Source organism: Eretmochelys imbricata, chromosome 10 (assembly GCF_965152235.1).
Source record: "Eretmochelys imbricata isolate rEreImb1 chromosome 10, rEreImb1.hap1, whole genome shotgun sequence".
NCBI classification, from domain to species: Eukaryota; Metazoa; Chordata; order Testudines; family Cheloniidae; genus Eretmochelys; species Eretmochelys imbricata.
The window spans coordinates 14,927,430-15,215,787 of NC_135581.1; the positions used below are offsets into that span (position 1 = coordinate 14,927,430).

Here is a 288,358-nt window from a genome sequence, read left to right on the forward strand (position 1 = left end):
CGGCTATCTTACGTGGTTGGGGGTATTGTTTAGAGCCTGGACTCCCTTTAATTTGGGCTGAAACCCACCTACTTTGCAGCAAGAATGCAGGCAAAATCACTGAAGCGCTGGTAGTCCTCCAATGCCCTTCCTCTGAAAGGACAGGCATGTTCTTTCACTGACATAATTAATGGGTGGGAGGGTGGGGGGAAATCGTAGAGCATCTCAGCACGAACAACCATGGGATATTCCCCCAGAGAGACACGGGCAGAAAGAGCGAGGACACATATTTTCATAGGCAGTCAGCACTCCCCCCATAAAGATTGCTCTTAATGTCAAGAGCTTTCAGTGTCCACCCCAGAAGGCTCAAAGACTAAAAACAAGAGTGATATATCTCCAGAATAAGAGCAACAGAGCGAGCGGAACTCTTAAGACTAGCAAGACTGTAGTGCCTTTCACCTGAGGATCTCAAATCATTTTACAGCATCAACACCCATGTTCACTAACTAATGCCCCTATTTACAGATAGGGAAATCCGATGGGATTGACTCACTTACCACAAATCAAAGAGAAAATCTACTGATAGATCCAGAGATAGAATCCAGGAGTTCTGACTGTGGGTCCTTTGCTTGAACCACTTGAAGACAGACAATTCTCTCTCCACTCCTGCTTGAGCTGAGAAAATGAAACAATATAACATTCATTATACAAGCTATTTTAAAAGTAATACACCCACACAATTTACACCATTTTAATGCAGCATCCATCATTTTCAACCCCGTCTTTATGTGATAATTGCAGTGCTTATTAAAGAAAGCAGGGGGAAGTTATTATTATATACACCGACAGAGGCTTACCACATTCATGACACAACCAGTCCTCAATTAAAAGCTCTATGCAACTGTGTATTGCTGCATATGATGCTTAAGCACATGTCTGACCCACTCTAAAGTGGCTTTTTGAACTGCTACAGAACTCTTGCTGAATAAGCGGATTTCATTCTTTAATGGCAACGTCTCACAAATAACACTGGGAAATGGATGGAGGCAATAATTAATGTGTTAGCATCAAGAGAAATGAAGAGCCTGCAAAGGTCTCTGTCCTTTCCAGATAACAGACTGAGAGACCTTCCTTAATATAACTTGTGAAGAATGGCTTATTGTGGCTGGAATGAGGGTTAGCCATGACTGATTGATCAAGGCGGAATTCTGACAACAGCTTAGTGACTCTGGATAAAACTTATATCTTTTAAACCATTTTAAAAAAAGAACGTCAGCCAGTGAGTGAGGCCTGGCCATTAAAGCTTGGAGCTCACCAATTCTAAAAGCCACAGCAAATTTCACCTCTAAAACAAACAAACAAACAAAAAAATCCACATCACATTTAAGAACACAAAAATTAGATGGGTGGAAAAAAGAGGCTCTGACATCTGATTTCCTAATGCTGGATGAAACAGAGGTATCCCACTGACACGGATTAAGAAGCAAGTTATGTATTTGCACAAAGTGCTAAAGATGTTCACGTTGTTGAACACGACAAGAAATAGAGTCTCTGCCCAGAGGCACTTATAAAGCCAAATGACAACATTGCAGGAATACAGGACGGGACACGTATACTAGTGATCACTTCTAACTTGGATATGCAGCAGCAGAGCAGCTGTTTGACAGGGCCCGGCAACACAGCACAGCTCTTAACAACAAGAATTGAAGACAATACCAAATGAAACAGTAGAATTTAGCAAGGAAGAATGTAATGATGCAACTGGAGTTTAACCATGACCACAACTTTTACAAACAATATGATGCGCTCTTCCAGGGCTATACAAGGTCAGGAAAAAATTTTACATCTAATTCAAAAAATGGAATTTCCAGCAGCACACTTCACACAACTGAGAGATGTCATTGCAGTACATGTAGACGTACCCCACCTAGCTTTGATCAGGCTTGCCCACTAAAAGTAGTGGTGAAGCCATAGCCTGAGTACAAGACCCTGGGTATGTATTCAGGAGGGTAGCCCATGCTGCCCTGGCTTCACTGCCTATTTTTAGGAAGCTAGTTTGATCAAAACTAGATTGGTGGCACCTACACATACTGCAATCACACCTCCCAACTGCAGTGTACCCTCAGAGGGAAGAGTGACACCTACTGAATAACCAATGTTACTCTCGGCAGCACCCAAATTTCCCTTGGTGGACTTCCAAGCCAACATCTTAAAAGTGCATAGTTTATGAGAGCTGCTCTAATCAGAACCCAAGGTCTTATGTCTGAAGAAATATGTTAGAATGTATATGTAGATGTTGCTCCCCAAGGCATAACTGGAAGTAGACATATATTAAAGATTTCTTTAGTCCCCTCTGGTTGATCATGTTTGGAACAAAGATACAGAAGTGAAGGAAGCATGCAATGCAGTTGGTATGCTGGCAAGATTTATCCCCCCCATCATTTCTTAAAATCTCCAGATAAATGCTACACTGATTTACAGTGAATGAAATGCCTAGTTTTTTGGATTTCACCTTATTTTCAAAGTACTCTCACAGGGCCAGCTACCATTTTACCCTGGCTGTTTGCTGAAAATCTTGCACATGTATATGGCACACTGAGTGAATAATAATCAATCACATGTAGCATGGCTTTACGAGTGCTCTTTCAAAATGCAAAATGCACCCTTATTGACCTAATTTAAATACCATTTGTGAAAGTGTAGGTAACATTTTTCATACTGGGATTTTGCTGTCTGAGTAGGTTCCTACACCATAAAAGAACCTTTTAAGCATCACATTTGAAACAGGTCACAGTTCTAAAAGAAACTGTATTCCACTGCCATTACAAAACAGAGCTTTTCTTGTCTGCTGCTGAGATGCTTTGAGTCTTCTTCCAATAATAACTAATCTCTTTCTCTTTGTATCTGACAATTCACAGACAGCCCAATTACAGGGGAGGAAAGCAACATAATAGGTTTGGAGGGTGGATAGAAACAACCAACTAATGGCAAATGATTTCATTTTGGAGTATAATTTACTTAAGCAAATTAACTCTGATCATCTACTTTCAAAGTAGGTTAGAGTAATAAATGGCTTAATTGCAGTCTCAAATTGTGTAAAGACACAAGCAAAACACTGTATCACATGCATCATTTTATTTTATTGATCTCTATATAGTGTGACAGGGTCAAGCCAGATGGCTATAGGAGAGTAATAGAAGGCAGATATATTAGCCCCAGGCTAAGTAGATCCCTTTTCCCCGGGTAAGGTAACAGGGAAGGTTCCAGAACAATCAGGAACCTTCTGGAGACAATTAAGACAGACAGGCTGATTGGCTGCAGGTGTTCCAATCAAGAAGCTGCTAGAATCAATTAAGGCAGGCTAATCAGGAGCTAACTTCAGTTTGTGGTGTGCACGTGAGGAGCTGGGAGCAAGAGGCACTAGGAGCTGAAAGTACGAATGCGGACTGTTGGAGGACTGAGGTGGACAAGCATTATCAGACACCAAGAGGAAGGTCCTGTGGTGAGGATAAAAAAGGTGTTGGGAGGAGGCCATGGGGAAGTAGCCCAGGGAGTTGTAGCTGTCACACAGCTGTTCCAGGAGGCACTCTAGACAGCTGCATTCCACAGGGCCCTGGGCTGGAACCCGGAGTAGAGGGCAGGTCCGGGTTCCCCCCAAATCCTCCCAATTCCTGGTCAGACACAGGAGGAGTCGACCTGGACTGTGGGTTCAGAAAAACAGCCAAGCTGAGGGCTGCCGTGAAGCTCCAAGGTGAGCAAATCCGCCAATAAGCGCAAGACCCACCAAGGTAGAGCAGGAACTTTGTCACAATAGATATAGATAGATATAATGATGCAGGTGTGATTTATCGGAGAATAAACTTTAAAAGCAGTAACATGCCTTCAGAGATTATCTACAGTTGATGTATTTGACTTCTAAGTGTCTGCTCAGCAGCATGAGCATTGCTTATAGATATCTCAAGCATAGCTGCACAGATAACCTCTAACTACAATCATGGAAAATGAGATGCACTGATAATAGACAATCATGTAACTTGTTCTTAATGATAATCAGGAACTTCATTCATTGTACAATGCCATACATAAAGTTACCTGCTAAGCTCACACAAGATAGAAAAAGACTTCCGGCTTAAGAATCTCTCCCTCAGGAACAGTCATTTATAAAATGAACATCAATTGTGACAGAATTTTTTTAATTTACTGCTTTGGGGCCAGCACTAGCGAAAATAGTATACGCAGTGGTGAGCTGGAGCCGGTTCGCACCAGTTCGCTAGAACCGGTTGTTAAATTTAGAAGTCCTTTCGGAACCGGTTGTTCCACGAGGGACAACCAGTTCTGAAAGGGATTCTAAATTTAACCGGCCAAAAGTGGCACCTTAGCCACCACCTCCACGGATGCTTCAGCCCTGGAGCACCCAAGGGGAAAATTTGGTGGGTGCAGAGCACCCACCGGCAGCTCCCGAGCACCCACCGGCAGCTCCCTGCCCCACCCCCAGCCCCAGCTCACCTCCGCCACCCTTGGCCTGAGTATGAAGCCGCCGCCTGCTTCTCTTCCCCCTCCCCCCCCCCGGCTTCCCGCCAAACAGCTGATTCGAGTAGGAAGCCAGGGCAGGCTGAGAAGCAGGCCGCGGCTTCCCGCTCAGGCCCAGGGATGCGCAGGTGAGCTGGGACGGGGGGCCGCGAGGAGGGCCGCCCGTGCCACAGCAGGTAACCCGGGGAGGGGGGGCGTGCAGGGGAACCACTCCCCACCCCAGCTCACCTCCGCGTCCCTGGGCCTGAGCGGGAAGCTGCTACCTGCTTCTCAGCCTGCCCCAGCTTCCCGCCGAACAGCTGATTTATGGGAAGCCTTGGGGGGGGGCGCGGAGAAGCAGAGTGGGGCGGTGCTTTCAGGGGAGGAGGCGGAGCGGAGGTGATCTGGGGCCAGGCGCAGGGTGGGGAGCTGCCAGTGGGTGCTCTGCACCCACCAATTTTCCCCGTGGGTGCTCCAGCCTCAGAGCACCCAGGGAGTCAGCACCTAAGGCGCCACTTTTGATGTGACCAGTGGGAGAGCAGTCGCTCCCCCCCAGCTACGCTCCCCCACCCCTAGGAACCAGAGGGACCTGCTGGATGCTTCCTGGGAGCTGCCCCAGGTAAGCACCTCTGGGACTCCCCACCTCACCCCCCGGCAGGTACCTCTGGCTCTTAGGGGTGAGGTGGGCACCCACTATGATGGCCTACAAGACCCACCTCCCAGTTCTGGGGGCAGTCAGGGGACAGGGGAGGCAGATGGATGGGGCAGGGGTCGGGGGGGCATCAAGGAACACTGGGGGGTTGGATGGGGCAGGAGTCCCGGGGGGACAGGGGTGGGCAACGACCCCCTCATGGGGTGAGGAGGGAACCTGTTAAGATTTTGGCAGCTCATGACTGGGTATACACCACTCACAATGGTGGAAACTCATGTTACAAAGGCATGAAAAAAAAATCTAAGCACTTAATCTGCTCACATTCTGACTCCCAGGAATATCTCTGAAATGCCTGTCCCTTTTCCCCCACCCCAAAAAATATTTCCTTTCAGGAGCATAAATAATCTGTGTATACGTACGTCATGGTGCCTGGAGTAGCTCACAGCTAGGAGTGCCCAACTCAAGTCAGACTGTCAGAAAAAGGGCAGACATCCCAACCTGGTGGTATATTCTACAATTAGATTTCATCAAACTAGTAACAGAAGTGCATTCCTGAATTACTGCATTAGCCTTACCAGGGAATCACGTTCACCCTTAGGCTCCCCAGCTTCTCTTTGCCATCCGGACAAACTGGACTTTTTGATGGAAGGTTATTAAAACCAGAATTCATCACACATTAGGATACTTCCAGCCCCAAAGGGCCTGTCACTTACCCTAGGTCAAAATATATTCCAGATTTCACCAAATACAATGCTGTAGCCAATCATTTAGTAAACTAAACCTAAAGATTTATCAATTAAGAAAAAATAATGAGAGTTACAGCAAGGTTAAAAGCAGACAAAATACATTACAGGTGAATTAGAGTATGTAGTCCAAAATGATCACAAGGATGTCCACTCTGCTAGTTTTCTAGGAGTCTCTCTAGGTTGCCTAAATAGTTTTGGGGACCTCAGTCCTTTTGTTCAAAACTTCCCCTCTTAGAATTCACCAGTTCAGAGATGGGGTAGGAAAGAGATAGTCAGGGGCCTTTGGTCTCCCTTTTTATATCTTGACCCTTTTTTGCTGGAAGAATTCTTGCTGTGTCATGGGGTCAAGCAATTCCATGGCATATATCATGAATATAAAGGGAAGGGTAAACACCTTTAAAATCCCTCCTGGCCAGAGGAAAAAAACCCTTTCACCTATAAAGGGTTAAGAAGCTAGGATAACCTCGCTGGCACCTGACCAAAATGACCAATGAGGAGACAAGATACTTTCAAAGCTGGAGTGGGGGGAGAAACAAAGGTTCTCTCTGTCTGTGTGATGCTTTTGCTGGGAACAGAAAAGGAATGGAGTCTTAGAACTTAGTAAGTAATCTAGCTAGATATGCGTTAGATTCTGTTTTGTTTAAATGGCTGATAAAATAAGCTGTGCTGAATGGAATGTATATTCCTGTTTTTGTGTCTTTTTTGTAACTTAAGGTTTTGCCTAGAGGGGTTCTCTATGTTTTGAATCTGATTACCCTGTAAGGTATTTACCATCCTGATTGTACAGAGGTGATACTTTTATTTTTTTCTCCAATTAAAATTCTTCTTCTAAGAACCTGATTGCTTTTTCATTGTTCTTAAGATCCAAGGGTTTGGGTCTGTGTTCACCTATGCAAACTGGTGAGGATTTTTATCAAGTCTTCCCCAGGAAAGGGGGTGTAGGGTTTGGGGAGGATTTTGGGGGGAAAGAAGTTTCTAAGCGGGCTCTTTCCCTGTTTTATATTTGTTAGATGCTTGATGGTGGCAACAATAAAGTCTAAGGGCAAAAGGTAAAATAGTTTGTACTTTGGGGAAGTTTTAACCTAAGCTGGTAAAAATAAGCTTAGGGGGTTTTCATGCAGGTCCCACATCTGTACCCTAGAGTTCAGAGTGGGGAAGGAACCTTGACAGCATACATGCTTCACCATCAGTTCTTCATATGAATTGCAAATTCTAGTTCACACCTTTTGCGCACGTGTCCTTTGCAGTGTCTTCGCGGATGACATGGAGAGGCCCTTATTCACAGCTCCTTTGTTATTTCTGAGACGCTAACCTGTGGGTGTTTCTCAGTCTCACAACATGTTGGCATTACAAACATATAGCAAAATTTCATAACTCCACCCACAATGTCGTTACACACATTATAACAATATAATAATACTCAGCAGATTGCAACTGTTCAAATGATACCTTGCAAGGCATACTTTGTACAAGGTTTACCACGATTTTGCAACAGCGGTGACCATACTGGTGTAGACAGGTCACCTTCCTCTCCAGACAGCATCACAACATACCGTAGCTGTGTCACAGGCTGTATGAAAATATAAAAAGGCACCTGGGTCCTCTCCTGGAACGTCCTTCTAAGGTTCCTGTAGTAAGATGCCTGTATGGAAGTTCAGTCATGGCCCTTGGGAGAGTCAGAATCAGGCCAGACAGCTTCCCCCTTTTATCGCAAGTTGGCCGGTATGTGCCTGTACAAATGTTTTACCTCCACTTTCCTGTCACTCATTCTGTTCTATTCTGAATGAAATATAGGTTACCTGATTAGTTCCTTTCTAGGAAAGATCTCTCCCTGAGGCAGATACATTGAGACAAACAAATGAGTAAGAAAAACATGTTTTCCTGAATTGGTCATATCTATTAAGATACATTTTTATTGCTCTGCTCATATGTAGCATATACCATATTCTCTTTCAGATGCTGAGGTCCTGGGTAAAAGGAAGCAATTTCCTGTTAGGTATTCATAACTAATCTTAGTTATGAATGACTGGAGTATGACGGAAATCATAGAAAATACAGGAAGGCTTGGGTTTTATAAGAAGAGAAATTTTACTTGCTGGCATGATTTTGACAAAGCAGCATCTTCATCAAAATGATACTTTCTATTCTATAAAGGTTCTTATACCAGGCTCATCTCAGTAGTACCTGAGCACCTCCCACTAGTGCATTAAGCAACATGACTAGCATCTGTCACACGTTTCTTCTCTCATCTCCCCAGGACAAGAAGCATATGCAGTGTCTTGTTCTGACAGGGATTTTTTTAAAAAAATATACATGTTGCTATGTGTTTGTGTTAGAGAAGGCAAAGAAATGAGCCTGGCACTTGGAGCAGAAGGTGATAAGATTTGTGATGCTCTTTATTTCATTCCCCAGTCTTGGGCCAGCTCCCTGAGAAAGTTCTATCTCCTGCACCAATTGTAGCAACTTGCAATTATTGTAGAGTTTTCCATTGTGCCAGAGCAGCAAAGTTCTTAACCATGGTCTTTACTGTGGTCTTCAGGTGGTCTTTTAGATATCCTGGGCCCAGGCCCTGGACCATCTTGACAATAAGGACTGAGACCTTGAACTTGGTTTGATATTCTATGGGAAGTCAATGTACAGAGTGGAGGACAGGTGTGATGTGCACACAGGAGCGTGGATTGCTGAAGAGATGTACTGCAGCATTGTGTACTAGCTAGAGTTCCCTAAGAGGTGAAGGCTTCATGCCCATGCACATTACATTGCTGTGCTCCAGCTGAGAGATGACAAAACCATGGATAACTAAAGCTAGGTTTCCAGGATAGGAAGATACCAAAGATAAGAGATGTTACTCATGGATACTGCTATGTGGAACTTAGCAGTAGTAAGGAATGCAAAAGTACTCCTTGACTCTAACTGTCCATTTGTGGGTATGTACCTTCAACCAAAAGAAGACTGCATCGTGGCTGTGACCTCTTCAGAATGCTTCCCTCTGCCCACCAGCATTACATTAAACTTGCTCAGGTTTGCTGTTAGCCAGCTGTTCTTCATCCATGAGATGATCTCTTCCAAGCATTGGGCCATCTTGGTGGTAGTGGTGTGATTGCCTGTAGTGAAGAAGAGCTAGAGTTATCATCTGCATATTGATGGCACTTGAGTCCGTGTTGCCTGACCCTAGTGGATGTACATGTACATAGCGAGGAGAAACAGAGAGAATGGATCCTTGTGGAACTTCAGAAGTGAGGGGGCCCATAGGGAATTGTGCGTCATCACTTCAATTGGACAGGTCACAAGAGTCCGTAAACACTATGGGCAGCTAAACCTAACCTGATTTGGATAGATAAGATGGTCTTAGTAAACTAAGATGCAAATGGTAGGAGGTACAGACCAAGGCCACTTTGGAAGGAAATTAAAACTGAATGCCTAGTTTCCTAGAGTTCATATTTCTATCTTAACCCCACCCCAGTAAGAAACTCTTACATAGGCTGAGCATGCAGAAGCCTTACACAATACTAGAATAGTCTCCATCTTGTTTTGGACTTGCTGCTCAATATTCAAGATGCCAGGTTCAAGCAGTTTAGATTGGGATGAAGGAATACACACTCAGACAAACTCTCCTGCCTGCTCAGAAGATGGAGTAGAGACACGAGCAACAGTTCTGCTACGTCTGAAAACTATGGCCTTCTTGGCTAATTTAGTGTGACATAGATTCCCCCTTTTAAAATCTGCTGATGCACTCGTCCTAGTAGCAGAGGAGAAACACAGAGAAGCCGATTTAGCCTTCTCTGATCCAAAAGCAACTGTTCCTTATTATCTTTGATCAGCTTCCCTAGTGAATAGCAGCCTTGCCCTTATTTTGACTGGATAGCAACAGGTTTACCTAGGTGGCTGCTGCACCTGTCTATGAACTACCATCCTCCTCCAGATGCCACCCAGGGTGCTGCTGAGCCGGAGAATCTAAACACAGTCGGGTGACCGGGAGAACGTGGAACCTGCGAGACTCCCAGGACCACATCCTCCACCAGTATTTGAAACCCCTAGCACAGGGCCCCGCCTTTGCATCCAGGAGGAGAATGATCAGCCTGCAGGAGTCGCTGAACCCCACTAAGTGCTTGCCTTCCAAAACCCCACGCAGGAGATCTCCCCAAGAACAATTTTCCCCTGCTGTTCCCCCACTGGTAGGGAAGGGTCAAGGATATGGCTACAGAGATATTAACATTTGGCAATTATTCAGATTCAGACCTGTTATGTTTTAAATTTCTTTTTAAACATTTTTATTACATATTTCCTATAGTACTTTTAATAAATGTTATAGCTTCCTTGCCTTGTGCATGGACCCCCTTTGCTAAGCATGAGGGACACAAGATGTTTTCAGGTTTGGGATTGGGTGATTCACAGCACAAGAAATGGAATGTTGTAACAGTGTGGTGCCGTCATTTCTGTCTGTTCCCCTCCTTCCCCCAGCCTCAGAAATATCTGAAGTCCCAAGAATACATGGGAGGGATGGGGAAAGTTAGTGCTTTGTGCATACAGAAAGCAGTCCTAGTTCTCAGTGCAGCAGAAAGCTACTGCACAGAAAATAGGTAGATAAATGTTGTTACAGCTAAGTTCACATGCAGAAAATCGGAACACAACTCAAGTAAGTAAGTAAGTAATTCAAGTAATGAAAGAGGCATTGGCCAGTAATTCAATGGTCTCTCTCCCACCCATGCCCCCAAACCCTGCCCGGTTTCAATCTTAGAAGCAATTACTGCTCCATAACAGCTGCTAAGTACAGTTAGCACTGCAGGCAAGGAATAGTTTGAGAAAAGAATTTGCGCACCCCCTTTCCCCCAAGCAAATATTATCAGGGCATTAAGACAGAGGAGTGCTCCCAATAACACAGGTTTGTAAACAACTGTGACTAGAGAAGACAAAAGCATTGCACAATGATTGCATTACAACTGCCACCCTCCACCACACAAACCGAACGCTAAGGTTTTAACCCAGTGGAGGTGCCCTGTTATAAAGGTCTTTAATGTGAGAATTTTCACTGGAATGAATGGCTAATGACCTTCATCTACAGGGAAACAAAACCTTGAGTATGTGATTTTTCCAGCAGCTGTACGGGCTGTGAAGGTGTCCCACAGCACAGGCAGATAAACGGCATCCCTGCTTTTCCACACTCGCTGTAAACCAGGAACTGTGAACCGGGTGGGAGCTGGCTGACTGTGCAAAATTTGTCAACCAGACATGTCTTGAGTCCACTTGGGACAGACACTCTCCCCATTACCCACACAAATGTGATGGAGCTCATAACAGGCAACGATTATACGTCAGCCACACTGGCATCTAGATGGGTGCACAGGGAGTGCCAATGAGGTTTCAGTCGACCGAACACTCACTCCACGATCATTCTGCAGCTAGTGAGCTTGTAACTAAATTCCCTTTTTCCAGAGTCATTGACATTGGGGTATAGTTTCATGAACCAACTTGGGAGTAGGTATGTGGGGTCTCAAAATAACGGATGTCACAGACAGATCATACAGAACATTATCATTTCTGGGGAATAAAGTCTTTACTTTCCTCTTCAAGTACAATCCTGATCTCCTCAGCACCCTGACATTATGAACCTTTCCAATTTGTTTCCCACATTGGTATTCATGAATCTGCCTCTGTGGTCCACTGAGGCTAGCCGAACAAGTGAACAGTAAGTAACCTTTTGGTTCACACACTCACTTGCCCCTTGTAGTGGGATACGATGGCCCCTGTACAGCCTGGAAACCCCCTCCTCTCAAGTCTGGAACTTTTCTTATAGATCACAGTGTTAACTGCCTTGCACAGGTGCACAATCAGTGCCTCCAAGTGGACTTTCCAACCCCAAAGTGGTTTGCTATGGACCTATAGCTATCTGGGGTGCCAGCTTCCAAACAGCAATAGTCACTCACTTCTGGACCAATATGGCTGGTCTGAATTGAGTGCTCTGGCACTGGAGGTTTGGAGCAAGCTCTTCACACAGCTCCATGAAGGTCTGTTTCCGCATTCAGCAGCTCTGTAGCCACTGTTGGTCATTCCAGAGTTCCAGAAAGATGCATTCCCACCATACCGTGCTGGTTCTCCTGCACCAGAAGTGACGATCCATCCATGGCAATACTGGCATTCATCACATGTACCATGTGAGCTGAATGAACTGCCATTCACCCTCAAGGTCAGCCATCTTCAATATGTCAGAAAGTTTTACCCAAATTCCATCCAGCATCTCACCAATCACCTAATCCATTTGTCCCACAATACCGAGCTGGAGTAGAACCATATTGTCATCCCATTGCTTCTATGTCTTCCACCCAGTTTGGCAGCAAATAACAGTGAGGAGAGATGTGATCAGGGACTGCATAGCCAAATACATGAAAGTGGTGGGGTCAGTACCAACAACACACAGTAAAGCGGTTCCTAGAGCATCTCCTTCTCTGCACAGAACTCTGAGATACTGCCCCTAAAACGGTACGCTAACGTTGAGTAACAGAGGCAGCATGGACGCAGGTATACACATTTACACAGCACCATACAGGGAGTCCTCGGACTTCTGACACAATTTGTTCCTCAGAATTGCATTGAAATGTTGAAATGCAAGTGAAAACCACTTTTCCCATAGGAATCAATGGTATGAAGGGGGGATTGGTTCCTGAACCAAGGCTTGATACACTATTTTCACCCTAATAACCCAGATTTCTGTACTAAATTACAGGTTTCAGAGTAGCAGCCGTGTTAGTCTGTATCCGCAAAAAAGAAAAGGAGGACTTGTGGCACCTTAGAGACTAACAAATTTATTTGAGCATAAGCTTTCGTGAACTACAGCTCACTTCATCGGATGCATTCAGTGGAAAATACAGTGGGGAGATTTATATACACAGAGAACATGAAATAATAGCCATACACACTGTATGTTACCATACACACTGTAACAAGAGTGATCAGGTAAGGTGAGCTATTACCAGCAGGAGAGCGGGCGGGGGGAACCTTTTGTAGTGATAATCAAGGTGGGCCATTTCCAGCAGTTGACAAGAACGTCTGAGGAACAGTGGGGGGGGGGGAGAGATAAACTTGGGGAAATAGTTGTACTTGGTGTAATGACCCATCCACTCCCAGTCTTTATTCAAGCCTAAGTTAATTGTGGCTGATGGTGATTAGGCCCTATGATGGTGTCCCCTGAATAGATATGTGGACATATCTATTCAGGGGACACCATCATAGGGCCTAATCACATCAGCCACACTATCAGAGGCTTGTTCACCTGCACATCTACAGATGTGATATGTGCCATCATGTGCCAGCAATGCCCCTCTGCCATGTACATTGGCCAAACTGGAAAGTCTCTAAGTAAAAGAATAAATGGACACAAATCAAACATCAAGAATTATAACATTCAAAAACCAGTTGGAGAACACTTCAATCTCTTTGGTCACTCAATTACAGACCTAAAAGTGGCAATTCTTCAACAAAAAAACTTCAAAAAACAGACTCCAACGAGAGACTGCTGAATTGGAATTAATTTGCAAACTGGATACAATTAACTTAGGCGTGAATAAAGACTGGGAGTGGATGGGTCATTACACAAAGTACAACTATTTCCCCAAGTTTATTCCCCCCCCCCGCCCCGCTGTTCCTCAGACGTTCTTGTCAACTGCTGAAAATGGCCCACCTTGATTATCACTACAAAAGGTTTCTCCCCCCCGACCCAGCCCCCGCTCTCCTGCTGGTAATAGCTCACCTTACCTAATCACTCTCCTTACAGTGTGTATGGTAACACCCATTGTTTCATGTTCTCTGTTTATATACTGCATTTTCCACTGAATGCATCCGATGAAGTGAGCTGTAGCTCACGAAAGCTTATGCGCAAATAAATTTGTTCACCTCTAAGGTGCCACAAGTCCTCCTTTTCTTTGTACTAAGTGAGTTATAGATGACTAATGTTGCAACATCAATGTATTTACTGTACACTGTATTTTGTAAACAGCATTCAAATAAACATATAAACTCACATATGCTGCTCTGAATGCCTGCAACACAGGCTCAGAAAGCCAGGGAGAAAAGCACGCATGCTGAACCTCAGCCAATCACTGTGCCAGCTTTCTGATTGGCTCCCAGCCCCGGGCTCAGCCAATCAAAAGCAAGCAGCAACCCTACCCGGCAACAAGCTACCCTACTGCCTCGAAGCCAATCAGAAGCGACCCCTTCCAGCTCCATACCACTATAACACAACCAGGAAGTGACTTCAAGCAAGTGTCGTAAGGGCGAAACAAGCATTGTAGGGGCGAAATGAGCAGTCAATCGAAAAGTGTCGTAAGTGGCATCCGACATAATTTGGGTGTCATAAGTCCGAGGACTCCCTGTACTTGTGTCCAGCACAGGATATGTGGACACTTGGTGTGGGTATGGAAAGCATGCATAAGTAGGTATACGGTCCAGAACCTGAGAAAGTTCACCAGTGTAGATATAGCCTAAGAGATTTGGGATCTTCCTCTTGGGAAGAACAGTCCAAAAGATGCTGGATTCCTTGCACATTTACTCAATTAAAGACTTGGTGATTTTCTCCTTTGAGGTGGATTGGACAAGGAGATTCATGGAGTATTTTGGACTTGAGTCTGAAATCTTTGGTGAGGCTAGGACTCAGCAAGCCAGACCAACAGCTGAAGAGGGCCAACTTACCCCCTGGAGAAGTGTCAATGGAGACGTGTCTGGAGATGCAGAGGCCCCAACAAGGCATCTGAATTCTAACACCCTCCCCTTGGCTGAGTAAGGATCTGTGGGCTCAGAGTAACTCAGAGTAAGAATAACTGACACTTTCTGCTGCTGCTGCTGCTGAAAGTGTCTCCGCACACAGATGAAGAAGCTCTTCTGCTTCAGCTTGCTCCATTTGACACACTTTGCCATGACAATCAGGGAGGGGAGGAACAAAAGAAAGAAGAGGATTTCAGTGGGTCTCCCATTCATGGAATTGAGTCTCTGAAATTTGGAGCCCTTCGGCAAAAGGAAGAGTGAGGAAAGATAATTTTGCTTGCTACTGCCCCTAAAATCAACTGTAAAAGCCAGGATTGCAACACATGAGGAAGGCGTGCACAAACATCAGAGCCAGGGGTTGCATTTGAACACAAGTAGGTAAAGTTCCCCAAATATGCAGCATCGGAATGAGTACTGCAGTGCACCAGGATGGCATCATTATCCCTTTTCAGGAAAACTGACTAGAAATTAGTCTGAGAACTGTAAGTCCCCTGCCACAAGTCATCTTCAGCTATAATCTTGACCTCTGAAACAATCACTCAAAAGTTAATTTTATAGTTAACATGAAATGGTTCAAGTCTCATTTAAAACCATATTTTGGGAGACAGATGGCTAACAAATTAGTTGATCCCCAAGCTGGCAAGGACTATCTACATACTTACAAGGTGTTTTTTTCCCATGAATACATTTACTATTTGCAAGTCCAATACACAGCTCAACAATTTCAGGAGTAAATAAGAGGAAGTTACTTACCTGTAACTGGAGGTTCTTCGAGATGTGTGGTTGCTATCTGTATTCCACTGAGGGTTATGTGCATGCAGTCAGAGTCGGAGCTTTTCAAAGTAGTATCGCTCGACGGTCTGCGCATGTACCCTTGTATTGCCTTGTGGTTTGGCTGGAGGCAATAAAGGGTGGGGCAGACCGACTGTGTCTGAAGTTCCTTCTCTACCACAAACTTACAGAGCCATCAGCAGAGGGGAAGGAGGGTGAGATTGGAATACAGATAGGGACTACACATCTCAAAGAACATCCAGTTACAGGTAAGTAACCTCCTCTTCTTCTTTGAATGATGGTCCCTATTGTATTCCACTGAGGGTGACTGACAAGCAGTACCTAGATAGGAGGAGGGTGTGAGGATGATGGCGGAACCATAGAACGAAACACCGCTGCACCAAATGAGATGCCCATCGCAGAGTCATGTACCAGAGCTTAGTGAGGGGAAAAGGTGTGCACCAAACTCCATGTGGCTGCATTACATATGTCCACAATGGGCATGTCGTTGAGCATGGCTGTGGTTGATGCTTTCGCTCTCGTGGAATGGATTCATATCCCATCTGGTGGGGAGTGCCCTGACAAGTGATGGCAGTTCACAATGCCCTAAGATCCACTTAGAGATTATCTGGGTGGAAATGGCATGTCCTTTAATTCTCTCGGCTTTGTGGACAAATAGCCTGGGAGACTTCTGGAAGGCTTTGTCCTTTACAGGTAAAAAACCAGGGCCCTACACACATTGAAGGAATGATGCCACCATTCCTTGTCTGAGGCATGTGATTTTGGAAAGAAGGTACAGATGCTTGGGTTGGCTGAGGTGGAATTGGGAGACCACATTTGGCAGAAACATGGGATGCAGTTGCAAAGAGACCTTATCCTTATGGAATGTGGTGAAAGGGGGGTTGCCATCATGGCTCCCAGCTCACCAACCCTCCTCACTGAGATAATGGCAACAAGGAAAGCAACCTTCATGGAGAGGTGAGAGAGAGGACAGGAGGCCAGCAATTCAAAGGGAAAGTTCATTAAAGAGGTAAGGCCTAGATTAAGATCCCATTGGGGAGTGATAGGCTGAATGGGCAGATATTTACAGCTTTCAGAATCGGGTGGTCAAGGGGTGGGTAAAAATCAAATGCCCTTCCACTGTAGAATTGAAATCACTAATTGCAGCTGCACGCACTCTGACGGAGCTGAGAGTGAGTTTCGAGGTTTTCAGATGGAGGAAATAATCTAAGAGCATGGGGATGCCCACAGCTTCAGAGGCAAGACCTTGCTGTTGGGCCCAGGAGGTGAAGCGTGCCCATTTAGCCTGATAGAATCACACTGTGGAGTCCTTTTGGCTACTGGAGAGGACATCTTGCACTGCCAATGAGCATTCTCATACTAATGGAGGTATCCATCCAAACCATGCATCAGGAGTAGTCATCCAGATCCATGGATGCTAAGTCTGCCGTTGTGTTGTGTCAGCAGTTCTCCACTCCTGCTCCAGACATTTCTAGGTTGTTTTGACATGCAGAGAAGAGGAAACAGAATTGGCGAGGCCAGAACAGAGCGACCACAATAGCTCTCGCTCTCTCCTGCTGGAGTTTGTGGAGGATAGAGTAGGAATGCGTGTGTGGGGGGAGGAGAGGTGTAGTTCGCCCAATCAACGACCAGCACATCACCCAGTAAGTGGACAGAGTCCTCCTCTGAAGCAATATTGGGTGCACCTGGTGTTGATGTGTGATGCAGAAAGGTCTCTGATTCATATACCCCAGCAACCAAAGATGTCTGTGATTATCATGCTGTGCAACTCCCATTTGTGGTCAGTTGCAAAGTTCCTTGTGGAATCTGCGATCACATTCTGGGTGCCAGGCAGGTAGGTTGCTGACAAAACATTGTGCGATGCACCATTCCCAGAGGCGAATCACCTCCATACATAGCACTGTACCTTGTGCCCCCTTGTTTATATAGTATAATGTGGTGGCGGTGGTGGTATATAACATGACGAGGACGTGACGATAGTGGATAACCGGTAAAAACAAGTGGCATGGTTTGCATATTGTCAGAAGTTAGAGTATGTTTATGTGCATCCTGGTCTCTCACATGGTCCAGGTGCCTTATGTCATGTGATCTCCAGTGTGCGTGCCCTAGCCTGAGTGATGCATCTGTTATGACTATAATGGTCGGTAAGGATGGGAGGAAGGGCATCCCAGAGCAGATTTGTAGTGGGTCTGTCCACCACCAAAGAGGAGAGAGAAACTCCAATGGAACATTGAGTATGGTGCCCATGGATTGATGCATAGGACAACAGACTCTTTGCAGTCATAGCTGTAGACAGCAAAGGTGCAAGCAGGGAAAGGGTATGACGTGTACATCGCCATTGCCCTAGGAAGAAAAATGTTGCTTTCCCTTTATTTTATTTAGCAGTTTACGTTTTACACTGTACTGCACTTGCTTTTTTTTTGGGGTGGGGAGGCTGTCTCTGCTCCTGCCTGATTGTGTACTTTCGGTTCCAAATGTGGTGTGTGGTTGACTGGTCAGTTCGTAACTCTAACGTTCTACTGTACAAGGACACGTGTGGACTGCCGAGCAATGCTACTTTGAAAAGCTCTGGCTCTTGGTGCATAATACTCAGTGGAATACAATACAATCACTCAAACAAGAACTAGTTATATACAACTCCCAATAATACAATTACCTATGTTCAGATGCAGGCAATTTTTACTTCATTTATAGTATTACCCATGATGTGGGTCCTTTTCCACTTATTTCATTTTCCTGTACCTAAAAATACACTACATTGACATAAGTACCATAGAACATTTTACAAAATATTTATTTTGAAAAATCACCCTGTACAAATTTAAGCATAACATTCTCAACACTGCAGGTTTATAAAAATGCTAACAGAACAGAAAGACTCAAATAAAACATTAAACTGATGTTTTTGAAATTACGAAGAAATTGAAACAGGTTCTTTCTGAGGAAGCTACAGTATCTATAGAAGTCTAATAGAAAGTATCAGACTGGTTCATTTTATAGCTCCTTTTGCTTTTCTTTATACCATTTACATCACATACATGTATCAATGGATGACTTTCCCCTCCTCTTTATAAACTTCCTTTTATACATAGTCAAACATTTAACTAAATATCCAAAATTGCTTACACTTTCACTGTACATAACTTGGGCTCCAAGAAAAGCCAGCAAATTTTTCATCATTTTTCTGAGTGCCTAACCAAAAAAAGTCATTGCTGTACATTTTTGTTACAAAAATCTCTGTACAAACCAACTTAGCTGATGTAAATTCTGAAAGGATTAAAACGGATAGTATTTAAACAGTTCACATGTCCCTTCATAGTAGTATAATGAAGGAAAATTTAGTAAAATTTCACCAAGTAAAATCAAAGATCTGGGAATACTGGTTTCTTAAAGTGTATAAAAAGTTTACATGCTGCAGATTTAGGATATGCCATTACTAAAAATCTAACAGTGCCAGTATTACAGCACTTGTTATCAAATTCGTCTGTACACATTTTAAATCTCGCCCCCTCGTTTTAAGCTATTTGTGGAAGTTGTCTTTGAATAATAAATCAGCAAATTTCTTTGTACATGAAATACCGCTGTCATGAAATTAACTTAAAACACTAAAATTGTAGTATTTCTGTAAACATGATTAAAATGAAGACTGATGAAAAAGGCAGTGACGGGTAAGCCATGGTTTGAAATGAATTCTTCACATTTTCTTCTTACCAGGATACATGGCTCACAACACAAGAGCAGCAAAAGAGAGATCTAAATTTCAAGTTACAGCCAAGGGTGCCAGGCAGGATCCATACGACAGAGATTATCCAAGCTATTTGCAGCTGCTACAAGAGTGTTGACTTTGCTTTCTCCTCCTTCAAACTGAGCAAGATTATGTAGTCGAGTCATGATAGCAGTAACAGCTTTTTGAACTAGTGAAACCAGCTGCTGACTGTCCATGTTTTCAGGTTGCCCGGCTGCTGAGAGTGGAGAGGAAGTATCCTCTTGTGTTTTCTTGTGCCAAGCAATTATTTCATCCCGTAGCACAGTTTTCAGGATGCCATCAACCTGCATGAAGGAGAAAATTAGATAATTATGTTTAACTAGAAGAAGTGTCAAGAGACTATAGTTTTTTAACTAAATTGTAATAAATTACATCTTGACATTTTGGTCTCTTTGTCATCTTAACCCTTTAGGGGCTGGTTGCTTCAGAGGACTAAGGCCTGGTCTACAAAACACGGTTATTTCGGAATTAACCAAGTTACTTTGAAATAAAACTGATTCCGTCCACATGACCAAACCAGTTTTTTCGATTTAAAAAGGGCTCTTTAATCAGATTTCTGTACTCCACCTCGGCAAATGGAGTAGCGCTAAAATCGAGATCGCAGTTCCGGGTTACAGGTACTGTGGATGGAATTCAACGTTATTGGCCTTTGGGAGCCATCCCAGAATGCTTCCTTGTGACCGCTCTGGACAACACTCTTAACTCCGATGCACTAGCCAGGTACTCAGTAAAAGCCCCAGGAACTTTTGAATTTCCTGTTTGGTCACCATCAGCACAGTCCACCATCACAGGCGATCATGCAGAGTCCACCATCACAAGAGACCACGCAGTCCCGGATTCGCAGACAAGCTCCAGCATGGTCCGAATGGGAGGTACCGAGTCTCATCGCATGTTGGGGAGACAAATCTGTTATGGCAGAATTAAGTCCAAAAAAAAAAAAAAATGCAAATACGTATGCTAAAGTCTCCAGGGCCATGATGGAAAGAGACTACTCCAGGGACACAGAGCAGCGTCGTACAAAAATCAAGGAGCTCAGGCAAGTGTACCAAAAAGCCAGGTAGGCGAACGGGTGCTCTGGGTCACAGCCCCATACATGCCACTTCTACTGTGAGCTGCACGCAATTATGGGGGGTGGCGCCACCATTACCCCACCACTATCCGTGGACACCTGCAAGGGGGGAGTAGCACGGAGCAAGGAGGATGAGTTTTTGGAGGACGAAGAGGAGGAGGAGGACAGTGCACAGGCAGCAAGTGGGGAATCCGTTTCCCCCCACAGCCAGGAACTATTCTTAACGCTGGAGCCAATAGCCTCCCCCCACTCCCAAGGAATGCTCCCGGACCATGACCCTGGAGAAGGCACTTCTGGTGAGTGAGAGCCTGATCGGAGCCACGTGGTGAGAGAAACCCAGCCGTGCTGGGCTGTTCGCTTTAAAGGGCTCATCCCTGCTCAGAGCCTCATCGTAGCCATGCAGTGGGCGGGGGGCGGAAGGAAGGGTGTTGTGTGAAGCGATCATCCCAGAGAGCCCACAGGCCCTCCTTTTATATGAAAAACCCACCAGGCATTGCTTCCTATGGGAAACGGCGCCCAGCAGTTTGAAAGCTTTGAAATGAATGCAGAAGAAGCTGAATCCCACATGCCCCTAGGGCTTACCATAGCTGCCTGCAAGCTGAATTCTGTTGCCCGGCCGCACGTGATGGCTTACTCACACCAAAATGGCAGGTACTTCAGTATAAGAGGCAAAATGCGACCTTGTACAGAAAGAACATGTGCTGTGTACTATGAATTGCCTGTTTCACTGAGAAAGAGTGTCCCCTTTTGTTCTCTAAAATGTATCTTTTAAAATACTACCCTCCCTTTTTCTCCTTCCGCAGCAGGTGCAAATGTTTCAATTTCAATTTCAGAGGCTGGTCCAGATTAGAAGGCGGAAAAAACGAACTCAGGACGACATGTCTGCCGAGCTTATGCAGTCCTCCCGCACTGATAGGGCCCAGCTGAATGCGTGGAGGCAAGCAATTGCAGAGTCGCGTAAAGCGTTACATGAATACGAAGAGAGGAGGGACGTGCACAATGACAGCAGGCAGGATGCTATGGTCAAGCTCATGGGGGAGCAAACTGACATGCTCCGCTGTATGGTGGATCTAATGCAGGAAAGGCAGCAAGACCACAGACTGCCGCTGCAGCCCCTGTATAACCATCCTCCCTCCTCCCCAAGTTTCATAGCCTCCTCACCCAGACGCCCAAGAACACGGGGTGGGAGGCTACAGGGATCCACACAGTCAACCCCAGAGGATTGCACAAGCAGCAGAAAACTGGCATATCCTAAATTTTGATTTAGTTTCTGGACTTGTCCTTCCCTCCTCCTCCACCCCCCAACCCAATATCCCCCTTCCCCCATCTAGCTTCTGATTTTTCTCAATGTTTTGTGCACCAAATAATAAAGAACGTTTTTTAAACAACTGTGACTTTATTTCCTTTCATATATATAGGGGGCGGGTAACTTTAAGAGAAACAAACAACTGTCACACCGTACCCTGGCCAGTCATGAAATTGGCTTTCAAAGCTTCTATGATGTGCAGCGCGCCCTGCTGCGCTCTTCTAATTGCCCTATTGTCTGGTGGTGTGAAACTGGCCGCCAGGCGAGTTGCCTCAACCTCCCACCCTGACATAAATGTCTCCCCCTTTTTCTCACAGATATTGTTGAGCACACAATCAGCAGCAATTACAATTGGAATATTGGATTTGCTGAGATTTAACTGAGTCAGTAAACTGCGCCAGCGCGCTTTCAAACGTCCAAATGCACATTCTACCACCATTCTGCCTTGCTCAGCCTATAGTTGAACTGCTCCTTACTACTGTCCAAGCTGCCTGCGTACGGCTTCATGAGCCATTGCATTAAGGGGTAGGTTGGCTCCCCGAGGATAACTATAGGCATTTCAAAATCCCCAACAGTAATTTTCTGGTCTGGGGAGTAAGTTCCTTCCTGCAGCTGTTCAAACAGACCAGAGTTCCTGAAGATGCGAGCGTCATGCACCTTTCCCGGCCATCCCACACTGATGTCGGTGAAATGTCCCTTGTGATCCACCAGTGCTTGCAGCACCATGGAAAAGTACCCCTTGCGGTTTATGTACTGGCCACCCCGGTGTTCTGGGGCCAAGATAGGGATATTCATTCTGTCTATCGCCCCGCCGCAGTTAGGAAACCCCAGCACATTAAAGCCATCCACAATGGCCTGCACATTTCCCAAAATCAATACCCTTGACAGCAGCTGGTCAATGATAGCGTTGGCTACTTGCAGCACAGCAGCCCCCACAGTAGATTTCCCCACTCCAAACTGATTCCCAACTGACTGGTAGCTGTCGGGTGTTGCAAGCTTCCACAGGGCTACGGCCACTCGCTTCTCAACTATGAGGGCTGTTCTCATTTTGGTGTCTTTGCGCTTCAGGGCAGGGGACAGCAAGTCACAAAGTTCCATGAAAGTGGCCCTTCGCATACGAAAGTTTCTCAGCCACTCAGCCACTGGGAATCATCCCACACCTGCAACACTATGTGGTCCCACCAGTCTGTGCTTGTTTCCCAGGCCCAGAATCGGTGTTCCACGGCACGAACCTGGCCCAACACCACCATGATCTCCCAATCGCCACATGCTGTGCTTCTAGGAACGTCTGTGTCCATGTCCTTATCACGGTCATAATTGCGCTGTTGTTGCTTCCTTGCCCGGTTTTGCAGGTACTGCACATACTGCTGGATAATGCACGAGGTATTTACAATGGTCAAAACTGCAGCGGACATCTGAGTGGGCTCCATGGCTATGGTGCCTGCATGGATAATCCTAGAAAAAGGGTGTGAAACGTAGGAGAGCAGAGTGGCAGCGGAAGAGGTGCTGTTTGGTTCATGATAGCCAAAAGAAGCGGGAAATGGTTGTCTTCTGTAGTTTTCATGGAGGTGGGAGCCCAGGACAGACGACATGGAGAAGCTCAGAAGTGTGGCAATAGCGGGAGAGCAGAGTTGGCAGCGGAAGCGGTGTTGCTTGGTTCACAATGGCTGAGCAGAGTTGGCAGCGGAAGCGTTCGATGAGGAAGAGAAAGAATAGATAGTAGAGATTACATAGGAAGATAAGAGGAAATGAGAGGTGGATTCATAGTAGCAGGAGAGCAGCGGTGCACCATCTGCTGAAAGCAGTATGGCATCTGCACGCCAAATAGGCGCGAAACGATTGTCTGCCGTAGCTTTCACGAAGGGAGGAGCGACTGACGACACACACCGAGAAACACCTGCGAGAATGTTTCTGCCCCATCATGCACTGGGAGCTTAACCCAGAATTCCAATGGGCGGCGGGGACTGCGGGAACGCTACCCACAGTGCACCGCTCTGACATTCGATGCCAGCCTTGGTACTGTGGACACACACTGCCGAATTCACACGCTTTAGTGGGAACGCAGAAGACCGAATGTATAAAATAGCTTCCGAAAATTCCAATAGAATTTCGAAATAATTTCGTACTGCAGACGTACCCTAAGACTTTCAGTAAGCTTTAAGTGTTGTTTAACAAATTCTTTTGTTCTCTAAGAGAGATTTTTTTTTCAAAAAGAATTTATAAAAAGCTATGAAGTTTCCCCCTACAAATTATTTCTCATAGCTGAACTACAAAACCAAATACATTTTTACACACACACTATTTTCTATGCATCACACACATTTTTGCCCAACAAGAACATGAAGGTTTATTTCAGGAAAAATATTGTTCTAGAATATAAATAACTGGCTGAATGATATCAGATATGACTCTTACCACTAAAGTATGGAAAGGAAATTCTGGTCCCACATCCTACCCACCTACGTAAATGCAGCATATTTCAGCTGAACGTAATTAGTAGTTATTGTCCCACAAGTTGTAATTTCTTGTTTTGACTTATTTTAACTGTGGATTTCTGAACTGAATTTTTAAAATTTCAACTAACTGGCATCCTAAGGACACCCTGTCGTTACTGAGAGGAAATACACAAAAACACAGTTTTCTATTTTCCCTCATCCCTTAGCAGCTCATTTCTTGATAGTAAGGTATAAATGCCAGCAGTCTGAGCTTTTGATGCTAAGAGTTATAGTTTATAAAACCAAGTCTTTCTAGGCATCCCAGGTATCTCTAATCAAAACAGTATTTTGAAGAAAAAGAATTAAAGGAATTCAGCTTACTAAGGTTAAAAGCCAAGCCACATTTTCAAAAGTAGTCAATGTTACTAGGTGCTCGATTTCAGTGTTACAAGTGCTGTGCTTCCATACCTCCAAATAAAGTCAAGGGGAGTTGTGGGTGCTCAGCACCCATGAAAGTCAGGCTTATGGTGTTTCCAGTTGTACATGCAAAAATTGAGACACACACACATTGAAGGCCACATCTGAAAATTTGTCTGCATGTATAAACATAGCCTAAAACATATGTAAAGTCAACCTGTAAGTGGCTTAATTATGGAAAAACACACTGTACCTGCTTTCTGTTCTACAAAGATGGAAAATTTCACATCAGGAACTCACCTTTACCCATTTGAATTTTAAAGGTAACTACCACACACTGTATGAGAATGCCTAATTGCTAAAAAAAAAAAGTAACTACAATGTGTTTTGTGCAATGCTGTTTGGTGCAAATTGCTGCCTAACTGCAAGATGTCTCATTTTTGTAAAGCATTAGAATTTAAAAGGAATTAAGCCAATTTCTTTAGTAAACTACACCCTGTCAAGAGCCAAAGTCCATCAAAGCAACAATGTATTTTCAACATCCTACTCTGCTAATGAGGTGTCACGATGTTTTTCTATTCACAATATACTCTTAAGGATCTAAATGATGCTATATTCGTCATTTTTAGATTTTCAAGGACTTACAAAGCTAGGATGATAAAAACAACTGGTTCATATTAATCTGATTGAGCAAACAGTGAATTTAGAGTGAAATTATTCCAACCTTACGTATTCTGACTAAAACTAGAGAGATTTCAACTGGCCTTTGTATTGGTGCTGATGTAATATTTAAGAAGCTATTGTGGCGTTCTCAGAATCTCTGAAAAATGGTTACATACCTGCTCAGTAACTGATTTTTTTTTGTTGGTTTTTTTTTGGATGTCTTGTACATGTCCATTCCATTTCAGGTGTTTGCATGTCATTTCACCAAAGCTTGAGATCTTTTTCCCCACAGTGATACCTGATGGGTGGTGCTTGCATCCACCACACGTTCGTGCTGATAGTTGAGGGTATAAAGGGGCAGAGCCAACCGCTGGAGGCCTATATTTTCACACTGGAGGCCTATATTTTCTTGTACTCAAATGTAGAGGGGAAAGAGGATAGGACATGTGCAACACATCTTGAAGAGCAACAGTTATGAAACAGGTATGTAACCATTTTTTCTTTGAGTGCTTGCACATGTCCATTCCACCTCAGGTGACTCTCAAGCAGATCCAGGAGGAAGGTATCAGAGTCTACCTAAACAAGGACTACACAACACCACTCTCCCAAATCTAGCACCATCTCTTAAGGCCTGGGAGACAGCATAATGAGTGGTGAAGGTATGAACAGATGACCAAGTCGCAGACCTGTAAATGTCACTGATGTTTGACCTAAGAAAGCACTCAACGCTTCCTGAGCTCTTGCAGTATGTGCTAAAACTCTGAGGTGGTTGGACCTTATCAATATCATAGCAAAGATAATACAGGAGGAGATCTTCTGCAAAGAGACCCACTGACTCTTCAACTGGTCATCAAAGGAATTAAATAATTGCAGAAACATTAAACTGTTTTGTCCACTCCAGGTAAAAGTCTTAGCCTATGGACATCCAAACTATAGAGTGTTTCCTTGTCTTTATGAGAGAGTGAGGTTTCAGAAAAAAGGTTGTTAAATATGTAGGCTGATTCAGACGAAAATCCAATACCACTTTAGTGAAACATTTAGGGTGCAGACGTAAACTAACTTTATCTTTATAAAAGAAACCAAATAAGGAGGATCAGCAACCAAAGTCTGTAGTTCTTCTACCCTCCTGGCAGAAGTAATGCTATTGATAGGAATGCTATCCCCATTGAGATGAGAAAGGGGGCACATACAGGCTCAAAAGGGGGTCCTATTAAAATTGATAGAACCAAATTTAAATGACATGATAGTGTGGGATCAATTACAGTAGGGAACAGTCTGTACAATCCTTTCAAAAATCCAATAGTCATAGGGTAGGGAAAAAAATCTTCCGTCTATAGGATGGAATGAGGAGATAGCTGCCACGTAAAAACTCAGGGAATTAATAGAGAGTCCTTTTACCTCTAGGTGAAGCAAGAAACCCAGAATAAAATGTATGGGAGCCTAAAAAGGAGAAGTACCTTTCTGCTGGAATCACATGGAGAATCTCTGCCATTTCCTGAGGTAAATATACCTTGTGGAAGAATTCCCACTATTTAAGAAAATGTTTTGAACCACAAAGGAACAGTTAGCCACCAAATATCCAAGCCGTTAGATGTAGGCTCTGAGAGTTGAGATGCAGTGACTGGCTGTGGTTCCGTGAAACTATATACAAGACTGAGGGAGAGATGTGGGATCTCAAACTGAAAGACTCAACAAGTCAGAGAACCAATGATGTCAAAGCTGGGCTGATGCTATTAAAATTAGACTAGATTAAAATTAGTGTGATTCTGCTTGAGTTTGCACAAAACTCTTAGTACCATTGGGACTGGAAGGAAAAGCATACAGAATTTCCCCCCATCCAGGACAACAGGAAAATGTCTGACAAAGACCTTGCACTGTGACTTGCCCTTGAACAGAACAAGTGACACTTCCTGTTGTCGGGTGATGAAGAGATCTATTTCTGGCATTCCCCAAGGCTGAAAATGGACTTTGCCATGTCAGATCCGAAGAACTAATTATGATCTCTGCTGAATGTTGTGCTGAAATGGTGTGCAAGATATTTTTGGACCCCCCCGGGAGATGAGATGCTTTGAGTGTAATTGCGTGAATGTAGACAGTCTATAGGTTCATTTCCTCTTGGCAAAGGGGGAATAATCTGGCACCTCCCGGCTTGTTCAAATGGAACAGCAGTGTCATCCATGACTACCTGCATAGTATCACCTCTGATGTGAGGGAGAAAAACCTGACAGACCAGGTGGATAGCTCAAAGTTCTTCAGCACTGATGTGCAGAGACAGATCTTTATTTGACCAGAGTCCCTGAGTCTGGAGGTCCCCTACATGAGCTCCCCATCTGAGACACAAAACATCTATGACCAGGGGCATGGAGGGAAGAGTTGTGGAAAAAAGAAACCCGCCTTCCAAACCCTGGTGGGGTCCAACCCACTAATCCAGGGACAAGAAGACATTTGCAGGAACATGAATTAGTACATACAGCTAACAAAAAGGAATGACAGACCAGCTCTGAATAACTCTTAAGTGACTCAGCATGCCAGACTTTACTTATGTACAAGCTGCCATGTGACCTAGAAGTCTCAGAAAATTCCTTACTGCTGTACAAGGATACACCTTGAAGCCCCTGCAAAGGTTCAATATTCCTTGAAGCCAGGCCTGAAGTAAATATGCTCTTGCAGTCATAGAATCAAGAACTGCTACTATGAATTCGATTCTCTGCAGAGGCAGAACAACTGATGCGCCCTTGCTGATCAACAGGCCCAACGAACAAAGGCAACCACCACAGACTGTAGAGGACTGGAGCTTTTTGATGGCTACCTCCACTTGCTCCCTTGACTGACCTCAAACCAACCAAACATGGGCACACCTGGACACCTACTTTCTTGAGATGTGCTGCAATGACTGCCATGCACTTTGTGGAGACTTGAGGGGCTGAAGACAGGCCAAAGGCAAGGTCTATAAACTGATAACTATCTGCTACAATAAACCTTAAAAAGCTCCTGTGACTCTGGTGAATGGCCACATGGAAGTAGGCATCCTTTAAGTAGAGGGCAGCAAACTAGTCACTGGGATCTAGGGATGAGATAATAGATGCTTGGGTAACCACACAAAACTTCTTTAAAAATGTATTTGTTGAGTTTTTGCAGGTCTAAGGCCTCTCTTGGCCTTTGGAATGAGAAAATAATGGGAATAGAACCTCTTCTTCTGGGGCCCCGAATTGTAACAGAGGTTGAACTTCTTGAATTAGAAGTCTTGCGAAAAAAGTTCCTGACAAGGGATGCGGCGGGGAGGAAAGAGAATGGAAAACAGAGGAAAAGTGCAGGGTTTATCCCAGTTCCAATGTGCTTAGTACCCACTGATGAGTGGAACAACATGCTGCCAAAGGGAGGGGAAATCAGAGTGAGTGGTATGCTGGCCTCATCTAAGGAATCAGACTGCTTAAATGCTATAAGATTGTTTAAAGATAGCAGATGTTGTTAGCGGTGGCGGAGGAGGTTGTGGTCCTCTTTGAGTCTTTTGGCACCTCCTAGATTTGGTCCAGCTGACTTGAAGGATAGAACAGGTACTTTTACTGGACCTGGAGACAGAACTGCTTTCTCTTAGGGCTTGGATGCAAATGCCCAAAAACTTTAGAATTGCCCTAGTATCTTCAAGACAATGCAGAGCTTTGTCTTCTCTGAAAAATAAATCTATGCCTTCGAAAGGCAAATCCTCAATTGTCTGTTGGACTTTGGTTGGAATGCCAGCTGTTTGCAGCCAATAAGCAAGATGCATAGTGACCACTATTGCCATTATTCAAGCTGCTAAATCTGCCTCATCTAAGGCAGCCTATAAGGATGTTCTTGCCACCATGTGGCCCTCAGTCAAAAGTGCTCTGTATTTCTCTTTGGCATGATCTGGCAACTTGTCCACAAATTTCAACACTTAATCCCAATAAAAGTGGTTATAGTGAGCAATTCTAAACTGCAATCCTGATGATGAATAAACTTTTCTCCCAAACAAATCTAATTTCTTTGTGTGTTTGGGGCTAGATTTGTCTTGCCTTTTCATTCACAGCTGTTACTACCAAAGATCTTGGGGTTGGGCGTGAATAAAAATACTAATGACCCGGAGAAGAAACTTCGTAACTCTTCCCTGTCCTTTTGGCAGGGGGTGTCAAAGGGGAGGGAATTTGCTAAAGGATTTTGGTAGGACCTAAGATGGCCTCAATTACAGGTAAAGCCAAGCTAGCAGGGCCTGCAAAACGTCTTCTAACTTATATGCATAGTCTTGGACTGGTTCCAGCTGTGTACACAGGAGATGGCTATTCTTTTCATTAAGTTCCTGGTACATCTTATTGTCAGAAACCATAGAGGAAAATTCAGAGACACTGGCCTCCTCCAGGGATTAGGAGGAAGTGGTGCTGGAGACCACAACTTTACAATGCTAGATGATGAATGTGGTACTGGGGAGCATCTACTCAGAGCTGGCTTAGCTCTAACTTGTGGCTGATTCTGTCAGAGACCTAGCCCTCAAAAATGAAGGGGGCCTTTTTTCTGGCTAGAAGATGCAAAAAAGTGTTTGGCTTAGGGTTACCAGATGTCCCGATTTTATAGGGACAGTCCTATTTTGGGGTCTTTTTCTTACATAGGCTCCTATTACCCCCCACACCCTGTCCCGTTTTTTCACATTTGCTGTCTGGTCACCCTAGTTTGACTTTTTCTGCTGCTTGGGTGGTACTGGAGATGGAGAATGGTGACTTCTCTCCGGTTTCCTCCAATGCGAGGATGCCACCAACTCTGGTGGTGCATTCCAAGACGGAGTAGACTCAGAACTCCTGCATATCAAGCACACTGACCTATGAGGTGTCCATTATAGTGCAAGTGTGATATGCCTGTAAAACACTATTTAAAGGTAAATACTGTACATACCTTAAAGTTTGGCTGTGCAAAACAGCGAGCTACTGCAATCATTGATGCAGTCAATGGACCAGACACACCAATGGTTGTAAGGAATTCAGAAATGTTTGGTGTAAGACGGAATGGGACAGGACGATTGGCATCCAAATCACCAGTAGCATCATTAATATCAAATCGGAAGTATGCCACGTTGAGCTTGCCAGTATCCTAGATTTTAAAATGAGACACAGGCATGAATCTTTATAAAAGGAAAGGAAAATCAACGTATAAAAATCACTAATAGACTTTTTTTTTTTTTTTTTTTTTTTACTGGCAATACTCAGAGCAGAGTGGTAAGTTTAATCCATGTGCATCAGTGAAATTATTTCCATTTCCCTAGCATAAAGTGTTGTAACAAAGATGGAAGTTAAACATGGAAGAATAAAAAAACCACTGAATTTCCTTTGTTCAAATACTGCCTTGCTCTCTTGATCAAGCAATACTTGAACAATGGGTATCTAGAATTTCAAACATACTATTCTCTTACAAATCATGTGTAGACAGAAGAAAAGTAAGAACCATATTAAATATATGGGATCAGAATATCAGCCATAAAGAACAGGTTCTTTTGTGGTTGTGGTGGGTGAGCGAGTAGGGGAAGAAAGATAAGTCTTCATTCTGTTTGCATCTCAGCAAAGGACTGCATTGTTCACTCTGGGTATGCACCTGAAAGCCATGTCTGAGTGGTGGGGATTCATTAATCTTTTAATTGTTGTATAGAGTATAGCTCTCCAAGCATTAAAATTACATTAAGATATACCATCTTTGCTCTACTAAGTTGGCAAGTCTCATGTTAGATGCTTATGTTAAAGCAGAAAACACTGGCAATGGAAGCTGCAGTTCGACATGATACCAATGCCAAAGGGGAGGGAGGGGAGAGAGAATGGAATTAGAAAATGAATATTTCCCATAAGAATATGAAGCTCTAAAACCACTTGATATTTGACACAGGAAAATAGTCAAGATAGTGCTTGTGAAGAATGGGGAAAAGGGAATCTGAGACTGTACACACATCTACATGAGCATTTGAGAGTTTTTATGTTGTTTTTGAGACCCTTTTTGATGAACAGGAGTTGTCCTTCCAAAAGCTGAGAATTTAGAGGGTAATGTGTGTGTCCACTGATGGCATTTTTTATTATTGCATATATTTTGTATAATCATGTAGTGAAGAGAGAGGCCTACTGAAATGCTCTGTTGATTACACACGAGGTGCATAAACGCATGCAAAAAAAATCAAGTCAGTGTACAGTGTATAGTAAATATATAGTCATTTCAAAAGTTAAATTACAAAATTTCAGTTTATCAAAGAAGAAAATGTACATCTTCAATGAATGCAATATACCTGGGCAATCTGTAACATCTCAGGGTTGAGTCTATTTAAATGAAAGACAAATTCTGCAAAGCCAATTAATGCCAACTGAATTGTGAACATCTTTCGAAACGTCCAGTAATCTGTGGCATTTGGGAATGTATGTAAAGCCCATTCCTTAAGCATACTGCGTGGCACCATGTTACTCTGCACTTCTTTAAGTATATCCCGAAGAACCTAAAAGCAAAGCAAATTTAGTTAAGACAAGTGATTTTTAAACCACTACTATCTACTGATCGGTCAATATAAAAATGTACTAATGAAATATCAGAGCTAACTTTACTAACCTACCCCTCTTCTTCCCTCAACTGTTCCATTTTAAGGTGGAATCATGATTCTAAAACAGATGCATTCATTCCAGTATTTTTTCTAACTCTTCTATAAACATATGAGAAATTTTGAAAGTGTATATCCTGAATGGTTTCAAGGTCATTTCAGATTATGACAAGAGATGTTTCTTTGCCTTGAGAATGTCAGATGAATTATTACCATAAGGACATCAGAAAGCTGCTTATAGATCTAACAGAAGCCGGAAGACCAAACAGTTATTATACCTTCTATTCAACATCTCAAGAAAAATCAGGAGTGATCCGAAGGACATTCAATACACCCTGCTGCTGCACTTGCATAACAGACTGATAGAGAAGTACTTAACTCTTCATCTTCAAAAGCAAATTTTCTTGCTGTACCTTCATTAATATAACCAGCATCAATTCACTCCTACCAAATATCCCATACCCCACAATCAGGAAAGACAAAGTGTTTCTTTCCACTCTGTGAAAGAGGCAAAGAAAACAAATTGGGATGGACAGTTTCACTCCAAGCTGAAGAAGTACTTTGCAGTGAACTCAAATCCTCCCTTCAGGACTTGATATTTATATTATTTTGTAGTTGTATTAGTTATTTCCAGAGGCTCTGGACCCCGGTGGGGACCCACCATACTAGGCACTGTACAGATGTGATCAAACAGTCCCTGATCCAAAAACTTTACTCTTGGAGCGTTATCCTAAATTCACTGAAATCAATGGAAAGACTCCCACATTGACTTCAATGGGTTTTAAATTAGGCCCTTGACTTAAGACGCAGGTTAACCGGTTGCTGAGACTAACAAATCACCAAGGAAGAAGGATGGACAGGATAACAGTGGTATGAGCATATTTGTCATAAACTAGCTCTGAACAGATCAATCGCAATAGTCTCAGCTCATTAGCCATTATGATATGAAGAGGACAGATTTTTGCAGAATGGCGTTCCACACATAAAGGGCTACAAGGAAAAAGGTATGAAATTGCATCTGGGACATTACAGGCACAGACCTACAAAAACTGTTTTATCTTTTTGGTTAGGGGTTTGTAGGAGGAAATGAAGGGCATTTTCACAAGTAAGTGGAACTGGGAGAAAAAACACAGAACACAAGATCTTTGGAGCAAAGATGTATGTTTGGACAGTGCTTAGCACAATCTGGGTGCCCTCTCAATAGTAAAACTAAAAAAAGGCTTTCAACTATTTCTGTAATTTCACACTGTGCAGCAGAGTTCTCCCCTGGATGTAAACATCTGCAAACTACTACCATATTTAATTACTGTAGCATATACTAGCCTAATTAATTAGAAAAAGAAATAAAGCTAGAATCTGTTCCATTACATTCAAAAGAGAATAATCATCATACTGGCTTCAATTAAATGACTGTTCACGATGAAGTTTGATAACCTGAAGGAATCAGCCTCAAAACAGAAACAGATGTTACGTAACACATCATTTTGTTTTGTAACACAGAAAGGCTGAAAGACTTTCTTGCAACAACACATTCAACAGATAAACATATTGTGTATTTCCACAACTAATCTGAAACTGGACTGGCATGGTGAAAGACATATATATTTATATAAAAAAGGAAAACCCTTAATAACCTTATTTTATCAGCACTGGATGGCTCTTGGGAGTTACAATAGGATATGGAGCCCTGTACTCAGCAGGGCACAAATATGAATTAGGTTCAAGTTAGTGGTGACTGACTATACTTTGTATCTGACTTTGGTGAAATAAATCCATGGGCTCAGTTCAGCTTTTAGTGAAGAGACGTCCACTTTCCAAAACCTGGCCTCATGAATGACATGTTTGCAGCCTCATGCAAAAAGATAAACCTGACTCAGATACCATAGCAAACCAGCATGGGGAAGCTTACACCACATCTACCAATACTGTATCTGTTTTTGTGGCGCCAGGAGTTCTGCTTCTGATGCTCTCAACTGACACCTTTCAGAAGTACTAGACATCGGACTAGAAAATAATATAAACACCATGTTTTTCTCTACACTAGTTAGAATTACACTTATGTAGTTAATAAAGTAGACTAGGTAGTGAGGCTTTTTTGAGGGCGTAAGTTTCCTGAGATTCTTCAGAATACTGATGAGATAATGGGACTAATGAGATATCAGGTAAAAAAACACCACCACCACCACCACACATACAATGTATGTAGCAAACACGAGAAAGGAAAGCAAAGTATAATGTCACAAAGCCCCTAAGAAGTGAGTTTGAATAATAGTAAACAAAGATTCAATACCTGATGGCTGGCTTGTGTCCCTCGTGCTTGGACTGTTGCCAATCTGTCATAGTAACGAGAAATAGGGTTGTCATGCTCAATGCCTTTCTTGGCACAGCGTTGCTTATAGATCTCCACCAGGGAGAGAGAAGAGGGATTGTCTTCAACCAAGCGCATCTGTGGAGAGACTGCTACAACACGGGGGACTAGAAATAAATTTTGGAACAGGAAAAAAAAAAAAAGACAGGAAGAAAATTGTTAATACATAATCAAAACACTAAGAAATGGGAGAATCAGCATGCAGATATCAGCCCTTAAACATTGCTGTGATAATCAACTGAAGTATGTCAAGTGGAGATTTTTATTCCTCATAGCACATTCAACTACTTGGTTAAACAAAAAAAAAAAAGCTTAATAAAAGAGAGGCATTTTCTTTTTCACTCCATGTCATACCATGCAAAGGAATTTCTGAGTGGGAAAAACATTTCTGTATCACACTGAAAGGGATGGTTGAATTTCCTACAGCTAAACCATGTTAGTAAAAATCTAGTGATTCACAGTTCATCCTGGGTCTCTTATTTGTAGAAAAGAGGAGAATTTTTGTTTCAGATACTAATCTACCTACTGCGAACACACGTTTTCAGTATCTGATTAAATCATTCTGGTCTCACTCCAATACATATATAAAAAAAACCTCTAAAGAACAACAAAAAAATTTAATAGAACATTGAGGTGAACCCACAACTGGAGAGAAAGAACATTGCAAAAATCTGTGAAGAACAGACCTTCACATGATAAGATTGTGTCTCTCTTCAACTAAGTATAAATAGTTAACATTTTCAAAAGCACCTAAGTGATTTAGGAGCCTAGAGACATAGATACTTTTGAAATTTTGCCTACAGTCCAGTTGGATGCTTTGCAGAACTGAGCCTAACTAGTTTTTTCTAAACACACGCAACACTCATGTCTGCTATTTGCATTCTGCACTTCTTTTAAGAAAGAATCAGACTAGAGCTCTTTTGTAGCTAGTTTTACATGGATGATATTATTTAGTTTGTTTGGCAATCTTGATCTTTTGGTCACCAGGTAGATTGTTTCATTGCAAGCAATGAAAGTGTTGAAATAATTGATCTCAGCTTACTTGTAACAACGAGTTTTCCCCCCTCATCCCCAAATCCTTATTTCAACAGTTCAATGTGGTTTCTTCAGTAACTTGAAAAAAAACACCCAATATAATTTGTGTTACATGCAGAATTGTCAGTAATGAGCTGGGTCTTCTGTTTTGCTTCCATTTAACCCTCGGAGGAGAAACTTAGCCTTCTTCACTTGTAGGCGCTGACAAAAATGTGTAATAACACAACAAGAGGATGTACTGATTTTGATTTTTTATTTATTTTTTTAAAAAAGAGATTGTAGTTTAAAATTAGGTTCTTTGCATATCCACCATAGCATTTATGTTATTATATATGCTACATTTAAGAGTCAGCTTCTGTATCCATTAAATATATCTTTCAAGGGGTTTATCCTGTCTTTTTAATTGTCATTAGTACTGAGCATGACATACAGTTGTCTTCCCACATATATGAACTAAATAACCCCCTAAGAAGTTAAGACACTGCACAAGTTATTTTGCCTGTTCTGTGATAGGTTATATCAATGGTTTGGAGAATGCATATTTCCTACATATGTCCATACAATGATCGAGCGAGCTATCTATCTATCTATAGACACACACACACACACACACATATATTATGCCTTTTTGATAAGAATTCCTTTGGCTGGGAATTTTGAGTGGGATTCTTCTCTGTGTGGACATTAAGGGTCACATTTTTGAAGCTAGGTCTTTTTTGCACTTGTAATTATTAGCAGTTGTAATTTATGTCAGTCAGTCATCTAAGTTCATGATTGCATCTGTATCAAGTACATAACAGCAACTGTGGGTGCAAAGAGAGAGACTGACACAAAAATCTGGCTCAAAAAACTCGAGGACCCACGCTAAAACAGCAAGTCTGCCCCACTGTCCTTGACTACAAATTTCCCTTACCCTCAATTGTGAGACAGTTGGTTTCTGCCCTCCACCTCTGATTGCATTACAGTGGTGTTGTATACAGAACTTCTAAGTGCTTCACAATCGTCCAAGATGATGGGTATTTATATTACTATATAATGTATTAGTTGGCTGGCAGCTGGAACTTGCCAACAATTTAATTGAACAAAGACATTATATTTGTATTAGTGTTCAAGTCACAGGCAGACCAAGTGTACTGTGAAGAATCAAATACTCTCAGTAAGGAGTGTTTCACAACTTCACCATGACAACTGTATTATTTATTATCAAGACACAAAATAATCAAAATGCACGTACACAGGGGAAGAATTGACAGTACCTTCCATCTTAACTGTCAGTTCCTGTCTTTTACATACTTAACTTTCAACCTTACTATATGCAGTGTTGTTGTAGTTGTCCAATAAAAGATATTACCACACCCACTTTGTCTCTGAACTTTAATATTGCATGCATAAAGATACTGCATGAATGAAGATTTTTGCAATTAATATAAAAAATTACAGTGTGAGGGAGAGGTCTAACTGAGGAAACAGAGGCAAGACAGCTACTGTTTTGTTCACTGTTGTTCCCAAACATTGCCAGGCTGTAGTGTGAGCATGGAGACAGCCTCCAAGTTAGCTCTTTCAAGACCAAAATCATGCATAAATATATGCACACAAAGAGGTCTATATTAAAGATATCTGAATTACTGAACTCACATTAGTTTAGTAATTGTTTAGCAGTAAACGTTATGCAGTGCCGATGAAGCCTTTTATTTTAAACCTAAGAATTAATGAGTAATGGCCTCATAGGTAGAATATGGAAATGATACCAAATTCAAAGTTTTATATGAGTGGTTGTCTTCCAGGTGCTTAACACCTTCCCATTGCTTTTGGATTATCTAGAAGTGGGTGGGGGTAGTCTGGTATTCACACATCACTAATTTAAAATAAAACTGACCGGTAAATGTCATCAGGTGGATCTGCATATTGCCGCAGCAATGGATCCTTTGGGACATAGTGCAGAGGTATGGCCAATCATTCACAGATGACTTCGCTCCACACAGTATTTGTAACCTCTTCTAAAAATGTCCCGAAATACCGCACATTCCCCTTTCCCCTCGGACAGTGGAGTCACAGTGCCTGGGAAGCCTCTGTGATCACCAGGATAGAGGCAGAATTTACATCAATTTAATTTGATGTCACACATATTTCAAATTTTAGTTTAAATAATTAGATCTTCTTACATCACTTTAAGGAACATGATTTTCTTAGACACAAAGAATTATCTAAAACCTGCTCTTACTGTACCTGTGAAAAATAAATGCCTCTTTGTGGTTTCTTTTCTTTTCTCTAAGCAGGGGTTCAAAAGGCGAAGGAGCTGTAATACTCGCTCTTCTCTGCGAGATTCTGTCAGGCAAGCATCATTCATTACTAGGTATGGGTAAATCTTTCCATTATGGCCTCGGATATAGAGTCTTCTGGCTGCAGTGTTGTGCTTCTGTACTATCTCCACTCTGGGCATAAATCTATCAAGAAAAGGAACAGATAAAAGCACCTGAGCTTTCAAAGCCTAAAGCTTTATTTCTGTCCTCTGAGATCAAAGCAAGACTTTTTAAAAAATAAAATAAAATAGAAATGTCGTATTTAGAGGTACAAAGAAACACCTTGTTAGCTCCTGAACTTCTGCAAAACCAACGCTCAACTGTGACTTCTTTAAAATGAGATACAACCTTATTATAAGCTACACTTCTACTTAGAGCTCAGCAAAGATTTGTATTCTGTTTAAACAAAAAAAGAACATGGTTATGAAGAAAGTTTTCGTCTTTGTCTTTTCTACATTTAAGAATGAAGCTTTTAATTCAAGCTATTCTCTTGACCAGATTCTGATAACCACAACACTGATGAAAAACCAGAATACCTCTACTGACTCTAGTAGTTAGCAGAAATACTCTGGATTTACACTAATGTAAAGGAGATTACAATGAGCTTAAAAATATTCTCCTCCTCCCTAATTTCCCAGTAAGACCCTGTAAAACTACCATATGAATCTAAAATTAGAACTGTATTATGTTAAGACATAAGAATGTAACATGCCATTAGATATTCCATTAAGTCATTTCAATACAGAGACACAAATAAAGTGCATTTCTGTAACTGGGATTGATACTGCATCACAAGAAGTGGGGGAAGGGGATTTGTTTTTTTAAACCTTTACTTTTTCAGTTACATCTACCTTTTACCCAGTGGTAGTTTACCTTGCAATTTTGATGTAATAATGTGTTGGCTTTGGCATAAGGAACTCTCCAGGAATCTCCACTTCTGCAGTTTGAGCTGAGAAATTACTTAGAAAACGACACTTCTCCTCTATGAGGAAGAACTTTGGAAGCTGCTTAGTTTTCGCCTCTAGGATTTTGATCCACTTCTTCAGTTTAGAAATAAGATTGTGAAGTTTCATGGAGCCTGGTACACTGAAGTCAAAGTCTAATAAAAGAAATTTTTTTAAAAAATGTATCATTCTGAATGCCGTATGGTATATTTAACTATCAGATATTTGAAGTTGGCATTTTAAAAGTTGTTCTTTCATCTTTGTGCCCTCAAGCAAAACATTTTTAGGTGCACCATGTACAGCACACCATTATGCATTAAAATAGATCTATAGTGGTAATATGGAGGAAAATGCTAAAAATGGTTATTACATACACTGGAAAAGTAACTACTACAATTAGCATTTTGAACACAAAAAACATTACCAAGAAAAGAAAAGGAGTACTTGTGGCACCTTAGAGACTAACCAAGAAAGTCAGTGTATAAAACATGTGAGTGGTTACTAAAAGCAAATGATGAATACCAAACACAAAAAGAAAAAAGCTAATATGTTCAGATTAATTTTGAGGACACAGAATGGGAGATGAAACTACTCGTGAAAGGGATCAGACCATCTTTGTTACATATGAGTAGAGTACATAGCACTACTGGGCTAGGAATCTAAGCGCTACAGCAGTACAAACAAAAATAATTCCATGGTGCATACAGGTTTGCTACATTTAGTTGCACAGGTTCTGTTGGGTATTTCATCTCTGTATGAAGTTTGATTTTGGAATCTGATAATTACAACCAATTTGTAATAAACTGTACACTAGATGACTTAATCCACCAGGCTCTCTGTTGCTTCCTTCTCCTGCACAAAGCTCTAGACAAATCCATTTGTTTTCCCAGCTCTTTTGCCTATATAGATTCTCCCAATACCTTACTGCTTCATGGTCATGGGGACATTAGAAATAACACTGTGAAACCTCTGAATACTGTAACTATACATGATTAACCGTCTTTATTTGGTTTTATGTAGTTCACCAATTCAGATATCATGGAATGCGTGTGGTATGGAGTAGGCTGGATTAGATCAAATCATACAGCAAAGGAAGAATGGCTGAAGCTTATTTTCCAATCTACTAATGTGAGCTTCCTTTTGACTTAAAATGAAATTAAGTGGTATTAGATAGTACAAAAGAGATCTTAGCTCTATTTTATTCTGTATCTGGGTATAGATACCTTTTTTAAAAAATGAGATAAAAGAGCACCAACTGGGGAGTAATCTCGAAAGTCAGAAGTAATTCCAAAACAAAGTAGTAAAATTGCTGTCTGCTATTCAAAACAATTATTTTTATTTCTTACAGCTCAGAACAGAAAAATACATTTCTTTTTACTCTTTTCAGTGTTCAATATTTGTATGAAACAACTAGGAGAATGGATAAGACATCCTGAATAGAAATGCCAACAACATGCAAACAAACAGCTCTGTTCATCCTTCACAACTCCAGCGTCTCCAAGCTAGCCTACTGTTTGTCCAAGATCAGACCAAGCATGAATAGCTGGTTGAAGCTGAATCCAAACAGCAGACAGATTGTTCCAGTTTAAAGAGAATTTGCAGCTACATGCTGTCTCCTCTAGTTGAAGATACATATCCCACAATTAGTCAAATGACTCTGCAATTTGGGAATGGTTTTGGATTCTCACTGATGTTATACTCTCACATATGCAAATAATGCATTCTGCTACCTATGGCTGGCTAGATAAGTGTTCCATCCTAAGTGGGACGTGGCCTCAATAGTACATGCCTTTGTTACATCCTGATTGGATTACCACAATACAGTCTACTTGGGCACAATCAATGCTCAGGAAACTCCAGTTAGTACAAAACAAAGCAGCTCTTCTTAACAACTCAGGTTACAGCTAGAATATCAAACTTGTCCTCTGCTTGCTATAGTAGCACTCCACTGAATATCATATCAAATTCAAGATCTCCATCCATATCTTCAAGATACTTAATAATCTGTGCCGGGACATCTGAACAGTTGCCCACAGCTCCAGGATGAGAACTGGGGTCAACAACTGGAACCATCTACTACAAGGATAAAGTGTGGTTGTGCAGGAGATAATGCTTTATCGAGAGTTGGTCTGAGACTGTAGAACAAAATCCTGCAAGATCTAAGAACCACCATAAATCCTAGCACTTCCTGTTCTGAGTGCAACGCACTCATCTCGACTTTGCTCTCACTAATAAGAACACACAGCACAGCTTAAATAAAAATATCTTTAAAAAATTAAAGTGAAAATAAAAATAGTTTAAATCCACACAGAATTTTCCCCCTGCAGAGAGGAAGAAAGACAGAACCACGCGCCACATGCATTACTGGTAAGTGAGACATAAGGTAGGGGAGGTAACATTTTTTATTGGACCAACTTCTGTTGGTGGAAGGTACAAGCTTTTGTGCTACACAGAGCTCTTCTTCAGGTCTGGGGAAGGGAATCAGAATGTCCAAGCTAAATACAAAAAAGCTCAAGTTTCTCTCACCAAAAAGAAGCTGGTCCAATAAAAGATATTGCCTCATCAACCTTGTCTGAGCTAAATACAAGTCAGAACAGATTGTTAAGCATAAGAGGTAACACGTTATAAGCGGTCACTAAAAATGAAGTGGGCAATTGAGGGTCAGCCGTTATGCATAAGGGATTTGAAAATATGCATTTAAGAGTAGCAGGCAAATGTAGTGTGTTAACACCAACCTTCAAACAACCCCACAACCGCATCATCAGAAGCAAGCTCCCCACAGACCAGGATACATCAAGTCAAAGGGGCACTAGACCCTGCCAGAACAAGAGATGCAGAACCTGCAGACATATCACACACAACACAGCTTTCAAGATCCATGGGTCCTACATGTGCTTATCACAACATGTGGTGAATGTACTTCATCCACTGCCCCAACAACAACTATGTGGGTGAAACCAGACAAATACTAAACTCTTTAATGAACTCACACACAAAAATGATAAAAGACAAAAACACCCTATCACCCAGGTGCGAACAACTTTCACAAAGTGATCACTCCTTATCTGGCCTGTGTAATTGTAGCCATGTCAATCCCAGGATAGGAGACAGACAACATGGGTGAGGTAGTATCTTTTATTGGACAAACTTCTGTTGGTGAGAGACACAAAATTTCGAGCCACACAGAGATCTTCTTCAGGTCTGGGAAAAGTACTCCGAGCATCACCGCTAAATGCAAAGTGGCGATTGTTTAGCCTAAGTAGTTAGCACATAGGGACTATTAAAGGAAGAGAGGTCTGTTAACACCTCTGTATTATGCTTAACAATCTGTCCCAGCTTGTATTTACCTCAGTCTTTTTCTTTCCCCAGAACTGAAGAAGAGTTCTGTGTACCTCGAAAGCTTGTGCCTTGTACCAACAGAAGTTGGTTCAATACAAGATATTACCTTATCTGCTATCTTGTCTCTCTCATATCCTGGGACCAAAATGGCTACTGCAAACTATTGGTAGGTGCTTAGGTACCACAGTGGAGAACATGGGATAAGAGCCCAAACAGAACAGAATTTACAAGATAGAAACTGACAATAGTGTAAATCCCAGTTACTGCATATTAAACTCTGAAAATTGCATAATATTTACCATTGATCAATTTGTCAAAACAAGCAAGGTCTTCTTTAGCTTTACTGTGTTAGAAACGCACTGCACATTTCCTCACAGCCTGTACAAGATTCACAGTTAGCCCTGGTTTACTCTGGGGGGATCGATCTAAGTTACGCAACTTCAGCTATGTGAATAATGTAGCTGAAGTCGACGTACTTAGATCGACTTCCTGTGGTGTCTTCACCGCGGTTAGTCGACTGCTGCCGCTCCCCCTTCGACTCTGCCTATGCCTCTCCCGGCGCTGGAGTACAGGAGAGTGCTCGGGGGTCGATTTATCGCGTCTAGACTAGACATGATAATCGATCCCCGCTGGCTCGATCGCTGCCCGCCAATCGGCGGGTAGTGAAGACATACCCTTATAGTAGAACAATTTCTGCATGTGAAATCTCCAATATGGCTTAATACAACTAGAATGCTAGGGAAAATTATCTGTTAATCTCAGAGATGACACAGTACGTTTAGAACACAAACTACTGTGCATTCTGTTACATATGTAAAATATTTTCTAGGTCTCCAATATAACTATTAAGCATTTGAGAGAAATAACTTAAAATAATTGTGAGTGTAAAACCTGAGAGGAAAGAGAAATTGGATCATATTAGACAAACATCTGCCATGAACATCCATTTACAGTGCACTAACAATGAAATAATTACAAACACACTGGGGCCAAATTTTCAACCACAACCACAAAAACAGGGGTCACAAAAAGATGCATTTTGTCCACAAATCTGGTAACTCCCTCTACAAACAAATTTTACAGAACCTCAATACACCATGTTTTTGTGGGTGTACTTTTTGAATGCAAAATAAAAAAAACTGGCCCTATACACTATTAGCCACAATTCAGTGTGTGTGAGAGAGAGAGCGAGAGAGAGACAGAGAGAAGGAAATGCATACATGCATGCACAAATAATCACCTCCTAAAAACCTGACAGTTGCCATAAATCTCTTAGGTTTTTAAAGGGTAACCACTATATACTCACACATTATATACACAGCATACTTCTCTCTCTCTCTCACACACACACACATACGGATGATATCAATTTAATGAATTCCTTATGATGCTGCTAACTTTTAGAGAGTTTTTTTTTAAATCATGACAGGATTTCTTTATCTTTTTCTATTCTGATTTAAAAAAAATCAAATTAATTTAAAAGAAATTTATTTTCTTTGTATCAACATATAATGGTGTTTTACACTCTGCTGGTTTCATAGCAGCAGCTGCTCTAAAAAAATTTTCAGAGCACCATTGGTAGCCACAACAATGCTGATTCTCACGCCAAAATATTTAGTGTGAGACTGTCCTATATTAGACTTACATATTAATTTCAATTTCTTTCAAAACATAAGAAAAACTCATAAAGGACACGTGCAGTTTCCAGGTTAGAGACATGAAGAATAATTCTGTTAGAGTCTAAGAACTATTACTGTAGTTAACTGACAGTCCCTGTTCTGCTTTTATATACTATGCGCAGCACAACTCTGATAACTACAAATATTATAATAAAAATATCTGATTATAATTCCAAGTCTACCCTCTAGTGAGCAATATGAGTAAATCACTTTACAAAAAAGTGACAATAGGACTGCATTATTTCTTTCTGTAACTCCATGAAGTGCAGCAAAATGTCCCCAAATTACAACTACAGTATTCTAATGACATGCAAATATCCAACGTGGTAGAAATATGCTACCATGTTAATTTATTTTTACACCAAGTCATTCATTTCACTATAGGAATTACTCCAGTTTGGTGAAAATGCCTATTTTAGATTTTTTTTGCTTTGTTTCTCAATAGCAGATAGGAATGACAGAGAGTGAGCTCAATTAATTAATCTTTTTCATTCATGTCACATGGGCTCCACACAGAGCCCATCTGAGAAGAAAATAAGTAACTTCAGCCATAAGAAGGGGAGAAGAAATATCACTCGCTTCACTCTGGTGAAAGACTTTTGTACTTTGCTTTGCAGACAGCTTAATTTAGACAGATAATGTTTTATTTATCTATTTCAACCACTACTAAAAGCTAAGTCTTGCTCCTTGAATTAGTTCAAGATTTACCACGGCAATGAAGAAATCACAGTCAAATGTAAAGTGTAGAAAATATTGGGAAAATACTGACAAATGTGGAATTACCCATAGATAACACCAACACATTTACATATCAGAGCAAACATTGTTTTTATAATTACTATGATAAAAACAACAGGTTACCACAATTACACATACGTCAGAATCCCACGGCATGCAGCCATAAGAAGGACTTATCCATACAGCCTCTTTTCTCATAACTAAGGTTAAGATTTTGTCACAATTATTTTTAGTAAAAGTCACACACAGGTCATGGGCAATAAACTAAAATTCACAGAAACCCGTGACCACCTGTCTGACTTTTACTAAAAATAATGGGGATGGGACTGATGGGGGGGATGACTAAAACCCGAGCCCCGCTGGGAGGTGGGTGGGGGGCGAGGATGTGTCTAACACCTGCAACAGCTGAGAGTCCAGGGCCCACACTGCCCACAGCTCAGACATCTGGGGCCTCCACCGCCCACAGCTCAAACATCCGGGGCCCCCACCGCCCTTGGCAGCTGAAGACTCTGGGGCCGGCAACTCAGCTCTTCGGGGCCCCTGCCACCCACAGTACCTGACACCTCGGGGACCCCGCAGCGGCTGGGGCTCCAAGGCTCCGGCCCTGCCACTCAGGGCACGTGGCTAAAGCTGAAGGGAAAATGTCACATAGGTCTCTGAAAGACACAGTCTGTGATCTCTGTGACAAAATCTTATCATTACTCATAACAGAATCCGAAGATATAAATCAGGGTGTAATCCTGAACCCACTTTTGTTCTTTCCAGTAATTCAAAAATCCTTAACCAACTAATGTGAAGAAGTGGGGACGGTGGGTGCAGTGTATGGACTTATACAGACAATTATCTCAACAAACCAATTACTACAATAACTAACTTTCTCTTTTGAGAATTACCTATATGCATCCCCTCCTCTGGCAAACCACAACGACCCACCAGGTGAGAGAGATTGAGAAATATTAAAGCAACTTCAACACTACTCTTCCAAGCTGGGCATCAAATCTAGATGCCAAATCAAAGGAGTAAGGACTTCCTCTTAAACCCCATACAAATTTTGCACTTGGATGGAATGAGAGTCTCTGAGACACTGGAAACAGCTAGAATGCCCATCACTCCAGGAGAAAAATATGTTGCAGGTCTAGCACGATTTGAATCCTGGGACCTTCAGCATACCCCAGAAGTTTGGCAGAAGAGGAAGGCCAAGGAATCAGTCCTGGGTAGGAATCCCCCTAACACACAAACTTGTGGAAGGAAAAGGAAACTAAATACTGAGAAAAGAAAATAAACCAACTAATGGCAAAGTCTTCTAGGAAGCAGCGGACACAGTCACTCTGTCTTGAGCAGCAAGCACTGAGAAGAAACTGGAGCAACAGCAGATCTTCTCCTTCCTTTATACTCTTGCTTTGGAACACAAGGTAGTAGAGCGTCCAGGCACAGACCCACAGACACTGCTGAGTCAAATTTCCAACTGCATGTGTTCAGGTACACGCACATCCTATAGTGGAGCACCCACCGGGATATATACTAGAAGAAGCAGCTTTTTTCTGGGGGAACTAGTTCTACTACTCCTATTAACCAGAAGGTGAGAGATGTCATTCACCATCAGCTCGTATTTAATAGGATTGTTCCAGGCTCAACATCCATCCGCCCACGCCAGGAATAATTGCAACAATACTCTCTTTCTATGACAGTGGAGAGATTTCTTCAAAGACGGGCTAGCTCCTTGCCTTGGCTCTATTTAGCCGACTGTACTATGTTGGGAGAGAGAAGGCACAGAACTTGGCAAATGGTCCTGTTTATAGAACCATCCCATCAAAAATTCTGGCAAAATTATAGAGCGGGGAACTATTGGAACTTAAACTTGGCTTTAAAAGCTGGGATGGTAACAGATAAGAGGGAAAACAAGCTGAACTCCATTTGCTTGGCTGTAGATAGAGATTTTAGAATGAGGATGGAAAGGGTATGGCCAATCCCTGGAGCCTCCTGGAGGTATCTGATCTCCTTTTTGTATTTGCAGGAAGAAAGAAAGATCTCAACTGTTGGAAGAAGAGGTTATGGAACCACAATACATTATTTGCATATGTCTTTTGAAAATATATCTATCTGTCAACAGTAACCTAAGAATAACTGCAGGGAACACAGTTTACCTTTAGATAGATTCTTAACTAATATACACATGTCATAGAAGACTTGGAAACCAGATGTAAATATCCACACATCAAGTAAATACAAAAGATGTTGAAAACTATAAATACAAACATGGTCACTTCTAAGTGTAACAGAATGCAGACCCCATTGACTCAGAATGAACAGGCCCAAAGCACATAAGGAAATGTAGGCATGATCTACTACTAATTGTTGTCCAAAAATGTTAATACATTTGCTAAATCCAGTAATTAAGTTTCTATTAATTTGATAATGTAGTTTCTACTTCTACTGCAAATTAATCACAAACCTAATTTCATTTTCTGCATAATAAATTAAATTATAGAAGACTCCACAAAGCAAGCATATTCACCAATTTAATTTCATCTATTTTTTCACACTTCAATTTTGAATTAAACCCCAAATTTAATAGATTAAAGCCTAATCTAATCTAGCACTAACTGAAATAACTATTTTAATCCTGTAACCACTCACGCTTAATCATAATTGAAAAATAAATTTTGAAGTCTGCAAGAAAAAAAATAATCAGGCAAATTCCTTATTCTTAAACTGAAATTTAAGGGAAACACTTTGTATCTTGATTACTTTAAAATGTTATTTCATTAAATAGCTCCAGAAAAAACTTCCCCCTTTAGGTTTGTTTAAACACTGATGCATATAATTCTTGTAAAAGTCTGACAGGATAACAAAGCTAGAAACTTTAAATATGCCACTTATAAATTTTGAAATTGTGCAAAGAAAATACCATACAGAATAAAATGAAAATGTTATCAGTATAAGCTATTTTCATACCAAAGTTGGACACTACAAAATAATTAATCTTAAATCTTACAATACTTTTCCTAGGAGGTTGCAGGGGTTTTTGTTTTGTTTTTTGTTTTTAAAAAGTAACTACTCCCTTCTATGTTCCTCTTAGAATTCCAAGTCTAACTTCATAATTATTGTCCTCTAAAGCCTACAAAAATTAAGATCTCCCAGAAGTTGTATCTGGAAGGAAACAAAGCATCAAGAGAAATTAATAAGGACTAAGATAACATAAAAAACACTATAAAAACAATTATCTTCAGTGACTAAATGTGTCCTGATATTGCAATATGTAAATAATAAAAGGTTTTCAAAAATAAGAAATCCTTATCTACATTAACTGTATTTTGATTCTCTGTAATTTTCAGACAATTGGGGATATGTGAAATGCTTCAACTACTCTTTCCCTCCCTTGTAGCCTTTATCCATTAAATTTAATCATATGGTTCAGGACTTCTATTATCTACTGTCATGCAACTGCTGTGTTTCAAAGAGTACATCATGCAATACATAATGTGCACAAGATATGTAGGTCATATCTGTGACTGGGAGCTACTTTCACAAGAATCTCAACAGATCACTTATTTTCACATCATAGTCGGTAAGATGCTTGAAAAAACACTGTAACTCTAACTCAATAAAGTACTCAGTAATAGTGCTGACCTTGAATACTGAATACAGTTAAATTCCATAATTACTTATGAACACTAACGTCTAAAATTTTAAAATGAATTTATCAAAATAGGCTTTAGAAAAACAGTTGAAAACGTAGCTCTACATTAAAATATGCCTTTCCAATTCAGAGATTTAATATTTTTCTGTTTGAAAGAGTTTATAGTCTACTATTCCACTTTCTCTGATTTTTAGTCTTTTTTCAGGATAAGCCAAGGAAGTATTGCTGCAACAGAAGCAAATTTCCATGACCAAGGAAACCATGAAATCCCCTCCCATGAAATGTTAAGCTTCTGTATCTCATATATAGACAATGTCTGAGTGGCCTTGATACTTCTGAGTGTTTGTTACATTAAAACTGCTTTGTAGGCTTTTCTTAGGTAAGTGACTCACTTTCAATTCAACACCAGAGACACATAAAATATTATAATTCTGCTGGCAAATAAAATACCTAATAAGCTACTTCCCAAAAGAATCCTTTTTATTAGACCTGCCTATTGTTATGGATTTATCTAACACAATTATGTGAATGTGTAGAGAATTTTATAATCTAGCTATCCAAAATTAATATTACCTATCAGATGTTGATAATTTTGGAAAACTGTACATAATACTGTTTGTTGGACTTTTGTGATGAAAATTGTGATTACATTTTAAGTGACTTACATTGTGTGCTTTTAGTATAAATAAGGACTATCGAGCTATTAATAGTTTTAATCTGCCAGATAGATTTGTCATTCACCATGCAAGCAGTCAAAATGTGCTAATCCTTTGTTGAAGTGCTGTAATGTACTTATTTTTGTAAACAGGAGTAATTTGACTACAGATATGGCAAGAATGGAAAAACTACATACTATACTACAAACGTTCTTTCTCCGGTGTTGTGGTCTAATTTTCTTGCATGCATTTTTTACTACTCCAAAGAGTATAGGAATGGACAGGCACTAGACCATTGTAAATTTTTCAAATGATAAAAATTTGGTTTGTTCTATAGTCATTTTTCCTCCTCAGAAAGGAAGAGTAAAGACCATTTTCGGATCTGAACATTGGACAAACAATATTTTAATTGCAGATTGTTATTCACCCACGAAAGCTTATGCTCCAATACATCTGTTAGTCTATACGGTGCCATAGGACTCTTTGCCACTTGAACATATGTTGTAAGATCTCACCTGTTGTAAACTGCCCTTTTAATTTCTGAAATACAGGGTCTTGAGCTGTAGCCTGTGCTCTTCTAGCCAACGACTCTGAAGCTGCACTGGAAAACATAGTGGAGACATTTGACACATTCTCCAGTCCCACTCCAAAGGTACTGACCAACTTCTTGACAAAATTTAGTGTATGGGGAGTGATTTTGGCATCTGAAACAGCTCCACTTTTCTCAAAGGCAACTGAATAGCACTTTGCCAGGCCTTGCTGCAGCTGTCTAAGAACCTAATAAAAGAATAAAAGAAAAAACAAGTATATTGTTAGGTCTTTTGATTTGACAACAAATATACACTACTACTACCATCCAATGCGGTACTAGAATACAGCAAAACCAGAATATATTTTCTAATAGTAAAATTATCCTTTACTTAAATCTAGATTATGAATCTTATTTATGTAAGGCCTCTTTCTGCTTCCACTGCAGTCACTGGAAGCAATAGCTGGCCCTTAAGTCAAAATACAGAAGAACTTTATTTGTAGTAGTGCCTGAGATGCTATTTAGCAAAAGAATCATCAGATATTCAATAAGGGCCTACTACTGAGAGTTGAAGCACTGAGTCTTACCACTGAAAATTAGCAAATTACACAGAGGTAACAAATAAAGTGCATCACAAAATGTACTTTGTTCATTTGACAGCTCTAATTTAAATTCTCAGTATTCTGGAGTACATTAATAAACATGAGGAGGTTTTCATAAAATAACAAAGTGTTAGTAATATGAGACCTTATTAAAGCCTATGGTATTAAATCTCTTCTGAGTAGGGGTAAGAAACAATTATTTTGGGAGGCAAACGCTAAAGTGGATAATCTGGTCAAGCAAGATTCCAGAGTATTAAATGTGCTGTATTTACTTTCCAAAACACACAGATCAAATTTAATTTAGACTTTGTGCAGTAGCTCCCAATTCTACTTCACAAACCACCACATCTAAAGAGAAACACAAAGAAACATAATGCAAGAATTTAAAGTGTCCCTTGCAATACAAGATTCAGCTGGAATTCTATGATTAGAAGAAATATTTATCACACTAATTATTTCGGAGAGATTTTTTCCACAGCATCTACATCACTTCTAAGACTATAGAAAAATTAAAAGTTGCTACATCTGAAGGCAGAATTGTTAGGGTTATTTTTTAAACAGACCAGTTTATTGTGCAACAGTTTACTAAACAAAATCTATAGAAAATACTGTCAGATATGAAAAATAAACAGTCTATTTTATACATATTATACATCTAAATTTGATTTGGATTTTATGCATGTAAAGTAATTCTGAATAGTTATATTAAGCCCAAATACCTCTTCATGCCAATTCTCTCTGAACCAGACCATTTGATCTACAATTCCTTCCAGTGAGGACAAAAGTGTCGGATGCAGTTCTCGCTGCATATGCATAATTCGGCTGCAGCGCCACATAGGTGCAGTGGCTCTTATTGGCCCAGGATCTGATGCAGAATGAGATTGATTTCCTACTGAACTTGGCTGCTGCTGTCCAGAATCTGGGACAAAACCCAAACAGCATAGTTAACTTTCAGAGAACTATGAAAGAGATGATTGCATGATATTCAAAAAAATATACTGTCTGAATCTGCTTCCAAAGGAAACTGAAGCTAGTTTTCTATAATTCAGTGGAAAATAAAAGATTAAATCAAAATTGTTTAAAATATAATTTTGTTACAAATGGTATTTCATTGTTTCATAAAGGTAAGAGCAAAACATACTTTTTTTTTAAAATGAGTGAAGACTTGTACCTTTAACCTTTTTTGCATTGGTTTGCGCAATACAATTCCTCTTAAAGTAAAAGGCAAAAGTTAAGATATTCAATTTCTTTCTGCTTTCATGAAACCTCATAACATAACTGGCACAACAGGTGATCTAGTATCAACAGGTATGAAATTTATCCTAAGGAACATCTCTTACTAAAACTAATTTATTATACAAAGACCACTGAATGGTCTTATGAATGATATAATTAACAGGTCAATTTCAGGGTCTGAGCTTGCAACTTACTAAATGATGAGACGCTGTTTCAAATGATACCATATGACTTAAGAGCACTGTTTAGGAGTTACAAAGTATGAGGTAGAGTCTAGAGAAAAATGATCAGCTATCTATTATACATGCAGTGATATCATTATTAAGGCAGAATTTTGCATGCAGAACATCCATTTCTGGAAATTAATGTAATGAAAACCAACAAAAAGGCAATATACAACTAATATCAAGAAATACAATGTAATTTTAGTATTATTGTATGTGAACATTTTTCCCTCTGTAGAGCAATACACCTAGGAAATAGGATGTTACTTAAATAGTGCCCTTTAGAATGTATGCAGAAAATACACTGATTCACAAGTGAAACAGGCGATTACCTAAACAATGCACTTGTAACCAAAAACAACAAAACAACTAGAACAAAAGGAAATATTTATGTTGTTCAAATAGTTTTCTTGGGAGCTATTCTTGAGAGACTACATGGGCCAAAAGAATAAGTAGGTGCTGTGGAATTGCTTGATATGGTTATGCTTCACAGGGATTTGTTCCTGAAAATAGCTGGACATATCCCTCATTCGCCCCCCACCCCAATAGATCAAAACCCAGAATTGCTTCTATTTTGTTTGCACTCGTGTGGTTAGTGTCCTTGAAAATACAGTGTGACAGTGAATTTTAGAGAGCATTTACAGAGGAAGTTTAATTCAAGGTAAAAATTTAGAGAACATATATGGCAAGAAGTTTATCTTAAACACTGACGTGCACTGAAAGCTGATTCTAAAGAGCTACGTTCATCCAACAGTGAATAGAATGCCATGTGACCTATGCATCCAATCAAAACTAACCAAAAGGAAGGACAGCTTCCTGGCTAATACTGTGGACTGGGACTCCGGAGACTGGGTTCCGCTATTATTCTGACAGACATCCTGCATGATTTTAGATGACTCAATCTCTATGCCTCAGTTCCCCATCTGCAAACTCAGGAAAACAGCACTTCTGTAACTCACAAGGGCTTTATGAGGATAAAAACCCATGAATGATTGTGCAGCTCTCCGATATTACAGTAATGCGGGCACATAAGTATATAGAACTTAATATAATGAATATATTCAACAAAATTGTGAAGTATTCATAGATATTTGCAGACAGACACATGCTAAACCCAAACAAGTTTACCATTAATTATTCCCTTAAGCTCTAAGCCTTGATAAGTAGCTATCCTTCCTAGTGAACTTGATTTACCAGGAAGTCAGGGAATCCCCATTGGAGAGACGAAGTTGCAACTGCCAATTGAGCACAGTGAATTTTAAGACTAACAACTCACCACTTTTGTAGCGCTCTCGTTGTTCTATCTTCAGTGTCAAATAGAGGGTCCTGATAGGAAAGTAGACAGCCTGGGGATAGACTCTTCCCACCTATTTGAATATAAACACATAGGAAATTATCGTCACTATTTTGTTGGTTTACAAAGGGAATCTATAAAGAATACACAAGAGCTCGAGTATATACTAAACAAGTGCATTTCAAGAATTCACTGATTTATTTAGAATCTATCATTAAAGTTCATTTCAGCAACAAAAAAATCCAAAGAAAAAGAGGGTAGAGTCATAGAAATGACATGGTGCATCTCTGCACACTGTAGTAAGGGATATCTAATTAGGATTCCCACTATTGTGTTGCCTAATAAATCTGGAAACAGCATAATGCAAGAGTACCTGACCAGCTCAAAGATCTTACTCATGCACATAATAGAAGAAAAACAGACATAACACCAGTTAGTCTTTAAATTAGGCCACAATTCCCAATGAACCCAATGTCACGTGATAGCTAGGCCCATTAGAGAGTAACCTTACTCCACATAATTGCTGCACTGAATGTGAAAAATAGTCACTTAATGTAAAGGGATACCACTTTCACCAAACAAAGGTTTTATGGCTCCTACAGAAAAAAGCTGAGTACACATTAACGTACAACTTTTGCCTTTAAATCTATAAATCTCAGTGTCCATTAAATGAGTGGAACAATGTACTTAACTTGGCCATATGATGTAGGCAAGCATAAGATATGGCAAAAAAGTTTTTCTAGCCATATTTTTTCTTAAAAATATACTGTCCTTAAATTTAAATGAGCAAGATATGTACAAATAATCTTAGAGTGTCCAAATGTAACTGAACAGAGATTACTGACATGATGTATATACTTTCCATGGAGTCAAACCAGGAATAAATGATTTTATGAGAAGTTTATCTGGTAAAAATCTCATTTCCAATAAAGTTCATTTTTTAATTTCTTCTGCAGCCTTAAGGCCACAAATTAATAATACATAAAACTTTTATAACACCCTTCTTTCATCCTATTATCAAAAAAGGAAATTTTTTCAAAAGCATTTAGGGGACTTATGGACCTAAGCCCAATGACTCTCAATGGGACTTGAGGCCTTAAATCACCTAGCACTTTTGAAAATTTTACTAAAAAGAGCTTTATAAATACTGAGCCTCAACAAGTTGGTGAAACAGTTTTTATTCTAATGCAAGAAGTACATGCATCAATCCTCAGTAGACAGCTGAACTCTTGTTTTGAAAGACACAACACCAAGATACAATGAAATCAGGAAGCATGTCCCAAAATATTCTGCTTCCTCAAGGCTGCAGGGGAATATCTCTCTTTTCAAAATCTCCATTTTATTGTAATTCTGCTATCTTATATTTCTTTTTAAAACACAGTAATTCTCTCTTAGGACCCTAAAAAAGGTAGGGGCAATGGCAAACATACAGAAAGTGGGAGCACTGTAAAAATGGAAAGGGAAGTCATGAGAAAAGGGATGATTTTTCCCTTTTGTTAGCATCCAGGGGACGGAGGGGACATTGTAGCCTGGAGCAGCCTAGGCTACAACACAGCCAGCTATCATGACTTCATACATTAGCCTGCATCTTAAAAGGGGTTTTCAATCATGTTAAGATACAATTGTGCTAGCTCAATCAAGTTAACACACATCACCCTTTTTGACCATCGAGACAAGGACTAGGTGGGTAAGAAGCCTATGCTTGACCATGAACAGCTAACATATTTTAAACTGCTCTATACTAAGTGCTAACTCATTTTCAAACACTAAACCATCAAAATCTAAAACATGTTAACACATTTACCAAAAACAAAACAAACAAACAAAAAAACCCATCCTCCCCCCAACCACTTTTTTTCCTAGTCTAAACTGGATCCTAGTGTCAGTAACAGCTTTCGCCAATTTCCTATGGCGGGAATTAAGGGTGAGGTAGCACTATGATGGCTCAGTTCTCCATCCAGGGCCACAAGAATGGATGCAACCCTCTTGTGAAGATTGCTGGACAGACTACAAGGAAAAAAAGATCCCTTGACACCCATTTTACAGATTGGTAAACTGAGGCCCGGGGATTTAAGTGCTTTGTCCAAGATTATATAGCAAATCACTGAAAGGGCTGAACCCATGAGTTTAGATTATTAGTTTAAACCCCTCAAATCTCATTGTCATTTCTCTAATTATTTGGCAATGCCATCTCTGAATAAAATTCCACATAGGCTTTGCTTATTATTCTCGCAGGGCTAGGTATTTTTAAATTTTTAACTGATATCTCAAGCCTCTTCTACTCCCCCACAAAAAAACCCAAAAAACAAAACACAAAACCCAGCAAAACAATATCGGGGGTTTTTTTAAAATCACTTTAAGGCAAAACCAGAACAATTCTCCAATTCCTAATCCTGCATTATATGCATAATTTAACCGTGCATCTTCAAACATGGGCAATTACGTTCACAACAATGCAATATGAAGTACAACACCAGAAGGAAAGTTGTAATGTTTTGTTGCAGACCTGGTATACAATAGTTGTTTATTTAATCTTGTTTCATCAAAAATTCACTTTGAAATTAACATATCCTGTTTACATGGAAAAAATGGAGAAACATGTTCATAATTGTACACTCAGTAAAATTTTGAAATCTTAACACTTCCTTCATTTTGCTTTAAAAATACTTACAGTACCTAATCTTACAAAAACACAATATGAATAACAAAGAAGTAGAAACGATCATCTGTACCGAACATCCACCCTACCTGACTAATGAGGTTCAGAAGAAGCTTGCCCTCTGAGCCAACCAAACATGTTAACAACTGTGGAATCCAAGCAAGCCACTGGATAGGTGGGACACCAATACAGTACTTGTCTACTGCATCTGCTAGTGTGTTCTTATCATCATCAAAACTCAGAAGCCAGAGAACCTAAAAGCAAAAAAAAAAAAAAAAAAGAAGCAGCTTCAAGAAGATATCTGAACTTGTATCTTTCTGACATTAAGTATTTTCAAAAGGTGACGTACGGAATCTGGTCACTAGTAAGTTACATATTTCACCCATAAAGAAAAGGAGTACTTGTGGCACCTTAGAGACTAACCAATTTATTTGAGCATAAGCTCACCCATAAATGTTTAGGTTTCTAAATATTAACCAAAAAATGTTGCAGCAGAAGAAAGCCCTGCATAGCCAACCATATTACACAAGACAAACTACAGTAAATGAAAAAAATTATCAAACTTTTATTTACAAAAGTGAATCTGCACAGTCTGTGGAATCCATACAATCATTAAAGAAAAACATCTATTGTATTTTATATTAGAGAACAAAGAACTTCGAAAGAAAGAACTTCAAAATGATACATCCTCAGAAAAATCCTTCAACTGTAGAATAAAGACAGGAGATGGAGGAACATTCTGCAAAATCATCAATTAGTGGATTTTATTTATGCAAATACATGCTAAGAGCATTAATTGAATAGAAGCATATTTACTTATGGATCTGTTAAACTATCCATTGTGGCAACTGCATTCTCAAGAGATCATCTTGCAAACTACCTCCCCTCCACAACTGCATGAAATCAACTCCTCTCCCATTTGTCTTCTGAAGCAACTACACACTCTGTTTATATGGAAAAGTAAAATATTTAATATATTTTTACATTATTTGTGATAAATAATATACAGTTATTTTAATCTTTCAATTTATTTCACTTTTTATATCACTGTTAGAGAGTCTAACCTTCAGCTAAATCTTTGTGAGTAAGAGATTTAAATTGAATCAAAATGCTCAGTTTTCATTTGATTTTATATGTAGCTTTTTCAGAAGGAAAAAAACCGTGTAGGTGTCAACCAACCAACCTTTGGCAGTTTGAGGTTGTTCACATTTCCAGCATTTAGAAATAAGCCTCTCAGCCATCAGCAAGTCTTCACATGTGAATTTTGCTTTATATTTGTTTCACTGTCATATGATAATACTTTAAACTTGGAACCATTCAGTTTGTATAACTAATTCTAGATGATCAGTGACATGCCTCTCCTTCATTTAATTTTGGAGGAGAGCCCAAAGCTCACCTAACAAGGTGCACTAATGTACCCTGTAGCTTTGAGAACAAGGAAAAGCTTGCTCCTCGGTCCTTTATGAGGAGTACAGCTCCTGTGAAGAACCCTTTGACATCACTAGATATTACCTCAGCTTGGTTTCACCAGTAGGCTTGTGCTGGAATTGTGCTGAGAGAATTTACTTGAGAGAAACTAGAAGCAACTCAATGAAACAACAAGAGACACTCTGAATAAAGGAAATGAACGACCTTAACATAAAGTACAGGTGAAGTCGGGTGGGGGGGAGGGGGGTGAAAAAAGAAAGCAACATCCCTATTTTGCTGCCTTTTATCAAACTGCGTACATTTTTCAGCGCTCTTGGAAAACAACCAGCTTTTACCATTGCAAAAACACAGCTTTAACAACATAAGCCCATAGAAAATGGTCTCCGGTCAAAGAGTCTCAGGAGAGATGGTATCTTATTTCATTCATCTACTTACGGTGAAAGTCTCAAAGCCTAATTTGGAACTTAAGGGTTAATATTATTAGGGATGGGCAAATTCACCTTTTTCTTAAAAGGAAATTAAATGCAAAATATATAAGTAAATGTAATACTAAGCTTGTGCAGTTAAAATTGCAAAGCAGGTAATGCAAAAGTTAAGACTACAACAGCAATTTTACTTTGGCTGTATTGCACACATTTTCTGGGTTTTTTTCTGACTATCCATGTCCATTCATAATGTAGACAATCAGCTATACAGCTAAGCTAACTTTGATGCTGGAATCTGAATGTTTATATTTTCTGCATTTTTCTGATTTTAACTATGTAACCTTAATGCTACATTGTTGTTTGTATTTGAATTAAAAAAAAAAACAAAAAAACCCACCCCGAGTGCCAGTTATTTCATGAGAAAAGACATCTGAAGTAAAATTTGGTGATTTGGCAACATAACACTGCCAGTTAACAGCAGAGCACAAAGATAGTAAATGTATTTGTCTGATGAACTAAAAATAAAAAACAAAGCCCAAGAAATTGCAGAAAAGGATGTGTTAATTGTGTTTTTAAATCTTTTAGATAATACAAATAAAGTTCAACCACAGTTTCGATTATGGAAGCAGTGATATTGTTAGCACCTCTGGTGGAATCAGAAGGGCCGTTCCCCTACAATTAAGTAAAAGAAAGAGGTGTTGGTGTAGAAGTTGAAATTCAAGAGAGAAAATCTTCAGTATTGTTAATACTGTTTTCATTTGTTAAATATTCAGCTAAATTAAAAAGCAGAACTCAAAGTTCTTGCTAATAATCTTTGTCTTATATTGTAGAACTGGATTGGGAGAACAGTAACATCCTCTAAAGCACCGGATGTGTCATCATTATTCATACGGGATATTTTCTGCACTTTTGCATACAAAGGGAGAATATTTCCCAGCAAAGAATGTCATCAGTTTCAGATTTTTCCATGAGGGTTGTTAAAAAGTGAACACTTAACGGTGAAGACATACATGCACAGTGAGAGCTGGTTGCCATGTTATAAACACCAATACACACATACACAAATAAATAAAAAGGAGGAGAGCTCATACAGAAATATTCTCTCTTATTGACTAGTTTTAATTCAATAACTGTTGTAAAAAAACCCCAAACCCTTATAATTGGTCACTGAACAATATAATATGGACAAATGTAAATTCAAGATGATTTTCAAGGGCAAGACATCTCCCATGCAGATTTCTCTTTGCATAGTGGACTGGAAATGCAGCTGGAGGAGCAAGTTTAGTCCCTACAACACTCCTGCAGTATAGGATGGATTTTGGAGAGCTGGAGTCCAAGATTATTGATGTAGTTGCCCTGTGCCTCAACAGCAGTAGTAGCAAGAACCATGCAGATTGGGGAGGTTGATTTTAAGATCTTATACAACAGGAAGTGCCCTTCATCTGGACTCTCGTGGCTCTGATTGGAAGAGGGGCCAAGAATAGCCTCCTCCTTTATGCTGGGAGGGCTGGGACCTATACAATCACTGATGCATACTGCATTAGACTGAAATATTGCCAGGCAGTATTACTTACTTTCTGAGGCTTATTGAGCAGTTAAAGTTGTAGCATAATGTGTAAACCAAACCAAACGTGTGTTATTCATCTGTGCTGTCCTCCTCAATGCTGATGTCCCAAGGAACAACTTGGCTCTTATTATGCAGCTGTACCATAACCATTTCTTAAAAAATACATTTTCTAGGTCTTACCTTTGCTAAGTATTTTCTTGATTTGCTCTCATTCTGATGGCGACATGCATGCAGGTAGCAAGTAATGGCAGATACTCCTAGGTGCAGCTGACGTTCTTTCACAAAGATATTCTCCAAGTAGTCACCCCACATTGCCCAAGCCTTCACTAACACATCGTGCATCTGCACAGCTGCAGAAAAAGCTTTATTTGCTTCTTCAGACCTGCAGGATTATAGTATGTGACTAATTTGAATATTTATTTTACCTTAATAAAAACTAAGCTGCGTAATAAGTAGTAACACAGTAATCACAAAACATGGCACTCAACCTGGTTATTTTCTTAATACTGAACTGCATTTTTATTATTCAGTTCTCTAGTAATGAGGTTCCCCCTCCCCCACATTTCTAGCTTTCCATGAGCTTTCTTATGCAAAGCTGAATGTTTATTAAAATAAAAGTTTCATAATAGGAACACCGAGATACTGTTAAAAGGTCTATATTTACCACCACTTGAAAAACTGAAAAAAATCTTCCTATTAAAAAAACCAACAACCAGCCAAACAGCCTGTATTTTCAAGCAAACTCTCCTAGCAAATAATGAATAGGGAATTAAATATAACAGCCTTTCTTTAGAATTCATCTGATCCTGCCACTTAACCTCTCATCCCTTGAAGTCATGATCATCTATCTCCTAATGATCTTCAAACAAAGTTTGAATTAGTCTCCGACTACAAAGAGGAAAATAATGACAATTCACTGTTTATCACACGTGCACAGTATGTCCCTTGTGTTTAATTTCCTTCGGGGAATTCCACATGCCTCCCCTCATTTTTCGGCAAAATTCTCTCTCACGCTTGTTTACCGAGCGGCAGGAGTGGTATAAAACTGACCCAACCCTAGTTGATTTCATTTAGCTAGGCCACATGGAAAGCATTTTGTCCAGGCATGATCTTTAGTTGGGGGAAAAGAGAAGCAAAAGCTAGTTTTCCACATTAACATTTCCCCCAAAAAGCACTTCAGTCAAAATTGAGACTTGCTCCCGTGTTGCACCTGCAGAGCAATTCTGCTGTGTCTCAGAAGCAGGGGAAACGGATTAGGAGCAAAATCACTTTCACTACTGTTGCAAGGCAAACAAGCAACACTTGTTTGCAATACTGGCGGAAAGAAAAGGTGGGGAAATAACATAGGAAGGGTGGAGGAAGGAGCAGCCAGAAATATTTCTCCATGATGAACAGAAAGGCAATGGGGGGAGGGGGGGGGGAATTGGGAGGAGGTGAAGGGGAGAAGTCGGATTGGTAATGTATTGATACCACATCCAAATTCCTTGTCCAGCACATTGAGGACTTGGAAATGAAACTCACAAACAAATGTGAGAGAGATTTTTGCAGAAGAATGAGGGGAAGAGTGTGGAATTCCCATACTGAAATGAATAAAGCCACCAAATCAACGTGATCGGAAAGTGACTCCTTCCATCTCTTCACAGCCAGAACATGTGGCTTTCCGGAGATTGAGGAGGATCACAGATCTCTGACATATACTTTAATTTTAGGAGAGGGGAAAAGTGAAGGTTTTGGCAACTAAAACTGTATTGAATTCACAGAGTCATAGATTCCAAAACCTGAAGGAACCACTGTGATGTCTGAAAACTACTCGTATAGTGTAACAGATTCCCTGTGTAGTGTAACACAGGTCACAGAACTCCCCCTAACATTGATAACCTTAAGACCTTAAATATTTCCCATTCTGATTTCTTCCCCAAATACAGAAGGTTGTGCATATGCCAATTACCCCAATATAAATTAAACTCTTGAATCTGTATAATATGGTGCACACACTAAATACATTTCAAGTACATTAATAAATAAGAGATGAAAGACCTCACTTCGGCATCAATTTTTATCCCTCTCACATATGTACTGCAACACTGAAATGAGGAATCTTTCAAAGCATTTTGGGCTTCTTTGATATAGAAGTGCTCGAAGATAAATACATTCCTCTTACTAGATAAGTACTGGAATGAACAGTGCTATAGTTAAGTATTGCTTGTGTTTCTCTATTAACAGTGAACCTTAAAAATCTCATTTTAATACAAAAATATGAATATTCAATTCAGAAGACTACCCAACTTGTAATTATCTGTAGCAATACAAAACCTAAGTGACCAATATTAGGGAAAAAATCACGATGTAAATGAAAATAACCTTGCCTGTCAAATAGCTTATTAAAAACTAATTACTCTCAATATTACCCAGCCACTTATTTTCCTCCAATAGCTTTCCATGTCCTAAGTTGTGCAGTCTTGGAACAGATTACTATGAGAGCAGTCTGATAAATGACTCTCTTTATCACTATTTTCCATTTCTACCGACAGGTTTTGTCCCTAGTCTTCCCTTTCTCTCCTCTTTCCTGTATTATCTATCACTCTGATACCACCGATGACTCTTTATACTACCTTTATCACCTTGTTCACAGAGTGGGCGGCAAAGGGGGGATGGTACACCCACAGGTGACTTAACTTCCAGTTCAGTTTATAGGCAGCAAAGAATTCACTCATTCACTGAGGCGTGCCATGCAAAACTGCCACTTTCATTTTGCTAATTGTAGGAGACAAATACATTACTGAAATTCTACACTTAATTTAGTATACTTTTGCAGAAAAGGGAGAAGAGTAAATATCTTATAATTGCATTTAAAAACTTACTATTCTACCCCATAAATCTGCTTGGATTCTAGACAGACATCATTAATTATTTATTTCATCTGCCCCCATTAAAAATTTAAACTGCCTAGCTTTCAGATGAAGTGTACAACTAAGGCCCATTTGTGGCCATTAAAGATCCTCTTTCACTTCCCATCAAAGTAATTACATTCTGCCCTGTTTAAAATTCCCTGTAGTTTCCATCGGGGAAGATAGTCATCATTTCCTGCCCTGATCTGTTATGTAGTGTTGCAGTGTACAGTTTAAAAGCTGATGAATTTCACTCAAGGAGTGGCTACATTGTACTGATAAGTGAAGTGATTCCCCTACATAAAGCATGCAAGAATAATGCCTTTTTAAATGGGTATGCAAATTCCTGCTGAATTCTACTGAAACTGCATAGGTGCCACGGGACAAAATTTGACCTATAGCTTGTAAATTAGTTTGCCTTCTGGATTAAAAGTGCCGTATCTTTCCCAACAGTAATAAAACACTTATTAACATGGAGGGTGAAAAACAGGTGGCAGGTATCTGTTTAAAAGGAAGCCTTAGAATTTAATGTTTTTAATCTGCTACAGGCAAGACCTTTGCAGTGCATATCAAGCTTTCAATATGATTATTTGAAAGGAGTTTATTATATGGCACTGTCATATTGTGTGATTCAGACTACTTAGACAATTTGCTGTATCTCGTCACCATTGTTTCTTATTCCTTTAATAGCTATTATTTAAGAAAGGGATGTACAGTGAACAAAAGCATACCACTTTTGCTCAGCAGACAGCTCTGATTTTATGGGTTGAACAGAATTTTTTCATAAGTGAACTGTTTTCTCAAAGTAATTCTTGACCCAAAAACTTAATCATATTAATGTCTCCTTTTTTGGCAGCTCCCATCTTATTATGATATTATATTTGTCATACAAAACAAACTAGGCAGAGAACTTCTGAGTCCTAACCTCACTGTGGAGCCTTGTACAAGTCAGTTAACTTTACTTTTTCTCAATATGTAAAACTTCTCTAATAGAAGCAGTGCAAGGATTACTTGACCTAGTTTTTCCACAATATTTTGAAAAGGTAAAGGGACGTGTATTACTATTAAAAACCACACAGAAGCTAAGTATCAGTATGTATATTCATTTTTATCCTGATTTTATACTGGTTTAACATTTGAACAACTTAGCTGCTTAAACATTTTGTTGAAATATTTATGTTGCACTTCTCCCATATGCATGCTGGTATCTCATCCAACCAACATACTTACTTGTTAATCTGAGCCAAGAACATTCCCTTCAGTGCATAGAACTCAGCCGTCATCTCCTTGGTGAAATACTTCAGATTAGTAGATTCAATAACCTCAAGGCCCTATTAAACAAATTTTTATGAAAGAGTCTGGTACAAAGAATTCTGTATCAATAAAAGGAGAAAGCTTCCTAAAAAGCTGCCAAAATAGAAATTCTCTTGACGTTTAATAAGCAACAATCTGTTCGAATTCTTAAATAAATAAAAAAATGCTTTCTAAAAATCTAAACAGATGCAGAATTTTTTTCAACTTTTCTTGGCCTTTATGCTAAATTCTTTATTGGGTCCTATCCCTTGCACTTGGTAGGCCATGAACTGCCTTTTCCACTTTTAAATTTCACTAAACCTAATACTGTATGTCAGTTTCTTTTGCTTACCATCACATTCCATTTTTCTTACCCATTTAACTCACTCAGTTTCACTTTAATATTTAATGTGTGACTATTCATCACACATACAATAAGTCACTCAAAACTTAGTTTAAATCTTCACTTCATCCTGTGAGTCTTTTTTTCCCCCCTCTGCACACCTGATGGCAGATCAAACCCTCAAAGTCCCCAGCAACATGTCTTGACACAGATAATACAAACATACCTGCATACACTCATTTTTGCCCATGACTCCTGCCAGCTGAAGGTAGCATTTGACTTGCTGCCGAATCTTCTGAAAACAATCCACAATAGGCACAGTAGGGATAGTATGAATACGACTCAATATGTCCAGCGCTACATTGACCAGTCCTTGTTTCCGAGCTATCTTTCCATACTGGATAATTGCTGAAGCGGAAGCATGAACTCCCAACATAGCATTATTGGAACTGGGATCATGCTGAGAGCTATTTTCATAGGCAGTTACAATGGCTAGAGAGACAGAAAGTAAAAAGTTACTATAAAACAAACATTATACAGAGAAAATACACATGAACAAATGACTTATGGAAATTTAAGATACTCAAACTTTTTTTTTAGCTTTGATAATGTATGTTTTAGATGCAAAATATGCAACATTTTAAAATTAAGTTCTATTTCAAATTGATCATTTAAATATCAAAATCAATTATATTCTTGAGTGCTTGAAACTAGAGAATGAACATACATTTACAAAAATAAATATTTTTAAAACAGTGGGTGGTCTGGAAAATTACATGATGAATGCATGCTGGACCAGGCAGTTTTACCCTGGTAATGATGCTGTCTCCACATGAAAATGCTGCTCCAATGGGATAAGTCATCTGACACAATAGGTAACCTGTTCCTCCAAGTCTTTACGACAGTCTTCATATCATGCAGGCTGTTATTCCTCCCTAGATTAGTTGGCTGCAACCCTGCATTTATTTGTGCTGCTTCCTGAAGTTCTATGATTTGCTGTGCTGCCTAGAAGGATTAAGGAATATGAATTACAAGACATAAAATCTTGGTCACTAAACAAGGAAGTCCATCTTAAGACTGCAGCAATACAGACGTATAAGGAGCTGTCCACACTGTTTTATCAGATGAAGATATCCACCAATAATTTGATTAAGTCACTTAGTACACAGCTGAGCTATTTATATTCTTATTTTGCCAAACTGGTTATTGATGAGATAGAGGATTTCATAACCTCTAGTGAAGACACACAGTCAATAACCAATTTAATTATTAAGCCAAAAGGTAGAATTAGCATTTTGAGATAAGAATTTCAATAAACGTAAGATCACTGACACCCTGAATCACCACCCTGAATCACCAGTCTAGAGACTCAGTTCATGCCAGAGGTGATGTCTTAAAAAAAGGTTTAAAGTGCTTCCCTACACTCTTCGGTTCAAAATTCCAGTAAGATGGTTCAGATGTTCATCTTTTCCAGACAGGCAAATCAAGTACCAAGCACTTCACTCTGTGCATTCCTGTCTTTCTGAGGAGACCTAACCATTAACACCATGTACATTCTGAGTGGACATTACTGACTGTAGCTATTTTCCTCTATAATAGTATGTGTTTACCAATATCTTTGGGGGAAAAAAATTGGGACCAACCTAAAAGTTCAGGTAACCAATTAGCATGGCTTCTCATATAGGGCAGAACTAACAATAGAACTTATATTTATTTTATTTTGTCTAAAACCCTTTCAACAAGTCTTGCATATAAAATTTGTGCCTGTAAATACTCATTTTTCATAAAAACCAGAAACAGTAGAGGTGGTGAACCTGCAATTTTTTGCATGTTCTCCAAGTTTTATTTTGCAACAGTGAGTATTTTTTTCCATACATCCCTAATCCAAATGACAACAATGGCTGGCTGGCTAGCTAGCTGCCACTCTAATCACCAGAAAGAAAACCTTTAAAGTTTATTTAGATTTTCATATGATTCAATTATTATTACTGCTTGAAAACAAACAAACAAAGTAATTCTGACTGGAAGCCTTCTCAAATACAATCTGAATTTATATCAACTTTAGACAATCAGAAAATAGTAGAGAGCACCCAGTTTATGATAAAGTAGCAGGTTGGAATAAAAGTACTGATCCTAAATCAACGGAATGCAAACTTTTCATAGAACCTGTAAAAATAGTTACTGGTCCTTCCTGAATTCCACAATGAAAGCATAACTGCATAAAATACGGTCTATGCTTGCTTAAAACTAAGAAGACATTTCAAAAATGTGAACATTCATAGTATTTAACCAGTTTAAAAGTGACTTTTACAGCCATCCAGCACGCCCAAATCAAGGAAAGGAACAAACAGAAGATGGCAGCAGACTCACACCTACAAGAAAGAGCAGACATTTTGTTGAACTTCAACAATCTACAGAAAAGACCCAAGCTCTCTACTGGAATTTAATCATCTATAGTGCAATTAAACCAATATACTATCCTCTAAGCTACTTCTCAATAGATAACATTTGCATTCACTGTTAATCAACTCAATAAAATAACTGTTCAAAAATCATTCCACATTTACAAAGTCAAATCTCTTGAAACAAAATACATTAAGGAAAGTAATATTTTCCCACAATCATCTCAGTATCAGCTCACACAATAGCTTAACTACTTCCATTCATCACGTAAATTTAATTTTCTTGCAGGTATTTAATCACACACTATCTGATATAAAAAAGTAATTACTGCAGTGCAAATTCATTGTTTGGTTTGTACCTTCATCAATCACTGCCTATTTTATCATTTCTACACTGGGGATATATATAAAAAGATTATTTAAAAATACTAAATTTAACTGATGTCACATGTGGAACCTTTTAAATATTTTATTTAGCAACATTAATCCTTTCATGCTGGAGGCTCTGGGCACTTCCATTGCCAGCCCTGAAAAAAGCTAAATAAATTCCCAACTCTTGGTAGCAAGGAGTTAATTCAATCAAGCCATCCTCCAGATGCAACATTTCAAAGAAATTAAGTGTTCTGCTATTATTTATCAAAACTGTACTCTGACACTCATATTTTAAGATGTAGAAACCTTATGTATTCATTCGCTATCCATCTAATGCAGCATGAACGATTAGGAAAATTCAGGGAAACAGGCTACTGTGTAGGACATGTCCACACAAGCATAAGGATTTCAGTTATGTATTATAGATCTTTCAGATTTAAGATTTTGCTATTTATGGATCATATCCAGTACTAAGAATAAGGAAGAGAGACCTATCTTAACTCTTGCAAAAGCCATAGATCGTAAGGGAAACTTCATAAAGCACATTCATTAAAAATGATCAAGAGAGGGCTTTATACATGAATGTATTGCTTATGTAAGGGGTCAGATTCTTAGTATAAAAACTAAGTCCAATTTATGTGTAAAACAGGTACACCACGGGTAGCGACCCTGCAAGCTTCTTGCCATTGTCCTGGCAACATATCTTACCCTCTTTTGGATGCACTATGTCTATGTGTCAAGGTAGCTCCTAAGCCCAATCAATTTAGGATTTTTTACTAAAATTGCCAACAAAGGTAACGGTGGGTTTTAATGACATGAGGATTTGTCCATTAAGAAATGAACAGTTGGTGCTATCTTTCCATCACTACTGCACAGGGCTGTGGTTGAAACAGTAGCCTAGATGTGAAAAGTTAAACTTTCAAAATAGTAACACGAGCCAATTTTTAGTAATTAGTAGACTCTGTACAACACAAAAATAAGGGCACAAGGTAAAATTTTCAGAAGCGTCAGGAGCCTACGTCAAATTTTACTAAGTGACTGTAAGCATGAAGGATCCTCAAAGCCAATGAGACAGAGTCCTAAGGGCGTAAGTCACTTAGGCACTTTTGAAAATTTTACCCACAGACAATAATTACCTACAGATCATACACTCACTTTTTAGGCAGCTTAGAACTTAAGATATTAAATGGCAAGTGAGTGAACTACAAGAAAACCCAAACCAAATCTTCACAGGTCCGCCCTAAATCAACCCCCTTCCTAAGACTTATCCTTTTCAATGATAATGGCAAACCCAAAAGTTCTGACAGCCTCTTCCAAATCCCACTTCTTAAAACTTCCCAGAATCTTGGCTTCCCAGGTTATTCTGTGACCCAAAGGCATTCAAATCTTTTATACTTCAGGCTTTAGAAGTGTGCCATGTACTCAAGAGTGTGATTAAGCTAGAAAACACAATTTTGTTGCTCATGCTGGCTGGTATAGATGGGGCATAAATATTTTCAATGGCAGTTGAAAGACGTTCAATTTTTAACAAAGTGAAAGAAAGATATTCTGATACTAACAGAACTCTAAGCTCTGTCCTTTGCAGCTTTTTCCTTAAAAAGGTAATTATTTGGCATATGGATGTTCAATGTCATTATTTCTGTCTTTGTGGTTTTTTCATAAGAGAGTCAGGAAAAACAGATCAATAATTCAAAAAAACATTTTGACAGCTAAAAAGTTCCCCTCCTTGGCAGTGGTACTGATTCATTAAAAAAAAAAAAAAAAAAAAAAAAAAAAAAGAAGCATCTGTTGAAGTTCTAAAATATTTATACAGGCAGCTAAAATCATCTGAAAAATGTATCAGGTTTTGATATTTTATACTGCAAGCTGTGAGGTGGGAGTCCTTTTTGGCTATAGTGCAGCATCTATGCAAATTGTGGGAGAGTCAGCCACCACACCAGTAGCCTTCTGTCTAATTAGAAGCTTAGCTTTTCAACCTTCAAGATGTGCCATTCCTTACTGAGTTATGTATAATATCACCAGCAGCTATCATTCCTCTCTTTCTCCCCCACTCAGGCTATTATGACTCATACTTGCTGTGTCATGTTGAACTTATATTGCCCACTCTTCATGGGAGAGACTTTTTAAATTTGTGCAAAATGCCTCACAAAGACATTTCTGAGTGCTTAAAAGAAATGTTCTCAAAAGGTTTTCACAACCCTTTCAGGATATGACAAGAAAGACAGACAGTTAACTTTTCCATAACTGGTGTTCTTCAAGACGTGTTGCTCATGTCTATTCCACAATAGGTGCCATGTGCACCGGTGCAGGAAGTTTTTCCCCGAGCAATATCCGTAGGGGGGAGAGCCCTCCTGCGACCCCCAGAGCGGCGCCTGCCTGGCTTGGCATAAGTGGGGATGAGCTCCCGCCACCCTCAGTTCCTTCTTGCCAGACAACTCCGACAGAGGGGAAGGAGGGTGGGATGTGGAATAGACATGAGCAACACATCTCGAAGAACACCAGTTACGGAAATGGGAACTGTCTTTTCTTCTTTGAGTGATTGCTCATGTGTATTCCACAATAGGTGATTCCAAAGTATATCTGTTAGAGGTGGGTAGGAGTTCACAAGTTCTCAGGACGGAGTACCGCCCTGCCAAACCCAGAATCATCCCTGGCCTAGGAGACTATCACATAGTGCAAGGTGAACATGTGAACCGAAGACCACGTGGCAGCCCTACAAATGTCCTGGATGGGGACGTGGACCACGAAGGCAGCTGACGAGGCCTGCGCCCGAGTCAAGCGTGCCCTCACAATGGGCGGTGGGGGAACACCAGCCAGCTCATAACAGGAACGGATGCGTGAAGTGATGGGCGTAGAAAGCCGCTGAGTGGAAAATCAGCTGACCCTTCGCGCACTCAGCCGAGGCGACAAACAGTTGCGAAGACTCTGAATGGCTTGGTCCGCTCGAGGTAGAAAGCCAGAGCTCATCTCACGTCGAGCGTGTGGAGATGGCATTCCTCACTAGTCACATGAGGCTTGGGGCAGAGGACTGGCAGTAAAATATCCTGACCCATGTGATTGGTGGAGACCACCTTCGGGAGGAATGCGGGGTGTGGGCAGAGCTAGACCTTGTCCATATGAAAAACTGTTTATGGCAGTTCGGAGGTTAGGGCCCTGATCTCTGAGACCCACCTGGCTGACGTGATAGCTACCAGGAAGGCCACCTTCCATGAGAGGTGAATCCAGGAACACATGGCCAGTGGTTCAAGTGGGTCCCCCCCATGAGACGAGCCAGCACCAGATTTAGGTCCCACAGTGGAACCAGGGGCTTGGAATATGGGTAGAGACGGTCCAAACCCTTAAGGAACCGGGCAGTCATAGCATGGGAAAACACCGTGTGCCCTTGCACTGGGGGATGAAAGGCCGATATGGCCACCAAGTGTACCCTGACTGACAAGGGCGCCAGTCCCTGGGCCCTCAGGTGGAGGAGGTAATCAAAGATAAGCTGGATTGGGGCGGCCACCGAGAAAACAGCCTGGCCTGCCACCCACCTCGAAAAACGAGACCACTTCGCCAGAGGATTGGCGAGTGGAGGGCCGTCTACTTTCAAGGAGGATGCGCTGAACCTATTCCGAGCATGTCCTTTCCTCACCACGTAGCCACTGAGCAGCCACGCCGAGAGGTGAAGCGTTGATAGGTTGGGATGGAGGAGGCGGCCCTGGTCCTGAGAGCGCAGGTCCGGGCGGAGCGGCAACTGCCATGGCGAGCTACAGCTAGCCCCGAGAGGGTCCTTTACCAGTGCTGCCTGGGCCATGCCAGGGCAAAGAGGAGGACCCTGGCTTTGTCTTTATTTTCTACAGGGCCCTGCTGATCAGCGGGAACGGAGGAAAGGTGTAGAGGAGCTGGCCTGACCAGGACAGGGTAAAGGCATCGGAGATAGCACCCCTCCCTAGCCCCCCCCCCCAGAGCAGAACCGGTGGCATCATCGGTTCTTCCGGGTCACAAATAGGTCCACCTGGGGAGTACCCCACCTTCGGAAGAGCTGGTGAGCCACCTCCGGGTGTAGAGACCACTCGTGCGGAGAGGAAAAAATCCCTGCTCAAGCAATCCGCCTTCACATTCCGGGCACCCGGCAGGTGGAAGGCTTTTAGGTAGATGTCGTGGGCTATACAGAAGTCCCAGAGACTGAGGGCTTTGCAGCAGAGGGCAGAGAATCAGGCCCTGCCTTGTCTGCTGATATAGAATATCGAGGTCATGTTGTCCATGAGGACCCTGACTACCTTGCCCTCCAGGTGCGAACAGAAGGCCATACACGCCATTTGCACCGCCCTAAGTTCCTTGGCGTTTATATGAAGGGGTAGGTCTTGTAGCGACCACAGGCCTTGGGTCTGAAAGTTCCCCACATGGGCCCCCCAACCCAGGTCTGACGCGTCGGACACCAGCTCCAACGACGGGGCCCTGTCTCTGAATGGAACCCCTTGGAGCATGTTGTTTGGGGCGGACCACCACCGCAGGGAGGCAAATCACAGAGTTTGGCACAGTGAGGACTTTGTCCATTCTGTCTGTGGCCTGGGAGAACTGCGAGGCCAGCCAGAGCTGGAGGGGCCTCATTCTGAGTCTGGCGTGACGGACCACATATGTGCACGCAAACATGTGACCCAGCAGTTGCACACAAGCCCTGGCTGTCGTCACCGGGAACCTTGTGACCAAGTCGATGAGCCCTTTCAGGGTCTCAAACCTGTCTGGTGGGAGAGAGGCCCTAGCCGACGTTGCGTTCAGTAGTGCCCCAATAAAGTCTATGTGTTGGACTGGGACTAACATGGACTTGGCATTGTTTATAAACAGGCCCGGGGCAGTACATGTGGACAGGAGGAGCGCTACATGATCCATCACCTGTGACCAGGAGGTGCCTTTGACTAGCCAGTCGTCCAGATATGGAAGTATTTGGACCCTCTGGTGTCTGAGGTAGGCCGTTACCACTGCCATACACTTTGTAAAGACCCTGGGGGCAGTGGACAGACCAAACAGTAGGACCATGAATTGGTAGTGACTCTCCCACCACGAAACAGAGGATGCGTCTGTGCCCCTCGAATATGTGGATGTGGAAGTGTGTGTCCTATAGATCGAGGGCAACATACCATTCCCTGGGATCCAGGGAGGGGATGATGGAGGCCAGAGAAACCATGCGGAACTTGAGTTTCACCATGTAGTGGTTCAGGCCTCGCAGGTCCATGATGGGCCTGAGCCCCCCTTTGACATAGAGGCCCAAGGTCTGCAGGGTCGTGTAGGAGTCTTTCATGCCATGCAGCCTTGTGTCTGTTTCCTCAGCAAACAGAGCCTTCCCGTCGAAAGGGAGATCCTGCATTGACGACTGCGCTTCGCTGGAGAGCCCAGAAGCCATGGCGCCTGTCTCACGGACACCGCTGAGTCCATGGACCGTACAGCTGTGTCAGCTGCATCTGAAGTGGCCTGCAGGGATGCCCTTGCGGCCGCCACCCCTTCCTCCACAAGTGCCTTAAACTCCTTATCTCGCTCCCAGAGTGAGTCCTCAAACTTGGAGGGATTCCCAGAGGTTAAACTCTTAGCGACCCAGGAGAGCCTGATGGTTTGCTACTCATAGCTGAAAGCTTGACGATGAATAAACTTTTCTCCCGCAAGTATCCAGCCTCCAAGAGTCTTTGTTCTTGGGGGTCGGAGCTGGTTGCCCCTGCCGCTCCCTGTGGTTGACGGACTCGACTACCAAGGAGTTGGGCGCCGGGTGGGTATACAGATACTCGTGTCCCTTCGTGGGTACAAAGTACTTGCGCGCCGCCTTTTTAGAGATGGGTGCCAACGAGGCTGGTGTTTGCCACGGGGCATTTGAAATTCTTGCACCCCTTCATGGAGGGGCAAGGCCACCCTGCCCGGTGCTGAAGAGGACAGCACATTGAACAGGGAGTCTGAGGGCTCTTCCATCTCCTCCGCCTGGAGATGGAGACTCCCTGCCACCCTTTTTAGGAGGTTTTGGTGGATCCGGTAGTTCTCCTGTGGGACAGAGGGGGTGGGGCCACAATCAGCGCCTCTCGACCGGGTGAAGCCCGTGCAGTGCTTTGGGTGTCGTCTGGCACCAGAGGATCCACCACCTGATCGGACTCCATGCACGGTACTGAGGACACAGGTCCCACCAACCTTTTTTCTGGCAGTCTAAAGATGGACGCCAACGGTGCTTCTGAGGCCCCGGCCACCAAGTGAGCCCCCATCGGGGGCTGTGCTGGAGGTCACCGTGTCCACTGGTACGACTGGGCCAGCCACGATGCTTGGTGCCATTGTGCTTGCTGAGGTACCGGCAGGGCCTGCTGTTTGGGCTGGCTAGCTTGGCCTGTAGATGGGCATCTGTGAGGGGAGGCCGGGCTGGAGTATGATCCACAGCTGCCCCTGGACCGGGAGTATCGGCGGTGCCGGGATCTACGTCGGTCACGGGACCACAATCTCGAAGTGGAGGAGCAGCACCAACGGTAGTAGTTGCTCCACGAACGGTCTCGACGGGTGGACCCGCATCAGTGAGACGTCAGCAATCGACACCCAGGGCTACGGTGCCTTGGTGGAGACTTGGAACGGGAGTACGAGTGGGAAAGGTATCGACGATTGTGCCACGACCGACTGCGGTATCTCCTACGACACGAGGACCGTTGGCGACATCCGCCACGGTCCCATCGATATTTGCTTCGCGAAGACGAGCAGTGCTGGGAGTCCTGGTTGGACGGCACCCATCTGGACAGTCTGGCCTGTGTCGAGGGCGATCTACATGGACTGAGCCCTGAACAGTCGCTGGGCGATGACGGGAACGTTCCCTCGACCAAGACCAGTACCGGGCCAGTGGCAACTGCAGTGATCCAAGCAGCGGCTTGCCTCTGGAGCGTGGGGACGACATCGGCAGAGCTCTGGGAACCGACATGGACATGATGTTCCTGGCTGCTTGGAGGGCTTCGGGCGCAGATGGCATCTGGACATATAGAGAGGCCTGCTCCGAAGGGGCCGGGCGACTCCACTCAACGCGAGTCAGAGGCTTAGGGACTGATGGGGATCGAGAACTACACGACATTGGCCTAGCCTCTGTCCCAGACTTCCCTCGGTGCCGTTGCGAAGAGGGAGTCTTTCCGGTCCTCTTGGCATGCCCCATGGACGGGGAGCGGTGCCGACTGGACAATGGTACCGGAGGGCCTCCGCGTACTGATGCCACGGTGCCGGGTACTGGTTCGGAGCGGCATGCCAGGGTCGGGGTCAGCGACGACTCCATCAGGATGGCCCAGAGCCTGATGTCCCTTTCTTTTTTAGTCCAGGGCTTGAAAGACTTGCAGATCTTGCACCTTTCGCTGATATGGGTTTCTCCCAAGCAGCGCAGACAATCCGCATGCAGGTCACTCTTTGGCACAGAGCGCCTACAAGAGCTGCACGACTTAAAGCCTGGGGTGCGGGTCATGCCCCAGCCCAGGCTCAATGACTATCTAAACTAACTGAATTAGCTAACTGAATACAGGTACTACTGAACAAACGAAGAGTTCTGGGGACAAGCCGCAGCAAAGCTGGAGCTCAGAAGTTCCGACGCACCTTCACTGGCGGCAAGGAGGAACTGAGGGTGGGGGGAGCACAGCCCCCCTTATACCGCGCCAGGCAGGTGCTGCTCCAGGGGTTGCGGGGGGAGGGGGGGGGACGCTCCCCCCTACGGGTACTGCTAGGGGAAAAATTTTAGGCACCAATGTACGTGGCGAGCATGCACACCTATTGTGCAATACACATGAGCAATCACTCGAAGAAGAAGAAGAAACTCTTTCCCCTAATTTTTCATGTGGATCTTATTTTTGAGTAAGGTGTATGCCAAGGAGAAAGATTAAAAATACTGGTTTTAAACAATGCCTGTAGTTCTTCATAATCTGAAATACCAATAAAACTAGGTTTACATAAGGAAACAAAACAAAACAGAAAAGTTCCACACAACATATCACATACACCCCAGAAAATCTAGCCCTAAGTGCTGTCAAACCCTGCAGCAGGTTCTGGAGAAGGTCATTAAAGATGACAAGAAAAAGGACTAACAAATTTTAAACACTGAGCCTTTAAACAAACACCCAAAGCTTGAGGTCTTGTTTAACAATGGAGAAAAAACCCAGCTTTTTACTTCTGTTATTCCAAAGAAAGTACACTTTGTTTGCAAAAATGCAGATGATCGCATGCCTGCTTCTGAAGTCAAAATAACTTCTGTTAAAAACGATTCAAGAGTTGGCAGTGAGTTCAGCTCTAATCTAAAAATAGGAAATAGAAGAGATAAAAGGTAGTATGTACTAAGTAACAAAACAGCACAGAAATGACAGTTTGGCCGAGTCTCTGTGTGCTATATGCCTGGTTTTCCAGTTGAAACGGTACTTGTTTCTGTACACAGAAGTCAAGGATTGGCACGCATACATGAGATAGTCTTAAGAAATTATGCACATGCTATGTACAGTGTACTGCAGTTCCACAAAAAAATAGGAAAGTCTTATGCTATAAACATTTTCTTCCTACTTTTAAATGACATCTTGACATTTGCCAGAAGAGTTATGTCAGGTGATGTAGGTGGTATTGAATTAGTTGTTTATTTTCCTGCTGGAGGTTCCTGCAGTCCGGAATTAATGAATTGCTCCTCACTTCTCTCTCTGCACAAGTCAGTGGAATGCTACACTGCTGGAATTTTAGGTCCAGAAACACCCCATTTCAGGAGCAGTCTGCCTCCAGCTCCATGCTTCCTTTTATCCAGCAGGGGGTAGCTGACTTTTTTTCTGCAGTAAAGGCAACTTACTCCCAAGACCTGGAGTATTGTGATACCCAGTCTGAAGTGGGATTGTTCTACCTTTCATGCTGCTGGCATTATCCACTCTATACTGTATCTGGGGAACAGCTGAGATCACCTTTGTGCAGGATACAAGCATGCACCTTAGTCTCCAGGATACACGATGGGATGGCACCTAACTGAGCCTCCCTCCTTACATCAGCACAAGGGATAAATTGATGTAACCATAGTCAGCACATCTACACTACACTGCTAGAGTTGTCCCATTCTAGTGGCTGTAGTGCAGACATACTCTCAAATACAGAGGTCTTCCATCTGCCCTTCCTTCGCCCCCTCTGCAGCATTAGGGGAAATTCTCTGAAGGATTCATCTTTGAACAGGATGTCCCCGTTCATCCAGGCACATCACAGAGCTAGTAAACTAGGATGTGAGCTGGCGCCTCCTGCTCCCTTTCATGCAGGTCACCAAAAAGAAGTTTCAAGTACGAAGCATGAAGTAAGTAGGCAGCACTATTCTTGTTGATCACCTTGAGCACCCAGTGGATCTGAATCAGCCATAGTGGTGAGTGTAGCAGGGGAATCACCCTGCTCCGGCCCTGAAAGGGTTAAAAGCCAGACCTTGGAGAGGGCTGAGGCTGAGAGCCACTAAGAAAAGGCTGATTGGGAAGGCAGCCACAGCTGGAGCCACGCTCAATTAGGAGACAGCTGGCCCTATAAAAGGGCTGTGAACCAGCAGCTGGGGCAGTCTCTCTCTAGCCGTAGAGAGAGAAGGACCTGGCTGCCTGGGAGCTGAGCAGGGTACCTGAGTAGAGTAGTGCTAGGGAACTCCAGCCTGCTAACACCGGCCTGCAGAGGGCACTCTGGGCTGGAAAGAGCTAATTCCCAAGATGACCAGCAGGAGGTGCCGCACTGGTGAGTCGTCACCTCGCTACAGTAAGAAGAAACACATTCTGCCTACAGAAGAAGTAATTTCGCAATTATTTCCCTACATAGTCTTCCAAAAAGTCTGGTGGAAAGAACCCTTCCTCAGTGTTCTGCTCCTGATTTTCATAGTCAGATTGTGCAGGAGAGGAGGGGAAGAGGAAGGAGGGCTGCAATGGAGTGAGAAGGCACCTAGTCTCCTAACTGTATGATATGTCTCGGTGGACAGGAAGTCGCTGTACAAGAGGGAATCTTCAAGAGATGTACAAAGGGGCATGAAAAACCAGCCTCTGAAGCAAGTCTTGCTTTTGGTTTCTGCACAGACGAAAGTCCCTAATGCTGGTTAAAGAGTTACAATTTTGAACCATTTCCTCTTTCATTTCAACAGACTACACATGCTCATCAAGCTTTAGGTGCCCAGAGTCTGCAGTAGTTTTCAGCTGAGCACTATTACGCTTTGGAAAAGACAGTCTTTCACTAATGCCAGAGTTTTAGAAAACAAGTTCTTCTTTGACCCCAAGCCTTGAGCCAAGGGGATGTCTACACTACAATAAAAGTTGTGGCACAGCTGTGGCTAGCCTGGGTCAGCTGACTCAGGCTCATAGGGCTCAGGCTGTAGGGCTATAAAACTGCAGAGTAGACAGGGTGAGAGGAGAGGAGAGGGTCCCAGAGCCTGAGCCAAGTCCAGACGTCTATACTGCAATTTCCAAGCACAGTGAGCCAAAGTCACCTGACAAGAGCCAGCTGCGGGTATTTTACAGCTGTGCAGACATAACTTTAGTGTTCAAAACTCTACTCCTATGATAGCAATGCCAGCATTCCTGAACACACATTTTTCTTTTAATGGCACTGACTTCAAACAGTTGGCTCGACTGAACAAGTCCAGCTAAGACTTAAAATAACCTATAGATTTGAGGCTTCTGAAACCTGTACTGTATTTACAATGTGTTGAACAGAAAAGAAAATCATTTTACAGATCCATTCTACATTTCCACAGGTGTTATCATAAAGCAATAGCATCACATCCTCACAATGGGCCTGATTCCAAAGGCCACTAAAGTGCATGGGAGCCCTTCCAATGACTTATAAGCTAGTCCAAAGTCCCTTAAAAGAAAAGGTTGAGCCACAGGGCCAACTTTTTCAAAGCTTAGTTTACCTCCCATGGCAACACTAACCTTTATAAAGGAATTCCAACCAAAATATAAATGTTGCAATTTTAATTTAAAAATATCACCAGGAATAACCTTTCACTTATGAGTACTGTGTAACAAAAGAACTCTTTCTTGCTATAAAATTACTTGAGAATCTTCCCCTGGCCCTTCCTAACCTCCAAGAAATATCAACTATGTTTCATCAAAATCTTTTTCTTATGATTACTAAAATACTGAAACTTGTTACTTGAAAAATCATTTTGTAATGAAGGAATTTTAAGCAGTCATGGGATAAGAGGGAAGGTCCAGACTATAAGGAAGAGTTGCTGACACTGGGGAGGTTTGTTGGGATGTGCACCAAATGGATCAGAAACAAAGGGCAGGAATAAACGGTCAGTTTTCAGTTGGCATCAGAGGCAGAGTCCCTAGTGATCACGTAATGTTCTGCAAAGGTGTGGACTAACGCCCACGTTGCTGCTCTGCAGATCTCGGAGACGGGGCCATCCTTGAGAAAGGAGACAAATGAGACTGATCTCATGAAATGTGTACGGATTGAGACTGGAGGGGTCATGTTATGAATTTGGTAATACTGCCTGATGCAATTTGAGACCCATTTGGATAATCTTTGGGCTGATATAGCTGAGCCCTTAGATCTTTCCACCGCAGAGAGAAATAGTTTAGGGGACTTCCTGAAGGCTTTTGTCCTATTGAGGTAGAATGCAAGAGCTCTCCTAACACCTAGGTAATCAGCACATACCTGCAGCCCTGAGGGCCATACAGGTAATACATGGGGGACGGATAGCTCAGTGGTTTGACCACTGGCCTGCTAAACCTAGGGTTGTGAGTTCAACTCTTGAGGGGACCATTTAGGGATCTGGGGCAAAAATAAGGGACAGTACTTGGTCCTGCTGTGAAAGCAGGGGACTGGACTCTGACCTTTCAAGGTCCCTTCCAGCTCTATTATATATATTGTGTGGATGCGGCCCACATAACAATGCACTGGGAGTGCTTGTCCAGGACCAGGATCACCTCACTGCAAGTGTGACATTTCTTGAAACCTGGAGAGCTGGTCATACTCTTGTCCAGGGGTCTCCCTCCACCAGAGGTTGACAGAAGAACAAAGTGTTTTCTTTCTTCATTTTGTTGCAGTTTTTTTTTGTTTGTTTGGTTTTTAAGACGGCCAAATAAAAGTCAACAAAAGGCTAAGGGTTTCTAAAAGCTAAAGATTAACAACTGAAAAGTAGAGTTAATGATCCAATAATGGACAACTAAGGGCTCCGTCTCTAGCCGGGGCGGTTCAGAAGGAACTGAGGACTGTTAGCCCACATGCCTTGGCTAGCCTCCTTGAGGCACAGCACAAAGAGAGACAGCATGTGTGCGGGCTTAACAGACACTGCTACCAAACTTCTCCAATCAGAAGTGTAGGGACGCAAACACCTACAGTGAAGCACCCACAGGGACACTACTTGAAGAAGGAACAGTTTCCATATAAAGAGGGAGTAAAAAGCCTGGGACCGATCAATTTGGAGAAGAGACTACAAACGGGGGGAGAGGGAGCGGGGAGGGAGATATAATTCAGGTCTATAAAATATGAATGGTGTGGAGAAAGTGAATAACGAAGTATGTATTTACTCCTTCATATAACACAAGAACCAGGGTCACCCAATGAAAAAACAAACAAAAGTACTTCTTCACACAATGCACAGTCAACCTATGGAACTTGTTGCCAGGGAGATGTTGTGAAGGCAAAAACCTCACCCAGGTTCAAAAAAGTATTAGATATGTTCATGGAGAGCAGGTCCATCAATGGATATTAGCCAATATGGTCAGGGATGCAACTCCTGGCTCCTCGTGTCCCTAGCCTCTAACTGCCAGAAACTGGAAATAGAGGACAGGGGATGGATCACTCAATGATTACATGTTCTATTCATTCCCTCTGAAGCACTTGGAATTGGCCACTGTCAGAAGACAGACTACTGGGCTAGATGTACCATGGGTCTGACCCAGTATGGCTGTTCTTATGTTCTTAATCTCACCTGCAGAAGGGGAGTGTGAACATGTGACACTACATGAGGGAGCCTTCGCCATTCTCGAATGGCTAAACTGCTGGCCATTTCTACCAAGCGCTCAATGAAGTTAAGCTGCTGTTCCTCAGGATGGCAGATGGCTAGATATCCTCTGTACATGTTGACTTTCCATGCCATCTCTTTTGGACAACTCAGCTCCACCTAATAGTAAAACAGAAAATTAGCTACGAAACACCTCTTTTGCATAAACACAAGAAAATCTGAAAGCAAAAAGAAACCTTAAATGGACATATGACTTAGTGTTTTTTTTAATTGACTAATTTCTAGAAATTACAGTTTCTGAAAGAGAATGCTTTAAATAGTATTTCCTGAAACTAAAATCTCTAATCTGTGGGATTTTCTGTTCGCCTGTTGATATTCATGTCTTATCAGCAACATAAATTGACCTTACATGTCAACATATTGCACAGATACTAGACTGCCTAGCTGGTCCTGTACATCATTACGTTTTTAGGACAATAAGTAGTTGACAATTTTTTAAAATGATTTAGCACTAAATTATACGTTTATGTCAAAACAGTATCTGCATACAGGGACTCAGTCAAAAAGTGACTGTTACTTAAAATGACCGAGGAATAAATATTAAACTATTTTCAGAGACTTCCCGAGACACAGAAGTGGCAGAAATAGGACATCTAGAAGAATCAAAGCACAATTTACATAGTATGTAAATGTTTTGCAACAAATGCACTGAAAGGTTGATTACTGCACACATTTGAGAAGATCTGACTAAAGAGTGTACATTTAAATTAGCTCACAAATATTTGCAAACACCCATTAGCATTCAGAGCAGAGAGTAAAGGCCTGATTCTGTATACCTTGAACACTCAATACTCCCAGTGCAGCTCCCTTTGTATTCATGTACTGCATAGAAATTCCAGCTACATAAGCTTTGTTCTATTTTCATTAGCTTAAAAATATCAAAGGAATCACTTTCATTTGCTAAAGTAATGTATCAATTACTTTAAATGTTGATTCAGTTTATCTTCAACTAGCTTTTAAGACTGAGCTTGTAAAGAGAAACCGTCAGGTAGCAACCCTACACTTATAGAATGAAAATCATCTTTTTTTTTATTACATGATACGCTGGATCATTAAACACAACGGCAATGTGAGCAAATGGAAATGAGTCTTGGGTCCTATATCAAGGGCCACTTGTTATTTTAATACCTCAACTTTAATAGGTAGATTATTAAAACGGTTTCACAAAGATTTAGGAAAACTGATATATAGCTGCCATCTTTTCTGATCGCTCCCTATGGATCAAGAGTGAAATTGCATAAAATAATACATTAATATAAGCTCTTCAAAGTCAGATTCAGAAACATCAGCATAAAAGAGTATCAATAAAATGAAACCAGTAAGTCTATCAGCAGACAAGTAATTATTTTTTCACATCCAGCTATTTATGAATACGTTTCCTGACACTATTACATGGATCTGTCTAAAGCCACAAAAACTCAATTTATAGCTTCAGTATGTTCTCTTTAGTCCATTAGTAAATGCCCCATTACTGAAAATATCTCATTCACACAACTCCAGCTAAAACATATCTGCAGTTGCTGGTGGTTGTCACTTCTACTTAAACTGAAAGCCATCAGAAGTAGAACCTGTCAGACATGATCAATTCACTCAGCTACAACTCAAGGCTTAAAATCTACTGTACAACATTTTTGTTATTTTGTAGCTGTAGAAAGCTTACCTCAAAAGTGTTCTTAGAAGTTCTGTGTAATTATTCAAGAATTTGTGCATACTTGAATAGGGCAGAATACATTATTGATTTAAAAATAGCAATAAAAAACAAATATGTAATTTTAATTTATGTTGAACACCCATAATTTGCTCTTTTTGGACAGATAACTGTTTATCACTAAGTGACAAAACTGCTATTTAAGCCAAATATTCAATTCTAGTCATCAGTAATGTTAACACCAGAAATTTCAATTTCTCACACCGATGCAGCCTGACAAGCTCAATTTTGCATCTCCCTTTTCTACGGCTGAGTGAGGAAAAAGAATTATTGAAGAATTAACAGGTGTTCTACACTAAGAAAACCTTGAGAAACTGTATTTTTTCCCAAAAATTGATGTAGAATTCAGATAGATTTTGTATATATTAAGAAACATATAATGTAGTGTATTTATCATCCAAGAATAAATAGTCACCATGAAGGAGGGATTTGGGATACAGGACACTGCTCCTGCAAGATACTGAAGTTAACTGGAGTTAAGGATATTCAGCAACTTGAAGAAACAGCTTCACCTTTTGCAAATATTTGGACTTTTAGAGAAATAAAGTCACTACGTGCATGAACTATTTGCAGATAGTAAATAGTTTCTAGTTAGCGTGTGCTGGGTTCAGAAACAGAAGATTTTTCAGAATTAGTATTTATGTAAGTATGCAGTGTTGTTGTAATAGTGTTTGTCCCAAGATAATGGAGACAAGGCGGGTGAAGTAATATCTTTTATTGGACTAACTTCTGTTGGTGAGAGAGACAAGCTTACGCACAGGTCTTCTTGTCCAAGCTTGAAAGCTTGTCTCTCTCTCTCTCACTATCAGAAGTTAGCCCAATAAAAGATATTACCTCACGCACCTTGTCTCTATTTATGGAAGTGAGGGACTAATTGTTTTTCTAAATCCATATATGGTATAAGAAGGTGCTGTGCAAGCTTCTTCATGGGACTCTCCCAACGCCACTGAATCTTGAAATGCAATAACATCTGCTATTCCTGTCCGGTCTCTTATGCAAAGAGAAACAATCAAGTCACACTATATAGTGACTGTGTGCGATGTAGACCAGCAAACTCCTTTCTATTCATGACTTAATGCACTAGCTTCTCACCCTGATGATCTGGGTACAACATCTGGCTTAATGTCCCATACCAGCAAAGTCTTAAGCGAAACAAATCTGCTTAGCATTACAGAATTCTTTTTCTCAAAAAGAAAAGACTTTCAACTTATTTTATAAAATATGTGAACAGTATTTCAAATTCAAAGTAAAAAGGATTCAATAAGTATTACAGAAATGCATGTGTACAACTATACCAGAAAAATGTACTTGTGTAGCCACATCAATTCTGTAATTCTTTCCAGGTGGTCTAAGTCTGTATACGCTGAAATTTTTAAGTAACCTTACAAGGAACTCCATCCATCTGTTGCATAACACAGATGGACTTGTAATAAAAGGTGGCATTTAGCATATACTAGGAGCCTTAGGGATGTAGCTTTAAGACCAGAGGTTGCCTAATAAGGGTGATTTCTTGTACATGCTTCAACGTACTTCAGTTTTTATATTAGGACACAAAGAGTGTTTAAAAATTCCTCAAAGTTTTGTCTCAAGTGAAAGTATCTAACTACTTTTGCACTATGTCTTCACAGAGGAGTCACTTTTTAAAAAAAAAAAGTCTAGTAGCCATTTAGTTGTATAAAATCGGTCAAAATCTCTATATTGCTGACTTCTGAATGCCTTGAAAAAACAACACTTCTTTCAATAGGTTTGCTATATACAACATTCCTCCTGCCTTTTGACTGCTCTACAACAGTCAAAACTTTACAAAGTATTCATTAATCAAGCATATGGATAGCAAAGACCACATAATCTCTTGAGTGGAACCTAGAAAAGGACAAGAGGAAGGTTAAGTGGTCTTCAAGTGCATGTTGTTCAGCAGAATAAATTATAACCAGAACACAATAATGAACTCTAATGAATCAGGAAGGTCAATAGTAGGCAGCTACAAACCATACATTTTACAAATTACTAAGTGAAAACTAAGACCAATGCACTCTCCTTACATACCCGGTTCCTCATCTCAAATAAAGAAACACAGTATCTGTGCCACTTAATGAATTTAGAAAATCTGAGGGGAGGAGGTAGTATATATGGCACTATAGGCTTCTAAAGGTCACATATTTAAAATAAGCCTCACATTAAACTACAAGAGCTGATTCGAAACCTGTTATCTCCAATGCATTAAACACATTTTGAACCTGCAGCCTGAAGATTTGTTTGATTTAAAAATCTTGGCACATCAGACAATTTGAAGCTTATCTGCAGTGACATCCGAAAGGTATAAGATGAGCTCATTACAGTAGCTCAGATCAGTAATACTAACTTGACAAAGTCATACCACGCTTTCTACCCCAGGTTCCTATTACTAGAAGTTTGTCAATTGGTGATAATTGCTTCCAGGACAAAACTACAAGTCTCCGGATAGGAATGATTTAAAAAAATCTGAAAAAAAATTGTTCAGACATTCTGCTATTTCCCCACGCAACTATTACCCCCTTCCCACCTCCACTCCTTGCCTCCAGTCTCCTTGCCCAGCCAGTCCAGTTCACCCTTCCAAGCTCCTCATCCATTCTCTCTCTCCTCTCACCAGCTCCCCAGACCTCTCATCAAAACTCAGTCTCTCCCCTAATGCCTGGCTCCTTGTCCCAGTCTCTTTGCTTAGCCAGTCCAAGTTCTCCCCCAATACCCTAGCTCCTTGCCTGATCAGTTGCCCATCCACCCATTCCCCACCACACTGGTTCGTAGTCACAGTCTTTGTCCAGCCAGTCCAAGGTCTTCCCCCTATCCCCACAGCTCCTCATTCAAATCTCATTACCTTCCCCAACCAACTGCTCCCACTCTCCCCCTATGACATTTCCCATCTTCCTCATCCACCCATGACTCATAGTCCTATCCTCCATGCCCATCCAGTCCCAGTCTCACCAGACTCCTTGTGCTAATATATACTTCTTTGACACCCCACTTGGTCTGGCTTTTGTCCCCTCTGCATTTGAATCAGATGGCTTTCTCCTTCATGCTGTCTGGGTGCCAGCAGGGGGTTCACTGAGAGCACAGGATAGGCTCCCTGGTCTCAGTTCCAGTGCCCACCCCACTCCAGCCCGGAGTAGATGAGAGCAGCGATATTCAGACCTCACTGGTTCAGGAGCCAAATTAGCAATCAACATTACCCAAAAAAGTCTTATATATAAAAATAAAATAATAAATAATAATTTTATCAACTACAACTGGTTAACATAGTAAACGCTTCCTGATTGGTTAATAATTAAATCACACACTCTTAATATGTGCTGCACAGAGCTGCAGAAGACCCATTTAAGAGCCACTTGCAGCTTGCGAGCCTCAGTCTGGGTATCACTGCATTAGAGGGACAATCATCTTCATTCCTGGAGCCCTAGGCTGAAGTAGCTTAGTCACCATCTGGGCATGGCACACGTGCAGTCTGGCCAGGGCTAGGAGCTGGGAGAGGTTGGGGCATATTCAGTGAGCATGGAATCTTCAGATATTTTAACTGTAATGCACTAGCAAGTCTCTACGAAGCACATGCAAACTGTAATATAAACTTGGCCACATTTGGAGGGATTTTTACAAGGCTGAAAAAAGGCACATCCCTGACACAAAGGGCACCCCCCCCCCACCAAATCTGAAGTCCCTCTTCTGAAGTATGGGGATACTAGAGCATTTCAAAGAAGATGTCTTAAAAGTTCAACACAGGCAAAACAATATTTCTTTTTTTCCCCCTAGCCCTGGTCTCAGAAACAGCTGAACCTTTTTAGGAGGAAATTAAAAATCACCCTGAGGCAGACACCCAGCATGGAAAATTATACCCTAAATGGTTAAAGATTGGCAAAGTAATAAACAACTGAAAACAGGGTCTTATAATGGGAAGTGTCGGGCAACCTTAATAATAGGTGGTGCTAGCAGCCCTGCCAATAATATGGTTATTTAAAATGTAGTTTTAAAGTTTAAAGTTGAGTGGATTTGCTGTTATTTGAGACTCATTTTGAAATAAAATTAAGTAGACTCAAAAAAAGGCCAAATAAAAGGAGAAACCCAACAGTTACTTCAGAGGTCTTTTATAATTTAAACAGAAAGTGGAAGAACATTAACGTGGGAAACAGTCCTCCTCCAATAGGTCACACAGTATAAATATCCCTTCTGAAAGCAAAACAAATATACTATTATGGCATTGCAGAGCAGAGCAATAAAATTGAAGAAAAATTAGAACAGGTATTTGCCAAGCATGTAATTGCCATGTGTCAATCACAGCATATAAACAGCCTGCAGCCCCAGTTTGCAATACTTGTTTCACTAAAATAATATCTGCTGGCATTATCAAGAGCTATGACAACAGCAAGTACACTCCAAATCTCAGGCATTCTGTATTTAAACCTAGCAAATAAAATTTCATGTGTGGCTTACTCCATTCTCTCTTTCATAGACCTAGCACTAGTCTGCCAATCCTACCTATCAGCATATTAATGACAAACGGAGGCAGAGGGATGTTTCTTTTGTTGAAGTAGCTTGTGCATTACTAATAATTAATGTAGTTTTATTTGAAATAATGTGGTCTACATTAAAATAGATCAAGTTTTAGGTTTTCAGCATTATGCCCTGAGGTTGCTTTTCAATTCTACTGCTGCAAGCTTAACAGGGTGGATCTGGATGAGGGAAAAAATACTGCAGTTCTGTGGCATGCACCCCATTTCCCCAAATCACCCAAAAACCTTGCACCACAATTCCACAGGGCTCGAGCGCCACAGCTGTGGGAAGGAGACAAGTCCAGGTAAAACCAGGGGATGCTTACTTTCCATGATCTCATTTTCCCTTCCACAATCTCATATTTTAGCAGAATGAAGGCAGGCACTGGACTTCTATGAAAAAAACTCCAGCCCTCTCTGGATATCCTGGAATTTAACTATGTCCCTTGCAATCCTGGAATATCAGAACAAATGGAAACAAGCATCCCCCTCCCTACAAAGGGTCGATTAAGGGAAACCAAAATTTATCCAGACAGTTTCCTGGTGTATGCAGGTTTTCCTATGTAGGTGTCAATCTCAGCCTTTGCACACCCTAACAGCCTTGCAAAACTATACACAGTAGATGGTTGTGGAAGCAGTAATGTTTATTATAAGACTCTGAAGGAAAGGGCCATGTGTTCTCATCCTCTATCACTTAAAATTCTGTTAAATTCTGTTCTGCGGAAAAGGACCTAGGGGTGACAGTGGACGAGAAGCTGGATATGAGTCAGCAGTGTGCCCTTGTTGCCAAGAAGGCCAATGGCATTTTGGGATGCATAAGTTGGGGCATAGCGAGCAGATCGAGGGACGTGATCGTCCCCCTCTATTTGACATTGGTGAGGCCTCATCTGGAGTACTGTGTCCAGTTTTGGGCCCCACACTGCAAGAAGGATGTGGATAAATTGGAGAGAGTCCGGCGAAGGGCAACAAAAATGATTAGGGGTCTGGAATACATGACTTATGAGGAGAGGCTGAGGGAACTGGGATTGTTTAGTCTGCAGAAGAGAAGAATGAGGGGGGATTTGATAGCTGCTTTCAACTACCTGAGAGGTGGTTCCAGAGAGGATGGTTCTAGACTATTCCCAGTGGTAGAAGAGAACAGGACAAGGAGTAATGGTCTCAAGTTGCAGTGGGGGAGGTTTAGGTTGGATATTAGGAAAAACTTTTTCATTAGGAGGGTGGTGAAACACTGGAATGCATTACCTAGGGAGGTAGTAGAATCTCCTTCCTTAGAAGTTTTTAAGGTCAGGCTTGACAAAGCCCTGGCTGGGATGATTTAATTGGGGATTGGTCCTGCTTTGAGCAGGGGGTTGGACTAGATGACCTCCTGAGGTCCCTTCCAACCCTGATATTCTATGATTCTATGAAAATCATAGCATCTAAATTTACATTAACACTGCAGACAGAGGGCTTTTCCATTTAAAAACTGGGAGTTTAGTTACAATCTATCCATCCATAGATGGTACAACAGTTTGATTTTCACATCACCATCCCTTGTTTCCTGGAACAACCAACCATAAAGAGATAAACAAAATCTATTTTCCCCATCCCTATCTTGCCCCTACCATCTTACACCTATTTTTAGGTTTAATTTATCCCCATACCACACAAACCCACAAGTTTTGGTTTGATGTTTAGGATTTCCACCCCCCCCCCAATATGTTTTTTATGCAGCACTGTAAATGCTTTTGCAAGCTTCCCTATAAATCACTACTGGCACCAGCATGTTCACCAGTCAGCCACTAGGTGCTTTTTAATATTTTGACACCATGTCCCAACCTTCACGCACTCTGGTGATTACAAAGCTTCCTTATGATTCAGAATTGATATTTCATAACAGGGTAGCAAAGATGGGGAAAAAGTAAAAAGACAGACCCAAGTTGCTCTGTTGAAACAATATGCTCTGGTTGCTAAAATACCCAGCTATGTACTACATAGAAGAAAATCCCCTAAGAGGGGTTTACTGCTTCTGTGAAATCAGTTGTAATGCTGATTTTGAAGAAACACAAATCAGCACAATGAACAATGAAATAACACATTCTCTCTGCACATTCTCAAAGAAAAATATTCACCTGCACCAGTGCCTCCTTCATAGCAGTCCAGTTTGAGACTCTCCATGCACATTCGAGTACCAGATAGGGATTTATATGGCCCTTTGACTGGCCATACTCTGTCAAAGGTTCCCACTGGTTCAACTCTTTTGAGCAGCTACGAAAATGAAAACACGGTGTTAGCAAGACTTACTTAAAAGTGACTTTAAGCATTTCATATCAGGAGACCATCTGCATTCGTGTATGTTTGAAAAATGCTTAGAAGGCATTGCAATGGCTGTAAATAGACTGCAGGATTAAAAACAAACAGCAACAAAACCAACCATAATATAGAAGTGTATGAAGAGGGGGAAACTGCACTTTCATGTGACCCAGACCTCAATATTAAATGGAAAAATAAATTCCATGTGAAGTCTGTTTCCACAAACAGCAAATTAATACTTTTGCAATGATTTATGTATAGCAGTTCTGAAGTCTGTTAAAGGAGTAGCAGTATAATATTTTATTCCCCTAAATTGCTCTGTATCTTAAATGTGCTGGGCTTAGTTTACTTTAGTAACCGATGTTTTAAACTACTAGAATAAGTCTTTTGTATTGCTTTGTAACATCGTTCTGCTCCAATTTTAAAATCTTACCGAATCCAATGGTCTTCCCAGAGTTGATACTCAGGGAAGATAGCAGGGGAGGCATTATTTCGTTCATGTTCCTTTTTGGCTTTTTCCATTGCTTTTTCGTATGTTTCTTGTGCCTTAAAAAAATAAAATAAAATAAAATAAAATAAAATAAAATGCACTTCATTTTAGTTTTATATCTGCTCTAAACATATATCTGATTGCATGTCATTAAGATGTTTTTTGAAGACACATACATGATTTAAAAACACTCTTTAAATACCTCTATTATTAGGTCCTATAATAAATTAGGAGATTAGGAGCGTTAACTTATTTTCCTATTTACAATTTTATGCTTCTTAGTCAAATTAATGATGTACTGCAAGAAACTAATTTTAGCTATATTCAAACATATCTTATCAAGGTACCATGGAGTCTTAAACTAATACTTCAAACAGAAGAAGTTTTATTTGAGACATTATCCTCAACTCAAATGAATTTTCTATTTGTTCTTATTAATAATAAAGTACACATTTTGTGGGCTTTTAGTATGCTTATACCTGATAGTTAATCTATATAAAGCAAAGTTTAACAATGTACTTGTATTGTGCAAATACTACCTGTTCAAAAAAGCCATGTTGTTCATAAGCAATAGCAGTTGCTGTCTCTGGAAATTTACAGCGCTTTTGCCATAGTCCAGCCCACATATCCTCCTCTTGTAACAGAGAGTACAGCTCAGCTAGGGAATCCAGTATTTCCTAAAAAAAAAAAACACAGCAAATAACCAAGCACATTCTTCTAAGGTCAAAACGTTGCTGGATTTTTGTGATCAATTTTTTATTAAGTAAATGCCTTACACATTAAAGCATGTTAGTTGGCGTATTTTAAAGTAAAGTGTATGATAAAAACACCACACAACATACTGTAAGAAAGAAAGACGTGAAAACAACAATTAAGTTCTAAATATGATATTTTTTAATTTTATGTATAGCTCTCCACTGTATAATCACTCTTTAAAAACCCAGGAAGTAAGTGGTCTGTTATCACCTGATATATAAAAAAATTAACAATGCACCATATTATAATTCAACTGCTCGCAAAACTTGCTCACCTGTTGACCTGGCTTGTCATATTAGGTCTTTTTATGGTAATTAACATGATAGCTACACACTTTAGCACTCAGTTTGGACAGATACTTTCATGTTTAACTTTTTATGTCAGCTGGTTATGGTCACCCTAGGTCTTCTCTGCCTTTAGTAGGCTATCATAAGTGAATTAATGTTATTCCTTACCTGTTGAGGAGGGGTTATGCTTTCCTGCTCATAAAATTCTGTTGTCTGCTTAGGTTTAATCTGAAGACTCAATCCTTTTTCAAAGGCTTGATGTTCCAGCATCAATGTGGAACGGAACCATAGGTTGTGAGTTTTACCCAAGTACTTAAGCACACAGGGCCTGATGGGAATGGGAGGAACACACTGTGACATTGCTTCCACAAAACAATTTAGTGCACTCGGTTGGCAGTCTCGCTGCACTTGGTGGCTACCACTGCATAAGAAAGGGCTTATTTCACCTGCAAGAGCCTGGAATTAAACAACAGAAACAGTGACTATTTCATTCAGACGATTCCAACGCTTAGGACATATTTAAAGTCTTACTAATGATATACAGATCAGGGAATTTTCATATAGTAGTTAAAACATGAAAAGATTAATTCCCTTTGAAATCTGAAGAGACCAATTTCTTTCAAAAGCAACCAGTATTAAGACATATAGCTGGAGGAAACACTAGAAATGGATTTTTTTAAAGTGAGGGAACAAGTAATTATGGCAGAAAATTACAATCTACTGAAACACCAGCTACTACCAAAAAGACACAAAAATGATTCTCACATGCTGCTGTCTATCAGATAAAATTTTCCACAGTCGGGAGAAAAGCTGGATCCAAGTCTTCTCTGCTAATGGTGTAGAGATATGACACAACTGAACAAAGGCACTTAATAACGCTCCAGTCTAGAAATAGAGAAACAATTAGGGATGCAAACGAAAAAAAAAAAAAAGACCTTTCAATGAATTTGCACCATGAAAGAGTTACTGTATAATACAGTCCAGCAGCTAAGCTTCCCCAAGATGTGTGCAAGCAGTTACATTACTTGCTTTACCAAGTGTTCCATAACCAATACAATTTTTCAAAATTTCCCTTTGGTGGAAAGAGAAAACTATTGTGAAATAAATGTAATCATATTCCAATGTTTATTAAAACAACAACTCATGACTATAACAGCTACAAATAAAAAAGCAAGAAGCTCTCATGGAAGAGAAGAGAAAAGGGTGACCAATGGGATTGCTCTCTATTTGGTGGTAAGACAAAACAAGCGGGCTAATTGGCTAGATCTACTGATATGATCAGAGTACCACAAAATAGCGCTCATCTAACAATTAGCTTCTTATGAATTATTAAAAGACAGTGCTGTTTATAATCTGTTACCACGCTTTACTAATTGATTTAATCCTTTCTTGTGTTTTCATGGCACTAGTTTTCTTATCTAAATGCAACAGATATTTAGTTCAATTCTAAATGCAATAGGTGTATCAGGCAAAACCTTTATTGATGTGTACTGAGGTTAGGAGCCCAAATCACCTGATTTCACCCACTCAAAGGCAGGGTTTTCCAGATGCCCTGTGTTTACCCACATGTGGCCCTTCAGACTGAGTACCAGCATGATAGTACATAATTTCCACTAACAAAAGTAACTGGAAATACAATTAGCAACTTTTCAAATTGTCAGTAGAACTAAGCAGTTCTCACTTTATTCCTTAATGAAGACACTCACTCAAGCTTGCTTAACCTCAGGGTTTTGGAGAAAAATTAGGCCCTTATTATTGCTTGCAAAAGCTCAAGACTGTTGAGGTGGCCAAAGCAATCAGCACCACAAGTACCACAGGAGCAGCAGTGGCAGCCAGGAAAGTGACATAAAATATACACCTCTACCCCAACATAACGTGAATCTGGATATAATGCGGTAAAGCAGCGCTCCGGGGAGCAAGGCTGCTTTACCTCATTATATCCGAATTCATGTTACCACAAGCAGTTCCTCTGCGCCCCCCGCCCACTTGCTGAGCCCCTCCCCCGCCCCAGCTCACCTCTGCCTCCTCCCACGAGCGTGCCGTTGCTCCGCTTCTCCCCCTCCCTCCCAGGCGTGCCACGAGTCGGCTGTTTGGCATGGCAAGCCTGGGAGGGAGACAGGTAGGGTGGAGAAGTGGAGCGGTGGTGGAGCACTCAGGGGAGGAGGCGGAGGTAAGCTGGGGCGGCGGGGGCGCAGGGAGGGCCGCAGCAAGTAACCGGGGGCGCAGAAGAACCGCTCCCTTCCCCAACTCACCTTCGCTCCGCCTCCTCCCCTGAGCGACCTCCACTTCCTTCCTTCCTTCCAGGCTTCCAGCGTCAATCAGCTGAGGGGGTTGGGGGGGGAGCAGAGTGGCAGCGGCACGCTCAGGGGGAGAGGTGGAGGCAGAGCGGAGGTGAGCTGGGGCGAGGAGTGATTCCTCTCCCTACCCTGATATAACGCGGTCTCACCTATAAGATGGTAAGATTTTTTGGTTCCAGAGGACCGCGTTACATCGGGGTAGAGGTGTATTAGCGGTGGGACAGGACCAGGTAAAACAGGCTGCAGAGATTACACCTCTTGAATCTCTGAGCCCTATTGTTTTCAGAACTTGGGCAAAGCGAAGACTATGCTTTTTCTTCCAAATGGAGGAGAGAAATATGATGGCATAGGTATAGAATGGAGTTAGATGCTGGGGGAGAGGACCAGGAGAAAGCCAAATGTAAAAGTTAGTAGGCTCTAGTTTTCAAAAGACTTATGAAATATACAGTATTAGCATAAATAAAATGAACAGTGGAACCAAAGAAACAAAAAAGAATTCATTTGTGCGCATCACAGTTTGGGGATTTCAATACTGCAGCAATGGTTTTCATGCTATACGACCAATAACTTATACCAACCTTCACTTCTCGAAGAGAGTCAAGGAACTTGTCATGCCTGTTGGTCAACATGTGCAGTTGGTTGCCTATGTCTTTCTCAGAAAGTTCTTTGGTTTTAGGCGTACTCGTCTGATCTCCTGGAGCCAATTCAATGTCAATCTCCACATCCTACACAAAAGTAAGGCCAATTAGAATGCTGATACTTTCAAGTAAGTAATTATCACCGCTCCATTTCTGTACAAATATAAAAAAAAAAGTGTTCTACTCATTATTTCAGCCCTTGTTACCTATTATTGTCATTTTTTTTAGGACTTGAAAATTTAATTTCCACTGTTAAGGGAGAAAGAAAGGGCCAAAGCAGTCATCTAGAATAGATGGAAGATTAAAAAAAAAAGATGAATTAACATGGGTTCACAGAGCTAGTAAGTCCAATGGTAGTAAACCATTGTTTCAAATTGAATTACAACTACATCTACTTAACTTCATTATTCGTTTACACTAGGTGTCACTGCACATTACTTTACACACGTGTATAGCAATTCAGACTAGCATGAGGATGTGTCCCATAAACTGTGCTTGGTGAGACATCATCATCTCCTGTAAAATAAAAATAAAATGTTACCTCTTCTTTGGATTCGCTGTTTTCTCTTTCTCGAGGCTCTTGTTTGACATGGGTTACCATAGCAAATGCTGCCCGATCGTGACTGTCAGCAAGGTTGATTACATTAGTGATAGATGGAAGCATGGCTCCCTGACAGCTTGTGCCAATTGTAGTATTTCTTTCACACACTGCCAACAGGAGCTAAGAAATTAAAAAACAAGGCAAAGATTTTAACCCAGTGTGTGTGTGATGTATTTAAGCACACATGCCCTTGATTTATTTTTTATTACACCTTTTTTCCTAGTCATAAGAGGACTCTGTCCTTCTCAAATCCACCGTGAATGGCGGGAGGACAACGTTCAGCAGCTTGAACTTCCCTTTAGTAATTGAGTTTGGATGTCAGGCTGGCCTGAATGAGTCAGAATTTTATCTACTTTTCATCAGAACAATTATTTCTACCAACTGGTTCATGCGCAGAAGTCAAGGACCAACTAGTTTCTTAAATTTTTTTATTAAAAACCATTGTTGTGTTTGACATATCCCTCACTCTCCCTGTGTTTCTGAAATAGGAACAAATTCAAACACATCTTAAAAGAACAAAGATTTAGACTGAACAGAACAACAGAAAGGAAATGCAATTACATTCTCTGCTGTATATGTTCAAGCACAAAAGGGTCAATAAGGAAGTTAAGATGGCAACTGAAGTTGCCGAGCAGTTGGAGAAAACTGGATAGTGAGAGTCTAGGACATGGACATTTGGCCATTAATCCGCACCTCTGCTGGCAGTATCAGAAGGGCCAAAGATTGAATGGGCATGGAGTATCTTGTCTTTGCTAGATGTTCCCCTTTTGGTCAGAGCTGAGGTTTATCAATAGGGGAGAAGCTTGAAGTCCTGCTGTTCATGCCACACATATTCAGAGAACAAAGTGTACTTCCATCTTCAGCTAATCACCTTCTGTCACTGATATGTGGTAGGTCATTGTGCCTTTGGGGTTGCCATTTGATTATAGCTCCAACAGGAAATGTATTGCCATACGTTAGGACAGTAAGATTAGAGACCCCATAAGGACACATAGGGAACAGGAGTCTTCTGCATTTAAGCATCATATTTTCATGGAATTTTTTTTAATTAGTGTCTAAATCTACATAATACATACAATTTTCCACTAAAATACATGGCTTACCTAAATAGAGATGTAGAAGATTCCTCCTGTTCCTTGTCACACTGAAAGCTGCTCTGATTTTTCTCAGATGATGAAGAAGTTAATAAAACGACTGCTTTGTGCTTGGTTATTTTATACTCAAATTTTGAAATACAGGTCATTTCAAAGAAATTGGTGATTTAGTTATGTTTTGTTTTAGATAAAGTGATCAGAAACCAGGTTTCACACCACAGTGATCCCCCTTTAAAATCTCTCTCAGCAACAGTTCTGACACTCCATTCTGATCTGTCTTTTCGGATTCAATCTGCCAAAAAGATTCCTCCTCCAGTCATTTTTTGTTTGCAAGTCATTTTTTGCTTAAAGAAAATCTGAGTACTGACTAGGCTTTTCTCAGATAAACTGAAGCCTTAAAGCTTTAAAAGTCACTGGAGTCACTGTCAACTGGATTCAAGAACACGGTTGCAGAGATTTCCCAGACATCAGCTTTCCAATATTTAAAAGCTTAGTACTTATTTTAAAATGTTCTGAGCCTCTAAAATGGCACCCTTGATATGTGGAGTTTTACAGGGCTATATCACTTTTCAAGATACACAATACAGCTACACATTCATAAGGGAAAGGAGGAGCAAATATCATTTATAAAATTACATTCACGGTTCTCATAAAAAATGGTTTTCCTACCTCAATGCATTGCTTAATCCAAAAGTGGTTTCCCATTGCTTCCCAGTTTTGAGAACAAGTTACATAAAGTAGGCGTTCATAGACACGACGCTTCATAGAATTGTCAAAGACCTCAAAAAATTTGGCTCGGATGAGCGGCTGAGCACAACGCAGCCCCGAAAGGAATGCAGGTTCAAGTTTAGCAGTGAGCTCGCTTCCAGAAAGATTCTCATCCCTAGGAAGAAAACATAAGCAATTGATAATACACAGGCCTGTGAAAGCGCAACCTATTTATTTAGCCGGAGGATATTTTCTTTTGTTCTTCCAATTTCTGGAAGATGTTAATATCTAGAGTCAAGTGTGGCTTTATCTACTGCCAAAAAAAGCATAAGTTTCTGTGACATATCAAAAAGTCCCTTCAGAACATCTCACATGGAGTCAGATCACAAGAACAAATACCACAATGGCCAAGAGACCCACCATGTCCAATGGAAGTCACTATTTATCTCTCTGGCTTAGCTCTCCAACAAACCTTCCTACAAGCTTAATGTTATAGGGCTCAAATTAGTAATGCAATGTTTCAGTGGTTTCAATATGAATCCATTGTCCAGATTGGGCAAGCTGGAATTTTGGGTGGTGGAATCACCCCTGCACCACGCAGTTATGCAAACTGCTTTTAGAACATCTCACACCCAAACTAGAAGTTCATGTGTATACAATGCTAATCACTATAGACAATAATTGTTAGCCAGGTGCCATACATGCAGGGGCAGAAGTTTGAGAAGAACATTTAAGAATATATTAGTACATGACACAAAACTCCCCTGCAATCCGCAGAAAATTCCTGGTTAAGTGTCAAGCTTTGTCTTTACTGGGAAGTAGCCCTGATTTCAGTCATGAGCATAGCCGCATAAGTGCACACTTCTATTTTGGATAAGGCAATCTTTGATTTGCACTGGTGGAGGTTATTTCTGCTTGAAATACCCAGGTAAGCTCCACTGATGCAAACTGAAGCTTGCTTTGTCTACAACTAAGGGTTTGCACCATTGTTACTACTCTGCTAGCTGGCTATGAATGGCTGAAAACAAGGCATATGTTTAAAGTACAAAATTCCTTAGTGGCCATTATAACTTACTAGAAGTGCACACACGATCTTGTGGTGAGGCAATTACTGTAAAATGCTTTTCTATACAGGGCTAGAAGACTCAAGTATGGCTATCTAAGAGCATGGCTACACTGGAAACTTCAAAGCGCTCCCGCGGCAGTGCTTTGAAGTGCAAGCGTGGTCGTGCGAGAGCTCTCCCAGTGTTCCTGGTAATTCACCTCTCGCAGCCTGTTTACACAAGTACTTTAAAGCACTCTGACTTGGTGCGCTCAGGGGGGTGATTTTTCACACAGAGCGCTATAAAATGTAAGTGTAGCCAAGCCCTTAGTAACTAGAAAAATATGCATTACAATAAGTTTCCAGGAGAAAAGCTTCATACAAAGGGGAAAGGAGGGACACTGCACTAGCAGTCAATTCTATCTCTGCAACATGATCAACTATGAAGATGCTCAGCCCCTTTTCTTTTTGCTTGGAGCAAGGGCTGCAAAAAGATTTTGTATCTGAAGATCTAATGTGAATATGTAAATATGTTCACTCCAGTCTCAGTGAAATAAACTGATTGTGCATTTTACAACAAATCTACTATAGCCCTAAAAGATGGATAGCATGTTATAAAGGTCATGTATGGTACAAATTATGAACCAATAAGCTGCAATACTTGATTAATTGCTATAATTACCTATAGACATAGTTAACAAGGTCTAAGAACTGGGCATTTAATTCAAGGTCTTCTGGAAAACGCTTTTCAATGTAGGTCATCATTTTCACTAGCAAAATGGACTTCTCCCGGAGAGTAGGTGTCTGTTAAAATGAGACATGATTAATTTTCTCAATTCATCTTAAAACACAAGGAGAAATGGCATGTTCAAAGTACATTTTAGCCATCCTCTACACCATTTTTTTCACTCCTACGCTACTGAAAAATGGCTTTACACAAGGTCATGCTTTCTAAAAGTATAAAAACCAAAAACTCTAAAGTATTTATAGTTCTAGAATAGATACTATGCTGGAAATATAAATGGATGCTATGGATAAATAAATAAAGCTATGGATGCTTAAAATCATTAAAAAAGATAAAAGTTTAATTGTTTAATAGCTAGTGCCACTATATAAATCTATGGTACACCCACACCTTGAATACTGCATGCAGTTCTGGTCACCCCATCTCAAAAACATATTAGAATTGGAAGAAGGGCAACAAAAATGATTAGGGGTTTGGAACAGCTCCCACATGAGGAGAGATTAAAAAGGTTGGGACAGTTCATATTAGGAAATAAAGAGATGACTAAGGGGGGATATGATGGAGGTCTAAATCATGAATGGTGTAGAGAAAGTGAATAAGCGTATCTTACCCCTTCATCTAACACAAGAACCAGGGGTGACCCAATGACAGGTTTACATCAAACATAAGGAAATACTTACTAACACTCCAGCAGTCAACCTGTGGAAACTGGGTTCAAAAAAGAATTATATGTTCATGGAGGAAAGGTCCACCAATGGCTATTAGCCAAAATGGTCAGGGATGCAACCATATACTCTGGGTATCCCTAAACCTCTGACTACCAGAAGCTGTAAATGGATGACAGGGCATGGAACATTCAATAAATTGCCCTGTTCTGCTCATTTTTTCTGAAGCATCTGAGACCAGCCACTATTGGAAGACAAGATACTAGGTTAGATGGACCACTGGTCTGACCTCGTATGGACATTCTTGTGACTATAAATACTGTGACCAACCAGTGGTCCAGAAAGGTGTAAAAAAAATTTTTGGCTACACTGCCATTGAACCATACTAGAGACACATGGTGGGTGAGGCAATATTGTTTGTTGGACCAACTTCTGTTGGTGGGAGAGATCAGCTTTCAAGCCACACAGAGCTCTTCTTCAGGTCTGGGAAAGGTACTCCCAGCATCACAGCAACATGCAATGTGGAAGAGACTATTTAACATAAGTAGTTAGCACATATTGTAAGGGCCACCCAAATACCCCGAGATAATATGCTTCAATCCAAAAATAAAAACGCTCTGTCCACACACCCCTAGTTAAAAGAAAAGGAGTACTTGTGGCACCTTAGAGACTAACCAATTTATTTGAGCATGAGCTTTCGTGAGCTACAGCTCACTTCATCAGATGTATACCGTGGAAACTGCAGCCACGGTATACATCTGATGAAGTGAGCTGTAGCTCACGAAAGCTCATGCTCAAATAAATTGGTTAGTCTCTAAGGTGCCACAAGTACTCCTTTTCTTTTTGCGAATACAGACTAACACGGCTGTTACTCTGACACCCCTAGTTGTCACCTAACCACCCGACACTGGAATCCATATGGGATATCAAACACGTACAACGCATACTTGATGGGGACCCCATCCTGAAACAAATCTTTCCTGAACTCCTACTTCTGGCCATCAAACTACGTCGCAACCTCTCCAAGCTCATCATCAGAAGCAAGCTCCCTACACACCAGGGCACACCAAGTCAAAGCAGCATCCGACCCTGCCAGAACATCAGATGCAAAACCTGCAGAATCTCTCTGCTACAATGATCAACACCCACTTACGACACTCCTCAAGAGCCTATACACGCCTATCACAAAAAACGTAGGCAAGAACAATGCAGGAAAAACCCCTACACTTAAGACAACAGCAATTATGCCTTGAGAAGTACATACAAATAAAAGGTTTTGGGTCACTGCATGAGAAAAGCCCCACAGTACACACACACCCACAGGCATAAAAATATGTACTCATCACACCAAAGAAAGAAGATTTTCAATAGTCTAAAATTTTCAGTCTGTAAATTTAAAAACTTGAATCAGGATCTTAGCTTGAACTCGCAACATTTTGGACCTTATTCACTGCCAAATTCTTTCAGAAATAAGATGTAGGTAAGGATACTGCATGATGTTATGGAAAGTGATATAATTGGTAAGATAGAGCTTCACCTACAAATATTCGGTCATCTTACTTTAACTGAAGCAACTTTACATGGCTCTATAATACTGGCTTTTGGACACTTGAACCTTTGGCTTTAAAAAAAAAAAGTTCTCTTACCAAAGCACTATTTCACATGAAAGGGAAAATGTAGCTTATAATGTACTGAGTATTCTTAACTCCATTTCTTCCTTGGGAGCCCAGAGTGTTCACAACTTATAGATCGCACTTAAAAATATGCAGACTTAGGTCCTTACAGAACCCTTTGTCAAACACTGAACAGAAAATGCAAGTTACAGGTTTTCATTAGTTTTTGACTGGAATAAGGATTTTCACCTGATTTAACTTTTCAATTTACCTGATTGGCTGCCATTGGAGAATTGTTTTTCACCCACTCTTCCACTATTTTTACCACTGCACGAAGAATTTTAGCATCAGAAGATTTTTCAATGAGAGATGTTAGAATAGCTTGAATAAAATTTTTCCTCATCTCCATGCTCATCACAGCAAGACGAGTTTTCACAAGATCCAAGCTCAGCATTACCAGTTCACTTGTACCTGCTATGGATAGAAGTGCATAATTTTATTAATCAGTCATTTCATATGCCAGAAAAAATGGTTTCAGTGTGAACTGCACAGTAGAACCTTTGAGTTCTAACTTTGCTAACAATCTGTGAAGCTGATAACTGCTAAATATCACCCCTTCTCTCAGGCAACAGATAGGTAAGCTAATGAACACATTACACAAGAAACACAGAATCACAGAAATACAGGGCTGGAAATGATCTCAAAAGGTAATCTAATCTAGTCCAGTCCCCTGAGCTGAGGTAGGACCACGTAAACCTAGACCATCGCTCACAGGTATTTGTCCAACCTGTTCTTTAAAAACTTCCAATGACAGGGATTTCAGAATCTCCCTTGGAAGTCTGCTCCAGTACTTAACTATCCTTATTAGTTAGAAAGATTTTCCTAATATGTAACCTAAATCTCCCTTGCTGCAGCTTTAGTGGATTACTTTTTGTCCTACTTCCAGTGAACATGGAGAACAATTGATCACACTCCTCTTTGTAACAGCCCTTAACATATTTGAAGACTCATCAGGTTCCCCCTCAGTTTTCTTTTCTCCAGACTGAACATGTCTAGTTTTTTTAACCTTTCCTCATAGGTCAGGTTCTCTAAACCTTTTATCATTTTTGTTGATCTCCTCTGGACTTTCCCCAAGTTGTCCACATCTTTCCAAAGTTGTGGCATCCAGAAATGGACACAGTACCCAGCTAAGACCTCACCAGTGCTGAGGAGAGCAGGACAATTGCCTGCAGTGTCTTATATATAACATTCAAATTAACACACCCAGAATATTAGCTTTTTTTGTTGCAACTTCATCACATTGTTGAATTATATTCAATTTGTGATCCACTATAACCCCCAGATCCTTTTCAGCAGTACTACCACCTACCCAGTTAAGCAGGGTGGGTAATCAATGATTTTTTTAAATAAAAGAATTAAAAATAGGGTTTTTTTACTTATTATTTAAACTATAATAGCTTTCATTTTAAAAGGTTTATTTTTAAAAATAAACGTAACACAAAATATGTTAAGGCCTAATTATAATTTAGTTGTCAACGTGAAACATGTTTTGATAAGAGAAGTTTATATATCCAAAACATTTCAGGTTTTGCTTAATAAAAATAAATGTTATATGTGGTTTTGTGTTTAATTAAATTCCAGTTACCATCCTAATGCAGCATGACAAATCATGAATAAAAAACTTAATTATCTAGTAAATATATCATTCAACATTTTCTAACCTACTGAAAATGTACAATTAATAAGCATCAGAAAATACTAAGCTATATAATTGCTTAAATAAATGTATATAGTTTGCTAGGTAGCAAAAAGATTTACCAAATCTAGAATAAAGGTTCTATTTAGTTGTAAATCAACATGTTTTACTAGTTATATCAACCAATGAGAATTCTTCAGAAAATAACTGAAATACAAGTGGAAAAGTTGATTAAATCAATTATTTAAATGGAGGCTTTCCATGTGGTGATTTAAATTGCCTTGATTTAAATCAATCCATCCTGCAATTAAGGATAACATGGTTAAAGGCCTCTTTATGGGTGCAACTTTATGGAAAATTCTAGGGAAAACTATTAAAATAACAACAACAGAAAATGTTACCATGGATACAAATCCTTATAATCACTTTGAAAACAGTCTGTCTATGTACCATACCCAAAACCATGGCCCACAGTGCTCTTCAGGAGAGCCTTCCCCTTTGGTCATGTCCATGTGAAAATAATTCAGTTGGAAAGGTGATGGTGAGGCCTCATTTTAATAATACTTTGACAAATATTACAGTATACCAATAAATCATGAGGTATAAATAATTGAAGCTAAACTTGTCAAAATGAAAACAATATTTTGTGAGGCAGTATTCTTATTCTGTTAATTTCCTGACTTGCTTATCTGCCAAATTTAATAATTTGCAATGAGTTACTCACGGATTAGTCTCAATTCACAAGGTTCTTTTTTTGTGTAATTAGAATGCGAGTTAGAAATCTAATATTGGAAGTGCTTCTTCCAAACTATTTTCCTCAGCAAATTCACCATTAATTGAAATATTTTGTTCTTTAATATCACTGTATTTCTTTAGCAACATTTTTTATTGACACATGATTTGGGTCATTTGATGACAGACAAAACTCCATCTACCGATAAAGTCACCATTGTAAGAAGATAACAAGGGCACCAACTCGGAGCAAACGGATTTCACAAACAACTGCTTCACTACTATTAGCTTACACCTCTTATTTTAAGAGTCCCTGAAAGCAGAGAACTGTCAATCTACACTCCTGAAGAACCCAATAATTTTTAAATATACTGCATTTCAAACATTTACTAACCAAGTGATGTTTGACTCAATATTATGTTAGAGTTTTTGTTCAGCAGGTATTAAGAACACACAAAATGTTATTTTTTTCCAGTCGATACTTTCAACAAGATTTCTCACTTTTTTACTGGATTATTTTCAAATCATTCAACGCACTATGGAATTCACAACCTTAAATACACAAGCAGCTAAAACCACTCTAAATCTCTGCATTATGATGGGATGCATTACATTACTTAAAATCTTTATTAACCTGCATTATTACCTGTGGTTGCTTCTGCTGTTCCTGATGCAGTCTGTGGATTCAAATGTTCCCTGACCATTTTCTGTAGGGATCGCATGAAGACTGAAATCAGTCTGTCTATGTAGCTTGGATTGTTACTGCATGCAGACTTCAAAATCATTAAAGTACCTAAGATATAAATAAAAATTCTTTAAAGACAACTAAAATCATCATTCATAATTTGGGTAACCAGATGAACGTAAGAATGACCATACTGGGTCAGAACAAAGGTCCATCTATCCCAGTATCCTGTCTTCCGAACAGGTCATCATCAAGTGATCCATCCCGTGTTGCCCATTCCCAGCTTCTGGCAAACAGAGGCTAGGGACACCATGCCCTGTTTTGAGTAAACTAAATAATTCTGTACTCGTCCTATGAAAGGACAGGCGCAGTGCTCTACTTTTGGACAGTTGTGTCCTACCTTGGATATGCAGCTATCCCTGTTACAAAGACAGGAAATCTATGTAGATGCATGATGGAAAAGGTTAACAAACCAAGATTAATGGCAATATTTTGCTATTTATCTCTCTCAAAGCATTCCTTTCTACTCAGTCAAAAGCTCAGTTTTGCAATAGAAATACCCCAAATATATCTAATAGTTGACTCTTGCCTTGTTAAATGGCTTTTTTCATGCCTTGGAACATGTCAGTTCTTAAATCCCATAATATGAAAATAAAGCATCATACTTGTTGGATACAGATGTAATCCTCCCAGAATGTAATTAATTAGTTTCATATATCAGTTACTAAGTAGGTAAGAAATCACCGTAATTAAAAGGGTACATACTCGAGCTATGCAGGAGCTGTCATTTAGTATTAAAGACGCTTCCTAAGTGTCTGTATTAGAACAAATATGTATTTTCCCCCTCAAACTGTATATTTGTTAACAATGCCTGTGCACATATATTGGATATAAATGTAGAGATTGATGCTCCTCTGAAGTATGTTGGTGTTCACGTATGGCAGCTGATTTTACAAGATATATAGCAACACCTGTCCTCACACAGCATACAGATAGACTAGAAACCCTATTCTGGCAGTAACAACCATTTCCTACTTTTCTGCAACTTCATAATTCATCAAATAACCCAAAACAATATTTAGAGTTTAAGTGTTTTATTAACAGACAGAATGACTGCTTTGAAAGCTTTACTTTATTTTGTCCCTCCTTTTCCACCCCTCACAAATACTCTGGTATCTTCTGTTAAGAATCTGGACCGCTTTTTTATAATCGATAAGATACGGACTGACTCAGGGAAAACAGTAGAATCTAACCTTGGAGTGTGCTTTGGACAAATGATAAAAAGTCTCTTTCTTGGTTAGTGTGTTGTATAGCACATCCTGACACCTGACAAATAGGCAATTCCCTAAGTGAAATTACACCTGTCTGCACAGATCACAAACTAGGATACTGAAGGACATTTGCCATTTAAAGCAGCAAGCTTTTCTAACTCGTGCAATTTCAAGTTTGCATTATTGACAGAACCAATTCTGTGCCAAACTTGCTATGACCAGCCAAACTGTCTAATCATTCCAACATATCTCAGTTGTAGTCAAGCGTTCAGACAAGAACTAAAGGGAGATTAGTTCCCTGGTAGTTTAATCAGTGTAAATAAATAGTGAACTAGGAATGTGTTTCAGCTTTTCAAAAATGTGCTTAATAAAAATACATTCAGAAATGTTACCTTTTGAAAAGAGAGTGTACTGTATCTGGGATTCTTCACTTATTCAGAATCCAAGTTCTAAAGAAGACTCTTATGTGATTTAAATCAGCTAACATTTGATGCTTTCAACAAACTGGTGCTTGTATTCAAATGAAAAATACTGGACAAAAAACATTTACGTGTATTTACTTCATTTTTTAAAACACCCATGATCTTATGCCCCAAAAAATAGTAACTGGAGGATTTTGGCTGCTCCAGCTGAAATTTCCAATAGCTTTTACTTTACATCATTGTTAGTTTAAATGCCTTTTCTCCTTCCTATGTGCCCTTAGTAACTAAGGCACCTATCCAGCCACCAGTATCCATTTTCAACACTTATCTTCAAGCCAGCTGCTTGGGAATGATAGAATGCAATGAGCCCTGTAGTCTTATTCCTCAAGGCTGTCAGCCTTCTTCCCAAGGTCATGTCTACATCCAGATTTCCCAGGGCGGCACACAACACTATCTACATGGCTATCAACCCCCTTACAGAAAATAAAATAAAACCTAATGACAGAGAACACGCTAATTAGCAAGCCAATTTATAGACATGTCCGAGAAGAACGAGAAACTCACCAAAGAGTTGGGAAGGATTAGCATTAGTGGCTTTTTCATAATTAGTAAGTCCTTCATAGATAACCTTTCCGACTGCAGCATATAGGCATTCCAGCTCTTCGTATTTTGATGCTACACTTGAAGTACCTGAGACAGAGTTGACAACATAAAAACCAAATAAGTTTTATAATATTACAGTTATTAAAACAGTACAAGGGGCTCTCTCTGAACCTTCCGTACTTGCATGTAAAAAAAACCCTGTATCTATTATACAACCACTGTGGCCTCTGTGTTGGGTATCACTTCCCCAGTATGCTCACTAAAATTTTCCTAGTAATAAGATGGTCTCGGTTAATTTAGTAGTGCTATGACTAAGTAGTGCTTATCCTTGTCAAGTGTTCCATGTTACCTAAAGCCTCTCTTTACACCCAATTTCTCTTTCTTGTCTTAGTAAAACAGTGATGTTCAACTACTGAAAAACAGCATTTTTCAAAGCAGAAAAATGGTAATTGCAAAAGACATTAAATTTATAGCAGGCATTTCTTGAGTCAAAGTAATGACTGCCACAGGTTATTAAGTTTTTATGTCAATGGATAATGATGTATTCCACATGATTACTTATTGCAACTTTTTTTTTTTTTTTTTAACAGAGGTTGAAAGTGCAAGCTAAAATGGATCATAAAATGCAGAACACATAAAACAGAAGATTAGCATATTCAGAAATCTCTCCCTGTCCCCCCTCCCCCAAACCACTTAAGTTATGCAGTGATAAAAGAAAAAGGAGGAGGGAAATACCACATACTTGGTTCTGTAGGGAATATACTCATTAAGCGAGAGAGTAGACTGTGGACAGCCCTCAAAACCTTGGTGTTTCCACATGTCATACAAGCTGCTACTCCTCGTTGCAGAGGTTTGAAGCTGCTAAGGATAGCTGGAGACTGCAGTACAGTTAATAGGAAACTTAGGACCTCTAGCCCAGTGCAAATGTTGGCAAAGTTGGCCTGATTGGGCTGTTCCTAGAAAAACACATATACGGGAAAAAACAACAAACAAAAGAGTATTAGACTTGTTAGCTCACATCAAACCTGTGTAAAAATCTACAACAATATGATTCCAGGCTTCCATATTACATGAGTTTCAATTCCATTTTCTTATAACAGCCATGTTTTCCAGATCTGCAAAATATGAGATACTGGAAGCCACTAACTGCATAGCTGAAATTTACCTATTTGCATAGTTTTAACATTACAGGAGTGGTGAAAGCAGCAAAGAAAGTGGCTAGCTAGACACTGCTTGGAACAATGGGCTGCACTATATTTGCCTGTGGAAATACCTTAAAGAAAAAGATATTGAAGAGCAGGTATAAAACAGCTTATTCTGATGGACCTTTAAAAGAAGCGCTTATGAGAAATGGGTGCTTCAAGCCCAGAAACAGGATGTTTGAAACTAAACCAACTGAATGAGTGGAAACTAAAAGATTTTGCTAGCCTTGTCTGTCTCCCATCCTAAAATATAACCACTGTTACACTGAATTAGGCTGTATGACTTCACCTAACAGAAAGCAGAAGGATATTATTCATTATTTGGATTACTGTAGTGCCTAGGAGCCCTAATGCTAGCTTACCATTTAAATGTTATATAAGCACTAGGGCCACCCACCTTCCTGCCTGTTTTTTTTGTTTTTTTTTTGGCCTACTAGCTGCTGGATGCGGCGAGCTCTGCCTTTTCCAACTCTGTGATGCCTACAGGACCACAATAAGAAAGTAGAAGATTTGCAAGAGATGACAAACTGGAAGACTTCTTCTCCAGAGCACTGGAGGGAGTTAGGACAGACTACAGTTCAACAACTGGAAGTCCCAGACAACCTGGTTCTCTCAATTGCTCATGCAAGTAAATTTGCCATCTTCACCATTACTCTATGTTCTTATATTTATCTGGAAAAGGGTAACAATCTCCAGGACTCCACTCCTGAGCAAGGACTTGAATGCAGGTCGCCCCGCTGCCAGTGAGTACCCTAACTGCCAGGCTATAGGATATTCTGAGACGGGGGGTCTCACCTTTCCTGATGAATCTTCATATAAAATACTTGAGCAAACATTGGGCCAGAAACAGAGGATGATTCTATAGCCCAGTGTTCAGAGGACTTACCTCATCTGGGAGGAGGACATACTTGGTTCCTAGGTCTATTTCACTGAATATTTAAGTATTTTGTAAAAAATGGAACAGCTTCAACAACAGGAGAAATTAAGAGAGCCCCATCCCCAGAATACCCTGGAGGTTAGGCACTCACATGGGGAAGAGGGGAGGAACAGTGGTTCAAGGTTCCTGCTCCGGAACAGCAATTCAAATCTGGACCTCCCACATCTCAGGTGAGTGACCTAACCACCAGCCTAAATGTTATAAGGGGGCACCACCACTACCACCACCTATTTCTCTTGCTCCTCCTCCAATTTTTGTGCTTAAAATCCCCCTTGTGAATATAGCCTGAAAAATTGAAACAAGACGCATCATCAATGTTAAACTTTGTTCAGAGATTTCTGAATGTTCTTTTTTATTTGTTTCAACAAACAATTCACTAAAATTGTCCCAAAATCGCATTTTTCAGTGAAAAAAGTTACAGCTATAAAACTTGGCCCAGCTTTATTCCTAAGTACAAGCCCCTGCATCTTCTATTCACAGAAATATTCAAGTGCGGTCTTGTTTTACCCAAGTCCTGTTATTTCTGCTCAGCCACCAATACCTTGTAAGGCCTGCACTCAGATAATATATTTTCATTGGCATTACTGAGACCAAGAAAGGTGGGTGGGAGATAATTCTGACAAAAAGCTGAATATGTACAGTGTTTCATTTGTAGGACTGAAGAGAAAATGATGTGCTGAATTGCGGTTAAGTAATTGTGCATGTTCTATTCAGCGTGGATAACATTTGCTCCTGAAGTGCTGAATGTTAATGGGAGTTCTCATTAGTTAAGTTGTACAGTATTTTTGAGAAGCATAAGTAGAGTTTTGAGTAATGAATAATGATGAAGCATCATCAACTACAGAGGTTGAAAGCCAAATGTACAAGGGTATATAAAAATAACAGCATTAACCACCTTTAAACAGAGGTGAACTAAACCAGCCCCAATGGTAGGAGGAAAAAATTATTAAGTGACTACCTTTTAAAAATAAGATTACAAAAGCAACTATCTTCACACCAGTAATGTACAGTTTCTAAACATTTGGAAAAAGGAATCATGGTAAAAAAAAATCTTTAAAAATCTTAAATTCATTTACTATTGCAGCGAAGTAGGCTTTGCCACTGCTTTATTCCACAGTGGGAAACCAAAAAGTGATCCCAACATATTTACCACAATAAGAAAGTTCATACTACTTATAGTAGTAGCATGGTACAAATAACTTAGTTTATAGTATTGTAATGGCATATTATATGGCATACTGTCATGTAATGTATTAAAAATAGGGATATCAAATGACTAAAAAAGATCAATTAATCACAAGATTTAAAAAACTGTTGCGATTAATTGCTGTTTTAATGGCACTGTTAAACAACAATACAATACCAATTTAAATTGACTATAAATATTTTGGCAGTTTTTCTACATTTTCAGATATATTGATTGTATTCTGTGTTGTAACTGAAAAGTGTAAAGTGCTCACTTTATATTATTTTTATTACAAATATATTATATCTATCTACTATATATTACAAAGAGAGATAAATAAATAGTATTTTTCAATTCATCTCATACAAGTACTGTAGTGCAATTGCTTTATCCTGAAAGTGCAACTTACAAATGCAGAATTTCTTTTAACATAACTGCGCTCAAAAACAAAATAATGTAGAACTTCAGAGCCTACAAGTCCACTCAGTCCTACTTCTTGTTGAGCCAATCGTTAAGACAAATGAGTTTGTTTACATTTACCTGCCTGCTTCTTATTTATGTCACCTGAAAGTGAGAACAGGCATTCGAATGGCACTGTTGTAGCCAGCCCTGCAAGAAATTTACATGCCAGATATGCTAAACATTTGTATGCCTCTTCATGCTTGTACTTGTAGGCTCTAAAGTTTTACATATTTTTTTTCATATAACACTCAAAAACAAAACAAAAATACATTTAACTGTTCTACATATTAATCATAAATTTAAATTGGTATTCTATTATTATTTAATAGTGTAATTAAAACTGCAATTTATCACGACTTTTTTTTTAACCCAGTTAATTTGTTTTACGTTAATAGCATGCTTTAACTACGCCATAATTAAAAACTTCACTGTTAAGTATAGAATGCCAACCTTTCACTAAGACAAGGTAGGTGTTATCTTTTATTAGATCAACTTCTGTTGGTGAGAGAGACAAGCTTTTGCGCTACAAAGAGCTCTTCTTCAGGTCTGTACCACCACCAACTCCTTGCACCAGTCGTTTCTCCACCAACCTTTGTCCCAGTTTCCCTACTCGCCATCCCCAGACCCGATTCCTCAACACTCTGCATTCCAGTCAGACAGCCTCCTCCCTTCTCCTTCATCCTGCTTGGGCATCAGCAAAGGAAGCACTGAGAACAATGAAGGAACTGCCTCCATGCTCTTAATTCTGGTGCCGGGTGTCTCAGCGGTTCCCAGCTGCCAAGAGGGGCAATTGTAGAGACAGTCCTGCCGCCCTAGGCTGGAGCATGTCCAGCACGGATAGAATCTTCAGCGACTTTACTTGCCAAACTTTTATAAGTCTCTGCTGAGCATGTGCAAACAGATCCATAAGCTTATTTGTTTCCTTTATTTTGTTTCTATCGATTTTATATGTAGTATTTACATTACATGTTAGACCAAAAATCAGTTTTAATGACTCTACAAAGAAACTAAAATTATTTAACAATACTAGCATTGCTACAAATGCTTGACAGAAAGATTCTAACATTTATTAACGTGCACTTCCATTCCCAAATGTTGACTTTTACCTAAATCCTCTTGTCAAGAAAAATGACAAGAATAATTACTCAAAAAACCTATAAATCAATTTCATTAGTTCTAGTAATGACAGTGATTAAACTAGTAATTAAATGGACAACATTTAATTTAAAATTCTCTATATCAATGTTGTGCTACTATCTTCAATATATAGTCTAAACCTAAGATCTGCATATTATAAATAAAATAGATCTCTTGGATACTGACTTATCAAGAAATAGGTAAATTGTTAAAGACCTTCAATATCTTATTAAGCCAGTACTCAATTATGTCCTGTGTTACTGAATCTTAAAGCTCTATAGGGCTGGAATGTAACTTACCACAGTCATTAGCAGTTTATCAAACCACTGCAGTTTGAGTTCTGATTTTGGCCACATATCTGGTCGTAAAGCTGTCTTCAAAAGGTTAACGCAGCGTCGAGACAGCAATTCTCCAGGAGATCCAGCAGTGTTTGAGTTGTCATTTACCTAGCAATTAATCAAAATTACTGCAGAATGACAACCATTTATAACCACGATCTTTATAACTCATTAATTTTTTATACATCCTACATATGCATATCATTGTCTAGTTTTGGAAAGGCTTAGCTAAAGTAACTATACCAACACAGTCACGATACTGTATTACACAAAAGGCTAGTATTGTGTTTATATACAAACTGTTTTTAAAATGTTAACGGATTTACCTAGTCTCTGAAAAAATTCTCAAAGGAATGTCAGGTTGCAAAAATATTTTAAAATGTATTATGCGAAGAATACAGCTGAGCAAACAATTCACAGGAACTATTTTGACTAATTTAATTGTTCATGCTCACAATTTGCCAATGAGCAGTTTAAAGTTCTTTAGTTTATTCACATTTAAAATTATTCTGTGGGTAAAATTTTCAAAAGCATCTCAGTGGCTTAGGAGTCTAAGCCACATTTTCCAATGTTACTTAGGCACGTAAGAGACTACATCTCAGTGCAGGTCAGTAGGACATAGTTTTCTCACCCACTGATCATGTGATTTCGGCATGTAGAAACCTAAGTAATAACTGCTCTAGTTTTGTTCCAAAATATATTTTTGTATCTCAGAAACAAGTCAATGTCTTAAAGTTCTTTACATCTAAATGTCTCATCAGCTACCCAGACATCTCGGAGTATAACTACAAAGATATGGAACATGAATACTTTTAATAAAAATTTACATAAAAATCAGCACAACCCTATGTTTTTCATATGAACTTTTCATACCAATTTCCAAACTTTTCAGAAGACGACAGCCATCGTTGAAGTTTATACTTTTATCCCAGAGTGTATAATGAAAGGTTATTTGCATTTTTGAACACTAATGAAGCATTGGTACATGCATTTCAGAATCACACAGTACCTGGCAAGCAATTCTAATGAGGAAGTTGACCACAGTATCTGTATGCTGCTTGTCGATTGGCTTGGAAAGAAGTGCATCAGCTCCTGGCAACGACTGAGTACGTCCAAATACCTGTGCACACAATTTTTGTTCAATAAAAAAGAGGGGTCATGGTACATAATAAATTGTGCTTAAATAATAATATAAAGCACAACTATGAATTAATCGTAGTTTAACAGTGAGCAGGCTACAAAATTATGAAGGAAAATGAACATAAAGGTTACTTAATCTTAAAATTGCTGGTTATAAGAACAAAAGGAAACCAAATATTTCTTACTGCACTTATTGCCCCAGTAGCTGTCCTGAATCGTTTCACCTCTTGACCAGAATCAAGAGACAATCCTCTTTTAACAGAAGATGAGGCAGAACTTGCTCCTTCTCCACTTGTACTTGGATCCATATCTGAATCTGGCTGAAATATCAGCGATACACACATTTAAAAAAAATTCATGACAACATTTTGAGGTTCATCAAGACTGTTACTATTCCTACCTGTTGATCTTTAATTCTCTGCAATTCCCATTTGATGACTACTTCAGCAAGGTCCACAGCCAGTTTTCTTTGTTCAATAGTAACACTAGGAGTGAAACCCAACCTCTGCATGGCACTAACCATATGTTGCACCAAATGGTGTCTTACAGGGTAATAAACCTGTAGAAATGGATTCATAAATATGTTACATGTAAACTAATTATATTCTACATATTCCCTACTACACAGAAAACAGGATGGTAAATTAATTGCATTTAAGCCCAGAGTTGGTTATATCTGTACCATGCTCATCCCTCTAGAATTAAGACAAGAAGCTGGTTCTTTGGTAAAACAGACATTTCTGACCAGATTTTCCCTGACCCACAGGTAAACCAGACTAAGGCTATGGCTACACTAGAGAGAGCGTACAGCAGTACAGCTGCTAATGTAGCTGCTCTAAGCTCTAATGTAGCTGCTCTAAGCCAACAGGAGAGAGTTCTCCCGTCAGCTTAACTACTCCTCTTTCGCAAGCAGCAGTAGCTACGTCAGTGGGAGAAGCTCCCCTGCCAACATAGCGCTGTCCACACCAGTGCTTATGTCAGTGTAACTTATGTCACTCAGGGGTGTATTTTATTCACCCCCCTGACTGACATAAGTTATGCCGACATAAGCTGCAATACAGACATAGCCTAAGAATCATACCTATCTAGTGTTTCATTTTGGAAACAAACCACTCCAAACTTCACTTTCAGTGTTCCTTTCAAATGTTTTACTAGCTCTTCAGTTGGCTCCCTATTTACGCTATTTCATACCGTGTGCAAGCTAATTTTAAAAGTGCTTATGGACCAAGACCAAACTGACCCTTTGCTTAAGTTAAATTGGTATTTCAGGCATTTGTGCGCTTTTGGGAACATGACTCTTTAAATGACCATATATGGGTGGAGGAGGCTTTAACAAACAAAAAATACAGAGGACATGTTAGTAGAAAAGGGAAAGATGAAACAATGTAAAAGCAAAAGTTCAAAGAGACAGGGGCATTTCAGAATTGGCCAGATATATTGGTACATTAACAGCAGACATTTTCAGCTTTAAATGTTTGTAGTACGCACATGTGCGTAGAGAACCATCTCCTTTAAATATTTGTTCTCTGCTGTATAATTTGAATCTCACTAATTTTTATTTAATCTGTATTATATCTCCTAGGCATCTAGGATAATTTGTCCAATTGTTCGGCTGGTCACTGTATACATACCTTGAAATGTTGTACTATTAAATGCAAAATATGGACCAGTTGTGGAACTGTATGGCCCTCTTCTACAATGATTTTTCGTGTCCAGTGAGTCAGCATCTGATGACCATCCTCCATTCGAGCAGGCACAGCTGGAGTTAGAATAGCCATTGCCTGCCTGACAATTGCTCGAGCCTCCATTGCATGAGCTTTTAGAAGACTGTGAAAAACCTAAAAAAGGAGTAATCCTCTTAAACATGATACAAACCTCTTCTTCTAAAGAATAATACAGCTCTTTAAGACCTTTTTCCTTGAATAAACGGTAGTTTCACTCCCTTGTCCTACCTGCTATCCTGTTTTTCCCCAGTGTCTGATGCTGTTTTCTTATATTCTCTCCCCCACGAATCCCTTGACCTCTTTCTCAAACACCTTTCTTTCAAATGATACCACTAATGCCCTGATTTTAAAAGACCTCTAAATATTATCTGCTTCTTCACTGCCTCATCTCCCTTATTCCCCCATCTCTAAGCTCTTTGAAAGTGTCATCTACGCCTACGATCTTGAAGTGCCTTCATCTCTCTCCTTTACACCTGTCAGTTACCTTTTACCTTCTCCATATTCTAAAACTTCCCTAAAGTTACCAATGATCTTCTCCACATTAAGTCCAATTCTCATTTTTCATGATCTTTTTGCTGCCATCTTTACCAGGAACAAGCTCCTCTTCCTGCTGAGCTTCCCAGGTGACTCTCCTCTCTCACCTACTACCTTCACTAGTTCCCTTCTTGTAGATACTCCACAAGGTGCTGGTCTTTGGCCTGCTCCTTCTATACTTGCTCCCTGTGTGATTTTATCTGCTCTTGCGGTTTTAGTTATCACATGTATAATGATTATTCAAAACTACATCTCCATCCTCCATGACAGGCCCTCCATTACAGAACAAAATAATGGATTAAAGAAAGCGTACACCAGAAACAGTACTTATCAGCATCCTTTTAGCATATTAGTGCAAATTTGTAAACAATACCTGCAACACTATCTTCTTATGTATGGCAAATTTTGCAATGATGTGTGCTAAAAGCAAATGTCCACTGTACTTGCACGCTGGGTCCACGCATGCCTTAGACAAGAGACAGGGCCAGGCAAAGGTCATCAGGCGTCGTAGTTTGCTGTTCCGATTCTTGTTATTGTCATGAATGTGATGTGGGGCATGTTCCACAAGAAGTGTTGCAAATTGCAAGAGATAAATTCTGAGTGAATCCAGCATGTCTGCCTGCTTTTCTGGGTCAAGTACCTACCCAAGAGTGGAGGGATAGCAAGATGAGAATGGAGAAGAGAGAGAAAAAAAGAAATATCTTTGTAAGCTCTACATACACATTACCAACTACAAGGACAAATATAGTTCACTAAGTCTATAAAAAAAAACACATACTTTTACAGGTTGGAATCTACAGCAACAGATGAGATGACTTTTAGAACAATGTAATTTTATCACCAGCTATCAGCACTCTCCAAAGAAATGGGCTACTATCCATTTCTCCTCTATTGCCCAAATGATCTTTGATTACACTCTATGCACATACATCTACATTTAGGGCCAGGTTTTCAAAAGTCTTCAGCACACACAACGGACGCCAGATTTTCATAAGAGATCAGCTCCCACTCTGGCAACTAAATGAAGTGAGCACATTTTTATAAAAAGGGGAGCTGAGCACTTCTGAAGATCTGGCCTTTAAAATATCTTCAACAGTGACTATCTTATCTTTGCCGACCGGTATAATAATGAGGCACAAGTCATTTCTAGGAGTCTATAGAGACTCTTCTGACCAAGAGATAGGTGATACAGGGGGTTGCCACAGCAAGCCTTCATTTGTAAAAAATATGTTGAAATCCTAGTCAAGTCACAAGTAACTTGAGTATTTGTAATCTCATTCTAGCTCCTGGTGGATATTTCTCCACAATTCAAAATTATTATATGAGGCAGTATAATTGATCACTTATATTTAGAGAAGGCCCTGGCCAGAAGTAGCAAGAATAATTCAGATCAGGATTGAAATGTCAATCAACTCAGGTACATTTATTTTATTTTTCGCTTTTCAATTCTTTAAAGCTAGCAGGGATTGATACCTTTGTTATAAAAACACTGGTGATACTTTCTGGATTATCTCCTTCTGGGTTGGGTGGTCCCAGAAGTTGTTCTCCTTCTGCCTTTTCAAAACTATATAAGAATGCAGGATTCAAGATATGCTGCAGAACCTACAAACCAGAAATGGAAGAAGTTAATACTATGCTATTAAGTTCTCTAAATAAAACAATTACTTAAAAAAGCTATATGGATTATTCCCGATTACTGACAAAACCAATGCACTGCAGCTTCAGAACCTCTTGACGTTCTCTCTTTCAAACTTAGAGAGATCCCATGTAAAAAAGCCTGAACAGACAGATAATTGGGGGGTGGGGTGGAGGAGGAGGAGAGAAAAAACACACACAACACAAAAATTGGTTTCCTAGAAAGGGCAGATTAAGGGTTTGTCTACACAGCCTGCATCTGGACTTTGGGTATGGACTACAGAATGCACTAGCATGCTGTGCTGTATCTACCTTTTAGTTCACGCCAGCTGTGTACCACACATGGGAGTTAGAGCACAGCACACTAGTGCACTCTGCAATTTACACCCCATAGTCCAAACTGCAGGGCCACATAGGCATAACCTAAGAAATGCTCAACTTTGAAAGTCAGAGGAATTGCTGACTCCATGTATTATTGGTCTTCCACGTATATGGTATTTCACATAATTGGCTCTGCCAATTACTGAACTCTTTTTGACATTTAAGCAAGCAAGGTTTGTTGCCCTAGTTCCCAAGATGAGAATTAAACCTAAATATCAGCCTATTTTGATTTAATTGCTTTACTTACCTTGGCTTTCAGCTCATCTCCAAAGTTTGGGTCATTGAAGTCTACAAACCGGAAGAACAGAGCCCGTTTTTGGGAAATACTATAGTTTTTTGGGATTTCTTCTTCCATGTACTCCTTTAAGAAAGTCATATTGCAGAGAAAACGGCCTGTAAAAGCTCGAAGCAGCTGGAAGAGCAACTCTATATCACCATAATTCCTTCTGGAAAAGGAAACAATTAAAATCTCTTGTGAGAAACTAGTATCAGACTATTTTGTTTGATAATTTGGGGGAGGAGTCATCATTGCTTTTAAACATGCACAGTTAAAAAATCCCAGGAGTCACTGAAAGTAGCCTTGGTTTTGGCTCTAACGGCAGCACTAAGGAGCAACTTTCAGCCTTTTCTTCCACACAGCATTATGTAGCAGTTTTATTTTGAAAGTACAGAAAAAATATACACAAATGGAAAAAAAACTGATTTGATCAATAAATAGTTCTACATACTTGCAGTAATTCAATAAGCAGTATGCCAGTAGTTTAGGTTCTTTCCAGTTTGTTGCAGCCATATTCTCCTTACGATGTCTTTCTTGAAAAGCTTCGCTTACCCACACACGTCTTAACTGACTCACTAAGGAATGTTGATTTGCCAACCAACATTCATCATTCTTAACTATAATACTTATGATCTGCCAAAAACAAACAAGACAAATACATCTATTAGACCTATATCTAATAGCAGCAATCAGAGAGACAAGGTGGGTTAGTTAATATATTTTATTAGACCAACTTCTGTTGGTGAAAGACACTGTTTCGAACTTACGCAGAGCACTTCTTCTAGTCTGGGAAACAAGGTGTTAACGGGCCACTTCACCTTGAATGGTCCCTTAGAACAGTGGTTGTCAAATTTATTTGATTGTGCCCTCCACCCCACCTTCTTTTTATCTGTAGCCCTTTACGCTCCCTTCCCCTCAAGTACATAAACCACCGCCCAGCTCTGAAGGCAGCATGGAGAGCAGCAGCTGCTGGCCAGGCGCCCAGCTCTGAAGGCAGACCAACTTCTCATGCTCCCCCCCGGATACATTCTGTGCCCCCAGCCCCCCAGTTTAGAACCTCTGCCTTAGCTTAGCATAAGTAGTTAGCACACATGCTATTTGTTTGACCTTGTTTTTAACTGACACTCTTCGTACCTTTCCCAGACCAGAGGAAGAGCTCTGTGTAACTTGAAAGCTTATCTGTCTCACCAACAGAAGATGGTCCAGTAAAAGATATTACCTCACTCACCTTGTCTCTCGAATACAAGGTGGAACAGACTGTTTAGCACAAGTGGTTCACATATATTTCAAGGGACCACTCAAAGTGAAGTGGCCCATTACCACCTCTCCAATCACCGGGGGTGGGGTGGGAAAAAGGGGGTGGGGTAGGGTAAAACTGTGGGGAGGTTTAGTGCATTATAGATTGTTGTAATAAGCCATAAATCCAGTGCCTCTATTAAGTCCATGATTTTTAGTGTTTAGCAAAAGTTATGCATTTAAACTCCCAAGCTTGAAGGTGCCTTGGAGCTTAAATTTATAACTTTGCTAGACACTAAAAATATGAAATATGTGTTAACTACTTATGCTAAACAATCTGCTCCACTTTGCATTTAGCTGTGACACGGAGTATGCTTCCTAGACCTGAAGGAGAGCTCTGTGTAAGCTCAAAAGCTTGTCTCTCTCATCAACAAAAGTTAGTCCAATAAAAGATATTACCTCACCCATACTGTCTCTCTAATATCCTGGGACTAACACAGCTACAGCAACACTCCATAATAGCAATCTTGATATACAGGGACACATTTCAGATTGATTTAGGGCTAAATATGGTTCTACAAAAATTGACCATAGAAACAATTCATTAATTATTAATTCATTTTCTTTTTAACTCCAATGACAGATATATTTAAATTTTTTAAAAAACATTCCTATTCAGCATTGGCAGCGTTATGCTAGTAAATGAGAAACAGAAGAGTCAAACTGACTGTCTATTTGCTTTAAGACACGTAAAATGCAACAAGTAAACTGGCAGGTGAAAGAGAAATTCAATTTTTAAATTTTTTTTTTTTTTTTTACAAATCTACCAATATGTATGTGACATTACTCAATGTATCTATAGCGAGTGTCCCTCTAAACAGATATGAACTATCCATGACAACGTTTGAAAAAACAGTAAATAAATACCTTGATAGCCTGAAACTGAAGATCAAGACGCATTGTGCTGGTGCTTGGTGATCCAGGCCTAACAGCAGCTTGGGTGCCACCAGGTAACAGTAAAGTGATAAATCGATTTGGATTAGCTGCCAGGACATCTCGTAAAGGCTTCGCATCTTTATGTTTTAAAAAACTCTGGAGAAGGGCAACCAACCATTATAGGAATAAATTTTAAAGAAAACATACCGCAGGTTGTATCATCATACAGTTGTATACGCACGTTTAGTTTACCTATACCACTCAGCCTTAATGCATTTTAATTTTGTGCCTGAATTTAATACTTATAAAAAAGTGCCAAATCATCTGTCCTCAGGACTGAAGTCTGTTATTTTGTCTGACACAGCAGATACTATACAGTAAGAATAATGGTAAAAAGGTACATGAATAACTTCCAATTTATCAAAATTGGATTATTGTTCGCAGAGATTACCATGAACATTCTGCTCCACTGTGGATCATTTAAAGTCGCTTCCATCATGAACAGCTCAACAGTCTGGGATGGATGACGTGTCAGAAACTTTATCAGTGGTTCTCTGAATGGACTGCCCGCCTGAAACATTCATAATGTTTTAATTAAATTATTTCCCTTTATTCAATTTATCCATTCCTCTCATATTATCTGGCAAAGAATAGGGCACTGAACTTAGCATGTGTACTGGTGTAAAATGGATTTGTTAGCAACCACAACCGCCCCAAGGCCTTAAAACAATCAAGTATTATCAGTCTTAAAAGAGGAGATAATTTGTTACAAATCAATTTTTATACCAAATAATCCTACGCAGGTGGCTGGAACAATTAAAAAAAAACACTTAAAATGGGAATATTATAAAAGCAATAAAAGATGCAATTAGCAAAATTAAACTCCACTTTTACCTCTATCAACATAGCCCGTTCCGTTTTCATCACAACTTCCAGCAAAGGTTTAACCAGAGTCTGAGGAGCAGCTGGGATCAGATGAAATAGGTTTATGATTGCTGAACAAATCTTCATTTCCTACAGATAAAAATAAACATTATCAAAATAAACTAACACTTCCTAACTAAACATACAAACATATTACCACAGATCTTACTATGACTACATTTCTCTATCTATATATTAGCACAGCTGGCAAACAAAAGCAAGGAGTTAACATATAAGCAGCAACTACTTACCCCAGTACATGGAAGGAATCTGTCCTGGGGAAATATATTTTTTTCCCATTTTGGTATCATGTTTTTGTAGGCATATTTTATTTATTTACTTTGTCTCTTTAGTGATATTTTAATATTAAAGCTAAACTGTGTGTAATGAGAATGGTGATGAGGGGAGTTATGAGGACTCATCGCGGCACTATACTGAGTAGTTCACACTTCAAAAACCCAAACTAGCAGCTCAAAACAACTTCCCATATGCATTCTACAACAGCAGAATCGGAATGAAAGAAAAGAACCCTCCCATCACTGTTCAATGCATGTTACATATGGCTGGCTATTTTTAAAAACAGCTTTGCTCTCCCATCAAATATTTATTCTTCTAAATGTCTGAGCAAATTTCAGGATTTCTTTTAAAAATTGTGTAGTTTAAATTTGTTTTATATTTTCCTAGGGCATTGAACTGTACTTTCTATTCAGAGTGGGAGCATTACTTAATGAATAGCATTCAAGGAACCACATGAAGAGGGGGGGAAAAATCCATTTCTAACAGACACTATGCACCCTGTTTGTAGTGGGATATTATTGGTGTTTTTTAAACTGAAATTAAATACAAAGCATTAAGGCCCCAATCCTGTGATCTGATCTGCACAAGGAGGTCCTTGCGGCTGCCCAGACAGAGCATGCTGCCAGACTGGGGCTTAAGTTTATAAAATCATTGAAATATTAGATCCCTTGGAAAGCACTTAAAAGTTCTGCTCCAAACTTCCTAGTACAAAACATGCTGAACATCCTTCACAGCACTGTTACTAAAACAACTCTGCCACAGACAAACATAGGACAAGTCACAGCACTGCACTCAAAGGCACAATGCACTCTGCCCATTACATAACAATACAGCTAACATATCACAGCAAAAACCAAAACACAACAACAAAGAACCTCCTGGGGCCTCCACTGAATTTCTCACCTCTACCCCTTCCACGGCAGGCTGAACCAAAACAAAAATTACAGCATGAAAAAAAAAAAAAAGAAAAAAAAAAGAAACACAAAAATGTAAAAAAAGTATATGCTATTCTTCAGATTGCAGTCAGAAACTGACTTTAATAGGGTTATGTTCTCACCTCAAACTGACAGAATGGAGACAACGAACATCTCCCGCACTCTGAAATGCTCTCCTGAGGATGGGGAGGAAAAGCATCTTTTTTTTTCTATTTGTACATCATTTACATATAATTTCCCATATACTTGTGCACAATAAAAATATTAGGGATGAACAAGACAGTGGAAACAATATTCAGATATCTTCAGAGACAAGTATTGCCCACGGAGACAACAAAAACCTTCAATGCTTAAAATATCAAACAAACAAGTCCTTTTAAACGGACTTCAGCCCTCCCCCAAAACAAAAAATCAAATTTTCACTTAAGCAGCATTGTTGATGAAGGGGGAAAAATTTGTTGCAACCTGCTTGATCAGAAAAGTTACTTTATATATTTCATATGCAGTAAGGAAAGACTAGCTTTTTTAATGAAGCTTTTAAACCTCAGATCCATTAATTAAAAATTCATTTCCACTTGGAATGCAATTTTTTACAGCAAGTCACACATAATCAGGGCTATATTAGGCTACAAAAGGGATGTTTTAAGTGGCAAGGATGAATGATCAAAAAAGCTGAATAATTCTGGCTCCCTTACTTTATACCTGAAGTTTACCTTGACAGACCTTACATCATTATAAATCAGTTTTTAACTGAGATTTTCAGCCTTTTTAGTTTACAAGTGTCATTTGTTTTCCTTGAAAAATGCAGGCCTTGTGGAATTTTGCAGTGAAATACTTTACTAGGAGGCAAAATGATTAATGTCTTGTCAGCTAATCAGAGTGTTCAGAATTCTGAGAACTGCATGACAACCTGGGTATCAAAACAAGCATGCTCAAAAAGAACATGGAGTCCTATTCACCACCTCATCCCAATTTATTGATGGAGAGAGAAGGATAAAAATTGCTGAAGGTCTTTTTTTTTTTTTTTTTTTAAAAGGTATAGTTCCTCATACCACCCTTGTATCCTCTCACCTAGCAGCAGATGTGCTTCTTTTTCTCAGCCTGTAAATCTCCACTGAAGTTATGATCTCCTCCTGAAGCTAGCATTCACAATCAGTTTGTATAATACATGGCACTTCACACTCAGAAATTTGCTTTTAATGTGAACCAGTGAAATTTTGGAGTCCACAAACCCCAAGAAGAAACAAGTATTAATGCCAACTACAATTAATCCCCCTGACTACTTAACCTCGCCCCCGTTTCTCTCTCTTAGGAGATGAAGTTACAAAGACATCTCATATATGGATGCATGAATAACATCTGCTGTCTAAACTGTGTGAAGATCAGTGTCAAAGTTCATTTGCTTCAATTTACTAATATTTGTAGTATTAAGGAGTCTTTTGAGATGAACATCTAATAAAAGAGTAAAATTTAAGACTGAATTATCTTTTTTTAAAACAATCAAATTTTTTTTAATTTAAGTGTCAGAAAAACACTATTTGAAAATGTTGAACATGTGTCAAACATTCATAACTTTGTTTGAAATAGCTTTTTCTCCACCACAAATTTTTTTGTTGGGGGAGGGGTATTTAAAACACAAAAAATACATAGACAAAAGATTGTGACAGAAAACATTAAAAGCAAAAGAACTCACAGCTGAGTGAAATAGGTCTAATGTAGGGAGAACGAGACAAAACTGTTACAGTGGTGCCCCACTGTGGACTGAAAGACTACTATGAAAGACTCAATTATATCTATAATCATTGGGAGTGGGAAAAAATGGATCCAAAAAGAAGTCTATACAAAGCCATAGCAGTGCACTGGAATTAATAAATATTAGTATTTTGGCAAACATGCATGCACGGTAGCCTACTTTTAAGTCTTAATGCAAAGAAGAAATTAACCCAATCTAATTACAAAATATCTAACGTCACTTCAGAAGCGTTGACCAATTTAGATTTGAAGTTAGCTTTTTGATGGGACGGGAAAACGTAGTTAACAAAATCATTTCAATCTACTGATTTCTTGAAACAAAAACAGACAGCCCAATTTAGTTCTAATCTGAAACAAAACAAAAAACAAAACAGATTCCTTCCTAGTTTAGAAGTTTTGAGACAGTGATAAATCTTTACCCCTAGTAGAAATTACTGGTATAGTTCCTAATAGAACTGCAAACACAATACAAACTATAGCACTGAATGTGATCATTATTCCTACAAGTATAATATTATAGAACACACTTTGCCTTTAAACGATGCCATTTCCAGTTTGCAAGGAAAACTTAATTCCCACATTTCAACAAACTATCACTTCCCACAATAAACCAACAAACTGACCTTAATTATTAAGCAAAATTTTAAAATGTAGCTTTCAAAAATCATATTTAAGATGGAAGGGGGAATGTTATATGTAGTATAAATTTGCTGACAAAATATGACATGAACATCCAGCATATTAACTAAAAACTAAACTATAAAACCAAGCTGAATTATTTTAAAAAACGGACTATTGAGAAATTATGGCACTGATCATGTAATCTGGACCATATAGGCAGATCCCTCTGAAGTCCTTCTGCCCATACAGACCTCAATGCAGGATTAGGGACTAGGAAACTGCGCACACTGGATGAAATTCACCTCACTACACAGGATCCCACCAAAGATCCTCCACACCATTTCAACTTCAGAGCAAAAGTGCTGAGACACTTGTACAGGCACTATCTTTGCCAGGTGAATTTCAGTCACTGTAAATACAAATTTAAAATGCGACGCAAAAGCTTTCCGTATTAAGATTTGTCACAAATATTTCAAAAAAGTAATTTTACGCAGCCTTGTAAAAAAAAAACCACAGTGGATACCCAGTTATGGTAACATTTATGGTTGTATGATTTCTGTATTTTATAAAAGTTTATATTGTTTACTTCTGCTTCTCCCTCCCCCATAAAAGGAACCATTAACTTACATTTCCATCACTCCTCTGTCCTCCTTTGTGTGTAATTACTACCACTTCCATCCATTTACGCAGGTGTTGCTGTGGGGAAATCCAACATCTTGATCATCACTACGAAAGGTTTTTTTTGTTTGCTTGTTCCCCCCCTCCTGCTGGTATAGCTCACCTTAACTGATCACTCTCCTTATAGTGTATATAACACCCATTGTTTCATGTTCTCTGTGTGTATATATATCTTCCTACTGTATTTTCCACTGCATGCATCCGATGAAGTGGGTTTTAGCCCACGAAAGCTTATGCTCAAATAAATTGGTTAGTCTCTAAGGTGCCACAAGTCCTCCTGTTCTTTTTGCGGATACAGACTAACACGGCTGCTACTCTGAAACATCAGTAGGATTACTCTAATTTTACAGTTCCAGTTATGAAAGCCACATCAAGATTTTATACGAGATAAAGTGGACGTACAGCCTGATTTTTGAGGGAAGCAAACAAAACAGCTGCAAGTACTTAGTTCAGCTCCCTTGATTGGAGACGTTCGCTTGCTGTTTGCGACCCACTGGTTTGCAACCTACCGGTCTTGGAAGATATTCACCTGCTTCTAAACTGCCCAGATACCTACAGAGGCCAAGAGAGCTTTTAAACCTGTGCTTGATTGGAAGGTTGGAAGCTTATCTTTTAACCTTACCACAATTACCCATACCTTTGTCACTTCTAGATTGGAGTACTAATACACCCTACAAGGGGCTACATCTGAAGTCCATTAGGGAATTTTAGCTAGTGAAAAATGCAGCAGGTCTCCTTTCTTAGAGGTTCTTTCCACAGGGAGTGGATTACACAGGCACAGCAAAATCTAACGGCTGCCATTTCATTCCTCATCTGGTATCCCAGCAGCTGAGGTCACCTGAGGGTGTTAAAAGCCCCCAACTCTGGAACTACCGTCACCACTTCATCCAACAGAGCCCCAATCGACTGACCGTTAAGGCCTTCTGCAAGGTACGTTTTCCCCAATTTTCAAAAAAGGGATGAATATGAAAGTGTGTATGTTGGTTGAAGGGGAAGATATTTATTAAGTCTGATAGGCAAAGGGGAATGGGTGTTCATATTTGGTCAAATGTACAAATCATATAAACCAATGACCAAGTATGATCACTCACCTCCTGAGTATTAGAGCCCCTGGCAGAAGGATAGAGGCAAATTTTTTAGAAATCGAAATACAGAAGATAAAGGCAAGACCACCACCATTTTAGCATTCAAAGCATTTAGCCAGCCTGCCCACAAAATGTTATCCACTGAAAAGGAAAAAGCAAGTTTCCAAGACAATGTTTACCATAGTATCCTGGCAACCCCTCGTTTAGAGAGAAAGCTGTCCAAGGAGATTTCAGTATAATTAAGTTTGACTTCATTAGAAGAAAAAGAGTTGTTTGTTGTTTTCCTTTTCACTTAACTAAGCCTCTTTCGAAATGATGGTTTTCATCAAATTCTAATCATGCAAACGTTTCAAAACACAAATTAATATACATGAATTGTAAAGCATGGAAACCTTTTGTACAAATCTATTCATTAAATGACTATTAAACTGCTCTTTTAATCTTCAATTTTTATGGATGTCAGTTAAAAGGAGAGTTCTTCTAGGAAGGTTTAAAAAAAAATAAAAGGATTGGGCTTACCATCATCTGATCACAGAACTTGTCATTAAAGGAGTTTGGAAAAAGTCTAGTGACAGAAGTCAGGCGGTTCACAACATTCAATGTCAAGCTTCGATAATCTCCCAACATCATGAGCAATGGTCTCATGTGTGTGTGAATTTGATCTACTTCTATTGTAGCTCCTTCCAAGAACTGCAAAGAAATAAAGCATGGAATCACAACAGAAATAAAAGAAAATTCAGTTACTTCTGTACAGACACTTACAAAAAGTAACTCTGCAGAACTGGTTTCATATTTTTAAAGTTCACAATAAAATGGCTGTACAACAACAAATGGTTCAACAACTGTTTGGTTTTAAAAAATGCTTTTGGTGGCAGGATGGAGACTCGTGAAGAAAATGTTTAATCCTGATACATTGCTCAGTTTACGAAATGTGCTGCAAACAAGAGATTCAGTTAACAGGATTTTATTCCTAGAATACTACTGTTAACTGTGGAGTTATAAACTTCTGACTGGGGAAGAAGTATATAATCATTTAATTTCCTTCTCATTTAACCAGCAGTTTTAAAAATGCAAAAGAAAAAGATCTTAACTGAGAGGTAAGAGACACGCAGGCACTATGTTACAAGCAAAATCCCATGTTTGGGACTCTGGTCATAATAAACACAGCTAAGTTTTTTTACACACAGCAGCTTTTTTCACAACAAACCAAGCATCAGTGTGTGTCTCCACCTATCCATGTTGCCTAACTGCATTTCAAAGGAGATTTACAGGAAAATTTGGGCTGCAAATCTATAAGGCCTTAGCAGGTGACAGCAATAAGAGAAAAGATACAGAGGGGCACCAGAAGTACTCTTTAGGATATCCTACTGCAAAGGGAACTTGAGGATGGAAAAAATCATCCAAATCAGATCCACAAGCACTGTTTGGAGGTTTTGCCTATATTAAAAAATAGTATGCACAACAGTTTACAGGAAGACAGCTGTGTGCTCTCTTATGCCACAGGCAAGGGCAAAATACTGCAAGCTGCCATAGTCCACTGAAGAAAGGACTGTGGAGAATCTATATTTAGGGCCAGCCATATCAGTAACTGGTTAAAAACTCAGTTAAAGCTGTAGGGCCAGATTCTCTGCTGAAATCCCAAGGTCATTTTGCACTTCCCCAACAGTGAAAAGGGCTTGGAATCTGGCCACAGTTGGCTAGTAGAGCTTTCCTTTGGTGTAACTGAAAACCTTGCTAGCATGAAGCTGGTGAAGGCAGCTCCTGCACCAACTACCCCCACACTCCTGCCACACTCCCGCCACAGGGGAAGAGAGAAAGGGCTTTAGAACAGGTGAGGAGATGATCCTCTACCAATGGCAAAAGTTATTTAAGCCTCTTAGCTGCTCTAACTGTTGCCAGGCCAGCCCTCACAATCAGGGAGCTATATTTAACCAACTCTGGCATCACCACAGAAAGACTGTCATAGGAAGGAATCTGATCCATAGTATACACATAACCTACAAATCTGTGGATCATTGACATTATTGGTGTGAATACTTATCTTGTGCAATATGCTACGAATGCCTGCTCCTCATTATGAAGTAGATACGGACTATGAATAGTAAACACTTACTAAATATTAATAATTACATATCTTTTTATTAATTAAAGCTATGTTAGAAATATATCAGCACAAGGGAAGCATAATGCTGATTTTTTTGATTGGGAGCAGTTTGACACATCCATAAAACTTTGAAATAACCAAGCTGAATATATTTAGTCCAAAAGAAAAATATGCTTCCTGGCTAAGAGCCTGTATGCCTGGTTTCCACCAGAGGAAATTTTTATGGGCAAGTTCAAATCCTCCCCAAAAATACTTCATAGAAACAATGAAAGTAACTTAATTATACTGCTGCCGCCCTAACAAAAACCGAGCAGCCATTAATCCCACTAGAAATAATGCTTCCTTGTTACACTGCTTCTTGGGAAAAGCATAAAGAATTACCCACACAAAGCAGCATTGTTTTAATATCACTAACCTTTCTCATACACGCCTCTCCCGCCTCCTGCAGTTCATTATTTGTTGAGTTAAGTGCCTTGAAAAGTGCAGCAATGATTTTCTCTCTAGACTGAGGTAAGTAATTACAGGCAGCTAAAGCATCTGCAAAAATCAAAATATTTTTGTGTTTCTTGTTAACTTGAAATACAAAAGGAAAGGCCATTTGTTTTATTTATTCTGAAATTACTGACAGCTACAGCTTTAACATTTTTGCCACAAGCAACAGACATTGCAAGAAGAACAAAAGACTGGTGTTACTATTAACAGTATTTTAAATTTTCTGAGCGCTATTCAAGGAAGTCATTCTAATCCTTAGGAACTAAAAATCATTACTGTAATTAACTGAACTGAGGAATATTGTCACTGGAATAAGCGGTCAGCCAACTTTTGCTCTCCAACACATGCAATCACACTGACTTCAATAAGGTTATAAGTATGTTAACAGAGAGCAGTATTTTCCTTTCTGGTTAATAATTTCTTTTTAATCCAGAGTCAGAATGTAACATTGTTGGATATAACATATAGTTCCTCATTTTCAGATCATTTGTATATTTTCTCTCTTTTAATTCTGGCAATAAAGCCACACATGAATTAAAGACTTTCGAGATCATTACTGCCTATAGAAGCTCCTGGCTTGCTTCATATTTTCATGTTCTCTCTCTCATTGGAATGTATGTCATTTATTGCTTGTGACTAGGGTTGCCAACCCTCCCAGTTTAGCCGGGAGTCTCCTGGAATCGGGCTCCATCTCCAGGAGGCTACTGAAGCCAAAACAGGAGATTTTAAGCTACTAAAAATCCAGTGGTGCAACTGAGGTAAGGCAGGCTCCCTACCTGCCCTCGCTCCATGCCGCTCTCAAAAGCGGCCAGCAGGTCCCTGCAGCCCTTGGAAGGGGCGGGAGGGGAGGAGGTGGCGGACAGAGGGTTTCCGCACGCTGCCTCCGCCCCGAGCATGGACTTTGAAGCTCCCATTGGCCAGGAACTGCAGCCAATGGGAGCTGAGGGGTCGGTGCCCGCAGGCAAAAGCAGCACATGGAGCCTCCCCAACCTCCACCCAGAGGCCACAGGGACCTACCGGCCACTTTCAAGAGCAGCACAGAGCCAGGGCAGGTAGGGAGCCTGCCTTAGCCCCACTGCACCACTGACCGGGAGCCGCCTGAGGTAAGCGCTGCCCGGCTGGAGCCAGCACCCCAAACCCCCTCCCATGCCTCAACCCCTTGAGCCATCCCTGAGCCCCCTCCTGCACCCAAACTCCCTTCCAGAGCCTGATCCCCACAACCCCTCCTGCACCCCAACCCCCCGCCCCAGGCTCAGCCCGGAGCCCCCTCCCACATTCTGAACTCCTCGGCCCCAACCCAGAGCCCACATCCCCTCCCGCACCCCAAACCTCTTCTCCAGTCCGGTGAAACGGAGTGAGGGTTGGAGAGAGCTAGCAATGCGGGGGGTGGGGGAGGAGCAGGGCCTTGGAAAAGGGGTGAGGAAGGGACGGAACCTTGAGGAAGGGGCATGGCAAGGGTCTTTGCTTTTGTGTGATTAGACAATCGGCAACCCTACTTGTGACAATTATCTGATTCACAGCTTTGAAAACTAAACCCTGTTCATCCAGAGAGCAGGTACAGCAATGGAAATACGAGCTCCCATGTGCTGTCCCCACCATTATCTCCCAAACTATGATCTGGAAAGAACAACTTCCAAGGGCTTCAGTCTGCTGAGATTATCTACAAAAGCACCTGCTGCTATTATAAGGAGAGTGTCTGTCTACCACAAGCTAAATTTTCATGCTTTAACTTACTTAAGGCTGCAATTCGAAGAGGTACTAGTGATGGAAGACTTTTGTAACAGGGTAATTTCATTAAGGCAGCATCTTCAGCCTCACACAAATTCAACAGCTGAAAGTTAAAAAAAAAAAAAAAGGAAGAGAGGTTAGCCCAGTGATTATTGTGAAATAATCTTTCCAGTCACATTTTCAGCAGGGCAATAATTCTCTCTACACAGCTCTGCTCTCGCCATTAGCTGCTTTAAGTTATTTTCAGACAATTAGTTTCATACAAGAGGGTGAAAATACAAGATGTACACAATTCCATACTTGAAAGTGTCAGCCTGCACAATTTCTAAGAACCCTGGATAGGTTCAGTGCTTTAAATTTACTAGTTTACTGGACTGGGATTCAGAAGACTTGGGCTTTATTTCTGGCTCTCTTGTTGAGGTGATCGTGAGCATGCTGCTTCGCCACTTTGTGCCTCAGTTTTCTTATCTGTAAAATGGTGATAAATGATCTGATGAAAAGCACTATATAACAGCTAGGTATTATTATGATGACTCCTCTACCTGGTTTATATGACCTGCTCTCTGCATCATTTTTTTCAACTAGGAACAAGAACTAGGTCATTACCTAGCTCTTTCCCAGGAGACTACCTTTATCAATAGGTCATGTTCCATTCCCTAGACTGAGTCTCATGCTCAAAGCCAGGAGGATGTAGAGATACACCTCTACCCCGATATAACGCGACCCGATATAACGTGGGTTCACATACAACGTGGTAAAGCTCTGACATGCTGCTCTTAGCAGCGTGTTAAGGGTGCCGGGCCGGGAACGAGGGGTTGGATAAGGGGCAGAGAGTCTCGGGGGCGGTCAGGGGCTCCCTCCCCCACTCCCCAGGGTCTAAGAGGCAGTAGCTGTGGGGGGGCACTTTTGGGGGCCCCGCAGTCCCAGAGTGGCCCAGGGGATTAGCGGGGGGCTGGGAGCAGCCCACTCCGCTTCCCTCGTGTCCACTCCGCTTCCCACGCTTCCAGCCGTGTCGCTCGGGGGAGGGGATCTCCCCTGCACTCACCAGCAGAAGCGGAGCAGCCCGGCCCCAGCCCGCTTCATTCCACCAGCTCCCAGCCGCGGCGCTCCACTTGCCACCACAGATGAGTGCGGGACCTTTCCCCAGGCCCCCCGAGCGACACGGATGGGGCCGGGGCAAGGAAAGCGGAGCGGGCTGGGGCCGCATCGCTCCGCTTCCCGCCGCCAGTGAGCGTGGAGGGCGTCCCTTCCCCAACCTCCCCACATTCACCGGCGGCAGGAAGTGGAGCGCCGCAGCTCGGAGGTGGCGGAATGGAGCAGGCTGGGGCCGCGTCGCACCACTTCCTGCCGCTGCCGGTGAGTGCCTGTCAAGGGGCAGGGTGTGCGGATAGGGGCCGGAGCAGTCAGGGGACAGGGAGCAGGGGGGTTGGGTAGTGGGTGGGGTTCTGGGGGTGATTAGAGATGGGGGTCTCTGGAGGGGGTGATCAGGGAACAAGGAACCGGGGGGGAGGCCAAAGCAAGTTCAATATAACGCGGTCTCACCTATAACGCGGTGAGATTTTTTCTTGTCTCCTGAGGACCATGTTATATCAGGGTAGAAGTGTACTGCTGAGTTTGTCTATAGGCCCTGGTTATAGAGGTAGATAATCACAATGACCTGAAACAACCTCTAAAGCAAGGTAGGTTAATGGTCTCCAAAAAGTCCTTCAAGCCAAAGGAAAAAAAAAAAAAATCCACTGTGGAGATGCAAGTGAGTTTTTGCAGACTGAGGAAAGAGGTTAAACTCAGGAAGCAGAAAATATTTTTGGTGGCTGAGGGTTTTGTCCTTGAGCGAAGCAGGGTCTAAGGAGGTGAGAGGATAGTACTTAATACCCAGAGGAGGAAAAGGGTGCCACTTACTATACTTGGCTTTTTAGCCTCCTCTCTTCCACTGCAGAGAGGCCCTGAATTCTCCTCCCTATCGTAAAGAGGAAATATGGGCCACATCTGTCTAGACACACAATAGAGAGGCAGGCTGGTGGTGCAAGTTTGGTGTCGGGGACCTTTCACAAGCAAGAAGTGTATTGGGGCATTGCAGAGTAAGAAATGGATCACCAGGCTGCTAGACAATTATATTGAAACTAAGGTAAGTCCTGAGACATTGAGAAAGTCCCCAGTTTTCTGGACGGTCTCATAGTTCCGCAAGAACATTCAGTTATCTTTATTTTTAAACTTGCAAATTTATTTCAGTGGAACATCCTTTTAAAAAATATCCAGCTACACTCTAAGCAAATTAGCCGGATGTTTCTAAAGCAGAAAGCAGTACTGAAGGCTGATCTACACACAAATGTATAACCAATTCAGTTAAAGCAGTTACCAATATAAACTAAACCAATAAACACTTTAAAATTAATATAACTGCATATATGTTAGGGGGTTGCACCAATTTTGTTAATCAATGTGAACAGTGTGTGTAAACAAGGCCTGAGACAGTTAAACTGCTACCTCACTGACATTAAGAACACTCCACACTTCTCAAAGCTATTGTTTTAATTTGCAGATGCAGGTGGACAGCCCTTCACCAGTTCACATTTCAAAGGTTATATTCTCATTGAGAACCAAAAAGTTTTTTGTTTTTTTTAATGAAATCTTAAATTCAGCAGAAAATACTGATACCCACAAATGGCAGGGTTAGCCTCAACATACAGCACGCACAGAGATGCTGAACGTTTATTTCCATTGTCCCTACTTATATGGTCAGTGCTTAGATCATTGCTATAGGATATAATATAAATGCCTTCTGTCTGAAATATCAGAATGTACAAAAAGGGAAGTACCTCTGTGTAGAAAACCTTGTGTTCCACAACATTTAGATCCATTGTAAACAGTCGGGGCTGCAGAGTTGTGCAAAATGTGTTCCCCTCCATGAGCCCAATCTGGGCATTTGCAGGCTGATGCCTAAGTAAGTGCTTTTTAGGAGGAACCATGTCTTGGAGAACCTGCAAAATAACAGTGTCTTGATTATAGGCATACATGATTATATAAATAGTCTATTAAGAGGATATCCATCTCATTATGGCTCTCTCACAATACCTGTTTAGAAATCACTGAGTTGAAAAAGATTTCCTTGAGCCAATGTCATTCATAATAATTTGCTTAACATGCCATTACATAGTCCTATTTTTAACTAATATTTTCTTGTTTTTTATGGAATGATTAGCTTTTTGTCATCATGACTATTTCTGACCAAATGAGTAACAGTAACTGTTACATGTTTCATATGAAAAGACAAAAGATCTACACAAAACTGTAAACATTAAAAACGCAACCCTAGACAAAAAACTGTCAAGATAGTAAAGGCTGTAAATGGATCATTATTTTCTTTTAAAACATTACTAGAACCCTGAAGATATTTAAAAAAAGATGTCTGAAAGTCACAGAAAACTCAAAGATTTAAGGATAAAACATGTTTTAGGTCATGCAAAATAGAATACTGTCAGATCCTAAAATGTTAAAGTATGGAAATACTCATTTACTGGTGGATTATTACATCAACCTCTTATTCTCACTTATCTACCCCCATCTACCTGTGAAATTCTGACAAATTGCCATTATTAAATGTCGTACCAGTTACATGTCTGAATTACAATATGAACGTCTCTTGTTGTAAGAGGAGATCCTGTGCAGATCCTTTTGGCCTATCGAAAGCCCACTTTACAAGGTTTTTGAGGGATCCTATGTCATTATCTGCTAAGTGGCAAAAAAGGTGATTTGTGCCTGCATGTAAACTTTGTAGAGTTTAACACTGAGAGGGTGGATAGGGAAAGGTACAGCAAAGTCTGTTTGGAATATGTGAGGAGGGTAACATGAGATCCAGTCTTCAGCTTGTACCAGAAGGATGAGACAAGGTCTATGCTACAATTTCAGGAACTAAATTATCCAGAGTAAAATATATTTCACTGATTCTGCCCTAACAGCCAGACACTATATATACACAAATGCAAGTAACAGTCCAACTCTGAAATGTGCTTAGACCAATAAAACCTAACAAAGCTAGGTTGGGCTTGTGTGATGGGCTATACAAACCACACTGGAGAACAAAGGGTTAAGGACCTGCTCTGGGCTCAACCAGTTCCACCCTTCCACACATGCACAGGCTGGAGGAGTTAAAAGAGAAGCAGAACAGCCTACTTGGGGGCAGACCAGCAGAGCAGGGAAGAAAACAGGAAAGGGCAATTGACAGCAAGAACTTCCAACAACCACTGCTTGAAGAACCCTCACTGAGGAAAGAGACTGCCTGATCCTGGTACACCCTAAGAGGGAGTCGTTCCCTGCTCTCTCTTACTAACTCAGTTTATTTGTGTTAATTCCCCTTGCTTTTTGTTTATGGACTACCCTGAAAGGGGAGAGAATTTGAAGTGACCCTGGCCGGCAGGCTAAGTCAGAGGAAGAAGCAAGTCACCAGAGAGTGGGGCAGCCAGCAGCAGCAAACCCCAGCAGAGAGCAAGCTGCCATGCTATGCCAAGCCCCAAGTAGGCGCAAGCAGTGAGCCTACACAGCCTGGTTGCCTCTTTGGTTACCACAGATCAGCATTAAAGGCTTTTAAAATGCACTAAAATATTCAGTTTAATCATGAAGTTTTAGAACTGTAAATTAGACCACAAAACACTGTGCAAACCAGCTATCACCTTCCTATGGGGAGTGACAACCCCTTAAAAACTCACCTCCTTGCATAAGATATGTCAGAAGATAAGCTGGGAAAAAAAACAGCCTGAAAAGTAGGCTTCAGTGAAAGTTAGCTTCAATGACTCATTGCACCACTGGAACATTAGTAGGTGGAAAGCTATTACCCTGGACTGTTACTGTGAAAGCCTTATGAAAAACATCCAGAATTAATAGTACTTTAGAGCTTGTTTTAATAGTGTGAAAACCCTTCCAAAAAACATTTTGCAAAACAAAAACCTTAAGTTATTTTAACATACTTTGGTGTCTCAATGAATCCCCTTAGTGATAACCTCACCTCTTTATGTGGCTCCATAATCACAGTAACGCTTTTCCCAGTGACCTGTGCAAGCACTTGCAATGAATGCATGGCTTGCTTTCTTACAGTGGAGTTTGGAGAGGTTACTTCTCGAACCAGGTCATGTGTCACATGATGGAAAGACTTTTCCTGTGCTGCTAGGATTTCTTCTGTTTTTTCTTCATCTTTTAAAGGAGTGGCACATCTAATCAAAAGCTGTTCTAGTGTGGTCTTTGCCATAGCAACAGCTCCATTGGAAACCTAAGAAGTCATGGATTTGTTAGTGCTGCTGTTATGCAGATTAGCAACCTTTACAAACACTATGTTCAGTTATGAATGGCTGTTCTGCTAGAAATTTAAAAAGTTAACACACCTTTTTAACCTTTTCCACCTTTCATCCAAAGATAGCAAAGTAGAGTGCTATGCAATTTCATAAATGAAATCCTAAAGCAAGAACACCCTGATAGCTTGGCTAGTGAACAATTTAGGTTTCAAAAAAGGTCAAGAACCCTATTCTCTAAGCATCTACTACTAAACAAGAACTACATTAAAACTGATCGGTAGCAAGATACACATTTTACCAGAAGTAGAGTTTAAAATAAAGAAAAATAATGTTTGTCCACAGCATATTTAATTTATTTTGTTGATTAAAAGTCTATAGGTCAAATTTAACTCAGAGGTAAGGAGGTGCAATTCCAACAACTTCAGTGGAGTTGTAACCAATAAAACCAGAGCTAAATTTGACCCAATGTGCTTGAGATCTTCACTAGGTTCAAATAAAAAGACGAACACATTCTCAACAACTGTTACAGGTATACTAAACTGTGAAGTAATAAAACTCAGATTAGCAAGAGTTTAGTTTGTATAAATTTAACATATGAAGTTCCACAATTTCCCAAACACTCATTGAAATCATCCATACATTAAATACCTCTCCAGTTAGGTCCATCATGACAAATAGCAGTGCCTTGAGGAAAGTCTGCTGGTTCTGGAGGACCCAAATGAGAGGCAATCGTTCCATGAGGAATTTAATTGACACCACACCTCCTAGTTTAGCATACCAAGCTTGTTCGTAACAGCAAGCACATAAACGCTCCACAATGTATGAAAACAAAGGAAGCTGACAAGCCTAAAAATAATAATAAAAAAAAAGAGACCTGTCAATGATTTATTATTTAATTCAATCAATACATCCTATTCCCAGTTTTAAAGAGTTCAAGAGCACTATTAAACGGGCTAAAACTAAACAATTAAAGATTATATTACCCTTTCCTTTGAACCCAGAATAATGCTTGCAACATCGAATATCACAGCCAGAGCCACTTCCCCTATCTTGCAGAGCTCCTTCTCCTCATATGCCATACAGATGGCTATGGCATCAATAAGTACCAAAGGATCCATTCCTTTTGATCCATTTTCTTCACTGTGAAACATGGCTGTGCTGGGCTGGCTTCCAACCTGATAGCACTGCAGCAAAAAAGGGCCTACAATTTATGGGGGGGGGAAGGGTGGTAGAGAAGAAGAGAAATGGATCCGTCAGCAATAACAGTCTTTAAATTAGATCTTCCTATCTTCTCTGATCAGTGCATCGCAAAACTAGTGAAAATTCTGGCTATTTGCATGTAAATGGATTGTCATAGTTTTTTTTAGTTTTTAAAAGAAAAAAATTGAAATGTTCTCTTGCCTTTAATTAAGTGACTATGTACTTCACTATGAAAGTAAACTAAAACTAAATAAATTAGTTTAAACTAAATATTAAAATAAAATTACATTTAAGTATCTTGAAGAGATATATGCTTACAGAATTTTTTTTTCCAATCACTTGAACTATATAAAAAAGCACAAACCAAGATTAAGTAGTTACATTTTATAAGTGAAAAATTACTCTTCGTTATTTACACAATTCCTTTTCTGGTCCTTCAAAAATTAAAAGAAAACAAAAGAAAACGTTCCCAAATCCCAACATGGGGGGGAGGGAGGAGGTGGAAAGCCTATAACAAAAATTTTGCATTTAAAGTTATAAATGCATTCTACATCCGTTGATATCAGAGATATATATAGCTCATAGTTTTCAAAAGTGGTCTGTTTAGTTATAACTTGTTCACATTTCACAGTGTTTGATTTTAAAAATATAATTAAGGTACAACTTTGTAAGTATGGCTTACAAAACTATTTTTTAAAAACTGAAACAGTTAAGTAACAGAAGAGAAAGAGTAAGCATATTCAAATAGGTGTTGTAACAATAATATAATTAAGAAACCAAATTAAGAACTTAATGTACCAAACTTCAATTTTATGCCTTTTTTATGCAATAATTTATTGCAAAAGACTAAAAACCTTCTTGTCCTATCCCCTGGCAGTTCACGCAATTTCTATTCTGTATTTACTCACCGCATTGCTGAGCTACTGCCACCATTGTGTAATGGCGAATCAGGCTGGCTACAAAAGGCAGAGCACTAGGTCGCAGATCTTTGATGACTGCTGACATGAATGCACCTGTCAATGCCTGTTCAAATGTTTTACGGGCAGGAGTATCCTGTGCTTTGTACCGATGTGAAATAATTACATTGGGTATGGACTTCTCAGTAAAGCTGAAAAGACAAAGTTATATCTATATTATAACCCTAAACTACCATACCAACAGTTCAACCATGACCATCAAGGACTTAATTTACAGTTTGTTTCTGACTTATAACCCCCACTCCACCATTCTGATAAAGCTAGATCAGTTTATTTAATCCATTTTAATTTTGGCAACCACTGGCAACATGATGGATGGCTCAATTTCATCATGAACATTTAAAGCCAGTGGTTCAGAAGAGGCCACACGCATTCCAAATAATATGTATACAGGCATCATACTGGAATTCAATTACAGAATGGCATTTTTGATATTTTCACACTTTTATTTTATTAAGTAAGATGACATTTGATTTTGATCTTTAAGGTCTGAAATGTTATTTATCTATTAATTCACTGCCCAATAAAACCTATTTGCTTCAAAGTCCAAATAGACTTTTTAAAAGTTATATTTTAGATTTGACATGAATGTATTACATCATTATAAAAATAAAAAATCGTGGTTTTTAGCTACTTACTATTTGCTGAGGGAATCAATGTAACATATACAATATGCACACAGATGGCAAAAGTAACTTTAATGCAACGATTTTATTATCCATGATTAGTTAAAGTAGTTTAAGTTTAAAACCTAGAAAAGCAACTGCTTAATTTAACAAATCCTAGCTCAGGCAAATACCTAGTATTTTCCAAGATCAACTTTAAAAAGGTTTTATATTTCCATGGAACACACTGATTGAATGTCTAACTACACTGCTTTTTCCACTCAGGCTTGTGTCCAGGACAAAAACAGTTTTATTTTTAAATTGCATAGAAAAATATTAAATAAGAGTTAAGCAGCCCCCTAATAGGAAACCTTCCATTAGGACTCCTAAGGGAAGAGAAAAGAAAGCAAACATCAGGGTTTTGTTTGGCAACTATGGAGAAGAAAGAAGAAGGGCAAATCTGACACAGCTGGGAGGAAACTTTTCCCAGGAGGTGCAGAAAGTGGGCACACATAATGGGGAAGGGATTGTCTTAGCATACAGATTACTAGGTAGGAGATTGTTTGAGGACTGTGGCCCCATTCCTAGCTATCATCTGATTCACCTTCCATCATCTACCCCGTTGGTATGTCTACCTTTGCAGCCGCACGTGGAGTACAGAAACAGCACCAGGCCAGGATGGATATAAACAGCAGTGTAGATGCTGAGGCAGAACTTAGACACAAAGAGTAAAGCAGAGTGACCTTCACACCTGAACCTCAGGGCAGTTGTTCTCAAACTCGGGCCGCTGCTTGTTCAGGGAAAGCCCCTGGCAGGCCGGGCCGGTTTGTTTACCTGCCGCGTCTGCAGGTTCGGCCAATCGCAGCTCCCACTGGCCGCGGTTCACCACTCCAGGCCAATGGGGGCTACGGGAAGCGGCACGGGCCGAGGGATGTGCTTGCCACCCTTCCTGCAGCCCCCATTGGCCTGGAGCGGCAAACCACAGCCAGTGGGAGCCGCAATCGGCCGAATCTGCGGACGCGGCAGGTAAACAAACCGGCCCGGCCCGCCAGGGGCTTTCCCTGAACAGGCGGTAGCCCTAGTTTGAGAACCACTGCCTTAGAGTACATACCCTACAGGGCTTGGGCATGTAGAGAGCTATAACTCCCATGCCTACTCTGCTATTTTTAGCAGTGTAGTGTCCTGCTGCCTCCCTCCTCCTAGAGCCTTTCACCGAGGTGAGCGAAGGCTTTGCTAGAGGGCAGCTGCTGGAGCTTTTTACTTCACTGAGAAAAGGCTCCTGCACCTCCCCACCAGCACAGCCTTTCCTCGTCATAGTGAAAGTCTCTGGGAGAAGGAAGGCAGCAGGGAAAGGCTTTGGCAGCTCCCCGCTGCCGGAGCCTTCCCGCCAACTTCCTCCCATGCCTGCCAGACTTTCACTGCCACATGTATCTACACACCACAGTGAGAGTGGACGCAGCCTGCCCCTCATTGCGGTGTGTAGTTACAGGTACCCTACATACTATTACAGGTGTAGACAGATCTATGTCAACCTCTAGTATCCTCCTCTACCTTAAACATGAACTCAGATTCAGCCATCTCTGTTCTGGGTTCCAAGTACATGGCTATCTTGGACAGAAATTGGATGTGGGAGGAGAAGAGTGGGGAGGAGAGGGAAGGGAGAAGGGTATGAGCATGCAAGCTGCCACATGGAGGCAGAGATTAGGCAAGGTGCAAGAAGAGAGGTTTCTGGACTGCCAGGAAGACCTGTTATATTGAAACCAGAACAAAAATCTGTTTCCATATTAAAGAATTTACATAGCACCAAAAATTTACCCAGCTTTCTGAAAAGAATAACTCTTCTGTGTGGCAAAGTGTTGACAGTTTAAGATATTATTGTACGAAAATCACTTTAAAATGCTTAATCACTAAGAAAGGATATTAGAAGGAACAGATAAATTCTCTATAGTGCTTTGACCATTATCTAGAATTCTGAATCTCAAAATTCTGGAATATTCCAAACAACAATTCACCGACAGGACACATGTATTGTCTTAAATCATCTCCTAACTTACTAAACGGATCCTCCAGTCTCCCCCCCACCCCGCCTTTTTTTTATGGCTTTGGGTAAGGAAGAAGTGTCAAGAAACTAACATCCATCATCTATGGTAAATAAAGCAAAATTCTAAAACTGTCCCTCAAGAGAAGGTAGGCCCCTGGCTTTGGACATTTAAAACAGTAACAGGATTAAGTATCAGAAAGCAAACTGCAGGTAACAATCCCACAGTGGACATGTATTGTATAGACTCAATTAATTTTTGCCTCAAAATTACACTATTCTACGGACAGTTCACATTTTACATAAATATAAATGCTTTAAAGGATCATCATACTTGGGATGTGCAAGGAGCTGGTATAAAGCATGTTTATTATCATCCAGGCTCATCATGGCTACCAAGAAACACTTGATCACTTCCCAAGCCTGCCTCCGATAATATGGCTCTGTGTTAGCACTCTTCAAGCAGTCCAGAGCAGTCTCAATTGCCTGCAACGAAAAATAAGACATCATCAACTGAGCACTGGTTAATCATGTTGCCTTATAATAAATAAGCTTGTAAGGGTACCTAAGTCATTTAAATACTACTTCTGCTTCTCTTTAAACCTCTTCACATTACAAATGTCAAATTTTGCATAATGTACGTAGGCTTGACTGAACTTGAAATTGTTATGTTTATCCTGGTTTCATGTGAATGGGAAGCTCTGAGTACATCGTGGTAGAGCTCTGCACGGATACAAACATGTAATCCACAACCACAACAATTACCTGCGATCCGCATTCCACCTACTATATAGAATCGGCATGTGCACCCGCACCAACAGCCTATCTTACTGTTAGAGCCCTGTGCAAATGTAAAAATTTGGATCTGCATCTGATACGCAAAGATGGTAAAAAGATGGTTACCTAGGAAGGTGCTGGAATCTCCATCCTTAGAGGTTTTTAAGGCCCAGCTTCACAAAGCCCTGGGTGGGATGATTTAGTTGGCGTTGGTCCTACTTTGAGCAGGGGGTTGTACTAGAGGACCTCCTGAGGTCTCTTTCAACCCTAATCTTCTGTGAGTCTATTAATACAACCACATCCACAGATGCAGATATGCACAGATTTGCAGGGCTCTACATCATGGCCAAACTCATGGAAGATTTATTCCTTCCTTCCCCAACTCCCCCACGTAAACACTTTGTCTCTTCCCTCCAGCCGTACTTACTGCACATAATTCCCACATATGCCGGATGTACCGTGTGAGTGAGTGTGAATGTGCGTGAGAATTCCCTATAAGCTGCATGGCTGCGCAGCAGCCTATTCACTGCAGTGCAGGCACTCAGGGAACCCGCCCAGGGACCTGCCGCGGCCAAGGGAGGGGCACCCCTCTCCAGACTCCCAACCTGCCGCGGTCTGGGTGCCCCTCCCCTAGACCCAACTCAGCCTGCGGCCCACACCTGCCGGGAGGGGCTCAGCCCGAGCGACCCAGCCCCAGCCACATCAGCCTGGATCCCGCTGTGTCTGGGCATTGTGGCCTGGGTCAGCGTAGCCTGGCCCGACGCTGGCCAAGCCCCAGGCCCAGCCAGACTGGCCTGGACCCAGGCGCAAACGGGACAGATCTCCCCACCTGCTGGGGCTGGGGCAGCTATCCTGCAGCCCCGGAGATCCCGTGGCAGGGAGTGGTGCCTCTCCCCCCAGCCCAGGTGCTGCTGCGGGGAGTCCTCTCTCCCCACCATAGTCCCAGAGCACCCTCCTGCACCCCATCCCCTGCCCCACCCCAGAGTCCACACCCCCAGCCCCCACCCTCAGCCCCTCCATCCACGATCCCACACCGGAGCCTGCACCCCCAGCTGGAGCCCTCAGACCCCTGCACCCCAACCCTGGACCTGCTTGGGGGGGAGGGCACGCAGCCCAAGCAACCTGGACTCAGCTGCAGCCGGATCAGCCTGGATCCCGCCACAGCCGGGGCAGCCCCAGCTCCAGGCGCAGCCCGGCCCAACCTTGGCCCAGCCCCAGGAGCAACTGGGGCAGATCTCCCCACCGGCTGGGGCTGGGGGAGGGGCGGCTATCCTGCAGCCCCAGAGATCCCGCAGCAGGGAGAGGTGCCTCTCCCCCACAGCCCAGGTGCTGCTGCGGGGAGAGAGGGCTGGTGGGGGTCCTCTCTCCCCGCCGTAGCCCCAGAGCACCTTCCTGCACCCAAACCCCTCATCCCTGGCCCCACCCCGGAGCCCCTCACACCCCTACGCCCCAAACCTGAGCCCCTCATCCCCAGCCTCACCCCAGAGCCCACACCCCCAACTGGAGCCCTCAGACCCCTGCACCCAACCCTCTGTCCCCTCCCACACTCCGAACACCTAAGCCCCACCCCTACCACATGAATTTTGTTATGTACACTAATATGAAGGTCATGTGTCTCTCTTCATAGAGAATTTGTTCCTTTTTCCACCCAATACAAAAAGTTTTTACATCATACATTATAAAACCTGCATTAAGCAACTGCTAACAGATCCAAACACTATTTATTTAATGGCGATCTGTCTTCCGCCAAAAGAAGAACTGTACACAAGACATTTGAGGATACTTGAAGTTGTCTCTTAAGACCAGGCCTTATATATTTTATAGTTAAATTTTTACAAGTGCACATACATTACATTACATCCTCCCCTGAAATGGAAAAGCACACCCAAATATAAGACAGACATGCATCAAATGTGACCCATGTGGAAAATTCATTTGGGGGGCATGAAATAAGAAATTTCATTGCTTAACTGATTGTAAAATGAAACCTAATCATCCATGCTTAAACAGTTAATATGAGATTAGGTAGATAAAAATGACCTTTGGAGACCTTTTGCTACATACAAAGGGATATTTTGATTCTTTCTAAGGAAAATCATCTTTTCATCTACTGAATTTAACTAGCTGCTCTATCATCTTTTAAGCAATCTTATCAAGGTCTCAATCAAAAGAACAATGAGTTATCACAGACCACTGAAGTGGAACTTTTCTCATCAGGGCACTAAAAGGAAAGATGGATTTCTTATGTTTTCAGCTCATTCCAAAATTTTCTAAAATTCGGCATTAACTTTCAGCACCAGTTAAGCGTACTGTAAATGGTTTTGTTTCCTGGTCAACTCTAAGAAGTTGACCAGTGCTCCATGTAATTGAAGAAACAGCTGTGAAACATGAAAGCCTTTGATACCATGCAAATTCAGCTTTCTAGAAGGCTAGACAGAAATCAGCATTAGTGAGGTTGGTACACATTCAAATCTCAAGCAGTTACATTAATATTAGTGTGGTTCTACTATTTAAAAAAACAGCAGGAAAAGAAACCAGAAGGTTCCAGTTCTCAACTCCTGAGCCAACCATACAAAACTATGAGAATTGGGAGAGAAAAATAATAAGAAAAAAATCGCACAGTATACACATAGAGAGGGCACCCCACTTGTGCCAACCAAGCTTCGGGCATTTTCCTGTCTTCAAAATCTAATACAAACTTATACTAACAAGTTGTTTGGTTTTTTTGACTCTCCTTTGGGGTAAAATAGGGTTCAAAATTAGAAGGGAACTAAAAAACAGTTGCCAAACTTGAACTAGTTTTGCATGCCAAAAGAATGGTACAAGAAGTTCAACAAATTGTCCAACTCCAGCAACGCTGGATCACCCCCAGTTGTAAGGGAATTCCAGTGAATCTTAGGCAAAATACCAACAGCTCTCTCTCAATTACTTATTGCAAACTTATTACTTATTGGCTTTTTTTTCCCTGTGCAATTTTATGTATCAGAAGGCAATGAAAGTCAGGAAGTGTCCCGAAAACACCTGAATTGATTTTTATTTGGTAATGAAGAACTGATTTATGGGCCAAGAAATAATAATTTAAGTATGAACTCTTTGGCCAGATACAATGGTATAAATTAAAATAATCCTTTCATTGTTTTCCTTGTGTTTGAAAAAAATATAAACCCTGCTAAATGCATCAGGAATCCATTATGCCACTTATATAATAAATTCAATAAAAATGTGTTTAAGGACATCAACAATTCATCACGGATGTCCTATGTACTAGGAGTTTTAATAAGGATCTTTCATAAGCAAATATTAACAGTGCAGAAACTTTACTGGAAGGAAACTGACGAGGAAAAAAGTGTCAGCTTACCTTTTCCATTGGAAGCTGAATAGAGGCTTTACAGTCTGAAAACTCTACTGTAATACTGGGTCCTTGAATTTCCGTAACTATGTATTGTAGTTTCTGGGATTCCTTTAACATCTTCCTGTTACTTCCACCAAATTTACCAAGGACACGATAAGCCACATGAGAAATGCTGTCAGCAGGATTGCGTAATGTACGCCATAAAGCCTACAGATAATTTAAATGTTTAAGTGTGCTATATTTAGAGAAGTGTTGCTTCAAAATATTAATAATTAAACCTGCACATTTCTATATAAGATAAATTTATTTCTCTCTCTCTCTCTCCCTCCAATAGCTTACCAAACATTACAAGAATTTCCTCTTTTTGAAAAATCAAATGTTTCCATTATGTTGTATTTAAGCAGCTGGTCTTTTACTTCTGGTTCTGAAAAGCAGTATTAACTTTTCTCAATATAACAAAGAAACGGTACAGTGCTCAGTTACAATTTAGATTTCATGGCTAACACTGGAAAGGAAGCATGATATATAAGGACTCACAGATGCTGAAGTAAATTTAAATTAATGTGCTACTTAATAAGGAAGTGCCATATATACAGGGCTTGAAAAGTAAATGCTATGTTTGGAATGCAAGGTATATTCAGCTTTTTCTGCATGTGATGAAGAACATCGCATTTTAGAGGAAATGGCCAAGTTTAAACATGATGTAGCATTTCAAGATAATCCTCCATCTAAAAATATGAAAACCCTGACATCATCCAAACCCCCTTTAAGAAATAAATCATGGCTCAAATCTACACACCACATGGTTTAAAAAGAGCAGATAACACAAAAGTAATGAGTTATTTTCCAGTCAATTACCTAAACTTCATCATCTTCTGTATCTATTATCTTATTGTACTTGCCACATTGATACCGAATCTGAATTCTTAGCTTTCAAATGTTTTTTCTAAGAACAAATATAGGGGGAAGACCTACCAAAATGTTATGTCCTGGCCTAGTTTAATGTAAAGCTTTTCATATGTGCATCACCCTCTGCCTCTACTTTGTACCTAATGGGAATGGTTCTCAGAAACACAGACCACCCTGAGATTCAGCAATCCTAAATTTCAAAGCAAAGGTTTAGGGATATTTAAGTGATCAATGACCCCTTGTGGTTTTAGTAAAAACTACATATTTACCTGCATAAGCTCCGCTCTAACTGGCTGAATATGATCATACAGGAAGTCTGGCTGTAAATTATCCACACACAATTCAAGAGTTCTCAAACCTTGGCTAACCAGGGTCTGAGATCCATTTAGAGCTGACACCAAAGGATCCATCAACATTGGCAGATAAGGAAGGAGGGAGCTCAATCGAACTGGTACAGTGAGACAGAGTTCTACGAACAGATCTTTCATATGCTGCTTGTGCAGGCCACTTTGCAACATATTAAGTCCTGAAAAATAGTAGGAAGTTACATGTTTTTAAAAACAGACACTATAATAATATGGTCTAAAACAGGGGTGGGCAAATTATGGCCCAGGGACTGCATCTGACCCTCCAGAAGTTTTAATCTGGCTCTCGAGTTCCCGCCAGGGAGCGGGGTCTGGAGCTTGCCCTGCTCTGGCGCTCCAGTCGGGAAGCGGGGTCAGGGGCTTGTCCCGCTCTGCATGGCTCCTGGAAGCAGCTGCATGTTCCCACTCTGGTTCCTACGCATGGGGCGGTCAGGGGGCTCTGCACGCTGCTGCTGCCCCAGGCACTGCCCCCGCAACTCCCATTGGTCAGGAACCGCAGCCAATGGGAGCTCCAGGGGCAGCGTCTGCAGACAGGGCAGCACGCAGAGCTGCCTGTCCACGCCTCTGTGTAGGAGCTGGAGAGGGCACATGCCGCTGCTTCTGGGAGCTGCTTGAGGTAAGCACCACCTGGAGCCTGCACCTCTGCCCCGCTCCCGCATCCCAAACCCAGCCCTGATCCCCCTCCTGCCCTCCATAACCTTTGGTCCCAGCCCAGAGCACCCTCCTGCACCCCCAACCCTTCATCCCCAGCCCCACCATAGAGTCTGCACCCCCAGCGAGCCCTCACCCCCTCCTGCACCCCAACCCTCAATTTTGGGAGCATTCATGGCCCGCCATATAATTTCCATACCCAGATGTGGCCCTTGGGCCAAAAAGTTTGCCCACCCCTGGTCTAAAACAACCAATATTTTTCAAATCACATTCAGTGTGCCTTAAGGTTTCTACATTTAATGCATTTGGTACAGCTGCTTCTCCAAATCTATTCCCTAACTATAAGTCTGTTATTCCTATACATATGAAGGTCCAAAGATAACTATTATGTAATAGAAAACAGACTGCAAATACTATGAAAAGAGTGTACATTGTGTACGCAAACACAGTAAAATGCACATTTAACATAATGAAATAACCTTTTAGTACACTGGCCTAATTTGGTTAATTCTAGCCTTCGGACAATGAGGATGCTGGAAGAATTCATATGTTCAGTAAGGTGTTTTTTTTGTTTTTTTAAATATAAAAGGAGCACATGCTAACCTGAGTGGTTTAATGTAAGAGTTTGGGCTGCCAGTAAAGATAAACTAAAAAATACAGTAAATATTTTCAAGAACTTCTATTGTGTCCACAAAATAAATATGTACACGAGCCCTACCTCTAGCTCCTCCCTCAACAACAACAACAACAACAACAACCACCAAAAAAACCAAACCCCACTTTTCTGGCACATATTCCATAAGCCTCAAGTAGTAACTCTATTTGGATATATATATTTTCCCCAATGCACTTTATGTACAGACTGGTTATATGTAGCTTACATATATTTGTTAACTAAATGGAAAATAACATTTCCTAGATGAAGATGGGTATCACAGGATTTCACTTTCCTGATGTTGATTACCTCTTTCCAAATCTCAGTGGTTCTGCTTGCTCCCCGCTCAGCATTAATACTTCTGGCTGCTATCTTTTCAGTCATGCAGACCCTTTTAGCCAATCTAATTTTATTAAATTAGTTTGTCTTAAGACACCGTCACCATTATTTTTTTAAATCTGAGAAAAGGCAGTTTTTCTTTGCAGCCGTCTACCCAAATTGCATTGGTTCTGGACACATTGCTTCTCCTACCCCACTCTTATTCCTCAGTACTACATGCTAACAAGAACAAGCATAGCAGAACTCACAACAGGAGGCAGAAAGAGTGAATATCAGGAGCTAAGGTAGCCAGAACCCTGGAGATGGAGGTAGTGAATAGCAAGAGGAAATAAGCTAGATTCAGGGTATGCCTATACTACCTGTCGGATTGGCGGGCAGCGATTGATCCAGCAGGAGTCGATTTATCGTGTTTAGTCTAGAGGAGATAAATAGACCCTCAAGCGCTCTCTCATTGACTCCGGTACTCCAGGCAGAGTCAACGGGGGAGCGTCAGCAGTTGACACACCTCAGTAAAGACACCGCAGTGAGTAGATCTAAGTACGTTGACTTCGACTACGTTATTCACATAGCTGAAGTTGCTTAATTTACATCAATCTCCCCTGCCCCCAGTGTAGACCAGGCCTCAGATATTTAAAAAACATGTCAACTGCCAAGAGTCACTATGTGTGATATCTATAAAACACTTTTACCCAGTAATAGAAATGTATTTTCAACACCTATTTGGAAATAGAGAAAGGTATTTGTTCTGACCTTGCAATAAGTTTGGTAACAGTGGCAAGAACTCTTGATACAGGAGATCATGACTGCCTCCTCCAATAGATCTGAACAGTGCTCGAAGTAGAAGGAAATAGTTGTATGGCTCCTTGGCAGTCTGTGCAAGTTCCATAGAGCTGTTCACTATCTTGTGCAAATGCGGCTATAAAAAGAAAAGCTTCAAGATTAAAGCATCCATTTCATCACCACTGTTTAAAAGTTCAACAGGATACAAAGTTATTTGCTTGTCAATCTTCTAGATCGTAAGATTAGGGGTCGTGACCCCTCAGGGGATCATGAGGTTATTACGTGGGAGGGTTGCGAGCTGTCAGCCTCCACCCCAAACCCTGCTTTGCCTCCTGCATTTATAGTAGTGTTAAAAATAAAAAGGCGGTTTTAATTTATAAAGGGGGGAGGGGTCATACTCAGAGGCTTGCTGTATGAAAGGGGTCACCACTACAAAAGTTCGAGAACCACTGTTCTAAATAAAATAACCTTCATTGATTACCCCAAATACTTTTGATATAGGTGAGCAGCAGAAACACAAGCTTAACAGAGAGGCTGCTAAAGGTTAAACATTAAAAATATAGAAAGAGATTATCTGAATTAGAGTTAAGAAATGTATCATTCTCAACCACTGGAAACATGGGTTCACATTAGTCACAAATGAAAGAGAGAGTTTGCTCACTTATCCTGCTACTAAGCACAAAACAAAACACTAAATCTGACATAACTGGCAGTCTGTGCTCCAAAGAACCTTAAGGATGGACTAGCAGAAATATCAAAGGTAAATTAGCAGAGAACTTCTACAGCATCCTCTTGCTCTAGGTCTAGCTCTATCATTAAAGCCTTCACTTTCATGAGCACTACATTCACTAATTTTTTAAAAGCAATCCATATTTTTTTTAATCTCTCTGCAATTAGAAAATTGCAATTCTGGTTACGGTCGTCTTAGAATGTAGGGCACTAATAGCTTGTGGAAACTTATTAAAAATTGCAAGGAGATATCAGGACTGTCTCATCCCAGGTATGAATAGTGAAATAATTATAGGTTTTATTAACATCTGAAAGCCCTGTACTCTGCTACACAACTGCTGTGAATAGCTTTCATCATTCAATTAAATTGTCTACTCAAGGCCACATCATCAATTCTGTTGAAACAAAAATATAACAGAAGCATGGAACTGTGAAGGCAGTAAATCATACCATTTAAATTGGATTTGCAGTTTATAAAATCTAAGTGACCTTGATTTTGATGACAGGTGAGGGGAAACGTAGCACATTACATGCATATTGTTTCGGATTACTGTTGCCTTACAAAGAAGCAAGTAAAATTAGTAATCCATAAGTAAGACTAAACTGCTCTATCTAGACAGCACTCAACCAGTCCTTTTATAGTGATCCCGCAAACTGTCATTAATGGAAGGGTTTTTTGTTGATGGGGGGGAGGGGAAGTTGAAAACATAGAACATTTTTCAAATGTTAAAATGGTCATTTCAGGAAAGGCATTTTATTGCTAAAAACAGTTTAGAAAAATGCAAACACAAATTGGAATATTTTCCCTCCCTTTGTCAAAATGAACTTTACCTTCAGCATTTGCTCATTTTCAGCTGCAAATAGTGAAACGGAGCCAAAGACCAGCTTGAACAGCTTGAGATACAGATTGGACAGCTCCACATTCGAGCCCATTTCTGGCAGCCGATCTAGAAGATACTCCACCAGAATTGTAGCAAAAAGGGCAGAGGTGGTAAGGTTTGCCAAAAAGGAATTAGCAACAATCTGTCAAAAGAAGCAAATAGGGCAATAGTAATTGCATTATGAAAGCAACATAGGGAAAGTCAACTTGCTCCCATTTGAAAAAAAAAAAAAAAAAAAAACCACAAGTAGTCCCTGCTGTTGCTGTTCCACCACCAGTGACTCAGTTTACATTATCCACAAAGGATAAGTTATCCTGTTCCCTGTGCAACACAGCAAACTTTTCACTTAACTGGCCCAGCTCCAATAGTTATGGCACAAGTATTAATATCACATTGCAGTCTAAGGGAATTAATACTGAAGGACAGTAGATGAGAGCTCTAGGTTAGGGGTTCTCAACCTTGTTGTTTCTGAGGCCCCCCCTCCATGCTATAAAAACTCCACAGTCTACCTATGCCACAACAACTGGTTTTTGGCACATAAAAGCCAGGGCCAGAGTTAGGAGGCAGCAAGCAGGGCAATGCCCAGGGCCCTATGCCACAGGACCCCCCGCGCGAAGCTCCATTGCTCAGGCTTCAGCCTCATGTGGTGGGGCTCAGGGCCATAGGCTTCAGACCTATGCGGTGGGGCTTCGGCTTTCTGCCCTGGGCCCAGCAAGTCTAATGCTGACCCTGCTTGGTGGGCCCCTGGTTGAGAACCACTGCTCTAGGTTACTACTTTCTGCACAACTCAAAAACCCACATTCAGCACTTGAATAACACAGTCCACTGATACTTTCACTGTTAACTTGAAATGCTTAAATTTAAGTTACATGGTTTAAATTTTACCTACGCAGCAATAACTGTAGAAAATAAAATCTTTCTTTGCAGAATATTTATATTGTTTCTTCAATTGTAAAAATACCTTAAAAGTTAATTTCAATTATCTGAATTAAAACCAAAAATGAAGTCTGATTTAGAGCAAAAACGGCTATGCCTCACCGTTGTATAAAGTAAAGCCATTTACCTGAAGGGCATAGTTTTTTGAGATTCTTTCCACCAGATAAGGAACAGTAGTTTGAAAGATTTCTTTAAAAGTTAAAGGATTCATCATTGTGAAGACACCAGCAAAATGTTCCAGGACCTCCTTTTCCTCTTTCATCCTGACTGTCTGACAATTCGCAACTCGAATATACGTCTGGCCATTTCCTGCTATTTGGACCTAATGCAGCAAAGTTAGCACATAGTTAAGTAATGCTGTCACAACATGAACAATTTCCCTCTTATTCTCAAAATATCTATATAGAAAGCCAGTTGGTACACAGTGCCTTACATGCAAGACAACAATGCCCCAGCCCTGGGAAGCTTTCAGAAAATACTTTAAGCACAATTATAAAATTAAAAATCACCAAGTCAAGAGTGGAATGGGGAGGAGACAAAGATAACATCACATTATATTTGGGCAATTACATAATTTCATACTAAGTCTGCCTTTAAACTACAGATTTCAGTTAGACATATGGTAAGTGAATCCCTTCATGAATTTTTGAAGGGAGGATTGTATTTATTTCATAGATTCTACACTGACCTCCAACATAACACGGACCATAGAATATTTCTTGACAAAATATACATTTTTCCTCACAGACCACCAAGCACTTCGTGAGTCTTTAAATTAATGAAATTCTATAGCAGAAGCATTTCAAACATCATAAATTCCACACATACAAAAACAAAAAACCCCAAAACGTAGGTAAATAAATATAGCCCCATGGACTTCATTTTCATACATGGATCAAAAATATTCTGCATTAAAAACACAGTATACAGAGCTTTTGTATATAAAAGTGACAATTATGCCCTGGCCAGACTACATACCTGATAAATATCCAAAGCTTGCATTGCATATTTCACCAACTTTATATAGATCTGTGTCTCCTTTGGCTGCAATTGTTTGTTAGGGATGAACTGTGCTTCTGGATGAAGGAAAGAATAAGCAAAGTTTATCTCTATTACAAAGATAGTTTGATTTTATGTTATAAAGTGCAAAATTAAAAGTGGATGTAATTAAATATTGTGTAGTATTACCACCAGGTGCTTTGCATGATGTTATGCCCCATGTAATTGTCTTGACACCGCAGACCAAAGTTTTTACCAAGCTTCTGCAATCTGTGACCTGGAACGTCTGCTTATCTTCTTTCTCTTTTTCCCCTTGTTTTTCAAACACAGGTGCTGGGGCCACAGGAGTGGCAGGGGCAAGGGATGGAACAGGAGCTGCATTTGCTCCTGTCGGTACTCCAGGTAAAGCTGCTTCAGCTGCACCAAGTTCAGACTGTGGCTTACACTTTTTAAAAATGACAGAAAGCTGGTACCGTGCTATAGTATGAAATTTCAGAACAAAAACCTGCGGCAGGAAAGAAGAAAAAAAGGGGGGGGGGGGGAGGGAATGAATTAATTTTGAAGATTGTTTCTAGTATATCAACGTTAGGGTTAAACCGCTTCAGACCAAGACTGCTGGGTTAATAAAAATTATACTCAAGATCTCAGAAATATCAAATAGCCTCATAATAATTCAAGCGATCACTGTTCAAATTCTCTTCTAAAAGTGGATTGATGATATTTGATTTACCTTAACACATTCCAAAAGTAATAATACTTGAAGACTAATTAAGCCCCCCAACTGAGATCTGAGCTCATTATGGTTACTTGCCTGATCTGTCTGACATCAGAGAACAATATTTTTCAAACAAAAATTAGAACAGTCATACATAATCCTAGAGTAATACCTGTAGAGCTCCTAGCTTTCACTATTTAATTAATTGATTATTTTTCTAAATTTTAACTTCCAGTTTGATAAATGGGCAAAATCATAGATAACTGGAACACAGACACTGCCAGTCCACTACACTACTGAATACCATCTAATATTAAAGAATCTTCATATATAGGGTCAGATCTACTTTGTGTTTTGAGTGAAAGCATGCCTTACAATCCATGAAAAACTGCCAACTGTAGACTAAAAACCTAGCCAAGCCTAGCCTAAGCAGTAATTCCTGTTACTCTGCTATGACATAGTTCAGGAGTGGTGCTGACTAAATTTCAAAGCAGCCATGTCCACAACCCAGCCCCCACCCCACCCTTCATCACCCCCCTCCCTCCCCAGGCAGCTTGAGCCATGATATAAGCTGTCATTATAAACAGATTAGAGAGAAGACAGGGAAGGGAGAAAAACCAAAATCTCCAGGGATCACAATATCTCTGGGCCTGCCTGCCCAGGAGACAAAGACTATGATGCCACAGCCTTGAACTGCTATGAGACTGACCTGGCTTTGATTCCCAGGGCTGCTCTCATACCTCAAGACCAAGGCCATGTTCACCTGGAGGTCTTTGTAAAAGTCTCCAGCTGTTAAACTAACCATGTTGTATAAAATATTGCTCAGAGAAAGTCCAGATCATATGGCGGTAGAAGCACTGGAGGCCTTTCTACTTTAAACACCCTGACTGCAACTAGCAGTTAGAGCTTCACGGACACTAACACAGCAGTGGGAGATAGCCACACAAACCTCAATGTAAACAAGGTTCTACAGAGGAAGTATGCTTCACCCTTGAAAGGTAATGGATGCTCAATTTAGCACAGCAAAACTCCCAGTATATAAAGGAGTTGTGAAGACAGGTTCTTTAGGAACTCCCATCCAATATTCAGCTGGAAAGATGGGCATTATAACAAGGGAACCTAAAGAAGGTATTTATTAAACAGAAAGGAATGGGGACACACCCAGTATTCTAAAAAGGGATGCGGAGGACCTCCAACTAAATCGCAATTCAATTTTCCAGCTGTCAAACATAAGCTGAACACCAGCTGGTGACAAAAAGGAATGTCCCTTCAGGTTAAGATACTGCACAAGTTTTAAAATCCTTCCTCTGAATTATCTGGAACTGTACACTGCTCAGCGCAATAAAGACTAGGTGGTGTATTTCAGTCCTGCTACTCCTGTATGTTCTCCTTCCCAAGGGGGTGGATGTGAGAGAGTATCAAGAAGCATTTGTCAATATAGTAATAAAGATTAAGAGATTGGATGATCATTTATATATCATTCCAGTATTAAACTTCTCATCCAAATCAATACCTCTAACATCCTCATAAGAATATCTCTGCCATTTCCATTTTCTTGTTCACTTTTGGAACGGATACAGTCTACCAAGTTTAGAAGAAGCTTGCAAGACATAGTCTGGATACTGCTAGGTAATGACTCATCATCAATGTTCTTGGCAAATAACTGGACAGCAAGGGAGAGATCATTGAGTGGTAAATGCTGACGGACATGATGTACCAGATCTGCCAGTGTACTATATGCAAGTGGCCTATGGATAAAAAAAGGAATAAAAAGACATCACATTCGATGAAGTGAGCTGTAGCTCACAAAAGCTTATGCTCAAATAAATTGGTTAGTCTCTAAGGTGCCACAAATACTCCTTTTCTTATTGATTATACAGTTATAGTATGTTGCTCCTCAGATATCATTCATTGTTACTACATTAATAACTATTAAATATTAAAATTCAAATTGTAATAGCTTTATTTGTGCATTCACATTTAGCTCTCAGCATAATGATGTATTTGATTCTTTCCTGTATACAAATGATTATACATTTCCTTTGTACCTCAATATAGGAGCACTAATAGGCCAACACAACTTGTTAAACCCTAATATTCCCTCCCCAGTTTTTCTTCCTCCTCTCCCAGGATGTCCTAAGCACATGCCCTCTTCCACAACAAATAGCTTGGTTTAATGTTAGCTTGTTTTAAGGTAACAGAATATAACTTTTAAAGTGTTCCTGGTTAGCTGTTTCAGAAACTTTTGTAATTCATGGGCTCAAAAATTTTAAGAAAATGCATATTTTTATTCTATACACCATTAGCACGTAGGGACACATTTAAGGCAGCACACAATGACCATGCTAGGAAAAATTTACCAAACATCTGTTGTGGCAATAAAATCTCCATTTGTACATGCAAAATGCCATTAAGTATGCAAATATAAGCTTGAATTTTAATAAAAGCAGGGGTTGCAGCCCCATTTGAAAAATGATGCTTGTCATCTGGCAATTGGACTCTCTGTGTATCCTACTGTACATATGCAGAAAGATTTACTCAGATTAAAGTACTAATACTAATACACTAACTTATAAAAAAAATTAAAAACTTGGATGACTAAAAAATCTGATACATTTTAGAAAAATGAAATGCTTTTAAAATCATTTAAAAACTGTTTATGAGCTTAAGTCATTGAAGAAACGTGTCCATCTTAATAACTGAATTTAAAACAATATTTTAAAGTTAATTCTTCTTGCTTACTTAACAGAACCTAAAATCCAGCTCTCTGATTGTCCAGTAAGAAGTCCTAAAAACCAGACATGTCTCTCATCTGAGATCCTAGTAGCTACACACATTCCATTTATTTTTAATTAATTACTTATTGAGAATTTTAAGCTCACATGTTCAGCTGGTGATTTAAAATCTTAAACTTTGTACTGAGGCCAGGATTTGGAGTTTATGCAGTTTGTTGCTCTTTATTGTTTCAGATTCTTTGCAGTTTCAGGAACCCAATACTGTACATATATTCTGTAAAAACTTGTAGAGAAGATCCCCCTCCACTCATCACAAAGTTTCCATCTCACAACTAGTGCATCTGTAAAGCCCTGATTTAAACAGTATTAGGACAGCAAGTTCAAACAGTAAGACAATTCTCACCAAAAGCTCCCATTTTGCCTTTAACTCATCCAGTTATGTTTAGATACCACACAGTATTAAATACACTTACAAGTCTTTTCTTAAGCACACGCAATACCCAAGTATAATGGAGTGAATGATTTAGAACTTTGTATATTCAGAAAACACTAAAGAAATACCACTAAACCCACCAGTGACAAGCAATCAGACAGATACCACAAATTTAATCTCATACCTCAGTGTCTCTCGAGCTGTGTATCCAGAGCCAATTAGAATAGATTCGTCAAATAGCTTGTCCATGCATGGTATAAATTCTATAATACAAAAAAACCACGACATATCTCACCAAGAAAATAAGTAAACAAAACAAAAACTAATTAAGCATTGCATCAAGTAACAAATGTACTTAACCACTGCCAGACTACAGTGAATTTATTGTGCAAGTCATTTTTCAAGCACACAAAAAGCAATATCATAATGAAAAAAGGTCTGTTTACTTAACTTTAAGAATTTTGCACTAATTTTCTCCCTAGATGGTATACTTTAGCATGTACTCAAAGCCACAAAATTGGTATAAATTAAAAAAAAAAAATCCAGTTCTATATAACAAAAAAATAAAGTAACCTTAAGCGTGAGGGGTGAATCCCTCAAAAATAATTTTGTAATATATGTAAGAGATGCTATCAACTTATATTAAGGCCAAAAGCTCTTACAAAGTTTTCCTAAAACCCATTTGTGACAGGGTGGACTAGGTCTGGAGGCCCCCTGCTGGCGGCCTCGTGGCCCTGCATTACCCTGCCCCAGAATAGAGCAGAGCGAGGTCCTCCGGGCAGCCTAGGGTGGCTACAGAGGAGCGGCCAATTGGGAGGCTGATGGAGCAGCCAATCTGGGGCCAGAAGGGCCCTCTATAAGACAAGCAGCAGAGCAGAGAAGTTCAGCTCTTGCATCGAGAGGGAGGACCAGGTGCCTGGCTGGCTGAGGACATCTTTTCTCTCCCCTGCCCACCTCTCAGAAGACTGAGCTCCAAAAAAAAAAAAAAAAGGGGGGGGGGCCGGAAAGGGGGGGAAGAACCATAATGACAAGTACTATATGATCTGTCAATCAGCGTAGGGGTTACACTTTGAAAATTTCTTCCACTCAGATATATTACTGGTTCCCACGTTAGGCCCCATTTTAAGCATAAGGAATCCCTCGCAAACATGTGGCATCCAAAATAAAACAGTTTTATGTATGACTACAATACTAAACTCAAAAGCTTGGACAACCTAAGGAAAACATTCTGTAATTCCTCTGTACCTCCCTAGCCCAGCTCTAGCACCTGAACCAGCAAACCCTTGTTAGCACACACAGTGAGCTAATCCACCCATCCGCACGGACTGTTTTTTTTTTTTTCTTCTCCTCCCAACAAGACAGCAAAGATGGAAAAATAAAAGTTGAAACTCTGAGAAGTCTAAAACTTAACAATCCTTCCAAAAGAAAAGAATGAAGAACAAATCTACCAAAGAACCTACATTAGTTCAGACTGAAAGAGGTCTTCTGTCTGGAGAAAAGAACCGAGCCCAATTAGCCAAGCAAGATCACTTTTTAGGTGAGTGACTATTCCCACTGATGTCACTGAATTACTCATGTGCTTTTTGTCAAGCATGCATCAGTGGTTGCAGGATTAGGGTTTAGGTATGTTATCACTGTATAGTAGCAACTTGGCAATGCACAGGTTTTAAAAAAAAAAAAAAAAAAAAAGAACGAGCTGTCAGGGCACCCTGCTCAGTTCTCCATCCCACTCTAGGACATAGGACAAGCTCCCTTGCCTGGGACAAAAGAAAGATGTCGAGGAACAATTTTGTTGACAATTGTCCCAGTAACCCCCACCCAAAGAACTCAATCCAATACAGCCCAATTTAAGCAATTTTAAAATCACTACGAATGGTTTAAAAAAAGGAAACCCAAAGTATCAAGCAAACAGAATGGATTTGAGATATCTACAGTTTCTACACACGTTAAAAAAAAAAAATACATACGGCTCCTCAAGTCTGTGGTAAGAATGTGCTTAGCAGCTATCAGAAGCTCCTTTCGGAGATGTGCCGTTTCAGCTGGACAATTGGACAGTAACTGCAACATTCCTTTTACCATTTGCTGAGAATACTTAGCCACCAAATCCTGTAAAGTAAATATGCTCAAGTTATATTTGCAATGTAGGTTGTTTTAAACAATTGTTTTGTTTTCAGTTTTCTGTATTCGTAGTTATCTATAGTCCCATCTGGCAGAAATTCACTACTTTTTTTCTTTAAAAATTCTGCCTGTAAAAAAATTAAAATGAAGTTCAGTAGGTAACTGTTCTATACACCTTTTCTTCAGCTGGAAGGTTTGTCTGCAAACTTGAACCTGATCCTCTGTATTTAAAAAAAACAAACAAACAACTAAACACCTTTCACTAATAGAAGAAACCTGTAACTCCAAATTTGCTGCACAAGTCTCCTCCCTCCCTAGTCCCAGATGCATGCTGTGCCACTCCTTCTCCTCTGGCTGCTTCCCTGCAACAGAACTCACATTACCTATAACAGGGATAATCTTTAGCATAACCTACCTGGTATATTCTTATAATGTAGGCCAAAAAGGATAATGTTTTAATCTGGGCAGCAATAAAGTCAGCATACAGCTCCTTATTGTAAAGTTTGTGTTGCCTGAAATTGAATTGAACAAGTGTTATGCTTATTTTGTTCTTCCTCTCTTTTTGAAATGAGTTTAGAGCTCATGAATAGTGCCAGAAAGGTCTTCAGTTTGCTGTATGGTTAATTTACCCAATGTAGAGCATACTTGGGCTCTCAAACCTTCCCTTCTTTGCCCTAAAGGGGCCTAAACCTAGTAGGGGAAGACCCACCATTAACATTTCCAGCTCCTTGCACATTCGATGCTTAGCCTCAGGCAGAAAGGGGTTAAATAATCAGGGCCCTGCATACACTGTGGCACACCGGAAATTCTGTAATAGGTTGATAGGCATTTGAAGGTTTTAACTTATTAAAATGAGCAATTAATATTAAAAAAGCCCTCAGCATGTGAGCGCTTTCTAATGCGTTTCAGCCCACCAGGCAGTTTCTGACTTTCTACAGAATTCCAAGATGGTACACCAACATGGAATACATGAGTCCGTACCTCCTCCTCCAGGGGTCACCTCCACTTTCCCTCAGGTCAAGAATGCTCTCCCTACCTTTTTGCCGTTCAAGCAATCTCTCACTTCAAAGAATTGGGAAGATTGGGATAGACTGCCTCTTCCGCCTTCCCCTTAGAGAACCACTGGCTGCTTATCAGGCACTCTGTCTCTCTAAAGCAGACAGTAGTAACCAACAGGCAGAATCTCAATGCTCTGCCTAGACAGGAGGCTCTCATGGGTCCAAGAAGAGCAAGAATACTAGTTTTGTGGCAGGACAGAGATTCCATGAGTGTAAATATGGGGCCCGGCAAACACTGCCCACTGCAATAGCAATTATTGTGATGTTGTTAGATGTCCACTTAAAAACAAACTGAGACAGTTCTGATGACAGTCTAGGTCACTAGTGACCTGGGACAGATTCAGGCCAGTGACCTGGAATGGAAATATTCCAAGACTCTTAATTTCCTGAGAGCCAGGATAATTTTATTATAGAACAGTTTTAAATCAAAAGTAGCCGACATTTATTGTAGTTGCAAGCAACCAAACGCAAGCAGATGTGCTTTGAGAGAAATTTACCTTTTAAGATTTTGGATCATTTTTAAATGGCAAATTTAGCTATTAGTAAACTACGAACATAAGAATGGCCATATTGGATCAGACCAATGGTCCAGCTAGCCCAGTATCCTGTCTTCTTACAGTGGCTGGTCCAGACGCTTCAGAGGCAATGAACTGAACACGGCAATTTATCAAGTGAACTATTACCTATTGTTCAGTCCCAGCTTCCGGCAGTCAGGTTTAGGAAAGCCGAGAGCATAGGGTTACATCCCTGACCATCTTGGCCAATAGCCACTGACAGAAAAGTTCTGAAGGATAGGGCCAATTCTTTTTTGAACGCAGTTAAACTTTTGGCCTTCTCAGCAGCCTCTGGCAATGAGTTCCACAGGTTGACTGTGCATGGTGTGAAAAAAGTACTTTAAGTTTGCTTTAAACCTGCTGCCTATTTATTTCATTGGGTTACCTCTGGTTCTTGTGTTACTTCTAAGTCAAGGAAGAAAAGAATCCCCCCCCCCCACACACACACACACACCACACTACACTACAGAGCATGAGTCATACTTAGATCTATCACCAATATGACCCAGATTCAACTGAAATTGTTTGTTAAGATAGTCTTACCTTGCTTGCGAGGATACCTGTATTATAATAGTGTTCATGATCAAGGGCACAAATTCAGCCACCACATTATGAATGTTCAGTTTGTAGAGCTAAAAAGAAATAACAACTTGAAAACAAAATCAAATACCTACATTTTTCACATTTGTGCTCAGCAAATTATTTGAGAGCACATCAGAATGGATCATCATCATCCTGGTGGCTTTTGCCACAAGATCTTACATCCATTTTAACTAACAATCTGAATAAGCAATAATAAAATATTCACATGCAAGATATTGTACTAACCTGATACATTAGAACAACAATAATGGGAAGCTCAGCCAACACTTTCAAGGAGAGAGACCCTCTGGGAATTATAGAATGCTGAAAGAGGTAAAAATATTTTTAAAATTTTCATTCCTTTTCAAAAGAAAAAAGTACAAAAAAAACCTGATAATTAATCCCTTCATAAAAAACATGTACATTATTTATCATTCCTTTTAATAATTAAACATTCAGGGTTAAACAATATTTAATTTCAGAGAGCATGATATTATATGGAAGCTTTATTCTTTGGCCAAACAAAAATTCTATGCAGACTTTTCTTGATCTGCAACTACATTTGCATTTTAAATGCAGCTTTGATAAGTACAACTCCCAACAGCAAGAAGAATGAGTCACATACACATTTTTAACAGAATATTTTTCAATATACCTGCTACTTTTGGGTAATTCAAGACATAGAATCATAGCCATTAGAGATGGTGCCACCTGCGAACTATCCCTTTAAGAGGGTTGGAGCTCAATTGCACCTGGGCTAGGCTTAGCCAATCTCCGGGGTGGAGGGAGTGAATACAATAGTCATGTGACAGAGCATGTGACTAAGAATCAGACCTGCTAGGAAACATAAGAGCAGCTGGTGACCATTCAGGGAGAACAAACTCTGGAGGAACCACTCCATCAAAGAACAGGGAGCACTATCTGGAAAGGGTCAGTGAGGTGGCAGAGACTGAGTAACTCTCTAGAACTCCTAGGTAGAAGGCCCAGGAAAGAAGCCTGTTAGGAGCAAGAGCCAGCTAGGTAGGCTGGGTGAAAGGTGTGGGCTGTTTTGAACTTTATGGTAATAAAATTCTCCCACAAGGGGAGAATTTTTGAGAAAACACTAACAGTGTGAAGTATGACTGACTGGGGAGGAAAGGGAAACTTAGGGTAGCAGCAGGGTCCAAAGCCAGACCAGGTAAACCCTACCACAGAGAGACTATATGCGCTAATAGGCTTTTTTTTTTTTTTTTTAATTTTCTCCATCATGTGAGGTCACAACTTACACAGGGCCTGATCCAACTCCACATCAAGTCAATAGGAGTTTTTCTGTTAACTTCATTGGGAGTTGGCTGCAGGCAAATTATGCAATGTGCCCATTGTAAAAGGAGTATCTTCTGTTCCTACCTCTATGGCTAATAAGTTTGAATGCCTTTTATCTGTTTAGTTGTTTTCAGTAAGATTTTATCTTTAACATATAGACAATTTTACAGGTACTCAGTTTTTGAGGTCACCTGGTCAAAATACTCACTGTTCTTGTTTCACTGTCATCCCGTTCAGGATTTACTTTCACCGCAATTGTTGTGATCATACCAACCATTTCTGGGGAAGGAACAGTATTCTCTGGGATCACCTGAGGATTCTCAAAGTATCGATTCTACACACACACACATACACACACACACACAAGGCAGAAATTTTAAAGAAGAGAAACAGATTTAAAAAAATGTATTAAAGCTAATGTTAACAAAATGATATAATACTTAGGTTGAGAAAAGTGTCTGTACATCTGGGTATAGTGCTTAGACTATCCACAAATACAGGTTTGTTTTTAAAGTTACATGATACATAGAGTACATAATCAGCAATAACCCAAATTTAGGTGAATAGATTTAACAATACAGTTTAGATATTAGAATCCGAATACTTGGGTACATCACTCATGAAAAGCTGTACAGAGATTTGGTTGTGGAAAGCAAAATATAATGAGTGCATATTGTCCCTCAGTAATTGAGAATTAGGTAGGTTGTCCATGAGGAAAGTATTTTGTAATACTACTAAATTCTTCAGAAAAGAGCTTACTTTCGTTTCTGGAGTTCTTCGGGATGCTTTTGTGCGTATGGATCCCATTGTAGCTGTGAGCCCACAAACTCTGAACCACCAGTGTCCACTGGGACTGAACATTTGCTGGATACACCTTTGCATTCCCCAAAGAATATAAATAATGGAGCAGCCCCACTAAGTTCTTTCACTAATACAGAATAAGCAGGTAAGGACTCCACATGAGTGGGAAGGAGGACAGATGAGATCCATGTGGACAAAAACCATCTTCAAAGACTCCAGTTATTGTGAGGCAAGTAACCTCTCTTTTTTCTTCATGCATTTGTCCATACAGATCCCACAACAGGCGATTAAGTAGCAGTTACCTCTTAAGGAGGTTGGTGAGAGGAGCCCTACCTAAAAGTGACTGTAGGAGAGCCCTACCAAACTGAGCATCTGATCTTGAAACTGCCACAAAGGAGCAATGACAGCTAATTGGAGTTCTGTGCATACATTTAGCAATCTTATAAATCTCAGAAATAGTCTCCCCTGAAACAAGAAACAGAAGTTGACTGAGAACTAGTAGAGCACTTCTACCTTGAGAAGAAAGAGGTTGTTTGTTTAATGTATAGGAAATCTAAATGCAGACTGTAACCCACTTAAGAGTCTTTCAGAGAAAACAACCTGCACTGTAGACTTATCATCAAAAGCCACAAAAAGTCTGGATGATTTCAGAAATGGCTTTGTTCTGGAAAGATAAAAGGACACAGCCCTAAGACTATCTAATGGTACGTCTACACTAGAAACTAAGCTGACCTATATTATATCGACTTACACTAGGAACGCTTGCACTGATCTAGGAGCGGTAGTGTGGGGAACTGAGCCCCAGCTGGCTGCCTCCCCTGTCTGCTCCCCATTTCCCGCCCGGAGTGGTGGGTAAGCCGCCTGCGGCTTCTCACCCCTGGGGAGCAGGGTCCAGCTGATCCAGCTTCTCCTCCCAGCCCACTCCCTGCCAGGAGCCAGGCAGCCTTGTCCATTTCAGGGCTCCAGCAAGGAGCCCTGAAATTTACAAGACAGCCAAGGTTCCCAGCCAGGAATGGGGTACAGCCACCCAGCTCTCCTACCATGAAACTGACAAGACAGCCAACAGCCCATGTATGTAATGCAGTGTCTACACAGACACTGCGTCGCCCTAACAACACCAACTTAAGCCTCTCGTGAAGGTGGAGTTATGTCGCTGTAGTATGGCGCTTACATCGGCGGAGCAAGGCTGTAGCGTAGACACTGACATAATTAGGTAGATGTAAGGCAACTTCGGTAGGCAGACCTGGTCTATACTACAGAGTTATAAGTGTGTGGAGGTTCTCCTGACTTTCCTGTACAGGGTATTTAGGAAAAACTACAGTTAAGTGTATAAACTGCTTTATACGAAAATCTGAAACCACTTTTTAATGACTCTCAACAGATGGGTGATATGCTGATAAAGTGGTCGCATGACTCAGAGTTAATCTACAGTCCCAAGTGTTTCAAAGGCAAATAGTCCAAAAGAGCTGGAATAGAAGGGCTGAATGTGTCTCAATGGACCACAACAAGAAACAACTTTTTAGCTTGAAACACACTTCTCAGAAACACACTTCTCTTTTTGCTCTGGATCAAAAGCTCTTGTACAGCCACTATCTAAAGACCTTAGTCAGCTGGTCACATGTAGAGACGCCAGGTCAGTGTGCAGCACCAGGCCTTGTTTCTGCAGAATGACATCTGGGAGGTTTAGTAGCAGAAGTGGCCCGATTGATAGATGTATCATGTCAGAATACCAGAACTGATCCACCCAGGCTGGAGCGATCATTCCCACCTGGGCTTTGTCCTGATATATCTTTCTAAGGACTTTGGGAATTAATGAAATAGAGAAACATTTTAGCAGGTTCTTCTCCCACCAAATCAGAAATACAACTACCATAGATCCCAAAGAGGAGTGAGTTCAGGAAGAGAACATTGGAGACTTTGTGTTCACACTGGTAGCAAACAGGTCCAACAAACAGGGAACTCTCTATTTAGCAACACTTGATTTAGAACAGTCTTTCAGCTCCCACTCACATGTGAATCGTGACAGAGCTCTTTCTGCTTAGATGATCTGCCAAATACTTCTGGGTACCTGACAGACGGAGAGCTACTAGGATGATCTTATGTAGGATGCAGCATTCTCATAGATGTATCACTTCCCGACAGAAGTGGCATGATCTCACTCCCGCTGGACTCTTCATACAACAAATATCTTGATGGACAATGCAACAGCTTTGAGTGGTGGTGCCCAGAAGGAGAAGCAGAAATGCCTTCCAGGCTAGATGAATGCCCTCAGCTCCAGTACATTTATGTGTAACAGGCTCTGCTTAGGATCACTTGCCTTGTATTCGGAGGAAGTCCACATGCGCACCCCAGCATCGTTTGAATGCATCCATCACAAGAGTTTAAGGGGGTGGTGGATGAAACATAATTCCCTGGCAGATTTTTAAGGGTCTATCCACCAACGCAGAGATGTTAGCACTTTTGGTAGCACGCCTAGAGGCAAGTCCATGTTGTATCTGACTGGCTCATAAACTGTTCTTAACCAACTCTGAAAAGACTGGAGGACTTATGGAGTCACATAAGTAAAGCTGCCATATGACCCAGTAAACTGAGGCAGAATCTTACTGACGTTCTCAGATGAGATCGAAGGTATGAAATGAGGTGACTCGTGAAAAGAAGTCTTTGTTTAGGAATGTATGCTATTGCCAATGTGAAGTCCAGCACCACCCATATAAATGTTGTGGATTCAGTAGGGGTGAAATCAGACATGTCTCAACTGATGTTAAGGCCTTGTCTGGAAAACAACTGTAGAACTGTGTGAACATCCCTAGTGACCTGGTGTGATGCATCTCCTGATCTCGAGGATTATCTAGCAGGGCATCTATGTCAGCCCTCTTGGATGTGGCTGTTTTAGAAAGTGCGGGCTGCCACAGACCCTTGGCTATCTTGAGAATGCCTTTATTAATAGGCATGGCTAAGCAACCCTGGGAAATGTCAAATAATTTAGGAGAGCTCTCTTAAAATGATCTCAAGCAGAAACTCTCAAGTGTCCACTACTCTTCTAAGGAGATCTTGAACTAGTGATGTAAAATACTAAACTGTTAACTGGTAAGTATTAGTGTTACTGGTTAACCAACCCTAACCATTAATCCACAGCCCCGGGCCGGCCGACTGGCTGACCCCCAGCCCTGAGCTCCTCTCCCTTTAATCAGTTAACCGATTAAACAATTTTAATCATTTAAACAATTAACTTTTTACAGATATTTACATCTCTATCTTGCATGGCCTTAAAATGGTCTATTTTTGACGTAGTAGATGGTGTCACATCTTCATCAGGCAACAAAGCCGATATGACCAGATTGGTCCTCATATTCCTTGAGGAGGTCTTCCTCATCACTATACAGTTTCTGTTTAGAACCACGAAGAAGCTCTTGGAGCAATGACTGAGATGGGGTGTGGGTTTGTTTGGGGTTGTTTTGTTGTGGAGGGGTGGATTTTAGGAAGACGACAACCTTATTCTAGATCTTGATGCAGCTGTATATGGCACAGAGCAGGGAATGGCTGAGGACTCCACACAGAACATTAAGGCCACTGCGTCCCAGAAGGTAAAGGCATATGGTGCCAAAGAGATGGGAACCAAGGAACATGACAGAAGCATGAGATCTGTGACTCCTTTTAAAGGTTTCTCTCAGGAACCACACTGAGAAATGAGAAGATCTCCTAGGAGAACAACATCTGCTGCCAACATCTTCTGCCTTATGAAGATAAGCAGAATCCTTCTAAAGGAGGTGCAGATATTTAAAAGTGTAGAAACATAAACTCAGAACCCCTTGGTATGAAAGGTAGACACTACTACCATAGAGGATCAATGCAGACAGGTTCATCTTCGGTACTCTGGACTCCAAGCAGAGGTTTGGATATCACAGATAAAGAGAGAGATTCAGCAAAGGGGATTCCAGTTCCAGGGTGATAGCTAGATCTGCAGAAGATTTAAAAATAGCCTGGGAAGAAAGAGGAGGTAGTACCGATGTCAATGATACTGTGACCAATGGTTCCAGTGCAGCTGCCTCGGCAGATATCTTCTTATCGCAATGCAGTGATTTGGTGGCATACAGTACACCAATGCCAAATGTACTTAAGAAACAGTCCTGATCAATAAAGACATATGCTGCAACCCTGCATCAAAAGAATAGGGTTTCACAGAATCATGGCACCAATGCGAGTTTGAAGGAATAGCCTTAGGCAACTCAGAGGCAGACTTTTACCCTTCCTCTTGGCCAGTACCAGCGATACAGATTGGTGCCAAGCTGCCTCCAGAGATCTCTGCTTTTTCAAAGTCACATTGGTACTGTGATTCTTCAAAAAGCCTGAAATCCTGTTCACATCATTTCTCTTTTTCTTAAGAGCAAATAGAAGGCTCAATGTTTCAGGGACTCCCAGAATCAAAAGACCTCTTAGCCCCCAAGTTGCATCTTTTGTAGCCAAAGCACAAGCTGAAACAAGTTCATAAGCAGAAGCAGACTGCTCTCGGGCAGGAATCTCACAGTCAAAATCTTATCTTTTCCAGCAAAAACAGCACCAAGCAGTCATCACGTTCCTTGTGTGTTTTCAAAAAGAGGGTTATAAATAATATAGTTGTTTGAGGTAGGACATTCCCCTAAACAAAAAAGGCACTTTATATGTGTATCATTCATTGGCATAGCTGTCTCGCAGGCAGGGCAGATCTCAGCTATCAGACCTGAGACTTGGAAAGAAAACAAGGAGTCTTTCGGAGGAGGTAGAGGAGTTAGTCAACCAGCTTAAATGAAACAAGAAAAAAGTTACAGGGGCTGCAGGGGGTGGGGCACAAAACTAACTATAAAACCCTATTCCTATCCCCAAGAGCTATAGGGAAGCAGAAAGACATTGTGCATCAACTCAGTGCCTTGGCCAGTAAGCAGAAAGTGAGTGATGGATGGGGTTGCTCCATTTTTATACCCTTATTGTAGGTGGCATAAGAGCGTACAGGACACATGGGCAGCTCCGAAGGAAACAGATGTCTAAAAGATTCCAGTCTCATGCACACGAAGCACTCACACCTACAGTGGGATCTTTGTGGACATAGACTTAAAGAAGCTGAAATTCTGTAGATTAAACAATGTTATTAAAACACAGGGCCACTAATAGTGTTATAGGGCCTAGCATTACTGCAACTGCATCTGTGGAGTCCATGCCTGAGCTGCAGTATCTCTAAGACCCCACATCATGGATGCTGCTCTCTTCCTAAGTTAGTGGAAAGGCTGACTTACAACACACTGAAAGCGACAAAAACCAATCTATTTCATGATGGCAAATATCAAAATACTGTGTGATTGAACATGCCAAAAACAGGTTTCACACTTCCTATTACTAGCAAAGTGTTTATCACACTAAGTCTTGAACATAAGATTAAACTACAGAGTACTAATACTCTCATTTTACTCACTATTGATTGAAATAGTAGTCTCTCTATGTTCAACTCTAGTTATTAAGCAGTTAAGAAAAGGCTCAAATCAGATCTTTGAGTCAGGGCGCACTTACAAATGCATGCCTCCAAACACTAGGTATTGTCCGAGGCATAGCAGCTGATTTCTTCAAAATATACTTTGTGTGTTTGAGTCTAGAATTAGGCTCTAAGTCAAAAAAATGAAGAATCCCTGACCAAACTAATAGTGACTTCACTTTCTAACGCTAGTTAGATTGTGTTCTAAAATGGAGGTTAATCAGAATGTAAGAACTCAATAGAAGTCTGCTAATTTCTCCCTTTTTAAAATGTAATATTTGTTATAGTTTATTTTCTTTAAACAGCATTAGTTACATGTCACTAAATTTAAAAAAGTCATTTTATAATTAGCACAAATTAAAACAAGAAGTACCACTTTCAGACACAGTGTAATCACAGGGAATAAGACTTACCACTACTTTTGGAAGTTCCTTGTAAATCTGTTTCACAAAGTCCAAAAAATGATGAATCTAGGAAGAAAAGAATATTTAGTTTCCTAGAGAATGAGGCAGAAGAAGGGGGAATCAATTTCATTACTTTAAGATCCTTGTATCAATACTGGGGTGTGGGGGGAAAATGTACTCAAGAATCTTTTGTTAAATTACTTACTGTCAACAGATTAAATTTCACTTAAGTATGCGGGTGAATCCTCAAAAATTTAAAATGGATTGAGGAGATACTTTTGGAGAGTTTCTTTTGACTACTAAGCCAGTTTACTGTCAACATTAAACTTGAAAAGCAGTAGAAAGACACTCAATAATAATTCAAACACAGATACACCATCAGTACATTATTCCAAAACCATTAAATCCTCTCAATAGTGGGATGCGGGAAGAAGAGATACTACAGTTTTGGTTTTCTAGTTCTTGTAAGATACTCATAACCCTAGTAACAGAGTACAGTATAAGAACTTACATAGATTGCAGACTTTCTTCTTGCTCCTATTCTGGTTTTCTTCCCCTCTCTCGACAAAATACCCCCAATTTTTCTTCTCCTCTCATGGATTCCCTCTTTTTGGTGGTCCACCTCCATATCCTGAAATGTTGGTCCTCCACCTTCCCCCACTCATCCATAATCTTCTGGTCCCCATCCCATGCTATTCTGCCTTTCAATCCTTATCTTTCATTTGGAATGTTTTGGACTGCCACCTCCCTTCTATGTATTTATTTTCCTTCTGACTTTTCCCCAAGGTCATGCTGGTACCACAGTTTCCGCACACAGAATTCTAGCAGAAATAATATCATCAGAGTGAAACTGACACAGCTAGTCAGTTGCATATTTGGTTAGAACAACAGGTTGTTACTCCACTGCAATAAATCTAGGCAGATGGCTCATAAGGAGCAAAACTGATGCTGCTCCAGAGTAAAACCATTGAGCCTGTAAACCCTGGATCAATCCTTGTCTACAGCATTAACTCTCAGGAGAATTTTTAAAATGCAGGATACCCACAGCATATTAATGCCTATAAAACACTGAGCGCAGTACACGAATATTTCTGGCATATTCATCAATTAAATATGCCAGAAATAGATCAAGTAGAGTAACTCTTCAACATCACATAATAAAATACAACTCACTTCTTGGGTGATTGGTGGCCGGAACTGTTTGTGTAGTTCAATAATTATTCTCAAACAAATAAGTACATTTTCTTCATTCTCTGTCTGGAAAACATTTGTTTAATTAGCCCATTGTTGTATTCTTAAACAACTTCATTAAATATATATTATATAGCTCTAATTTAATCTTGGCAACCTAGAAAGTTTCTGCCTAATATAAACTGCCACAAGGAAAACATCTCATTTTTGACAGGTTACTTATCAGAGCCCAGTCTTGCAATCTGTGTCTATGGTTATCCCATTAAAATGTCAATGGAAATACTGAGTCTGTATATTTGGCAAGATCAGGCCTCAATCCTGCAACCTGCTCTACTTCAGCAGATCCCTTTGCAAAGCCCCATTGATTAACCAAAGTCAGTAGGGCTCCTTACAGGGACAGTGATCCTTTCACACAGAGCAGGTTACACTGGGCCTCACTTAACAATAATTTAAATTCTATGCAAGAAAGAATCTGAAGGATTTAAAATGGGCCACTGGCCCTCTCCTCTTTACTTATGTAATGAGCTAGTCTAGAAAAAATGTTCTTTCATGACATCTTACCTTGAGTAAGCTATCAAGAACAGTTCTGTGTCTCAGTAAAATCCTAACAAACATTTCAAGAGTCTACATAAGGGTAAAATAGAACCCAGATATGTTATATCTCAAACCAACATCATACAGTGAAGACTAATCAACTGCCCCTCCCCTCCTGTCCCAGCAGCTCAAACAATGCAATTATTAACAATAGAACAACACCATCCCAAAGTGACTCTAAAGATTATCTAACCCCAAGCAACAGTGTAGTCAGAATTCTACCCTAATATTTTTGGGGAGGAGGAGAAAGAGAAATCTTTCTCCAAATCTGAAGCATAGTTTTAACAAAGTGAAATAAATAAAAATACCTCTAGAAATCTAAACATCACAGACAAGACATTTTTGGTATGGGGACGAAGATGTTCATTTGTTGGTATTCTATGAATTATTTCAAGAACTAGTTTACGCAATTGCTGGAAAACAAAATGAACAAAGATATCCATTAGAACTTAAATAAGCAAAACTTTGAAAGGACAATCCTTAATCATTTAAAAAAAAAGATTTCTTGTTCAAGTCAAATATTTAATGTGTTAATTCACTAAAATGACAAATTACATGCTTTTTTAAAAAAACAAACTTTTTTCTTCAAATAGATTAAATGCCTATATAAGTATACATAGTAATTTCTTCTAATGTTCAACTATTTGGCTATAAAGCATGGCACAAATTTAATTTGCATTCTTAAGCTGCAATGTAAATTAAAAGAATGATAAAAATATTCTGGTAACTATTTGACAGTAAAGCTTCAACTTTTGCCTTTAACTCTGAAATGCAAACTTAGTTGTGATCACCTCTCAGTAATAGAGCCAACTGTAACATGTACACTACTTTTAAGTGATAGAAGAGAAGGTATTAAAGTACATGTTTGAAAAACAGAATAGCCAACTTTATTTAACAAGTATCTTACTGAGAGGAGCACAGACTTTTTCAATTCTGCCTCTTTGTGTATATATATAAAAAACATATATTCAGAAACAGATTTGCTCACTCAGCACTCTCTCTAATCTCACACATTTCTGAATTGGTAAATTCAAACTGCACAAAAAGATAACTGTTGCTTTGTACAGAGTACCTGTGCTGGTTTTTCCTGAAGAAACTGCACCTCTCCATCCTGCAGAAAGGTGAGAAATCGAGGGATGATGTGTTCCAGGAATGTAGAATACTGAGGGGATGATGTTACATTCTAGTTATTAAAAGAAAAAAATACTTTCTTTGAGCAGAGGAGGAATATTCTCATTTCAAATGTAATTTAACCAAGTTACTTGTAATACACATGCTACACAGACTGCCATCAAAATACAGAACCACTGAAAAAAGCTTTTTTTAATAAAAAAAAAACCAAATCTTTAAAGTATTAGCAATCAACCATCTTCTGACAGAAAGGAAGTTAAAACTGACATTAAAAATGAATAAAATTGAACACAGGAAAAAATACCCCAGAAAGGGAAGGCTAACACCTTACTCACATTTAGAAAAACTGCTCAAATACTGTAAATGTTACCATTTCAAATGAAAGGGCTGACTAAATTCCTGGATGTAGTGAACTCACTTGTTCAATCACATTCAAGCCTTCTCACCCACAACTAAGTAAAGATTACAGTTATTTATACAGGCATATGTACCACAAAAGTTAGAATTAAACATTTCTACTTCTTTTTATTGTGAGGACTGATCTCATGCTGCTGTTTTGTTTGCTATGAAGTTGGGAACAGTATCAGAGGAGCAAGCTGCCTCCATTTATAAGTGCTGCACTTAATTCAGAAGCCTAGTTTACCCATCCTAATCGTTACTTGGAAACTCTTAGCTATATTCAACAAAACAATAGTATTAGGTAAACTTCAAAAGTACACCAGAATGCCTCTAACACAAATATTTAGGTTAGGCATGAATAAGAATGCAATATTTTATTAATTATAGTTAAATAAGTCAACTGTTTATACACATCCCTCCTTTACACACACACACAGAGGGAGAACAAGTTATACAACCAATTTTATTATTTGATTTGTGGTAGAGCTTAGAGACCCCAGTCATAAACCAGGAAGATCCCAATATACTAGGCATTGTGTAAAGACAGTCTCTGCCCCAAAGAGCTTACAATGCAAGTGTAAGACTGCAGGTAGATACAATAGGAGGACTGCAGAGAAACAGTTTAAAACTTGTTAAAATTAAAAGGGCACTTATCAGCCAAGACTCAGCAGCAGAAGCAGGAACTGCAGGCCTGTCCCTGCTCCCTTCCAAAACCAAGAAAGGAGTTGCCCATCCGGTACCTCTTCTTCTCCTCTGTCCTACGGTCTCTCCCTTTTTGACCAAACTCTCCTTCTGGTTATGTTTCTCAGTCCCCAGCCCTACAGAAGAACTGGGAGAGTGCAGGCTAACCCTGCTCCCCGCAGCACACTGAAGAGATCAGAGAAGAGAAGACACCCTTCAACACCTCTGACAGGCATGAAATCCATGATGCTTTCTGGCCCGCACCAACCAGTGCAAGAAGCAAAAGCTACCACACAGCCACAGGTCTCGCTCCTGCTTTATAAAGACTTCTTCCCATGTATCTTCACTAAGAAGCAGAAAAGTGAAATTAACAGGACTCTGGTCAATTTCAGTATTGCTCTTCAGGGCCTTTTACCCTAAAGCTGTCAAGAATCTAGTCAATGTCAGACTCCCACTACTGCACAAAAAGAGAGGAGTAGCAGCAGAGGCAGACACCGGAGCAACTCAGGAGAGACAGCCTCAAAAACAGAGAATGGGGAGGTACTCAAGACCTCTTAGCTCTCTCCCAACTTTGCAGCGGCCAAGAAGCTCTAGAACAGGTGGAAGAGAAAAAACATTCTCCCTTCCTGCAGCAATTTTTGAAGAATGACACTCCAAATTCATCCATCACATACTTGCAAGAGACTGATATGAAAGACTGCCACAGGTGTCAACAGAGTTGCGTAGGCAAAAAAAATATATGTATTCAGGTAAAGAAGTATTGCCTACATTCTTTTAATATTTGACTTTGTATTTAACACTATCTTCTCTATGGTGGAGCTATATTAGCTTGAGTTGTGTGCCCCTAGTTTAAGCAGCGTTAGGTCACATCAGTACTTGGATGAGAGATCTCCATGGATAACCCAGGGGCAACAGGAAGTGGTGCAGCAGTTCATTCAACAGCAATGTCAGAGATTACCATTCTGTAGGATGTACCTTTGTGTAAGACATAGAACAGAGGTCCTCAGCACTGGTCATTAAACATCATGTGGCATTTTTCATTAATGTGGATATTCTTGCCCGAATGCCCCAGATTAAATTCTATTTGGCTAATGTACCTAGAATTCAGTACTTCTAAATAAAACCCAACACATAAGAATGGGGGAATTCCATTCAGATTTTAGTGTAATATAATGGTGTCATTTCTTGAACAAACAATCATAGAATATAAGGGTTGGAAGGGACCTCAGGAAATCATCTTGTCCAACCCCCTGCTCAAAGCAGGACCAATCCCCAATTCTTGCCCCAGATCCCTAAATGGCCCCCTCAAGGATAAAACTCACAACCCTGGGTTTACCAGGCCAGTGCTCAAACCACTGAGCTATCCCTCCCCCAAAACCTAGCATCTAATATTTCTACCTGGTACCTCTTAATAATATGTCTAAACTATTTTCTCCTGCCCAGCTGAATCCTGTGGCCCTCCAGGAATTGAAAAGGGTCAATGCTGTCACCTCCACTTCATTGCAATCATCAAGGAAGGAATCCCCACTTGACAACTCATCCTCACCTCTAAACTATTGCATATCTCAATACAAAAAAGCCACGCAGCCTGAAACTTCAAAAGAGCTAAATGTACACCTGAACTCAGTTAAAGAAACAATTCCACAGACAAAGTTATCAGGTTATGCAGTGAACACTGGAGAGGTAAAATTCAAATACATTTTTGAATAAAGAAACTAATCAAACTTACTTACTGAACAAAAGATTTTCTATTTAAACAATTATTTGGGGGGGGACCCCAGGAGGCACACAACCTACAATTCTCTAATAACTCTGCTAATAAATTTCAAGTGAGACATGTAATGCATTCTAAAAATGAAATAAGGTTTTTCTTAAACACAAAACCAATGAGTAATGGCTGTTAATAATTAGTATATGTTTGAATCTAAGTAAACAACAAACAAAACAAGACCAGAAATCCAGATTGCATACACACCAAGAACAAGAAATATTGCATTTAAATCATTCAAGAAGTACGCTAATTTTATAATTACCTCAAAATTCTCACTGACTTCTTGCATCATTTTCAATTTTGTTTCATCAGCTGAAAAATCGCAAATTCAAGTGAATAATTAAATATGCGAAAAAAGCCAGACAAATACCATCAACATTCACAGGTGAAAGAAGCAATCAGATCTTATCAGTTTAGCTATCATTGCCCAGTTGTAAGGTACTCATTTCTCACAATCACACAATTTCATACTCACACTTCACACTCACACACTTCTCTCTAAGGCTCAAGTAAATAATGCTCATCATTTTGCTTCTTCAAACATCAAGGATCAAAGAAAATGCAAAGCGAACCCCCTGCAAGTTTACCAACCAACTCAGTAGACAATATTACAGAACTCCTTGAAGCAAATGAGTAAAGAAGAATTACATTTCCTTAATAAATGGAAAATAAACTTACGTGTATTAATATCTGTTAGAGCAGCCACAAACTGCAGGTATTTCTTCATCAAAGTGGTTTGGTCAACCACAGTGGGCCCTTGTGTCGAAACAAAGGCCATTTTTCTTCTGGACCAGATTAGAGTTTATTAAAAAACTGGGGGCGGGGAGGAGGGGAATCAGCCCACCTACAAAAACAAAAAACATTGTAAGTAGGACTACTTACTGGTGGATACACCTTCATCTAGATTTATTCCTATGACATATGATTTTAAAGGAGCACCATTAATTTAAAAATCATATTTGTTTACATGTATTTAAGCCTATAACCACAACTCATAACATCTAACTAACTGAAAAAAAAAAATCAGAGAAAAATTGTTACTGAGTCTTTTACAGAATTGCATATAGTCAGTTTTCCCTCTTGTTTGTGTGGATCTATCAAATGGCAACAGGGGAGAGAAACATTTTAAAAGATTAGGAAAATACAGTGGAAAAGACAGAAAAACTAGCAAGGGAACTCAGAGGTGGGAGCACAACATAAACTTTTTTTAACAGCATTCTTTAATGTGACTAGATTTCAAGTTGATAATGTCCTTTTAAGTATCTCTCAACAAGGTTTCAGGGTACCTGAAGCAAGCTTTTCCACAAACATGATCTGAGTTTCCAATATGTAATAAAACTTGAAAGCAGTAGAGTTTCAGTTGGTTTTAGTTTTCATTGTCTGTCACAGAGCTTTACTGCTGAACTCATTTCACAATCCATGCTTACTTTCTGTCACATCTGACATCTTAATTTGGTTTAGCTTTCAGATCAATCTACATTTCAATAAAAATACACCTCACTTTTACAGCGCCTTTCATCTTAATATCTTTGCAAACATTGATTAAATGTCACAAAACTCCTGTAAAGTTTTGTGACAATTGGTCTACCCATTTTACAGATAAGGGAGCCCCCAGGGGAAGAGAGAGGCTCTGTGATTTGCCCAAAGGGGGAGGAAGCTCATGACAGCACTGGAAATACAACCTAGAAGTCTCAGCTCCTCTCTCTACCCTTACCTTCTCTGTCTCGGTGGCTCTCTCCTGACTGAGGGGGGCACTTTCTCTTTGATTGGACTCCATCTATGCTGACCCCATGCCAGCCAGTGCTCTGGCCCTGTAATTGTGTGAATCCTGTTACGGATTTTAAAAACATGCACAAAGGCGATATTGCATCCAGCTCCTTCTACCAAGCCCCATTTCCTCTCAGGTCCAAGTCCTTGACATCTGTGCCATCTCCCTAACCCTTCAGGCCTGAGCTCCTGACCCTCCCTCAGATCCCACAGCCCCACCAGGGCTAGGACCGCCCACTCCTCAGATCCCTGCCCCCCACCAGGGTAGGGCCTCCCCACTGCCAGATCCCTGCCCCCCAGCAAGGCAGGGACTCCCCCCCGCGACAGATCCCTGCCCCCTACCATTAGGGCAGGGTGTCGTCTCCCCCCCGCGCCAGATCCCCTCCCCCTCACACAGGCCGGCCGGGCCGGGCCTCCCCACCCCCTTCACGACAGGGCCTCTGCGGGACGTGACTGCTTGGCCTCAGGCTCTACCCCGGCACCACGCCCCCCCCCGGGCCTAGTCCCCGGCCGAGCCCTACCTCCCCCGCGTCTGGTCTGTCCCCCGGGCTGCTGCTGCCGCCGCGGCCCGCCCCTACCTGCCCGCCCCGGCCCCCGGCTCGCGCGAGTCCCTCCTTTGTCGCCTCCAGCCTGAGCCCGCAGCCGGGCGCGGCGCATGGGCACCCAGCGCACGACGGAAGCTGCCGAAGTTCAGTTCCGGCCGCCGCCGCCTGCAAACGGCTTCGCTCCCCGCCGCCCCCTGCGCATCGCTGCCCAGCCTCTCTCCAGCACCCCCCACCCGGCCCCTCGGCCGCCCCGGCCCCGCCCCACCCGAACCAGTCAGCCAGCGCGGGGCCCGGGGCTGCCCAGCCCCAATGCCCCCGGCCAGGCACCAAGAGCTCCGGCCTCCCAACCCCCGCGCGACAACCCGGCGCAGGGCTCCCAGCCCAGCCCAGTCCCTCCGGCCACAAGCTGGTGGCGGCGGCGCGGCGCGGCCGATGGCATCCGCAGCCCCTCCAGCTCGGGCCCGGGCTTGTCCGTTACCCACGCACCGGCGTTTACCCTCGGAAGCTGCGGAGCCCGTCAGTTCCCAGCAGCAGGCCCACCGTGACCTCCCGGGCAGAGCCGCCCCTCCCGCTGCGGAGCCGCCCTGCTGTTAAAGCCACAGCTTCTGCCAGCAAAGACGGGCTCCGGAGCGGTCGCCCTGTTAGTCTGTATCCGCAAAAACAGCCGAGGAGGCCTTGTGGCACCTTCGAGACCAACACCTGTATTTGGGCATAAGCTTTCCTGGGCTAAAACCCACTTCATCAGACTCAAGACTGGGGGACAGAGGGGGACAGTGGGGAGGTTAAAAACGAAAGGCGCCGTGTTCTCCCCGGCTCTAAATCCCTTACATGTAGAAGAAAGATGCTTCAAAGGATCGGAAACAATACGCTTTCCCCCTAAAAACGTGAGCAGAAAGGAGATGGCAGATAAGCTGACAGCCTGCTGCTGAATTAAGCACGCAGAAACTCAACTACTATGAAACCCTGTTGGTCTATAATGTGGGTAATACGTTTTATCCCACCCCACTCCTTGTGTGAAGTGCTTGGAGATCCACAGACGAGGTACCTGTATATAGTCTTCCACAGAACTGGACTGGACCAAATAACTGGATTTGAATGAAAGCAAAAACTTCAGCAACTACCCTAGCTAAGGAGGCAAAACTTGTTTCTGCCCAATGGTTTCTTTTGAAAAGTCAGCTATGCTGATTCAATGGCTCTTGATTACTATGGTGATGAGCAGGGTATAGAATAGAAAATACAAGGGAATAGAGTATAAACATTGGAAGGTGGGTTGCGGGAGAAGATTTCCCAGGCAGTAGTCAAGTTCAGAAACTTGATTTGCAACAAACTGTACTGCAGGGAGCAATCAGTTAATACTAAACGGGATATCATATTTTGTACTGAGCTCATCTCTCTCAATCTATGCTTTGGACTATTTTACAATAAAATACCTTTTATTAAAAGTAACTCATCTTACCCAGCCTCCCATGATTCTCCAAAACCCTATTGTCACCCAGTTTGTATGAAAGAGCTAATACAAAATAAGGTACTATCCTGCAAACGCCCATGTGTTTGTAACGATGCATGGGAGTAGTCCCAGTCTGTTCAATGAGTCTACTTACATTCAAAGAGTTATGGGCTTGCAGGAATGGGTCCTGAAATGTTATTGCTTTGTATTGTATTATTAGCTGTATGACTCATAAAAATTCATCACTCATCTGTTTTGGGAAGATTTTTTAAGGTGGCATTTTTTCCCTCTACCATCAAGAATATGATACAGTAGATGGGCAGAGTACTTCACCTGTTTTCTAATGGGATATTAAGCCTTGCACAGCTTCAGTCTATTGTAGATTTTTATACAGTGTTTTATACAAAATTCTGCAAGATACACATGGCCAAACATACCAATACATTTATTCTATTACCAGAAAACTGATTTTTGTTTTCAAAATTCTTACAGCTCTAGGAGCTTTTCATTAGCACCCCACATAGGGATTTTCTCTGCCTCGTTTTTCTAATCTGTTGGTTGAAACAGGTGTCTAATATGCCCGTAACAAAACCTAATAAGAATTTTTCTAAATTGGTTAGGTGTAGCCAGGATTTGCCAAGTAAACAATGTACAGAGAAAATAAAAAAACAAAACAAAATACTAGACAGTGCAGTACGCCTACATTGCCTCTAGGGGACAGCAGCAGTGGCTGCTTGCTCCCCATCTCCTCCCCAGCATAAAGACAAATTCGAGCCCACTTGGAAGATGAAGTCTGGCTATCGGAGCTGAACAGACAGCAGCAGCTTTCTCTTGGCACACTGACTACAAATGGCCCTGGCATTTTTCACCTCGAGCATCCTCCAAGTGACTTGCATGGTGCTGTTCCTTTTCCATTTCAAGTCAGCAGCAGGTAAGGTAGATCTGCTCCTTTCTCAATACAGGACTAATGAGCCAGGGGTCATTAGAAGCAGTCCTGAAAAGCAATCTTATGCTGCTGTAAACACAGAATGAGCATTTATTTCCAGGCAAGCTCCAAGCAACTTAGCATTCCTAGCGTTTGCATGAAAATAAATGCTCTACCTGCATTTGCAGCAAGGTTTGCAGTGTCATATTTATCCTACATACAGAAACAGTCCTGCATTTGCAGGGGAACAGATTAGATGAGAGATCTTTTTCCCATTGCTAATTTCTGCAGTGCTAGGTTTCTGTTTCCCTGAAGAGTGATAAAACCCTACTCTGAAACTGAAGGAGATGTGTTTAAACCTCCTAGCTTGAACACTGGTTATTTATAAGGAAGACTTTTTGTTTTCCTGTTCTGCAGTGGATTGTGTAATCATTCATCCTGCTTGAATGGCTGGAGCAGGTGTGAAGGGAGCTGTACCCACAAGGGACACCTTCCCCGTGGGGCTGGCAATAATGAGCAAGTTCTCTCACGGATCAAAAGGGGGGAGGGAGGTGCAGCTACTACTGCCCTTTTTAAGCCATAAACCTCATTCAGCTCCCACCTCCTCTTCAGGGTGCGGCTTGGCAAATCTGGGAGGAAGGGATCTCAGACAAGAATGAGTCTGTCAGCCCCCTTCTAGATTTCCTTCCTAATTGGGATGCAGTAAAGCATCTCTGCTCCCTCACTGCTATTGCACCCAGTGAGTCACAAATGACTAAGACAGCCTGCCTCTCCCTTTGCTCCTTCCTAACATTGATGTGTTGCATCTTACATCAAATGGTATGAGGAGAAGTGAGTCGGGAGAGCTGGGTTAAATACTCCACTCTGCCACTTACGCACTGTATGACCTTGAGCTAGTCACTTAACCCCCCTCTCGCTCAGTTATCGTACTTCAATAAGAACCCTCCCCAGTGTCTTTTTGATATTCTCCCCTGATTTCTGCTATTTTCCTCCATTTGTGCTTCAGCAAAATGGACAGTGAGCTAAGTCTAATTTTCATAGAGAAATAGGAGACATCTCTCCATTTAGGCTTTTAAAAGGTCACCTGCATCAGGAAGGAGTTCAGTTTTGCACCACCACGTTTCTTTCTACTCCCAGCCATTCCACAAGGGCTTGGGTTTCCCCTCCCCCCCCTTTCTCATTGCCCTGGAATACAGGGCCAACCTTCACTAGCGTATGCAATTTAGGTTGTGGATGTTTCCTTTACATTAGGGCCCTAGACTGGTTCTTTCCCAGGCTGGGAGAAGTAGAGAGAGGAAAGGTTAGTAATGGAGGACCAAAAACAAACAAAAAAGTATGTTCTCCTTCATATACATAAGGCTAAAGGAAAAACTTGTATTTTTCTTGGGTTTAATAAGGAAATAAGGGGATTAAACCTGTAACACGTACCTGGTTTTATAGACACATCTTCAAGCCAAAACTGTGCTCAGGAAAACACTGATTAAGGGAAGGGTGTAGCTAGCAATGACTCTATTTATAAAGATGAGGTCTGCAGAACAGCATCAGATCCGCTCACACAGAATTTATTCTTTGCATTGGAGTTGTGGTCTTTTTATTTATTATTTTTTTAAATGAAGCAGGTGGTTGGAGGAAATGGAGTTGTGGCTACAAAAGCCTGACCCAACACTAGCAGGAAGAGTGAATACAGGTGGGGAAAGGGATTCCCTGAGCGAAGTACTATGATATTAACTTGTACAGTATTGCCAAATTGCAAAACACAAAAAATTATGAGTTGGACCCTCAAAAATCATGAGATTGGCCGCCAAAATTGTGACATTTTAAAGAAGATGGTATTGTGTTGTTTAGGTCAGTCTCTTGGTTTTTGAACTCCCCTTGCCCATCCCCAGGGTGTGTGCATTTAACAATTGCCCACTCCCCCACCTGTGCTGGATAAGGTGATTTTGGCCTCTATTGCAGGAGCTCTCACCCCAACATCTGCCCATTACCTACCCAGTACTTAATCCCGCCCCCAGTCCTCCATCGGTTCTCTCCCCACAATTCAGTCCCCCTCAGTTCACTTCCCCAGTCCTCATTATCACCACCCCATCAGTTCAGCCCCCTTCCCCATTGACCCCCAGCACCCTCAGTTCAGCCTCCCAGCACTCACCCCATATGCTCAGAACCCACCATCAATACAGACCTCCACCGTACCACCCCTCACCTCCTCACTTCAGCCCTCCTGCTGCCCTCTGGCCATAGTAGCCCTCCTAGTCTCACCTCTGCTCCTCTTCCCCCTTCCCAGGCCTCTGGGGGCTGCAGTAGGGTCCCCTCTCCCACTTTCCAGAATGCTAGGGGAACAGCCACCCAAGGCTGAAAATGAGCCCCACCCAGCCAGGGTAGAAAAACAATCCTGAGATTTGAGAGTTCTATCACAAGGTCATGAGCGAGGCTTCATTTGACGTAGCGATCGCCTCTCTCACAATAAACTTGTGAGAGTTGGCATGTCCATATAACATGCATGCTTCAGTTTTTGGCTTGCACGGAAAAAGCCACAATGGAATAATGCTTGTTATTTTTATAGGCTTAAAGTAAAACTGGTCTTGTTTCAAATTCAGAGACTGGCTCTGTAATTACTTCCCCAGACCAAATCATCACACCCATTTCCATAAAACAAATTCTGCCCTGGTGATAAGAAGCTGAAACACCAACAATTATAATGCAGGTACAGAGGTACTTAGGCAACTAGTGGAATTTTCCTAATCACCTAGGCGCCTAATTCCAATTGATTTCAACGGGAGTCAGCCACGTAGGCACTTTTGAAACTCCTACTAGGCACCTATCTGCATTTTTAGGCGCCCAAGTACCTTTAAAAATCTGGACCAAGTTTGTGCCTGCTTCCACCAGGACTAAATTTGCCCCTATATTTTAAAATTACAAACTACTTTAAGGGAGCTTGGCCCAGCTGATCTCTGAAGCCTGCATTTTCCTCTGCACAGAATCTTTTTCTTAACTACACAAAGGTTTATTTCTCCCCACCATACAAAGTTGGTGTAAAAAGTGTGTTCAGGCTTGTACATGGTGACATAGAAAGAGAGAAATAATCCTAAAATGGAAGGAGTTTGCACATCTTGGAACAGACCCTTATCAGGAAGGATTTGTTTTAACTTGTAACATCTCAGAAGTCAAACAAAGCCGGGGAGGTTTTATTACTTCACAGATACGTTTGGCCCCTTTTCTGTGTATACACTTTTATTTAACCAACTGCAAGGTCCAAATCTGGATCTAAACTTCCCCAAAGTTTTGTGAGTATTCTGATCTAGCAGTTTGGTTTGGGCCCCTCTCTATTTTTTAACATTTCCAGGACCCATTCCTATGAAAATTTTTGTTTTTCATTGCTAATTATTTTAATTCTAAATAACATATAACTAGTCATGGAGCTAGAGAGGAGAATAATGTTTATACATATATTTTTAAATACCAAGGTGCAGTGCCTGTTCAGAGACTTGACTATGTTTAGTGCCATCGGGCACTAGAACCACATAATTACAGCATGTTAATACTTTTTTCACATGTTTGATCAGAGGGAGAATATATATATATATATATATATATATAAAAAAAAACACAACGACTTTTGTTTTCTGATTTTACAGTGCAGTATGTTCTGAAAATCAACAACAATGGTCCCATCACAACGGGAGCTCAAGCTACAATTCAGGCCAGCTTGAGTATGAAGACTGATGATGTTGCATTCATTAGTGACCTAAAGTCCTATCATTTTAACTGGATTTTCACCCCTCTGACTTTGATTGAGAAATCAGAGCAGCGATTTAACTCTACGATTACAGTGACTGGTGAATTTTCTGGAGACTTTCCCATTTCTGTCTGGGCAACTGAGACACACTGTTGGTTATGTCAGCCCATCGCCAAAAGCGTCACAATGCTTCACATTACAGGTAAAATATCTTTAGAACAGTTCATTCAAGTCTTCACACATTCCACTGAGATAGGCGCTGTGTATTCTGGGATTCAGAATGGTGCTAGCTACACCCATGTTTAACATGGCTTCTACTAGCAGGGCTCTAGAACAGTTTCTTTGACTGGTGGACAGAGAGATTTTTTGCCATGAGCTGTGGTCACCAGACCATGCTGTAGACTACCTAAGGCAGAAAATCAGTAACATGCTCCCTTACAAAAAAAATCCCTGTGCCCACTGCTCAAGGAAACCATGCTAGAAACCTCATGTTTGAGCAGTTGTACTTCACATGTTTCTGCTAGTTGTAGCTCACAAAAGCTAGAGTGAGCCCGGTATGGATCGGCCATTTTTATTTTGTGAAATCTAGATTCCTGAAGATTCAGATTGTTGCTGTGACACTGGCTCAGCATATCTAGTTCCAAACTTCAGCTGACCTCCAGCAGCAGCAATCTACAAGTTTCCCCTTTTATCAGTCACATCCAAGTTATGCACAAGTCATGACTGAAGCAGGAATAACATGAGGCCATTGGCATGGTTGAGCTATTATACTTTGTATAAAAGTATTTTGAATAACTATCACTGGATCACAGTTGAAGGCGTGGCTACAGCCTCAAGTGAGACTATGTAAAATATCACTTCTGTTATTATTTGTATTATCGTCAGGGGTGAAAGTAACATTCAACACTTACCAGTACGGGGGCCGGCTCCAGGACCCTGGAAGGGGCAGGGCCTCGGGCGGAAGGAGCGGGGCCCGGGTCAGCGTCCCCCAGCCAGCCCTTCCGCGCTATCTGGCCCACACCGCCCAGGGTTCCAGCGGCGATTTTAAGGGCCCGGGGCTACAGCAGCGGCAGCCAGAGCCCCGGGCCCTTTTAAATCGCCAGCCCCGCAGCAGCTGCTCCTTTTGGCCCCCACCATCAGCAGCCCGGGGGTGAGAGGGGAGGGGCAACGATGTTAAAGCGCTGAGGCGGCAGCGCTTTAAGCAGGGTCCTTAAGCTTTAACGTTGGCTGTGTACAGGCCAGTACCAGCAGCCACTTTTTACCAGTACACCGTACTGGCCCACTTTCACCCCTGATTATCATAGCACCCAAGAGCTCAGTCATGGACCATTATGCAAGGCAGTGTACAAACAGAACAGACGACGTCCCTGCCCTAAAGAGCTTACACGCTCAACAGACCTGATCATGTGTCTATTTAGAGTCACATGATCTGATTTTACTGTCCAGTGGACCCCTCCTCAGGATTGTTGGGTGGGCCTGTGAAAGGATTTTCTCCATCATCCCTAAACATAACCGATTCTCATCCATCAGGATCATAGTACTAGCCACAGGGAACAACATTTTGGGGAGGGTTAGTGAGATCATTCTTTGAGAAATACCTCAAACTTAACCGAGCCATCTTACACGATGCATTGGAATGCGTGCACAGGATCTTTCGGTTCTCTCCTTTCTCTTACTGCCAAAGCAGAGCCCATCTGCTTATTCCTTTCAACCTCGGTCCTCAGGTTCCATTGGCTTATGTTTTCAAGGCTATCTTCACAAGGAAAAGGAGGAGAAACTTTTTAACCTATGAAAGCTAAGATTCGCCTTTACCTTGCTAGTTTCCCCAAGCAAGCAGGCCCTCAGGCACTGGCTTTGTAGAGCCCAAGGAAAAGCTCCAGAATAAAAAATAAGTCTGTATTAGTTTTGTCTCCGATTAGTTCTGCAGAGTCAGTCCCAGTCTGGAAGAGTGAGTTTCATTCTAACTTTGTTTGCCGATCAAGAGAATTGTTAACAAGATAGCAGCAGAGGCAGATTAGGGCCAGAGCAAGTGGGGGCCCAAACCCCGCTCCCTGACAGGAGTGCCAGGCGGGTGGGGGTAGCAGGGCAAGCCCCTACATACCAACCCCTCTCGGAGCGCTGGGTTCATGGAGCCTAGGAGCGCCCCAATTGGCCGGGGCCCCTGGACACTGCCCGATTGTCCCAATGGCTAATCTACCACTGGATAGCAAAATATGTTACAGGTGATCTGTCTAATCTGTCTCGTTATCTATCATGAGCTTATCCCTTGGAATATGATCATCATGATTATGCATGATCTAGAGAGATTCCAGCCCAATTTCTTATATCACAGGTTGCACTGCAGTTAAAAACCCGTGGCTGGCCCATGCCAGATGACTCAGGTTCACAGGGCTGCTTAATGGCAGTGCAGACATGTGGGCTCAGGCGGGAGCCCAAGCTCTAGGACCCTGTGAGGTGGGAGTAGGGTTGCCAACCCTCCAGGATTGGCCGGGAGTCTACAGGATATAAAGATTAATCTTTAATTAAAGATTATGTCATGTGATGAATACATCCAACCAAAATTGGCAACCCTAGGAGGGTCCCAGAGCTCAGGCCACAGTCCGAGCCTGAATGTCTACACTGAAATTAAACAGCTTCGCAAATCTGAGCCCTATCAGCATGAGTCAGCTTGCACAGGCCAGCGGCAGGTTTTTAAATGCAGTATACATAGCCCTAGAACATCTTTCAGCCTATAAACCAAGCAAATATGAGGATATTAGCACTGAGAGACATGAAATTTCGAACTTCACTATGCTGTTTGCACGGAATCACTTGACATTGTATAACTGTATTTTAAATCATTATGGGATTGTGTATAGCATGTCAGTCATTCACAATAGTTAAAATTTTCTTTTCCTATACTTTGTTTTAGAGAGAGTGTGTATTGGTTAGGTCAAGAGACAGGGAGTCAGGACTTCTGTAGTGAAATCATTGTCCCATTAAAGTCAATGGCAAAACTTTTCTGGACTTATATGGGGCCAAGATTTCCCCCCTTGGATTGTATTGCAGGCTGTGTGACCTTGCGTAAATCATGTAATCTCTTTACCTAAATTTACCAATCTGTGAAATAGATATAAAAATGCTTACCCACCCTCACAGGGATGTTGAGAGATTAAAATAATTAATGTTTAAACAGGGCTTTGAGATTTGTAAGTAATGCTATGAAAGTGAAATATAGTCTCATTGTTCTTCCTTTATCATCTTCTCCTGCAGAGTTTATAGTAGGGAATCTTACCATTGCACAAATAGAAGACAACAGAACATTTGTCGAACAAGGTTCGAGTTCTGCCACAGACACTCTGACCCTGATTTCTTTCTTTCTGCATGATCCGAGTAATTATTTCAAGTCAGCATCATTCATCTACAACTGGGATTTCGGAGATGGGTATGTCCAGTTGTTTGTTTATTTATGCAAAGGCTCCGGATGCTTCTGGTAAGGATGTGTAACACACTCCTACACTCACAATCTTCAGAGAGTCTAGAAGCTCACAAACAGTTAAAAATAAGCTTTGGCCGAGGATCTGTCTCCAAGTTTCATTGTGATGCTCAGGTGCTCATGTGTGCTGAGCTTCCCCAAAACGCAGGGGTGTTTTTAGGTTAAAGTCCATGTTTAGTTAGAGAGGGTATGCTAGTGCAAATACATAAAGCTGAACGAATAATTCATAGTAAATAACATAGTTAATGACTTGAGCATGTTTTTCTGCTTACAGAATCTCCATGAGCAGATTGAAATTTTCTCATTTTAAATAAATTTGAATATTCAGTTGTATTCTTTTCCTCGGTTGTTATTGAACAGTAACTAGATATGACAATGACTGGTCATCTATAAATACCTTAGATAGTCACATGGTACTGTTTCTATTCTCTGATTGGATGAGTGCATAAGCACTTCTGGCATGAATGTGTGTGAGCGTACATTTCAGGTTTGATTTTTGTAAATAGTGGCCCATATTCTTTTACTAAAAAATTTAGTTTTCTGGTGGCACCCCTGCTTTAATGACTGTAATAAAAGAAATATTAGATCATTATCACCCTTTCTAATTCTGACCCATTAATGATATTTAGGGATGATTGTGCCATTGTTTTCCTTGAAAAACTTAAACAAAGTAAGAAAAGCATACTGGTGGACCTAATTCTGATATCACTTTCACCAGTTTGACATAAGTATAACTCCACGAACTTCTGGGGAGTTAGTCCTGATTTTTATTAGTGTAACAAAGACTCAGACCTTCATGTATCTAAAATGTCTGATGCAAACAGTTTCTAAACAGAGGTGATGCTGATTCTAAATCTTTTCATGCTACCCACAGAACTCAGCTGGTAACTGAAGAACCCTTTGTCTACTATAATTATTCTACGGCAGGGAATTGCAAGGTACATCTCAAAGTTGTAGCTGAATGGGAGCAAATTGAGAGGGCTACACATGAAAGAAAGATTGTGCAGAAAATGGGAGATTTCACCACCGAGTTGGAGTTGCTGGGTAATTATAAATGGTGTTGGATGCACAAAACAGAACTTCCTGTATTGTTGCACAAGCTGTAGTATAATGTAGTGTCTAGACCAGGGATCGGCAACCTTTGGCATGCGGCCCGTCAGGGAAATCCACTGGCGGGCCGGGACGGTTTGTTTACCTGCAGCGTCCGCAGGTTCGGCCGATCGCAGCTCCCACTGGCCGCAGTTCACCGTCCCCAGTCAATAGGGGCTGCAGGAAGCTGCACGGGCCAAGGGATGTGCTGGCAGCCACTTCCCGCAGCCCCCATTGGCCGGGGACGGCAAACCGATCCCTAGTCTAGACCATAAATTGAGCATGATAATTAAACAGAATATGGAGATCTTTTATAAAGCATTGTATCAGACCGATAGTTTATTAACAGAGCTTTTCAGGTTTTTCTTCAAATGACCAGTTTTATTATTATCAAAACAGCCCTTTTTAAAAGAAAACACTCAGTGAAAAACTTGTCATTTTCTAAATTTTTCATTTTTGATTAAATTATTTATAAGGTTTCTAATCTGCAATTTTTAATCATAACCATTATTAAAGATTTTCATGTATCAAAAACCTGGTTTTTAGTAAATGAAAATTTTCAAATACATTTTGTGCTAAAAAAAAATATGCAAAATTTAAACCTTACAAAAATAATTTGTATTTGTAATCATTATTTTAAAAATTCTGTAATGGCTCTATTTACATTAATTATATTGATTAGCTCTACATGAGGCTAGTTTATGTTTGCTTTGGCACCCAGAGGCCATAGCAAAGGGCAATTCATAAATGCATGAAATTAGGCTTGGCAGAATTCTATTTTTATTTTTTGATAATTTCAGCAGATAATATCAATGTTTATTGTTAAGCATTTTTTTTAGATTTTCAAAGATTTACATTTTCACAGATGCAGGAAATTATTGGGGGGAGGTACAGACAATGGTGGGGTCGGACCATAATTATTTAATGACAATAGATGTTGAGATTCAAAAACCTAATGCTTGTAACGGTTAAAACACAAATTGTCAACATCACATTGTCTAAATATACAAAGTAAATATCCTAAAATCAAACTCTAATATTTTTTCAGGCAGCACTTTTCTTACTTTGCCTATCTGTAAATTTTAATTATCATTGATGGAAATTTTCTGTCGGTTTATGTGTATATGGTATAATCAACTTTTACTGATAGAAATCTAATCTTTCCAAGCCTAAAAATAAAAATGATCAATTGTAATTTTTAAAGATAACTGACAAAACATACTAGTTGACCTGAAGCTATTCTATTTATTAGCAAAAGAAATAATAATAATAAATAAATATCTCTGATGTGACTAAAATAAGAAAGCATAGAAAAGTGCATAAAAATTAAACTTTCATGGTAAAACAAGAAATTGTTTTTGATTTTAAAGCCACAGTTTCATGACTTTGTCACACTGTTCTTTCCAGATGGTGTTAAAAGTATAAATGTCATAGGCTCCAGAGAGACTCGTGTAATGGAAAACTTAAGTTTATCTCTACATATCAATGGCAGGTAAGTAACACACAAATATCCCTTGCTATAAAAAAATTGTTGTTTTTTTCCTTCTGATTTCCCCAGGGTGCATGCTACAGAACTGATCCCTAGAAAGATATATTTTCTATGAACAAGTTATTACTGCACATTACTTTTTCGTGACTCTAAAAATCTCTCATACTGCAATAGGTTGCAGGAATGTAGAATATTAAGAAACTGCACTTCTCTGCAGCAAATCCCCAAGTGCTTTACACACAACACAAATGTTAATGAAGATCAAAGAGGACAATAAGAAGAGAAACAGAGAGCAGAAAAAAGGAAGGAAAATAAGGGGCTTTTTAAACTGTGCTCTGGACTTTTCTTTCTCGTTGATCCCTATCACTAAGAAACCTGCACACCGCATGTAGGGCACACTAACCAATAGACATACCAGGGCTGACACTAGGGGGTGGTAAGTTCAGGATGCTGTTTCAGCCAGGTAACAGCAGCAGGCAAGAAGAGTCTGAGCGGCAGTAGACCCAGAAGGGGAGGAGTGAAAATGTCATCTGCATGCGAAAGTACTGGATAGTAGTGAAGAAGTTAGCCAAAGACAGCTGGTTCTCGGGGGGAGAGAAAGATTACAGTGCAGAGGTTGGTCTCGGCCCTCTTCCCAATGCACCACTTTGGTGCATTTAGTGGTGCATTGGGACTAAAGGTTCAAGGCTATAGGAACACGAGAGTGGCACACACAAGTTTAGCCTTGCAGATGCTCTGTCAAGCTGTGTGACAGTCTGAGTGAAGAAGGTCTTTTCAGATAGGGAAGGAGTTTTGAAATGTCTTGTTGAAACACGTAACAAAATCCTTCATCAGCAGAGAGAGATACTGAACAAACGCTGGCTTAAAATTTATCCCACAGCAATAAGTCTTCCTCCCAGTGAGTGAGGCTTGCCAGGCCTGCCTGGGAGAGCTGGCTGGGTTGATACAGCCTTGCTGTGTGCATTGCAAATGGAGGACAGTAGCACGAGTACAGGTGTATGTAAGGCTCCTGCCAGGTGCCCAAACTTTGTGACACCAGGACATCACTGGTAATTTGCCTGCACATAAGTCATCCTCTGTTGAATCAAGCAGGACTGCTCTTGAGCTATTCATGGGCTTACACATTTTCAGGTGCAGGGCCTACATTGCGTGCAAATTAACATAAATTGTAAAAATTGTTTGGTAGGTGAATTTTAGACCCCTGAAACCGGGTTTTAGAATGAACAACCCAATCAAACCTTAAACTCTAGTGGAAGAAATAGCACCAACATGTTCAAAAGAATATGGGTGATATAAAGCAGCACTGAATGATAAATAAACTGGTCTAGTTAAAATCTGGCCTGAGGGATGGGATTTTTATGACAGAAGCAGAACTCAAAGTGAGCCACGCACAAACTGACTTCTTCACTCAGCAATGAATGTGCTGCAGGGTTGGAGGAGTGGATGTTGATAAAAAGGATCAAGAAAGGCTAAGTTTATCATCAGAATTGAAGTCCAGAGAGCAGCAGATGAGCCTCTGCAGAACCATGTAGCGCAAAGGTCTGAAAAATGTAAATAAAGAGCACAAGCAAAACACAGCAAAAAGCTGTATGGCCAAAACATTGTAGAAATGGTGGTGTACGTTGATGTATTTCTAGCAAATAAAGAGCTTTCTGACATTGCTTTAAGACGATGCTGTGATTTACAAGCTTTATTTACCTTTGCCAAGCCTTTAATCCAAATAGTTGTGTTGAGCTCATCTGTTGCTCTTGTATGGTCTTTTTATGAGCAGAGAACACACATGAAAACCCTGGGTGTGTCACAGAATCACAGACATTGACCTCTCTTATTGTCCATGGAACAAGAAAAATAACATTTTCTGACCTCTGGGAAGTCCATTTCTGCTTGCCTTAGTTGAGGAAGGGATGAAAAATAGAGACACACATTTTTTATAATACCGTTTTACCTTTCCAGCACCTTTCATGCCAACTATTCCTAAAGTTCCTATGTACCCTTGTGAAGATCCTTTCACTTGCCCCTGAAATCCAGATACATGAGGGGTGGAATGAAGCAGGTGTTAAAGGACCTAATCCTGTGAGGTGCTAACCATCCCGTGCAAGTCAGTGGTGGTTGAGGGCACTCAGCACCTCAAAGGATTGGAGCACAAAGGATTGGAACCTGATTACATTCTATATACCTAGCTGCTCCTGCAGTTTTATCTGGAGACAGTAAGAGTTTTCACTTCCTATGTGACATGAAGACAGTTTCTGTCTAGATAAAACTGCAGGAGCATCTAGGTATGCAGAATGTAATCCGGCAAGGTGCAATTTGGCCTGGGCTCTATGATTAATACTCCTACTTTTGTTAAAAACCACATGAGATCGTTAATCGCCACAGACAGTTAGGACCTCAGTTTCGCATTTAATCCAAAAGGCAGTACCCCTGGCGCATTGTTCAAGGAGACATGCACCTATTATGCATCGCCAGCACCACTTCTTGCAGCATCTTGGGTTTCCTTTGAAGGTTTCCTATCAGAGTGCTTCTGGGTCCTGCTTAGTTTGTAAGCTCCGATAAAACCAAACAGGCCAAAGGACCCAAAGCTTCCAAAATGAATGGGTGTTTTGGATAAGAAGGAATGCAGGATTGGACCCCAAGGTATGTCTTCAGGCTGTGGAACAAGTTTTTCCCCTCCAGTATCTAGAGGGGATTCCTTTTCAGTCTTGGCTGTGAAATGTGATGATGATGATGATCAAGGAAAGGCTAATTATGTAGCATACCATGAAAGTGATGAAAATGATAATAGACATCCACTTCTGTTTGTGTGCAGGATGTTTACATATGAATTCTATTCTCTGACCTCATTGCTAGGGTTGAATTATGACTAAAAGTTAGGAACATAGGAATTTCCAGACTGGATCACACCCAAGGTCACTCTAGTCCAGTATCCCATCTCTGAATGTGGCCAACACCAAATACTTTAGGAGTCCTGGTGGTTTTCAATTTTTAAAATACATTTCTTAGATGTTTACAGCATTTCATAATGGTAAGTGGAACTGACTTACAAACAAACAAAACAACCTGATCATAACAAATTTTCATAAAGAAATAGAGGAATCAAAGTTTAGTTTTCTATTAATAATAGTATCATATTATTCATGTCCATTCAGACAGCTGCCCGGTATTCAGGAAAACATTTGTGAATTCACAGATTTTAGCCCAAATGATTATTCATCCAAAAAAATAGTAACAGAAGTTTACTTATTATCCGGTCTCAAAATTTACAGTCAACCAAGCAAAAACTGTCACTCTGTGTGGAATGATTCACAATCATGAGTGCCAGCCTCAGGGCAGACTGTCAAAAAGCAGGGCAGACACCCCAAACTTGTGGTATGTTCTATAATTAGATTTCACCAATCTAGTAACAAATGTGAACTCCTGAAGTACTATACCAGTCTTACCATGAAGACACAGGCAGGCCCCTTGGGCACTCCAGTCTATCTTGCCACCCAGGCAAGCTGGACTTAGGGATAAATGGTCACTTACACCAAAGGTCACAAAATATTCAGGTTGCTCCCAGTTGCAAGTGATCAATCACTTACCCCAGGTCAATTTCTACCTCAGAGCTCACACCAAAGACAACATTTGTAGCCAATCCTATAGTAAACTAACTAAGGATTTATTAAGTAAGAAAAAGAAATGAGTTATTTACAGGTTAAAGCAGGCAACATGTAGAAACAAATGAGTTACAGTCTGTGGTTTCCAAAGATGACAGAGATGTAGTAGTCTGTCCATTGAATGTCTGTTAGGGCTAAACCAGGTTGACCTTGGAGATCTCTGATTTTTACTACCCCAAATGAAGTGGTAGCTTTATCATGCTGTCTATACTGGTGCTTTTCAGCACTAAAACTTTTGTTGCTCAGGGGGGTGTTTTTTCACAGCCTTAGTCTTGATAGTTCTCCTTCATGAGTGGGAGAGGGGGGGAATCACTCCTCCTGTCTGAGTTTACAAGTTCAGAGCTGGCATCTTTACAATTATAAAGCAAAACTTATAGATTACCTTTATAGCATGGGATGCAGACACTGCAAGTTGCATTAATGCATGCAGCAACTTACAAGCATTTTATAGAATCTAAACACTAAACCCATCCTTACAAGTCTAACACCTGTCTTCAACAACACTAACATACAGGTGAGCTACGTCTGGTCTCCAGCTCTGAATCTGTCAGTGCTCAGCTGATGCCTACAGACTTGGCAAAAACTGGCACCTGGTCTACCAGCATCACAAAAACAATACCACATGATTTGGGTGATCAGTGTCACAGCACAAAAGACAAATAGTCAATGTTTGCCAAAAACCCATAGGCTGAAAATTATTCCATCAGCCCCTGTTCATCCCCCGTTCCCTCATCCCCACCCCCCACTCCCCGCAACGTTTTGGCATAAGAATAATTCATGTTATTGCAGAAATGAGGATTCATTAATGTATTAACAGAACTGGGGAAAAGTCATTGTGAGTAGTAGGACATTTTCAAATGGTGTAAATCAATATCTTTCCACTGAAGTCGAGGGAGGAACACTGATTTGTGCCTGTTGAGACTTTGGTCCATTATTCCCAACAAAAGGTAGGCTGAGCCATTACAATTGTAAGTGCTGAATTGTGATGCAATGTGTGTGAGTCCTGCTGCTCTTGCCTAGGCAATCAGAAACTGTCATTCATGTTGTGTACACAAAGCTGTCTGCTCCACTAGCCTGTCAGGCATTTGGCGGTCAGATCTATATAAAATATCCATGGCTATGTAAGTGTTAAGTGTTCAGTAGATAAATGTGTGTACAGTTACTTAGTCATAGCATTAGTTCAGTGTAATATTACTGCTTTCACCAACCGTCAATGTTTTCAAAGTTCCTGTGCTATTTAATCTATATGATTCATGCACTCCTATTTCAAATAATTTTTTACAAGCCTCTGCTGAATTTTGTCCTTGTCATTTCAGCCCTCCACTTACCTTATGTTGGCTCATAAAGGCTGAATGTATTCCACTCGAAGGGGAAAAGTGCCATCTAGTGGTGATTAATGGCTCCTCCTACAATTTGAGCCATATCTTTCGTAATGCAGGACAATACTGTCTCAGCGTGAGAGTGGAGAATGATGTGAACATGTTGCAGACGTACCATGCGATTAAAGTGTGGCCAACAGGTGAGACTCGAGATACAGAGGAACTGCCGTATTGGCTCAGATTAGATGTGCCTTTGACAGTAGCCACTAGCAAAAACTTCAGAGGACAGTGCAAAAAGCTTCTTAGTGGACAATTATGGAATAACCAGCCCAGAGATGGTTTCTTCCTAAATTGGTTTATGCCCTAGAAGTTGGCTTATGCCCTGAAGCATGGAGGTTATATGTTCTTTTTTTGTGTTTAAATCTCCTCTCAGAACACTGATGTTCAACTCCTTTTTAAAATTCTACTAAGTCTCAGTGGTACCTTGTGAGTTCCATAGGATAACTGACTTGTGTACAAAATGCATTCAATCTCTGTTATACACTTTTTGAGACAGGGCAACCAGAACTGAAACCAGTTTTCAGAGATCTGTAAGGGGTCAGCACTGAGCAGATGATCAGTGCCCTGTGGGGAAGAGAGCATGGCCAGGACAGCCTGCTGGAGCAATGATGAGAGAATGCCTAAAAATTCTCAGGAGAAGGGGTAAGAGGGTAGTTCAATTTCCATCGCCCTGAAGACACTGACTCACACTGGGGGCTGCAAAGCCAACCCATCCCCCAAGCTTGTGAAAGGGGGCCCTGGCCACACCTCTTTCCTGCTCACCTCAAGAACATGCACACAAACACTGAGGAGCTGTCTATGCACCTGGCCTTTGTGCAGACCATGCAAGGGGAGAAGAAAAGGACCTTTACAACCTCCCACGCCACCACCCTGTTCTCTCATAAGGGCTGGCCCCATTCTGGTCCTCAGTCACTGGCCTGAGCTAGCCAGCAAAAGTGCCAGCTGTAATGATGCGAGCACCTGTCGAATAGACCTGTGACTTAGACCACCGCCTCATTTCACTGAAGCTGCCGGACAGCTAGCAGATGGGAATTACTTTTGGTTGCTACAAAATTTAGGCTGGATTTGAACCAGGGGCCTAGAGGTTAAAGGTGCAGAATCCCATGGTCTGTTCAGAATCCAGGCAACCGCGTTAAGAAGATTTACCAGCCACATGTGAGGTTTGTTCTGATATCATCTGCTTTACTTCATGCACTAGGGGACAGAATAGGTAGAATATATTTACAAAGCAGGCTTGCTCGGTGGAATCTCTCCCTGCCTTAGCATATGGATTTTCTGATTAGCCTGTGTATTCTCTTTTCCTCCACTTCTCTGGGCTCAATGCTCTGCACAGCTGGAGGTGAGGAGAGACCAAGGGAAACTTTATTTCACTTTTCTGTCTCCTGTTTCTGCACTTTTTCGGTCAGCAAAGGACTGATTCAACTCTTGGCGTAACTTAGGGCAGGTTCAGGGAAGAGCTTGGGAAGTCTTCAGATGCCTACTTTAGAGCAGCTTCAAGGACTCTTTGTATCCCCTGTGTAGTCACAAGTATGCTTAAAATGCTACATGGTTGCAGAGGGAGGAAGAGGAAGTATATTTGGCAAAGTGAAGGCTGGTTTCAAAAAATTGAAAACAATCTAGCATACACCAAACTATTCAAATACAGCTGTGCAATTTGCTTTTTAAAAAAATAGTATTTTGGGGAGAATAAGCTGTGCCCAAGAGCATGTTGCTCTTTCATTCTACACAGTCTTGAAGTTTCTTCACCTAGAATGGCCTGATCTCAGAGCATTATATTATACTGGACACATTCCCTTGTGCTCTTTCCCCAGGTATTCACCCGGCTTTCTTCGCCCTGCCATGTATTGCCCTGATTTCAGTGATGCTGGGATTTGTTATATACACGACCTTCCGAAGCAGCTCACAACAGAAGGATCTTGTGGAGGTACAGGGGTCGTGTTGCTTTGCGCTGGGCAAATAATTCAGAACAAGTCACTGGATGAATTTCTATTCCCCCCCACCACCACTTTTTTTGTTGTTGTTTCTCTTTTTCCTGGTTGCAGATTGCCCACAAACAGAAGGTGATTTTCTCAGCTATATTTGAAATTATTCACTGAATAGTTTCACCAAATTATTCTCGGTCTGTAGTTCATTCCACAGCAGTTTGTTGCATGAATTCACTATTAGAAATTTGAGCTTTGTAAGCGGTCATTTAAGTCACATGGCATGGCTCTTTGTCCTTATTTGATTCAGGCTGCAGTGCAAATTCTAGAAGGAAATCCATTTAAAATTGAATTTCCATTAATATTGTCCAATATTTTCTTGTGATGAGAGAGGGGACTGCTAGGATCAGAGACCATATCTTCCTAGATATTTAGAAAGCAACTAACATTTTGGACAGTACCACAATATAAATAATAGGCCTGTTAAGAGAGAAACTGACTCTGGCTCCATTCCTGATTTTTCACTTGCTAGAGTAGTCCTAGATTTGGAAGTGACCTCCCCTCTCTGATGTTCTTTCCAGGTAGCTGACTTTGATTTTTCTCCTCTGTCTGACAAAAATCCCTCTCCTCCTGATTCTGAGTCAAGTTGCGGTCGAATATGCTGCAGGTCCTGTTTCCTTCAGCCACCTCAAGAATATTGGGAGACCGTCAGGGAGAGCCACAGACTCCTCCATCCTTTGTACAAGCCAGTCAAAACTTACACAGTGTGAAGAACACAGCTTCATTTGGTTACGTTAACTGCTGACCTTAACTTTTCTCTTATGATGAGTTAAAAGCCAAGTGCTGCATGGATGGTTTATTTTTGCTGGTAATAGAGAGATTAACTACTTATTTGGCCCAATGCTAAAGAGTACTTCATAGTGTAATTTAAAAGGAAAGAGCCTGATCCACAATAAAAGTGGCTTCGCATATTTGAATTACACGAGTGTATATCTTACAGTAGAGAGCATTGCCGAATCATTTAAATGCAGTATGTTATTCCTATGAGGGATTATTTTATGTGCAGATGTTTGCCAAATCCACTCTCCTTTGTAATTTGTCTGGCTTTCACTCCCATCTCAATGCTGTTTGTTTCAAAGATGGAAATGCTCAAGACAAAAAAGTGCTTTTCTCTTTTTTCACAGCTGTACAGCATTCAGTTTACCAGGAGACTGAACCAGGTGAAATGCTGTTACTCTAATGCATATTAGTACTTAAAAGAAAACCTATTTGTTCAACAGATTGGAAACATTCTTACTCCAATACCCTGCTCAGTGAACCAGACTCCATAATTATTACGTTGCTACATTAAAAGGACCTCAATTTTAGCAAACAGTATTCACCAGGAACATAATAGCTGATGTTGCACTGGTGGAAACCTGCAGATACTAACAACAGATACAAGGTACTGTGTGAGGACATTACATGACTTAACAGGTGCTATGTTCCCGACACATTGTTGATGGCGCAGTACAGTACTAACGTCTTCTAGTCCAGGAGAGGTGCCATCTTTCAGATGAGGCATTAAAATAAGGTCCTTTTTGCCCATTTTTAATTTCTTCCTAGATAGTCAGCGAAGTTTCCACTGGCATTCTTCAGAGACAAAGTAAAGAATAGGCTAAAACCAGGGCTGGCTGTCAGTGCCCCTCAGAGCAGGTTCTGCCGTTCAAAGCTCAAAGCAAACTCACTGCTTAGTGCATACTCGCTGCTGTCTTTGCCGCCTTCCAATTCACTGCACTACTAGCATTTAACTTACTACTGTACTAGAGCCTTTAAGTACTTTGAAAGATTTACATAAAATCAAATTCTGTTCCATTTCTTTCCCTCTGTTCTCCATCTTCTCACCTGCTGCTTTGCTCACTCTTTTCATAAGCACTTTGTTATACCTGGAGTATGGGAAATATTGTGTAATGGCTAAAGGGGAGGGGATCCAGAATTAGGATTCCTGTGTTCTCTTCTTGTTTCTGACACCAATTTGCAGCGTTTCCTTAGGCAAGTCAGTTCACCTCTCTGATCTTCAGTGCCTCTACCGGTACATGGGCTCATACCTAACTCAGAGCAGGTGCGCTGTGATGCTAACTGAATTAATATTGATAAAGGGAGTTGGGATCCTCTAAGGTGAGGACAAGGACCCTTAAAAGTGATCTAGTCAATGCAAGTTCTCTTAGCAGGTACTTTCACACCTCCCCCCCGGTTTTTTTTTTGTTTGTGTTTGTTTGCTTTTTAAAGAAAGGCTTTGATGGTGTATTTACAAGTGAACTGTGGAACCTTTGAATTACAAAAGGTGTCCTTTGTGTTCCTGTTAGGTGTGCTAATGCCAAAATCTTATCTTCAGTCAGTCTTAACAAGGTGGCTCTACTTATTTTGTTCTAATTATAAGCAAGAATAATACTGCTTATTCCTGAGATAATATCAATTTGGAAAATTGCCAGAAGGTACAGGACTAGTTCCTGGCTGTTAACATACCCCACAAAAGGTTGCACAGTTCCTTGGAAAGGAGGCATTTGGTTTGCATGACTGAGCTGCTCCATGGTGGCCTCAGAGAACAGTGCTGCCCTCAGCAATTGCTATGTGAGGAGGGAAGTTCAGATCATGAAGATAGCTGATGATGTTTGATATTCATTTATTTCATACATAATACATTGTGGGGCATGCTAACCCAGGCACGGTGAGTGGGGGAGAGTGGATACAGGGAGCCTCTCTCTTCCCCCTACCCCATCACACTTCCACTGGAGTTGGCCAGAATTTGCCTGCAGGTAATAGGGGAGGAAGGATTGGCAGCACTAGATGCCCTAGAGAAAGGGACATGGGGTGAAGGTATAGACAGGACTTTGCTGGGGTAGAACTACGTACACCTGTGATATACTCCATCCACCCCCAAACAACTCTGGGGATATATGCCTGCTAGCACCACTGCTTCAGCTGTGCACCTCCTCACTGTCCCCAGTACACCACAGCCTCTACAGGGGTATGACTGAGCCCCACGAAAGTGATCAGACCAAGCACTGGTTGGGGTGTGGAATCCATCATGTAAAGAAAAGTGGGAACTGGGCTACTCTGAGTTGAAAAGGAATAAGTAAATGGATAGGGTGAAGGACTGGCCTATGCATGAAAGAGATCAATTACTGAGAGAAATAAAAAATGGTATCAAGAAAAAAGAATTGCAAAAAAAGAAGGCAAACCCAGGAAATAATCTGTTCTCATTTTCTTTAGAACACTGCAAGAAGGGTGACAAAGAAGCCAAATAATTTCAGAGCTTAAACACAAAGGGTAGGAAAGTGAAAGTCAATGCTGAAAAATATTGGGAAATGCTAATCGCTTAGGACAAATTGAAGAGAATGGAAGGTTTGGGAGTAACAGAGATAGCTCTTGCAGGAAGTTTGGGTAGGGAACTATCATTATTACTTGAAAGTACAGATAATTAAGGGAGTAAATTGGTGGCAGGAAATCCAAATATACTGGCTGTGCTTTTGTAGCACCAGGATGATTGTTTGCAGAAATCGAAAAGGGCTTGTCAAAAGGCAAATCAGTAATAGAAGATTTGAATAACCCTAACAAACTGGGCTATAAATAAAAGGAATACACCCATTGATACATTTTTGGACATGGTATGAGACCACTTCCTGCACAAAAAAGCTAATTTATGGGTTCAGTAAATGCCCTGGAAATTGAAGACAAAGGGTAATTGAGCAGTTCAGGACAGAGTGAGGCAAGTAGTGCAACGTAGCAAGAATCAGCAGGACTCATTTTGTTAACCTTTTAAATCAGTGACCTGGGGAAAAAAAGTGTTCAGCAAAATGATGAAATTCACTGATCCAAAACCGAGAGCAGAGCGTGGAAAGCAGGAGAGCAGTTAAGGTCAGATGATAAGCAAGAGTATACACAGATAAGAAGTTTATGCAACTGAGGGAACTTGTTTTTTTAATAAAACAAGAATAACGAAAGAAACACATTGAAAGGACATTATATCATATTGCATGGCACAGCATCACAAACTGGAACACAGCTAATACACTGAATAAACCCAGGTGTAAAAATGTAACTGCTTCCGTTATACATTAAGATTTTCTTCTTTTATTTCCTGAGTGTGTAACTTCCTCTAGTCTACTGCATGAGTTCTCAACCTAGGGGCCCTGGTCAGGTCCAGGTGGGTGACAACCACTTCCCCTCCTTTTTGGTTAAAGGGGAGGGGGTCTCAACGTGTTTTTTTCTGTTGTAACATGGGCTCACACTATCGAAGAGTTGGAGAACCACTGATCTAGTGGATTGTCATGTTGGTTATACCTGGTAATTCATAAGGTAGTAGCCATTTTAATTTCCGATGCACCTCCCCATGCTACTCCAGCATCCAGGAGGGATCGAGATGGATCATGTATTTTATTAGGGTTTAAGTGCTGGCGTAGGACACCCACAATTCAACTCAATATTGTCACTTGTATTCATTCAGTTCTCAAGGAATACTCGGTACCTGTTTGGAAAGAGTGGAATCCATTCTCAAGACATGTCTCTAACCACTGACCATTTATCTCAGTTTGAGACTATGTTTAAACACACTTCAGATGAAATTCAGGGCCAGAGCTGGTAAAAACGGATCAAAAAAAAGGAGCAGCCAAAACTAAATATTTCTTGCATTTTTCTTCCACATCCATGGCATATGTCAATAAGCTGCTTTTGATCAAATTAAACAATGAGGGTTTAAATTCTGCATCCTATACATTAACTGAAAGATAACAGCTGGATTTTCAGAGATTGTGAGTATCCATTGATCAGCTGCTCCAGCACCCCTGATGGAGCTGGCCCAGTCCTACTGCAACACTGGTCACTGCCCCCCAACTCTGCAGCGTTGCCCAAGCCTTTGATATCAAGCCGGGTTAAAGCCACGTTCTAAACCTCCCTCCCTAACTTTTTAGCTTTTTTTCCCCAGAGCACTCTATGGACCAAACTCTTCTCTCAGTTATACCACTATAAAGCTAGGTAAAAGTGGAGTTACTCCAAAATTACACCAATGTACCAAGAGCAGAATCTGGCCCTAGAATTTATAAGGATGGGTTACAAACAAAGATATTCAGATCCAAAATTTTTGAATTTTAAAAAGCAAATAAATCATTATCCTCAGGTTTGTACCATATTCAATTAACCCAGTTACTACTTGCTAGATTTTGGAACAGTTACCCCATTTTCTTAGCACAATATAAGGGCCAAGACACTAATCTGTCTTTCACTTCTGGAGACCTGACTGGATAGCAGACTGAGGCCCCAACTCAAAACTTCCAGAGTTTTATCTACTTTGCTGAATGCGATAGGACTGGAAATTGGTTCAGCAAGAGGAAGGTGAAGGGCTTCAGAATAATCACTGTATATTTAAATTCTCAGCATTATCATCAGATAATCAGCCAACACTTTGCCTTGAGTTTGGTGAGCCGATGTCAGTTTCCATGGAAACCGAAGTGGGCCCTGCACATTCAGCTGAATTGTTAAAATTCTGCACATTTCAGTTGTGACAACTAACTGAGCGCTACAAGGTCTGATTTTTAAAGTACCAACTGGGGGATTCCAGGGGCTTCAGAATCTTCTAGGGCCCCATTTTCATAACGGTAAAATGTGCATATCACTGGTATGTATAATTACAATACCTGATAGCAGAAATACTGAGTTCATGCACATAAACAATGAGTGTATGTGCAACCATGGTAATTGCATATACAAACAACTGACAGAACTGTGTGAGAAAATGATATTTGTAGCCCTGTTGGTCCCAGGATATTTCAGAGACAAGGTGGGTGAGGTAATAGCTTTTACTGGACCAATTTTTGCTGATGAAAGAGACGAGCTTTCGAGCGTACACAGAACTCTTCTTCAGGTGAGAAAATTGTGCTCACACAGCTCCATCCAAAGAGCTCACCACAGTCTCTGAGCACCTCCCTTTAGCCTCACCATACTCCTGTGACATAGTGCAGTGGTATCATCCCTAATTTACAGATGATGAACTGAGGCAAAGAGAGAAGGAAGTTTATGGTGGAGCCTGAACCTGAGTTGTCCTAATCACTGGGCCAACCTTCTTTGAATACAAGTCTGAAAGGTATCTAGGCCATAGTGTTTGACATGTGAATAAATACAGCAGGGATAACATCTTAAGCATCTTTCCCTACCACATTTCCCCATGTAGAAGTGTAACCATTTAAGGGACTTTCTATTGTCTGCTGAGTCCCAATCTCTGTGATTATAAAAGGAAACCCACCCAGCTGGTACTACTGCTAGCCAGGAAGGGATCTAAAGCCTATTTTATAAGACTTTTTTGAAGTCCAAGATAGCAAAAACAAACCCCAAATAATTTCTGCAGCTTTCAGAGCCAATAAGGTTGCAGCATGAAAATGAAGTGAAGTCCATGTTAGCTGGAAATTGGCCAAGACCTTTCCAATATCACAGTCTCATGAACCAACAGAGAGTGGTTTGCACCTGCTCATAAATCAACAAGTGTTATAAATCACCTTCCTGTTTTCCCTGGTTTTGTCTTCCAACCAGGATGGTAGAGGATAATGAGGCCAATTTGTGTGCTTGTGATCCCTACGTATAGAGGGGGCTCTCCTATCCATGTGTAAAGGGGCAGTCAATTGCCTCCACAGTAGCATTCTCCACATCCCTCAGATGCAGCGAAGGGCACCCAGAAAGCTTTCTTCAAGTGGGAAAGCAACAAAGAGCACATGGACTGAGCAGCAGAGTATTACCATGGTGGGGGTGGAATGGTTAATGCAGCCTCTTGCTATATTATACTTTCCTTAGAATAGGTCTGGATGAAGATGCGCTGCCAGGGAATGGGGCAGAGCTGCAGGGAACCCAGAGATGCTGCAGCAACACAGGGCCTCCATAGAGATGTTTCTGCACCCGTGGCAGCAGCATGAGATCCACATGGATTTGGGGGGATCCACCAGCTTATGAGCAGGACCTAGAGGGAATGTGTGGTGTGCTGTAAGAAAATCCTGCTTGTAGTTAGCAGTTTGCACAGCAGATGTCTCCCTAAGCATAAGAATGTTTGCACTGAATCTACCCCAGCAAGTTGAGCTGGTAGAAGACATGAGTTGCTATCAGACCAGTGGTTGATCTATTTATGTTTATGCATGCATCACTATGGCATCTAAACTAAATATAACACCAGATTCCATTTAAAATGCTCACCATACGCAGTACAAACAGCCCCGGCTTCTGCACCATCCCAACCAATTACGATAAATAACTCTGACAGTCATTAGCCAAACAAGTGCTTGACTCAAAAGAGGTGTGCCTTGTGCGTCATTCTGAAAGGTAGTAAACCCAGGCTATGGGGGATGAGCAGGCAGAGCAAGTTTCACAGCTAAGAACACTCCATGGGAAACACCTCACCTCCAGCCTGCACATCCAAGGGCTCTCAGCAGAAGCGCCCCTGGGGACTCCATGACAGGCAGAAGGAGGCAATCACATTCAGAGCTGATGTATCAGGTAGTGTATGTCGACCCTCCTACATGTAGTTAGATCCCCTTGGAGCAACTAACCATTAATCTAGTGGTGTGTATGGAAGTTTAAGTTGGTGTAACCTACTGCTGCCGAGGCACTAAAGAAAGGTGTCAGAAGGTGCATGTTAAAATAGAATGAAGGCTACTTTAATTTACACCTTGTTCCAGCTCTTTGGCATGAGAACTGCAACCTTTTAGACTCCCTTACTCAGCAGCAGAACAGGAATAGGTGGGCCAAGGAAGGCAAACAAACAGAACCCTAACACCACTTACATAATTAAATACAATAAATGTATAAAACCCAGTCAGTGTATCAGGATTATGGCCAACCCTATAGCTCCAGGTATTAATGATCTGGTCCAGAATTTAGTCACAGAACAATCCTTGCCACAGGTCCAGTTAGCTCCAGTCGTAGTCAGGGGACATAAGCTGGTGGCTCTCGTCCACCTGTCTGTTCCAGTCTAGAGATGTGCACACCATGTGGTCCCACTGCAGTGTGCGGCTACCTGCTCCAGTTCTGGGCCATCAGCTCTATTATAGAATCATAGAATATCAGGGTTGGAAAGGACCTCAGGAGGTCATCTAGTCCAACCCCTTGCTCAAAGCAGGACCAATGCCCAATTTTTGCCCCAGATCTCTAAATGGCCCCATCAAGGATTGAACTCACAACCCTAGGTTTAGCAGGCCAATGCTCAAACCACTGAGCTAGCCCTCACTCCATATGCTGCTGGGCCTACCTATTAAGTCATCTCTACACAGCCAGTCCAGTTGGGTCTTGCTGTGAGGTCAGCTCTGCACCATTACGGGTTCAGCCTGCTCCTGTCTAGTCCCATAGAATCATTCCACACATGGTTCAGAATATCCAGGTGGGGAACCCAGAGCAAGACAGAGTTCTTGTTCCTGGATCTCTATGGCAGAACGCCTCTACCTTCTCTTATTGAACTTGAATCAGTTCCCAAACCAGAGTCCACTACCAGTAACCTCAGGGTGACACACTTACTCCAGGGCATATTGTTAGGATATAGATTTTTAGGTCTGTTTGTAAAGGCCTATACTTTAAGAATTTAGGTGTATTCTTGTCACTCAGCTAATTACAGAGGTATAAAAGAAAGAATTAAAATTACTGTCTGCTGGCGTAAGGGCCTTCTCTTACTGTGACAGTCTGAGGCCCTAATCTTAGGCTAAGGCCTCTGGCTAAGCAGCAGAGGCAGCCATAAGCTGGGAAGTGTATGGTCACATCCTTACATTTTAAAACTAGTCACACTGAAATAAGCTGCTATTGGGCTGTCAGGAATACAATCCTGTCCTGATAATGCCTATCACCTCCAGAGAAAGGGAAGAGTCTAGAAGACGTAAAAGAAAACTTAGTTTAATAGCATGCTGTCTGCAAGAACTTACTTATCAATAGCTGGGATGTGAAATTCTTATTTCTTTGTTGTTTTATCACTATAGTCTCAATTTCCCTATTGTTTTTCTGTATAATCTCTGTCTGGTTTTGTGACTGTTTTTGTCTGCTGTATAATTAATTTTGTTGGGTGTAAACCAATTAAGGTAGTGGGATATAATTGGTTAAATAATCATGTTACAATATGTTAGAATTGGTTAGTTAAATTTCAGTAAAATAATTGGTTAAGGTATAGCTAAGAAGAACTCAAGTTTTACGATATAGTCTGCAGTCAATCAGAAAGTAAGGGGGGGACTGGGAACAGGGAATGAGGGTGGTGAATTGAAATCATGTTTTGCTAAGAGGGGGAAATGGGAACAGGGACACAGGCAAAGAGCTGGGAAGGGGGACACTAAGGAAGAAAACTGAAATTATTGCTTGCTGGAAGTTCACCCCAATAAACATCAAAATGTTTGCACCTGCAGACTTTGGGTATTGTTGCTCTCTGTTCATGCAAAAAGGACCAAGGAAGTAAGCGAGTGAAGGAATAAGCCTTCTAACATCTTGGCACCATGACTCAGATGCATCGCATCGGATAGGTGCTTGGCAGCCTGTAAGTCCCCCTCCCCAAAAGTCAGAGCAGCTGCTTGGAGTGGGTATAGCAAACTCTTGTGATGGTAGTTGTGGGTTCTGGCAAGCCAGGGTAAAATAAATTTTGAATAAATGAATAAGGAAGAACCAGGGACCATACCAGGTGCAGGGGTCAACCTGGGATGAGATTAAAAAAGAAATGGAGTGTTAGGGAAGCCAGAGGGATGGGAGGTGGCTGAGAAGCCCACCCGCCTTTGGTATATGGGTAGTGGAAGAAGATCCCTGACCATTGGGACTGAATGCCTTCCAGGGAAAGGAGGCACTTCAGTCCACTTGTGAGAGGTTTGAAGTAAGGACAGCATTATGGGAAACTGTCAGGAATCTTTCAAGTTTGGTGCTGCTGAAAGGATGTAAATTAGTCAGGGGTGGTTAAAAACAATTTGGCACAACAGGGTTTACAGTCAAAAGCAGAGTTAACAGACTACCTTTAGAGACAGGAGCTGGGACTTGGTCCTGGGGAAGTGAAGAAAAAAAGTTTCAAAGTAAAAAATGGCAGGGTTTGCAGGAGCAGGTAATGACCTCCTCTCTTCTCTCAGAGCCAGGATAAAAACCTGGGGCCTGGGGGGTAAGGATTCCCAACTGTTTCAACGCAGGGAGCCTACTCTTGGCTCAAAGCTAACTATATCCTTTTCTTCTTTTCCTTCTTCCTTTTCTCAGTTTACTTAATTTGTTGCTGGTAGCCTGTACTTTGAACTGACCTAACAGGCTTAATTGGTTTCTTTCCACCTCTTCCCCCTCCACTCCTCCCTGCCTTTCCACAATTTTGTTTTTTTGAAGTTTTAATGAAGGGTACCTTGGATACTTACATAAAATGTTTATGGTTATTTTGAACAAAGTATAACGCAGGTTTGCTGTATTCCACTGGAATTTTTTGAAGTAAAAGATCTGTGGCCAACTATGAAGACAAATGTTTTACTGCCTTTTTGGACAGTCTCAAGGTAAAGACACAGGTTAAGGCAGCTGTGTGGCAATATTTGTACTTGGTGGCTAAGTTGTTACAGACAAATTGCACTACCTTAAAGAACTATATGTAGGAGTAAGTAATTTTTAAAAAGTAAAAAGTTACAAATAGCTTTTGCAAAAATTAATAATACAGCATTTGAAGAAAAGTAAACATTTGGAAGTTGTAAAATGGTAAAAGGTAACAGTTGTAAAGATGTTAAAGAGTAACAGTTGTAGTGTTACAAAAAGGAAGATTTTGGTTTAATGATAAAACCCAGTTATATAAATGTAACTGTATTTGCAAGTCTGTGCTGTCACATTGGATGGAAGCTTGGTAATTAAATTATCCAAGGGGGTCAGGTAGAGTGGCTACTACCACCACTATGCTTCTGTCCCCAGAAGCTTTTACAGCTATTCTAAGGGGAAATGGGCCCTTTTCCCCACAAAAATGGTCTATAAGGGACTGCTGCAGCCAGCAGGCGGAGAGAGAATCTGATCAAAATTGTTTGACTATTGGGTAATGTAATCAAAATCACTAAAGAAATGTAAGGGGTTTCTATTAAAACTTAACTTGGCTGCCCCTGGCTGTCTCTGGTTGTACAAGATGAGAGTATAATCGGGGTACAGTTGTGTAAAAAGAGAGTAATCGCAGTACAAGGGATGTTAGGCAAAAGAGAATTTTGTGTGCGCGCACAGGAAAAAGGGAATAATAATGGGAACATTGAGCCTTGGGGTGCCTCTGGGGATGGACTGTCGCTTTGGTGGGGTGCATGAAAACTCTGTGGGCCCAGGGGAGGCAGTTACACCTTGTGTAAAATTAATATGGCTATTATAATGTTATGAAGGTTAAACTATAAAAGGAATGTGCATTTTCCCAGGACGTGTGCCGTGTATATTAAAGAAGGGGTGCATATCTTGCACAATTCCTATTCCCTTTCTTAAGTACAGTTACATTAACAATCTATTATCATTTGTACAATTAGAACATAGATTCCAAATAAAACAAAACACAGTATGGGGAACCGTGGAACAGCAACGTTACCATTTGTGTAAATGAGAGTGGCCAGGGTTGGCTTTTCCCTCTGGAGGGACCAGAGAGTTCCATCCCTCTAAGCTTCTGAGCTCTGGGTTACAAAATATATTTAAACACAACCATGGGGTTCAGGCCTGTAATCCCTTACTCATGCAGACAATCAGTGAGACAAGCTATGTGAGGAAAGTTTGCATGGGTAGGCCTGTTATTTTGAATTAAGGTGTTATGTTTTTCCATACACAAGAGCAACTGTCTACTTTCAGTCTAAAATGACTTAATTTAAAATAAGGAAAACAAGAAAGAACCCAAGTGAAGTCTCATGAGACAGCAGTATCATATGGCCCCTCTAACATGCTGCAGCACTCTGAGAACAAAATGGCTGGACTCAGTGCCTGTCAAAATCAGCCGAAGAACCACTATTGACTTCAATGGGCAGAGCCCTTAGAAATGTAGAAGTACAGTAATCAGAAATATTCATACCACAGTTTCACAGATGCACCATCTGTGTCTTTCCTGGTTATATAAATCTATTACATTTAGTCTTCTAGGGCTATTCTTTCTTTTTTTTTTTTAATCTAGAAATTAAGTACAGAATGTGAACATGACTCACAATGTCCTCTTTAGCAGAGCTATAGCACATATTTAGTAAAAAGAAAAGGAACACTTGTGGCACCTTAGAGACTAACTAATTTATTAGAGCATAAATAAATTTGTTAGTCTGGGGTGCCACAAGTATTCCTTTTCTTTTTATGGATACAGACTATCACGGCTGCTACTCTGAAACCACATATTTAGTGGTGCTGTAAAAATTATGCTGTGGGTTTTTAAAGTTATTCTTATTCCGATATACTCTTCTTAACCTATTTTTCTTTCATTACATGTGAATCCTTTTAATTTTTTTTGTGAAAGCCAAATGTACATTACACAGAAATAATTTTTTACTAAAATTTAACAAAGCTGGCAAGCTTACTAACTGCATAATATAATTTTTGCACTCTTTAATCTTAAATTATATAACAAAGTCTCCAAAATAACACAAGATGCATGACTTCAGTACATGAGCAGTCACCTGTACATTTATGATTTATGACAATTTTCCAGCACTACGTTAACTGTATTGAATCTAATGGATTTACCCCAATGCCCAGGGAAAACAACACACTTAATTCAATAAAAATAGTCTAGCACTAAAGCTAGACATTTTGGCACTAATCCAGCAAAGCACTTAAGTGTGGGCATAAGCATAAGAGTAGTCCAACTGAGGCAAAGCCTCAGTGCATGTAAATTGTCCTGATGAAGATTTGCCCCAGTGACTTAAGTGGGAGTTGAAAGTGCTCATCATCTCCCAGGATTGAGCATCTAGAACTGCATATGAAACAAAGAAGGTTTTGGCAGAGGTAGAGGAGGTTTTGGAACAAATGGATAAACTAAACAGTAATAAGTCACCAGGACCAGATGGTATTCACCCAAGAGTTCTGAAGGAACTCAAATGTGAAATTGCAGGACTACTCATTTTAGTTTGTAACTGATCATTTAAAAAGGCTTCTAAACAAAATGACTGGAGAATAGTTATTGTGACACCAATTTTTAAAAGAGCTCCAGAGGCGATCCTGGCAATTACAGGCCAGTAAGCCTGACTTCAGTACCGGGCAAACTGGTTGAAACTATAGTAAAGAACAAAATTGTCAGACACATAGATGAACATAATTTGTTGGGGAAGTCACCATGGTTTTTGTAAAAGGGAAATCATGCCTCACCAATCTATTATAATTCTCTGAGTGGGTCAACAAGCATTTGGACAAGGGGGATCTAGTGGATCTAGTGTACTTAGATTTTCAGAAAACCTTTGATAAGGTCCCTCACCAAAGACTCTTAAGCAAAGTAAGCTGTCATGGGATAAAAGGGAAGGTCCTTTCATGAACTGGTAACTGATTAAAAGATGGGGGGAAAAGGTAGGAATAAATGGTCAGTTTTCAGAATGGAGAGAAGTAAATAGTGGTGTCCCCCAGGGGTCTATACTGGGACCAATCCTATTCAATATATTATCTGGAAAAAGGGGTAAACAGTGAGGTGGCAAAATTTGCAGATGATACAAAACTACTCAAGATAGTTAAGTCCCAAGCAGTCTGCGAAGAGCTCCAAAAGGATCTCTCAAAACTGGGTGACTGGGCAACAAAATGGCAGATAAAATTCAATGTTGATAAATGCAAAGTAATGCACATTGGAAAACATAATCCCAACTATACTTATAAAATGATGGGGTGTAAATTAGCTGTTACCACTCAAGAAAGAGATCTTGGAGTCACCGTGGATAATTCTCTGAAAACATTCACCCAATGTGCAGTGGCAGTCAAAAAAGTAAACAGAATGTTGGGAATCATTAAGAAACGGAAAGATAATAAAACAGAAAATATCATATTGCCTCTATATAAATCCGTAGTACACCCATGTCTTGCATACCCATGCGGTCACCCCATCTCAAAAAAAGATATATTGGAACTGGAAAAGGCTCAGAAAAGGGCAACAAAAATGATTAGGGGTATGGAATGGCTTCCATATGAGGAGAGATTAATAAGATTGGGACTTTTCAGCTTGGAAAAGAGACAGCTAAGGGGGGATATGATACAGGTCTGTAAAATCATGACTGGTGTGGAGAAAGTAAATAAGGAAGTGTTATTTACTCCTTCTCATAACACAAGAACTAGGGATCACCAAATTAAATTAATAGGCAGCAGGTTTAAAACAAACAAAAGGAAGTATTTTTTCACACAAATGCACAGTCAACCTGTGGAATTCCTCGCCAGAGGACGTTGTGAAGGCCAAGACTATAACAGGGTTCAAAAAAGAACTAGATAAGTTAATGGAGGATAGGTCCATCAATGGCTATTAGCCAGGATGGGCAGGGATGGTGTCCCTAGCCTCTATTTGCCAGAAGCTGGAAATGGCCCACAGGGTATAGATCACTTGATGATTACCTGTTCTGTTTGTTCCCTCCGGGGACACCTGGCGTTGGCCACCGTCAGAGAACAGGATGCTGGGCTGGATGGACCTTTGGTCTGACCCAGTATGGCCGTTCTTATGTTCTTAAAGTGCAACAGGCACATGAAAAATGGAGAGGGATATTTAAAGGGAAGAGGGCTTAGATCATACAATTCTCTCTTTGCATTCCCTTTTCTCCAGCTAGGTCTCTACTCTCCTTTGGGTTGCACTCAGGTAAGAAGCAAGGGGGGAAATCTATTCACAAGAGGAGCCCCTTGTAATGAAACATAAGAGCACTCACTTAAATTCTTCAGGAGCCATGTCCTTTTTCATAAGGAAAATATGAGAAAAATCAGGTAAGTAGTGCGTCCATTTTTTAATGGGCAGGAGGACCCTCAGCCATTACTAATAAAGTACAGGAGGAAAGGTACAGGGATCTCAGAAGGCAAACGCCATCCATGACATGCAACCCTAGGGATCAAATGACACATACAACTGAGAGATAACAACAGGCTACTACACCTCAATTGCTACCAGCAGGATGCCTATACGTAAAGATTTGTGCTCTGTATATTCTGTTTTGTGACCTTTGCAATAGAGGTTGCCTTAATTTTCCCACAAACTAGTGGCTATATTACTTTTAATATAATTAAAATACTACTTGTTAAGACCTTGAGTCAGCAAACTCTTAGGCACAAAAGTAATTTTGCACATGTGAGTAGTCCCATTGGACTTAATGGAACTATTAAGTGTTTACGTTTTTCATGATTGGGGCCCTAAATGTGTCCTATTTCACCACAAGGTTTCTGCAGCCCTTATTGTAAAAAGCTTGTTTGTATTTTAAAAAATATTAACTATAATGTATGGTCAATATAAAACGTTTGCAACTCACCAGAGAATGAGTTGGCATTAGCTTCTAGTTTCCTAAAAAAAAAATCATTAAAACTATTTTGGTGAAGAATTAGCTAGAAAGATATTCACTCGGGAACTCTAAAATAGCTTTGAACTTTTTAAAATAATATAAAATGTCTGGAGCTGATAACTGCAACTCCCGAAGTCTCAGCATGATCTGATTTAATTTAACCATGAAAATCAGGGTTTACATTGAAATACTGACAGAATTTCCACTTGATCCATTGCTGTAATAAACGTGCCTCTAGGAGAGGCAAGACTACAGAAGATGAAGTAATGAGCAGGTAGAGGTCCAAAGTGGAAAAAAAAATCATTGCAAGAATTTCAACTAGCTCTATGAGTGATTGAAAAACAGAGGAAAAAACTACAGAGATTTTGTGGAAAATATTCCCTATTTTAAAATTAAATTACAAACTTCATTTTTTTCTCTGAGATCTCAAAATTTGCTAAGTTTCAACCAGCTCTTCTGACATCTATCCAGCATGGCAAGTCCTAAGTTCCAAAACAATGAGTGCTTTGAAAGGTAATGTTCCATCTAGAGTTAGGTATATTATCCTGGACGCACCTGCAGAACTGTTTCATGGCATTATATCCCCCTTTGTTTGTAGTATCACTTTAAGAGTAGACAGCTCAATTCAGCACTAGCTGTAGCTTCCCATTGGTCTTTAGGTGTGTTCCCACTTGTCACGCTAAGGTTCCTTTCCTTTTTTAAAGATGTCTGAGATATTGCCTATGCTTAAAATGGGAAATGTCATTGGGACTGGTGATCTCTCTCAAAATGGAAGGTGGATTTAACTGTAGCTCCTGTAGAGTGCTTTGCAATAATCGAGCCCTGATGTCACAAAAGGCATCAAATGCAGTAGTGAGATCCTTATCCAAAAAGAAAGATTACAAATCCCCCACCAGAAAATGGTCTGAGCCACTGATGTTACCTGCGATTTAACCAATGGTTCACAGCCAAGAGCATCCCCATATTATGAACCTCTTTGTTCAACGACAGGTAAATGTCCTCCATAATGCGTCCAGGAACTAACCCTGCCATACTTTCAAGATCCTCTTTCAGAACCATTCAGAACTATTTAAAAGTTGCCAGGCTCCATCTCAGAGGTAGCTGCACTTCAGTGATGGGTAACAAGAAACTGTTCTCCATGCCCAGAATTTGCCAGCCTGTAAAATGCTTATTAAAGGCACAATAAATGACTTAAACAGAGTTGACTATTTCTTGAGAGCCCCTCATGGCCAGAGGTCATTCTGCAGCACCCTGCCTCTGTTTTCACCCCTTCAGGGCACCTTGAGAACATCACAGTCCAAAGTATTTGGAACTCTTTCTCGCCCCATTCCTTCCCATGCCCTGAAGTTTCTGAAGAATCTTTCCCTGTTTCTTGTTCCTCTCTGGTCATGATTGGGAAACACCTGACCTCCATCGGACCCCGTCAATGCTGTTAACACGCAGAGGTAGGCTGGAGCAGTTCCCTCTTAAAGGCCCAGTCCACCCTGTGACAGCAATCAAGTAGTAGTTTGCCCATCATGCGCTTAAGAATATGTGAGGTCATGAATTCTTCATCTCCTCTATATTCTGAGAGGTTGAGATGATTACAGAGATGCATTGTTATTGTTAATAGTTGTGGTCCAGCTGATTTTTACACAACAGAAAGAATACTGTGACAAAGTTCCTCCTCTACCTTGGTGGGTCTTGTGCTTATTGGCGGATTTGCTAGCCTTGGAGCTTCACGGTAGCCCTCAGTTTGGCCGTTTTCATAAACCCACAGTCCAGGTCAACTCCTCCTGTGTCTGACCAGGAGTTGGGAGGTTTGGGGGGAATCCGGGCCCGCCCTCTACTCCGGGTTCCAGCCCAGGGCCCTGTGGAATGCAGCTGTCTAGAGTGCCTCCTGGAACAGCGATGCGACTGCTACAACTCCCTGGGCTACTTCCCCATGGCCTCCTCCCAACACCTTCTTTATTCTCACCATAGGCCTTCTTCCTGGTGTCAGATAATGCCTGTACTCCTCAGTCCTCCAGCGTTCTCACTCTCAGCTCCTAGTACCTCTTGCTCCCAGCTCCTCACACGCGCACCACAAACTGAAGTGAGCTCCTTTTTAAACCCAGGTCCCCTGCTTAGCCTGCCTTAATTGATTCTAGCAGCTTTTTGATCGGCTGTAGGTGTTCTAATCAGCCTGTCTGTCTTAATTGTCTCCAGAAGGTTTCTGATTGTTCTGGAACCTTCCCTGTTACCTTACCCAGGGAAAAGGGACCTACTTAACCTGGAGCTAATATATCTGCCTTCTATTACTCTCCTATAGCCATCTGGCCTGACCCTGGCACAATACATACATGGAAAGTATTAAAATAAACAAGACCATTTTAAGAGGGACTATCAGAAAGAGAAACCACTCAGCAATAAACATGTCAATAAACAATAGTACCACTATAAGGATATTATAAAGACAAGCACTGTCTGCAAAAAACAGAGTGGAAAGAATTCTCTCTTCAGGGAACAGTCAAAAAATGAAGCATGAATGCATGATTAGGGGAAGATCATTTGGTTTTGGAATTCTCTGAGCAACATCTGCTGCTTCCTTCAGATGCATTCTTAAGAGCCAAGGAAAAAGACAATGGGAATCAAAGCACATTCACAAGATCACAGGGAGCTATCGGAGACAGAGGGTTTAGTAATTCATTGGCAGTGACAAGCAGTAGACTAATCACTGCATTGAGACAAGTTAAGCTCCCTCCATTCTTCCTTCTGTCCCCAGAGCAGCACTAACTTGAAACTGGCAGAAATCCAGATCTGAGTATGGCAAAATGGAACCATTTCAGTGCATGCCCGAGCATACATCAGTCATCTGCAAACCCTGGAGATGTGTGGCCTCCTGCCCCGATTGTTTGGTAATTTTTTTTTTTTTTACAATATCATGATGTTTTGTCAGACAGGAGGAAAACTTGAGAAGGAAAAACACAAGTGACCAGTTAAGAGCCAGTCAGCAAATGCGAGACAGTACTATCACCCTACAGGAAGAGGTGTCCTTTTTCTGCCCTTTACAGGACAGTCTGGAAGATACCAAGGACCCAATTTGGACAGCACCAAACTCATCTGCACAGCACTGAGCACTGGTACCTCCTATGTACCAATTTATTTGAGCTTGAGCTTTCGTGAGCTACAGCTCTGTAGCTCACGAAAGCTCATGCTCAAATAAATTGGTTAGTCTCTAAGGTGCCACAAGTACTCCTTTTCTTTTTGCGAATACAGACTAACACGGCTGTTACTCTGAATCCTATGTACCAGTACTTCAAGATGGGGCATCTTGCTTCCAGACCTGGGTATTATTCAATAGATTGAGGGCTGGGGTTATATTTAGGTCAAGATCGTGCCACCCCCTCCCCCCCCCCCTTTTTTTTTTTTTAAGTAAAAAGGAAGAGTTTGTGAACCTTTCAGCTAACTTGGGCCAGATTCAAGTTTGTAATGAAACCCTTTCATTAGAAAAACAACATCATTCAGGTCTAGTTCATTACACACAGACATGCAGCCCTTGTTTCTGCTGAGTGCATCCACCCGGTGGCATTGAGAAGAGAGGTACAAGAACAGTTTTTGGAAATCCTCCCATTACTTTAGAATTCACCTGGTGCACTGCTGTGTCCTATCCAAGATTTCCAATTTCCAGTGAGTCCTTGGAGCTTGTTGCCAGTACTGGGCACATTTTTAAGACAGATGGAGCCTATTTAGCGCCAATGCTCTTGAGCACCTCAAGTTTTAAAATAAAAACCTGGAAAACTTCCACTTAATATATGCCTTAAAGGTAGCATGAATTCACAGCAGCTGGATCGCTCGCTCTCTCTCTCTCTCTCTCGCTCTTTCTATCAACTGGAAATATATGATGGGGTGCTACACACATTTTATCAGTGTAAGTTTGGAATGGATGTATTACATGGAGTGGGTGGATAGCATAAGGAGGTCATGCAGGTTATCCTATTCTGTACATGCTACATAGGTTGAGAAACTGTTCGAGGAATGTTTAGAGGATTTCCTTTATTTTTTCTCTTAATTGGGATGGTTTTTCATATCCTTCCATGAGTAAAGCCAAATAGTTACCATCCATCTAATTATGCAGGCCTCAGATGGAAACATAAAAACCTCTACAAATGACCTAACATAGCTTTTATTTGCCTGCAAATGCCACAGTTTTAAAGTCTGCTAACTCTGGCCTTTCCATGGCTACAAATGGGCTGCTCAGTCTGAGGGGGCAGCTAGGAATCTTTTCTCCAGTAACATGCAGTGCGACATTTTATCCATTGGAGTTATTTTACTGGACCAGGACTGAATCTTGCAAGCCATGGACATTGGGCCTGAGTACTTTGGGGAATGAAATTCCACATTATGGTGTGTGGGGGGAGACCCATATTAGCCAAAACATTTTTAACCATGACTTATTTTCCTACTCCATACATGCTCCAAATATATGTGCTATGTTAGGGTTTGTTTCTAAACTGCTTCCTACTTTCAGAGACAGAGAGAGTAAACTATGGAGTGGTTTTAGTATGCTACAGAGTGGATCATGTTACATCTGAGAGGAAACACTACAATCCAAAAACCTTCAAAAGTATAGCAAGGATTCAGCATTAAAGAGCTGCTCAGGTTTACTTACAGCTATTTAGTTTTCTTGCTTTATGTTCAAAAAGGAGGAACTTTGTTCCCTGGATTCTGGAGAGAAGGGGCTGGGGAGAGTGCGGGAGGACGGGGGGGGGGGCAGGAGGGAATCAATAGCCTGCTGTTTAAACAGCTAAGCGAATGCACAGTTGCCTGTAAACATTTTCACAATGTGACTTCAAAACAAAACAACAAAAACATCCTCTAAAGCTAAAGCTTCCATAGCTAAATTTTCCGATATCTGCCTTGACTGAATTTCTCAGTACAGAGTTTAATGCCACATGCCTTTCATTGTCAGCACTTGTACAAGGGCCATCATGCCAGTGATTTGATTGGAAAATAACTATGTGGTTTTATTTTAGTGAGCCGGGAAGAAAGTACACTTTCACATTGCAGGAAAGCACATAGTCTTTACTCACTAATGTGTGCCAGTAGTCCACACAGGGGAGTTTTCAAAGGTAAAAAGGGCATTGATATGTCTGAATCTCAAAGTTGGATGCTTCACCCCTGTTTTTGCCTTTGAGAATCTCCCCTGTGATTTCTGGCTTATCAATATGGCTTTTATACAGAACATAACCCAGGCTCTCAGCTATGTCAGTACAGTTTATCCAACTCTGGGATTGGTTGGGGCTTTAATATTAATTCTGTTGAAATTAGCCCTACCCAATGGGGTCACTAGGGTACTCTGGAACACCAAATCTTTTCAGATATTCCTTGTACTCCAGGTGTACCACAAGCTCAGAGGCAAGCAGGGTAAACTCCATAGCCGCTAGTTTGATCGGCTCTATAAACACACACCCCTGGTGATGATACCCATATGACAAATTGTGGAACCATGTGAAGAACTGCATTTATCACACACCTCTGACCACCTCATATGCACCAGGCTCTACTTCTCCAGGTTGGATTCTAATATTCCAAAACCATTGAGTAGCCTCAATCAATCACCAATGTTTTAAAAACACCAAGCACAAAACTTTTTTCCTTCTTTCTCCACGTAGAGAATTTCCACCCTTCTCCAAAAAATTTACATTGATTCTAGGCACCGAACAGGCACTCTGCACTCCTGAACCATCCTGGTCATTATCTATAAATGATATGTATATCTGAGGCCAAATAACAGTCCCACTGACAGGGCTGTCCCTAGGAGGGTGTGGGTCCCGGGACACCCCCCGCTCTGGCCCAGTCCCTGCCCCCACTCCACCACTTCCCTCAAGCCTCTGCCCTGCCTCTTCCTGCCCCTGCTCCACCCCCTCCCCGCCTCTTCCTGCCCCTGCTCACCCCTCCCCACCCCCACTCTGCCCCTTCCCCCAAGCCCCTGACCTGCCTATTCCCGTCCCTGCTCCACCCCTCCCCACCCCCATTCCACCCCTTCCCCCAAGCCCCTGTCCCCGCCCCATCTCTTTCTGGCTTCTGCCCCCTCCCCCAAGTGATGCCAGGGGCCAGGGGCAGGCTGGGCCCGGGTTGCTCATTGCTGGTGCCAGGCCCTCTGCTAACGCCCAGGCCGCCTTGGACCTTGCGTCCTGAAGCGCAGAGCCCCCCAAATTGCCCTGGTCCATCCTATGGATGGGACGGCTCTGCCCACTGATGTATGTAGTTTTGCTGTAGCCGTGTCAGGCCCAGGATATTAGAGAGATAAGGGGGATGGGGCAATATCTTTTATTGGACCAACTTCTCTTGGTGAGAAAGACAAGTGCTAGAGCTCCACAGCGTTCCCATGGATGTCATTTGTAAAACTCCCATTAACTTCAAAGGGAAGAGGAGCCAACCTCTAGAAAATATATCTCAAAGTTGAATAGGGGCTAGCCTTCTGAACTGTACTGTCTGGGAAAAACAAGGGGTTTGGTTGGTCTGGGGGATGTTTTGTTGTTTTGTTTTTAAAGAACAGAAAGTTTCAGCTGAAATTATATCCAATGGTCAAGTCTACTGCCTCCTCTCAGAGTAATTACATTGGTGGCTGAGACCTTTGGGGGGGACTGCTTGAACTAAAGGATGGGGTCCATCAGCTTGGAGGCAGTAGCAGATTTAAACCTTTATATGCAGTTTAGCCACCAGGAGGACAAAGAGCCACACTGTATTAGCATGTTACCCAGGATAATATTTTCATGAGGGTGTGGCAATATGACACAGTATTGTGTGTCTACAGGTTGCAAGATACTGACCCAATTTGGCAGACACCTCCCCAGTCAGAGGTACATGAATTTTCTATTGTTTAAAGCCAATGTTGGCAGACTCTTCTCGAGCCGTGAACTTTTGCCTATTTCTAGTAGTCAACTGACTTTTTTTTTTTTAGGTTCAGAATTGGTTCAGGTTTGTATGCCTTTGCACTTCTGTGCTCCCGTGGGAACCGGAAATGCTGAAATTTTACAAAGCAGCTTATCCTCGTCGGATTTCCAGTCCAGCTTTGCAGACTCGTGACATTCTGATAGAGGACATAAGCTTTGGATAAGTAGCTGAACTTTTGGGAAACTCTTCTGAATTGAATGCAAACTCTGAACCTGTGGGGGTTCACCCATCATTTTTAGAAATGTATGAACTAGAGCTGTAGGAAAAGAGCTGTAGATTTTAGTCAGCAGGGATTTTCCTCTTTGTGGACATGTATTCTATGCATTAAATTGTCTTTTTCTGCAGTGCTTCAGCATTGTACTTTATTTCACCATCAGATCTGAACGCAAATAATTGTACAATAAAAACCAGCAACTCAACAGGTTATTGCCACAATAATTCCTATTCCTAGAGGATAGATAGTTAAACTTAGTTGCTTACTTCATTTTGGAATCACATGCAGGTATTGTCATGACTAGTCACCTCTGTTGATCCTGGTTGAATTACCATGATCTGTTGATTGTAAAAGACATAGAAATATATGTTGAGTAGTCAGGGCAATCATGTGCAGTTTATCTAGGACATGACTCAAACGTCATCTTGGGGGAGGAGGAAGTGAGACCTCTGATTATACTTATTAATGAACCCTCCTGGCCCATTTCCAGGGAAATTCCTAATGTCACCTCTCATACTTCGATCTGCAATACAAAATGCAGGACCTACTAGTAACAGAGATGGGGGTTGGAGACGTTTCTATGTTGGGTTTTGGCTTTACATGGACTTTTAGTTTTGGATTCACATCCTGCGAGGATAGAGAGGATTTCATATTTTCCAAGTTTCCCTTGCTTACTTTTGACAGATTCAGAGTGAAACAAAATCATTTTTTCCTTTGAAATAATTTTCACGCTGCTTCTAGGATTAGGAAGGAAATAAAACAAACATGTAAACCTTAAACTTTGTAAATATACACATAGGAGCACACAAAATCCCATCTCTTTAGTAGAGCCCAAATGCACCCTGGAGCATGCAGGAAGCCAGCCGTTGGCATAGAAGCACGGCTCACAACATTACCCACATTCAGGCTGCATCGTGCAAAATCCCCTCTCTCTGCAATGCCATGATTATTACTGGCTGTGATTCACCGTAGAGGATTAATGTAGGACTAGGAAGTTACCAAACAGCTTTTCAATAGAGTACAGTAAACCTGCTTCCCTTTTCAGTTACTTTGTCAAAGTGTTTGTGGTTTGAATTTAAAGGGAGATGAAGGGATAACTAACAGTGAGCAAAGGGAGTTAGCCTGCATGCAGAGAATTTTACTGTATAGATATGGCGAGACAACTCCAACTTTACAGAGACCCCTGGAATTCCCACTGAAGTCAAAGGGAATTGCATATATGAGAGCAGAATTGAACCCACTGTGTGTGCAAAAAGATATATCAGTGAACACCGATGTGCACTTGGCTGGTCTTGTATGTTTGGTGCTTGTGAGCAGCCTTATAGCACTCGTTACAGCTAATTGTAGGAGCAGCCCTCCCTGCCATGCTTCATAGAGCTCTGAAGGGAAGTGCCTTTTTACATTTTTAAGGCTAAAGTGTAGATCATCAGGAAGGAAGCTTGGTGAAATCTTTACTGACTCCTCCTGGAGCTGGTGCCAAAAGGTGGAGTGGTTTCCTGGGCGTGGCCTTCTTTCTCTAGGGCCTCAAGAAGTTTCAGTTTGCTGTGTGTTCTAAAACAAAATAAAAAAGCTCAAGGCCATAATGTTCTCTCTCTCTTATGGCCATGTTCTCTGGTTGAGTGCATAAAGTCTGACTGCACTACAAGGTGTCCCGGCGTAGAATGAGAGCAAAATGACAGCAGGGGGCAGCAGTGGAACCTCTATAGCTACAAAGGCACCTTTGAGAGCCTTTGAAGCTAGTTTAGCATAAAGTTGGCCATTTCAACCCATGTTCAGTGCCAGCAAATTCACTAAGGGAAGGCTCATGGTTTGGTTTGGAACCTCATTGAAGTAGGATGATGAATGCCCACAGGCACAGGCATGCCTCTCCATACTACTAACTCGCTGTGACTCATTGTGAATTGCCAGCATAACAAGGTTTTCATTACTTTTAATGTTTAAGAGGCATCAGAAAGAACATCCAGCTACAGTAAGAAACCTTGTCTCATTATCTGTGTGGCCTTTTTGATGAATTATAAAGAGCTTGTGCTGCGTGCTAAGCACGTACAGACGCCAGGCCATTGGCAGAATTATTTTTTCCCTCTTTTAAGTGAAGGAAACTTTTAGGAGATTTGCTGCATGATCCAGAACTAACTTTGGGCAAGATGGAGCAGTAACATGGTCTACTGAGAGAAAACACTTGCAAAACACTCATTCAAAAATATTTGCTGTGAAATTTTGGGGGATGCATATCATTCTGTCTATAAACGTACACAGCCCCAGCACGATAGTATCTCAGCACCTCACCGCACCCATGTGAGGCAGGGCAATGCTGTTATGCCTGTTTTACAGATGGGGAACTGAGGCCCAGCTTGCCTGTCTGACTGATTTGCCCAAGATCACACAGGAAGTCTGTGAAGGAACAGGAGATGGCACCCACAACTTCCAAGTCCCAGGCTTGTGCCCTAACCATTTTCCTCATTGTGGAGTCAAAGGTTTGGAGAACATTGTGCACTAGTTTTTGGACTCAAATAACTAACTCAGACTTATGAATGTTTGTTCATGGTCTTCAAATCCATGTTTTAAAACAAGGCATGTCAATTAAAAACCAACCCACAAACAAAACCATAATCCAGCCACATGTATGACTAGTGAAGGGGAAGTCTGGGCTATACACTACAAATAGCCGGACTCTCCCCAAAGACAGAGGTTTGTAAAGTGCCCTAAGAGCTAGACTCAAACAGTCTCAAGCTTTGGGCAAGTTCAGACCCAGGCTTCGAAGCTTCACTCTTTATATTGGCCTGTACAAAGCATTGCCAAGTTGGTGAAGTAGTTCAGCAACAGATCCAAATGCTGATGCTTGGCCCCCTCTGGTATAGGACATTTAATTTTCCCCATTAAACTTTTTTTCTCTATTCCTTCTGCTCAGTGTCTTCCTAATTCTATTCCATTCTGCCTTCTCACTATTCCATTTTTCACCTTGTTTTCTTTGGCATTTTCCTCTCTCTCCATCCCTTCTCTGCAACATTTGCTCCCAACCTCCACTACTTTGGTAGGAGATGAACCTGATAACTTTAGAGTCAAACTTTCAGGCTTTGCCTATTATTAATTCTTTGTACTACAGTAGTACCTAGTGACCTCAGCCAAGACCCACTGTGCAAAGTGCTGTGCAAACACATACCAAGAAACCGCTCCTACCTCGAAGAGTAGAACTCAGCAAAAAAAAATGGAACAACAGTTTTGTGAGAAATTTAGAAAATGTGATGTTGTTTCCTTTTCCCATGATGTGAAATGGAAAAAAAATACAAGTTTTTCATGCTTCTTATTTTAAATTCTCAAGATTTCTAAATTTTGAATGTTCAGAATTTAAGTTTTCTCCTTTCTCCTTTTTCTTTTTTACCCCCACGTGCAATAAAATGGATGACTAATGTGCAGGCTTTTCTTTCTTTCCTCCCCCCTCACTTTTTCAGTTTTCCCCATTTTTTCTTCTGCTACTGTATAACTTTTCAAGACTTCTCAAAGCCTATCTCCAAAGTTGGATACGTTTTAAACAGTTCCAGTTGGCAAAGAACAAATTGTGGGGAGTCAGAGAAAAATACTTCAACATTCACTCTACTGCATTCAGTCACAAAAAGGAGAAAAATGAAAAATTTATTTATTTGCTTGATTGGGAAAAATCAACAAGAACAAAAATATCAATTTAAAATGAAATAATTATCCAAAGTGACATTTTCCCATGCACAAATTGTTTTCCACAAAAGCGCATTTTTCAAAAGGAAAGTTTTTCAGATGGAAAATTTTGGCCAGCTCCACCAGAGAGCTTACAACCTAAATAGACAAGACAAAGGACATTTTTCAGATGGGGACCTGCATAAAGAGGGCCAAATATTCAAAATGTCTTCACCGCCCATAATGGGGGCCAGGTTTTCCGAAGCACTCAGCACACATTTAGGCCCTTGAGTAAGGGCCATATTTTCAAAAAAAGGCAAGCACATTGGATGCTCTTTGTAAAATGTGGCCAGAATTGTCACAATGGAAGCTCCGGGATACCGAGCAGTTTTGAAAATCTGGCCTTTATTTAGGTGCCTAAATGGGAAATGAACCCTCGAAAAAAATCTATCGCAGGTAGAGTAAGTGACTTGCCAAGATCACTCAGGAAGTCAGTGTTAAAGCAGGGTATCAAACCCAGATCTCAGGAGTCAAAGTCCGGTGAATTAACACTAGATCATTCTTTCCCTCAGCCTATTTATTCCTGTGGGAGGGTGAGAATGAACAGAGAGTACATTTCCAGGCACCACCAATGGTATTTGATGGGCTGGGGCCTGAGCCAGATCTTTCAGAACTCCTGAGCCTCATCCAACCTCAGAGAAAAAAGTGCAGCAGTATTTTTGTTTTAAATTCAGCGTTAGCTCCTGAAAGACACACAGCGCTCTTTCAGCTTTATGGCTTCTTGACTGGTGTCAGCTGTAAGTAAATTATGTATGAAAGCCCTGCATGTGATCTTTTACTTTGGTTTTAAGGTCCGGGATTGATATGAAGTATAGTAAAATAATAACAATAATAAGTATAAAAATGCAGTTAAAGCTGATCTTTTCCAGCTTTTCTCTTGAGTTGCTTCCTGCTCGGCTTGGTCACATACATACATAAAGTACAGTGCTTGTTTCTGACCTCCTCATCTGTTTTTCCCAAGGGATGGCAGCACTGACTTCAGTGGAATTAATACTGATATTCAGTGGTGTAAGTGAGACCAGAATCAGGCCCAATATGTAAAAGGAGAACTCCAGTGCCACTTCCTCAAGGTTGATTTGATGGTCTCTCTCAGGTACAATGGAAAAGGCAGCACTTCAAACTAACTCTTAATACTCAGTACGTGCCCTGGCATCTAGATCAGACTCTGCTGCTCCAGGAGAACTGAAATTGTAATAAGCTCTTTTAAGGGTCTACTGTGCAAGGTGCCGAGCATTCGTTCTTGTTGGGAAGTGGGCCAGATGCTCAGCTGCTGCAAATCAACAGAGCTCCCTTGGCTTCAGTGGAATGATTGCCAATTTACACCAGCTGTGACTCTGCCCCAGCGAGCATACTCATCTCCCACCAGAAACAGTGGGAGCGTACTCAGCACCATGCAGGAGTGGAGCCTTACTGTTCAAACCAGGCTCATCTTCCTCCTATCCATTTCCCAAGCTTGCACATCTACTTCTATTCTGTCCTATGTAGGTTCTTAGCTCCTGCGGTGCTGAGCACAGTGTGAGCACCTACTGACTAATAACTGCAGAACAAATATAAAACTCCATCTGGAGAAACAGTTATAGCCACAACATGCTCTTCAGAGCAGGATTGTGTTTCAGTTGCCCTTGCTGAGGTGTAGCTGTGGAAGAGGCTGACACACAAGCCACATGATGTGTAGCTCACCTAAGTCAACTACAACCCCTGCTCCCATCCCCCTTTGCCTACGTGGTTACACAGGTTTTCACTTTCCATGTGTAACACTCCTCAATCCTTTTCTAAATTAACAGTGGCTAGAATCACTGTCTCTTCTGCTCCCCAACCAACCATCTCCATACCAACACCCAGAACATTACTGTTACTGCAGAAAGACCAGGGACCCAATATATAATTCCATTACATTATTAATTATGATGATTGATTACTATTACAGCAGCATCCAATGGTTTGCTATTTGCTTGCTGGGTCCTTTTGAATAAAATAGTCCTAAAATGACACATTTCAGAATAAAGTTAAGTGGCATGTAGCTCCTATGATGGGCTCTCCACTTAGAGGCTAGTTTCCAAAGGCATATTAAAAGAGATTTTATAGTTTTGAAAAGACATAAAAATGGTTGCTGGGGATCAGGCTCTAGACCCTGCCTATAGAAGCTGAACTATCAGCAGTTCTAAGCTTTTTCCCTACTGTGACCCTGTGTTAGAGCAGAAAAGAGTTTGTAGAAGCCCACTCTCATAGGCCTGGTCTACACTACAAGTTTAGGTTGAATTTAGCAGCGTTATCTCGATTTAACCCTGCACCTGTCCACAAGACAAAGCCCTTTTTTTCGACTTAAAGGGCTCTTAAAATCGATTTCTTTACTCCACCCCCAACGAGGCGATTAGCGCTGAAATCGGCCTTGCCGGGTCGAATTTGGAGTACTGTGGATGCAATTCGACGGTATTGGCCTCTGGGAGCTATCCCAGAGTGCTCAGTTGTGACCGCTCTGGACAGCGCTCTCAATTCCGATGCACTGGCCAGGTAGACAGGAAAAGGCCCGTGAACTTTTGAATCTCATTTCCTGTTTGGCCAGCGTGGTGAGCTCACCTGCACAGTTCACCAGGCAGAGCTCATCATCACAGGAGACCATGCAGTCCCAGAATCGCTGAAGAGCTCCAGCATGGACCAAACGGGAGGTACGGGATCTATCGCTGTATGGGGAGACGAATCGTGTTGGCAGAACTCTGTTCGAAAAGACGAAATGCCAAAATATTTGAAAAAACATCTCCAATGGCATGAAGAACAGAGGCTATAACAGGGACCCGCAGAAATGCCACGTGAAAATTAAGGAGCTCAGGCAAGCCTACCAAAAAACCAGAGAGGCAAACGGCCGCTCCCGTTCAGAGCTCCAGACATGCCGCTTCTATGATGAGCTGCATGCCATTCTAGGGGGTGCAGCCACCACTACCCCAACCCTGTGCTTTGACTCCGTCTAAGGAGTGGGAGGCAACATGGAAGCGGGTTTTGGGGGTGAGGAAGATGATGATGAGAAGGAGGTTGTAGATAGATCACAGCAAGGAAGTGGAGAAACTGGTTTCCCCAACAGCCAGGATCTGTTTATCACCCTGGACCTGGACCCAGTACCCCCTGAACCCACCCAAGGTGGGCTCCCAGACCCTGAAGGCAGAGAAGGGACCTCTGGTGAGTGTACCTTTTTAAATAATATACATGGTTTAAAAGCAAGTGTGTTTAATGATTAATTTGCCCTGGCATTCACGGCCAGTACAGCTACTGGAAAGTCTGTTAACATGTCTGGCGTTGGAGCGGAAATCCTCCAGGGACATCTCCATAAAGCTCTCCTGGATGTACTCCCAAAACGTGTGCGGTGTTTATAGTGCTCATAATTGCTGCAGTGATCTGAGCGGGCTCCATGTTCCCAGTGCTATGGCGACTGCGCTGAAAAAAGGCACGAAATGATTGTCTGCCGTTGCTCTGACGGAGGGAGGGGTGACTGACAACATGGCTTACAGGGCTGGCTTACAGGGAATTAAAATCAACAAAGTGGGTGGCTTTGCATCAAGGAGAAACAGAATGGTCCCCTCCAGGATACAACTCAAAACCCTGGGTTTAGCAGGCCATTGATTTCACGGAGGGAGGGAGGAAGGGAGGAGAAAATGAATACAAAACAAATCTGGTCTATTTTTTGTTTTGATCCACTTCATCTATCTTTATACATGTTGCTGGCAGCAGACGGTTCAGTACGACTGCTGGCCATCATCATCTTCTGGGTGCTTGGCAGAAGACGATGCTGTAGGACTGCTGGCAGGACTGAATCGCTATGAGGCGAAATTTAAAAGGGAAATGACCTGGCTGAGTCAATCCCAAATGACCTGGCTGAGTCAGGCACCCCTGACTGACCTCACCGAGGTCAGCTAAAAGAGCACCCTGGAGTACGGCAAAAATGGCTACCAGCCATACTGCACTGTCTGCTGCCAAAAGGCAATGAGCTGCCGCTGTATAGCAATGCAGTACCGCGTCTGCCAGCACCCAGGAGACACATGGTGACGATGAGCTGAGCTGGCCCCATGCTTGCCGTCATATGGTGTCTACACGGGTAACCCAGGAAAAAAGGAGCGAAACGACTGTCTGCCGTTGCTTTCATGGGGGGGGGAGGGAGGGAGGGAGGAAAGGGGGTGCCTGACGATATGTACCTAGAACCACTCACGACAATGTTTTTACCCCATCAGGCATTGGGATTTCTACCCAGAATTCAAATGGGCAGCGGAGACTGCGGGAACTGTGGGATAGTTACCCACAGTGCAACACTCCGGAAGTTGACGGTTGCCTCGGTATTGTGGACACACTCCGCTGACTAAATGCCGACTAAATGCACTTAGAGCATTTGTGTGGGGACACACACAATTGACTGTATAAAGACGCTTTCTACAAAACCAACGTCTATAAATTTGACCTAATTTTGTAGTGTAGACATTGCCATAGTTTCAGGAACCTCCTCCCATCTATCCATAAAGAAAGGGTGGATGAGAGTGATCTCCCCTGGACCTGCCACAGTCCACCTGGGGGGTCCAATCCTCAGATTAAGAACTCATGTATGAAAGTACTGGGCCAAATTCTCTTCCCTGTTACACCTCTGCAGTGGTTCTCAACCTTTCCAGACTACTGTACCCCTTTCAGGAGTCTGATTTGTCTTGCATACCTCAAGTTTCACCTCACTTAAAAACCACTTGCTTACACAATTAGACATAAAAATACAGAGGAGTCCCAGCACACTACTACTGAAAAATTGCTTACTCTGTCATTTTTACCATTTAATTGGGGATCAGTCCTGCTTTGAGCAGGGGGTTATACTAGATGACCTCATGAGGTCCCTTACAGCCGTGATATTCTATGATTCTATGATATACTTATAAAATAAATCAATTGAAATATAAATATTTTACTTGAGTCTGTTTTGCATTTGTGAGCCTTGTCTGAAGCCCGAGCCGCAAGCGGCAGGGCTGAAGCATGTAACTTAGTTTTGCCAGGTCTTCTGTGGCATGGAATCCCTGGCAGTTGCCCTGCTTGCCACCCCTAATGCTGGCCCTGCACTTGCGACCACCCCCCACCCCCGAACCTGTCTCCTGACCCCTCTGGGAGCTGCGACCTGCAGGTTGAGAAACACTGATCTATATGAGTTGAGTACCCCCTGGAAATCCTCTCAGTACCCCTAGAGGTACACGTACCCCTGGCTGAGAACCACTGCTCTAGTGAAGACTTAAATGACTTCAACAGAATTGGACCAGAGAAATTGAGTGGACAATTTGGACCAATAAGTTGAATGAAAATGTTGGTCCCAGATCCACAGGGCAATCAAATGACAACTTCTCATCAGCTTGTCTGGTCTCTTGTTGCACCAATGCCTTCAGGATCAGGCCCTTACCTCCAGGGTATATTGCAAGGAACTCACTGCGTCGATGTTGGAAATATGAAAGGCTGCATCAACCCTGCCAAAATGGGAGCTATACGTGTTTCGGACCTGAAGTGTGGTCTGCTAAACCACACCGTTTTTCCTGAATTCTCTCTCCCAGCCTGCTGTGTAATTGCTCGGATCCTGTCAACGTTAATGCAGGAGTAATAGCTGCATTCCATCTTTTTTTTTAAAAGAAAAGACTATTAGGCCTTTGATTACCTTCCTCTCCCTCCTCCTATCCTTTCGTTTCTCGGATTTAATATTGCCTCCAGGCATTCAGGCACAAAAGAAAATAATTAACATAAAAAAATAAAGAAAAAAACTGCTGAACTATATATAATTATTATGGAGAAATGCGAGAACACCAGAAGGGCAAATTGTCTTCAATGCACAGTCAGCCTTAGTAGGAACAACATATAGTCTAGAGGTAGGCTTGAACTGCAAAACTTTTATCCAGATTTTGAACCCTTCAAACTCTGGGGGTGCTTGAATCTGGGGGGTTGGATGGGTCCATTACAAAGACAGGGGCCAACTGCAACACATGGATCTGCATCCAGATTTGGCTTCCGAATCCCCACACTAGACCTTTTTAGATGAAGGGCTTAGGTATAAGCCTAAGTATCAGCAACAACATTGATGTACAATTATTGGAAGTGACTTGGAGGGGGGAGGGAATATGAACAGGACTCTTTGTTTTCTCATGAGTATTTGTAGCAATGAATGCAGCATTGGAGAGAACTCCTGGCCTTGATTTAGGTTTGACCTTTACTTTAGAGTTCTGTGTAATTACACATGTAAACAGCTAGAGAGTCTTGATGACACACACAGTGTAATGCTCTTTTATCCGCCAAATTCTTCTGCTATCACCAAGCCAGTAAGAAAGACCTTGTGTGGAAAAACCATCCACATATTTCTTAAATTGTTCTGATAACTGAGTCCATGTGGAATCTCTCCTTAACCCACTTAGGGAAATAAAAATGCAGAACTTGAACATTGTCTTCACAGTCTCCAGGCCTTCCATCTATGCCTAGCATTTCCTCCAGACCTTCCATTCATGACTACTACTGCCTCCATCCCTATGTGGGTCTGGATTTTGCATGGACCAATGTGCCTTTACACAACATTCTGGAATAGTTTTGTTCTTATCAAGTTCAAATGAACTTCAGGAGGGTTCCTCTCATGACCACATTTCAGACGCGGAATAAATCAAGCCACAAGTCTTTATTCTGTCAAGATTCCCAGTGATGGAAGTATTGTCTGACTAAGGACTACAGGATTTGACTAATTGATAATAGCGGAGAAGAAAGTGGACTAGATCAGTGCTGCTCAAGCTATCTGATGTGGGGGACTGGCAATTTTTTTTTCCCCAATGTGTGCGCAGACCGGCAGCCGATGGCTTGCGGACTGGACCGCCACTTTGAGTAGCACTGGACTGGATGACTTTCTAGGTCTCTGTCCTCCCAATGCAGTTTTGTTCTCGGCAGGTCCTTTCTTAATTGCTATCTCATTTACACAAGGTTATCCCTCTCAAGCAGGGCTGAGGGATGCTGATAGTGCAGGGAAGCTTGTACTGCAGTAGCCAGTGCTTTTGGAGAAATGCTAGCACTTCAGAGGGCCAGACTGATCAAATAGTAACTACGCAGTGATTAAATAGCAGATTGCATTCTCTAGAGCTCTCAGACACATCAATCGATGGAGCATCAGTAATAAAAAAGGTTTCAGAGTAACAGCCATGTTAGTTGTATTCGCAAAAAGAAAAGGAGTACTTGTGGCACCTTAGAGACTAACCAATTTATTTGAGCATAAGCTTTCGTGAGCTACGGTTAGTCTCTAAGGTGCCACAAGTAATAAAAAAAAATCACTGAAATAAAAAAAGATTCTTGTGTTTTATTTGCTGGGATTCTTTTTCCTATTTCTTAATTTACTTCAGTTTTTCTTTCTGCTGCTACACTTGGATCCAGAACACTAAGATTTCAACATGTTTGTTTGTTTCTTTTTTTCTAACCACCCCATAAGATAGAATTATGACATGTCTGACCCAGTTTCTCAGTAACGTGGTCATATGATTTTATGGCAGAATTTAAAAAAAAAAAACCTATTGAGAAACTTTTATGTTACATTTCTGTATCTGTTACCATAGTAATATTCATCTCACCAGGCAACTGAAAATCATTCCAAGGATTTTTCCAAATACCCACAGAAAAAATAGCAGCCAGCTTTCAAAATTTGTCAAAGACATTTTTTCCTCTGTTATTTCCTGAAGGCTGAAACCAAAATAAGTCTTCACAAAAACAGTATCACCACTTGGATAGGTGCAGAAAGTTATGTCTTGTTTGTGTGACCGCAGGCACAAAGTAGCCAGTGAGTTTGGTTGTCCAACTTGAGACATCTGGGGCTGAGGACCCAAAACAGTTAGAAATTTCTAGATCAGAACTACCACCTTTAGTTGCACCATAGGTAAGTGCTACACAGGTGTGATGGGTTCTATGTAACAAGTTTCTCTGTGCAGCCAGGCAATGGCATACTGCTCCAGCTGAAGTCTTTGAATGGTTTTCCAGTGTAGTACCAAGCAGAGCACATTGCCATGATCCAACCTTGCCATAATCCACGCTGTCACAAAGGCAGGGATGTAATCACAAAATAGCATTGAAATATAGCAGCAGACAACAGAAGCACTGAGGTCCAGCTTTGCAGGACTAGCCATAGGTGTTTTGTCACCCAGGTGGAAAATGTTTTTGTTGCCACTTCCAACCCAAAAGACACAAGCAAAGAAACCCTGGGGATTTGGCACCTTGGGCAGCCACTCTGATTACCTGCCCCTAAGCCAGCCGTGCAGCCATGCCACTCTCCTGTATCCACAGGAAACTGACCATGTGCAGCAATGATGGGAGTAATGGGGGAAGGAAGAGTAACTCCCAGTCCCTGACAATATTCCCTGGGAGAAAATTCCTTCTCACGTCTGAATCTGGCAATCGTTTCAACCCTGTCTGTACATGTCAGCAAGAATCACCTCAGTGCCGATCTCGTCTCTTTGATACCCTGAGAGATCATCAGCACTCCAGAAACTGATTGGTGAGTTTCTTGAATCCCTGCAATATGGATTCTGCAAATTTCTTCTGGGACAGGGAATTTCAAAGGGAGATTACCCTCTAGGTTAAAAAAAAATACCTTGTACATACGTTTACTCTACTAAAACTTTTTTAAAAAAAGTTCAAGAACCCATCTGTTTTCCTGTTAACGTTTACCTCATACGATCTCCAGTGAAGCAAAACAAATGCTTAACTCCATCCTTATTAAGCTGTTTGGTGGAGGGACAGTATTTTTTCCTGAGTTTGTACAGCACCTAGCACAATGGTGTCCTGATCCAAGGCTGGGGCTCCTAAGCTCTACCAAAATGAGAATAAAAATACTACCACAACTAACCAAAAGCATTGACTTTTATGGGGTCAAGCATACGCTTAAGTCCTTTGCTGAATATAACCATAATTCCTTACTCCGACACAAATCCTTGTCATTCTTGCGTAAGGAATGACACATTTAAAATACATGCTTTGACCTCATGAGAGATTTTATTTTGTAATTTGGAACTTCTGGGTATGTCTACATAGCTAAAAATACACTGCGGCAATGAGTCTCAGAGCCTAGGTCAGCTGACTCAGGCTTGCAGGACTCACACTCCAGGGCTAAAAATAGCAGTGTAGACCTCCCTGCTCAGGATGGTACTTGGACTCTGAAACCAGTGAGAAGGGGAAGCTATTTTTAGCCCTGGAGCGCAAGCACAAGTCAGTTGACCCAGGTTCTGAGGCTCGCTGCTGCATGGGTTTTTTTGCAGTGTGGATATACTCGGTCACTTTTCTACATGGTCTAGAAAAGAAACACATGGCAGTTTCTGAGCTCTTTATCTGACCATCTGAATTTCTTCGTACACCATTTCAGCCCAGATTTTCAGACCGTGTGGATGTGCAGTGGCGTGCAGTTATTGCGATTATGCACACAAAACCGGCTAATTATGGCAGGGAATGGCTAATTTTAACCATTTGCGCTTGGAATTGCCTGCAATGTATGAGTAATCAAAGAAATTGCATGCACAAATTGGACTCCCACTGCTTGTCTGAATTTCCTGAAAATCTAAAACTAAGTGGACAGCAATGTATGCTAATTAGTAATGGTGCTAATTAACAGAAGGTGGAGAATTAGGTCCCAGTCCTGCAAAGATTTAAACACTTAACTTTAAGCACATGAGTACTCTCACTGAGCTCAGTAAGACAACTCACAGGCTTAACTTTAAATACGTATGTAAGTCTTTGCAGGCTTTAACTTTTTACTACCTCATTGCATATGTGATGGCACCATCTTGACCAATGCATCAGGGACTGAACTGGGGATCTCCAGAGCTAGAGGCAAGAGCTGCTACAACTTGAGATAAAAAACCAGGCTGCGTAGGTGGAGAGGGACTTACAACGTACCTTCACCGGTAGGTTACATATACTCATCCAGTGCCAGCTGAATTACAAAATTAATTGTTGACCAATACATCAGCATCAACCTAACATTAATAATGGGACAGATCATCTCTGAACATCCATGTTATTTTAGAGAGGTCAGATTAGACAGCAAGTAACAGCGTTTGTAAACTTCAAAGCAGCTTATATGCAGTGCTACTCTGTCAAAAGAATTCTTCAGTGTCTATCATGCTGCAGCTTCGAGGAAATACAAGAAAGTTTTAACATATTCATTAATTAGTGCTTAGCTTTATTTGAAAAATGCATCCTTCGCACTATGTCATGTTAATATGCCATAGCATTGTGAGCATTATTGTTTTTATGCTTATTAGGCATATCCTGCTAGAAGAAAGCATTTTAGATTAGATAAAATCTTATACATGTTTAATGTGGTGTTCTCACAATTTAAAATGCTACTCTATTAAAATAGCAGGGAGGGGAAAATTGACTCAGAGCAAGGATGTGAAAAGAATAGATCATGAGTGAAATGAATAATAGATTAACTGAATAATCATATTGCTTCTAATATGAAGAGTATAAATCACAATAATTCTGTACCATCAGCAGAAACAGAGAGGACAGATTTTCTAGTGCAAGACTGTGTTCAGTATCTAATAATAATTATATATTAAGAGCTAAATATCATAAGTAATAATAAGTGGCCAGTATTAATGGGACATTCTGCTGCGGCTGATGGTGCTTATTCATTCCAATGCATACAAAATGCTGCTATAAGGATGAGACCAAAATTACTTTCCATTAAGAAGTCTTAACTCTGCACCCTTAGCAATGCCTCAGAAAGAACAGCAAGTTTGGTTGCTTCCTTATTTATCCATAACAAACAGTTTCATCACATCAATGACAGCAGAAACTAGAATGCCTCATCTTTCAGTACAATCATGAAACAATAGTGCCAACCAAGGCCTTCTTTACAGGCATGTGCAGTCCACAGAAAGAGATGAACATTACAGATCCCAAAAGCCAGACCCACTCTTCATTGAGGGCTTGATCCAAAAGCCCACTGACAACAGTGGAAAGACTCCTGTTGACTTCAGTGGGATTGGGATCAGGTTGTCAGATTCCACATGCATCAAGACACAAGATACAAATGTCATTATTATATATCAGAGTATTTACACACACCCCTCCCTACATCAAGGCACATAATCATTAAAATTATAGGCAATAGTGTTAATTAAATTAAAATATCCAAAGTCAGCACAGTGATGAAGCATCGTACTTAGTACTGGTTATGATTTCATACACACACATCTTAAGTACTGGATGGTGCACATTTTCAGTATACACCTGCATAATGTACAGCTACAAAGTCAGATATCTTTCAGATGTGCAACTGGCTTTGGGTCCTTAAAGGATTTTAATGGATCTTGAGGCAGTGCAGAACGGCTGGAGGATCCCCCAAAACACTCCTAAATAAGGGATATGGGTAGGGTTGCCAACCACAGTTGCCAACTTTCACACGGTAAATAAGCACCCTGACTTTCACAATAAACCAAAAATCAAGCTAATCCCATTTCAAAACAAGGCCAAAACAAGCCAATCCCTAAGAACCCCAACACTCTATGTGACTAGATCCCTCTGGCGTGCAGTCTGAGACTGTGGTGGGCCTGCTGTGCACCCCTGATTCTCTCTCCCCTTGCCCCTCCTTGCCACCCCTTGCCACTGCTTGTCAGGAGCCAATCAAAAAAAAAAACAAAAAAAAGAATCAACAAGCTACAAGCCAAAAACTAGCTAACAAGCAACTCACAAGCCAATTAAGCTGGAAACAAGCCCAATTTCTATGTTTTTCCCATGGGTTTGGCATGTCTGTTGCCAACCCTCCCGGATTGCCCTGGAGTCTCCAGGAATTAAAGATTATGTCATGAGATGAAACCTCCAGGAATATGTCCAACCAAAATTGGCAACCCTAGGATGGTGTCTGAGATGCAGAGCCTGAAACTAACGCACCTTCACCAGCTCCACTCCAACAAGGGAGCTTTCCATAGGCCAGTTACAATTGATTCCTAGCCCCCTCTGAACCCATTTCCCCCCCACCCACTAGCCTCAGGCAGCTCAGAGGAGTTGGATCTAATGATACAATATGGCCCAGAGTGCAACTGAAATAGCAACAGAACCATGACAAATACACAGAAATAAGTAACGTTTGCAGATAGACCTGCAGGGTGTGACAGTGTTGACCATTCCAGAACTACCAGGCCGTTAGAAGACAAAGCTTACAACAGAGAAAAGTATTTACAGCAGTAACTGCTGTACATAAAAACAGAAGCTGTTGCTCATCTTGTTGCCTGTTAACCAGAAAATAACTTTTGTTAAAAGTTTCTGGACTTGGCCCTGTTGACATCAGATTGAAGGAAGAAGAGTATAAAAAACAGAAATAGCTGCTGGCATTAGGAGCTGATTGTCAGCTGAATTCAGCAGCTTGCAGTCAGCATGCTCTGTGCTCACTAGACAGTCTCAGTAGGATGTGTTTAGGTATCTGGGGACGCACATCAGAGAGGGAGGAAGGGAGAGAAGGCATTGCACAAGTGCCAATTAGAAGACAGCACCAGCAAGACACTTAGAGCCAGATACTGCCCTTTAAGCCCTAGCCTTCACCAGCTGGGGTAGGAAGGAAGGAGAGGAGAATAGCAGAACCCTAGCAGGAATGCTTCCTCATGCAGTCAGAATCCCTCCCGAGGCTCAGATCGAGGCCATGAAGAAGTAGAAACTCTACAACCACTTGAGCGTGCAGTATGCAATCCCCTGAATGCTCAGGCTGGGCCGCTGTCAAGCCTGGAGGGTATGCAGAGCCATGGGCCCCATTCGGGGGGCTAATGCCAGTTCTGCCCATTTGTATTGTGCTCAACTCCAGTGCACCCTTTTCTCCCACTTGCACACATGCGCTTGGCTTGTCTCAACCTAGCTCCCACACAGTATCTTGAGCTCAGTGGGACTTAATAAAGTAGGTTTGTATGTCTCTTGAACCATCTGAAATAAGGCTTGTTCTCTGTTTGCCGCCTGGGGTTAGGTATCACTCAGCAGACCTCCTGAACGCTGCCAGACACGTTTGTACAAAACAATGTTTCTATTATCAATTAAGTGTCGAGGATTCAGAGCCATCATCTAGACATGCCAGAGAGGTGGTTCAAAGAATGACTGATGAGGAGGGCAAAGTGCACCGTAGTTATGTTCCTGCGAAACACTGGATCTTTAGCCTTGCATGGCTCACTGGACAGACACACAGTAATATAATAGCAACCTTCAGACATACAAACCAAAGTTTCTGTCACAGCAGGAGGAGGTTATTTCATAACAATTGGTACAGCTGTGTCTCTGCACACGGGCATTGCACTATGTACTGCTTTTACGTCCACTCTGTTAGTCTCTCACAGCAGCAGGTCTCTTAAGCCACCATTCCAAACCAGCAGCCTCCAGTTTTGGAGCTATTTATTTGAGGCCCCGTTAGCCCTTACCGAGTCACCACTGCCAGAACAACGAGGAGTCCGGTGGCACCTTAAAGACTAACATTTATTTGGGCATAAGTTTTCGTGGGTCAAAAACCCACTTCTTCAGATGCAGAAGAGGGTTTTTTACCCACGAAAGCTTACGCCCAAATAAATCTGTCAGTCTGTAAGGTGCCACCGGACTCCTCATTGTTTCTGTGGATACAGACTAACACGGCTACCCCTCTGATACACTGCAAGAACATATTCCTGGTGTGGGAGGACCGTGCTCAGTGTTGTCATCTCCTGACATGGTGGTTATAACAGGGTGCTGTCATGCAGAGTAGACGGGATACAACAGCACCACCTGCGTGTGTTCCAGACACATTGGCAGGCTGGATTAAGGCATCGACAGCCCAGGCACGTGCCTAGGGAAGATTTAGTGGGAGCACCCAACCTGAGCTCCAGCTGTTCTGCTTTAGGTACTCGTACAGATGCTCACACAACAGCAGTGGCAAGGAGCAGCAGCGCTGGCTGCCCCCCCCCTCAGGTTTGGCCCCACGGCCCTGCATCATGACAGGAGGTGGGGGAGCCAAAACTGAGTGAATGGTATTGCAACCTGGCACACGGGGATCACAGTACCACTCAGGTTTGACCACACAAGCCCTCTGCCATGATGGGAGGATGAGGCCAAAATTGTGTAAGTGGTGGTGTGACCTGGCATTATGATGGAGGGTTTGTAGGGCTAAACCAGGTTGCAATGCTACTCACTCAGTTTTGGCTTGCAGGGCCAAACCTGAATGGGCAGTGAGGTGGACAGCACCGCTCCCCATCAGTGTTATGGGGCTGGCTACTGTACCAGAGCTCCCCTCCCTCGGGGCCCTGCCCAGCTTTGCCCCAATTCCAACAGCCTGTGTCCCTTCTGCTCTGCCCCCAGAACTCACTCAGTGACAGCCTCAAGACCTGCTACAAATACCGCAAGCTGCAGTGAGTACCTGCATGGGGGAGCTGTCCAGGAGAGGGCCAGTGGGGACCCCTGGGGCGGAAGTAGGGCAGACATGACGGGCTTTTGCCTAGGGTTGTGCCTAGTGTAAGGTAAAAGAAGCATATGCATAGATGCTATCCTAAGTTAAAGTGAGAATGGTTCTGCTGTGTGTACCATGGGAAACATTTCTGAGGGTGCCTCGGGACAGAAGGTTACAGATTATTTGGATCACGTTAGCACCTAAAGGCCACAATGAAGGATCAGGGCCCTGTTGTTCTACGTGCTGGTCAAACACGAAAAGAAGACTGACCCTGCACAACAGTTCACAGTCTAGTATTATAAGATGCAACAAGCTGAACAGAAAAACCCTACAAATAAGAACAGAATGGGGAGAACAAGGGAAAAGCAAGATGAACATGTTAGATATAGATATAAAGCAGTAGTCCTATAGTAGTATACACTTGGTGATTCAAAATGGCTAATTTCCCAAAGCTGAGGAAAATAATGAGCAAAATGGACTGGGAGGAAAAATTTAGACAGAAAAATGTGAATGAAAATTGAGAGTTCTTTAAGAAGAGTTTATTCATGCCCAAAAAAACCACAATTCCACAAACAAGAAAGAGGAAAACTTTGGCTAAAAGCCCATCCTGGTTCTGTGGTGAAGTGAAAGCAAAAAAAACAATATGTGACAAATGGGAAAAGGGGGAAATAGACAGTAACTTATATCAATTAGAAGTTATGAAGTGTAGAAAAAAGCTAAAGACATAAAGGAAAAATTCATGGCTGGCAGGGCCCAGGACAGGAAGAAGGAATTTAAGTATATTAGGAACAAAAATAATCCTAGCGATCCACTATTAAATGGAGAGGATACAATTATTAATGATGCAGAACAGGCAGAAGCGTTCAGTTAATATTTTTGTTCTGTATTTGGAAAGAAGCAGGATGATGAGCTTGTATCACATAAAGATGATGGAGGATATTAAACGTCATCTAATAGGGATAAACATTTTTAATTTAGAAGGTCCACATAACTTGCACCCAAGAGTTCTGAAAGAGCTAACCAAGAGGGTCTCTGGCCTGCTGATGCTAATTTTTAATAGATCTTGATATACCATGGAAATTCTTTCATTCATTTTCATCGAGTTTAAGACAGCCATATGCAAAGTTCTACATCTAGGAACTAGAAATGTGGGCCATGCCTACAAATTGGGGACTCTATCCTGGAAAGAAGTGACTCTGAAAAGGTTTAGGGGTCAGAATGGACAAGCAACTCAACAGAATTCCCAGTGTGATGCTGCGGCAAAAAGGAGCTAATGCGATCTTGGGATATATACACAGAGGAGTAATGAGGAGGAGCAGGGAGGTGATTTTACCTGTGTATATGGCATTGGTGAGACTGATACTGGAATACTGCATCCAGTTCTGGTGTCCTCTATTTTAAAAGCATATTGAAAAATTGGATAGGGTGCAAAAAAGATCTTCTAATATTATTTGAGGTCTGGAGAAAATCCCTTACAATGAGAGACTTAAAGAGCTCAATCCGTGTATTTTACCAAAAAGACTGGACGGTGACATGATTACAGTGTCTTAGTACCTTCGACAGGGAGAAAATACTCGGTGCTAAAAGGCTCTGTAGTCTAGCAGAGAAAGGCATAACAAGAACGGCTGGAAGCTGAAGCCAAACAAATGCAAATTAGAAATAAGGCACACATATTTACCAGTGGGGTTGATTAACCACTGGAATAAATTACTAAGGGCAATAGTAGATTTTTTGTCTCATTTTGTCTTCAAATCAAGACTGGATGTCTTTCTGGAAGACATGCTTTAAGCAAACTCAAGCTGTTGGTCTCAATGTAGAGGTTTCTAGGTGAAATTTAAAGGCCTGTGAGATTCATGAGGTCAGTCTAGATGATTTAATGGTCCCATCTGGCCTTAACTTTATGAATTTTCATTGCATCACCTGCCTAACATCCACTGTGTGTTAACCGAGTCCCTGAATTATACTGAAGCCTTGGACCAGTCCCACACTGTCAGAGGTTTATCATCAAGGAGATTATTGTGGTGTGATAAAATGCCCCAACATCACAGAATTGTAGGACTGGAAGGGACTCCGAGAGGTCTTCGAGTCCAGTCCCCAACACTCATGGCAGAACTAAGTATACCCCTGACAGGTGCTTCTCTAACCTGCTCTTAAAAACCTCCAATGACAGAGATTCCACAACCTCCCTAGGCAATTTATTCCAGTGCTAAACCACCCTGACAGTTGGAAAGCTTTTCCTCATGTCCAAACTAAACCTCCCTTACTGCAGTTTAAGCCCATTGCTTCTTGTCCTATCCTCAGAGGTTAATGAGAACAATTTTTCTCCTTCCTCATTGAAACAACTTTTTATGTACTTGAGAACTGTTATCATAGCCCCTCTCAGACTTCTTTTCTTCAAACTAAACAAACCCAGTTTTTTCAATCTTTCCTCATAGGTCATGTTTTCTAGACCTTGAATCATTTTGGTTGCTCTCCTCTGGACCTTCTCCAATTTGTCCACATCTTTCCTGAAATGTGGCAGCCAGAACTGGACACAATACCCCAGTTGAGGCCTATTCAGCACAGAGTAGAGCAGAAGAATTACTTCTTGTGTCATCATTCTAGTTGAGACCACAGCTGTCCTTCCAACCAAACTAGAGATCTGGAGTGGGCTCGTTGTGGGGTTTTATTTTGTGTTTATGCAGTACCTTGCCCCAAGGGGTCCTGGTTCATTCCTGGGGCATCTAGGCACTACCACAATACAAAGAAAATAACATAACATTAAAAAGGCGAAAAACAGGAATTATAATTCTGTGCAGCTATCTACGTGATCTCCTGAAGGAGACTATAAGCAGCTCATCTGAATACCAGAGAACAAAACAAACATGGCCTGATCATGCCCAACAAACGTTCTGGTTTCTGAATAATTACTTAGCATAGTAGGAGACTCTACAGAAACAACATCCTTCCTATCTACTCCTACAAATGGAGAGTACTGATAATTTATTAATTTCACAGCAGTTGGGGCTCAGGTCTCTGAGTATAGATCTCCCATAGTCCTGCCAAGCACCCAGTTAGTCACAAAGCAGCTCTCTCCTCGGCACAGACACTGGGCCACAATATTGCTCTCTCTTATGTCTGTGTCACAATGAAGCAACCCCACTAAACCAGATTCTGCCCTCTGTCATATGTAACTCTAGTGACTTTCCATTCCTGATGTCTGAAAGTGTGAGATCTCATTAACAGATGCAGGTTTCAGAGTAGCAGTAAACCCTCAGTAGTTTGTTTCCACGAGGGAATAGGAGAGCCATTGTGCAACTGAATTTTGCAGATTAGTAAGCAAAGGGCATGATCCAGCAAGGCAACAAGCAGTCTGCAACACCTCCGGCATTAAGCCCATTCAGCACCACACAGTATTGGACCATCAGTGTTGAAACAATAATAAAAGAAAAGAGAAGGCATCACATATGTGCATTATATTGCAGGTTTAATTATTCACAGCAATACTAAATGATGCCGACCTCCGTTGTAAAGCGCATTAAGATCAATTGATAAAAAGTATTATATAAGAGCTGGGTAATTAATAAATAAATAAAACTGCTGCAGTGTATTTCTGAGAGAGTGCCATTTTTTGGCGCAGACTGGTATGGTTCTATCATATTAACACTGATACGTGTATCCTATACAGAGACGTCTTCCTGGCAAATTGAGCCCAAGGATTAAAGACATGACTGCTTTGGAATGCTCTGCCTTGTAAAATTAACATTATTAAAAAACCTAATCACCCTCTACCTACTCCATGTCTATGGGATACATTTATGATCCCAAGAGGGGTTAAAACAACATTTTTAGCAGCTGCCTCGAAACCCAAATCAAATCTTTGTGAACTGCTACATCGATTTGCATATTATTAACTATGATTCTCTCCTCCTCTCCCTCCCTCCCCAGTTTTGCTTCATAGATTTGTTCCTGCATGGAGGTTGCCATTAGCTGCATGTGTGATACTTTCCCCTGTGGCTGACTCTATCACTTGCTGAAGCTACAGCTGTGTCATGCTAATGAGTCCCAAGGAGACCATAACGTGTCTCTAGTTTGCCATTTTTGCTTTGGCAGAAAGGGAAAAATATTGAAATGCTTCTGGCAACTTTTGGTTGAGCTAAAATCCAGTCAGTCTGAAAGTGTTTATGCTAGGGCAACATTCTGCTGCGCGGTTTTGGGTGATACCTGTTTCCTACAATGACATTTATATTTTATTTAATTATTTTTGCAGCATACTTTGCCCTGCAGATCAATGTAAGGGGACGGATCATGGTCTCAGAATCAAGGTCATGAGATGAGAATCTCACACACTATTTTTTGTCTGCTTGCTTGTTTGTTTTTTGCAGTGTTGTTGTAGCTCTGTGTAAGCTCAAAAGCTTGCTTCTTTCACCAACAGAAGTTGGTCCAATGAGAGATATTAACTCACCCACCTCGTCGCTGTTTGTTTTTATTTTTGTTTTTAAGTCCAGAAGGCACAAGGCAGAGCATTCACTATGTATGGGGTTTGGTGCCTTGGGTTTTTCTTTTTAACTCTCAATCCCTTTAAACAAAGACATGCTGCATTTTTGGTGTTAAAGATGAAAGAGTCCAAACAACATCAGACATAACACTTCGCAAGTTTGAGACAGATGCTGCAGGCCTTGGACTATTCAGTCTCCAGGACAGGGCAACTTTGTACTAGGGCATCTGACCCCAAAAGATTTTAGCTGAGGAGCTGGGAGCATTTTTTCTATTTGCCAGTAATAAAAAAAAAAAAAAAAAAAAGTGCTGAAAGGGAAACATGGTACAAAAGAATGACAGGCTACATATAGCATGCTAACAACTCACAAATATGAATGAAATGAAGACTCACAACACCACAGGGCACGCTTTCGGGGGAGGGGAGGAAAAGGAGGAAAACTAACCTAACCTCCATATTCCCCAAATGAGAAGTGGGTACACTCCATTTACCCTCGACTTCCCACTGATGCTGCTTAGCAAACTTTGCAGAAAGCAAGCCTATGTGATTTGTTGCTGCTTCAGTAGAGGTACAAGGTCATGCTTTTGGAATGAGCACAAGGTTAGGGCTAAATGGGAACAAGAGGAGGAGTTATGCATATGAAAAGCCAGATTCTGCTCTCGCTCACACTGGGGTAAATCCAGAGTAACTCCATGGCAGAGGAATCAAGCTATTCCAGATTTATGGACATTTTTATTACACTAGCACCAACTAGGACTGGGGCCCCATTCTGCTAGGCACTCTATATACCTATAGGGAGAGATGGTTCCTGCCCCATAAAGCTTACAATCAAAATAGAAAGAAGACAAGGGGGAAGGTGGTAGAGGAAATTGAGGCAGGGAGTGACTTGACCATGGTCACATAGTTCAAAGGCGGAGTCAAGGCTACAGCCAAGTTCTGAGCCAGTACGTTATCCAGTGGGCCAAGCGACACTCCATCTGTAGCCCTGTCTCTACTCTCACATCAGTTTTACACTAGTGATGTAATCCCACTGGAGAATTAGAGGGCTAAACTCTGTGCCTGAGTTTAGCCCTCTGTTATGAAGCTTAATTAATATTTTCCCTTCAGCAGCAAGGCACTATAGAAATGCACAGTACTGATGTTGTAGATGTCTTGCAGCACTTCTATTTCAGCTTTTAGGACTTCCAGTTTTGCTTGCAACACACACTCTTTACAGGCCCCCCCAAACTTTTATTTGTATTCAGTTTGTAGGCTGGCGTCCAACTCTGGGTACATTCCTAATACTTCCCTGATTTGACTTCAGCAATATCAATGGAGTTACACCACACATGAACTTGGCCCATGTAATACATAGTGATTGAATGTGGCTCGCTCAGTGCCTGCACATGTAGGTCCAGGTAATCAGCTGCCAAAAATCAGTAAAGCTCCACCAACTTCATCCCTAAAGATGGCATAGCCACCTGTAGCTAGAGTAGGAAGATCTTCTGGTGTAAGGCCTGTATATAGGCTCCTTGCTACTCTATTCTCCCATGCTGCTGGCATAGACATGGGAAAGGTGGGGTGACTGGGGTTTCCTTATGTCCCAGTGCTTCCTGGTGAGGTATCAGTCCCTTAGCATTTTTGGCAGCAGGGAAGGAAGGCCGTCTCTCCCCAGCAGTCACAGCCCTGGAGCTGGGGACAGCCGCCTCTTTCTCTGGCCGCCGTAGGTGTGCACATCCCAAATTCCCCCCACCTCCTCGTCCCCTCCCACCTACCCCCTAATCTCCCCAAGGCCACCACCTCACATGTGCGTCTTCTCCAGGGTCCAGGCACCTAATTTGTGGAGCCGCGCCTGCGTGTCTCCACTAATTCGGTGGGTGGCCCTTCATTCTCTTGTGTGCGGCTGCCCAGGCGTGCACCTTAGAGGGAACTGTCCATGGACCACCTCAATGGAGCTACAGACCACTGGTGGTCCGCGGACCACAGTTTGAGAACCTCTGCTCTAGGTGAGGTTAGACAACCAGATCAGCACAGGGTGTGTTCAGGATCAGAAGAGCACATAGGTCACACCCTACCACAGCTCTGGGGCAGAGAGCCCAGTTAAATGCCTATATGGATTCAGCTAAAGTGCCCAGTTTAACCATCTATGGAGGTGGCAAGAGAGAGAATTCAGCGGTTATTTCTCTACTACTCACAGAGAGGAGCATTTATCCCGGCAGCCCCTTCCATGCCATCACATGACATTTTACCTGATAAAAGCAGGGATTAGCATAGAACCCGAACCTGTAATATGTACAAAGTCTGATGTCTTTATAGTTCAAACAGAAATCAAGCTTAAAAACCACAAAGATGGATTCAGGTGAATCATCCATTTGTACACAGCACGGACGTCTAAGGCTCAGCTTCTTTTCAAGTTGGAGCTTTGTGTCATCTTTGTTTCCAATCAGTCTTTTTGGGGAAAAAGAAAAGGTGTAGAAGGGAATGGTGATGTTCTTTTACTATAATAAATCCCTCCTAAAGTGTGGTTACCCAATGCTCCTTTTCAACAACAGAAAGAGTATCTAACCTACTGCTCTTGCTGCTGTGCTCTGACCCTGCACGTACTAAGCTCCTTATTTTTTAAATCAGAAGCTCCTATGACATTAAGCTGTAGATATTTTTTTGTGATTATTCACCATGATAAAATGAAAAGAATTCCGTGAGTCACTGACAGATCATCATCTCTTCCATATGCAATAGAAACCTGCTACAGGAGACATACCCCTGGACGAAACTGCAGTACGTCAGCTCTGCTTTGGAAAGCCTGGTGTATGACTCTCTTTTTTATATACTGTAAATGAGAGGTTGATAGGAAAAGAACTATTATAGGAATGTTATCACTGTATAAGAGGGAAATAGCCACCACCATGTTTCAGTGTTGCAGGTTATATACAGTGGTGATATATGGTAACTCTCTCATAGCCATTACATCTTTATGCATGCACCAAGCAGCCATCCCTCCCCCTCCCCAGTTCCATGTCAGAACAGAGCTACAGAAATCTACCAGGTACCAACAGGATTGTTTAAAATACAACAGAGCACCCACTGCTTTCTGACGGTGTTCTCTGAGGGAGAACAGAGTTTCCTCTCTCCTCTTTTTCCCCACACCTCTCTTCAGATGGAATAAGGGCTGTGCAGAACTCCAGGCACTGCATTCAGAGGCATACAGGACTACTACCTCACATACCTAACCATGGCTCAATCTCACCCCCATAGCTGGCCACCCAAGGTAGAGTATGCAGCATCACTTAAAGGAGCAGAGCAGCTTGTGTGTTCTTACAGTACAGAGAGGTCATATGCCTGTGGTACCTCTCCACGCTGCCCCCAACACAGGTCTGGGTCAAAAAAGGGCTAATCTTTTTCTAAGAAAGTTGATTTAAAAACTGAAGATCTAATTCTGTGATCTGACGCAGGGCGTGTCTACACAGGGAACTGACCAGCACAGAGACAGCATAATATATTACTCTGGAATTGCTACAGAGAAATAGTTTATTATTCTTTAGCCACACAAGTCAACTCCCCCATGTTAATAAGCACTCTCTCTACCCAAGGGCAACTCCATGGACCGAGAGAAGAATCAGGTATGAAGATTGTACTGAATCTAGTACAGTTACTCCAGAGTTACATACAGCAAGATCAGAGTCTGGCCCACGTTTCAGTGGGGCCATTTTCAAACTTGCAAATGGCTCAGGGAGTATGTTACCATGCTTTTGTCCATGAGTACTGGGTTCCTGTTGCTACAAACCTCAGCTGCACTGGGTACAGTCAATATTCCATGAGCTATCATCATTAAAGTAGGGAGAAGCCTTGAGAATTGATTACAAAAGCCTGAAGAACCAGTTTGGGGACAAGCACCCATTCTTTAGAGATGTTTACCCTTCATGTATTTCGCACAGATATGCATCTTCTCTTTTCAGAGCTAAGAGATGGCCTCATATGTATTTTAACATTTTATCAGAACCCCCAGATGCTCATATACCATAGTACTTCTGAGTAAAATCCTCGTCACTAGGAGACAACCTCATATAGTCTGACACAACACAGCTCGACCAAAACAGTGCTGTGCACAAGGTGGAAAAAATGTTTCCTGATATCTAGATACCTCACACGATAAAGACATAATTCTACGCAGGCCAAAGGCCAGGGATTAATTTTATCAGAATTTCCCTTTGTACAAGCACTCAAAGGAAAGACACTGGCCGTTTGAAATAAAGGAAGGGAAGACTGTCTGTAGAAGGGTATGTTTCAGAGTAGCAGCCGTGTTAGTCTGTATTCACAAAAAGAAAAAGGAGTACTTGTGGCGAAAGCTTATGCTCAAATAAATTTGTTAGCCTCTAACGTGCCACAAGTACTCCTTTTTCTTTTTGTAGAAGGGTAGGCTCCTGATCCAGATGGCAGTCCAGTCTCGTACATAGGGCACTACACTGGGATTAAAGAGAGATGGAGTCTATTCCCGATTCTGCCTCTGACTTGCTGTGTGACCTTGGTCACTTCACCTCTCCATCTTGTCTAATTATAATGTAAGCTCTTTGGGGCAGGGATTGCCCCTGAGAATCATAGAAATATAGATCTGGAAGGGAACTAAATAGGTCATCTAGTCTATCCCCTGTGCTGAGGCAGGATTAAGTAAAACCTAGACCATCCTTGACAGGTGTTTTTCTAACCTGTTCTCAAAGGTTTTTAAGGATTGGGATCCTTGTGTGTTTGCACTGGGATGGGGGAGTTTCCATTACTCCTTTTTTGTGAGTAGGGGGTTCCAAATATTAGCAAGTCTTGATTTCTGGTGAGGGTCTATTTTGTTTCTGCTGAGTCAACCTATCAGCTTATATTGCCAGCCTGAGTCAGCATTTATGCTCCCCAAGGGCAGTTAATGGATCTTGAGAACCCACAGCATTACTCAAGTCACCCTCTTAAGTATATTCTCTCACTGCCTAGGAGTTATCAGGAGGAAGTCTTCTGTTCTGAAAGTAGTGCACGCAGACACCATTTCAGACATCCTCTTGCCTTCATGTCTTGTATGCTAGATTTACTCCTACCTTTGGGAAGCCTATTACCTAGTGGAAGATATGTAACATTGCTTTCTCCATCACTGACCACATGAGCTTGTATCACTGGAAATCTACAGAGAATTTCTGAAATGATAGCTGGTTGGCTGAATTAATTTTAGCCTAGAACTTTGATTTTATTGTAGCATTAGACAAAGACTTTCCTTCCGGAAAGAGAATGTGGTCCAGTCACTTCTAGGCTAAAGGGCTTGTCCATAATAAATGAGGTGGCAGAGCCCCCTTTTTCTAATTTTACAGTCATCACCTGAGTTTCCATTGGTGGAGTGTTTGTATTCCGTCTCCGACATCGGGATATGGTTATAGACTTGCTTTAGATTCACTTTTCTAGAAACCCATTGAACATATACGAGAGAGAAAAAGAGAGAGAGAGATTCCCCCATCCTGTAAGTTAGCATCTTATTACCTGCTCTTTATTGTTTCACATAAAATATACTTGACCATCTCATGGAGAGAGTCTCCACCCGCACCCCTGATTAGTAACAATTGTAATAGAGATTTTTTGTGATACAGAGACCAGTCCCTTAGGGACTATACTAACACTTTTAATGCATATCACATAGTGACTGATAGGTCATACACCTTATCAGTCATTATTTAATTTGAACAATGAGAAGTGGAAGGTTTCTTGTTGAGCTGATCAGGAACCAGAATTTCTGCTCCACAGGACATTCTAACTTTTGCAGGGCCGCTCACTGGTGAGTGTGCCCTCTTGTGGCTGAGCACAGCATGGCATTCCCTCTGCATCAGGCACCTCCTGCCAACACGCAGTCCAGGCCCCACAACACTCTATCCCTTCTTGAGATTCATTCTGCTAGCCAGGTTGCTCATAGTCTTGCCCCCTCCAGGATACCAAAGAAGCTCAAATGGAACCAAATGTCCTTTCTACTGTGCACTCAGGAGTTTGCACCTCCCCTGCTGTGCTGGCTTGTAGGGGAATGCAGGTCTACCATCTCCTCTGGTTCCAATCCAGCCACTCTGCATACTAAAAATTGCTTCTTAAGATCCCTTCTACTTCCCCAGGCTACTTCCTATCTCTTGCCTGCTTGCAGGCATCTTTCACAAGCTGTATTTATTATCTCTCTCTCTCAAGTTTCTCCAAGGTAACTCCAAGCCTCCCTCTCTGCCTAGGCTGTAAGCCTTTTATCCCAGCTGTCACCAACCAGCCACTTAGTAACAGCTGAAAGGTGATTATTCCATCTATTAACCATTTTGTGAATGCTAACGTGTGGTCTATGCACCTATCACAGTGATATTTCAAAATTTCCTTTTGTTCTGAAATCAGAACAAAGAAACAAGTAATTTCAAAATTTCACACTGAACAAAAATTTGAAAAACTTTTAAAATCAAAAGCATTGAACAAACTGTTTCCACAATGTCAAAACAATATAAACTACTAAGTATGCTATATTAGATATACAGAACAAAAATTTAAATGAAATTAATTGAACCAAGAAAGTCATAACTATTCATTTTGACTTTTTCCTGTCAAAAATTTTGTCCAAATCAATGCATTTCTACAAAATGTTTCAGTTTTGATGAAACTGCATTTTCTTATGGAAAACAGTTTAGTCAAAAAAACTTTCAACAAGCTCTAGTTCTCTGTATCCAATTATAAACTCCCTGGGCCACTCAGTCTTCCCATGAAGACTAATCTAATGCATGAGCTACATTTTTCATCATTTTAAAAAGGTACTTGAAACCCAAGATTAAAATGAGAGAGGAGTGAATTAATTGGACTCCAATTACTATCAATGGGAGTTAGAGCCATGGATCTAGGGATATATATGGCCCTAAAATTATTAAAATTATCTCTACACTTCTATCTATCTGAAACACCGATTGAAATACAATCAATCATTCATCAGTCTGTTTAATGAGATTTTTCTCACCAATGGACAATTTCTTAAATACAACAACAACTGGAAGGGAAAAACTGATTTTAACTGAATTTCTGCTGAGATTTCCATAAATATCTTTAATGGTCAGAATCAAAGGAAACCACACAAAAGTTCTTCAGTTTCATTTAAAAAAAAATAGTTAACACTGTTACATTTATAGTGAAGCAATGTAGCCAGAAAGGTTTACTTTGACATAACTGGAAGAGTTACAGATTATATGATTTATGTAAGTTCTGCTTATACAACATTAATAAATGATTAATAGATGTTTTAATAAATGGTTAAATCAATTAGAGTGTCCAACAGGTTTCTTATAACCAGGGCTTATATCCTCCTACAACAACTACTGCTGTACTTATAACCATCAATAACACATACTACCCATGTTGTAATCATTGTGTATTCATTATTTATTAACCCTTTATAAACCATTTACAAATGGAAACTTAATATAAAGTGTAACTGAAAATAATCTTCAGGGGATCCCCTTTGGCCAGTTTTACCTTATGTTTGACTCCAGTGATCAGGAATGAATTTGGCTGTTTGGGCTCACTTCTGTGCTTCACTTTATTTTTTGATGATCTTCCATGAAAAGTAGATTGAACTCAGTGCAGCTGCAGAACCCTCTTTCTTGTTCCACTCCCCTTAACAGAATAATCAGCTAGAAACTCTCAAGTAAAAATCTAGGCAGTTTCCTGTTCCCTGCTCAGGGGCAACTTGATTCTTGATGTTTCATCTCAGTGATTTGCTGTCTTTCTGGTCAGATTCTCTGTAGAGTGCTAAGAGGCCTAAAATTGAGGGGGAAGAAATCACCATTATGTCATGAAAGCTAAATGATTTTTTGTAAAAGGATTCTTGTCCGTTGAGATTTATTTCTTCAATAAGGAATTACAGTAATATAATTAGCAAAGGTGAGCAAACTTATAAAAACGGCTGATTGGAAAGCTAGTTAACACCACAATGAATTGCCTAATTAAAATATTAGCATCCATAGAGCTAAGGAAAACATTTCATGCCAACCTCCAAAGACCCTTTCATCTTTGATGGAGAATCCTGCTGGGCAAAAAAGGAAAAGGAGAGACTGCTAACAACATGAGGTAAAAAGTGTAAGTCTCCTGTTAAAGGTGCCACACTGTTTGGGGAATTCTGGCACTTAAGAAAATAACCCCTCTCCCCTCATATATCTCTAGTCAACTTTCTAATCTGGTCCAGACTATGTCAATGTGGTTCTTCTCTTTACAAAGAGATAAGGAATTAATTTAATGTATATTCTGCAGTAATATAATTAGCATTAAAGGGGCCTGCAATGAACCAGTGACCAGAAATGGGAATTCTGATCAACCTTGCAATCCAAGCCATTCAAAAGAAAGTAATACCAAAAGTTCTTAGTTTATCTATTGGTAACTGGACACCAAAGGCCAAAACCTAGCTGTAGTTAAGCCATTGGGTGTTTTGTTTTCTCTGAGAATCACAGCAATCAGGATGAGAGATGGTGAGTCCAGAATCAAAATTTGAGCACTCCCCCATCCCTTTCAATATTTCTCCCATTGATTAAACTTAGAGGTTAGCAAACTCAGAACTTGCATAGAAATGTTTTAAATGCTCACCGTTCTACTTTAATATACTTCTTTGTAAGCTATGGTGCTCTCCCTTCAGAAAAAAGGAGAGAAAACAAATATAATCTCCTTTGTAGTTGCTCTTTTGCTAACTTGACTGCTAACTCTTCACTTTTATTTTATTTGTACCATATTTGACAGCTATCTGGTGCAAGAAAAGGAATAGAGCTGGCCAACCAATGGAAACATTCATTCTATTCACAAATGCTTATTGGAATGCTATAACTCACAACCAATATTATTCATGAGTCCTTCGATCAGCTGTGTAAAGGAACCTCTGCTCTCCCTGTCATCCCACCCCAACCCCTCACCGATATTGCATTGAACTGCTACTGTGGTTTATATAGTGCGCTTGTTACTGCTACACCACCACCACCACTTAGCACTTTTCATCAATGGGTTTAAAAGTACTTTATAAAGGAAGGCATCGTCCATATTTACAGAAACACAGAGATGGTGTGCCCAATGTTATCACAAACCGTGATTTTGGATGACCAACTTGAGCTAATTTGGGCCTCATTCTCAGAGTCAAATCAAGCAAAGAGATAATTTCAGAGACAAGGTGGGTGAGGTAATATCTTTTATGGGACCATTGTCTCTCTCACCAACAGAAGTTGGTCCCATAAAAGATATTACCTCACCCACCTTTTGTCTCTAATATCCTGGAACCAACATGGCTACAGCATCACTGCATACAACAAAGGATCTTTGAAGTCAGTCTGTGGAGCACTGGAAAATATTTGTATTTTTTAAATAAATATCATATCGATGTGTTGGTGTATCTGTGTGATAGTGCCCTGTCTGAATGCAACAAAAGGGATTGTTAAAGAAACCAGGCAGGAAAGGTAGAATGATAGCCTAGATAAGGAACATCCTTTCAAACAGAATAGCCAGATTTATAGCCTTGAGGAGGGTCTCCTCAGCCCCAAGCCTGGTGATGATGCTGTTTGCCAAGGCTCAGAATCTGGAGATCAAAAGTCAGTTATTTTTTAAATACTCTACGTAGAGGGCTAGAGGGCGGTGGGGGAGTTGTCAGGGGCTGCAGGATAACATAGGCTGACTGAGAGTCGGGGTCTGTAGCAAGCAGATTGTAACTTAGACCCCAAGAAAACAGGGAGCACCAAGGCTAGGTCATATCTACCTAGAGATTGGAGGGGAGGGTCAAGTGTAGGTAAAAAGAGTACGCACATGGATTTAAAGTAACAGAAATCTATTTCCTCAAATGCTGTGCACCTTTCGAGAAAGATCAACTATATTTTCTTTTAAAGAAGCTGCTTCTATATCACTGCACACTGTTACTGTTCACCAGCTCCCAAAGAGACACTCTTGCAGGAGCCAAGCCCCTGGAACTGGCTCACTGTCATAGCTGGCAACCAGGGAGGTATAACCCAGGGGAGAGCTGGGTGAAATTCTTTGGCCAAAGCTGTTTTTTGTGGCATTCTGTTTGGGTAAAAAAATGCAGAGTCAGCCACGTTGACACATACAGCAATCTCATGTTGGTTTACCAATTTGGGTAAAAAAAAATTCTGAAATGAAACTTCATTTTTTTTATTCAAAATCAACTTTTCATTTTGAAATTGTCAATTTTATTTTAAATTTTTTAAAACATTGAACCATGGGTAAAAGTAGGTGCCTTACACCCTGAGCCCTCAGAAAGGAAAGGGAAGGGGTGCCGACATTGATTGGGTCACGCCTTGAGTCCTCGATAGAGTATAGGCGGGGTGCCCTAAATTTTTGCAGGTAACATCTCGGCCTTGTTCTCCGATCAGTAAGGTGAAGATTTTGTCAGAGATATTTTTATTAAAAGTCAAGGGCATGATGCGGGCAATAAACAAAAAATCACAGAAGCTTACAACCTGTCCTTGACTTTTACTAAAAATCCCCTGGGGCGGGGGGGCGGGTGCGGGGGAGGCTAACAGTCAGAGCCCTTCCAAGAGCCGACTCAGCCTGGCTGTTGCTCCAGCCCCGGGGAGGCCGCAGCTCGATCTCCAGCCCTAGGGGGCCAGAGGTACTGCTGTAGAAGCCCTGGGGGCTGACTGCCAGCCCCAGTGGCCATGGCTCCAGCCCCGGGGGCTAGGGTTACCACCTCTTGGGGGGGTGGGGAAGGCTCCCATCCCTCCCCCACAAGGCAAGCCCACTGCAACCTCAAACCCCAACCACAAGGCAACTCTGCAACCTCCCCCCAACAGCCACTTATAGTATCTAGAGAGATAACACATTCACATAAGATTGATAACATCATTGACAACAAATGAGCATTTGTTTTATCAGCACACTTTGCCAGCCAGTCTTTGTAATCTGTTTCATTTAGCCAGTTGTCACTGAATGTGCAGTTTCTGATGCAAGTTTTTAGGGGGGTGTAGTAGGATCACTGATCTTCCATTCTTTAATATGCCTCACACGTCTCCTCACTCTCACGTGACTCAGACACTCTCTCACACACGCGCGGTGCGATTGCATGTTGGTGGGCCCACAGCTGCTGTATTTTCAACTGTTTTGATCTGTTATCGCTTAAACTACAGAAGTGGGAAAACTGCAGAATCTTTAGCGGGACACAAAAATGTTTTGCATTAGATATCCCAGTGTATTGTGATAATAATGCAAATGCCACATAAAAAGAAAAACTGGCAGATTAAATTATTTTTCTGGCAACTGGCCAAATCCATTCAAAAAACAGACAGCCCTGTCAAATACCGGCTAGGTGGTAACTCTACCAGGGCGCTGCTCTGGTCCTGGTGGCCACAGCTCTTGTTCCAATGGCCCCTGCTCCAGCCTTGGAGGCTGACCTAGCCCCGGCCGTTGCTCATGCTCCAGCCCCAGGGCCACTGTTCCTGTGGCAGCAGCTGCCACTCTGCCCAGGAGCTGACCTGGACCCAGCAGTTGTTCCGGCAGTGGAGACTGACCGCTGCCACTGCTCAAGCCCTAGGCCACTACTCCAGCCTCACCACTGCTCCTGGGCAGGGGCTGCCAGCTGCTCCAGCCTCGCTGCTGCAGCAGGCTGAGTCAGCCGAAGAAGTCGCGGAGGTCCGTAACAGTCACAAAATCCCTGACCTGACAGAATTGGATCTTTACCAATAAGGTAAACTAATAGTTTTATTTTCCTGCTGTTGTCATCCTCCTGCAGGGCCAGATCCGAACAGCTTGAATTCCTTCTTCCACCTGCTCCTTCCCTGGGCTAGGTACGTGTCTGCAAAATCCAAAGCTCTGGGGAGCATCAGACCAAGTTCCATGGCCCACACTGCCAACTCTGCACTTCAGAGAACTCTCTGCTTAGATCCTGACACCTAGTTTCATTTGCAAAGAGTGGAGCTGAGTGCAAGGTCTATTAAACTCTGTACCTTGCAACAACCTGCACTGTGGCTGGATTTATTAACATAACAAAATATTCAAAATAAGTGCTCAAATCCCCATCAAGTCCATGCTCCCAATCTTCCTGTTGAGGCTTGCCCAGGCCCTTTTCCCTGAAAGCTCAGGGTTCCTTGCTGGAGCCTACTCCTTCCCAGCAGACTGTGTACTCTGCCTTCTCTTGTTCTGCTGCTCTTTCTAGGATAATCAGCTCCTCCATCCCCAACTAGTTCTAATAATTAAACCCCACACACCATCCCAGGGGCAGCAGGCAGGGCTAATTGTATGGTGCTGGCTGTTTAGTGCAATAGACCACAACCCTTTGGAGACAATCCTGCAAAGCCCCTTCTCAGTGTTCCAGAGAGATTGCAGGGCATGTTGATGCAAATCCAGCACTACCAGGTGGAACTCAGATATTGTCGAGAATGGTTACTGGTGCATGCTGTCACCCTGAGCAGGGCACATCTGCCCAGAGAGTTGCGGGCAAGGGGATCATGACACTGAATCCATTAACATGCTGCACCATCTCCCAGTTTCAACAGCGAAGCTGATAGAAAACAGAGACACTACAGAAAAAGACATCTGATTACAGGCAGCCAAGAGAAGGATAATAGCAGGGTGGCCAGAAGATAAAAGCCAAGCAGCAGTAGGAGCAGAACCATATTTTCAAACTAAAAATGAGCTCAGTGTGCAGGATGGAATTATATTTCAAAGACAGAGCGGTTGACCCCATCTTATTACACAGGGATGTCATGCAAAAAAACCACTCCTCGGCTGGACAGCTGTCTTAGCCAGGCTTGAGTGTGTGTTTACTGGCCAGGAATAAATACATATCTCCACTTCTTGATAGAAGGGTGTGACAGCTGCCAGTCATGTGATAACCACCAGCAGAAAAAGACTTTGTGACCACATGAGCTGCCCAAGTGACCAAAGAGAAAGGTGGGAACCGACTTATTTACCTTCAGTGAAAAGCAATATTTGATTACAGTGGACTATTGTTCAAATTTTTGAGAGGTCATTGCCTGATACAAAGAGCAAGTCAGTGAGTGGCAAACTGAAGGCCTAGTTTGTGAGCTATGACTTTCCAGACACTGTATTAAATCGACAATAGACCCCAATTTGCCTCACAAGACTATAAGGAATTTGCACGCAAATGGGAGTTTGGCCACCACAGTTCCTCCCCAGAATATCCACAGAGTAATGCTAGGGTGGAATCAGCTGTGAAAATGGGAAGTGAGCTGTAGCTCACGAAAGCTCATGCTCAAATAAATTGGTTAGTCTCTGAGGTGCCACAAGGACTCCTTTTCTTTTTGCGAATACAGACTAACACGGCTGTTACTCTGAAACCTGCTACACAAGGCTGTTTCTTCTGGTTCAGACACCTTCTTAGCATTTTTGGCACACAAGCATACCCCATCGCAGGGTGCCAAAACAGTCCAGTGCAGACACTGATGGGACAAAAGACCAAAATCCTTCTACCAGTGAGGAGAGACCTGTTGCAGCCAGAAGGATACCGCCTGGAGCAGTGGTTCTCAACCAGGGGACCTGGGCCCGCTGGGGAGCCGCGTGCAGGTTTCAGGGGGTCTGCCAAGCAGGGCCAATATTAGTGTTGTTGGGGCCCAGGGAAACAAGCTGAAGCTCCACTGTGTGGGGCTGAAGCCCAGGGCCCCGAACCCAGCCATCTGGGGCTCAAGCCAAAGCCTGAGCAACTTAGCAAACCATTGATAACTACTCTTTGAGTACAGTTTTTCATCCAGTTACACACGTACCTTACAGTAATTTCACCAAGACCATGTTTCCCTTGTTTGCTTATGAGACTGTTGTGTGGGACTGTGTCAAAAGCCTCAGTAAAATCAAGATGCATCATATCTACTGCTTCCTCCTATCCACTAGGCCAGTAACCCCACCAAAGAAGGAAATTATGTTGGTTTGGCAAATCTATGTTATCTGTTTATTCTTGAGGAATCTATGTTGTCTATTAATCACCCTATTATCCTCTAAGTGCTTCCAATTTGATTAATAATTTGTTCCAGTATCTTTCCAGGTATCAAAGTTAGGCTGACTGATCTATAATTCCCTAGGTCCTCGCTGTTTCCCTTTTAAAAAACAGGTCATGTGTTTGCCCTTCTCCAGTCCTCTGGGACCTCACCCATCCTTCATGAGTTTTCAAAGATAATTGCTAATAGTTCCAAGACTGCTTCAGCTAGTGCCTTAAGTACCCTAAGATAAATTCCATGAGGCCCTGCCGACTTCAATACATCAAACTTGTCTAAATATTATTTAATTGTTCATTCTCTATTCTGGCTTGTGCTCCTTCCCACTTCCTACTTTGTAACTGATTTTAAACAAACAACTTAATTACAACAGATCCTCACTAATTCACCTAACGCTTGGGAGATCCACTGCTAATTACCTGCCAATATTAAAAGTTTAATAAGTAAACAATCACAATTAAAAAACCCATCAAAAACATTTCGTTCATTTGTCAACTGCAGTTTATGGCTTCTTTAATTATTTACAATATGATAATACTTCCTATTATACTAGTCAATATATCGTATTATATGTTGTATTAAATCTTAATGTAGGACACTTCACTAGAGTGTCTTCCTAGGAATACTTGCTCTCCGCTTTTCCATTGTGCAATGAGGTGTTTTGTTCCTCTTGTTGTGCGTATCCTGATGACATCGGCTTTTATTGATTTTGTGACTTCAATGTAAGTATCGACACACAGATCAGATGATAATGTTCTTGTTTTGTGACTTGCATGAATAGTTCCACTGTTCTTTTAGCCATTTTCCGTTTTTCATCCTGTGATACCCTGGGTTGTGAGTGTTGGTCAGGCCGACGCATGGTCTATGCTCAGTTTCCTGGTTTATTCTGCTTTGTGTGGCTTGTTTGGCAGAAGAATTTTGCAGCAGTGCATTCAGGATGCCAGCCCTTGGGCCCTGTAGCTGTGGTACCCCATCCACTTTGGCCAGGTTGCCCTAGAGTAATAGAGGTATGGTCAGGCTCCCTACTACCATGGATGCTAACTCGACACCTTCTCGGATTGGTAAGATCTGCCAGAGCATACGCTCCATCATACTTCACTGTCAAACCACATTCACCCCACATCAACGCTGAGGTGGGGAGGGAGGATTTTGTGGGAGCGTCTGCTATGAAGTTATGGCTTAGAAGTGAAATGCAAACAATTGTATCTATTATAGAGTTAGTGGGTTAGCAAGGAGTGGTTTAGCATGGTTATATTAGGAGTAGTTTCTAATAGAAACACCAAATGTACCTTAAGACCCCAGTCCTGCCAACACATTGATGAGTAATTTTATGCACATAAGAAGTCATGAGGCTTCTCATATGTGTAAAGTTACTCATGTGTGTAAGTGTTTGCAGTATCAGAACCTAAAACTGCCTGTTTCCCCTATGTAGAAAATTATAGCTGTAATAAAATAAGATCCATTGAAAGGGTAATTTGAGCAAAGAGTTTTATCTTCAGAACAAATAAATGTTGAAAAACAACTGGAGTTTATTTTATTTATATTGATGATTTCTAGTAAGTTTCCATGGAAGAGACATTATTTCTGATTTTTATCTTACAAGGAATGGATACCATGAAACCCACTTGATCCCAATACCTCTTTTTAATTATTAAGAGTGAGAAAAACACAAAGCTCTGGAGAGTAATTTACACTATTAGTAATAGTTGCTAACGTGTAAATCTCCTCCAGAAATTCACAGCTTGGTATTCCAGAAAAAAAAAAGTGCTTCTGTTGTAGGTAAACATTTCCACACATCAGCAAGTCAATGTCTTGAAAGCTGCCAGCTGAGTTACAAGTTGCTCAGACTCAAGCTGCTTAGGAACTTCATTTGTTTTGAGAAGTAATTACATACACACAAATCTGAAATATGGTTCCAGATGGCAAATTAAATCTTTGAAGAGTAATAGACGTACTAACTTCATAATACAGCCATAAAAAATCCACTCCCCAACTAGCCACAGCAAAAGAGTTACCAAACCTCAAGAGAAATACTGCGTCTCAGTCGTGAGCTGCAAACATGTATTTTCATTTCATATGTACCACAACTCATTCACATATTTTATTGAGGAAACTTTTTGTACAGATAACTTCTTATCCCTCAGTTAATTTGACCCAATCATCTCTTTGTCCAGTAGGGGAAATACCAGTTTCAACATCTGATTATGGGTTTCTCATTTAAAAGTGCCTTACAACACTAGTAACTATAGGCCTCTGGGCTGACATACTGACTGTCTGAGGAACATATTAAAATGTGTGCCTTTTTCTTTATTGTCCTAGTTTACAGAAGAGAAAACTGAGACAGAGAAACTAAGTGATTTTCCCAAGGCTACACAGGTGGTCAGTGGCAGTGCTGGGAACAGAACATAAGAGTTCATTATGTAACCTGAGAAAGAGGAGGAATGATCATGTTACACTTTCCCCCACCCCCCTGCCATCCTTATTCTTCCCTTCAAAATTCAGTTAGTACATGTGAGCTGAGATATCCCTGCTAGTTATACTTGTGGTACTTAGGAACCCCAGTTTAGAGTCTGATCTGGAGAACAGTCTTATGAAGTTTAGAGGTAAAATTTTGCATTTTTGTTTACAATATCGGCATGATGAGGACTATGAAGGCATAGAAAGCTGGACCCCACATGACCCCTATCAGGGGACAATGATAGGCTTCAGCAGTATACGTTGCAACTGTGACCTGACTTGCTGTTCTTGAGGGGTTTGTCTAAGAAGTGTATGCAAACAGCAGACACACACTGCCTACATTTTTCAAGTTTTGATTTGCATTAGGTAGCAACAGCTCAGGCAATGTACACTAGGACTGTTTCATTGATTCTGTTTCACCAGCAAACAGCAATTGCAAAATGGCCCCCTCATGTAAGAAGCATTTCCTGGACAGAGAAGACTACACATAATAAGTGTTGCAATTATAGAATTTTCATTGAGGCCCATAGAGTTAAGTCTAAATGGATCAATGGAACTCTGACAATTAACACCAGCTGAAGATCTGACGTAACACCAGTATTACGTCCCCAAACACGTAATACTGAAAATTTAAAGACAATATGACTAGCCAGATACAACACAGGTAAAGCTGGTTTACACACAAACTTGAACTGAAATAACTCCATTGGCTTAATTCACACCTTTTGTTATTTTGCTGCAAGTTTGTGTGTGGACATTTATTTTGAAATAAGTGTCCTTTTTGGTTCAGCTTAAGCTAGAGAAAAATTGTTTATGGCTAGTCTACACTAGAAAGGAGATGACACTTACACAGGAAAAGGGGATCTTGTACTGGTACAGTTAAACCACCTCCCCAAACAACAGAAGCTATACCAGCAAAAGGAGTCTCCTGCTGTTTTAGTTGTATCCACGGGGCGGGGAAGTTTGCCAGTGTAGCTAAATCAGTCAGGGGTACGGAATTTTTCACACCTTTGACAGACACAGCTATGCCGGCAAAACTTTGTTGTCTAGACCTGGCCTTAGCTTAAGTTGGTCAAAAAATTACTTAAGCTAAATTAATATAGGACACTTCACTTCCAACATAAGTGTCCACATAGAGACTTATACAGAAATAACAAAAGGTATGAATTAAAATGAGTTAAATGTCTGTGTGTGTAGGCTAGCACTTCACCAAAAAGGATCAGTATTCAACTAGCTGGAAGAATCAAGAAAGTGAGCTCTGTAACAGATACAAAATCAAATGAGTAAGAGGGAGCCTATGAATGGCCAACAGCGGGCCAACCGAAAATCAAAATTTCAGCATTACCAATAACAACTGTCAAGAGATGGCATCATCCCCCCGCCCCCTTAGGAGGAAGCTCTTTGGCCAAGGACGCTCAACTGAGGAAAAAACTGAGCCCAGTCCAGTCTTGAGTGAACCTGGAGATGAAGAACAAACCTGCCTGTTTACTGTGTCTGCAGGTTGGCAATTTAAGGTGAGAAAAGATCAGTCAAATACAGAGAAAATGGCAAGATTAGATAAGATTAGGATTCCACTGAGGTGTCTGGAATGAGAACCAAACCTATTCTAAATTATGAGAAAACCGCAAATCATGCTCTGTTAGTCAGAGCCAGAGGATCTGATTCTGTGTCCTTGGCAACAGAGTTTGGGAACAACAGGGCACTCTGGCAGCCTGCGCTTTAATGGAAGACGACAATGCTTCACATTGAGGAGTTGATACAGAGGAGGTAAAGAGTTTATCTCGCTCCATCTGGCTTTTCTCTTTACTGCGCCTTCCTGATAAAGTTTATTCATTTCTGTTGATTTGTTGAAGCAATTGAAACAAAAGGAGAAATCTACATAACTGTCAGGCTCACATATTTATGGGACACAATGCATGAGGAATACAAACTCAAGAGTCACTTTGAGACATTACCTTGACTATGGAGTACACATTCCTGCCCAAAAGCTTCTTTCCTATGGTGTGTCATTAGACAGGGAACAAATAAATACAATTAGGTATGATTTCTTTTGTGAAGCAAACTAAGGAAAGCTAAGACATGGAAAGTTAACTGGTAACACTATCCTATTATACATTTTAAACAGAAAGGGGGACAAAGATATTAAGTTGAAGCTGAGAGATCTGCCTCAGCTCCAAGTACTTCTTGTGTGATTTCTGTCATTAAAAGAAAACAAACTTTATTAAAGGTTTCAGAGTAACAGCCATGTTAGTCTGTATTCGCAAAAAGAAAAGGAGTACTTGTGGCACCTTAGAGACTAACCAATTTATTTGAGCATAAGCTTTCCTGAGCTACAGCTCACTTCATCGGATGCATACTGTGGAAAGCATACTGTGGATGCACACTTTCCACAGTATGCATCCGATGAAGTGAGCTGTAGCTCACGAAAGCTTACGCTCAAATAAATTGGCTAGTCTCTAAGGTGCCACAAGTCCTCCTTTTCTTTTTATTAAAGGTGAAGAGGGATCAAAAACAACAGATTAGGCAACATAGGGACAAATTGTGGTCTGGGTCACTAAGGGTATGTCTACACTGCAATTAAAAACCTGTGGTGGCAGAAGTGAAAGCGGCCCTCAGGGCCGTCCCTGGGCATACACAGAATACGCAGCTGCCTATTGCCTCAAATGTCATGGTGCCCCAGGCAGCTGCGAGGGGCAGGGCCATGGGGGGGCTAGGACAACTCCCTCCCTCCGCCCCACCTCTTACCCTTCCCCCCTGCTCCGCCCCCGGCCCAGCGGCGCTGCCCTCACCAGCGCCGGCGGCGGGAAACGGAGCAGCCCGGCCCCAACCTTCCCGCCGCCGCCGGTGCGTGCGGGGAGGTTGGGGAAAGGACGCGCTCCGCACGCACCGGCGGCGGGAAGCGGAGCGACGCGGCCCCAGCCCGCTCCGCTTCCCTCGCCCCGGCTCCAGCCGTGTCGCGGGGAGGGGGGATTTGGGGAAAGGACCGCGACGGCGGCGGGAAGCGGAGCACCGCGCTGGGAGCTGGCGGAGGACAGCGGGCTGCTCCGCTTCCCACCACTGCCCGGGGGGGGGGACGGACCCCTTCCTGCAAGCCCCCTCCCCCGAGTGACACGGCTGGGGCTGGGTGAGGGAAGCGAAGCGGGCTGCTCCTGCCCCCCGCTAATCCCCCGGGCCTGTGGGACCCACCAAAGCGCCCCCCCCAGCTCCTGCCTCCCAGCCCCCGCAGGCCTTGAGCGCAGCCCAGACCCTAGGGTGGGGGAGGGAGGAGCAAGTGCTTCCCCCCCCGCGGAGGCCCGGGGACCCACACAGCCCCCCCCCCCCCGTGGGGGTGGGTGCAGGTGCCTAAGGCACCAAAATGGCTAGGGATTGCCCTGGTGGCCCCTTAAATCACCCCAGGCGGTGTGGGCCAGGCAGCTTGGAAGGGCTGGCAGAGGGAGGCTGACTCTAGCCCCGCCCCTTCTGCCTGAGGTCCCGCCCCTTCTGGGGGCCTGGGGCCAGGCCCGCCTACCGCTAGGTATTTTCTCTCACTTTCACCCCTATGGGGCAGGCCCATACCCTCTGATTCGGGATGCAGAGCTGCTTCATCACCCTATAGACTTCTGGGCTGGGGCTGCAGTTCACCTCAGACGGCATGGGTCAGCAGTGGGTTTTTAATTGCAGTGTAGACATACCCCAAGAGGAGAGCTGCATATCTGTTTAAAATACTTATATGCCCCCTCCCATTACCATAGTATTTGAGACTCTCAGGCTTTAATGGGTTTAGCCTCATGAGGTAGGGAAATGCTATTTTACAGATGGCAAACTGAGGCATAGAGACACTAAGTGACTTACCCACAGTCATACAGGAAGCCTGTGGTAGAGCGGGGACTTGAACGCAGGTCTTCTGAGTCCTGGGCTGTACCTGAAGCACTAGAATCCCTCAGTTGAGGGCCACCTCAGTCAAAATGCGTAGGGATCATTGGTCTGAGAGCTAGCTTGTATATTATAAATTTCTACTTTCTACCAACCCTGTAGGTAATCTCTGCAGAAGCTAGCCCTGGCTGCAATAACTTCCTGGGGGAATCCCTCCGTGCTATGGGAATTGAGGGTGCTCAGCATTTTGCAGGATTGGTCCTAAGGTTGCCACCATTATTAACAAAAAGAAGAAAAGTCTTATGCAACAACATAAAAAAAAAAAAAAAAGATTAATTCCGTTTCAATTAGAGAAGAGGCCAGACAGGCACGGAGCACATCAGCTGTCATCACTCACTGCAAATAGGCATAAGGAGGCTCATTTTGTTCAAGGTCTATGGGTATAATTGAAAATTAATATTTTATTCATTCAGAGCTTCCCTCTCATCCCTCACTCAAATTGTCCTGTCTTTTGCTAGCTTTCCTCTAAGCCCTTCCATTGGGGGTGGGGAACCAATGTTAATATAATGAGAGAATAATGGGGTATTAAAAACATACTTGCAGATGCATATAGCAATGTTGCTTAACTGAAGGGGTGCCCATTCAGCATGGTACTTAAGCACGCATCCCATTGACTTCAGGGGGGACTACTCATGTACCTAAAAGACCTTACTGTATTGGGGCGTTAGGCCCTGATCCTACAGACACGTATGTAACCCACTTAATGGGATTATCCAGGGACCTGAAATTAAGCTCATATGTAGTACTGCAGGATTGGAGCATGAAGAGCTGCCTTTTTCTTAACTCCTAATGGGTGCATTTATTCTCATATTACCTTCTGAAGTAAGGAAGTGCTATTATCCCCATTTCGCATGGAGAACTGAGGCACAGAGACACTAAGTGACTTGCTTACAGTCACACAGGAAACTTATGGCAGAGGAAAGAATTGAACCTGGGTCTCCCATGTCACAGGCCAGTAACCTAACCATTGGACAAGACGGCCTCTCCTTACATTTGTTAGTAAAGCAAAAATAAAGTTGTGGCTGAGTTTGGGGTTTTTTTTAAACTTCATTTTCAAGTCGATTCTTGTACTTAGTTCTTGGAGGTTTGCAGGGTAGTTTTTAAACTTTCCTTGGTTTATGTTGTATACATTTCTCATCAGAAGCATCAAGACAAGCAAAAGGTTGCAGATAGTGTGACAAATGTTACTCTCCGATCTCTTTGTTCTTGCAGGGTTGGTTTTTTTAAAGTCACTTATTTCATTTTGCTACTAACAGAACCTTTGTACCCTGGACAAATTCAATAACCATGACTCAATCTACAACCCATACTGAGCTGTCTTCCGTTTCATCTTACCTATTAAAATCAGCACAGAGTGTTTGATGAGTGGAGAAAGGATTGATTCCAAGCTATATAAACTCTGACAAAGTGGAGGGGTGCACTAGAATCATGAAAGAGCTACTGTATTACTCAGGGCTACACACGTCAATTCATGCTCCTTTCAACGTGAGCAAACACTTCATGTGTCATCCCTTTCACCTCTGACTTTTAGGAGCCATATTTCTGCAATTATGCATCACCTTTTAACTTTTCATTTATTATTTATCTGATGGGGCCAGTAACAGATGGCACCTTGTGCTTTCAGAAAAAGGCCTGTTGTCTTTCAGCCCTGGGTTAAGTCACCTGCTTAACTGCTATTTTGCAACAGCATAGGGCACCGTATAAGCATTAAATATCAGCAAAGGTGTGTTCAGTGCTGCCTCTCTTCAGCTAAAACTTTTCTACCCAAAGCCACAGTCCAGCTCAACAGTAGTCAGTCAGATGCATGACGGCTCACATTTTTGCAGTCATGCTGATTTCTACTGGGCCAAATCTTAGAATCCTTACTCAGCACCAAATCCTCCAGCCCAGCCTGAGGAAGGGTTACAATTACAGCAAGCCCAAAATACACAGGTACTCTGCAGGGTGGTGCAAGATGCTTGATGGATCACATACTGGGTAATAGCACTGGAGGAATCCATTGTTATTAAACTAAGTGGGCTCTTTACTAATGCACCAATTTATAGAGATGCCCCAAATGCAGCTCAGCCTTCCTAGCAATCCACACACACTGATTTCCTGGTGCCTCCTTGAAATTATTCTCTTCTTCCAGGTTGCTATACTAGACCAGAAAAGACTACAGAAGGGGTACCCCATTATCTTGGCACTCCCCTAGGGGGCCTGTCCACCTAGCACTGTGAGAGGTGATAATTAGAGAGGAAGCCAAGGACCTGGCCAGAAGATCAGCAGCTGAACAGGTCCACTGTCCACAACACACAAATAGACAGGTACTGTGCTACTGTGACAGTCCTAAAGTTGCAGTAGTAGTTGGTTTATATACAGGCCTCTGACAGAGTACTGAGAAGCAACACCTATTGAGTTCTGGGGAAGCAAGCAGGCACAAGCCCACCCACGTCTGAAGGCCCGTACCCCAGCCTAAGGAGGGGAGCCACTAAACCCAGGGCTCAAATGAACTGGGGGGGACAACAAATGATAAACCAGGAACAGATAGGGTTGCCAACCCTCCAGGATTGGTGTGGAGTCTTCAGGAATTAAAGATTATGTCATGTGATGAAATCTCCAGGAATACTTCCAATCAAAATTGGCAACCCTAGGAACAGGTGTGAGGGTCACAGGGTCATAAGCATGAAACTTGAGGGAGACATCAAGCAGAAAACCCCAGACAGTGCTCACTGTTCCTCAAAGGTGTCTAGGGAGATGGCGGACGCAACCCAGAGGAACCCTGCCCGGACATGTGAGTGAAGGCAGGAGCGGAAGTAGGTCCCACAGTCACAGAGCACCTTCCTGTCCAGCATCCTCCTCTTGGTGGAACAGATAGCCACGTTTGCCAGTGCCAGGAGGTGGAAGACAAGGAACTTGGTGGGACCATGGATAGAGTGTGCATAAATCAACAACTGAGCCAGCACTTTGGTCACTTAAACACCAATTAATTCCCCCCAGGGTGGACCAGGAAGGGCCTAATTAGTGGATGAGAATAGGCTGGGGGAGGACTAATGAGCAAATTGGCCCATTAACACAGCAGGTATAAGAAAGCACAGGAAGGATGTGTAGGGGAAAAAGAACCAGGACCAATCTCTGGGTAGAGAGCCTTTCTTTCTCTTTCCTCTCCTGTCCATAGCAGAGAACTGAGGAGAAACTGAAACTGTAAATAATATGGTGCATGGATCAGTTAGGTGGTAGGAAGAGCAAATGTAAATAAATTACACTGGGTGTTTAACAACTGAAGGCCTCAGAGTCAGTGTAGGCAGAGCAGAAGACAAGAGTGGGAAGTTGCCCTGTAACAAGGCTTGATGCCCAAAGTCTGTTTAGTCAGGTGCTACGCATATGAACAGGATATGGCCTTCAGTTTTTACCAAGCTATCCTCCTATGGAACTGGATAAGGACTGCAGGACTTGGCCCAATGTAAATAGATGCTATTTCAGTTCCTGAATGGTGAAAATGCAACAGGAAGATTAAATCTCATGTTATTTCAGCCCTCTCAATGACTTCCTTAGGCTGAAAAAGCCTTCATGAAATGTGAATGCTGAAATATTTGATTTTAAATGGGTCCTCGTGGAATCTGAATACACAGCGTTGATGAAAACTACCTTTAAATAACTTTCAAAATTCTATATGATCTGAGCCTCTAAAAATAGGTTTACCATACATCCAGGTTTACCTGGACAAGAGATTTTTTTTGTTCCTCCGATCTCTGACCAGGTGGATTTTTGAAATATGAACAAATGTCTATGATTTGGTATTGCCACCCTCATTTCCACACTACCTTCAGAGCTGGGTGGCTGGAGAGCAGCAGCTGCTGTATGACCCCTCCCACCTCACAGCAGCGTCCTCTATTTGGGAACTTGAAATATGGTAATGCTACCCAAAAAGATATAAATCCCTTTGCCTTCTATCTTGAAGAAAGAGATTTTCATAGGCACAAATGAGTTAGGTGACTTTCACTGGGAGCTGGGCACTTAGCCCCTACTTTTGCTTTTGAATTTCAATAATGACCCTATGTGTGACCCATTGTAAGGACCCAGATCTGTAGAGCTTGGGAGGTCTGATATTCCCACAGGGCCACTGGAAGGCCCAGCAAAGGCACAGCCAGAGAGCCACAGAAGAATAGATACCACAGGAAGTACCCTGCAAGAGACCCAGAATGGCAGTACCCCACGGCCCTCTGATTTGCCAAGTGCCCCTACTTAAGCCTAGGGCTTGCCCTAGGAAATGGTCTGGGCAACCATACAGACTTTGGCCTGCTACTATGCTGGACTTTGTCTTGTCTCCTGACCTGACTCCAGCCTGACTTTGACACTGACTCTTGCCTCAAGGTCCTAACCTGGTACTGCCTCTGATCTTTGGCCACCAACCCTGGACTGACTGACCCTGACCTTGCGATTCCTCTAACTCCAGCCTGGCGATTCCTATCCCTGGTGGGCAGACCTCAGCCCAACTGTGACCGCTAGGCAATACTGCCTACGCCCCAGTCCCTTACATCCATCAGCTCTAAAAGTGATTTATCATTTTTTGAGATCTGTCTACACAGCCAGTAGTGAGATTAGCATGATAGTGCCTTTAATTTTCACTTCTCTGTAGGGAGGTGTAGACTTTTATCACTCACATTTATATTGGAACTTGGGCCCAGAGCAGGCAACGTTCAAAAGGTTCATTTGGCTTCTGGATGACAGCAGGAAGGGGAAGGACAGGCGTTGAGGGGCTGGGGGATTACATTGCTTGGAGCATGAGGTTGCTATATGCTGAGTGGTGACAATATGAAGGGCCTTGACGGTCCTTAATTTGTAACTGCTTTGCTTTTTGCCAAGGGGAAGAGAGAGGGCTGGGCTTCATACTGCAGAATACTAAACTGAGCAACCTCAGCTTCCATTGAAATCAGTGGGAAATGAAGGCATTCAATTTACTGTGGTGTTTGGGGAATTAGTTGTAATGAGATTTGAGGCTATCCAAATATTAATTGCTTCAATTGCACTAACACCACTGTGGGGGGAAACCTTTAAGAGGTTTTTTTATAATGTGTTTCACAGAGTAAGTCTCAGGTACTGCACCCAGTAACCGAATTAAATAAATAAATTGGACAAAAGCCTCAAAGAATTCATTTTGAAATCTCCTTAGTCAAGCCTGTAAAAATCTACTAGGTGGGAATTTTCTTTTTTTAAAGCAAGCTTTAAAAAATATTCATGGAGGATACTCCCTTCTTTTAATTAAAACAGGACTATATCAGAGCTCCAGGGAAAAGCACATTTCCGTTAATAGCCTAGTAAGTAATTGCTATGGCATCCTATCCATTACGGTAATATCCAGCAAAAGACCCATCAAGTACTACCTGATCCTCTAATAATTAATAATTTTTTTATATATATTCATCCCTGAGACTTTACACTAGACTCTGAATAAAGGTGCTGCTAGAGGGGTACTGCACTTTTTGCAGATGCTTGGAGATCCTTTCAGTAGAAGTTAGAACACGTACAATTTAATAATCCTAATAAATCTTAGAAATTAAACTACTTAATACTACTAAAGTGCTGGGGATAAACTCCAGGACTCTTACACTGCTAAATGAACTCCCATTAGCACCTCTCCAAGGCAAATCTGGAGTTCTATGCAACACAGATAACTGCACTGTCCAAAATAGCCAGTGTATTTGCTACCCTCAACAGGCTGAATGTAGCTGTGGTAATGAACAAGAAAGACTGAGCCTTCCTTAAAACAATAGGGAAATATCCATGCTTTGCTTGAGCTTGCAGTGTGGCTTTTTAACATTTGGAGCTTTTGTTGGATCTCCAAGATAGAAATACTTCCTGACAGATTCCTTGTTAACATTCAAGCAACTCAGGAACATATCGTTACAAAGTAGTAAGTTTCAAATTAATTGGCTGTCTTGTTTTAGTTGTTTGGCTTCTCAGGTCTTGTGTTTCTATCTTAGTTTGTGAGTCTATTGGCCACGTGACAAAGGACACATAGGGTAGTCTATCATTATATGGGATTCCAATTAATGAGAGACAATGATGCCGTTCCTCTTCAAAAGGCAGACATCATTCCAAAGGAATCTCCAGAAAATTTTTAACAAATGGGACCATACCATGTCATCCATTTTAAAGTAGTTTTCCTGATTTCAATCGGTAAGGAGTGCTGGTTAAAAGTGGAGGGTAGGATATTTTAAATTCACCACTCAACAGTGATGATGACTCCTCCTTTTCAGAGAAAAGTTTATTTGCCCCCATCTCATTCTTCCTTTTAGCGAGTGGATATTTTCCCTTCTCAGAGATTTTTAAGTAAAAAGCCTCAGAAACAAGATTTAGGCAAAATTCCCAGTTTTCACAGCAGCACCTAATAAAACATGATCTGCCAATTTTCACAGCAACACCTTATAAAATATGATCTGCTGCCATCATGCATCCAATCTCTCTAAAAAGCCTGCAGGAGTGGTTATAGAGTCTGACATTAAACACAGATGGTCAGAGGAACTTATATCAGGAGTGAATTTGACCTATAAAGACTACAAAATATTTCGATTTTTCAAATAAAAAAATCAGCGGAATAAGTACAAACTGACTCCTTTGAACACTGATTTCCACCTCTCATTTGAAGTGGGGCTGATAGAAACTATTGCCATTTTTCCATTGCATTATACAGTATGGACTATACAGTGCCATCATTAGCTCTTTCCTTATCATTATCATATTATTGAATGGTATGTTTTATCTTTGGAATATCCCATTTTCAAAACTCTGAGTAAAAGCTTGGCCCAATGGAAATCAATGGGAGTCTTGCCCTGATTTCAATGGGGCCAGGATTTCACCCCATGGATCTAATCCAAAACACATTGCAGAGAAACTAAATGAATTCTTTGCATCGGTTTTCACTGCAGAGGATGTGAGGGAGATTCCCAAACCAGCGCCATTCTTTTTAGGTGACAAATCTGAGGAACTGTCCCAGATTGAGGTGTCATTAGAGCAGTGGTTCTCAAACTAGGGCCGCCGCTTGTTCAGGGAAAGCCCCTCGTGGGCCGGGCCGGTTTGTTTACCTGCCGCGTCCACAAGTTCAGCCAATCGCAGCTCCCACTGGCTGCAGTTCGCCGCTCCAGGCTAATGGGGGCTGTGTGAAGCGGCACAGGCCAAGGGATGTGCTGGCCACCCTTCCTGCAGCCCTCATTGGCCTGGAGCGATGAACCGCGGCCAGTGGGAGCCCTGATCGGCCGAACCTGCGGACACGGCAGGTCAACAAAGCGGCCCGGCCCACCAGGGGCTTTCCCTGAACAAGTGGCAGCCCTAATTTGAGAACCACTGCATTAGAGGAGGTTTTGGAACAAATGGATAAACTAAACAATAATAAGTCACCAGGACCAGATGGTATTCACCCAAGAGTTCTGAAGGAACTCAAATGTGAAATTGCAGAACTACTCATTTTAGTTTGTAACCAGTCATTTAAATCTGCTTCTGTACCAGATGACTGGAGGATAGCTAATATGACGCCAATATTTAAAAAGGGCTCCAGAGTTGACCCTGGCAATTACAAACCTGACTTCGGTACCGGTCAAACTGGTTGAAACTATAGTAAAAAACAAAATTGTCAGACACATAGATGAACATAATTTGTTGGGGAAGAGTCAACATGGTTTTTGTAAAGGGAAACCATGCCTCACCATTCTACTATAATTCTTTGAGGGGGTCAACAAGCATTTGGACAAGGGGGATCCAGTGGATCTAGTGTACTTAAATTTTCAGAAAGCCTTTGACAAAGTCTCTCACTAAAGGCTCTTAAGCAAAGTAAGCAGTCATGGGATAAGAGGGAAGGTTCCTTCATGGATTGGTAACTGGTTAAAAGATAGGGGGGAAAGGGTAGGAATAAATGGTCAGTTTTCAGAATGGAGAGAGGTAAATAATGGTGTCCCCCAGGGGTCTGTACTGGGACAAGTCCTATTCAACATATTCATAAATTACCTGGAAAAAGGGTAAACAGTGAGATGGCAAAATTTGCAGATGAAACAAAACTACTCAAGATAGTTAAGACCCAGGCAGACTGAGAAGAGCTCCAAAAGGATCTCTCAAAATTGGGTGACTGGGCAACAAAATGGCAGATGAAATTCAATGTTGATAAATGCAAAGTAATGCACATTGGAAAACATAATCCCAACTATACATATAAAATGATGAGGTCTCAATTAAGTGTTACCACTCAAGAAAGAGATCTTGGAGTCATTGTGGATAGTTCTCTGAAAACATCCACTCCATGTGCAACAGCAGTCAAAAAAGCAAACAGAATGGTGCGAATCATTAAGAAAGGGATAGATAATATCATATTGCCTCTATATAAATCCATGGTACACCCACATCTTGAATATTGTGTGCACATGCGGTCGCCCCATCTCAAAAAAGACATATTGGAACTGGAAAAGGTTCAGAAAAGGGCAACAAAAATTATTAGGGGTATGGAACGGCTGTCGTATGAGGAGAGATTAATAAGACTGGGACTTTTCAGCTTGGAAAAGAGACAATTAAGGGGGGATATGATACAGGTCTATAAAATCATGACTGGTGTGGAGAAAGTAAATAAGGAAGTGTTATTTACTCCTTCTCATAACACAAGAACTAGGGGTCACCAAATGAAATTAATAGGCAGCAGGTTTAAAACAAACAAAAGGAAGTATTTTTTCACACAAATGCACAGTCAACCTGTGGAACTCCTTGCCAGAGGATGTTGTGAAGGCCAAGGCTATAACGGGGTTCAAAACAGAACTAGATAAATTCATGGAGGATAGGTCCATCAATGGCTATTAACCAGGACGAGCAGGGATCGTGTCTCTAGCCTGTTTGCCAGAAGCTGGGAATGGGCCACAGGGGATGGATCACTTGATGATTACCTGTTCTGTTCATTCCCTCTAGGGCACATGGATACTGGCCTAGATGGATCTTTGGTCTGACCCAGTATGGCCGTTCTTATATTGAGATTAATGGGAATCTTTCCACTGATTCCAGTGGGCTTTGACCCATGCTTTATAAGTGTTTCTCTAATTCACTATTATAGGCCCTGATTCAGAAAAGTACTTAAAGCATGTGCTTAACTTTAAGCATATGCTTCAGTGCATGCCTGAATCAGGTCCATATTCATTAACGAAATAAGGGAGGGGACTGATACTGTATTTCAAGGAATATTTACTTTTCTCCTTGGGCTGCAGCGTGAAAATGTATTCTTGTCTCCATCAGATTAGTTAGTGGCACATATATGGAACCTTTGACTTCGAAACTCAAAAACTTCTCAGTAAAGTTTTCTGGGTTCTAACATCCTAATCCCTGGGAGGCATCACTTTGAGTTACACAAAACTCAAATAAATATATTTAAATAACTAAAATAATTACTAATTTCCTCATTATTTCATTTAGAAAAAATACTTGTAAGATTGTCAAGGACTTATAAAATGCATTGTTAATTACCCTGAGCCATATCACACCGTCAATTTTTAAGCAGATCTATTAAAGGTCAAAAGAAAAGGAGTACTTGTGGCACCTTAGAGACTAACCAATTTATTTGAGCATGAGCTTTCGTGAGCTACAGCTCACTTCATCGGATGCATACCGTAGAAACTGCAGTAGACATTATATACACACAGAGACCATGAAACAATACCCCCTCCCACCCCACTGTCCTGCTGGTAATAGCTTATCTAAAGTGATCATCAAGTTGGGCCATTTCCAGCACAAATCCAGGTTCTCTCACCCTCCGCCCCCACACACACAAACTCACTCTCCTGCTGGTAATAGCCCATCCAAAGTGACCACTCTCTTCCTAATGTGTATGATAATCAAGGTGGGTCATTTCCAGCACAAATCCAGGTTCTCTCACTCCCTCACCCCCCTCCAAAAACCCCACACACAAACTCACTCTCCTGCTCGTAATAGCTTATCAAAAGTGACCACTCTCCCTACAATGTGCATGATAATCAATGTGGGCCATTTCCAGCACAAATCCAGGTTTTCTCACCCCCACCCCCACCCCCATACACACACCAACTCACTCTCCTGCTGGTAATAGCTCATCTAAAGTGACCACTCTCCCTATAATGTGCATGGTAATCAAGGTGGGTCATTTCCAGCACAGATCCAGGCTCTCTCACCACCCCACCCCCGGGAACACACACACACACAAACTCACTCTCCTGCTGGCAATAGCTCATCCAAACTGACCACTCTCCAAGTTTAAATCCAAGTTTAACCAGAACGTCTGGGGTGGGGGGTAGGAAAAAGCAAGGGGAAATAGGCTACCTTGCATAATGACTTAGCCACTCCCAGTCTCTATTTAAGCCTAAATTAATAGTATCCAATTTGCAAATGAATTCCAATTCAGCAGTTTCTCACTGGAGTCTGGATTTGAAATTTTTTTGTTGTAAGATAGTGACCTTCATGTCGGTGATTGCGTGACCAGAGAGATTGAAGTGTTCTCCGACTGGTTTATGAATGTTATAATTCTTGACATCTGATTTGTGTCCATTTATTCTTTTAAGTAGAGACTGTCCAGTTTGACCAATGTAAATGGCAGAGGGGCATTGCTGGCACATGATGGCATATATCACATTGGTGGATGTGCAGGTGAACGAGCCTCTGATAGTGTGGCTGATGTTATTAGGCCCTGTGATGGTGTCCCCTGAATAGATATGTGGGCACAGTTGGCAACGGGCTTTGTTGCAAGGATAGGTTCCTGGGCTAGTGGTTCTGTTGTGTGGTATGTGGTTGTTGGTGAGTATTTGCTTCAGGTTGGGGGGCTGTCTGTAGGCAAGGACTGGCCTGTCTCCCAAGATTTGTGAGAGTGTTGGGTCATCCTTCAGGATAGGTTGTAGATCCTTAATAATGCGTTGGAGAGGTTTTAGTTGGGGGCTGAAGGTGACGGCTAGTGGCGTTCTGCTATTTTCTTTGTTAGGCCTGTCCTGTAGTAGGTGACTTCTGGGAACTCTTCTGGCTCTATCAATCTGTTTCTTCACTTCCGCAGGTGGGTATTGTAGTTGTAAGAAAGCTTGATAGAGATCTTGTAGGTGTTTGTCTCTGTCTGAGGGGTTGGAGCAAATGCGGTTGTATCGCAGAGCTTGGCTGTAGACGATGGATCATGTGGTGTGGTCAGGGTGAAAGCTGGAGGCATGTAGGTAGGAATAGCGGTCAGTAGGTTTCCAGTATAGGGTGGTGTTTATGTGACCATTGTTTATTAGCACTGTAGTGTCCAAGAAGTGGATCTCTTGTGTGGACTGGACCAGGCTGAGGTTGATGATGGGATGGAAATTGTTGAAATCATGGTGGAATTCCTCAAGGGCTTCTTTTCCATGGGTCCAGATGATGAAGATGTCATCAATATAGCGCAAGTAGAGTAGGGGCTTTAGGGGACGAGAGCTGAGGAAGCGTTGTTCTAAATCAGCCATAAAAATGTTGGCATACTGTGGGGCCATGCGGGTACCCATAGCAGTCCCGCTGATCTGAAGGTATACATTGTCCCCAAATGTGAAATAGTTATGGGTAAGGACAAAGTCACAAAGTTCAGCCACCAGGTTAGCCGTGACATTATCGGGGATAGTGTTCCTGACGGCTTGTAGTCCATCTTTGTGTGGAATGTTGGTGTAGAGGGCTTCTACATCCATAGTGGCCAGGATGGTGTTATCAGGAAGATCGCCGATGGACTGAAGTTTCCTCAGGAAGTCAGTGGTGTCTCGAAGGTAGCTGGGAGTGCTGGTAGTGTAGGGCCTGAGGAGGGAGTCTACATAGCCAGACAATCCTGCTGTCAGGGTGCCAAAGCCTGAGATGATGGGGCACCCAGGATTTCCAGGTTTATGGATCTTGGGTAGTAGCTAGAATATCCCAGGTCGGGGTTCCAGGGGTGTGTCTGTGCGGATTTGATCTTGTGCTTTTTCAGGAAGTTTCTTGAGCAAATGCTGTAGTTGCTTTTGGTAACTCTCAGTGGGATCATAGGGTAATGGCTTGTAGAAAGAGGTGTTGGAGAGCTGCCGAGCAGCCTCTTGTTCATATTCCGACCTATTCATGATGACAACAGCACCTCCTTTGTCAGCCTTTTTGATTATGATGTCAGAGTTGTTTCTGAGGCTGTGGATGGCATTGTGTTCCGCACGGCTGAGGTTATGGGTCAAGTGATGCAGCTTTTCCACAATTTCAGCCCGTGCATGTCGGCGGAAGCACTCTATGTAGAAGTCCAATCTGCTGTTTCGACCTTCAGGAGGAGTCCACCTAGAATCCTTCTTTTTGTAGTGTTGGTAGGGAGGCCTCTGTGGATTAGTATGTTGTTCAGAGGTATTTTGGAAATATTCCTTGAGTCGGAGACGTCGAAAATAGGATTCTAGGTCACCACAGAACTGTATCGTGTTCGTGGGGGTGGAGGGGCAGAAGGAGAGGCCCAAAGATAGGACAGCTGCTTCTGCTGGGCTGAGAGTATAATTGGATAGGTTAACAATATTGCTGGGTGGGTTGAGGGAACCATTGCTGTGGCCCCTTGTAGCATGTAGAAACCTATTAAAGGTCAAGTTTTGCTTAAAACCAGTGGGACAATATGGCCCAAAGTTTATTTCATTAGGTAATAAAAATAAAAGTATTCCCTCCCTATTTCACACCAACACAACAAATTTCAGGGGGTTAAGCTGAGCAATGCCTATTAAAGTCAATAAGAATTATGCAAATAAAACCTTGTACAAGTCTTTGAAAAGTTATACCTGAAGGCTTAATACATATCTTGTAAAGAATATAATTGACCCTATACATATTTTCTTATTAAAATTACATCAAATATTTTATTGAAGTCATACCAGTTGAAATTAGCATTTTCTTATTATTTATTTGTGTTATAATAGCACCTAGAGGTCAACCATGACCAGGGCCCCATTGTACAGTCATATAGTAACTCCCTGCTCAAGATGGCTGACAATCTAAATACATAAAATTGAAGGATGAGAGGGAAGGGAAGAAAAAGAAAACATTATCATCCTGATTTTAGATATGGGGTATTGAGGCACAGTGAGATCAAGTGACTTGCCCAAGTTCAAACAAGAAGTCTGTGGCAGAACTGGGAACTGAACTCAGATCCTGAATCCCAGGCTAGTGTCTTAACCATAAAACTCTCCATCTTCCACCAGAAATTAAGCAAGGTCAGATTTGGTCAGCAGTTGCACAGTAGTCCCTAGGAAACCCACTGTGTCACATGAAGTGGTGTTACCTAATATTTGCAATGCTGCTGAAGAAGCAGAGCACAAGACATAAATCCCAGGTCATAGCAACTTGTGTTAAAACTACCATGCACTTGTTACAGTAGACGTATTGTTCACCATGGTGTCATAACCAAATTCCACCTGTAGTTTCCATATAGTTATGTCAATATGCCTACCACACCCTATAATCATTTATAAACACAAAGCTACAAAATGCAAAACACTGAATTTAATTTGATTAGATATGGTATGTTTCACTTCCCTGTCATTAGCGACTGCAGTGTTACTGTGATTGTTCCTTTGTTCCCCAGAGGTGACTGCATTTTAATGGTAGGGAAGTTAATTCCTGTATCCATGGTTTCTAAAGCATTTTGGAATCTAAAGTAATCTAAAGATTACTCTGTTATTAAAAAAAGCTCATTTAACTGTAAACTTCCTCCTTCCTCCTATTTATCTCACTCAACTATCTAGCACAGCTTGAATTTCAAAGATTGAAAACTCACGGTCCCCTTCATACAAGTTTGTGCAGCACCCAGCGCAACAAGGTCTTGGTCCTTGAATGGAGCCCCTAGACATCACTGAAATAAAAATACAGATGCAAAAAAATTGGAAGTCATTATTAATAATGTCATAACTTAAACGGGCCAAATCCCTCTCTAGTGTAACTCTTCATTAGCTTCAATACATTACATCGTTTATAATAAATTAGTCAGTCATTCTTCTAAGTGCATGCAAGTTGTTGTAGTTTAAATTTAGAAAAAAGTATCACATTTGTTCAGTTGGGATGTGGGAAGGAAAAAAAGCATTAGCGCCCTTCTCTAACCTTATCAAGTGATATACAAAAAACACAGACATATGTCTGGGGGTGGCAGCTGGTAGAATGTAGGCTGTGCTGAGTATCCTCCTGGATTTGTAGAGTCCTCAGGTCGCAAGGCACTTGTAATCCTGTAAGAATTACACTTAGCTTTTGCTCCAATTAACGCAAAAGGTATTTTTTGGAGCTTCAGTAGTGCAGAAGGCGATGTATTTTGCTGGATCAGGTTCTAGCCACAGAAATATACTAGATTCCAAAGCATTTGGAAACAAACAGTTCAAGTTGATAATTGTGTAAACACTGAAACCCAGTTTCTAAAATTAATGCCAACTATGATGACTGCAGAAACATGTGGAACAGATATGTATGGGCACACACGCGTCTCCAGAAGCCTGAGAAAACAATGGGCTACAACATAGACCAATAATACTTCTATGTGAAGCCAAAAGTAATCTTTTGCATTTCTGGACCCTATCACAAATAGGAGATGATAGTGTCTGTGAGAACCAGGTCAGGAAGGCTATTCCACGTGTACAGGGTCACATGGAAGAAAGCCTATGGAGTGTTGTGGGACAAGCAGACAAAAAGCAGTAGGGAGTAATGAGACTTACCTCAGTGGTGGAGTGGAGGGGGAGGTGTTGGAAGAATGTGATTAAACCTGAATATTTTATTGCCTAATGCTTCTCTGTGGGCTACTCCCTCACTGAGGCAAGGAAACCAAGTTTGGGGTCATTGTTTTCCAATCAGAGAAACCAGAGTTTGCAAGGGAAAGTGGGCTCTACCCTCAACTTTTAGATCCATGATTTTATAGCTCTGCCCTCCTTTGCGTGGAGGCCTCGTTTCTGTGCATTGCCTCCCATTTCTGGCCCACTCATCTGCCACCTCCAAAAGCTCTCCACCAACAGAGACAGTTAAGAGGATGCATTGATTCAGCTCATACCCAGGCTTCACCTCCCAATAGCCAGCACTGATCTCTTTTGAAGTGATACTGACCTCTGTAGCTGCTTTGGGCTGCTGCATCTTCCCCCAGTGGTGAGCTTTCCACCACCGGGATGTACACCAGAGATCATGAGCTGAATCTGCCCCAGTATTTCTTAGGATGCAAGCTAGTTTAACTAAACCAAAATTAGCCACTGGCAATGGAAGTGGCAAAATACCCACTACCTAAGACATTTCATCCTAGGTGGGCAAGCACCGAAGATCATAGGGAACAAGAGATACTATAATACACAGTGGCAGAGAAGATGAACCAAGTGACTCAACAGCTCATTTCTATCTCTAACTCCAATGATCCAGTTTTTTCAAAGGATAGACTATTCATACGGGCAAAGACTTTTCTAATGAGAGACTTTTTTTGGGTAACTCGTTAAACTAAATTCCTTGCGGCAAAATGTAAGGTCAGTGGCCTTTCAGCAAATGGTTAACTTCGTTGTAATAGTACTATTATCAAAAGAATACATTTTCGTTGTGCTAGTCAAGTCCTAAGATTTAGGACTATTTTTCTGGTCAATATATTTGCTTTATGTTTTAACGCATGCTGCAAAGATTTACACAAGGGCGTGAATGTTTTCTCCTAACATATTGTCAGTGCTTTACTGCTCCACCTTAAGCAATTTGCCAACAACCATTTTCTGCAAAATGAGCTGTGAGTTTGGAACAAAGAACTGCCATTCTGACAGGCATCTTCACTCCCTTGCCCACCTTTCTCTACTGACTAAACTGGTTCAATTTTATTCCACGGTCAACAGGAAGCTTATGGGGAGAGAAACAATGTGGGGAGATTTCAGAGTAACAGCCGTGTTAGTCTGTATTCGCAAAAAGAAAAGGAGTACTTGTGGCACCTTAGAGACTAACCAATTTATTTGAGCATAAGCTTTCGTGAGCTAAATAAATTGGTTAGTCTCTAAGGTGCCACAAGTACTCCTTTTCTTAATGTGAGGAGACTGATGAATTGATTTGGAAAAACTCCAGCAGAATTGAAACATTGCATCTTTATTATTAACATGAAACAGTGAAAAATATCTATAGAAAAAAAAGACTAAGAATTCCCCATGGGGAGATCTGAAACAATGAGACCAAAACAGAGGATCTGAGGATTCATGGCTTGGAGCAGGCAGGAAATACCCAGGTGACTTTCAAAGCTGAGAATGCTCTTCAGTGAGACAGCCTAGGAGAATTCTTCAAGTAAATGATTCAGTGGACTCAGCTAGAACAGGCTGACATGATACAAAATAAAGGAAAAAGAAGTCAAGGGACCAACATGCAGTGATGAATTGAGCTGGATTTGGAAATGGAAATCTGTTACAATCCTCAGGAATACTTGAACTGCTTAGGAAGTTTCAATAAGGAATAAGGGATTCTTCAGGAACAACTGGGCGATATTTTCCATCCAAAGCCGTAAGCTTTCCAGGACATTTTAAGTTTAAATTAATTGTATCAACACTTGCAAAAGTGGAATGGGTTTTTTGTTTGTTTGCTTTTTAAATAGACAGGGACGAAGAGGATTTTAGGTTTACTTGGGCCTGGCACAGCTCAGGGAGTGGGACTTGACCTCTCGAGGTCCCTTTCAGCCCTACATTTCTTTGATTCAGGTTTTGTCACAGAATTCTTAAAATGATTACAAAAATAAGAGAGAAACATAGAAGAGGTGAGACAGAAGGGCCTTCTCGGATAAAGAAGGAAAAGTACTATTAGATAAAACAGGGCTTTGCCTCTCTTCTCTTCTTCACACTGCCCTGCCTTCACAGCACTTCTCTCTGTAACCCAGGATAAAAAAGATTTCAGGTATCTTTAGGATATAGAAGTGGAATATAACAATGTTTTAAGACAATGACTACAAGCCTCAGGCCTGCAAGAGATTTAGCTTAGCCAAATTAGGCCTTAGGATAAATTAGCTATATTATAAAGATAACATGCTTGCACTGAGAGGAGACCCTGATGAGAATGAGCAATTGAGAAGGGTGGGAATAAACTTTCTCAACCAATAATAAATCTGCTGAGCTTGTGTCTATGTCTGTGGTACACTGATGTTTTGCAAGTAACTGGTGGGTTTGGGTAATAATGTCCACGAGAGATCAGTGGGCACCACAAGATGACCATTGGTAGCTGGGTTGAAATCTTAGAGACTTCATTAAGGTAACTGCCTATTACTATGGTGATAAGGGGACATACATGTAATGGGAATTAAATGAGTTAGCCTATGAAAAACTGGGCATCCCAAAAGTAGTGTGGTGTGGAAGTTCAAATAAGGAAAAGGGGTTAACGCTTTCATAAATATTTATGAACCCCAGTGGGCTTCAGTGTAATACATTATAAAAGCGGTATCCCAATCTGTGTGCCTTGTGGGAGTGGGAATGGAGATGCGAGGATGACAACCACTGGTGATGACGATGATGACTAACACTTTGGGTTTTTCTGCAAGGCATGGTGTGAGTAATGCAAATACTATGCGTTCTGTATTGGTCTTTTGCTCCTTTACCAGATTGCAGTGTGTGTATTGTTGTTTGGTTGGTTAATAAAAATAATTATGATAGAAAGAGCACTGCGTAGTCTGTGTGTGCACTGTGGCATTCCCCTTCTATTGATAGCCTCCCTGCTATAGTCAATCTTCGGGGGGAAATCAGTGAGCAGGAGTTGTGGAAAAGCCTGATTGAGCTTTTGTTTCATCCTCACATTACTTTTCTGCACACTTATTTATGGGGGCAGGAGGAAGGCAGGTACTTAGGAACAAAGAAATGTATGCCTCAGCGCAGAAGAGAAGAGGTAGGAGGGGCAGGTAACTGTGTGCTCCATATGAACCAACTACTTGGTGGATGCAGCACATTATCAAAATCAGGTAATCAGTATGTCCCCTTGATCTCAGTGCACTGGCAGGACTTCAGAAGTGACGCGACCCCGAGTGCAGGATTTAGCAGGGTCCAGTGGGGAATCCAAGCTGTCAGCTTAGATTTGCTCCCTGTGAGCAGCTAGTCCCCGTGGTCACTTCTGAAGCTTTTAAAGCTGAGTTTTCAATTACTGAAGCTTATTTGAAGATTTCAAGTATTCAAATACACTTTTGTAATTGAAAGGAAGGAGGCTGTTTAGGATAATGCATTCCTCCTCACCCACATAACAAGTACCAGGGTTGTGAGTACCTGCATTACATTTCAGTTAAACAATGACATCCCTCCAAATCCTACCAACTGTTTTGGTTTGTTTCAGAGTTTATTGTTCTGCTTTTATCTGAACTTAACTTGATGCCAAACCAGTAAAATAGACAATAGTATAAAACACATTTGATGTCTAAATTACATTATGTCTGCATGCTTCTCTTCATTATTTACTGTGCTCTTGCATTTAGTTGCTTCTGCAAACTTGGAAATCTCATATTTCATGTCAATTGGCCACAGCTATTGTAATTTACCAAGGTTCCAGCAATGTACACCTGCTACTATCAGCAAACTCTCATTGACTTGAAAACCATTTTCTTGGTTTCCAGCCCATTAGCCAATTACCATTCTCATTTGCCAAAACGCCTCTTAGTTCAGTCACATGCCTTAGATGTAGAAGGAACAAAATATACTGGAGTGGATATATTTCCAGTTCATCCAATTTCTGAAGAATCCCTTATGATGTTTTTATTTAAATCCATTTTTGAATATGTCTCCTCTCCCCCGTACTCCCCCCCAAATACTGCAGGAGTTAAAGAGATTATGAAATTATCATCTTTTCTTTCATGGATGCCTATCTAGTATCATCATGCAACTTTGACATATAGCACCTATACATCATGGATTGATTTGTATACTAGAGGGTTGCACGCTTCATTTTTTCTGTTCCAGGCCAATGGGGCTGCGGGAAGCAGTGGCCAGCACATCCCTCACCCCACGTCACTTCCTGCAGCCCACATTGGCCTGGAATGGTGAACCACGGCCAGTGGGAGCTGTGATCAGCCGAACCTGCGGACGCTGCAGGTAAACAAACCGGCCCGCCAGCGAATTTCCCTGACGGGCCGCTTGCCAAAGGTTGCCAATCCCTGATTTAGATGATAGGCTCTTAAGAGCAGTGACTGTCTCTCATTATGTGGTTGTAGAGTGACTAGCACTCTGGGACCTTGACCTCAGTTGGGGCTTGTGGGCACCATTACTAATAAAAATGCTCAGAGCCACCCTTTTGAGGCCTCCTGAACTTGGGGGAAATCAGACCTGATCTTAATTCTTATGAGTGAGTTTCTGGCTCTTTTGCTCAAGGAGAAGGTCAGCTTGGATTTATACGCTTATCACTAGGGTTGGAAGATAGACAATGATTTTCCTTCCTGCTCCACTTCTACTCTCACCCCACCCCCACCCAAAAAAATCCACAGGTGATTCACAGACCCTTCAGAATAATTGCAGTCTGGAAATAACAGCCACAGCAAGACCCAGATCAGTACACAGCTGTAGGGAGCAACTCCACCCATGCTACTGCCAACAGCATTCAAAGACCTGCAAAATGCAGACCAGCTGGCTGCCTAAGGCTGAGCCAGCTACTCTGCTGAGGAGGCAGAACGTAGAAAGGAAAGCCACCTTTCAGTAAGATCAACATTGCTGGCTCTGGAATGTGTTGATACCAAAGGCTGGGAGGGCCACTTTGGCCATGACCCAACCACTTTTTGGGCCACCACAGCCCAGTTCAGGGGAGGTGATGTGGCAGTACCAAAGCCAGAAGGGGGTTGGGCAGGAGAGAGCAGGGGGAGGGCCCCACCTGCTTGGTATACAGAAAGACCATCTGGCCAGAGCAGGGAGCCAGGCCAGCCCAGCAGAACAGGAGCTGCTGCAGGGTGGGATCATGCTCCAGTTCCCCTCTGAGCCTCCCATCCCTGGTGATCTTTAGCCTGTGGAGGTGGGAGAAAGCTGCTTACAACCCCAAACACATAGCTCCACTCCCCCCATTTGGCTGGAGCAACTAAACAAATGTTGAACCTCCGGTCAACTTCTCTCTCCTGCTCCTGTTCCCAAGGTTTGTCTTCCTGGTGCGCTGTTCAGGGATCTGGGAAGCAGGGCAAATGTGCGGAGAGGTAAATAATAGAAATTACAGCCAAGTAATCTGCTTGATATCACTCAGGGAAGTCTCAGAATGAGGATTCAGGGAGGAAAAGGTTTGGCAAATAACACAGCTAATTTGGGACCCGCAGCAGGAAGAGCTGGTCATACATAATGAATTTACTGGAAGTCTTTCAGGATAGTCATGCCAGGGTACTATGAGACAGCATCCTAGTCCCACAGGTTCCTCAATTTATATCAACATGGCTTCCAGCAGTAAGAGTGGGATGGCGTGATGCTACTACAATTACTCTTCCTACTCCTAATACTTTAATGCATCATTGATAAAAGAATTTCTCAGGAACAACAAAGGCTTAGATTTTCCAGATGCCTCCAGACCCAAAAGGGAACTATGCCTCCAAGGTTAGAGTGCAAAAGAACTGGAAGGAGGTAGAGCAGTCAGTGCTCAGCACCAGCGTTACTAATTGTTCTGAAATCACCTCAAATCATCGTTTCTCAAATAGATCAATATGCCTTCTTATGTACAGAAGATATTGGGAGGCATTTTCAAGACACACAGCTTTGATCCAACTCTTCTCCCATTGAAGTCAAGGCTTGTCTGCACACAGAAATTGTATCAGTTTAACTTAAACTGGTTTAAAAACTCATATAGTTAAACTGGAATCCCTGGATGGACAGACATTCATTAAAAATTGGTTGCATCAGTTTACATACCTGAGTTTACACATGCAAGATAAACTGATAAACCAGGTTTAAGCTGATTTAAGAGTGTCCACAAACAAAGTCGGTCAGGTTTAACAAAATCATTTTTAACAAACAACAAACAAAATCATACTTCTATTTAAACCAGTGCAACTTTGTGTCTGGACGAGACTAAATGGGAGTTTTACTCAGGATTTCAATAGGAACTGAATCAGGTCAATGCCAAAAGCTTTTGAAAATCCCACCATTTTCACTCTGTTAGTAGTTGGACAGAAGTTCACAGAGGTTGGCTGAGCTCATACTTATTTACAGCTGGTGTTGAGACCTGTCTCCTGCTCTAGTCACAGTGAATACGCAAAGGATTGTTTCAGTTTAATAGACCTCTTTTTGAAGTATTTATTTGAAGTATAACCTCTTACATTACTAAAACAGATGCACAACTAAAAAATAGTGGCTAAGACCCTGCAATATAGCAGAAACGCACAGAACAATTGTTGCAATGAACCCAGTCCCACTTTTCCCTGCAGTTTATTTTCTAGTGCTTTGTCCAATATATTTTTAATACATCCCAAACAATTAAATTTCCTCTTCTGTAAATTTCCTAAAGAAATTATGTAACCAATGGATCTCACTATAAGAAAGTTTTCTGAAGATTCAGTCCAGTCTACATTTTATTTCTTTGGTTTCATCCACTATTCTGTTTCATGACCCATGAGGCCAGCTTGACATTTACAAAATATTTTTTAAGTCATTTACAAGATACCATTATGTCTTCAAGTTATCAAACAATTTTGAATGACTGTTATGGACAAAAACAAAGACGCATGAAAAAAGCACTTTAAAATAGTATGAGAAAGATCATTCTCTCCTTACTCTACATTCTTATTTCAATAGGTTCAAGAAAGTTCAATTTGAACTGTTAGACTTCGTTCATACTCTGACTCCCACTGAATTCTCAGGATCAGTACCAGACAGCACATCTAAATTCTGTATGAATAATAAGAGTTGCATCTATAATAAAAGGGAAAGAAATCAAATCTTCAAAATATTAGCAGCTTGAATTTAACCTTTACATGAAATAAGTGATTCCCTTTATTTATTTATTTTACTTAATGCAGATATTGTTCTGCCAATCAGGAGACTTTGAATCTGACAAATCCCCAAGACCACAATTACAGGCTTTTCTTGGCTGTACTAGCAACAGGTGTTATTGACCAATCTAATCGCAGTGCAGTTCACACATACAGGCTCACACTGTATAGACTACATAATACAAAAATGAAAGTGACTCAACTTCTGCACACACACAAAGGTTATAAGCTACCTCTGGCAAGAGGAAAGATAATGACAATTTTAAACTCCCTAGTTTTTTTTTTAATTCTAATCCTTCAGTGAATTTTCTTTAGATATGTCCATTATAAAATGCATGACATGTTCCTAAGAGTCTCAGCTCAGCTGTATCTGTCCTAACGGCAACAAAAATAGAACTTGAAGTAACAATCTAAAATGATGTAAAGCTGCTTTATTGTACCTAGTTGAATATATTAGCAGATGGTCAAGCCTCAGCCTATACAATGTATAACAAATACACACATTCTAGTAGGAGGGAGGTTGCCTTTCAAGATACACAGCACTCAATGCACCATCAACACAAATTTCTTTGATGAAAGCATTTGCCTGTGACGGTTTGTAAGTTGTTTTGTTTTTTCTCCCCTCAGCCGTTATCAGAAGACGTATCTAGATTGTAATTTAACTTGTTACAGAATGAGGCAGTTCACTTATGAATCCACATGAGCTGCAACCATGGCGGTAACATCTAGCGTGAGGAAGGAGATGCAAAGCTCATTTCATTGTTAATGGAAGCTGCACGTCCCAACTCCTCGCATACATACACAGAAATCTGACCCCATGATGTTTATCTCCAACTACATCACAAGCAGCAGCTCCGAATCGCTAGATGTGGAAGTTGGTAATTTTCTCTCAGCTGCTTTTGTCTCCTCGCTGCCACTGCCACTGCGTAGGACATGCCATATGCTACAAAGGAAAAGATAGACCTTTCTGTCAGGTAGACTTGTGTTCCAAATTAGACATGAAATTAATGTTTATAAAATAATTCATTTAGGGGCAGACTGACTATTTTGCCAAGCTCACAGTCAGATACAATGAAGCACTTCTTTCCCAAAAGAAGTTTTTATTTCTTCCAGGCATTCCTTCTGGAAAATAAATGCTTTCTGTACACCCCTGGATAGCTCATGGGCACTGAACCTGGGAAGTCTTGAATCTTAATGGAAGATCCTCTACTACCTGAGTGAAAAAACTCACCTCTCTTAGCCGTAAGAGGCAGTTGTAGGCTCATCCATCACTAAGGAGGCAGAACACCACATTGGGTTACATCAGCAAGGTTGGGGAATGAGTCTGCTTGTTAATAACTGATGACTACAGCTGGGTGGGAAATGACAGACCCCTCCTCCCCTTCCCACCCCACCCCGCCCCAGAAAACCACATTGTTTCATTTAAATTTTGCACAGATAATTTCCATTTTTTCTGAGAAAATTCAAATACCAAAATTTTCCATTTGGAAATGCTGCCACAGTGCCTCCTGGGAGTTGTCATTTGGGTGCCTCATGCTCCATTTCTCCTCTACAGGCCAGAGTCCCTCGTCAAACTACATCTCCCACAATGTACCATGATCTTGCCTCCTGAGAGGAGACAGTGCATCTGTGAAGTTCAGCCAGGGAGCCCAGCCAGAGGACAAGGAGAGCACGAGGCACCAAAACTACAGCTCCCATGAAGCACTGCAGCACCAAATCCAAATACTTTGGGTTTTGCGCATTCAGTTTTCAATGAAAAAAGTTAAATTTTATACAGAGCAGCCATATTTTGTAGAAAAATTTCATTTAATCAAAAAAAATTTTTTTTGGAAAATGTTTGACCAGCCCCACTGACCATGCCTACTGGTTCTAAAAAAAAAGGAAACTTAGAGAAGGCACTGCCAGTCCTCCCCGCTCCTTCAACAGAGGACTCCTTCAATGATCATTCTGCCCCTCAGTTTTGTAGCACCAGGAACAGGTACCAAGTGCACAAACTGAACAAGTAAATACCAGCCTTCGCAAGATGGATGATTTCAAAGAAACACCAATGCCTACCTTTTTGTCTGTTTACTGGCATTTTGCTTTATGCATTATGTGTTTTGAAAGAGCACAGCCCCCTCATCGAATCAGCTAAGCCCACAGGGGCGTTGTATTATTAATTAACCTTTGAGTTCCACTAGTAAGTAATACTGTCATTCTTTTCTGGGATATGAAAAAATCCTTTATGAATAAGCATGTTTCTACAATGTAAATACATTCACAATGGATAGAATTTCCATTACAAATGTGCTTGATCTTTAGTAAGTAGACCAGCTCCACGAAAAGCCTAATTCAATATCAATTATTAAATGCAACTGAAAGGCTTCCATTGATCTCTCTCAGGCCCTAAAGCACTACATTCTGATGGGACTTTAGATGGCAGTTTCAGTCACTTTCATTATATTTTGATATGGTCTTTATGATGAGTATTTGTGCAGCTACTGTAACCTATATGGCAACTCAACTTGAGTCCCAAAAATATTTGTAAGAAAACTTTAAAAGTTACGGAAGGCAGATTTAATTGTCCAAATTACTTTACTTCTTATCAAATGCTTCCAGAAGCCTTTGCTAGATCTACACCCCCCCCCTTCCTTTTTGATGATAAAATGTCAAAAAAGGATGAAGGACAAATTCCTAAAGCAGCTTCTAATACTGTATCTGCCATGGGGGTTTGGATGCGCAATTTTTTGGCATTGGAGTGTTTGCATGTGTAAACTGCATTTCTGTATGCAAATCAAGTGGGCAGGTCTCGAGCAGCAGGTGCTAAGTCGGAACTTTTGCACAAGGACTTTGTAAAAGTTACCGTAGGTCTTGGAAAATGGTCAAAACCAAATAGTTTTTTCCCTCCCCATGGTCTCCACTTCGGTGTTGCACCTGGTGTAAGAACAAATAGTTGCTTTCCCTAGTACAGGGGTGGCCAACCTGAGCCCGAGAAGGAGCCAGAATTTACCAATGTACATTGCCAAAGAGCCACAGTAATATATCAGCAGCCCCCATCAGCCGCCAGCCCCAGCACCTCCTGCTCACTGGCAGCCTTGCCAATCATCACCTCCCACTCCCTCCCTGTGCCTCCTGCCCACCGCGATCAGCTGTTTTGCAGTGTACAGGAGGCTCTGGGATGGAGGGGGAAGGAGCAAGGGTGCAGCAGGCTCAGCGGAGCGGGCAGGAAGGGGCGGGGGCCTTAGGGTAAGGGGTGGAGTGGGAGGAAGGGCCTGGGGTTGAGCAGTGGAAAGTTGACACCTGTAGCTCCAGCCCCGGAGTCAGCACCTATGCAAGGAGCCGCATATTAACTTCTGAAGAGCCGCATGCAGCTCCGGAGCCACAGGTTGGCCACCTCTGCCCTAGTACTTTTACAAACTATTAGGGAATAATATGGGCATCAATTTTTAGACGATGGAAGTGTGCAAGTTCTGTTAACATAAATGAGAGTGAACTGCCTGAACCCCTCACTGCTTAGTTTCAATGACCAGAAATGCTCGGTTAATGCACCTATGTTATAATGGAATTCTTTGCCACTACTAAAGAATCATTAGCCAGCACATGAGTTTCCTCCCAAACTTTGAGAATGAGTAATTTTACCACTTCATGTAACCACAGATTTTGTTCATAACACGAGCAGCTTTCCTGTATTCATCCCCTCTGAACCACAATATATGTCTCTTTAAACACTATTTCCTCACCACCAAACAGCACTTGCAAAGATATGCCACCTGCATAAATATTTAAGTTGGTATTTGATATCTTAGCTCTTGCAATAACCAACAGGAAGGGTTGCTCAAGCTGTAACAGCATATATCTGAAAACAGAAATTCAAAAAGTACCTGAAATAAATCATGGCTCAATCCACCAGTACCCCCAGTCAGTTTGCATTGGTAAAGGAAACAAAATTCATTGGAATCAGTTTCCATTAAGAAAAGGAGTACTTGTGGCACCTTAGAGACTAACAAATTTATTTGAGCATAAGCTTTCGTGAGCTACAGCTCACTTCATCGGATGCATCTGTAGCTCATGAAAGCTTATACTCAAATAAATTTATTAGTCTCTAAGGTGCCACAAGTACTCCGATGAAGTGAGCTGTAGCTCACGAAAGCTTATGCTCAAATAAATTTGTTAGTCTCTAAGGTGCCACAAGTCCTCCTTTTCTTTTTGCAAATACAGACTAACACGGCTGCTACTCAGTTTCCATTAAGATCCCAACATGGTGCGGAAGTAAATAAGTGACTGATACGTATTTGATATTTGAGAACACCAGACTCTTAAATTAATCACTGCATATCATATGTGCTTCCACAGGCAAAGATGATAATGATATATTGGATTAAATTATGTTGCCAGTTAATCTGGATTTGCTCCAGTGTAACTCCACTACACTCATTGGATTTATTCCAGATTTATGACAGTGCAAGTAATAGCAAAATTCCAAGGTCCATATGGTTCTGTTGATTTTCAAGCAGAACATAAGCAAGCAGAATGATTCAGTGGGTGGAATAGCAAAGGCAAAGCAATCTTTTGGGCCATGTGTGTTCCTCAAGTCTTTTTGATTCCCTGGGATGTTCAGGGTGCAATATTTACAATAAATACAATAAAATGGTCAGTCTTTGCCAAAAATCAAAGCCAACTCCACACCTGTGCACACACGCACCATCCATCTGGCCTAGCACTTTAACCTTATTGTGTGACTTGATTCAGGATTTCCATATTCCAAGGCATCCTCCACGTTCTGTCTCCCTGCAGCTACCTGGGTTTCACTGTGTACAGAATATCACAGAAGCCTGGCTTGTAAACTCCTTCACATGGATGGCAAGATCTTCTTCAGAATTGTTTCTCTCATCTCTGTGGGAGAAACACAGAATTTTCTTCTTGGAGAATAACTCCATTCCAGAGCTTGTGTATCTCCCCTGTGCAGATGGAAGATCAATTTACCTACCTATTGCCCACTTGGAAAAAAACAAAGAACAAACAGTACCTGATTGTCTTGTCAGTAGGGGAATTCCATCTTTTAGAAGCCATCGACAAATTCCCAATGTCTTAAACCTCTGGCTTAGTTTTTGAAGACATTTAGTCCTTGTAAATATCTCCCTTGGCTGACTGACTTGTTGTAACCTAGGAACGACTTAGTGCCAACTAGCAAAGAGTACAGAGGGGGTGCAGAAGTGTTACAAGGATCTCCTGAGTCTGGTATGTATATTTTTAGTGAGGTCTCAAATAAAAGCCAGTGTCACATTGGTCATTAATATAATTGTGAAATGCACATGTGGATGTTGTATAAGGAGTTATGTTTCTAGACTGAAAATTATGTCCTTATGGTCTGTGTCTAGGGACTGGTCACCAGCAAAGGTGAAAAACAGATCCCGCCAGACAAGAAATGTTTATCCAGCTGACTGCTTATATATAAATTACGTATTGTATAGTTCACAATGGGTCTCCTCTAACCAGTCTGAACTGAATGCTAATGAAGGATTATGAAAACTTTGAAGAGAGAAAAGTAACAGGAAAAAGCAAGTAGCTGGTAGGTGGGTGGTAGTGGGGACTACCCTATCTTCAGGTGAACATCAAGTATATTTGGGAGACAAAGACGACACCTTGGCATCCTTCACTGAGGAAATAAATAGATAGCAGGTTTGCCTCTTGAAAGAGGAGTCTCAGCCAGGATTGGTTGAAAACACTGGAGAGAATTCTTGGTGAGGTAAGCTTGTTTGGATAGGAGGTTAACTCAGTAGTTAAGTTTAGTCTCTAGAAAGCTTGTTATGATTTTGTTTTATCTGTAACCATTTGTTTCTGATATTGTTACTCACTCTCACTTGAAGCTCTGTTCTTTGATAATAAACGTATTCTTGTTTTCACTATAAATACATCAAAATGCTGTGGTGTTAAGCAAAGTAGTGATCCTGAGTTGAAGTTTACTAACTGGTGTGTACTGTTCCTTTGGGGAGAGTAGGTCTGGCAATTCTGTGAGCGTCCAGTGGACGTGGAGCTGGATAATATAGGGAATGCTCTAATGACTCAGGGGTTGGTCTATGCCTATCTCTACCAGGACAGAAAGAGGGAGGCCCGTGGAGGCTGGAAGGCAGTGCTTGTGCTGGCAGAGGATGGTCATTTCAGGGAGCTGGTGATCCAAAGCAGGCACAGAAAAGACTTCCTCATGCTAAGGGCAGGTGGTGGTGAGGTCCCTCACTACTCTGGGTACCCCAGGAATGTCACACTCGTCTGTTTAACGTTAGGAATGGACATCTAGAATACTGTTAGTGAGAGGCAGAGCAAATGTCTAAGGAATACAGCTTTCTTTGGAGGACATAAGAAATGAACCTGTTAGCTAAGGCAACCTCTGATCCCATATTGGACCTAGATGAGACTCCCTCCCACATACATCTGACGTGCCCTGGTATTTTCTTCTCGTTGTTTTGCTTGTTTGGCTGTTGCTGCAGCTGGGGAGGGGGAAGGGTGGAAAGGTAAGATGCCTACTACACCATCCCCCATTTCCATAAGAAACGTTCAGGGAAGCTTCTGAGACTTAGGGCTTGTCTTCACGTATAGTGCTACAGCTCCAGCGCAGCTGCTCCGTTGCAGCGCTTTACCAAAGATGCGACCACATTGAGAAGCAGTAGCTTCTCCACTGACCTAGTGCTGTCTACATGGGGGGTTAGGTCAATATAACTACGTCGCTATGGGGTGTGGATTTTTACACCCCCGCATAACAGTGATATTCATCTACGTCTGTAGTGTAGACCTGGCCTATTGCTTGAAGAAAAGATCTTTCTGTGGTCCGTGCTGGTGAATGTAATATATAGAGCAAGTTCAATTGTGAAACCAGATCAAAGCTGCATCTTGTACAAACTGAAGTATGAACCAGAATAATGACTCTGGACTTTTTAGATCTAAAAATGCATCAATACTGTAAACGGGGACATGTAGAACAAATGAAGAGAATTAATTCTGTATCCAATAACGTAGCCCCACAGTTTAGTCTTTTGAACACAGCAATTAAGGAATTGTGTTAAGTAAAGAGCTGTTTGCGCTGTTCCTGTTGATAACGGTAGGTGTGACCTAGAGAAAGATCATGCGGCCAGGTGATCTCACTACTTCCCAGGTCCAGCAAAAAGAACACAATTTAATTCAGATATAGCCAAAAGTCTAACAAAATACTCTGCCTATAAAAGCTAATTTGACACAAAAGCAATATTTAATCTATTTGGATGTCAAATTAGACCAGACTTTGACATCAAAATGACTTTCTTTTGGACAGTTAATCATCAAGACACTTTCATTTTGAAGATGTAATTGACCATGTCTAGGAAAAAGGCAGTTAATACCAAAGTGTGTATTTAATGTGCTAATTTTAACCACACTAATTACCAATGTGGGACTGCATTGTTATTTATGTACCGTTAGGCTCCAGCAATCAAGTGCTAAATAAATGACTAATTGTTAAGCACAACCTAGCAGACGTTGCAAACTGTACTGTAGAGTTAAGCAACATTACTGCTCTGAGATTAAATTGGCCATCATTCAGAGAGGTAAGTGCATGCCGGATCTGTTCCAGCTCCCACTGATCAGTGAAAAGGTTCCCTTTGACTGCAGTGGGACCTAGATTAGGGTATGTCTACACTGCAGTTAGACACCCGTGGCTGGCCCGTGCCAGCCGACTTGGTCTCGCAGGGCTCGGGCTAAAGGGCCGTTTAATTGTGGTACAGACGTCCGGGCTGGGACCTCAGCTCTAGGACCCAACGAGGTGGGAGGGTCCCAGAGCCCAAGCCCGAACATCTACACTACAATTAAACAGCCAGCCCTTTAGCCTGAACCCCATGAGACCAAGTCAGCTGGCATGGGCCAGCCGCATGTTTTTAATTGCAGTGCAGACATACCCTTAGTCACCAAGTTAGTCAAACATCCCAGAATAGAGATGCTTAATGTCTGGTTTTCAGGGATCCTGAGCACCCACAGCTCCAGCTGAAGTCAATTGGAGCTGCTAGTACGCACCTTCTCTGAAAACCAGGAAATTTAACTGATGCACAGGACCCATAGGGAGGACTTAAGGAATCTCCATGAACCATAAATTAATACTCATTTTGGGCTCAGAGTCAGAAATTTGATACATAGCTTCCCCCACACACCTCCCATCTCTCAGGGAGTTGTAGGTCTGAATCCAGTTTCGGTCAACAGTAATCAGCATCCAAATCTCAGTCCCTTTCCTGGCGGATAGGTGCCCATGTCACAAAACCCATTGCTGGCAGACACAGGAAAGCAGTTTAGAATAAGCATGGGCTTGGAGATGCAACTTCTCTCTCACTCCTAGAGGTAGCCCTGGCAAGTCATAGTAGAGGTTGTGATGCTGTCTGCCCTGGTGCCAGCTCTGGGCAGGGCTACATAATAATCACATGCTAATAGAAATCAAATGAGTATCAAAAGGTATTGTAGTGAAATCAGGCCAATTCATTTGTGTGTTAGTTTAGGTCAAAGGAAATGTTAATGGTATTGTCTTCACTTATCTATAACCAGTTAATTGCCATCACATTACATTATGTATATCCCTGTAACTAGTTAACCCTAGATCAAAAGTGTGTGTCAGTGTTAAGATGAGAATGTACTTGATGTGTAAACTTCATGAAAACTAATGAAAGATTGGTGTGTGCAATTACATTACCTTTTACAGTGTGTACATTCCTGTAATTAAATTACCCATCAGACACGACTGGAACTTTAGAAATGCAAACTTCAAAGCAAGGGCCATTGTCCTCGATAATAGAAATTCACTGGCCCATGTGGGTGAAGACAATTCAGATTGTTTTCTGTGAGCAGAAACTATAAATACTGATGCAAAGGAATAATCCTTATTTCTGGACTGTTTGGATTCTAACAGGGTGGAATATCTGGACAAGCCAACTGAGATCCCCAGAGTTATTCTGGGTAACCCTGAAAG

General features: G+C 41.4%; 2 protein-coding genes across 7 annotated transcripts; one reads left to right on the forward strand and one right to left on the reverse strand.

The window, feature by feature from the left end:
* Positions 1 to 18,208: 18,208 nt before the first annotated feature.
* On the reverse strand, positions 18,209 to 172,465 carry TRRAP (transformation/transcription domain associated protein). 6 transcript variants are annotated; one of them, XM_077829202.1, is made up of 73 exons: positions 172,367 to 172,465; positions 171,331 to 171,496; positions 170,915 to 170,964; positions 167,743 to 167,853; positions 166,979 to 167,083; positions 166,059 to 166,142; positions 164,895 to 164,951; positions 158,389 to 158,514; positions 157,125 to 157,202; positions 156,840 to 156,928; positions 155,100 to 155,196; positions 154,534 to 154,672; positions 152,751 to 152,829; positions 150,912 to 151,146; positions 148,873 to 149,188; positions 148,663 to 148,760; positions 147,812 to 148,006; positions 146,699 to 146,890; positions 145,109 to 145,274; positions 142,618 to 142,874; positions 141,446 to 141,646; positions 137,645 to 137,796; positions 134,599 to 134,798; positions 133,474 to 133,691; positions 133,139 to 133,336; positions 132,208 to 132,468; positions 130,025 to 130,186; positions 127,215 to 127,311; positions 125,404 to 125,525; positions 123,404 to 123,574; positions 121,749 to 121,817; positions 118,871 to 118,924; positions 118,717 to 118,737; positions 117,487 to 117,606; positions 117,044 to 117,163; positions 116,584 to 116,748; positions 114,872 to 115,053; positions 114,391 to 114,589; positions 113,601 to 113,729; positions 112,501 to 112,767; positions 111,501 to 111,707; positions 110,270 to 110,428; positions 110,055 to 110,189; positions 109,739 to 109,849; positions 108,691 to 108,837; positions 104,210 to 104,423; positions 103,429 to 103,554; positions 101,133 to 101,279; positions 98,330 to 98,532; positions 95,718 to 95,839; positions 93,955 to 94,168; positions 92,132 to 92,311; positions 91,531 to 91,677; positions 89,421 to 89,540; positions 88,824 to 89,111; positions 88,152 to 88,289; positions 87,556 to 87,668; positions 86,942 to 87,077; positions 78,513 to 78,704; positions 63,659 to 63,854; positions 63,076 to 63,341; positions 62,444 to 62,544; positions 58,506 to 58,707; positions 54,995 to 55,159; positions 52,229 to 52,319; positions 50,212 to 50,411; positions 48,877 to 49,138; positions 38,239 to 38,464; positions 37,292 to 37,509; positions 33,953 to 34,137; positions 31,360 to 31,563; positions 29,991 to 30,185; positions 18,209 to 19,482 (listed from the first exon to the last, which is right to left on the reverse strand). In XM_077829202.1, the coding sequence occupies exons 2-73, from the start codon at positions 171,428 to 171,430 to the stop codon at positions 19,198 to 19,200; spliced, it is 11,577 nt and encodes a 3,858-aa protein (XP_077685328.1). In that variant the 5' UTR covers positions 171,431 to 171,496; positions 172,367 to 172,465; the 3' UTR covers positions 18,209 to 19,197. The 6 variants fall into 6 exon arrangements, with proteins under 6 accessions (XP_077685328.1, XP_077685327.1, XP_077685332.1 ...); XM_077829201.1 differs by having other exon boundaries at positions 63,626 to 63,854; positions 172,367 to 172,460; XM_077829206.1 differs by lacking the exon at positions 133,139 to 133,336 and having other exon boundaries at positions 63,626 to 63,854.
* Positions 172,466 to 174,795: 2,330 nt separating this feature from the next.
* Positions 174,796 to 193,101, forward strand: TMEM130 (transmembrane protein 130). Its single transcript, XM_077828313.1, has 8 exons — positions 174,796 to 175,342; positions 178,969 to 179,271; positions 182,322 to 182,493; positions 183,419 to 183,588; positions 185,041 to 185,125; positions 190,092 to 190,294; positions 191,966 to 192,078; positions 192,658 to 193,101. Exons 1-8 carry the CDS (start codon positions 175,261 to 175,263, stop codon positions 192,844 to 192,846), a joined length of 1,317 nt encoding a protein of 438 aa, XP_077684439.1. The 5' UTR covers positions 174,796 to 175,260; the 3' UTR covers positions 192,847 to 193,101.
* Positions 193,102 to 288,358: the final 95,257 nt, after the last annotated feature.

What these genes read in the sequence shown, in the direction of transcription:
- TRRAP (XM_077829201.1), bottom strand. Translation starts at nt 171,430, where the DNA reads ATGGCCTTTGTTTCGACACAAGGGCCCACTGTGGTTGACCAAACCACT. An exon ending in TTAGAGCGGAGCTTATGCAG is followed by an intron (nt 141,647 to 142,617) that starts GTAAATATGTAG and finishes AATTATCTGTAG; the next exon opens with GCTTTATGGCGTACATTACG. An exon ending in TATTACATCAAAATTGCAAG is followed by an intron (nt 37,510 to 38,238) that starts GTAAACTACCAC and finishes TTTTCTTGATAG; the next exon opens with ATTTATGCCCAGAGTGGAGA.
- TMEM130 (XM_077828313.1), top strand. Translation starts at nt 175,261, where the DNA reads ATGGCCCTGGCATTTTTCACCTCGAGCATCCTCCAAGTGACTTGCATG. An exon ending in CACAATGCTTCACATTACAG is followed by an intron (nt 179,272 to 182,321) that starts GTAAAATATCTT and finishes CTTCTCCTGCAG; the next exon opens with AGTTTATAGTAGGGAATCTT. An exon ending in GATTAAAGTGTGGCCAACAG is followed by an intron (nt 190,295 to 191,965) that starts GTGAGACTCGAG and finishes CTCTTTCCCCAG; the next exon opens with GTATTCACCCGGCTTTCTTC.